This window comes from Platichthys flesus, chromosome 21 (assembly GCF_949316205.1).
Source record: "Platichthys flesus chromosome 21, fPlaFle2.1, whole genome shotgun sequence".
NCBI lineage: Eukaryota > Metazoa > Chordata > Actinopteri > Pleuronectiformes > Pleuronectidae > Platichthys > Platichthys flesus.
Window position 1 is genome coordinate 3504817 of NC_084965.1, and position 270546 is coordinate 3775362.

General features: G+C 43.2%; 18 protein-coding genes and 4 long non-coding RNA genes across 39 annotated transcripts; 12 read left to right on the plus strand and 10 right to left on the minus strand.

Moving 5' to 3' along the window:
- Positions 1 to 6567: 6567 nt before the first annotated feature.
- Positions 6568 to 8654, minus strand: LOC133932883 (uncharacterized). Its single transcript, XR_009911995.1, has 3 exons — positions 7488 to 8654; positions 6854 to 6952; positions 6568 to 6723 (listed from the first exon to the last, which is right to left on the minus strand). It is a non-coding gene; the product is annotated as an uncharacterized LOC133932883 (long non-coding RNA).
- A 2497-nt stretch (positions 8655 to 11151) lies between these two features.
- anxa13 (annexin A13) lies at positions 11152 to 17359 on the plus strand. 2 transcript variants are annotated; one of them, XM_062379284.1, is made up of 11 exons: positions 11152 to 11309; positions 12618 to 12693; positions 12786 to 12880; positions 13148 to 13318; positions 13415 to 13448; positions 14368 to 14447; positions 14651 to 14719; positions 14801 to 14902; positions 15224 to 15299; positions 15466 to 15578; positions 15706 to 17359. In XM_062379284.1, the coding sequence occupies exons 1-11, from the start codon at positions 11295 to 11297 to the stop codon at positions 15823 to 15825; spliced, it is 951 nt and encodes a 316-aa protein (XP_062235268.1). In that variant the 5' UTR covers positions 11152 to 11294; the 3' UTR covers positions 15826 to 17359. The 2 variants fall into 2 exon arrangements, with proteins under 2 accessions (XP_062235268.1, XP_062235269.1); XM_062379285.1 differs by having other exon boundaries at positions 13151 to 13318.
- Positions 12947 to 14476, minus strand: LOC133932556 (uncharacterized). The gene is made up of 2 exons (XR_009911963.1): positions 14339 to 14476; positions 12947 to 13334 (listed from the first exon to the last, which is right to left on the minus strand). It is a non-coding gene; the product is annotated as an uncharacterized LOC133932556 (long non-coding RNA).
- A 514-nt stretch (positions 17360 to 17873) lies between the features above and the next one.
- On the plus strand, positions 17874 to 23648 carry LOC133932553 (coiled-coil domain-containing protein 106-like). The gene is made up of 5 exons (XM_062379283.1): positions 17874 to 18371; positions 20352 to 20569; positions 20679 to 20891; positions 20969 to 21175; positions 21327 to 23648. Exons 2-5 carry the CDS (start codon positions 20362 to 20364, stop codon positions 21704 to 21706), a joined length of 1008 nt encoding a protein of 335 aa, XP_062235267.1. The 5' UTR covers positions 17874 to 18371; positions 20352 to 20361; the 3' UTR covers positions 21707 to 23648.
- An 11261-nt stretch (positions 23649 to 34909) lies between these two features.
- On the plus strand, positions 34910 to 69854 carry myo3a (myosin IIIA). Of its 2 annotated transcripts, XM_062379012.1 has the most exons (37): positions 34916 to 35086; positions 35742 to 35876; positions 41315 to 41419; positions 41578 to 41677; positions 44734 to 44810; positions 46751 to 46896; positions 48848 to 48913; positions 49045 to 49200; positions 49534 to 49575; positions 50187 to 50283; positions 50790 to 50906; positions 51582 to 51686; positions 51846 to 51929; positions 52372 to 52574; positions 53393 to 53491; positions 53601 to 53715; positions 54586 to 54712; positions 55216 to 55426; positions 55783 to 55930; positions 57034 to 57187; positions 57271 to 57359; positions 57446 to 57575; positions 58083 to 58165; positions 58319 to 58360; positions 59366 to 59440; positions 59733 to 59813; positions 59894 to 60099; positions 60188 to 60299; positions 60459 to 60621; positions 60707 to 60793; positions 60880 to 61003; positions 61086 to 62370; positions 62852 to 62996; positions 65599 to 65690; positions 66305 to 66345; positions 68682 to 68984; positions 69257 to 69854. In XM_062379012.1, exons 1-37 carry the CDS (start codon positions 34919 to 34921, stop codon positions 69369 to 69371), a joined length of 5628 nt encoding a protein of 1875 aa, XP_062234996.1. In that variant the 5' UTR covers positions 34916 to 34918; the 3' UTR covers positions 69372 to 69854. The 2 variants fall into 2 exon arrangements, with proteins under 2 accessions (XP_062234995.1, XP_062234996.1); XM_062379011.1 differs by lacking the exon at positions 59366 to 59440 and having other exon boundaries at positions 34910 to 35086.
- An 864-nt stretch (positions 69855 to 70718) lies between these two features.
- On the plus strand, positions 70719 to 85451 carry gad2 (glutamate decarboxylase 2). The gene is made up of 16 exons (XM_062379919.1): positions 70719 to 71718; positions 71948 to 72010; positions 72120 to 72269; positions 72900 to 73133; positions 74580 to 74670; positions 75867 to 75979; positions 76491 to 76606; positions 76750 to 76829; positions 76914 to 76968; positions 77081 to 77197; positions 78110 to 78174; positions 78279 to 78357; positions 78450 to 78599; positions 79184 to 79291; positions 80626 to 80715; positions 81933 to 85451. Exons 1-16 carry the CDS (start codon positions 71643 to 71645, stop codon positions 82104 to 82106), a joined length of 1761 nt encoding a protein of 586 aa, XP_062235903.1. The 5' UTR covers positions 70719 to 71642; the 3' UTR covers positions 82107 to 85451.
- Positions 85452 to 93142: 7691 nt separating this feature from the next.
- Positions 93143 to 98854, minus strand: nell3 (NELL (neural EGFL like) family member 3). The gene is made up of 5 exons (XM_062379009.1): positions 98580 to 98854; positions 97723 to 98461; positions 96708 to 97267; positions 96285 to 96351; positions 93143 to 96121 (listed from the first exon to the last, which is right to left on the minus strand). Exons 2-5 carry the CDS (start codon positions 98432 to 98434, stop codon positions 94590 to 94592), a joined length of 2871 nt encoding a protein of 956 aa, XP_062234993.1. The 5' UTR covers positions 98435 to 98461; positions 98580 to 98854; the 3' UTR covers positions 93143 to 94589.
- Positions 98855 to 102109: 3255 nt separating this feature from the next.
- On the plus strand, positions 102110 to 120538 carry apbb1ip (amyloid beta (A4) precursor protein-binding, family B, member 1 interacting protein). The gene is made up of 14 exons (XM_062379788.1): positions 102110 to 102333; positions 106712 to 106771; positions 107706 to 107793; positions 108562 to 108842; positions 109884 to 109961; positions 111365 to 111524; positions 114850 to 114971; positions 116145 to 116219; positions 116323 to 116466; positions 116871 to 116981; positions 118581 to 118679; positions 118776 to 118899; positions 119016 to 119077; positions 119465 to 120538. Exons 2-14 carry the CDS (start codon positions 106712 to 106714, stop codon positions 120188 to 120190), a joined length of 2130 nt encoding a protein of 709 aa, XP_062235772.1. The 5' UTR covers positions 102110 to 102333; the 3' UTR covers positions 120191 to 120538.
- Positions 120539 to 120918: 380 nt separating this feature from the next.
- On the minus strand, positions 120919 to 124983 carry LOC133932626 (protein adenylyltransferase SelO-like). Its single transcript, XM_062379388.1, has 19 exons — positions 124705 to 124983; positions 124495 to 124613; positions 124280 to 124408; positions 124118 to 124182; positions 123952 to 124008; positions 123728 to 123826; positions 123530 to 123597; positions 123351 to 123438; positions 123163 to 123232; positions 123008 to 123080; positions 122848 to 122931; positions 122632 to 122761; positions 122353 to 122397; positions 122169 to 122250; positions 121969 to 122061; positions 121712 to 121788; positions 121573 to 121616; positions 121369 to 121448; positions 120919 to 121286 (listed from the first exon to the last, which is right to left on the minus strand). Exons 1-19 carry the CDS (start codon positions 124934 to 124936, stop codon positions 121164 to 121166), a joined length of 1758 nt encoding a protein of 585 aa, XP_062235372.1. The 5' UTR covers positions 124937 to 124983; the 3' UTR covers positions 120919 to 121163.
- A 736-nt stretch (positions 124984 to 125719) lies between these two features.
- pdss1 (prenyl (decaprenyl) diphosphate synthase, subunit 1) lies at positions 125720 to 130405 on the plus strand. The gene is made up of 11 exons (XM_062379403.1): positions 125720 to 125921; positions 126710 to 126762; positions 126866 to 126998; positions 127309 to 127439; positions 127629 to 127770; positions 127858 to 127969; positions 128087 to 128196; positions 128304 to 128384; positions 128644 to 128757; positions 128872 to 128952; positions 129058 to 130405. Exons 1-11 carry the CDS (start codon positions 125763 to 125765, stop codon positions 129196 to 129198), a joined length of 1257 nt encoding a protein of 418 aa, XP_062235387.1. The 5' UTR covers positions 125720 to 125762; the 3' UTR covers positions 129199 to 130405.
- Positions 130406 to 130451: 46 nt separating this feature from the next.
- abi1a (abl-interactor 1a) lies at positions 130452 to 169126 on the minus strand. 10 transcript variants are annotated; one of them, XM_062379389.1, is made up of 12 exons: positions 168897 to 169126; positions 159373 to 159540; positions 146458 to 146634; positions 142731 to 142745; positions 141983 to 142086; positions 141382 to 141525; positions 138338 to 138438; positions 137077 to 137199; positions 134629 to 134916; positions 133359 to 133445; positions 132191 to 132376; positions 130452 to 132008 (listed from the first exon to the last, which is right to left on the minus strand). In XM_062379389.1, the coding sequence occupies exons 1-12, from the start codon at positions 169011 to 169013 to the stop codon at positions 131833 to 131835; spliced, it is 1686 nt and encodes a 561-aa protein (XP_062235373.1). In that variant the 5' UTR covers positions 169014 to 169126; the 3' UTR covers positions 130452 to 131832. The 10 variants fall into 10 exon arrangements, with proteins under 10 accessions (XP_062235373.1, XP_062235374.1, XP_062235376.1 ...); XM_062379390.1 differs by lacking the exon at positions 142731 to 142745 and having other exon boundaries at positions 168897 to 169124; XM_062379392.1 differs by lacking the exon at positions 137077 to 137199 and having other exon boundaries at positions 168897 to 169124.
- A 1038-nt stretch (positions 169127 to 170164) lies between these two features.
- On the plus strand, positions 170165 to 176762 carry acbd5a (acyl-CoA binding domain containing 5a). 4 transcript variants are annotated; one of them, XM_062379399.1, is made up of 14 exons: positions 170165 to 170246; positions 170528 to 170652; positions 171777 to 171897; positions 172470 to 172542; positions 172690 to 172807; positions 172899 to 172931; positions 173323 to 173574; positions 173664 to 173858; positions 174151 to 174245; positions 174333 to 174549; positions 174838 to 175040; positions 175129 to 175188; positions 175340 to 175449; positions 175537 to 176762. In XM_062379399.1, the coding sequence occupies exons 2-14, from the start codon at positions 170550 to 170552 to the stop codon at positions 175547 to 175549; spliced, it is 1593 nt and encodes a 530-aa protein (XP_062235383.1). In that variant the 5' UTR covers positions 170165 to 170246; positions 170528 to 170549; the 3' UTR covers positions 175550 to 176762. The 4 variants fall into 4 exon arrangements, with proteins under 4 accessions (XP_062235383.1, XP_062235385.1, XP_062235386.1 ...); XM_062379401.1 differs by having other exon boundaries at positions 175343 to 175449; XM_062379400.1 differs by having other exon boundaries at positions 170168 to 170290.
- A 428-nt stretch (positions 176763 to 177190) lies between these two features.
- Positions 177191 to 183791, minus strand: mastl (microtubule associated serine/threonine kinase-like). 2 transcript variants are annotated; one of them, XM_062379424.1, is made up of 13 exons: positions 183333 to 183791; positions 183114 to 183251; positions 182528 to 182667; positions 182340 to 182428; positions 182144 to 182250; positions 181889 to 182048; positions 181623 to 181771; positions 180461 to 181486; positions 180097 to 180238; positions 179938 to 179958; positions 178955 to 179068; positions 178715 to 178816; positions 177191 to 178055 (listed from the first exon to the last, which is right to left on the minus strand). In XM_062379424.1, exons 1-13 carry the CDS (start codon positions 183498 to 183500, stop codon positions 177898 to 177900), a joined length of 2514 nt encoding a protein of 837 aa, XP_062235408.1. In that variant the 5' UTR covers positions 183501 to 183791; the 3' UTR covers positions 177191 to 177897. The 2 variants fall into 2 exon arrangements, with proteins under 2 accessions (XP_062235408.1, XP_062235409.1); XM_062379425.1 differs by lacking the exon at positions 179938 to 179958 and having other exon boundaries at positions 183333 to 183788.
- A 216-nt stretch (positions 183792 to 184007) lies between these two features.
- Positions 184008 to 191563, plus strand: LOC133932651 (ATP-dependent zinc metalloprotease YME1L1-like). Of its 2 annotated transcripts, none has more exons than XM_062379426.1 (18): positions 184008 to 184230; positions 184807 to 184926; positions 185621 to 185789; positions 185874 to 185975; positions 186078 to 186187; positions 186305 to 186455; positions 186589 to 186696; positions 187161 to 187334; positions 187461 to 187613; positions 187703 to 187835; positions 187934 to 187996; positions 188593 to 188705; positions 188967 to 189122; positions 189315 to 189466; positions 189555 to 189681; positions 189881 to 189954; positions 190466 to 190552; positions 190647 to 191563. In XM_062379426.1, the coding sequence occupies exons 1-18, from the start codon at positions 184195 to 184197 to the stop codon at positions 190785 to 190787; spliced, it is 2169 nt and encodes a 722-aa protein (XP_062235410.1). In that variant the 5' UTR covers positions 184008 to 184194; the 3' UTR covers positions 190788 to 191563. The 2 variants fall into 2 exon arrangements, with proteins under 2 accessions (XP_062235410.1, XP_062235411.1); XM_062379427.1 differs by having other exon boundaries at positions 186589 to 186672.
- A 570-nt stretch (positions 191564 to 192133) lies between these two features.
- On the plus strand, positions 192134 to 199242 carry pks1 (polyketide synthase 1). The gene is made up of 6 exons (XM_062379494.1): positions 192134 to 192191; positions 192279 to 192432; positions 192513 to 192673; positions 192754 to 192957; positions 193055 to 193236; positions 193335 to 199242. The coding sequence occupies exons 1-6, from the start codon at positions 192134 to 192136 to the stop codon at positions 198816 to 198818; spliced, it is 6243 nt and encodes a 2080-aa protein (XP_062235478.1). The 3' UTR covers positions 198819 to 199242.
- A 1-nt stretch (position 199243) lies between these two features.
- Positions 199244 to 207898, minus strand: LOC133932941 (uncharacterized). Its single transcript, XM_062379856.1, has 6 exons — positions 207416 to 207898; positions 207186 to 207339; positions 206616 to 206776; positions 206234 to 206440; positions 205957 to 206138; positions 199244 to 205400 (listed from the first exon to the last, which is right to left on the minus strand). Exons 1-6 carry the CDS (start codon positions 207471 to 207473, stop codon positions 199845 to 199847), a joined length of 6318 nt encoding a protein of 2105 aa, XP_062235840.1. The 5' UTR covers positions 207474 to 207898; the 3' UTR covers positions 199244 to 199844.
- Positions 207899 to 209286: 1388 nt separating this feature from the next.
- On the minus strand, positions 209287 to 218520 carry LOC133932750 (uncharacterized). Its single transcript, XM_062379575.1, has 6 exons — positions 218299 to 218520; positions 218068 to 218221; positions 217161 to 217321; positions 216758 to 216964; positions 215737 to 215918; positions 209287 to 215286 (listed from the first exon to the last, which is right to left on the minus strand). Exons 1-6 carry the CDS (start codon positions 218354 to 218356, stop codon positions 209731 to 209733), a joined length of 6318 nt encoding a protein of 2105 aa, XP_062235559.1. The 5' UTR covers positions 218357 to 218520; the 3' UTR covers positions 209287 to 209730.
- On the plus strand, positions 215336 to 216913 carry LOC133932752 (uncharacterized). The gene is made up of 3 exons (XR_009911982.1): positions 215336 to 215459; positions 215746 to 215828; positions 216778 to 216913. It is a non-coding gene; the product is annotated as an uncharacterized LOC133932752 (long non-coding RNA).
- Positions 218521 to 219425: 905 nt separating the features above from the next.
- On the minus strand, positions 219426 to 224219 carry rdh12l (retinol dehydrogenase 12, like). Its single transcript, XM_062379574.1, has 7 exons — positions 224086 to 224219; positions 223421 to 223536; positions 222561 to 222716; positions 222380 to 222484; positions 220222 to 220431; positions 219920 to 220112; positions 219426 to 219829 (listed from the first exon to the last, which is right to left on the minus strand). The coding sequence occupies exons 1-7, from the start codon at positions 224097 to 224099 to the stop codon at positions 219733 to 219735; spliced, it is 891 nt and encodes a 296-aa protein (XP_062235558.1). The 5' UTR covers positions 224100 to 224219; the 3' UTR covers positions 219426 to 219732.
- Positions 224220 to 225234: 1015 nt separating this feature from the next.
- LOC133932751 (uncharacterized) lies at positions 225235 to 232406 on the plus strand. Of its 2 annotated transcripts, none has more exons than XR_009911980.1 (3): positions 225235 to 225425; positions 228606 to 228695; positions 230491 to 232406. It is a non-coding gene; the product is annotated as an uncharacterized LOC133932751 (long non-coding RNA). The 2 variants fall into 2 exon arrangements; XR_009911981.1 differs by lacking the exon at positions 225235 to 225425 and adding an exon at positions 227789 to 227903.
- Positions 232407 to 249327: 16921 nt separating this feature from the next.
- Positions 249328 to 254976, minus strand: LOC133932787 (carbonic anhydrase 1). Its single transcript, XM_062379633.1, has 7 exons — positions 254753 to 254976; positions 254314 to 254511; positions 252714 to 252832; positions 252285 to 252377; positions 252105 to 252167; positions 251865 to 252020; positions 249328 to 250801 (listed from the first exon to the last, which is right to left on the minus strand). The coding sequence occupies exons 1-7, from the start codon at positions 254778 to 254780 to the stop codon at positions 250682 to 250684; spliced, it is 777 nt and encodes a 258-aa protein (XP_062235617.1). The 5' UTR covers positions 254781 to 254976; the 3' UTR covers positions 249328 to 250681.
- Positions 254977 to 257674: 2698 nt separating this feature from the next.
- rbis (ribosomal biogenesis factor) lies at positions 257675 to 260311 on the plus strand. The gene is made up of 4 exons (XM_062379858.1): positions 257675 to 257757; positions 259113 to 259228; positions 259323 to 259439; positions 259806 to 260311. Exons 2-4 carry the CDS (start codon positions 259118 to 259120, stop codon positions 259872 to 259874), a joined length of 297 nt encoding a protein of 98 aa, XP_062235842.1. The 5' UTR covers positions 257675 to 257757; positions 259113 to 259117; the 3' UTR covers positions 259875 to 260311.
- The last annotated feature ends 10235 nt before the right edge of the window (positions 260312 to 270546 follow it).

Here is a 270546-nt window from a genome sequence, read left to right on the forward strand (position 1 = left end):
TAAAGAGGAGATATGTTTATTTCACATCATGCTCAACATGACCTCACACTGAGCCCTGAAGCCGCTGTGATTTGGGTGAAATTCAAAATGTTTATTTTGAGAGAAAAGCGCAAGTACAAGCAATATTTTATAACATTTTCAAGCAAAGAAGTTGTGGAAAAAAAAAGATTTTTATCGGTTTGTGTTGATTGTTTTAGATTTTGCAGGTTTTCGCCCGTGAGATTTACAGATCAGTGATACATGGAGCACAGAGGAAACAGTCGTGGAGCAGAAAACACTAAAGGCTCATTTATGCTGCTGTTACGTATGAAAAATTATGATGTCACTGCCCGCATACTTTCATGCGTCCTTTGCGTTGGCATTGTTGTTGAGCGAAACATCCACTAGAGGGCAGCACAGAAGCAGCTGTTTGTGACCGTGCCCATCCGAAATAACATGTTATTGATTCCTTTGTAAGTTCAGATATCGTTGAAATGTCTTTATCAACTGCTATGTTTGTTTCACTCGCCACTGGCTACACTGCCCCCCCCACGATTTCCAGTGGTACTGCTCTGTTTCATCCTTATCCATAAGTTTTCAGAAGATGTGCAAGAGTCGGACGATGTGAGTGCAGGGTACCGCCTTGTTTCAACACAGCTATGTCTCCATGTAAAATTGGAAACTTTTAATTTCTATGGCTTTGTGCCACTGGAAGTTAGCATAAAAACGAATAAGCAAAGAGGTTATTTGTGCCACTGGAAGTTTGCATAAAAACGAATAAGCAAAGAGGTTATTTCGTTCAATTTAGTTATTTTACATTGTTGATAGTCAACAGGTGCATACGACATAATTAAAGGGCAGAGTCCACTTATAAAACGGACAAAAAACTCGGGCTCTGTTTCCGTAGCTAACATTAAGCATAAATTAGCCTTTACGGTGCAATATCCCACCATTATAACAGGAATGATGTCACATTTTTTCATAGCATTCGATCTGCTCTGCTGTTTAGGTACTATGCTAGCCGTAGCATCCCTCAGTTGAGTCAGTCCATAGCGTCTGTGTAAACATGACCAGCGTCCTACTGTCCGTCTCTCTGGAGAGTATCCGTGTACTTTAGCCGTACTCATCAATGAATCAGTCAAAGTTTGAATCTCTGCCATTTCACGTCGGTGTTCAAATCCAGACCGTTTGTCCTTGTACCAAGTGGACGTAGACGACACCGTGTCCTGTAGCTCCTCGTCCAGCGATCGCTGCTTTCATCTCAAACCCGACTTCCGTCTCCTCTTGTGACCAAACCGAGTCCGTCCGTCACCCGATGGCAAACACAACTACTACTCTAACTACTACTACTATTCAATGCTGTAACGTTGTAAATCTTGCTCTTGTGGCTTCTGCATGAATTCAAGAAATTAGTAGGACCGATGTTTCACTGCCCTTGATAGAACAAAAAAGAAGAAAAAAAGGCTCTTTTATGGACTGTTACAAGTTGTATAGTGAGTGATACTGTCCCTGACCCACTGTATTATGTGCTTGTTATAAATATTGCTCTATGACAAGCCTATAGCATCACTATATGGGAATATTTGGTAGATTTATATTGTGTTATATTGTGATAGCATGTACATAAAAGATACCTCCTCTGCAATAAATATTTATACGAAAATTAACCGTGTGTTTCAGTATTTTTGAGGCAAGTGAATTTTTAACTCTTGTATTTGCTCTTCGAAAAAAGTCTAATCCCACGGGAGGTTGAGAAGAGATGCTCCCATGATGCATTTCTGCTTAGTTATCATCCCTGTCTCAGGTTTGTTTGCTTATTCTTCTTGTAGACACACAGTTGGTGAAACCCACGGCCTCTAAAAGCCTCGTGCATCATAGCCACTTTAGGATATGCACGACTTGGCAACTGTCCTGAAATGCTTTTATGGCGTGTTGTGGTCTTTTGAACGGGGATCAGTGGAGGCTCTGCAGGAAGCAGCAGACAGGAGATGGTATCAAATGCTGACTCCAGACCCCTGCGGAAAAACCCAGTGTCCTCATTTTCCAATTCCAAAATAATTACTGTCCAAGGTGATGTTCTTCATTCCTCGAGCCGAAAGGAAAATCACTTCCTGCTCTACTAATCCACCAGTTTTCTTCAGCACCATTAATTCTGCCTAATGAGCATTACACGAAACAAAGTGAGTACAAGTACTTATATCTGTGACTATACGGGCAGTGATGCAGCAGAAATAACATAGCAGAGGGCGATTGTGCAAAGCAAACATGTTTGCATTGATTACAGTTTACTGGAGCACTTTCTGATACACAGAGGATCAATACGTGGCTGCAGCAGGGAACTAACAAAGTTCAGAGACAGAGATGAGGAAGCACAGTAACATTTAATTTAGCATTCAATTATATTAGTTAGCAATTAGATACCAATCATGCATAAAGAAATTACATTTAAAGTTCTCAACATGAATTTTGGGAACTGTTCTTTTTTTTTTTAAAGCTGCAATAATCATTCAAATGAAAAAAGATCTTGTTTTAATGTCGTTAAGCTCCTTGTTTTGGTTCAGTCTCACTGATTTTCATCAACCCAGACCCCAGCATCAGCAGCCAGCTGTTTTCTGGACAGAACATCTGGTCAACCCCCTGTACCACGATACTCGAGGTTCACCAGACACTGTCGGCAACTTGACGGGTGCTCGGAGAATGAAACCATAAAATAGAATAATATAAATTAAATTATAAAACGGCAGTGGAAAACTGGTGCAGACAGTTTCCCACGCTGCTCGGGCATCATGAAAAAGCCGTTGGCAACTAGTGGGGCACTGGGAGAGCACATGCACATTATCTGGCCATAGAGAAAGAGAAAAAATGAAATCCTGGATCAACCATATTTATCTGAATTCAATCCAAACTTTAACGGGTTCTTTCTTGGGTTATCGGTTCGGTAGTTTTAAAGTAACTCCGCAGACAGAACGGGAATGAAAACACAACCTCCTATCTGCTTGGGGGCAGATAGGTTGTGTCTGAACTTGGTTGAGGCCTGATCAGATAGTCAGAGAGTGAATATTAGACTTTTATGCATTTATTTATATTTTAAACATTCATTGTAAATGTACATTTCCACCCAAAATAAGTATATGTATTAATCAACAGGCTCAGTGTTTCCCTGATGCTTTGTATTGATTTGACATTAGCTTGAGTGCCAAATTCTATTTGATCAAACAAGCAAAGGTCTTTAAATCCCCTGTAAACTCCAGACTCACTTATTACTGCCAGCCGGAAGCCAATCCCTCCTAAAGGCTGAAGAAAGATCGTGAGTAAACATTATATTTAAGAAAGATAAATCAGATTCACGTCTGTAAGAACCAAACAAAGCAGAGATGAGTAATGACAGCAGAGCAGCGGCAGAGGACACATCCATCACTTTGCTGCAAACTCTCTGGATCTCCCGTGGAGCATGTGAGAGTCACAGTTGGACGTTCCTGTGTCTCTTTGTTGTCTTTGTGGGACAGCGGGACACATCCACCAGCGCGACAGGACTCATTCTCAAACCTCAGACGTGAACCTTTTGGTGGATGAGGCCCTGTGGGTGGAGATGGAGGAGCGGCGGCGGCGGGACAGAACATGAGGGGAAGCTGATCACTTGGCACGAGGAGGCGTGCTCCGGCGCTGACTCATCCGTCTCTCAGATGCAGGGAGGACCAAGAGCGAGGAGGAGGGGGGGGTGGGGGAGGAGGACGGGGTGTTCTCATGTGTGGACTCATGAGCAATAACTGTAACGCTCATGACTCACACAAAGGGGATGCGTGTTGTGCGTGTGTGTGTGGAGGGATGTACCTAGTGGGAGATACGTGGGCGATAGACTCACACCAGTGGACGTACACACACGTGCTGCACAATGTGATCTGGTTTTCTTGTATTTATTGAGAAAGGACTTAATTCTCCAGGATTTGTGTAATTCTCTTTTCCTAAATACGTTTACACCACTCTCATTCTGTTGCTTTAAAGAAGGCTACTGTCATTTGTAAGATTTAAAAGGTCAGTGCAACCAAATTCTCAATTTATCCCATATGTATCTAAGGGTGTGGGCTACACAACCAGTAACCAGTGAGGCCAAGACCAGTCCCAGCATCAACTGGGAGATGGTAAAAGGCTGAATGAAGATCAAAGAGGACAACACAAGAGAGCCTCTTTGCTTCGGACCGTCGTAATCCTTTAATCAGCCGTTGAATTTCCATTTCGATTTGTGGTGACCCTTCGACTTATTGCTCCACTTCGAGCAGAACGGTTTTACTTCTCATTTCTCCCAGTGACTCACGAGCCGGCCCTGTGATCCAGTGGGTGTGTTTGATTCGTTCGACACCACCACAGCCGTGTGGGCAGAGCCGCCACCCACCAGATCCTGTTCCCTCCGTCCTCTGAAGCCACGCTCTGGTCTGGACTCCCACACAGCTTTTCTCAATGGTGGCTCCATCATTAGAAGAGCCCCCCCCCCCCCCCCCCCCCCCCCCCGTGATGTGAGCAGCCATGACTCACAAAGCGCCTCTGTTACGCTCCACCAACACCAACCACCTCCACAAGAGAATCCACAACACACACATTAATACATTTACACACCTGCAGTCAGGCACCCGCTCACAGCTCAATACTCAGCCCTGCGTGCGTAAGATAATGAATAGGTCATCGGATGAGTAATTTCACGATGCAGGAGTGAACAACTGGAAACCGCTCATTATAACCTTGAAGCTGGCGTCACTCGTCTGCTGTCGTGTGCAGGTGGAGGAGCTCGGAGCAAATACTGACGCACCCACTGACGAGTTAATGTCACCGGAGAGTATCCACAGCTTTTTATTCTCACCTTGTAGACCAATCATGAAGAGGATCAATGTGCCTTGCTGTTTATCAATGTTGAATTATCAAAGCTGCTTTCAGACCTGAAAGTATCCACAGGGGCTGTAGATGAGAATTCAAACGTCCAGGTCAGTTGCTCAGAACTTTAAAACGCTTGAAACTTGAAAATCCAGTGGGCGTGTTGATGAAGTTTCTAACAGATTTGAAACTTAAAGAAAACAACTATCTCAGGATGAAAAGAGAGGAGCCCTTGAGGAAGAAGACGAAGACGTCACGACCACTCGATAGGTTTTGGTGAAAAGGGCAGATGAATTTATAAATCATCTCCTGCTTCCTGCTGCTCTATATTGTTGTTGTGAAAAGCACCTTTCAAAGAGGACAAAGAAAAACAAGACAACAAAACATCAGAGACAAAAAAAAATCTGCCTATTAAACTGTATAAGAATAATAATAATAGAAGCTTCTAATATTCTAAAATTAGACAAGCCTCCATTTGATTTGGCAGCTGTTCATATGATTGATTGCACTAAATTGTCATGAACCCAAAAGGCTGATGGGGAATTTATATACCCGCCGCCGACAGGATGAGGCCAGTTTCTCCGCTCTGTGCTATCCAACGACAAACTCTGGATAAAATGCTAGACGGTAGTTTTGGGAGATGAACTCCTCAAATAATGGTAATCAATGTTGTTATTAGTGTTTCTGAAACTCAAGATGCCATTACTCACCGGGCTCCTCCTCCACGGCCCCGGGAGCCATTATATATTTATGAGCCAAATTATATCCAAACTGCTTATCCAAGACAAACGGTGCATGTTACAGAGGCTGTGTAGTGCAGGCGTTTACAATTATCTCTGCTGACGATAGTGTGTGCACTGATTACATTTATTCCGACTCAGTGTCGGTTACAGTCCCTGCAGACGTGACAGCAGGTTGTGAATTTTCCAGCGCCTGGCATGCAAACACCTTGTAGGCAAAGGAGGAGAGCGTTCTCCGAAATGATGAGTCCTCTCCCCGGCTGCAGCTCTCTCCTCACATTGTTGTGATTAACTGCCGGGGCCCGATGACACCTCTCCCAATTAGGGAGGCCCTTCAGCCCTGCACAATGAGAGGAGCCCATTTGTCTGAGAATGTCCTCTTCTTGCTCCTGTCAGACGATATCCTCCACCGTTTGGAAGACAGAACCCCTCCACCCATGCACACACACACAGACACACACACACACACACACACACACACACACACACACACATGGATATACTCCACCTATGTTTCCATGTCTGACAATATACTGTAGGCTTGTGTTTACGTTTGTGCATCTGTGTTTGTTGATCATGCATATTTTCATCTGTGAGTGCAAAATGATTCATCTGTCATTTCTATCTTATTGGAAATATTACAAATAAAAGAAAAGCACAGTGGCACCAGACCAAACCAGGTTGCTAGCTGTAAAACCTGTCAGTGTGATAAATAGAGTACAGCTGTGTGATATTTCTCATGACTTCTATTCTTTAATTGGGCTGAAAAACTGTGATGTATTCCTATTTACCCCTAAAATGCTTGTAGTTTAAATGTAAGGGCCTGACACAGCACTTTAATTTCAATTTAACTTTTTTGCAGCCAAGAGAAACATAGTTCATACAAACATGTATATAAAACACATAAAACATAGTATTAAGATACATGTATTTGTCCCAAACACATGCACAGGCACACTCATGCAAGGAGGGAAATGTAAGCAGATGTTGGGGGAGAAAGGTGCCTTGCTCAGGGGGCACTAGACAGGGTAAGGAGAATCCTCTTGGATTTTTGGACAGATCAATCCAGGTTCGTCTTTTTGTTGTTCCTCCGTGGAGTCGAACCAGAGACCTTCTCTACCCATAGTCCAAGTTTCTGCCACTAAACATATTCAAATCCAACACATAACTTATATCAGATGCTGGCATTAAAACAAAATGTCTTACTTTTATTTCTATGTGTTTTTATTCTATTGTTGTAGTTAGAGTTGTATTTCCATGGCACTTCCCACCTTTCACGCTGGAGAGTGGACTCCCGGTTGCGCACCGCCCCCTGGTGGTGGTGCAACCCGTTGTCATGACTTCCTGAGGTGACGTTGCCTCTTCCTCATCTAAGAGAAAAATAAAGCACCCACTGTAATAGAAGCATTTCACATAAACACCATTATGTGGAGTTTCCAAGTTGTTATGCTTCATGTCTACATAATATTATAATGAAAACATCCACACTGTCCACTCTAAGATGTCAATTCTTCGATTTGAGATCTTTCTGTTCTGTTGCAGCCTGTTAGTCGTACTAATAATTTAAAAACAAGGGCAACTAAAAACCAAATGGTTAATTTTTTGTGAGAGAATCCATCACTGACTTACACAGGAAACATGTGGAGGTGAAAACAGGCAAACTCAATATGTTAATTAATCTTTTTAATGACAACTAATCCTGCATGTAAGTGTCAATGAGTCATTAGAGCCAAAGATCTACTTGAAATCCAGCTCAGCACATGAATTTCATTATTTCATGGCTCATAATTACACTCATGGTGAAAATGAGGGAGGATCTGGGACCAGCAGTGTTCACACAAACATGGAGGCATCACTAAAGAGCAGCTCCACTCATCTAATAATCCACTGTATCGAGATTTCTACCCCAGGTCTTCTCCTCCTCCTCTTCGTCATCACCGTGCGTTTCACCAACGCAGCTGCCACAAACAGAGCCCAAGGCCAGGACGCTGGTGAGTCACAGTCACATAGACGTGTGTGAATGAAGGTAAGTCAACATACGTTCAGTAAATACACATAAAAAGGCTTTTCTTTGACGTCATCAGTCTTAATCACTCAATTGTAGCAATTTCCAGAAGGCGGGGGTGCTTTATCTCCAGCGTCCCTGCCTCCAGGTAGCAGGCAGGCGGCTGATTGATGGGAGCGAGGTGGCCTCTCTCAGGGACCGGTGTGCCATCGCTCACTCACCGTTAGTCACCGGGCTCTCAGCCGTCTGAGCTGGAAACGTCTGAATCACTCGGTGAAACACCAGGAATAACCATACACAGAAAGAGGAGAGGAGGGAGAAGAGGGTTAGAAATAAAGCTTGACAGAGATGAGTTGGAAGAGACCGAGGAAACGTGACAAGTGAAAGTAAAAAGTACCTGAAAGTAAATCTACTAAAGTAAAATATCAAGTAGGCTCTTTATTCAGTAGATGACACTTAAAAGAGTTGAGACAAACATCAACCCTCAAGGTCGTCTGGTTCATTTTCTGTTGCTTTCCATCAAATCACACGACCTTCATCCGCTGTCATCATGGATATGAACTCTGATGTTGTTTTTTTTTATGTAATATGATCATTAGCTCAGGAACAGCCACTTGTCAGGAGATCTTCTCCTCCACTGCTGTTAGGTCAGAAATGAGCTTGAGATCAACATGTGAAAGAATAGAAATTGACTTGAATGAAAAGAGAAGAATGAAGATTAAAAATCAGAGGGAAAAATTAAAAAAGGATGTGTTTTCACCGAGACAGAGAAGTCAGGTGTTTATAAATTATAAGAAGAATAGAGATGGAATTAAATCCACGTTACACGTGAAGTTAAAAAATTAAATCTCTTCAGAGTGAGACTCTTTAAAGATGAAACAACCAGCCACACTCCACTGGTGATGGAGGTGAAGTACGAGTGTCTGCATCACAGCCTGAAAAGCAACATGAGTCAGTCTCATAGTAAAACTCACAGCGAGTGGGTTTCACTGGTGGAGACGAGTGTCTGGATTTAAAAAAGAGATTTATTGATTTGTACTTTTTGGAAATCAAGCTTCCTGTAACTCTGGCGACAGAACAGGGTTCAACAAAGTGGATTTTATATTATAAAGTGTATTTGAGGCGGTTTTATGATCAGATCAATAGCTAACAAGGAATTAAATAGAGTTAAGAGTTATAATTTCAATAAGATGAAATTATAATATTTTAAAATGTAGTAGTTGCAATTGCAGCTAAAATCTTTAGCTTTTTTATACACATGATTACCTATTGATTATTATTTGCTACGATAAATGCGTTTTCATATAATCATTTGACAGTATTTAGTTTATTAATATAGTTTTACAGTAATTCATAATTTCCTGAAGTATTTGGCTACAGTTAGATGCAATGACCGCTAGATGGAGACATTTATCCACTTGTGCCAGTGAACATTGAATTGGCTCCATTAGTTTTCCTGGGAAACTTCAGCTTTAGCCTGTGTGACACCTTTGTCCCATTTCTAACGTGTCCAGAGTGAGACATGACATTATACTGTTCATCTACTGTTGTTATCTTACTGTTACGATCCTCTGCAGCACATTGAGGAGCCAACGCTTCGCTCCATCATGGGGCTGCGGTGCCCTGAACCTCCACCAGGGGGCCCAGTGAGAGGAACCGACACCCTGGACTGTACATCCTCAGAATTTCACTCCAGCAGCAGGTGAACAAAGCATCGATTATGAGCCGAGCTTTGTTTTCATGGAACAAAGGACTGTAGTGAATTTAGAAAGTCTCATGATCTCCCTGGCTCTGACAGGGAGGAAATGAGACTGAGCAGCTTTGTCTGATGCAAATCTTCTCTGAGACAAATTCTTCTTTTGGTTTTCAGAAGTTTCTCATTAAGATTTAAGTTTCCTGCAGAGTTTAAATGTTGTTGCAGATACATTTCAAGCCAGGCCTCTTTTCAAAGCACCACATTCGACTTGTAGTGACTGAAACTCGAACCCCTGAGCTGCTCAGACTCACAACAGGTTTTGTTTGAGGTGAAAACATGAGGCTGAGTCCAGAGCCAGCATGACATTGCACTGGAGTCCATTTCTTCTGAATGGTGTCTTTGTTTCCGTCACAGAGCCACGATAAAGGCTTCGGTGGGATCCCCTTCCACCTCCTGTGGGGCAAAGACCATAACATCCCCACATCTGAGGCGACCAGGCTCTGCTACACGGTCTGACACATGGTGGCTGACTCCTCACTCTCATGTGCTCGTGAAATTCAGGCTCTTTCAGCAGTAAACCCAGAGAGAACAGAGTAAACTCACTGTGTAAACAACGCCATGAAGATAATGAACTGATTGAAGATTGCAAAACAAGTGGAGCTTTCTGTTTTCAGCTGCATGAACAGGTGTGTGCAACAGCCTCTGGATATTACCCATGATCCCCGGCTTCCTGGACCAGAAGAGCTGCCACAGCTTTTAAAAGCAGCTGCACTTGTTTACTTTGAGTTATTTGTCCCGAGAGTTTCCCTCATTGATCTTCCAGGTAAACTTCAGATCACAGTGAAGAGCGGATGAGTCACCTCCTCTAATTGCATGTCTTTGTTAGTGTGACGTCAGCAGGATGTTAATTGGAGCGGTTTATGCAGAGTGCGTGTGTTGAGTTGCCGGAGGCTGGAGGCAGCAGCAGCTCTCCTGCTCGGTGGGGGAGTAATTAAGACGCAGGGACGGTGATAGGGGAGCGTGGGCTGCTTCAGCTGGTAATTATACTGTGGGACGCTGGTGTATTATTGTCCTGTGTACTCATGAACTTCTCCTACATTTATCCTCTATATAATAAACTGTCCTTTTCTCCTCGTCAACACATCTCAGACTCAAAGTGTGAAAGTTGGGCACAGAGACATTTGATTTACGCCTTTTAAAAGATTCAAACATCACAACCTGGATTCGGTTTGACTTCCAGGAAACAGTCTGAGCTACAACAGCTATATTAATATGTGACAACTTACTCCAGGAAGGTCAAAGGTCGTATTTCAACTCAGTTTAGGTGCAGCTACGGTGCTGTTAAACACAACCAGGGATATAACCCCCCACCCCTAGACCCCAGACACGTCTGTAAAGTGTAAAAACTCTCAAAACAAAATAGAGTATTTAAGAATTTAAAATGCTAAAAAGCTTAAAAATACTTAATATAAAATCATCATGTAAGATTAAAAAAAACAAGAGGACTAATAATACATTCGCTAAAAATAAAAAAGAGAACTTAGTATATTTATACATGAGACCAATGAGAATAAAAGACATATATGATACAAAAGTTCCAGGAAAAATTAGGCTACTTGTCACAAATGTCAAGTTGTCTGAGTCACACCTTGAATTTCAAGTTCTTTTAAACAAAAAGGAGAGTTTTGTTCCACTTTTATGATTTGTTTTACAAAATTCAATGATAACTTAAATAAATATATAAACATAAATAATACAACTTTATTTCCACAGACTGTATCCACAGAATTGTACAAAGTAAAGTATTAAAACCACGCACACTGACACTGTGCTGATTTCTCTCTTGGATGCAAACGGTTAACCCCGGCGGTGGTCGTGACGTCACGCTCTGGTTCCTGCAGGCTCGGGCCGCAGTTCGTTGAGAAGAGGATCTGAGCAACTAACCAACCGAACTAACTAGTCCTCCAGTCTCCACCGATCTGCAGCCGCCTGATCCAGACCGATCAACGACATGGGGAACTGTCAGGTGAGGAAACACGATGTTCGGATTAGAGATGTTTACGCGTCAGACGCACCGAGGAGAAATAACGGTGATGATTCAATCTGAACCATCAGCTGATCTGAGAGAGATCGACTCTTTAGATTTGGATCCAGTGGATCTCCAGGATCCACGTGAGACTCTGTGGATTCACATTCTGAGAGATATGAAGCTCTGTCACGAGTTGCGCACTTTGCGTAAAGGACCGAAAACTGCAGCGGCTCAGTTCGGATCCTCAGTTACTGCGCAAAGAGAGTAAATCCAGATAAATCCGTGTTGTCGTGTCTGGATTGAAATTATCAGGTTTCACTTTCACTGTGTTTGGTGTTTTATCTTTATTCGTTTGATACTGAATGACAGTGTGGCAGAAAACCGTGAGTGGGTTTTTTTACGCAGAGGAGAGGAGCCACTCCCCTGCGGAATTCATCACTGCTCCGTTAGACGATATGAATGAGTGTGTGCGTGCTATGCAAGAGTGAGAGTGCAAGAGGTGGGGGGGTGATTTAAATCATAGTCTTTACTCTTTTTTTGGTACTTCTCCACTTTATGTCCATGTCCTTTATAGTTGCACTTATTATGCAATGGCCAAATAACCTATTTACACATGTTTCTCTAGTTCTTATCAATTAATTTCTCATAAAACATGGTTAAAAAAATGAAACCAAATCCAGCATCTGCCCCTGAATCCACATCTGCACTCAAAACAAAGTTTGGTGGAAATGGGTTCAGTAGTTTTAGCTTAATCGTGAGATTTAAAAAAATAAACAAATAAACAAACAAACCTCAGAGCTCATATAATCTCGCCGTGTGAAAAGAAGATTCGTGGATCTTTCTCTTTATCTGGATCTACTCCAAAGTTTACATTATTGGATCATAATAGCATCAGCTGTACATTAAAGTAGTTTTTCATACAGAGATCTTGTTGTTCAGACCCGAACAAGCATCACACAGACACTTTACCTCGATCTGATTAAAGTCAGACACAGTTCCTGCTCTTTCCTGTTAGATTTGATGTGTTTCCACTGAGGGGACCCTCTGAATCTCCTCTCAGACCCCCGTGGGCCCCTGAGCCGCACTTTGAGTACTGCTGGCATTCGTTCAGCCCCCACCAAGTTTGTTTAAAGACCTCTGGCCCCCGGATTCCTCAACTGAAGCATTGTGTCCCACTCCTCCCCTCCCCCCACCAGCCAGCTGCTCCTGCATCGCTGTCATGACACGAATCTTGACTTATATTGATTCAATCACTGGTCTGAGCTTCAGAGTTTCTGTAGTAACATCCATGTTTTGTTTCCTCAGCCAACAATCGTGCCTTACGAGGACTTTGATGTCATGAAGGACATCAAGGCCATCCGCAAGGCCTGCAAAGGGTTCGGTGAGTTGGGAATACGTTTGAGTTTTATACTTGTGAACTAAACAGTTTCTTCTTCTACTGCATCTGTTTGTGTTTTTTTTGTTTTTTCCCAGGAACTGATGAACAGGCCATTATTGACATTCTGGCAAACCGCGGCGCTTTTCAGCGTCAGGAGATCAAACAGGCTTATTGTGACAAGTATGACGATGTAAGTGGGATTCAGCGACACACACACTGTTATTAATTAAATTACCATATTGTTTTTAACACAAGGAACCATTTCATTATAGTTTAATTTTGATATATCTGCATTTCTCTTCCATTTCTATACCTTTCTCTTGACCACAGCACTAACTAGAGCGTAAACCTCTAATAGGGCCCAACAGTCCCCATATGAAACCACATTGTCTTTCATCACCATCCAACAGACAGATGGACATTAGTGAAAACATAACGTCCTGTGTCTCTGTGTCAGGAGCTGGTGGACGTCCTGAAGAGCGAGTTGACTGGAAACTTCGAGAAGGCCATCATCGCCATGCTGGACACGCCCCTCGTCTACGCCGTGAAGGAGCTGAGGAAGGCGATGAAGGGGGCGGGAACCGACGAAGATGTGCTGGTGGAAATCCTCTGCACGGCCACCAACGAAGCAAGTTGCAAATTAACTAAATAAAATTGAATCAGTGACAAACAAGTTAAGAAATATACTGAAATATCTAACTTGATATTCTTGTGTTTGCACCAGGACATCGCCATGTTCAAGGAATGCTACTTTCAGGGTAAGACGAAATCCCACTAGGTGTTGCATTCATGAACATGTGGATAAATGTCCTATTTCCGATCCTTGTGTCATGAACTCTGGGAACTTTGGAGGTTGACTCATCAGGGGCCGACGTGGGAGACATTCAGACACTATTCTTGTCCCTGAAGAACAGTCACATTTTGTTTAGTCAAGGCCCATCCTGCTGTAACTTCCTGTTTCATTGTGAGATCGGTTCTTATCGCTGCATTAAAGTAGGATTTCCTAGAGTCTTGATTTCTCCTCCTCTCCTTGAATTTTCCAAAAGCAACGGCTCAATCCTGGAGTAAATCCTAAACACACCCGTGTCTCTCTGCCACGTTGCCCTGAGTCATTCTGTACAAGGAGCTGAAGCGACTCTGGTAATCATAGTTCGGCTGAGAGGGTTTGTTTGATAACTAGGCTGCGTCCCGCTGGGGCCTGAATCACGTCGGTTTGAGACCGGGACCACGAGTCACAGTGCAAAGTACAGGAGTGACGCCACAGCCCACAGCAGAAGTTATAGCAGTAGTTATTATTTACACTAGCTTCCGTGCACTCTGTTATTAGCAGCTCGCTCATTGTGCAGATTTTAATAACCTCTCTCCTTGTGACTGTTTGAGAGCTTTGCAGTCTTTGTCCATGTTCATCTGGTCGCCTACTTGCTCAGTTATATTTCCAGAAATCATGAATCCTTCAATGAAGATCCTGGTCTCATGAAACTAAAAGGCAGTGGACTCACAAGGACGTGTGATTTAGGAAAGAAAACAGGTCCGCCTTGGAAAGTGGGACAATTATTAACTTGAGCAAACAGGACAGGTTGAAGAGAGTTACACATTAGAAGCACTGAATGAGTATCTAAGTGTGTAGGCCTCGTCTTTAAATACTCACAAGTCATATTTATTTATTTTTATCCTCAGTGCATGAACGGGACCTGGAAGCCGATATCGAGGGCGACACGAGCGGAGACGTTAGGAAACTCCTCACGGCTCTGATGCAGGTGAGCGGCTGCCCTCGTGTAACTGAACTCCTTCCATGTGTCCCGGCACTGAAATGGAGCTCACTCTCCCTGTGCCCAGTTATGCCCTATGAACCCCCCCCACCCCCCACCCGACACACACACACACACAGAGCAGATTCAGTTGCATGAGTCAGACACTAACTTTTCACTACACAGCAAAAAACCTCTGCTTCTAAATCCAGGGCGAGCGAGACGAGAGCTACGAGGTGGACGAGGAACTTGCCGAACAAGATGCCACTGCCCTGTTTGAGGTACCGTCCTCCTCTGCAACACGTCCTCACCGATGTGCCGATCGGTGAGCAGTGTAAAATGAGAGATATAATGTGTTTCAGGCCGGCGAGGGCGGCTTCGGGACAGATGAGTCGACCTTCAGCCACATTCTGGCCTCCAGGAACTACCTCCAGCTCCAGGCCACGTTCAAGGCATATGAGCAGGTCGGTTTGTGTGTCGCTGGTCGGTTTGTGTGTCGCTGGTCGGTTTGTGTGTCGCTGGTCGGTTTGTGTGTCGCTGGTCGGTTTGTGTGTCGCTGCGTCTGCAGTGAAATCCAGGATCAGTTGTTGTGTGACATGTGTTAATTAAACAGGGATCATTTGAACTGCACTCTCCCTGCGGCTCTCAATGTCCTGAACATTTTTTTTTTAATGACCTTGACTTCACACATTTTGATAAATTACTAATCCGATGTGAAACTGAAGGAACTTGTGGAGCTGGAAAATTAAACTTCATCGCTGTAACTTCACCTGTTGTCTCCACAGCTCTCGGGAACTGAAATCCTGGACGCCATCCAGAACGAGACTTCTGGGACTCTGAAGAAATGCTACGTTGCTCTCGGTGAGTGCGAAACACAAAGTGTGGCGTGTTGAAAATACTCAAAACTCACTTTAACTTACTTAAAAATGGGGCCATTGAATGCATCACCCGTATGTGCAGCTCATTTATTTTTGACTGAAGAGGAGCTGAGGAGTTTTTAATGAAACCTTTTCCTCTGTCCTCACAGTGAGAGTCGCTAAGAATCCTCAGCTCTACTTCGCCCGGCGTCTGAACAAGGCGATGAAAGGAGCAGGAACTGATGAGGACACGCTCATCCGCATCATCGTGTGTCGCGCTGAGGTAACACAACATTTCATTTCACAAGTCTGGCTGAAGGTTAAAACCACTGGTGTAACCAAATATCTCGTAGTTCTCACATGTTGTGTTCTGCCCCTCGTCCTCTAAAGGTTTTTCCCTCTGTCCACAGTTTGACCTGGAGACCATCAAAGACTTGTACCTGGAGAAGTACGACGTGTCCCTGAAGGACGCCCTGAGGGACGAGTGCGGCGGTGACTTCAAGCGCCTCCTCCTGGCCATCTGCCACTGAGAGACGCAGGCACAGCATCAAGGGGGGGAAAGACGGAGACGGCAGAAGACGTGTGTCCCGACGTCGCTGCTGTCCTCTGTCCTAAACACACTAACAAACACTGCTCGGCCTCCATGTGGCGTGGGGAGCAGGAGGGTGGAGCTGACGGAGGAAGTAACCCGGCTCATGTCTCGTCCAAACTGAGTGCATGTGGGTAACTCTGTGTTTTTTACTTTCACAGAAATCAAAGTGTATTTCCTTTTCTATCACTGTGTCCGTCAATCGCTGCCAGTTTCCTATCGTCTGTTTTTAACCTTTCACTTCTTAACACCTTTTACAGCATTTTACACAGTGACCAGTTATTTTCAGTCACCGTAAACAAGCACCAAGTTTTATTACCGGAGTGAACTGTAGTCACGCTGATGTGATTGTACCGATGTGATCAGGTGATTCAAGACTTGGTAGAATGAATCTAATCTAAAGCTAAAGCCAGAGTGAGACCTGCTGCTGCAAATATACAATCTACACAGTATAGAGTATTTAAGAAAAGAGAAGAAGAGGAGGAAAAACATAGAAGAAATGTACTTTTTAATATTTTGCATTTCGAGAATAAAGTATAAATGAGTCTAAATCTCAACAAATGTGTCAATCATGACGTTTCACTTGTTTTTATAAAATCAAATTACTAATTAAAACCAAAATAACAGAACATATCTTTGAGAAAAAAACATATTTAACATGTACTATGTCCTTTTCCCTTGTTCTAACATGGGGGAGGTTAAGGGCCTATACTGCAGCCAACCACCAGAGGGCCAGTCATGTCATCCATCTTTAGGTCCAGACTATGTCCTGGCCCTTACACTCTCCTATAACCTACAATTCATACTTAGTGTTATATATTTACCATCGTATAAGTATTACATGTCTATAACTAAATAATTCTCTATTAATGCTTAGTTATTCCCCCCCGGGGCCGTTTCCTTTCACCCTCTAACTCCAGTGACTGTTAAACTTTGTCTGCTGTTGAAACGATTGAAGCTTTGAATTGAAGAAATGTGAACGTGTGTTTGGAGGAACATCAGCCGGGATCATGAAGGAAGTGAGATGTTATGTGAATGGATGAGTGGAGAGAAAAACAGATGATATATTTTATTAGTTGCTTATTGAGAGAAACTCTACATTGATTTACGATATGTTGCATTTTTATCCAGTACAACTATAAAAACTTGACAAATCCAAATAAACCTCAATCTTGATGTGATTTTTTTTTAATTTTCCACCTAACACAGTAGACGTTTTAATATATAGCTTTATTTAGCGGACTGTTTCAAGTAGGCCAGAGGTTATATACCAGAGGAGAAACCTGACTCAACGTCTGTTTCTTTTGTGTCTATATAAGGCAGCTGAGATTTGTTGAAATGACCACTATTGTCAAACAGTTTGCAAAAGTAGATACACAAGTAAATGACGTCAGTGTGGTCGTGGGATTATTGTTTCACTCTCTGTAGCCAAAGACTTTTAGTTTCACTGCAAATAAAAAAGGCCTGTAACTTCATCGTGTCCCTGTTGCTTTATTTGAATGTTGTTTGAATCCAATGTTTATTGATTGACGGGTTTATTTTTATGCCGGATCCAAGGATCTCAGGTGATTTTAAATGAGTGTGAGGGTTTCATTGTGAACAAAATCCTCATTCATTCCCAATTCCTGAACGTCTGTTCTTGCTCTATGTGCAACTCTGGTGAGCAGGTATGAGGCTAATTCCTGTGAGAAGTGTGGAAGGTCAGTAGAATCCAATCATCCCCAGCAGGTGAGAATACATGCCTTTAGCTCTGTAGGAAAAATGCTTTACTTTTTCCACACTTTCCAAAATGTCTGCCTGACACATTTGGTATTATGAGTCTCCATTAGAGTTTAACCCAGTGAACTGTGGGTTTGAGAATGTATTACAAATGAAAATTTTAAAGAACAAAATACAATTCTGTAGACAAGAAAAGTAGAAATGTAAAATACATACATGCCTGCTTTTCTAAATGTGCAATATGAAGTTGGCATAAAGGTAAGAAGGATTGGAAATTTAAAAGTATTTTTTTCCAATGAAATCTGAATCATTATCTCTGTTACATGAGGTCCTTTTAGAAATTGAAAAGAAAAAGGTGTATTTATATATAGAGGGTTTATCATCATTATCACGAATAATATTCCTAATAATAATAATAAATGCCTAGTAAAATAAAATAGAAAGTAAATAAAAGTCTCTATTACCGGTAAATCTTTATTTTAAGTTATTATACTTTGATGGATAAAAGAATAAACAACAACAAGTAAGTATTTGGTGAGACTTGTCCTGTGGCACAGTGGTGAGAATTACGAGCTTCCATGCAGCACCTGAAGGCACCGTTATCCTCCCCTCTCTCTCCCTCTCTCTCCCTCCCTCTCCCTCTCTCTCGTGCTTCCTCCACTCGTCTGTTTATTTTGTTGATAAACGGTGAATCCAGAGTCGGACTCCATCATCCAGAGGCGCAGGAGCGTTCCAGGTGTTAGTCGGATCCCCTGGACTCTGCTGAAGGTACGTGCTTCTCTCTGTTCCTCGGCCTTTGTTGCTCCTTTTCTCTGGTAATTACAGTCATTAGCATCCATCTTGGTGGGAGATAATTAAAAACCACTGCAAGGAGAAGTGCTTCGCTCTCTTTGCAGCCCACGAGCATGACTCCTCTACATGCATCATGTAAGGTTTATAACTTATGTCATTTTTAAAATTCCCCACTAATAACACACTGACAAATCATGAGTGACAGGTGATCAACCTGCAGACCAACCTGCTGTGTGAGGGTTCGAATCCACAGATATCTCAACAGGAAGATGGAAAGTTTATTGCAGCATCTTATTCTCATGGGAGTCGATCCCATGTGAACACGTTGTGTCAGGTGCAGACTGATCACTGCAGCACTCACTCCTTCATTGTGTTTGGATGATGCTGCAGCAACAACAACTTGCACATGTCACTGGTCCATTCAGCATCAGCTCCAATGAAACGTCCAGAGAAGCGTGATGGACACTTACTGCAACAAAAGTACTACTTACTACCACTAAGAAAACGACAATACTACTACTATACTTCGATTGAACCCACTTTTATCAAGCACCTGGTGGAAATCCCTTCTTGCCTGCAGATTTTAATCCACCTCTTAAATCTTATGAATTCTCTTCTACCTGAAAGTGTTGTTCTCTTCTTGCTCCTCTTGATCTTGTGGCTTATGAATCAGTAACTGAGAGTTAACATTCATTAACCAGTAATCATTAAACTCACAGTGGCCTGATCATTGGCTTTATGCTCCATGGCTCCAGTATTACTTTTTCATTATTTACTAAACTGCTTCTCCTGCAGCTTTAATAACACGTCACAGTTTCTCAGACCCTTAGAGCTGGACTCAGTGAAAACCAGGTGCAGAACTTACAAGTCGTGGAAATTACAGGTTTCATGTCTCCACTGGCTGGGACCTCTTGATATTTGATTCCACCGAAGTTCTGAATCAGACACTGTCATTAAATGGAGAAGATAAGAATAATCCTCAGTGGAACAACGTGGAGCCTCTAAGTGATATTCACATGTTACACTTTAAATCTGGAGAGACACTTTTCTGAAATAACTTTTTATTACCAAAAACTGGTCAGAATGTTTGTATTTGTTGCTGATTGCATATCCGCAGCCATCTTCTCATTATTAGTGAATGTTTAACTAATGCAGGATTCATCACATTGTCAATGATGTGTCATATATCATGAACTCACGTGGCTCTGGATTAATAAATCATCAGCTCTGGATTGTTTTTGTCTCCATCATTAAGTTATTTAGTACAAAGGTACAAGCATCAGACTCTGTGGTAATAAAATCTCAACTGTTATCGATCAATCATTAAGTGAAGAGCCACAAACCTGATGATGTCATGTTAACCAGTTATTGAAGATTACATTGAATTCACATGAAAACAGCTCAGGTCTCGATTATTAATGTCTTGTTCTCATGTTTCCACACGGGACTTGATTCATGTGCTTTTCTAAAAACTCATCAAGTATCACATCAGTTCATGTTTTTCTCTTCATGCAGAAATTAAGATGTGGAATTAAGAATCATACAAACATGAGCTCATTTCTTACAGTGGAGCCATGAAACTGATGAACACCATTGATTTGTTAAGTATAGAAACATAGAGGTAATTTTGGCGTCGCATATCTATAATTATAGAAGCTGTATTTCGTAAATCTCTTAATTGCTGGAATCAGAGCTCATAATTACAATATCCGAACCTCGTCGTGATGGTAACAGCTGTAGTCAGAGTTCAAGTGCTGCAGCTGGAAGTTTCTGTTTCTTTTTAAAACAGGAAGAAATGTTCTGAGGCGCTTGTTGTGATATAGTTAATCAGAATCCTTCATTGGCAGGATTCAAAATACATTAATAGGTCTTGGAAGTATCAGTCCTGATTTTGAAAATGAAACACTAATCGGAACATTTCAAACCTCTCATCACCAAACATGTTTTCTTCTCCAGGTTGGAGGAGATGTCGTCCGTGTGGCAGCAGGAGCCGTCGGGCTACTCCCCCTGCGTGGAGATCGACTCCAGCTCCGTGCGGACCAAGGAGCGGCTCGGCTCTCCGGCCTGGCTGAAGCAGGAGCAGGATGACCTCCGCATCTTCAAGTGGGAGAACTTCCAGTCGGGAGCCTCGGCCGATTCTGTGCAGGACAACACACCCAGCAGCGCCATGCCAGGTAACCAGCAACAGAGGGGGAGTAGAACCAGTCAGACCATGTTCCTGACTATTTAGAAGATTTAAAGTCTATACTATAAACTACACAACCTGTGTGTGTGTCTCTGCAGCTGCCTCACATGCAGAGAGCCTGCCCCCCCGGGTGCTGCTGACCATCACCAAGCTGCAGTGCATGCTGGAGAGCAAGCAGGAGCGCATCTCCGCCCTGGAGCGGCAGGTGGAGGACCTGGTGCAGGACCGCCGCTTCCTGAGGAGCCAGATCGAGAACCTCACAAGCAACCGCTCCATGCCCACGTTCGCCTGCCCCAGTCCAGTCACAGAGGGTCGGTGTCCGAAGCAGCGTGGACTTACTGGTTCTGTTTCGACTTATTCTCATCCATCACTTCTCTTTTTCACACAGCGCCCAAACCGAGCAAGGTGCAGCACTCGGAGAGCAAGTCTCGGAAGAGAGAAAGAGCTTCGTCCAGCTCCTCCGACGCCAGCGGCAGCGGCTCCGAGGCGTCCGACTTGTCGGAAGTTTCAGCGGCGTCGAGCGAACACAGACGGAGGAAACATCACAAGGACAAGAGAAGGTCGAGGAGAGGGAAGGACTACAGCAGGAAGAGAGGTAATCTCCAATAGATCTAAAGTTTAGAGCTGAAGTATCTATTTCACATCACATCGGAAATAACGTATATTAATAGTTTATACATGGCTACTTATATAATTGGCTCATATCCCAATAACCGAATAGTGACCCTGTCCCTTGTGTCCACCAGCTACAGGTGTCCAGTACGTGATCCACCGCTACAAGCAGGTCCTGTCGTCCTTCATCAAGAAGAAGAACATGAGCGAAGCCTTCCGCCACCTTGGCATCGACCGCAACACCATCGCGAACACGGCGTCAATCGCCGAGCTGCACCTGGCCGGCAAAGACATGCTCCCCCTGGTGGGCATGTTCCGCCAGGGAGAGGAGACTCTGGTCAGCTACGCCCAGAGGTGCACCTTGGTCATCGACAGTGACTCGGACCTGTCCAGGAGGATAGACCAGATGAAAGCCAACGGCGAGCTCCTGCCCATCTCAGGGAAACGGCCCAGGGTGTCGCATTCTCACCTGCAGCAGCTGGGGGGCGCTGCAGACAGTATCTTAATAGGTTGATTGAACATTAGAAGCCTTCTTCCAAATCTTGAGTTAGTTTTCCTCTCAACCTGAACTGATGGATTTCAATGTGCTTATGTAGCTTTGCTTTTTTCCTGAGGACCAGAAGATTTAAATATATATAGAGTATATATACACGTAGCATTCTAACCTGAGAAGATGTGGACGTATGTTTTTTTACCGTTATGCACATTTATGTACAGTTGATTTCAATAATGGATTTTTTAAAACTATGTAAGAGCTTGTGTGTAGTGTTATAAACACCCACAAGATGGCAGTGCTCCCACATAAGACAATTCATTTCAACTCTCCTCTGATCCAAAATGGTGGATGGACGATTTTACATTTTCTGCATTGGCTGTGTTACTTTATGTTTAACTGAAGGTGTTTTCATGCACTGTAATTTAAAACTGCATTCATGTGTGTACTTAATGTTTCCAAACCTGCCAACAAATGAAAATATGTCCTGTATCAGAAACATCTATATACGGCCTTTAATGGAGCTATTGGTTATGTGTCCTCTACACTAGAAGATAAGGGTAAAGGTAAACACCTCATCCCAGATCTTATGATGCTAAAAAAAAAAAATCTTACACAAAAGCTGTGTGATGCAGCTGGAAGGTGATGTATCCAGTGTCTGGACCAGAGCAGTGGACAGCAGCAGATGTGCAGATGGATGGCACAGCTTGTTAAAATATCCTCCGGCGATGGCGAGTGTCAGTGCAAAGTGTCGCCGCCGCTTTCCTGTTGTGTTTGCTTTTCACGCCGAGTGACAAACGACTCGTGCCGAGCCATTACCGGGGCTGCACCCGGGTTCTGTCACTGTCAGTGCTGTTCACCTGCCAGATATCTGCTTATCTTTCACTCACACATCCCAGTCCCTCCATCCCCCCCTCACTCCACCACCTCCTGCTATGAACTCATTCAGTCATTCCTCATCACTTCTCTGTCTCACTCTCATCCCTTCATTTATCCCTGAAAGCAACCAGGACAGAGGCAGGTGGTCGAGGGCTGTGGACAGTGTAGGAACATTTAACGCCACCGGAGGCAGCAGTCAACCACCTCGCAGCTGGTTTACAGCCTGAAGGACCAGCTCCTGAGTTATACAAATGTCAGTGCAGCTTCTCGTCACCAGGACACAATGTGATTCTGCAAATCCTGATTTGAAAAAGGACCTTATGGACTATTTGGTTTTGCACACCACCCCTTTTTTAGAGCATTTCCAGAAATAACCTGCGTTTGAGTGGCAGCTGTGAATTTGGTGCTAATGACTCATGGTGATGAATCTCAGAGCTGAAGCTGGAGACAGGACGTGGGCCTAATCGAGCCTGAAGCGTCCTCTTCTCCTCCCCCGGCCTTTTGACTCCCACTGATGTGGGGCCAGCTGGGACTCCATTTTGTGTCTTTTCTGATTGCAGGTGCCGCGTCACTGCAGAGCCTCCAAGTGCCTGGTGGCTACACAAATTCCAACCCCCCCTCCTCCCCCCTCCTCCTCCTCCTCCTCCTCCTCCGATTCTGACCTTGACAAAAAAAAGAGCATCTGGTCGTTCTCACAGTGAAGAGTTGTAATAACCAGCAATCACCCTCTTAATGGTTCAAGTCAAATGAGTTTGAACTGGTGGGTTCAGATGAAGTGAGGTAATGTTTTGTTTTGCCGCTGCATGATAAAAGCCTCGGACATATTTGTGAAAGATTATAAAGACTTGTAACGGAGTGAGAGAGCTCAGACTCGAGCAGCTGATTTAAAAGCTCTGTGGGGAACACACTGTATTTTTCTGAGAAACAGTGGTTGACCGTGTTTCACAACTACTGAGGTTATTATTCTCACATGTTGAGTTCATGGCTCATCTTGTGTTTGCATTTTTGTTTCTTATAGCATTAGGTTTTTTTCTGTCTCATTAAACTGCTGCCATATTAAGTGGGAACCTACCCACTGTATTTTCCATCTGTGTCAGTCTCTTTGCAGATAGTTCAATTGATGCCACTATCACATATACTTGATAAATATAAAAACTAAAGCTAGGAACCTTCAAGAAATAGTATTTTACAAAAGCAATTGGGCCTAAGTTTGACTGAAATCACCCACTAATCACTATATCGCCATTTTGAAGTGTTTTCCAAATGTTTAGTGATTTAACGTGCTCTCATTGTTTCCCACAATGCATCATGAAAAATAGTACAACCAATGGTCGCTAACCAAGATATTTTTACCATCATGCATTGCGCTGGCAGTGGAGAAACGAGAGGAGAGAGAGCTGCAGGAACAGCTTGACCTGTTGTACAAACTGTATATGCAATTATTATATTGTACTTTATGCTTTTAGTGCGGATGAGTAACATTGTGGTTTTTAAAGTTGATCACCATACTTTGCCAAATTAGTGAGTCCTCCCAGTCCTCCCTGCTATTTAAACCAGTTTACCTCCTCAGTTTGTCTGCAGGGTGAGGAACAGCAGCTGAGACAGGATCGAGCTTCAAACTCGATGACACATCCTCTCGAGAACAGGACTGGCTGCCGACCGGTGATCACCAGAGTTACTCATGATTCTGCGGCACACGTTTTCATGCAGGTTGTGTTTTTCCACCAGGCAGGATGTGCACACGCAGGACTCACAGGTGCTCGGGCAGATTGTAAATTCACCAAATGTTATCTGACAGTGGGTGCGGGCGTGCACGTGAGACTCTTCACCCTTTTGTTGCCCTTGGTCTTCCGGCTAATGGAATCTCAAAATAACCTGCGCACTGGTGGAAAAAGTGGGTCACCGCACCAATGCGATGCCAATAAAATACAAAAGCATCAAGTAGTGCATTATGGGTATTTCCCCCTGTGGTGGAATTGAGGTGGGGGCCAGAGACTGCTGCATTTTCCCAATCCTTTTTTTCTGCAGTGACTTTAAAATGGCTGGTGGAGCAGTCGACGAGGTGCAATCATAGATTCGTCTTCAGCCTTTTATTGGGAGTGAAAAATTTTTTTTTTTTTACTGCATTAGACGACTGGATAGCAGCAGAGCGGCTAGAGTGTAGCACGGAGCTGCTGCGGCACTAGAGGACAGTGTTGTATCCAGAACGTTCACAGTCACATTCTAATGTCTGTGGTCAGAGAAAATCACAAAAACACCCCTGAATGCACAGTTTGCTGATTAGATTCAGTTTGACAGTCACAAGCTTCTGCTACAATGCAGCATGAGTTTTATAACAACCTTTAAAAATACACAATAAACCAAAGATACAGACACATGCTTAAATAAATCCCTTCTCAGACAAAACGGTGACAATTCAACAGGGAATCGCATAACGGCGATTCATGAGATTTCTCCTGGCAAATATAAAACAGGGGAAATTCGCAGAGATGTTTATCTGACACCAAAGAACCTCTTCTCAATGACAGCTGCTCTGCCGGCGCTGCCAGATCAACAAGTCTTGCTGGTGTGTTCTCCATCTGGCTGCCACTGATAACAACTTACTGGGGGCTGCTGGATAATGGTCTTGCGAGCTTAAAAGCATGCGAGGCGAGGGGGCGGGGGTGCAGAATGTATTCTGGGTGCAATCCAGCAAAACAGGATCCCGTAAACCAAAAATCGCACACTGAGCCCGAGCTCGTTCAGGCGGTCTGTTCGATGCTGCTGCTGGGGGGGGGGGGGGGGGGGTGTTATGATTCGTCTCAAGATGGCTGATGTATCTGTGTTCATCACCTCTGTGGTTTTGTAAAGGCCGTGAAAGGACGTGTGTAAAACTGGGACGACCTCTATTTTCAGGGTCACTGAGAGCCCCCCCCCCCCCCCCCCCCCCAGGTGTCCTCAGACTGACAGGGGGGGGCCGTGTGAGAGATGAAAGAGCACAAGATGATAAATGGATGTTTGCTGTTGGCCCTTGAGCGTTGTTTTTAATGTATGTACCATGTTTTGTTGTAGTGCGAACATCAGGGGTCATGTAATAAAAGAACAGAGAGAAAAGGTAAAGAAATGAAATAAAAGAAATGCAGAGCTGCACAGGAATCTGTCTGTTCTGTCTCTCTCCCTGGGGACAGCTACGTCCACTTGGACACAGAAGACGATGGTATGTGACGCAGAAGAAGACGCAAGTTGACAGCATGAAGGAACCTCGCCCCCCCCCTTAATCCTGTTGGTTCCTCGTGTGGTGACGCAGGACCAACCAGACATGACACCAGAAAAATAAAATGATAATTTGAAAGGGCTTGCATCAAGTCAGGCGTAGAACTGGGAATAGAAACGTATCACAGTGGGTTTCTGGATAACTGCTGATAACCAGAAAAGATTTGGATCCTGTCAAGTCGTGTTTCAGAGTCGCTCCAGAGTCGTTAGGACCACGATGGGATTCAGCTGAGTCACCGTCCTCTGGGGTCCTATGTGTCCAGGTTAATGACAAATGAAAGTGAAAGTCAGAGTGTGATCTCCTGCCACACACACACACACACACACACTCTCTCTGAAAGCTCTTGTCCTTATTTCAATTTCCTTCAGATTAGACATTGTGCTTTTCTGTGTATTCTCTCTGACCTCTATTATACTAACAGCTGTTAATTACACAGTACTGGGTTTCCCAATTAATCTGGCTCTTTCACACATTGTCCTATTTTTTACACAAAAGCACGACATGCATACGGATCCTGTCGGCATGAGAGGTGATTGTATTTCTGTGAATCTCATCTACAAGCTGCTGAATGTTGAAAACCATGTATGTGACCATATGGAGCAAAATCTGATTCAGCCAAATATCAAAAATTAAATTTGTTTCCTCCGTCTGGGAATAAATGCCTGAGAAACTCCAAGAAAATCAAACCTGTCAATTTCAAACCTTGAAAACAAATCTAGTTTACTTTTGCTGAAACTTCCAGGGATGCTAAACACAAAAAACACACAAACAGACATAAAGTCAGAGGAGAAGGAAATGAATACTGATGAACAACAGGGGGCATTAGCATCAGTGAGGTTACACAACTCCTCACTGGGGAAGAGGACACACTGTGTTTTGAAGATGAGTCACCGCTGGGACCCGTGGGATTGAAGAGGAGTGGGCAGAAGTGGCTCTGAAGCTGTTTGTTGAACTTAATGCTTCTAAACTTTATAACTTTCTGCTAAACCAGCGTCAGAAGAATACCCGCTTCATTAGCGATGCTGCTCTGGGGTCAGCTGGAGACAGAAATACATCAACAATCATGGATTCAATTTGCTGCAGATATTCACTGTATGTTGCAGACGGAGTTAATTACTTCTATATTGCAGCATCAAGTGAAAATGGTAAGGTTCCTAATACTTTAATATACTTTCTGCAAAACTAAATCCATCCTAAGCCTTTTTTGAAGATGGATCCGACTCGATGGAAAACTCCAAACCAACTGAATTAAAATTAGATTTGTTATTTTGCTTTATACATTTATTCAACAGTTAATAGAACATTAATGGTGAACTACAAAGTGAATCATTTGCCATGAGATTTGCCTACACATTTGCCTACACGTGTCAAAGATGCTTTTAATTGCATCGAGATCTGAGAATTACATTTTCTTCGATCAAAGGCCGCTATAAATACTTTGTCAAACGGCTCACATCACACGACCGCGACAAATTCATTAGCATGAGAAGCAAAGCTCCTACACAGGCCCTTGTTCCCACTGTGCGTCAGGCACAGGGCTGCTAATCTAACATTTACGTTTCTAGATTTAACCTCGAGGCATTTCTGACAAACTGCAATCTGTCCTCTGCACAAATAAGAAAAACAAAAAGCTTCGATCTTATGTTGTTCTAACAAAGCCTGACCACAAACATGTCAGCTTGAGCCATAGTGGAGCTTTGTGCATGTATATGAAGCCGATAACATCCTAATGATCTATCTATCAACTGCACAAACCCAATACTCATTTAAGTGGCTCATGATATGCTCTGCACCACAGCTGGGGGAGTCACGGCCCGGTGGTTTGCGACAATAGCAGCCGGTCATTCGCGGCAGCCGTGGGCCCGTCAGGCATTCACACCACGTACCTATGGCCACAATGGCCTCATCAGTTGCCTTATTCAATCAGCCTTCACAGACGGAGTCGACCGCAGACCCCCCCCCCCCTGTCAGCCGTCCAGCGATCTGCATCACGGTGACACCAACAATCACAGTGTCCCTCCTTGAATCTCCTTGAAGTGATCTCTGATTTCTCCTGATTGCCTCCATTATTCCCCTCAGTGACGTGGAGTAGCACCACATGATTAGTGCAGGGGAGGAGGAGGATAATAGGATATTGTGGTAATTATTGTAAATTAATTGTTTTAGTAGTATTGTATAAGATAGGGGGACTCTGGAAAAATGCGTGTGAAGGTTTCAAGATGCAACTGGGAAATAAAATGCAAATTCCATTAACCATGTTATGGTCAGGTAGGAAACAGCAGTGTGGTGCAGCGCCGGTGGTGTCAGAGGCCGCTATATCGATTCCCGCATGTGCACAAACACCCAACGAGTGAGTGACTGTGAGAGTCAATAACCCCATCGATCAATCAACCTTCATGAGGTGTTGCTCGTCCTTCAGAGCCAGCGAGTCACCGACAGATCAGGAAGTCAGACAAATATTTATGCTCCTTCTAAAACGGCTCGTTTTGCAGGGGGAGCTGTGATTTAAGGGTGTTTATTGATTATTTATTTATTTATTTCTGTGCAGGTTTAGACCAAGATGTGCTGCCTGTACCCTCTGGCAAGAATTGGTTTAACCCAAGTTTAGTTGATTCAAAATGTTGATTCTTTCTCTGTAAAATCCAAATAATTCACTTGTGACACGACGCAGACATATTGGTGATAAAATGCAGACGCAGTTTAATGAGTGGGCTGCAGGAGACAAAGCTAAAGGACTTGCTTGTCATTCTAGTGCCACTTCATCGTCAACAACATAATTGCTCTCAAGCCTTTTATACCGGTCTGAGTCCCAACGTTTCACAAACGATCTGTCGGCAGGAGTCAGTCTGAAAACAGCTTCTTTAAAATCAGGTAAGACATTTTACTAAATCTAATTTCATATTTCATTGTGTCAAGTAGCTTTGGACGTACAACAAAATGACTATGTGGATTATTTGGGTGCAATGGCAGCTGGTTTAAGATGAACTGGAACAGGCACATGAGCTGACATGACAGTGGGAAAGCTGAGCAGTTGCGTTCAGTGTGTGTGAAGGATTATTGGACCGGGCGGTCGTCTTCATACGATGAGATGTCCCGTCAGTACAGCGTCAGTCACAGAGCTGAGACCAGCGGCTGATCCGTGGCAGAGCAGAATCTAGGCTACCTGTCAGAAAATTAAGCCTATTAGCTGCTTATGTGAGACGTCACACATCTGACTGTGTGCCGCACGCGTGCTTTCATCCACTCTCTCAAACATAAGCAGAGTTTTAAATGATTTGGTTCCAAGTGTTTCCAGAGGAATCCACAGTTTTATTCAAGTTTCATTTTAGTTGCCTTTTAAATTGTGTTGTATCTGCTTTTCCTGTTGTTTCAGGGCTAATGGCGTACGACAAAGAAAAAAAACACACAACTGCTAGCCAGGTTGCCAGTTGTGTGTCTGACAATAACTTTCACGCTTCTTCACAACGTCATCAAACTAGGTCTTTTGTTATTGATTTGATTTAGAGACCCCTAGTGGCCAAAGAACGGCATGAAAATGAGACAAAGGTTTTAGGTACAGTGGAATGCTAATGGAAGCTAACAGCATCATGCTAACATGCTGACACATTTACCATGTTTATTTATATGTGATAAACAGTGACCACAAAGTTCAGCAGTGGAGGATTTCATTGTCCAAAGCCAACATGGATGAAATGTAAAGCATAAAGCATGAACACAATTCCCTTGATTTACTACATAGAGCCAACATCATTCATCACTGCTGATTTATTCTCCATCACTGTCTTTACACGGGTCTGAAGGCCTGGACGTGTGTCTGGTCTGCACCCGGAGCTGGAGCGTAGCCCATTCTAATCATACGGCTATTATGGCCATCCGTGCACCCCCCCCCCCCCCGGTTTGGGTTCAGCCTGCACGAGTCATTTGTAAAGCAATGGAGCAGGAAATGAGGTTGGTTTGCTGCAGCCGTCCAAGCCTGCAGGACGTGCACGAGGGGGCCACACTCACGTCGGCTGCACATGGAGGGGACCCTTCCAGACGGGGTTGGGGGGGGGCATGGAGGTCACCATCGCTGGGAGGGATGACGTTTAGAGAGGACTCTCAGTATCACAGAGACATCACCGGGCCCCGAGATGTATTACTGACGAAAACACTGGATCTGCAGTTCCCCTTCTGAAACAAGAAATACCTCAAATACATCGATATATCAATGTTCTAGTATTTAATCTGTTTCTTTTGATAAATTAAATTCAGAGCAATGATAATTAGTTGAAGACACCGATGTTGATCTAGTGTTGGGTGAGAGCTTCTTTCTCTCTTTCTGATTGATACATGCCTCTGAGTGTTGGGAGGAAAACAATCACGCTGCCATCTGCTCATCTGTGTGATCAGATAATAGCGTCACCGCAGCAGCAATTAGTTTCTGACTGTTTGAGCGGAATCAATAATTTACAGTGTAAGTCACGGCCGCGTGAAATCTCACTCCTCCGTCACACGAGGAGTTCGCTAAAGGACGTAGTCGTGCAATGTTTCAAATCAAAGACGTTATTGGGATGTGAACAAATGACATTCAATTATCAGCGATACATTAATGTAGCAACGGCAGGACCTCTCGAAATGAATCTGTAAACAGAAGCTGAACAGAAGAGGACAAACAAGCTTTTTCTTCCATTTGCTCTTCACCTGCTTGGTCTTAGTTAAAGTATGGGTCAAGGGATTCAGCTTTACATGTTAAGAGGTCATTAACGGAGCCAACTTCTTAAGAAGACGTATATTCTGCAACTACTAATGATTCCTCACTATCAAAACCATTGTCAAAGCCTAAATTAGCCTGAATTACCTAAAATAGTTCTTTTTAATAAGTCGCTGATTGAATTTTGTATTTATTATACTGCTTTAATGCAATGTTCTCTTCATTCGTTTTGTACCATGAACAAATAAAATTGATTCTGGTGAAACTTTGCCAACTCATCAATTGCTTCTGATCTCTCAGCCACTTTCTCAAACAGAGGCAGGTTTTCAGACTCCATCGGTCCGTGCAGTGAACTCTCAGTCCGGCTCTGGCTCGTCCCACGGCGCCTCTCTCCCCAGCAGCGTCTGTGTAATGGGACACTGCTAAACGATGCTGAGGGCACCCGGGTGCAGTCATGGCCGGTTGCACCCGACTCGCTCCTCTCTCCTCTCTCCTCTCTCCTCGCCGTCGACCACGCTCTGGCCCCGTTGTCAGCTCCTCTTCTCCAGGCTAATTTATGACACTATCAGTCTTATCGGCTGTTGGCGACTGGACAACCTGGTGTTACAGCTAATTAATTAAACTGATTAAATGAACCTAATAACTTTAGTATGCTCTGCACTATTGTGTTCCCTATTCCTGATGTATAATACATAGCCGAGGAGGCCGGGCCACAGAGGAGCAGCATCCTTAGAGTCTTCCCTTCTGTGATATCATGTAAATGCACTGAAGAAAGAGTAAGTATGAGGATGACTGTTGGTTTGTTTGTGTCACTTAATCAGCTGCTGACGCTAACAACTCAGAACACGCAGGACTGTTTGGATGGACTCGTCTTTTATTTGCTTAATCAGCTCGACAGTAAACAAGGCTTCTTCATTTGGGTTCTTATTTGCAAACCTGGGGAGTGGCTCTGTGCATCAGGGCCTTGTGTGAGTCTGTGTGTGTCTGTGTGTGTTTATGTGTGTTTACCTGTGCATGTAGTCTGTGTGTGTGTGTGTAAATCTATGCTGTATCCTTACCATAGAGTACATGCGTCTCTTTGCTGCTTCGTTCCCTCTCATCATCATGAAAGGTCAGTAGAAATATTGAATTAGTTCAGTTGTTGTGATTCAGCAAACTTTAAATTTGTGTGTTCGCAAATGTGGTTTCCTTTTAAGATTCCTATCTTGAACAGATTTTTGGTCAAAGGATTTTTGTGTCACATTTTAAGAAATCTTTAATTCTGACTTGTTCTCTTCTGATTTATGTCATTAATATTAAGATGTAGTGATATTTAAAGGTTTTTTGTATGTTTGTATAAACATTAAGGATCAATTCTGGTTTTGCTCTCAGTATTCTTTAACAAAACGAATGTGCTCTTAGTGAAAATACAGTCTGATGTATAAGGAAGTTTTGGGGTGAAATCCAGTACTGGTATTAGACTGTAAAAAACTACTAATATTTTGAGGGATATATATGTATATATATATATAAACATAAAATATACATACATTAAAAACATTGGCAATTACATTTTCAAGCCTTTATGACAAATAAATGTAAACCACAGCTTTGATATTTTAAATAAACAAGACAACATAAATACACCACATATAAATAAAATCCTTTTTCTAAAAGAAAAAGTAAACAAATACACAACATTTCTGTAAATCTGTAAATTAAACATGTTTATATTGGTTTGGCAATTATATAAAAAACAATCTGATTCTATCCCCCTGCACTGCTGCATTGGTCAGGCTGTAAGTGAAAGTGCCTTTTGACTTCCACGTGTCCAGGCTCAGTGAGGCTGATCACCTTCGCTTGTAGAGCAGCAGTCTCCCCGTGCCAAGGTTAAGCCGAAACTGGAACCTACAGCGTCACAGATAAGTCTGCCTCGGTGTCCGCTGTTTGCCAAATGGATATTTCCTCAAAGCGGCCAAACCTCTGCTCAGACATGACTCCCATAAAAGAGTCTGGACTGTAATTCATCCATTTATCCAGATACCAATGTAAGTGATGTATAATTTCCAACTTTTTGTTATTTGTTTCTTTGATAATCACGGTGGTGCATCTGTGCACATGCTAAAGAAGCTGCTCAGTTCTACACACATCACACTGATCATTATTCTGTGCACTTGTACACAGACTGTGGTTAATGCCACATCCCTATACAACTAACTTAAAGTGACAGCCAGCCAGTGCCTGAGGATACACAAGGTTAGGTAACACAGACACACACACACAGACACACACTAAGGGGTTATTTCCCTGCAGCCTGTGGTCCTGTTGGAGGTGTCCAGTGTGTGTCCTTAGGTTTCTCCCTCCTGTCTCATGTGTCACAGCTTGTTCATGTCGTCATATTCAGAGGCAGTGATGTTTTATTGAAGATGTCTGCAGGTTCCTGGGCCGCTGTACATGAGGCAAACACAATGAGCGACATGTGGAGGCATGTATGGGAGTCTAATTGCTCCGCCCGGGCAGCGAGAGATTCAATCTCTGCACCGTAATGTCCGTGTTCGTCAGGTTTATCAGGATCTGGAGACGTTTTCTTCACAATGACTCAGTCAAACTGATGTAAATCATCATAATAATCATCACCAGCTGAGATAAAAGAAAAGCTGGGCAGCAGATCTGATGGGAAACCCGTTCGCCATCCTCCCTGGGCATAAACAAAGTGACCACTGATAATAAAAAGAGGAATGTCCCTCTGTAGCTGCTCGGGGCCTCTGACCAGCTTTCCTTTGTGTATGAATTGGCGTCTATATGGGGAAAGGCTCATGCTGCAGCAGTGCCTAATTCCTGCTAATCCCACCGTATGCCCTACCACTTAGCAATGGGTTCCAATGGCAGCCCTGGTGCAGGGGAATTGCTCATGAGATTAGCCGGCATTAGCTCCTCCTCTGTGGGTCACCCTCTAGGCCGGGCCGGGCTAACCCTGCCGCTGCCTCCACGCCAACCTTTCGCACAGAAATGGATTAATCGTTTTTCAAAAATGTCCCAGGCTTGTCTTTAGCGAACAATGTAAGTTTGATTTGATTTATTCTGCTTTGACTGTGGTTTTGAAAACAGAACTGTGACGACAACCTGTCTACAAGGATTCATCAATGCTGTGTTTGTGTCTTTACTTTACACAGGGACCATCTAGTTGGCTCTAACTTCCTTTTGCACATATTTATGCAAAGATATTTATCATCTTCTTTGTGTTCCTGCAGTTGATAATGTGTATTTCTGTTTTTCTTTTCTTTTTGGATGTACAGCAGCCTGAAAATTGAGACTCTGCTTTGATTGGCTGTGCAAGTAGGAGACACACACCCCTCTCTGAGGTTAGAGACAGAAACAGACATCAATGGGGATTAATACCGATTTTAATAACTCTCAATTTTGCAGGAGACAGTTCTCAGATAGCAATTTTAAAAATTGTATGTAAATGTGATTAAGAATCCCAATTTAGCATCAGTGTTGAAAAATAATTTTCTAGTTTTAAATGTCAAACCCTAAACTATGAAATTATGGAAAACCCATGATGATAGACTGCTGTGATCATCAAAACAGCCTCTGTTGAAATGTGTTTACTATAAATATCATCAGTGTTAAATAAGCCGTTTAGTTACCCCGAGAAATAAACCTTAATTCCACCATGATTCAATTCAAGTGAAAAAAAACACTTAAATATTTAATATATTTTTTCTGTATCCAGTGTCAAGGTACATTTGTTGTTAAATGAAGTTTATTAATCCAACATCTGAGGCACCAATTAATTGATGATGATTTGAAACTACGTACGAGAGTTAATTGTTCGTACAATATCAACTCTGTCAGGACTCTATCACACTTACTGAAATCAAAGCAGAAACTTAAATCGACTCTGTCATCATTGAACGAGATACAGCAAATAGAACTGTAAGTCTATCAAGTGCAGACGGATAAAAGCAGATGTTTATCTGCTGCGTTTCTACGCTGACAAGCAAAAGAGTTTAAAGATTTTAACCCCTGACCCTGATACGACCTGTAATCCAGCAGGTATTTTAACGTGTTCCATATTTTAACACCTCACAGCTGCTGGTTTTCGTTTAGCCACAAAGTTTGAGCTCCAACTTTTCATATACCACTGAATTATTCTCTGGTTTAGTGTCGATGAGCTTTTACTTCGGTTCCAAGACAAAGTAGTGTGTCAGTACTAACCTGTTTACACTATAACAAGCATGATTATAGTTAAAATGCAGTTTCACGTGTGTTTAGCATTAACGTAACAGTTCCAGTACCAACTAGAGGGTTGCTGGTTTCAATCCTGGTTTGGGCTGGGGCCTTTCTGTTTTATTCCCATGCAACGTTGTCTCCCCGGCCGACCTCTTGCTCTTTGTGCTTTTCCCTTTGCAGGAGATCTCTCCTGAAGATGTTTCCACAATCAGGGAAATCCATCGTCTTTGACAACTTTCCAGATCCCACTGACACCTGGGAGATCATCGAGACCATCGGGAAGGGGACGTACGGAAAAGTCTACAAGGTTCTCAACAAAATAGATGGAAGTAAAGCAGCCGTGAAGATACTGGATCCCATCCATGTAGGTTTTAAATCTGGATATCCAGTATTAATATACGTTTCTGTACTGTTTTATGTAGTACCAGCTTTATGAGTTTAAAAAATATACCAATAACCCCCCCACATCCCTTACAAATAAAATCAATGAACCCTAAATGGATGATTTGTGAAAATCTCATGTTTTATGGTTGCAACCTGTGATAAAGAACAGTTCCAAGAGACTCAAATAATAATCCTCTATTATAATGAACTATATCAGTACAGGATATATTCATTGTCCTGTAGATTAAATGCAGCAACACTTCCATGTAGTTGAGTTCTGTTTTAAATACTGTGTGGCTGCAGCATACAGAGAAAGAGTGACAGATAATTGCAGCAATTAAGATGAGTCTGGATTTGCTCTCATCGCCCACACTGAAAAAGGGGGGGGTTATACTGACCTACAGACCAGCAACAAGAAAACTCTTAATTTAAATCACTTATTTGCCATTTTTGTAAGAATACAAATATACGAATATTGGTAGAATGTTCAATATCCAGCTCAGCTAATCATAGCTTCCCTGGATTTACATCTAGCATCTATATTTCGAATCCTTCAGATGAATAAAAGGTGATTTTATTTGAAAAACAAGTATTTGTCTGGTCATTTGAACGGATCTGTGTTTCTTGTGTTGCAGGACATTGATGAGGAGATAGAAGCAGAGTACAACATCCTCAAAGCTTTGTCCGACCACACCAATGTCGTCAAGTTCTTTGGGATGTACTACAAGAAGGATAAGAAATGTGGGGATCAGTTGTGGCTCGTGCTGGAGGTGAGACCACTCGTTATACAAGATTAAACACATTTGGCAATAATGGAAAATAAAGATGGACGACAGAAAAGCCGTCTAAAAAGTGACATTAATCAAAATCCAAGATATTTTGGCTTCACTTTTTTTTACTGTGGTAGGAAGTGGAGACACGTCGTCCATCTTTATTTAACCTCCATCTGTCATTGGTTACAACCCATGTAAAATAACTAAGAACTTAAATAGTCTCTTTACCACGGTGGTGTCGTGCAGACACAATCGCAGATTAAAGGTCAGATTGATCTTCACACCTTGTTACTCGCCAGGTTGATGCAGCGGTGAACAAATCTGGCATGGGATTATGTTACACTTTAAGCTGCAAAGAGCAGTCTACGGGTTTATTCATAGGCCATTTGAGGGATTTGGTCACAGCCCAGTTAGCATCATTGACGTAAATAATCTGAAAGCAAAAGAATATTGTTTAAAGCCGGTTGTGCACTTGGATTTTGTTACCCCCTCAATTTGCCTTGCTTGAGGTGGTGCTCTGCGTTTGACTGGTTTCTTGAACCTGCTCCCGGAGCAGTGGTGACAGGTGTGATCATGTGATATGTAATGTAGGAGTTCAAGGGGACCTTGGTGCTGCTGCGGCTTTCTGTACATCTTAGGGGGGGAAAAGGAAAAGGCCACATGCCTCGAGGGCCCGAGTTCTTCATCTGTAATATTTCATTTCTGCTTTCAAGCAATTTTGAAATGTCAAGTCCCAGAGAAACATGTAGTGGAGGTCGATGGAGGTGTTGGTGGGATCCAACACGATGGAGGCCGGCTGGTAATGTGTGTTCGTGCTCTGATACAGAGCAGCACAAACCTGCAGACGTCTGATAAACATGGTCAGCAAACCTGAAGACATTCGATAAAAATGTGTCCACAAGGTCTTTTGAGTGTTTTTTTTCAAATAAAATGTAATGTGGCATTTTTTTATCACGGATCTAGGGATGGAACTATTTGTCCACCACTTTAGTCCAAATTGAAAATATGTTAACGTATATTGTTTGGATAGTTATGAGGTCTTGTAGATACATGGTCCCCAGAGGATAGATCTCATTGATCTTTCTGATGCTACAACTTTTCCTCAAGGGCTAAAGTTAGTCTGGATTTTCTTGGTTCAAAGCGAAATACGATGCTAATGTTAGCATGTTAAAACTCTGCAGCAAAATAGCCACTGTAAGCAGCAACTTAGCATGTAGCTAACTGCTGTGTCTGTTGAAAATGAATTTTCACCTTTGCTTTGGATTTTGTGAACATTTCTATTTTCTGCTTATCCTTTAATTCCACTTCATATTTAAATATATCCCGTTCTCCAACCTGCAGTGCTCTGAGTACCTTTTGTCTTTGAGTCTCAACAGCACTTCACTCCGATCGTTCCCTTTTTCTCTCTCGGGTGCAGCAGAGCTGGAACACAGTGTCCATATTTCTGTAATCCAAGCTCACTGGACCTTGCATCAGCAGCGGCAGTGTTATGTTAACCCACTAGATGGTTTTCAGCTCTGCAGCTTGTGTTTCCTTCACTTTTCATCGCTGCCCTTCCTCCTGACCTTTGCAGAGGACCCTGCAGTGACTTCACTCGGATATCGAGTGCCGTCTAAGATGCTGAGCGATTATCTGCTAACAGTAAAACGGAAACCTCTATGTGGTTATGATCTCATTTTGCGCTGCAGTGACAGACTTCTTTAGTCATTTAGCTTTTTTTTTTCACGTCAGGACTCAATTTCTCAAATTCCAATCTGGACTTTGTGGAGTTTACTCAGCTACTTTGTCCTCTCCCTCTTTCCTCCTCTCAAAACTCCCCATGCAAAAATATGCAGCCTGCAGTCCAAATCCTGTGGCTAATCCCGAGGCTGGACTCACCGCCCGACAGTTTAGCGGCTGGCTCTGTGGGGCAGAAGTGAGTGTTTGTGGGGCTGAAGTGTGTGTTTGTGGGTCTCTGAGGTAGATGCACACTTTAGCAGTGAGGAGACCGGAAAGCTGGAGGATGAGCGAGGAGGTCGCTCACCATGGTTACTGCAATTTTCCATCCTTTAGTTCTGCTGAGGAGCTTCTTCTCTGACTGCAGGAGCACAACTCACACAAATTGCATCCTCCACTTTGTTCGCCGCTCATTGGACTCCGCCTGCTTTTGGCTTTGCCTCTGTAGTTCTGCTCCTTCATGATAGCGGATGCTGCCTGAATGAAGCCTTAATATCTCCGCCCTGAGCTTAGAAAGACTTCAAAGGGAGCGATGATGGGGGGGGGGGGACTTTTATCCTCTAATTGGAGATGAAAACATTATTTAGATGCAGGTTTCAATTGTGAACTGCCGGGTTCCAGCCACAGACTCTTGTTAAATAAAGGCCAGTGTTAGTTTTACCTTCATGGATGAAAGTCAGTATTTCTGCAAAATCAAAATTGCCTTATTTTGTGCTCATATTGCATTTTTACTTTGAATTTAGATTGGGTACTGGTTTTAACTCGTAGAACTTCTACTCCTAGTATAAACCAAAGGGTGCAAGGCTGCTAGAGAAGAATTAAGTTGCAAATTTGTACATTAATATAGAGATTGACAGTTTTCTTTGCATATATATTTCCATCCAAACCAAGCTTCTTTACTTTCTATCCCTTTGCTTTGTCCTCTCTCTTTGATGGACACAAAAAAGTCAAAAATAAACCTCCCCGTGCTCGTCCTGACCTCTGCAGTCATTAATCGACAATGAGGTTTAAAAAGCTATTCCTTGTTCGGACTTTTCAATAAACACAAGGCCGGAAAGCAGACACCTCGGCTATTATGCTCCTGTAAGCGATAAGGCCAGAGTCACAATGAGCTCTTCTCTCTGGAGACGATCCAGCGTGTCTCACACACACATACACACTCCTCACACAAACACACACACGCTTTCACTGTTGTTGATGCAACTAATCTGGCAGTAAATAAAAAAATACTTTACAAGGAAAGATGTACAAAGTCAGCACCTGCGTATTTTAAAGGCCGTCATTGTTGTGTGTGTTTGTGTGTGTGTGTGTGTATGTGTTTTGTTTCATCTTTGCATTTGTTTCATCCACTTCTTTTCCTCGTCTTTGATCAACTACTTTCATTTACATGTCTAAACAAGCACCTGACCTCATTTGTATTGGAGAACATGCCGCTCAGTGTTCCATGTATTCAGCTTATTCTGTGAAAATGAATAATTCAGAATGTCCACATGCAAGATGCACTTGTGGATCTTCACTGTTACACTTAGAAGTTATTTCGAGTTATTTTAACTAGTAGATATAAACTGTTTTAGTTCTTCTTTTCGTAAAAAGTTAGAAAAACTGGTTTAATCCATAAAACCTAACCAGGTCTGAAGTTTCATGCATCATCTCCATTTGAGTCGTCATCTGAAATAATGAATGTCCACGTCTCTCATCACTTTCTGGACGTGTGCTCTGTGGCGAAAGTGAGAGCGCTAACGTTTAGCTCAGTTAAATCTAGGGCACGGCACCTCTCATTAATATGGATTTGTCCGTCTGCCCTGTGTAATTTAATGATGACAGGTGATATGGCAGCAGAGATGTGAACTGACGTCAGGCTCGGCTCGCTGTCTGAGGAAGCCTCGGCGGTATTCTCTACGTCTGGTCTTAGGGAGGAGGAGTGATTAAACTCCCCGTGTGGCAGCTCAGATACACACCATCCATCCTGCAGCAGGGCTCGGAGCTCCTGATGGAGAGGTGGATTGATCGGCAGATAGAAAACAGACATGCGGCTCGAGACGCTGCTGTTTCAAGGTCACAACACTTGCTTCACTCTCAGCTTTAAGAGAAGGTGAAGTGAGGAGGCCGTCCAGGCATAGAGTAGTCACAGGGCCCCTGGGACAAAGTGTAGAGTGACTTAAGGTTTGTTGTTGGAAAACCAAAGACACGTCAAATGACCAAAGAAACAAAACTACTACAGTGATGATACGTATCTTTCTCCAGATCAGATTTCAAACGTATTTGGTTCCCTAAGGTCCAGGACCCATCCTTCCACCAAGTGCCACTAAGTCCTGAGCATCCACTAGCCTCAGTGTCTGCCTCTATCTTCAAGGTCTTAACTTGATCCTTCAGGAATCTTCCAGCTTCCTGCGTTTAGCTCAGTGTCACAGAAACACAAAGTATGTGCAGAGGCAATCGAGCCGTGTGTGGTGGTGGTGGGGGGGGGTACTAGCGTGGTGACAGAATGGCTCCCTGTTCGGTGATTTGAGCTCAGGAGCAAGAATATTCTGTCCATCGATCAGCACGTTTAGTCTCGGCTGGATTGCACGAGGATCCGTCCGTCCTGCACCGGCACAACACTCATCTTCCATCCAGGGCCACTGTGTCGTGTGATTTTTCAAAACCATACAAGCACAGAGTGAGTAAACATCCTGCCTCCGCTAGCCACCCTGGGAAAATAAATATCACGTCATGGCGAACTCGTGCTGCGCTCTATCATTTTAAACCCGTTGAAAAGTGGAACAGTTAAAGTTATTTATTTACGACCCTTTTCTGATATGAGCTGCACATTTCCTTTAGTAAGCTCGCTGCAGGGGAGCGATTCTCATCCTCCGCTGCGTGTGTCTAATGCCTAATTAAGCTTTCATTATACAAGTGCGGGGAATTAGTGTAATTATAGTACATCAGGAGTTATGATGGAAATATTCCTGCCTTGAACAAAATGAAAAAGAGGGATGCATTTGTGTTTACAAACAGCGCTCAGATGCAGAATCTCAGAATTTTCTGTTCCCTTCCAGCTTTTCTTTTGCTGTGACTGGCATCTGAATGTTTTTTTTTTTACCCCCTATAGCTGCGGCATCTCCCGAAGAAAGGCCCAAATTACTGGTTATTTGTGTTTCCATGGTAACCTACTGGGTAATTTTCTGCAATTTTCCAGGAGGCACTGCTATTGATGCCGTTGATGGTGGAGTCCATATCTGAAAACATTCTGCTGCCAGAAAACACACAGAATGAAATGTTTCTCGCTGTGTGAGGAGGACATGCAGATTTCTACCTGAATGTGTTGTTGTGTCTCTGTTATGAAACGTTTGGCTTTAAAACTTGCGTGTAATTTTTGGTGCAGACCTGAAAACATAAGAGGAGGCAGTTGCTTTGAAGATAGTTTGTGCGTCTTTAATATTTACCCTGTCATCACAGATTAAAACCTCCTCACAAACTGTACATTCTCTCCACGGGCACCGTTTCCACCTCCCACTAAGCTGCCTGAGGAAGATAAGCCGCTGAAGATCGACAGAATTACCCTGAGCGTCTCTTTCCTCACTGTGAAATCTCCCCATCAATACATCTCCATCCTGTGGAGCTCTGCGTATCTAAGATGTCCCAGATTTCAGCAGATTGTATAAACTGAGCTATAAGTGCTGAGTCATGCTGAGGTTTTTCATTCATTGTCCTGCTCTCTTTGTTTTGTTTTTTTGCAGCTTTGCAATGGCGGCTCGGTGACGGATCTGGCCAAAGGCATGCTGAGGAGAGGGGACAGAATGGACGAACCCATTATTGCCTACATCCTGCACGAGGCCCTCACGGTAAATCTGGCTTTTTGCAGGAAAGGGGGGGGGGGGAGAAAATGGCGAATTGAGCAGAACGACTCCCAGCTCCTTGAATTAATGGCTTCAGCAGAGGGAATGGAAACAGGGTCATTTCTGCAGGCAGGTGTTAAGTGTTCCCTCCCTCTTGTCCACAGGGTCTCCAGCACCTGCACGTCAACAAGACCATCCACCGCGACGTGAAGGGAAACAACATCCTGCTCACGACGCATGCAGGGGTCAAACTCGTGGATTTTGGTATGTAATGTGTCTCGTTCATAGACAGATGTATAAAGATGGCACCCCCAATAGTGAAGCCACAGCGTCTCGATCGCCCCCTGGTGGCTGGCTGCAGTATCAGTCGTTAACTCCTCCATGGAACTTATCAGTTTGACATTTGTGTTGTTAAAAAGTTCGTAGCAGCGGAGGCTAAATTAAAGTGACGTTGTCGATCATGACATCAATGATTCTCCAGTTCCGGGTTCTGAGTCAAACTCCAAACTCACTTTTTGACTTCTTTGAAACTTTCTCATCCACGTCTCGTCTCTTCCCCATTAGCTGGGCCCAACTGGTCGAGGCAGATGGCGAAGGGAGAGAGGGAGAGATTTCTGTCAACAGTCGCCCGAGTGCTCGATCATTGTGGGAACTGTTGGGTTTTCTCTTTGTTATTATTATTGTGATTTCAAACTGCACAATTTAAGTTAAATTAAATAAACAGCTCTTTGTCCAGCAGCAGTAACTTTTACAGTTTAAGAAACAAAACAGCAACAGCATCACAACAGGAATCGTTTTGACAAAGACCGACATGAACCCCCCGTGGCTTTTTTGTACCATCCTCATCCAATCAGTGAAAACCGTGTTTGGCTCTATTTAACAGAAGAGGGTCAAACACATTACCTTCAGCCGCTTGCCAAATAAATTGTGCCACTAATTAGTTTCCTTGAGGTCTGGGCTACATTTACACAAACCAACAAGGTTATTCTTTTCCATTACACCCCATCTTTTCCATTATGTAGCACACAGCTTATTAGATATTGTGGCTGTTTGCTTTTGGCTTTTCTTAACCAAATGAAGCTTTCGCAGTGGCACCCCATAGTTCCTGGATCGAAGGCAAATTGGTTGTGACTATTTCCAGGAGATGACTCACCCCACTTTTCCTCAGGGGCTGAACAAAAAAAGCAGCTGCCTGTTTTCATTACAAATAAAATCCCCACTCAACACGTGCGTGGGTTTCTATTTATTCTGCTAATTGTGGGCTTCTCTTAAAAGCCTTTTCCCAACCACGAAGCACAAAAGTGCACAGCTTTTACAGAGGAGGGGGAGGTGGAGGAACTAATGGAATCACTTAGCATGTGAATGTGAAGTAGCTAATATGGAGAAGGGCCAACCTTTACCTCCAGAGGAGCCTTGTCCTCCTATATCGCACCAGTTGTCAAAGAGGTAAAGTGTTCAGATCTTTGCAGATGAGCAAAGTTAGAAAACAAATTACATAAGAAAAAGCAAAATAGAGATTCTGGCTTCAGTTGTAGGGAGATGTCATTGCTCCACTCTTTATCTGTGAGAATAACTGAGCAAACTGAGCAGATAAGATGTCACAAAAATGACTCTAAAATATTTTTTCTTGTCGGTAAGTCTTTATCGTTACTGTCTGTTCAAATTTGTACCAGGATGTCATCAAAAAAAGCAAAGATAGCAGCAGTGTAGATATAAATACATAATTAGCACAGGACATAAAAATGCGCAAGAGCTTGACAGAGTGACGAAGAAGGTCCAGCTCGTGCTTCGCTCAATTCTACACAACCCAGGCGCTGCGTCACACTGACATCAATGGTTTATCTTGCGGGATGGGGGGGGGGGCACGCAACACACAGAGCCATTGAGGAGATCAAACCCCCCCTCGCAGTGACTCATCACCGGCGTCGAAACAGAAGCTGCAAAGAGATGGACCCAAAAAAGAGCAGTGGAAGAATGGAGGGGGGATGGGGGGGGGGGGGGGGGGGTCCCTCATGAATATTCTAATTGACAGCGTTATCTCTGTGATGATTATTAAGTGTGGCCCACCAGGCTCCACTCGGGGTTAATGTAGTGGAAAGAGAGGGACGGTGAGAGCTTTAATAAGCGGCTCTTTATGTTCCTTTATCCCGACACATTGATAAAACCTTCATATATGTGAATTGTATGTACATATATTATCGCAGACGTGTGTTTTATCAGATCACTGTGGGTTTCATGTTTCTTTGTCGTGCATGTGGCTGCGTCCAAGTAAGACTGTGGGTTTGTTCTCGCTAATGCAGGTTGATGTGTTACTGTGAAGCGTCTTTGTGTGTTTGTGTGTGTGTGTGTGGGTGGTGCACATGATTCTAATCCCTTTAGATGTTCGGTCACACAACGGTTTTCCTCTGCATTGCTCATCCTGGCATTTCTCTCCAGCCCCGACTGTAACCGTCATCACGTTATGTACTGTACCGGCAAAAAATATGCAGAAATATGTTGTTGCTGCAGATCTACAAATGATCTCTTCATTTCCTCTCAGCTTGTATCTACTGAAACACAATTTAACATATTGCACAAACTGTACGGCTGTAATCCACAAACACAATGTGCAGGATACAGACCCTCTGCAGCGACACGCTGTGCACCAGCCGATCACCTTTTGTCTGGAGGCTCTGCTTCTGTCGTGGTCGGCTGCCTCTGCAGAACGCGCCCCGGGTCACATGACCGTGTGGCGTAACGCTGATTTGTCTGGACTGGACCGAAGTCACGATTGTGGGTCAGCATGTTCCTTGTCAGGCTCTAACTAACACACACACTGGAGGACACACTCCTTTCCTCTGCAGTCTTATTTATGCTGAATTTATTTACCTCTGACTCGACTGTCACAACATGACTTTCGTCCCTCTGGTTCTTTATGCAGATAATTCTAATATAAACCAATGAATCACATGATATCTTGTTTGGAGAGAGAGAGAGAAATGTCGTCTCCAGCCTGTTTACAGTCAAACTGTATTCAAATCTTGTTCTTGAGATGTCTGCATGGTTAAAATCACCTGTGAGTCACACAAGAATTTGTAATTCAAAGCAATCAATCATTTGGGTGAAAGGAGGGGAAAAGGCGGCGCAGCTTGGGTGTCTGTGTTTTGTTTTCTCTCCCAGTCACTATAGAGACAGCTCCATCAGTGCTCATAGGAGACCCTAGAACCTCCTGTTTCCCTTTCCACCAGGCTGATCTCTGAGAAGCAAGAAAAACTCAAAACATGTCAATGAAGTTATTGAGACTGCAGAGAGAGGCTAAAATGTCTCCTCCGTCCCTGCAGGTGTCTCGGCCCAGCTGACCAACACCCGTCTGAGGAGGAACACCTCCGTTGGAACTCCCTTCTGGATGGCTCCCGAGGTAAAGTAAAGACCGGCCTATAAACTGTTCCCTTTCCACTACATTAGCCCGCAGCAGATCCTGACGGGCCACAGTTAATAATCATCAGAGAGATAACACTGTCAAAAGCAATGTTGGAGAAAAAAAATGGAATGGGCAGCCTCCGCCATTCATCTGCGATCTAATCACGACTCGTTGCACCTCCACCCTCTGAAGTGCACATCGAGAAACCGTCCTCAGGAAAGTCCCATCTCGGGTTTTTATGGGATGTTAATGTGACTTTTCACGTGTTGAATAAAGCTGCAGAATGAAGCGAGCTGAGGTCGGAGGTTATGCTCTTGATTGGAGGTTATTTGGCGACAATGTTGACAGTTCAGTCCAGTTCCTGTGAAGGTGTAAAAACATTACACCTCCATTAAACCACATCTAAATCCCTCTAGATCCAGATATTTATTTGTATCCACTACCAAATTGCACACTCATATATATCAGTTTATCTACAGGTATACAACTGAACCTATAGACAGACAAATGTGAAGGAGGTTCAACGAGTACTCAGAATAAACCTCAACACGTGGGGACATCCCATAACCGCCCGTCTGCACCTCAGCACTGATCAACATTAGATGAACCAGGAGTCAAACCTGAGGAGCCTTACACTCCTCTACACAACCTCGCTTTGTGACCATTGCACCTTTGCTAGTTTCAAATGACGATCTCAATCAGAATCAACATTTTTACATGAGATTTGCATCCTGTGCAAACTGAGTTTTAGAATAAACACTGCATGACGTGTCCGGGATACTGGTATTTTAATCTCATTTGTATAAGATGCTCTTGGGCAGGGCTGTAAGAAAGGAGGTAGCTTGTTGTGGACAGTGTTTGGTTGCAGGGCTTTTTAGGGTCAGGGGTGGAAAACAAGGATCTGCAGTATTAGTTAGTTAGTTGGAGAAAAGAATTGTTTCCTGACTTTTCAAAGAGATTCTTCAGGAGGAGACTTTCCACAGCTTTGGATCATTAGTTTTCTTTCTGAAGGAGATTCGGTTGTGTAACTTTCAGGTGTGGGGTAAGTGTGCGTCTTATATAAGAGCTTTGTGTAATGTTTAAACACTTTCTGTACTTTAGGATTTGGTTGAAAGAAGCTAATTTCAAGTCGTCTTGAGGTCTGATTTAATTGTTGTGCAGAGACATGACAGAACACAGAAGGACTTCGAGTTTGTTTATGAAATGTGACTGTGTGTATTTCAGGATGTCTTTTTGATAATGATTTATCTATTTATGATATGTCTACACATTGTACATTACTACATGGCTATTGGGAATTGGTTATACAAATCATATTGATTTTAGCCATTTGATAATAATAGTGATTTAGTGTGCTTGTGTGTCATTGTGTGTGTGTGTGTGTGTGTGTCATTGTGTGTGTGTGCACATGCCACCCACTCAGAGATGATTCATGCTGTCGATTGTTACCATGTTGCCCTGAGGACACTGATGATTGATGTGTTTGAGTGTGTGTGTGTATGTGTGTGTGTGTGTGTGTGTGTGTGTGTGTGTGTGTGTGTGTGTGTGTGAAAGAAAATAACATAATCCAATATTAATACATGACTATACACAAATATTGACTCTTTTGCCCCAAACTTCCCAACTTAAACTCTTGTATCGAACAAATCCTGAACAATTCACTGAATAACAGGACATCACAGATCTCATGTTCTAATCTTCTGTTTGTGAAATGAAACAGACATTGTGTTAATTCTGTTTGCTCCTAAACAAATGTTAAATGAAGATGTGATGTGATTGAGTGCAAACGGGTCGATGGATGTTGGTTGATAACTAGTTCCAGCTTTTGCACTGAGAACTTCAAACGTACAAACAGGACTTTATATTATATTATATTATATTTATACCATCTGTGTAGCCGTCTTTGTAATTTTCTGTTGTACCTGTTCGTGCTCCAGGTGATAGCCTGTGAGCAGCAGCTGGACTCGACCTACGATGCTCGTTGTGATGTTTGGTCGCTGGGCATCACCGCCATAGAGCTGGGAGACGGAGACCCGCCCCTCTCGGAACTGCATCCAATGAGAGCTCTTTTCAAGATACCCAGGTGAGCCTCCATCGCAGTCAATCATCAATCAATTTCTTGATAAAAGACAAAGCTTTAATGACACAACCCTTTCTTCATCAGCAGAGGGGATGTGTTCATTGCATCCCTCCTGTAGAGAGCAATGTAAAAACAGGATGATGCATCGTGCTCCAGAAAAAACATGTCCTGCCCCCAAACCCAGCCATTTGCTTTTCTATATAAACACAGGCAAAGTGCAGTCTATTCATTTCAAATAGCCTTTTTCTGCTCATGGAGGCTAATCCCTAAACTACTCCCCTCCTGGCTCTGTGCCCATCCGTCCTGTGTGTGTGTTTGTGTGTGTGTGTGTGGGGGGGGGGGGGCACCCTTTTCTCGTCTGAGCGTTCTGTGAAGGTGAAACGTAAATTGTTTATCTTCTCCTGATTCCAGTACGAGAGCCGCACAAGCATTTACCGACACTGTCATCTTAACGGCACAGCACTTTGTCCATCACGGCAGGGAGCGCGCCTCACATGCATGCACAAACACACAAAGACAGCTGTGTCATGGCTGTCGTGTGTGTTTGTTCTCGGGGTCGTGCTCCACGGGAGCCGTCACGCCGCCTTCCCAGAATCTATGTGACTGCTGCAGCCAGAGCTGCAGGCCCTCTCTGCTCACGCTCTGGGTTCAGTCATCAGGCGGTCGAGGAAAGAAGGAAAAAGCATCAGCAGAACGCTGAGAGCATCGAGCAGCCCACACCTTGTCTGATTTAATTTAGACCAAATAAATAGAAAAAGATCATCAAGGAGAAAAAAAACCTCATTTGATGTGTTTTTTACTCTTTCACCATCCAGATACAGTTGTTATAAACCTGAAACAGGATCATATAGAGAAATTCAATCCAGTATAATATCCTGTTGTTCCTGCAGCACATCTGCTCCTCATGGTTTATTGTTTACCACAGTCATGCTCCTGCCAATTCACCCATGAGGATTCTTATGTTGAAAAACAGAAACCGTTGTTTTGACCCTGGTCTCCACTTTGTGTTTATTCTGTTCTCATGAGATTAAACATTTTCTTGACATGGTGATTTACAATAATCCAACACAGCTCTCTGATGCAGTGCTCATAAAAAGGATCTTTTATTAGCTGGATTAGTGAGTATTTTGATTAGATGTTTCTGGTGTTATGTCAATCTGAACCGTGGTGAGGCCGATATGTTGAATCAAGTCAAAAAATCACAATCTCCAGCAGGTTAAAGATTGAAACTGCTCTGATCCTTTATAATGTGCCACAGAGATGATTTGCCTTTGACTCTCATGTTGTACAAACTGATGAATCATGATTGGACAAAGTGATTCACAACATTTACAGAAATAAAAGGTTCACTATCTCAGGGTTTGGTGACTCTCTGCCTCCGCGCTCTCCTGTTTGTCTTCTAGATAAGAAAAGCGATTAAACATATCTGATGCATTTGCTCTTTATTTGTTGTGTGATTAAAAGGAGATTCATGGCCTTTACATTAGAACTATTTATTGCTTTCAGAGCCGACCTGGTTCATTAGCAGGCAGAATTGACTTTCCCGGCCAGAAACCTGAAAACAAATTAGTTTTGTTGTTCACAGGCCTTGTTACCGTTGCCCCCCCCCCCCCCCCCCCCCGTTCCTGAACAACACGTCTGTCTGTGTCGATGGAGTTTTTACAAACCTTTAAACTTATAAGATTTGGTCAAACCTGCACCTGATCCAGTGATATTGACTTTTCAGCCGTATCGACACCACCTGGCTGCAAAAGTAAAATTGTTGTTTGTTACTGCTGCTGCAGAAACATCAGTGGACGTGTGTTTTGCAGACGAATTGTTGCCGTGTTCAGATTTAACTTCCGTCCTTCGGCTCAGCCTTTTGTCCCACCACCCCCCCCCCCCCCCCCCCGCTCCACTGAATCCTTTCTCATCTTATCATTCAATTTATCTTTTCCATTCCTTCCTTAAACAGAAATCCTCCGCCTACCCTCCACCAGCCGGAGCTCTGGTCAGACAACTTTAATGACTTCATCTGCAAGTGAGTGCGGCTGCCAGTGGGTTTGTGATGCCTCTGAATAATAAACTTAGCTTCTTCCACTGACAATTCACAACCACATGCTTTGAATACAAAAGACATTCGTTGCATCTCCTCTCCCGTCTCTTCCTCAGATGTCTGATTAAGGATTTTGAGCTGAGACCAAATGTGCTGGACCTGCTCCAGCACGTGTTCATCAAACAGATCCTGGGCAGAGAGAGAATTCTGCAGAAACAATTGATTGAACTCATTGATCTCAACCAACAAATAGGAAGCATTGAAAAAACAAGGTACAGTCCTTTCAGATATCTCACATTTCTACTTGTCGAGCAGCAGACTCATAACACTCGAGTCCTGTAAAATGTTCAAAAGAGACTCCGCCAACCTCCTCGTCAGTGGCTCTTCTTTCCTTAACTGCAGCTTAACTTTAGCAGGCAGTATAATCCAAATTCCCCCCCCCCCCCCTGCTAGAGACTTTACGAGGGCCCTGCCGCCCTCACAGGAACAGCAGCTCAATCCCGCCCCAGCTTCACTTGACACGTGCAGGCTGTACACCAGTTCAAAATGTTGGCCCAGCTCATCCAGACAGTTGTGAAATGTTAATCCTATTTCTGTCGTTCAAGCCATCACGGAAAGACAAACAGAAGCACAGACAGTACTGACAGGTAACACATGCATACATGACCTTTAAGCCACATTAGGACTAGATGGTGACTCTTGTTGTAGTAGTGATGGCACATGTTCTCCCAGTTAACCGAGTAGTTCACTGCTGTTTGCATGCTGCCATTGTTGGAATTGTGTTCTCTCTGCGTCATTGTGTTTGTGTTTTATGTTGTATGGGTGTAGAGGTTCCATCTCTCATGTAGGGGGAACTCACGAGGGAGTCCAGAATGAATGGAAGAAAATTTCGCAGCATTTTGATTTCACTGGAGCCTGTTTTTACTAGAGCGTGGAATATTACTATCAACGCTACCATGAGCAGTGAGCAGGTTTATTTAATGTATCCAGAGGCAAAGAGAGGATGGAGTGCTAAGTGACCTTCTTAGTGATTTACCAATCATGCTATAAAGTGTTATATTTACATTTAGATCTTTATATTTAAGTTATTTAGAATTCGTTGGAAGAGATCTGTTCTTTGCTCGAGCAAATAACATTGGCCGGAATGTGCGCGGCACCATTTTGTGCTCTGCATGCACTGAATTTGAAGCAGGATGAATTATTATATTACATACGCTGCTTATGAAAAGGCTTGGTTGTGCGTCCTTGTGAGTTGCAGGCATGAACGCATCCACACTAAGAAAGGAGGCCACTTGAAGATGCAGGGTGACCCGGACGAGGTGGAGGACCTCGCCACCTTAGAAGTGCTGGATGAGGTAAGAGAGTACGAAAGCAGAGCATCATCTTCCTTAGTTTCAAAGTTGAGGGTGACATATTCTATATTTTTTTTACTCTGGAAACGAAAGAGACCTTTTTGTAACAATCACATTCACGACACCGAATGGAACATCCACGGTATCTTGTAGTTATTCGATTGGCCAATTGGCGGGAGCTGCACAGTGGCACAAATAACATCGAGAGCAATTTATCAAATGTGACACATTGAACGATACAAACAGTCTCAGTTACCAGCGGATATTTCCACCCATCCGTCAAGATGAGTGTGAGGGAGGGGGGGCAGCGCTGTCATGCTGTTGTTGATGTACCTGTCCCGTAAGTATGAAGACGGGAGAATCAATCCCTGCATGACAGGAAGATAAAGCTCTGACGTCACAGCAGCACAGGCCTCGACCTGAGCTAAAGGAGCGTTTGGTTTTTATGCATTCATCTCTTGTAAGAAACTTTATCGGATTGAATAAAGATTGTTGTTTCTTTCTTCCAGAACACGGTCACCGAGCATCTTCAGAGTCGCTATGGAAGAGACCAAATCTACACGTATGTGGGGGACATCCTCATCGCAGTCAATCCTTTCCATCAAATGGAGATATACAACCCTCAGGTCTGTGGATATACAACGTCATGTGTGTGTGTTTTCTTATACGCATGTGTACTCGTGCATTTGGTCACTAATGCATCGAATGTAGCCAAGCATGTCTCATTAGGGCCGGAGCAGCTCTGCAGTCAGCTGCATCCCATATAGCCTCTACTACACAAAACAGAGAGACACAAACACAGACACACACAGTTTCTCTTCCTCTTCCATACCTCACTGAATGTATTGACAATCATTAAGTTTTTCTTTGCCTCAAGTTTGTGGCTGTTTTTCAGGCCTCTCGTCCAGAGCTAAAATATAATATGACAGATTGTACAGAGCAAATATATATGTTGGTGTGTAGTGGGATGTAGCAACACAACTTCCTGATATCATAATATTTTCTTCTATATTCTTGTATCTGTGACATTCAGGTTTAAATTATAGACTGTAAATAGAGATGGAGGCGTCGTCCCCACTTCTTCCCACCATCCAGAAATGAAGGCCAAAATAATAATAAAATGACGCCAGAGTAGAACTATCTAAAATGACAGAAACCATCTTTGAGGAAAAGTGTGTGTCATTTTAGTTTGGTCCATGTCCCAGTATCTAACATGGAGGATGCAGGGTTAACGGCCATTACTGCAACCAGACACCAGGGGGCGCTTGCTTATCTTACCATCAATCCTCTTCTCTTCCCAGGACGCTAAGATTTACATCGGAGCCAAACGCACAGTGAACCCACCGCACATCTTCGCTCTGGCCGATGTCGCCTACCAGTCCATGGTGTCATACAACACAGACCAGGTACAGCACACACATGTGTTACTTTATCACTTTTCACAGACTCACTTTTACCTTTAAAATGTCTGGGTGCCATTAGTACAAAGAAGATGAACCTTGTCTAAAGGAGTCAGTGTTATCATCACTAGTCTTACAGGGATGTGTCTGACTTCCTGTGCGCAGTGTGTTGTGATCAGTGGAGAGAGCGGAGCAGGGAAAACAGAGAGCGCTCATCTGCTGGTGCAGCAGCTGACTGTTCTTGGGAAGGTGAGTTCTAATTGATCCATAAATAACAACATTGATATTATATTTGTATTTATTCTTCATGTGGAGCTTTCATAGAGAATTTCCTGAGGTACAAATAATGTCAGAGTTTTAAAAAACTCAGATCAAAACAATAGAGAAAAGCATCGAAAATAAATATCTGTTTGAAATCTAAAAAGATGTTTAGGATTTCAGGAAATCACCATTTAAAATACATTGTCAAGGATTTTGAACTTCCTATGATGAGTTTGAGTGAAGCTGCAGCTGCTGCCAGTCATGCTTTACAGCTTCCATTTCAATTTGCTTGTATATTAGTGGAACAATAAAGAAAACCAATGGCAATGGCACTTTTGATAGGAATAACACTGTTAGAAAGGCACACAGCAGAAAAGCATCTATACCATTCTAATATTGGGTTTCTATGATGGTTTAATGTTTTCTTCAGGCCAACAACCGGACGCTCCAGGAGAAGATCCTGCTGGTGAACAGCCTGGTGGAGGCTTTTGGAAACGCCTGCACCGTCATCAACGACAACTCAAGCCGCTTCGGCAAATACCTGGAGATGAAGTTCACCTGCGTAGGAACGGTGGTGGGGGCGCAGATCTCCGAGTACCTGCTGGAGAAATCCAGAGTCGTCCACCAGGCCGTGTAAATATCACCTCCTGCTTCCTGTTTGTACTTTTTCCACAAAAGAAACTTAAATTGAATTTGAGTCACGTCTCCTGTCGTTTCCTGAAAGAACATTGCCACAGAGGTTATTTTGCTCTGCTGGCCTGGGATCAGTGCGTAATGACCTATCTCCGTCTTGCACCTCTGCTTCTCAGTATCAAACTGGTGGCATTTACCTTCCAGCTGCACTTCAGTCTATCCATCTTTCCCTTTTATCAAGTGTCAGCGGAACGGAGTGGGTCAAATGGAGGGACTGGCTTATTTCCTGTTTGATCAAAGATTGTGGTCCTGCAGGTGTCCTCAGAGGAAGTTCAGAGACAGACTCAAGTATTTCATTAGGAAACAGACATGCGGGTCGGAGAAGGGTTCATATGGATCCGTGTGCAGCTTCACTTTTATTCAGCCGGTTAGATAGTAAATGTTGGGGACTGCAAACAAGGTGGAACCATGTTTGTTCCTGAGGGATGTTGCGTTTTCAGATCTGTTAGGAGCTAGTGAATCATAAAGATGTATAGACAAGATTACACAAAAGCAATACCAGATTATCCCGAAACTTGGTGTTAAGACGTGATTCGGGTCAGGGAAGAAGAACCCATTACATTGTGGAGCAGCTTGATTGAGTTTAAGGGGATGAGCTCTTTACAATTCTTAGTTTTGTCAGTTTTTGGCTTCCATAGAGTACTACTTGTGTTTCACTTATATTAGCAAAACATGAGTCATGTTTATTTAAATATATACTCACAAATCAACATTGTTTGTCTTTATAACCTGAGTGTTCGAGCTGTGTGTTTCGACAGAGGGGAGAGGAACTTTCACATCTTCTACTACATTTACGCGGGCCTGGCCGACAGGAAGAAACTCGCCCACTACAAGCTCTCCGACAGCAAAACCCCTAAGTAGGTTTGACGTTTCCTGGCCCCTTGTCCGTGACACTGTTATTTCCCCTCTCATGCTGCCAGATCCCTGCTCCCCGGTCCTGAGCTCTGCCTCCTCTTTGTACCGCAGGTATCTGTGTAACGAGCACATTAAATTAGGGCCTGACATCGTGAGCAACACCTTCTACAAGGAGCAGTTTGATGCAGTGGAGCAGTGTTTCAAAGTCATCGGATTCACCCTGGAGGTACAGAGCTGCTGCATTGATCAAAGGGAGAAAAGCTGAAATTGGCTTTTCCAGGATTATAGTATAACCTTGATTTAACTCCCATAGTGTCTCACACATCTGCCATGTATGAAAATGTGTTTGCAACTGAAAAAAAACATTTTTGCATGTTAAAATACATCAAATAAGCTTTAAAACCAGTGTATAGTCAGTGAATAAAGGTGTAGAGTACAGCTTATTATAGGGAATGAAGCCACAGGCACATGGAGGCAGTCAGCTGTTGGTATTGTGAAGACTAATGAGGCCCAAAGAACTGATTGCCTCTGGGATCTGCACGTCAATAGCACTTATCCTGTAATCGCTGCTCGGCTGTGCTGGAGGACGAGGCCTTGATTCTGCAGAACGTCCTGTCGCACATGGAATCACAGAACGTGTGTGGAGATTATCTCTGAGGCACTTTGATCTATTTTGAAACACAAACTGAGTCTCACTATTACAGGTGGATTCATTCATCAATACCCCCATCCAAAATATGACATCCTGTGCACAGAAAGGACATTTAAATGTTATGTTGTTGTTACTGAGAATGAAAGTTGTGCGAAGGTTTTGAGGTCACTCATTTATAATTCTGGATGCTAATAATAATCAATTACCTATAGGTATGTTTGTGTATAGTTTGGGTATGAAAGCAGTTATTCAGTAGCTTCCAACTAAACTGGAACATATTGTACCTTACAAAGCAGAACGTTTTCTATCGTGTGGCAACACTGAGTAGAAATTGTACTTGGAAGGTATTCAAGTACCACTGTGTTACATAAAGTCAATAATGCAGATGTAAATATATCAAATGTGTCAGCTCATAAGATGACACTGTCTCCGTTGTGTGTTCAGGAGCTGGGCAGTGTTTACAGCACCCTGGCCGCCATCCTGAACTCTGGAGATATCGAGTTCAGCCCGGTCGCCTCGGAGCACCAGACTGACAAGAGCGACATCTCCAACATCTCTGTGCTGGAGAACGGTGAGAGGGGGCGGGGCCCGGCCGATGACGTAAAAAGAAAACATGACTCTGAGCTTCTTCCCATGCACCCCCCCCCCCCCACACACACACACACACACACTGCCCCCCCCCCTCCTCTGCTTCTCTCCATTAACTCTGCAGAGAGCTCCAGGTGCAGCTAAATATAGGAAACTATTGTTCTGAAATAAATCATCCATCAGTGCAAGGAGTTGCACAGACGTCATTACCCAACATACATCTGCACTCTGTAGATTTCACAGGACATGACTTTCCTAGGGCATTATGTTTTCTAAATCTAAACATTTCTTGCGACAGGTGATTTACAAAGCTGCTTAAATGACGTCAATCATTAATGAGCATAAACATGAATGTTTTTAGTCGTGAATCCAGAGCATCACTTTCTGAATGAAGACAGACAAAGTTAGCCCATCATGCATGTATGACCTGGACACTTTCCACTTGACTTTCATCCCCATTTCAAACCTTATCTGGTTCCTCCACAGCGGCCTCGCTGCTGCACATCCGCTCCGACGAGCTCCAGGAAGCCTTGACCTCCCACTGTGTGGTTGCCCGGGGAGAGACCATCGTCAGGCCCAACACGGTGGAAAAGGCGGCGGAGGTGAGGGACGCCATGGGCAAGGCTCTCTACGGACGCCTCTTCAGCTGGATCGTCAATCGCATTAACTCGCTGCTGCGGCCCGACAGCCAGCAAGGGTGAGATAACAAGAGAGAGAGATAGTGATGGTGTGTGTGTGAACGTAGAATGAGGTCAACTCACAAAGTTTATACCCGTATGTATGAGAAGCATGAACGAGTATGATTTAAAGTTTTTCTTGGATCACGTGGAATCTAATTTAATGAGTTCCTCCTTGAACCATCGCTGCTGCTTCTTTCCTCCAATATTCGTGGTAAACACAACCTCCTTTGCAGAGGTAAATCGTAGATGTATGAAAAGAGGTGATACCTGGACATTGCTTTATTTATTCTTGAGCAAGGCCACAGAAATTATGCTCCAGATATACATTATCTGAACTCTGCTGGGATAACACTTTCATCCCTCTCACCTAAAGAGAGGAGGACAAGGGCCTGAACATCGGCATCTTGGACATCTTCGGTTTCGAGAACTTCAAGAAGAACTCGTTCGAGCAGCTCTGCATCAACATCGCCAACGAGCAGATCCAGTTTTACTTCAACCAGCACATATTCGCCTGGGAACAGGTGAGTCCCTCCGACCCGTCACTGCAATCAAAGATAAAACATCACGAGAGCTTGAATCCCTCCTGCAGAGCATCATGGTTTGCATTTCATCACCTTGGAACTACCTCATTTCCATCTAAACGGAGATAACACGTCATCATTTGTCATCCACTTGTGTTTAAACAGACGACAAGGGTAAAATGTGCTGCTGTCTTTATTTACGGGAGAGCGAGGTCCCCTGTACGCGGCCCTGTGTGTGCGCTGCCTCGGGGGAAAGGAGAGAGAATGGTTTGCTAACGTTAAATGATTTGGTCTCACCCGTGGAGAGGAGCCATAAATCATCCCAAACGAGGGTCAATTAGGAGTTGAAGACAGTTAGCGTCGGACTTAAACTCACTCTGGGGTATTGTTGGCACCCGGCCTGGAAGTATATTTGTCCTCTACTGCCAACATTATATATATATGTAGCATAAGGGAACTGTAATGTGCCACGAGATTAATAGGCAGTAAAATAAAGCTGTTAAAGACTGTACTACCTCATCTATACGTTTCTATACATGCAGTTATATATATATCGTATATCTGCATCTGTAAAGATTTCCTCATGTGGTTCGTTTACTTCACAACATGCATTTCATGCTACAATACGCTTGTTGATGTGATGCTGTTTGTTCCCCTTTGTCCTTTTTCTTCGTGGGATAGAAAAGTCTCAGGGTGGAAATGTTCCCATGTCCCTGTAGCAGCGAGCCCTGAGAGTCAGTCAGCCTGACGTGATCAGGTTAGCTCAACATACAGGAGAGTGGAGGGATTCACTGACTTTGCCCCCTGGACTAGATTCATCTCAATATATAGAGAAGCAGCAGTTTATCACTAGAGGCTGTTAAATCACAAGAGGGCAACAAGCTATAGAGGTTAGATTTATTTTAGTTTGGAAAGCTGGTTTATGTTGTCAGATGCCTCCAAAATGCAATGTTTTTATAGTTCTTACTACAAAGTTTAGTTTTCTTACTATAATGCAATGTGAGTAGAACACAGCTGGGATACAAATGGATTTATTGGTATACCTGGTATTTCTGCAAAACATTACGGGTACATTTTCAAAGGTGGCTCTCCTTTCTGTGCAGGATGAATATCTGAATGAGGAGGTGGACGCTCGGATGATCGAGTACGAGGACAACCGACCTCTCCTGGATCTGTTCCTGCAGAAGCCCATGGGGATGCTGTCGCTCCTGGACGAGGAGAGTCGCTTCCCACAAGCCACCGACCAGACCCTCGTAGGTCAGTGGGAATCGGAAGTCTCAATGATGATGATGACAATGTTTTTGAGAGGATAATTATTAATGTGCATCTTGGAAATGTAGAGAAATTTGAAGATAATCTGAAGACCAAAAGCTTCTGGAGACCAAAGCGAGTTGACCTTGGCTTTGGGATCCACCACTATGCCGGAAAGGTATTAAACATTTGGTCATAATACCTTTTGCATTAGTTTCTTTTTAAAACTGAAACTAGTAAACGTTTGTTTTTTTTTTCCTCAAGGTGATTTACAACGCTGCCGGCTTCTTGGCCAAGAACAGAGACACGCTCCCAGCCGACATCGTCCTGCTGCTGCGGTCGTCAGAGAACGAGCTGATTCGCAAACTGGTCACCCACCCGCTCACCAAGACAGGTAGAGAGGAGGCCGGGCTATAGTTTCTACCTTCAGGACAAAACAGAAGAGAAACAAGACAGAGGTTGTTTACTACACCGGCTCACAGGCAGCACTAAATACACTCTGCAAGTAAAACAAAAGGCTATTGTTACTCTGTCCTCCGTTCTCTGCAGGACATTTGTAATAAGCAGCTTTCCCGTCCTTTTCTTGGCCGAGCAGCGAGCCAGCTCTGTCAAAATCGACCTGCAAAGCCAATAATCACATTATCGCTCTTTTAAGTAGTATTGAGCGTTGCGTGACAGTGTGCGGTTGTTTCCAGTGACCCGGTCGACTGCAACTCACCAAAGGGAGAAAGTAGTGAACCTGTTTATTTAGGTTCTTATGGAATCAACTCATCTTGATACACATTAGTTCATAGTGAAGAGCTGCTTTGTTTCTGTAGATGGTTTCTGGAGGAACTGCCGGGTCTCCCTTGTTGAGGGCACTTTTCCACTGACCCTCATCTTCTCTGTGCTAATTTGACAGGGAACCTCGCCCACACCAAGGGCAAAGTTATAAACACCATGTGCAACCCGCGGACCCCGACACGCACCATCAACTTCACCAAGGTACTTACAGCTCGGTCTAAATTATCACTGCACGATCTGCTCCTGAGCTCTTATTCAGCCTTCTTTCATCTCTGTATAGTGTTTTCCATCAAAACCGTAATCTCAACTTATTTTCCTGTCATTTTCTTTTCCTCTGCACTTCCTCCTTAAAAGATGGGAGTGTTAACCCTATACACTGCTTCTTGTTTCAGTGAGGTAATCAAAAGATGTCCATGCAGCCTGTGCTTCAGTGTGATACACCTTCACTCAGTCTAGAGCTCTAGTAGCTGGTGTAACTAGTAGAAGCAGTCACAGCTTTATATCTACACTGTATAATAATGAACAATGTATACAATCCGTTATTATAGAGTCAAATAACTAAAACAAGCATGTGAACATACGCAAGACGGAATGTGAAATACAGACCATCTTTGTATTTGGTCCATGTCCCATGCACTAACATGGAGGAGGCAAGATCTATGACCCATACTGCAGCCCACCACCAGGGCTCGATCCAGATGACCTGGTTTCTCTTTCTGTCAGGTCATCCATCTTGGATCCTTGCAACCTGAATAAATAAACATCTGCACATTGGACTTGTATCAAGTAGACGATTACAGTTTTATTCAGTTAAGAAATGATTCAAACTTTACATTTACATTTCAAATCATCAGTGATCCGTCTCTTTCAGTCGCCGATGGCCTAATAAAATCTCCTCCTGGCTAATTAATGGCAAAACTTCAGTAACTCTAGTAAATTACTTCACAATGTGGAAGTGCACAATTTGCATTTTCTTGCCGTTAAGGCTGTGAGGTAATTATCTCACCTAAAAGCACAATGACAGGAGCTACGTTCAAATGAACCGTGTTCGATGAGTTCCTGAATTCGTTTCCATTTATCTGCATATGAGACACAGAGCTCATCAAGATGCGTCGCATTGAGGAAGCCGATGAGTTCAAACAACAGCAAGAGGCCGATGGTTCGTTATAAAGCTGGTTCTGCTTAGTTTGTAGATTTAGAGCTTGTTACCAAATAGATACTTCAAGCAAATAGTAACATTTCTATGCTTAATTTATAATGTTCATGTTGATGTCCGTGTTGTCTTCAAATACTGTGAATACTTGAAATATTTCTGATTTTAAACGAGTTGCAGACCATAAACTTAATTTGGCACTTTTTAAATTTGTTATTGTTTATCCATTTCATGAATCTCTGTTGCAGCCTGCGCGGGAAATAAAGCTCATGCCTGAAAAAATAAGCTTTCTCGTTGCGCCTCTTGATGGCAGAGTGCAAACGGTGATTGGTGATTTTTGAAAAAAAGATTTTTGGAAAAAACACCTATTTGCTTTGAGAATTCTAATGGGAATGTGTTTTTCTTCATTATGACTCGACGGCGACAGGTGGGCTGCAGCCACCACCGCTGCTAATGCTTTACATTAACCCCTGCTCAGTCTCTTTATTTTGCCCTCTTACGCTCTAATACCTTGGTAGCTTAAGTGCACCTTGTAAATAAAAGCATTAGTAGAGTAGAGAGAAGAATAAATCAGAGCACAGGATGATTTTCTTTGTCACATATTTAATGTTTCAGGCGGGGGAACAAGGAGACGTCCCGTACCACCCGAGAGAAACAACCAACATGAGAACGCAGACCGTGGCCTCCTACTTCAGAGTAAGATTGTGTTCTTTTTAAAATTTGCACATGTCAAATATGTCTTGTCGACTCTTTACGCTCTTCTCGCCTCTCTGCAGTACTCTCTGATGGACCTGCTGTCTAAGATGGTGGCGGGGCAGCCTCACTTTGTGCGCTGCATCAAGCCCAACAACGATCGCCAGGCCAACAAGTTCGACCGGGAGAAGGTTCTGGTTCAGCTGCGTTACACCGGGGTCCTGGAGACCGCCAAGATCCGACGGCAGGGCTACTCCCACCGCATCCTGTTCGCCAACTTCATAAAGAGGTCAGCAGGTCGGAGTCAGGGGAGGACACAGATGATTTAAGGGATTTTAAACTAATTGACCCTTTGTTGATTGCACCGGTTATTACAGATACTCCATCTTGGCGTTTCATGCTAACGAGGAGCTGGATGTGACTCAGGAAACCTGTTCAACAATACTGGAGAAGGTGAAGCTGGAGAACTGGGCAATGGGGAAGACCAAAGTAAGTACAGCAGTTATTTTAACTTAATTTCTTTGTTATTTGCTTTTGTATGTGATTGATCTCTTGGTAAACAAACCAATACAATCAACATGACTTGCACCTAAAGTATGACTTGATTTGATAGGATGAACAATAAAGAGGTTGCGTCTCATCTCTCAGGTTTTCCTGAAGTACTATCACGTGGAACATCTGAATCTGATGGTGCAGCGGGGCATGCAGCGACTCGTTCTGCTCCAGGCTTACATTCGAGGCTGGTTGGGAGCCAAGCGCTACCGACGGATATTAAAAGAGCGAGAACAGAGCGCTCTGGTGCTGCAGTCAGGTCAGTAATCTGCACCGACTCATCAGTTTCCTGGAATATGAATGAGCCACCGAGCAGTCACGCTAATTCATCCTCTAATCTCCAGCTTACAGAGGTCAGAAAGTTCGGAAGAGGGTCACCGATGACAAAAACAAAGCAAAGCTTGAGGCCTTCATTGTTCAGTTCCAGGCTGGTGAGAACAAACCGAGCTCAATCATTTATCCTTCACAATCCCATCTTGTTATGAATTATATCAGATTATGTTTTTCTTGTCTTCAGTTTGCAGAGGCTATCTCGCAAAAAAGAAATACAAGGAGTTGGTAGAGGAGAAGAACAAAGCTGCAACCAAGATTCAGGCTCGCTACAGAGGACATAAAGAAAGGAAAAGCTTCAAGAGAAAACGGTGGGACAAAAGCAAAACACAAACATGTAAAACTTAAAGATGATGAATTAGCTTGACAAAGATGTAACAATTTTCTTTGAAGGGAAGAGAAAGCGGAGAAGGAAAAGGCGGAACAGGCATCTGAACCAGAGAAAAGCACTGAAGACTTGAATCCAGAAACTCAAGCAAACCACGAAGAGGAAGAAGCTAAAGCTGCCGTCGTTCTCCAGAGCAACTACAGAGGCTTCAAAGAGAGGAAAAAGTTTAAGGAGAGGAAACAGACGATGGCTGGGTCTGAGGTAGAGTCACCTCCAGACACGGCGGTGGAAGGGGATCAGGACAGAGGTGGGAAGGACGCTACAAGCAAAGAAGGAGAGAGGGAGAAGATAAAAGAGGAGAATGAAGAGGATGAGGAGAGTACGTACGAAGCAGAGGAAAACGATGACAGCGACCACACACAGGTGGCAGAAGACGAGGAACATTCAGAGGTAGCAGATGAGGCCGTTATCGAGGACAGGCCAGAGGCAGATGCTGGAAAAGGAGAGCGGGAAGAGGACAAGAATGGAGAGGAAAATGCAGCAGGTGAAGAGGAAGTCGACGTTGAGGAGGAAACCAAGGCAGCGACTGTTATCCAGAGCAATTTCCGAGGTCACAAAGAAAGGAAGAGGTTGCAAGAAGAAGGTAAAATCCCTGCTAAGAAACTTAAGACAAGCACAACTGGTGAAGAAGCGGCGCCAACAGCGATCAGCCCTGAAGCTGAGGACGACGTGCAGACATCAGAGGACGTCTGCAGCGATGGAGCAGAAGAAGAAAAGGAAACTCAAGAAGCTTCTTCGACATCCGGCGACCAGGACGAGACCAAAGCAGCCGTGGTGCTTCAGAGCAACTTCCGTGGCCACAAGGAGCGCAAACGACTCGAGGAGGAAGGAAAGATCCCAAAGAAAAGGAAGAAAGAAGAGATCTTCCCTGAACGTCCAAAAGAAGGAGAGGAGGAAGAGTTGATGCACACAGAGGAATCGGTGCCGGAACCCCAGCTGGACGCATCTGCTGAGAACCAGGACGATCTGGACGAGGAAAAGGCTGCGACTGTCCTGCAAAGTAACTTCAGAGGCCATCGAGACCGAAAGAAACTGAAAGCAGAGCAAGAAGCACGGAGGACAGCGAAAGAAGGAGAGGAGGACAACGAGGAGGAGGTGGTCCTGGACGTTTCTGATATAGTGATCGAACGTAGAGAGGAGAGCGATGTCGAAAAAGAACGATTAGAGGAAGAACAGGCTGCAGTGAAGATCCAGAGCAACTTCAGAGGGTACAAGGACCGAAAGAACCTGAAGACCAACCAGCAAACAGCACAGAGAGAAGCTGAGGAGCTGCAGAACTTCTCCAAACAGGTACAGTAATACCTTCAGAAACAAGGATGGACGATTGTCTCCACTTCATCCCGATGTACAAAAATCAAGCCAAACTAAATATCCCAGTCATCAGGCTTCACCCTGTTTTTAATAGCATCATATAACTAATTAAAATCATGTTAATTTATCACCAGTTACCCGAACACCTACATTTATTAGTTTCTTTTACTAAAAATCAAAGTAGCATTTGTAAAGCAAAAAACATAGGCAGAAACAGGGTAACCCGTATACATGAGTCATCCATCAGTCGTTCATTGACATAATATGAGATCGTGATCTCAAATTAATTATCCAGTTATCTCGAGATGTTGAGTTAATTATCCCATTATCACAAAAACTAAATTAACTTGTTATCAAGGGAGAACAGGGGAAGATAATGTATGATTCGGTACGTTACCATGTCACCTCTCTAACTTCTTATCTTCTCACGTTATTATTTCCGTTCCATCTCTTTCAACAGATCGCGAAAACGTCTCAGGACTTCTTGGCCCTGCAGGACAAGTTGAACGAGATCATCCAGGCCCATCAATCAAACCCGGCGAACAACGGCATGTTCGTGAGAGGCAAAGCAATCAATGGCTTCTCTCCCCAGGATCACCAATCAAGTAAGATAAGAGAGATTGGCTCGGCAACAAAGATAGATTGTAAAGCAATGAATATAACGCAGGATGTGGCCGCGGATTAACCCGAGGTTAATGTGCAGGTTTGGTTCCGTTGTTGAAAAATGGAATCATCAGATAATTCAGAAAGATTGACTTCCTGTCTGAGGAGGATCATCTACCATCGGCTCCTGAAGCACTAACAATCAAGTCTACATTTCAGCTTTGATTTTAAATCCAGGATTAAAGGCAGGAATCCGTCTATATTCAATATTATATGGAAATTAAAAAGGTAAAGTTATTACGATCTTCTCACAGTAGAAGTGGATTCTAATCAGAGGTTGTTTTCATTCTCTCTCTCCGTCTTGATTAGCTCAGGAAACCCGGGAAAGTCAAGTGCCAAAACCCGAAGGCCAACATCTGATGTGTCATCAAATGTGAAGTTTGATTTGCACTGCTGATAGGTGTAATTGCTTTGAGGAGGATGGGGGAGCGGGGGGGGGGGGGGGGGGGTGAGAGACAGTAAAGAGACAGTGAGAAACGAGCCGTCGTCCTCGTTTTCTCAGAGGAAACGAGGACGACGGCTGAAATGTCACACGTTCGAGGAAACGATGAATAAATTCAATAACACAGATGATTGTGTTCTAATGGATGACATCATGATGAATCCACAATTTGATTTTAAGTGGCTTTGAGTTTTATTAAAGGGAGAAATTTGTCTAAAGAATATTTCTATATAATTATTATAATGAATGCAGTGTTATTGTCGTCTGAATAAAAAACAGATGATGCAACTTTTGACAAACAGCAGCCCAGGTTACAAACAAGGGAAGTTCTTGATTAAATATTCCTTGAACTTCGTTTTACATGTTGCTCGTCATGAAGGTGATTTCACTAAGCTGAATTGTTATGTCTTTTTAAAAGTTGTCAATACTTAAAACATATATTATTTTAAATTTTGCCTTTCTTGCTGGGATTAAGATATTGATATATATTGATACAGAGCCAGTTTGTTAGCTTAGCTTAGAATAAAGACTGGAAATAGAGAGAAACAGCTACAAAAACAAAGTATCTAGTTTAGTGTAAACAGCTTTTAGTGACTTGACAATATAAGCTTTATATAAATACAATACATTTTATCATATGTACATACACATGCATGTATGAACCACAGAGTTCCAGCAGTGAACAGTCGCCTTCTAACTCAAGCGTGTTTGCCCTTTCCAGTCTTCTCTGGAGCGCAGCACATGGCCCGAGGGAAAGCAGAATAATTTATCTGGGTTATTTCCGAGGGCCGATGCATCTCTGTATGAAATTGTGCTTTTCAGCCCCAGTGGGTCGTTTCTCCATCGACAGTCCGGAGTCGTCCTCGTGAATTCCACTGACGTAATAAACCTCGTCAGATTCGTTTGTGGCCCGGACAGCGACGGCAGAGGACTGCCACTCACAATGTTCTCCATGGCGAAGGTCATCGCATGTTAATCACGTTTTGTGAGCGAGCGCTCTCAAACAATTATGGCGGGAATTAATAAGAGGGTGTGTGAAGGTGGATTTACTCGTTTGAGCAAACGCAGAACGACCTTTGAGTTGCTGGAGAAAACTTTTCACCTCCTTTACCTTCGGGACATAATGGATTTGTTTTTCTACCCGTTTCACCCTTTGCCTGAACAGTGATTAATATCGAGCAACAAGCAAAAGGTCATTGTGATATTCTTCTAATTGCATCATCAGATATGAGAGATATTGTGTGAGTGTGTGAGATCACCAGGAATATGAGACATTGAAATTAATGCAGGGAAAGAAAGAATAAAGCAAAGCTGACACCTCATGGATCATCACGAGGTTACGCCACACTTTGCTCATGTCAGAGGTTGTTTCACATTATCTCTGTTGGAAAAATTCAAAGCAGCCAAAAGGCCTTAGGGTCAAACTGCAGCCTGTAAGGAGGGCAGCTCGATATGCACAACAAAGTCAAAGGTCAGCGCCGGCTCCAACTCGTGTGCATCGATCTGTGTGCGTGACGTGTGACTCTCCAACCGACTGATCCTGGTCACGTCACACAGCTTCCTTCAGTCTGCTCTACACGTGTGGGAGCAGTGAAAACCATATCTGGACTCAGCTTTTTGAAGGTCATCGCCACTTTCTTCATCATATGTCCACCTACACACCAAGTGGAACATGTATTTGTTTTTCCCCTCAAGGCTAAAAGAGCCAAAAATTTTGTACTACTCCAAAATGTTAGTCAGAGTGAAATTCTGCCTTCGGGCACCTGGTGACCTGACGGATATTAAAAGGTGGCAAACACGTATCACAACATCCTTAATGGAGGCCGACCAGGGACCTTAATCTACCGGTCATGCTCCTCCCTGGTTCACCATCACCTCTACACTGCCCTTCTAGAACATCCTCATTGTCCCATACTGGGGTTCAAATGAAAGAAAAGAAACTAAAACCAGCTGAAAGTCTGAATTTAGATTAATCTACACACGTCTTTAATTGTTGAACGGCATTCTGGGAAATGTAGGCCCTGTGAGGGAACACGTCTCCACACGGGATATTTTTACTGTGCCTGATGTTTGTGTTTTTAAATGGTCTCTGTTCCCTTCAGCTCAGAAGACGGTGTCGCGGACCCCCCGCAGGACGCAGCAGCCCAAGACCCTGAACACGCCAGAGGACTCCACCTACTACAACCTGATTCATGTGAGTGAACGATTTCAGATACTCGTCCCACACAAGGCTGGTCACGTGACACAGTAACTGCTCCAACCACCTGTTGGTTTTCAAAACGCTCGATTGATTTTCCCCTCTTCTTTCAGACAATGTCATCAAATGTTGCCTTTTGTAAAGTATCCTCAACGGTGACGTGTGATTCTGAGTCAGTTCCTTTTTGTTCAACTTTCTCCTGATGTGTTTTTCATAATTTCATTGAACAACAGCTCAGAACAAAGAGGCTTGTTTATAAAGCTGCAGCACTTTGCCTGGTTGACCGATTTATATTCTGTGGACATAACACAACTCATCAATAAATTTTCATTCATCTTTCATTTTAACACGTGGAAAAGAATAGCAACCTTTTATAAAAGCAACATTTTTCTTTTTATGAAAATGAAGTCATCAAAACAGTTTTTATTAAATAAGGCTGAAAATATTCAAAGTATATAAGTGCCTTATTATTGATTGAAAGGGGAATTACTATCAAACTTTTAAAACAGTTGTTCCTCAACTCCTCGTGAGAGGGGCTGTGAACCTCTCTCCTGACACTGAATGTAGATTATTGATTCCTAACAACCTGTCCTCTGTCTCTGTGCACACAGCGCTGCGTCCAGGATGAGAGACGCAAGCCCAGGAAAGAAGAGTAAGTGTCTGTGTCTGAACCTCATTGTAATGACCCGTAACCAGTGCTTTTAAAAAGCCTGCTTGTCCAGAGCTCCCAGTACTAATAAGCCCAATGAAATTTAACGTTTTGTGTGGTGGTATTCCAGTGTATAGATATAAAGATTTGAAAAGGAGGTTGTAGAAAGTGTTTGTACGCATATATACAGGATTTGCCATACAGGCGACAAGGTGAGAATACCTACCCCCCCGCGTCGGGCTGATGATGAAGCGATAGGGCAGCCTGAACAAGCACTGTGCTTTATCACAGCGCTCTGAAGAGACGCACACACAAACACCTTCACATACACACACACACACAGTCCGACAAAGTGCTGAACATCAAGGGTAATAATTTGTTAGCAGATAAATAAGGCCGGCGATGGACAGGAGCAGTTTACATGCATCATTAAGGACGAGAAGGTCAGCGGGAAAGATGGCATCTCTGGCTGAAGCTGACAGCAGTGGAGGACGGGAGAGTGGAGCACGTGGGTGGTGAGGAGTGAACACCGGAGAGTAGACAGAGGTAATGAGAGTGAAGACGTGCAGAAGGAGGAATGAGGAGGGAGAGAGTGATCGTGCATAGACGTCTCCATTTTAGAGCCGATATCAAAAATATCACCGCTGACATGTGTTTTTCTCTACTCGTGGAAAACAATAGAGATTCAGCTCACGATGCTTTTTGTATTTGACATTTAAAGCACGGAGAGTAAAAGTCATTCTGATAAGAAATTCAACAGGAAGCAAAGTGTGTTATGTTTCCTAGTTTGTTGGAACAATCAGAGGAAAGTAGTTAGCAGGAGCAGTGAACCGAGGATGAACTGGCTCCTGAAACAGATGAAAACTGCTTTCAGCTGCCGTGTCGGGCCAGACTCGTCCCCTGGAGCCTGAACCGGGGCTAAATAGACAAGAAATAGGAAATGGGCGACTGCAGATTAGAATTTAGAGTGCAAAGCCATAAAAGTCAAATTTTATTCACTAAATAATCAAAGCTTTGTCTAGAATGACAGTATGTTCATGGTTTACTCTTTAGCAGTCGGACTGTTCAGAAGTTACAGCTTGTAGCACCATATCTGAAGATTTCGTTTGTTTTCCATGGCTCCAGTACAGGGGATTCAGTTTTGAAACGGGTCAGTGTCAGTGAAGCTGCAGCACCGGACTCATAGAGAGACTGATTTCCGATAGCGTCTGATTATGTGTGAGACTCATTGATCTCCACGGGGAAACGATTGTTCCCTCGCTCCTGTTCACATGGAGGTCAAAACGAAGTCTGGTGGGCGGATCCCTGCAGACGGACGGTTTGACCATGAGAGTTCCACCATGACTGTGATATGAGAACATGTGGACATGAAGAGGCCTTTGTCTTCTTAAACAAACATTTCAACAACTCATCTCAACGCTATTATCATTCAGGGCAACTGTAAAAGGACATTTCATTTCAGAAACATGCTTGTGAAATAGAGGAAACATTAAAAAAAATGCAATCTACACAACCTGGAAACTCAGGGATTTAACAAAGTTATTTTAAAATGACTCCAGTGTCAGATTGAGACTACAAAGTGAGACCAAGTTCCAGGAGGAGGAAAAGTTAGTTTCCTTATTAAGATAATTTAAAAGCTCCACAAGAATAAATATTAGAAAATAATTATTGTAGATTTATTATCATTTATAAAAAACAGCTAAAGTGAAACATTTACAATCTCAAGTGACACAGCAACAACTTATAGTAAAAGTAAAGCAACAGCTAAAAAGCAATGAAGTATAATTGAGTTTATATGGAGTTTTCTTTATGTAAAAATCCTAAAAGTCTTTTGGAAAACAGGTAGGAAAATGAAAATGTGTAATCTTTGATCATGTTTTCCGTTATAACAACATTTACTTTTTATTTGTGTCACTGGGACTCACATGAGATCTCAGCTGTGTGACATCCGGGCTTGATTCAAGTCTCTAAAAAGTAAATTAAGAAACAAGTAAATTAAATACAAATATACACATTAACAATAAATATAACAACATAATAAAAAAAAAAGACCTTAGTGTAGGTTTCACTAAACTGGAGGTCGTTGGTTCGATGCCCAGCTTCTCTGGATCATCCTGAAATGTCTTTGCACACTGAACCTTATGACTGTTCATCTGTGTTGCTGCTTGATCTGTGAATAAGACTGTAAAGTGTAAAGTGTTTTGAGTGTTGATAAAAGTATTTATGTATATCCTGCTGTAGTGACAATAACAGAAGTTCATAGTGGGGCTTGATTTCCCCAGACTGGGTGTAAACTGGTTTTAAAATTGAGATCCATCCATCTCCTATTTGTGCCTCAGTCCAGGGAAGCTTCTGGATGTGGACGACTACTACTACCGAGGCCTGATCACCAGCAGGTCGGAACCCTCCATATCCACAGAGGAGACGTCCCACAGCAGCAGCATGGCCGAGAGTAGGCGCTCCTCGGTCAGGAGGCGCTCCACAGTCAGGAGGCGCTCCTCGGACATGAGACGCTCCTCGGACAGGAGGCGCTCCTCGGACATGAGGCCGCCTGATGAGCAGAGACCAGCCGCTGCCGGGAGACCGACCAGAGAGCGAGCCGCCACTGAACCAGAGCCGCCCAGACCTGCCAAAGACAACAGGTACAAGCTTCTTCACCTCGTGGAGTAGAAAGAGTTTTTACAGAGAAGTGGTTTTATAGCCGGTGGGACAATAGAGTTTAACCCCTTTTGATTCTCTGCCTGACAACAAATAGGTTACCAACAGCTCAGACACATGATAAATGACGACTGAAGATAATAAACAAGAATCCTTACGTCTCCTCTTCTGATTCTTTTCGTTTCCACTCTCTGGTTGTGTTTCTCTCTCCATCCTTGGTTCATTTCCCTGTTTCTCTCTGGTGATGTGTCCACAGGCGCTCCGTTCACAGGACGACCTCCACAGAGAGCCGGGTGGAGGACAACCCGTACGACTTCAGACATCTGCTGAGGAAGACCTCGCAGAGACAAAAACTCATCAAACGCTACTGAAAGCAGGACGGAACCTTTTTACCCGATTGTTGCACAAACTGTACAAACGTGAAGCGTCATACAAATATCACAAGTATCTGAGTTTCACAGTTACCACCAGTGTAATACAGCACAGCAGGGGTTTGAAGGTAAATATACATAATACAATGTTACACTGTTTAAACTTGCAGGGAATGTTGCTTTTATTTATCTCATTTGTAAACTGTACTTTTACTCATATTTCAAATTTTCATTTTTTTTCTTTGCTCGTCCAATTTGTGTGAGATTGTTTATTTAAACCACAGATGTGATTTTATATAATGTCCATACTGTAGATCATGTAAATATGCAGAAACCTGCTCTTAACACTTTCACCGTTTTTTGATGAATGTGTCTTCGGGGAAAAAATCTGCTTCTGTGTCGTCTTGTGGTAAGAAATGTAAATTCTTCTGTCGGCTGCAATCATCTGGTTTGTCCATGTAAAAATAAAATATTTTCAAATTCCTTGTGACATTCAATTTATCGTATTCCCGTGTGAAGTCAGGTTATTTTTTAAAGAAGTAATCTCAGTATTATTACTGTAGTGTCCAAATGTGTTAACATGAGCAGCTGTGTCATGTTTATCAAAATCCTCTTTTTCATATTGACTTGGACATTTTTCTTTGAGATTCTAACTTTGACCTTTTACGTGACATTTTAAAGGAGAGAAATCTCCCTCAGGGGGTGTAAGTGAATCCCCGACAACACACACTGACACAAAAACTATACACACAACCACATGCATCCTGAAAATAACACACAGACCACCAGAGAACAACTGGGATATGATCCAGTTATCCTATGACCCTGATTAGCTGGTATGAACAGTATCTGCAGATGAAAAACAAAAAACATCTTCTTATGCACAAAACATTAATTCTGCAAAACAAACGTTAATTTACAGGCACAATTTGACGCTATAAACCCACTTTAAAGAATCATAGCTGTACACAGAGATTATCATGGTTTTGCCAGAGGGGTCACTTTATTGTAATCGTTCTTCTTGGCACTAGATGGCTGTTGGTGATTGCCTCCATGCATCATAACAGATGTGGCTCAGTGTAGTTTAGACGCCTGGAGGCTGCGTTTGCTCTCATTCAGGTAGGATATAAAAAACAGTGCAGGAGGTGACAGTGGTGGATTGTAACGAGTAATCTGTGTGATTAGGCTGTGACAGTATTAAGAGTATTGGCTTGTTTCTTTATCTTCCTTTGTTTGCTTCATCCAAAATAAACCAGTGTCCATATCCATAATTTAAATGGAATAACTGGTGAAACAATAAAAATCCAGATGTGTATTCTTTCTTCCCTGGATTTGGGCTACAGTGCGTAAAACATGTCCTGGGTAATCAGATACTTTTGGAGTGACGCGCGCCGTCTCTGTGAATTGCAGAGAGGAGGGACCCTGTGCGCACTTTACGCGTCTGAGCCGCGTCTTCTCGCCACCCCGCTGCTCCCATCAGCCGGAGGCGGGCAGTCAGAGCAGCCGGTCCCCGAGAAAGAAGGTGTGCGACCTCCGGGCGGATGAGTCAGTTGTCATCCGGTGCTTGTATGGAGGCTGAGCTCAGCGCGCAGGGGACGGAGAGTCGGGGATGGAGCTGCTCTGTGGAGTCACGACGTGCGACGTCACCATGACCTGAGGAGAATCACGATGGGATTTCTATAGTGACGTGAGATTTAGGTTGGACGCAATTAGACATGCTTCTATAGGCGCTGCGTGTTCACCAGCAGCTTTAGAGTATCGCTGCTTTTTTTGAATCCCCATTTCTGCAGCAGCTCCTGTTTTTTTTGGCGCTTTCTTAATTTTACGCACGTTTCCAACAACCGCAGACATTTCCCTGTTGATTTTTTTTGCACCTTGAACTTGCTATATTCGTTTTTTTTCAAGTCATATTTTTTTATTCCAAGAAGTGGCTGCGCGGTGCGTGGAGGCGCTGACATTACGCGCCGGTGAAGTCCAAGTGTTTTGCGGATTTCTGTGGGAACACAACGCTTCGTGTTCCGTGCACCTGTGGACCAAACAAAACAAAAAAAACTCCAGCTCCAAGATGCTTTTTGTTTTTCACGCATACGCTGCTTGAATTTTGTTTATTATTATTTCTAGTGTCTCCTCATCCTCGTAACGCGTGAGTCGGATGCGCGGCTGCACCGTAAGCAGTCGGTGCTGTGACCACATTCAGCTCCTCAGCTTTGAGCCGGTCGACGCGTGTGGATGGGCTCTGTCGCTCTCTGCAGCATCTAACTACCGGTAACGATGGCATCACACGGTTTCTGGTCTCTTGGCGGAGACAATGCGGGGGCCAACCCCGGGAGTCAGAGCCCCAGTGCAAGTGAGTGGCTCTTTTTTTTTGTCTTCAAACCAAAACCTCTGGATCCAGGCGCATGCAGCACAATTCATTCCAGGGGGTTATCGGTGCCAGCCCTGCAGGCCTGTTGTATTCACACTGGGGGGTTTATTTCAAGTTGCATGGCGCCTTTTGTGCGTTTCATCCATCTTAAAATTTGGACTGAACCGCGCTCTCCTCATGCGTATTTAATGTGTCCCCCCTTATCTTGCAGCGAGGGCTTGGTGCCAGGCGGCGGCCCAGAAATTATCCGGAGGAATTGGATCGAAATTATGTGGTAGGTCTTGCAGGGATTGATGTGCGTGTGGAGGGGGATTTGTGCCTCAACCATTACATCCACACGCTGGTTCACAGGGTAATAAGAATATGTCTGTGGTTTGACAAAGCGCTGCTGAATGTCGGGGAGGTGGAGAAAGCCGCCGAGCCCGGCTCCGCCAAGGAGCCGCCGCCGCCGACGACGACCGGCGACTGCGGCTGCAACAAATCCTGCAACTGCACCAAAGCGTCCGTGGGCTTCTCCGACCTCTATTCAACAGGTACACAACCACACACACACATAACAACGCATGCATGGCCGCGCATGGACGAGCTGCATTTATCAAGTGTCACGATAAAACAATAGAAATCATTTGTTATTGAGATTCTTCTTGAATGAATAATAAACATCTGGAAGTGCAGGCATTTTGCAAATATCCTGTCGCTTGATAAATCATAATTAAATGTGTTTAAATGGAATTGAAATACATGTTATAGGCCTGCACGGAAAATTAGATTAATCAACTGACTGAATGTTTTACGCACGAAATAAAAATGCAGATATCCAGATTTAATATCTGCGAGATATTGTTGTATATGTGTGAGCGGTGGACTAGATTCCAGAGAGGTCACCTTCAGCAGAATCTGGTCTGAGCTTCGTTCCAAAGGCAGAACGTGTCCTTCACGTCCTCGATGGCCTGTTAAATATAAAATAAAATGTTTTGTTCTCTATGGTTGATGGCCTGCAGGCGGATTTCAAATAAAATTCGACTCGTGGCGCCATTTTAAGGCCCGAACACACACGTGCATGACAAATAAAAATCAGACACATGTGGATTTGCAGGAGCTCGAATCACAAGATGTCTCTCTTTGCAGATGTTTTATTATTTAATTATTTTTGTATTTCCCAGACCTGTTACCTGCCATGGACGGTGACGCCAAGACGATGACCTTCCTGCAGGAGGTGGTGGATATTTTACTGGCCTACATCGTGGAGTCGTTCGACCGCGAAACGAAAGTGATCGACTTCCATTATCCCAACGAGCTGCTGCAGATGAACAACTGGGAGCTGCAGGGCGAGCCGGCGAACCTGGACGACATCCTGATCAGCTGCCGAGCCACCCTCAAGTACGCCATCAAGACAGGTAGGAGAGCATCTGGATTACAGGGGACACATCTGGATTATAGTGGCGACAGCTGGATTATAGTGAGCTGCAGAATGCATGATTTATAAAACAGGACACACCCTCTTTTTATCTTTGAGGCAGAACAGGCCTGAATGTGGCCTAATGTGCAAAAACACGTCCAAATTCAAATATGTAGAAGCTTCAAATCTTATTAAATCTAATATATATAATATAGAATCATTTTAATCGTAAACAATACAGCAAAAAACAATTATTATAACAAATAATAAATCTACTTAAGTCATGAAAAGATCAGTATCTGTTTGTATTGATGTTGAACATATGAGAGAGAATAAAACAAAGAAACCAACAGAAATGGATCAGCTTCATGAACAGGCTGTGGTGGGAGATAAATAAAGTGTTAGAAAAAAAAATCTGTACTGGTTTTGGTCTTCCATGAGCCTCAGACCAGTAAGACCAGTGTCGCAGTAAATCTGAGACTATACTAATCATAATAAGAAGAAGAAGCAGGCCTCACGTCATGGTCCATTGACTGCAGACACACACACATCATCAGGATGGATTTCACACCACTGGACATACTGATCTTATCATATAATATTTTGTATCTGTTTTAACATTTTACTCAAACCTGCACAATTAACCAGATTTGATACTTTAAACAGTTTGTAGTTGTAAACAGATTTAAGGACATTTTAAGTACTATCTAAGTAAATGGTATTTAAAAATGATAATGTTGTTATTGATTGATGCTGATCTATAAATATATTGATCTTTGATGTTAATTTTTGATATTTATCAATTTAGAGAATAAACAGAAACATTTGTGTATCGAAGATCATTTTGTGTTGTGGTTTTATCACTTCACCTCAAACCCTTGTAATTTATAAAGTGCTTTTAATATCATTTTAATGAAACAGTTTATAACAAACAAGCCGATATTTATTGGCTTATAAGTGTTAGGCTATTTATTGTTATTTAAACCTCCTATAAAGAAATATTCATTAATAATATCTGTGTTTTATAATATTATTATTGATTATGTGTCTATGAACCAGCAGCCAATGGCAGGAGAAGTGGTGCAGCAGTGTTTTATATATATATTTACACTTTAATCTGCATGTAAATTAAATTAAATAAATGTGTTAAGGAAAACAGAATTAATAGTAGAAGCTTCTCGGCCTAAAACAAATGTGGATGAACTCAGGTTGTTTCCTACATTCCCCACATTGCATCACGTTTACCATCATTTCAAGTAGATGATTTTAAATGTCTGCTGCTGCTGCACAAACTCAGCATAAATGCACAGGGAGGGGGGGAAGCATATTTCAATTGCTGTGTCCTGCTTGCAGATAAGACCCCCCCCACACACACACACACACCACCACCCTCCCACACACACACACACACCTCACACCCTGTGCCTGCTCTCTCTCCACCCAGCCCACCCCAGGTACTTCAATCAGCTCTCCACAGGATTAGACATGGTCGGACTGGCAGCCGATTGGCTCACATCCACCGCCAACACCAACATGTGAGTGTGCGCCGCCCGGCTCATCACGATGTTAAATGGTGATAATGACGATGACAATGGATTCCATTTCCTGTGTGTGTGTGCGTGTGTGTGTGTCTGCAGTGGCTGATAGCAGCTCCCCCCCACCCCTTTTTGTTCACTCAATCATTCCAAATGAAAAGGGGTGAAATGAAAGGCAGACCCCACCCCCCTCACCCTCCCCTCTTTACTCCCCCCACCTCCCTCCCCTCTCGTCCCTGTGGGGATTCAAGGGGAGAAAATTAGCTCTGAAATTAAATTCAAACTAATCTGGAGCTAATTTCACCGTGCGTGTGTTTTTTGGTGTGATAAAAGCTTCGGCCTCGGCAGCCGTGAGTCACTGCAACATAAACCTCACGTTGACGAGTGGATTTTTAAAATGAGAGCAGCTAACACACCGTGGACTCGTAGAGAAATGTGTCAGCAGGAACATACTGGAATTGTACTTTGTGTTAAATGCAGCAGGGAGGAAAATGTGCAACTACTGGACAACAGGGAGAATAAATGAGTCGGACATGTTGACTTCAGGGTGTAAGGAAAAGTAAATCCAATAACCCAAAGAGTTATTAGATGTTTGTTTGCTGCTCAGGTTTCACGTTTTCTGTGCATATTAATCGATAATTGCAGTTTGCCAATGTTGTGGTGTTGCCCTTTGCTTATTGTGTTATCGTACACATTTCTGAACATATACTTTCAAATCTATGTGCATATTATAGATCAAATCTGAAGATCAAAATCTTTTTGTAAATCAGGGGCCATAGTTTACATAAAGAGGCCAATTACATGTCCAACATCCGTGCACAAGTCCTGACTGAGACCTTGTTTCCTGTTTGAGCACATTGTGGACTTGAAATAGCATAAAAAAAAAAAATTAACAATTCTTTTTACAACTACTGCCAGGACAGGGGCCCTTCAGGGGCTCTTCAGGGGTCAGTCAGATATCAGAAGTGGCCATTTCCTTCCTGCATTCTCCCGTCTGCAAATTCTTTTTCCTTTTTAGAAACATAAAATATTGTGTTTTCATCCTTCCAGACTTTAAAATACTTCCTGTCCTCCATTTCCTGAAACAAACAAGCTGCAGGGGAAAAATAACTGAAGAGAATGTCTCTTTTCTGGGCTGATGAGTCATGGCGTGTTTTGTGTAACCGGCCCCACGTGATGTCCCTTGTGTGACGCAGGTTCACCTACGAGGTGGCTCCGGTCTTCGTGCTGCTGGAGTACGTCACTCTGAAGAAGATGAGGGAAATCATCGGCTGGACGGACGGACGAGGAGACGGCATTTTCTCTCCTGGTACGTTAGCATGTGTGAGGCCCCCCCTAGCACCCCCACTGTTTCACTGCAAATGGAACTGGCTGTGCGTGTGTGTGTGTGTGTGCGTGTGTGTGTGTGTGTGTGTGTGTGTGTGTGTGTGTGTGTGTGTGTGTGTGTGTGTTCTGCAATGTGTCGATTTGCATTTTGATGATGTGGATGGAACTCATTTCAAAGCCAATTAGCATAGAATAATTTCCCCAACTCCGGCCCCCACCTCCTCAAGGCCCCAGTATTGAATTCCTCCCGTGCGTATTTGTGGTTGTCACATGATGAGGACCAATCACTGCAGAGTTAAATGTCTGTCTGTGATTGGCTGTGGCCCCCGTGGAACGTGTAGCTGTGACGTTGGAAACTGCAAACAAAAGATTTTAGCCTTTGTTGTTGTTTCCTAGTTTAAAAGAGAGTCAGGAACCCAGCATCACTCCCATGAGGCCTTTCTGTGATGTGGGGCCTACGTTGATAAATCACAGAGACCCTCTCTGTCCTCTAGGTGGTGCTATTTCCAACATGTACGCCATGCTGTTGGCCCGCTTCAAGATGTTCCCTGAAGTGAAGGAGAAAGGAATGTCATCTGTTCCCCGGCTGGTGGCCTTCACCTCCGAACACGTAGGCATAATATCCACTGATAATCAATACGTGTCTAATACTGATCACTGATGGATATTTGAGCTGTTTTATGATTATAATTGAATCTGTTTAATCCTCCTGTGATCTGGTGTCAAACTGATTTTGTCCCTGGTATCTTTCAGAGCCATTTTTCCATCAAGAAAGGAGCAGCGGCTCTCGGCATCGGGACTGAAAGTGTGATCTGCATCAAAGTCGACGAGACGTAAAGTTTTTCAACTCGTAATTTAAATATTCTCAATCAATTCATTCACAAACAACCCAGTAAACAAGTGTTGTGTTCCCACAGCGGTAAACTGATCCCAGAAGACCTTGAGAGGAAAATACTGGAGGCCAAGCAGAAGGTACCGTGTAACTGTTCTCCACACACACGTTACTTCATTCTCCACTGAATCCCCTCAGCCACAGGGTGGGGAGGGAGAGCCTCGCTTCATGTGTGTGTTTGTGTTCTCACAGGGTTTCGTTCCTTTCTTTGTGAGCGCGACCGCGGGAACCACCGTGTACGGAGCCTTCGACCCGCTCATCCCCATCGCGGACATCTGCAAAAAGCACAACATCTGGATGCATGTGGACGTGAGTAGAATAAGCAGAAATCTACACACACACGTGATCCCAGGACTTCAGTGAAGGAACACACAGGAAACACAGAGCTCACCCGAGAGTCTGACAAATCTATTTCGTCTGTCTCGCCTCTAACTGCCTGCGGTTGACCCAGATAGGAGCCGGCCATTTCCCATCTAACGCTGGAGATTAGAAAAACTGGAGCAGAGGCTGTAAATCATCTCCCTCCCCTGACATTGCCACCATTGCCTCTCTCAGTGAAGCGTCTATTAATGAAGGTGATTTAGCCCTGACGGGGGGGTGGGGTGGGGGGGGGACACATCTATTAGGAGATGGAGGCGGCCTCGTCCCTGCCTCCTCCTCCTCCTCTTCCTCCTCTTGCTCAGACGGGGAAAGACCACGTCCTGTTTGTGGCAAATGATGATGATGTTGTCGGTAAACATGTGGTGGGTCTTTGTGTGTTTGTGGACGCAGCTACTACACCAGTGTGTGCGTTTTTTTTGCCTTTTTAACTGGAAATAGTGAACTTGATGAGGAGAGGCTTCATTGTGGAGCCTGACAGTGGATGTCATCTTTAGAATGAAAATGTTGTTTAGCTCTTTTATCAGTTAATGGACATTACACTGTCTTAGGGTTAGGGTTTCTTAAACTAGAACACATACAAGACCCAACATTCCTCTGATATAATAAACTGAATCTGTTTTTGTGTCTTGATCTGAACCAAATTACACCAGGAAACTGTCAGGAAGTCAGGGGCTCTCTGTTACACAGTTTGACCACTAGAGAGCAGTGGCAGGTTTATCAAGTGTCCAAAGAGTACAAAACATCTTGTACAGAACATATTGTGTTCATGTTCATACTTACAGACTGACAACCAAAGCTTTAACATGTTGTCCCTGTCTTGTGTGTGTGTTTGTGTGTCAGGGTGCATGGGGAGGAAGTCTGCTCATGTCCAGGAGACACAGGTGGAAGCTGGACGGAGTCGACAGGCGAGTTTTTCCTCCGTTTTCTGCAGAAACACAAACATAAGAAGCTGATGAGGGTTTGACGTAATGACGCATGATGGTTGATTGTGTTGTTTTTTTACCTGCAGAGCTAATTCAGTCACATGGAACCCACACAAAATGATGTCAGTCCCTCTGCAGTGTTCGGCCCTGCTGATCCGAGAGGAGGTACGTCCCCTAACACAGCTCACAGGACCACTGCGTTTTATTTTGGTGATTCACGGCAGGTAACCGCCGCCCTGGCTGTGATCCCTCCACAGGGTTTGATGCAGAACTGCAACCAGATGCACGCCTGCTACCTGTTCCAGCAGGACAAACATTACGACCTGTCCTACGACACCGGGGACAAGGCGCTGCAGTGTGGACGCCACGTGGACATCTTCAAGCTGTGGCTCATGTGGAGGGCCAAGGTGAGAGGAGCTGCTGTTGTGATGATAAACATCCTGTCTCAGTTTGACAGTGACGTCTTTCAAATAGGTGAAAGTGAAAACCAACAGGAAGCCACAGTGAATTTCAGAAAGCCTTTTCAGCAGCTGATATAACTGCCTCCTCTTTGTGGATTCTAACTTGTCTGGACCACAACACATTTCTGGATATGTGTCGGATTCCAAATATCATTTGTCTTGATTAATATTTTCATTTTATTTATTTAAAACTAAATCACTTAAAAGACTGAACTGTTTTCTTCTCAAAAACGGATGACCTCGTTTTCTGACCTTAAACAGAGAGAAGCGTAGAACTCAGGCTGCCTGTCGAAATTTGACAAATAGAATAGATCTTTTTTATCTGTTTATCTTTTAAGATGGGAAAAGGTTGAAGAAGAAATGTTTTAAACCAATCACAATGCAGATAGAACCATAGAAGTCTAAGTTATTAGATAATATAAACTTAAGGATGGTGTCTCAAAGTAGAAAAATTGAAAACTCTATAGTGATAATAAATCCTGGATCCAGGATTTGAACCGACTGAAGAGATGTGAATCTTCTCCCCACAGGGCACCATCGGGTTCGAGGCTCAGATTGACAAGTGTCTGGAGCTGTCGGATTATCTGTACAACAAGATCAAGGACAGAGAAGGATACGAGATGATCTTCAACGGAACGGTACGTCCACGTTTCATCCTCCACAGCAGCTCAGTCCTCTCTGCTTCCACCTCACTCTGTTCAGTTGCATGATGGGAGACTTGACAGGCACGCAGCGCCACTCCTGCTTTGTGTCGGCTGAATGCCATTTTTACCTCTGGCTGCCAGTATAATGTGCTGCTATTATGTTTAATGAATAGCATAATGGCCTGTGATTGCTCATCTGCATATGAATGGCACGGAGTCTGAAAGATCGTCCAGCGAGCAGAGCAGCAGCAACACAAACACGTGCGTGTGTGACGGGTCATTAAGCTGAAACACTCTCCTGCTCGGACACTCGTTTCATGACGAGAGTCTTTATGTCTCAAGTCTGGTTGTTTTCCTGCCGAGCCACAAAAGGCTTAAAGCATCGTAACCCAGAGGGCTGATGGGAAAACGCCAGGTGCTCATGAGTCTGTGGCTCCCATTAAGCCCTTACATCAATCTGCTGTTGAATATAAGAGCATCAAACCACAAGGCCGCTGTGTACGGCTGCTAAGATGAAGATGCAGTTATTCATCCCAAACACATGCACAGACATGCAAAGGCACACTCATGCAGGTAGGGAAATTTAACCTCTGCCTTTGACCCATCTGGTGCAGGACACAAAGAGCAGTGAGCGACCATGTACGGCGCTCGGGGAGCAGATGTTGGGGGAGTAAGGTGCCTTGCTCAGGGGCACTAGCCAGGGTAGGGAGACTCTTGGATTTCTAGACAGATCAATCCAGGTTCGTCTTTTGTTGTCTCTCCGTGGAGTCGAACCAGAGACCTTCTCTGCCCATAGTCCAAGTCTCTGCCGCTAGACCACCGCCTCTCCACTTCTGTGGGTATGAATGATTTTCAGACACGTAGAGAATATCTGAGAGGAGGAGGAGGAGGAGCCTGTGTGAAGCTGGGAACACAGACTGGAAGACAGCTCATCCAATCATTTCCCACGTCCTGAGGTTGGAGGCGTGGGGCCTTGTTACGTGTCTCATAGTCTCTACAGAGCCGTTTATAGAATTTACAGGGATTCTTAATTGCTGTTATTGTGAACTAAAGTAATAAGCTGTTTTCGGGGGGGGCCCTCTCTGCTCGGGGCCCGAACCTATTGCCTGCTTTGCCTTAAGCTGATGTGAAACTGATGCAGTTCTCCAGGATGAGTTTATGTGCAGTAACAATGTTTAAATATTTATTTTAACCGTTTTGCTGTGATACTGATCTACAATGTTTCCGATGATGTGATTGCACGTAACACAAATTGCTTCCCCTGCTGTGCACGTGCACGTGTTTGCTCTTGTGTGACTGTGACTCGTGTCGACTGTGCGTCTCCGCAGCCTCAGCACACCAACGTCTGCTTCTGGTACCTCCCTCCTGGGATCCGCTACATGGAGGACAAAGAGGAGAGAAAGAAACACTTGCACAAGGTGGGTGAGCGCAGATAAGACGCCTGACTGCAGCGTCGACTTAAAAAGAAAAACCCATCTTTCACTTGGCCTACAAACCTTTTCCCTCATGTCCAGCCTGACCGTTACATGTCCTCCTCATTAGGGACGACAAAGACGATCAGTTACACAAAAAACTACATTTGAAAACGGGTTTAAAAGAGTGACAGAGAGGAGCGATATCACACAGCAGACCGGGAGGGAGGGAGGTTATTCACTTATCTGAGGAGACGGCCATTCAGAGGGTCCACTAATTGACAATTAGGACAAACAGATGGTGGACGTGCCGGCCATATAAAGGAGCCCCCCCCCCCTCTCTGCCGGTCACATCGTTCTCATGGAGAGGTTTGACAGAGCCATGTCATCGGGCTTCAGCGGCCCGAGGATCCGACCAGATTCCTCTTCTACTCAGACTCCGACACACAGGCCGAGTCGTGACGTATCGTTTCCCAACTGGTCCGAACTGGAAAAGACGGATTAGAGGGAAACCTGCAGCTGCTGACTGGTTATTTTCCAGAGCTTCAGCACGACACCTGCAAGACATTAAGCAGAAATGACTTGTTCTGTGATGAGGAGTGTCACACGCTGCTATAGGAGCCTCTATGCAGGACTCACTACTCCAGCAGACTGGAATTAGACAAGTGAAATTCAAACCAACTCTTATTCCATCAAGAACTTCCTATAGCTCCTCAATTATTACATTTTATTTCCCTCCGGGATTAATAAAGTATCTATACGTTTATATATATTAAAATTCCTTTTAGATTATCTTGTACCTCCAGGTTATTTGAGTCAGGGCATCTCGTTGCTGAATCTTATGCTAAAGTCACACAGATATTTATAAGAGAAACTGACAATGATTCCTTAGATGGTAACTTTAAGATAAATAATTATCAATAAAAATAAAACCAAAATACAACCAATTGTATGGAGCTTTTATTAAAAGTATATTTAAGCATATATGTTGTGTTGTGGGTTTGTTAGAAGTGAAAGTTGTGTTGTTGAAGGCTGCAAAGCAAAGTAAAAGTTTCTATAACTTTATTTAATTAATAACTTTTGTTGCGTTATTTAATTAACTTCTATTCTATTGTCCGACATTTCAAATTCTGCTGCAGTGACGCCGTCTCCACAGTTAGAATAAAGATTGTGTTCATTTTGTGTTGTTGTTGGTTCACTCTGGACGTGTGTGGCTCTTTCAGGTGGCTCCGGTGATTAAAGCCAGGATGATGGAGTACGGGACGACCATGGTCAGTTACCAGCCACAGGGGGACAAGGTCAACTTTTTCCGCATGGTGATCTCGAACCCGGCCGCCACCTTCGAGGACATCGACTTTCTTATCGAGGAGATCGAGCGCCTGGGCCAAGATCTATAAGACTCGTCTCTCCTCGGGCTCACGTTCTTTTCCCCCGTTGACGGATGAATTGTTTGTCGTGAATGTACCGGTAAACTTTTCTTTTTCTCTCTCTCTCTCGCTCTTTCCTCCAAAGTCACATATTTAAGAATATATTTGAGAATAAAAAAACCCACAGATGTATCCATATATTATGTATCGTAGCTTTGCCGTGGACTCACTTGGTCCAAAGCGATGTAAAAGTGCTTCTGTCTGCTTCTCCCTGTAGCGTAGCTCCCAGAGTAGTGTCAGTTGGTGATGTAACTCTACGTGTAACGTCTTTGTGATTTGAAAGGCTCGTGCAATAGGTCGATGAGGAAGAGTTTATTTTTCAATCATCTCTCATTTGCCCAGTTTGTCGTCAAACGTGCCAAATGTGGTCGTGTTCTATCGTAACTTTAACTTTTAAAACTTTAAAACTTTGAAAAAAACAAAAAAAAGCACTTCACCTTACCTCAGCTTCTTCGACTGCCTTCACATCTGCACATCCTCCTGCTCGCAGTGATCCTCCTGTAGTGAACCAGCACATGTTAAAAAAAAAAATCCCAACTAGAGCAGAGGGTCGTTTGGATTCGGAAGGAAAGGGACAGAAAAGTAAATTCAAAGGATGTTGGTCCATCGTGCGTCATCTTTCCAATATATTCAATTTTCTGTTACCAAAATGGTTCCAGATATAATAATAATATGATAATCTAAGGTTAGATTGATCAGCACTTCAGAGGTTCATGTAAAGTTATTATCCTCAAGATTTTTCTAGGAGTGGAGCTTGGTATTCTCTGGATCTCCCCTCAAATTATCGTCTACGATGGGGGGAATCGTTTTAGGGCATCTTACATTGACCAAACGAAACCGGAAAACTGAAAAAGAGGAAAGACAAACTGAAAAGCAGAACACGTCTCCTTTAACACGTAATTTGCCATTAGCCTCACTAAAGGGACTAACTCTAAAGGATGATAACTTTAACTAAACCTCTCATTAGTGTTACATAAGTATATATAATAGAGTGGTTGATCACTAGTTGGGCTTTTTGCTGAAGCACTTAACTGACAGGTCGAGGATTGAACTGTGGCAATAATCGTTTCAGTTGATGACCTTCACCAGATCCTGCGGCTCCCGTCCACCTGACATCACTTGCACTAAGTCACCAGGGGACGAAGAGCATCCCTTAGCATTGCAACTGAGATTGAATCCATTCACAAGCAATATACAGTATATATTCCAGGGTGGGTCCAATCTTATAAAACCCTGCAAACATATTTAAAAGAGATGGTGAATTCACGTGTTGACGATAATCAAGTCTCCAGACCAAATGCAGCGTAGCTGGCAAAATAAATAAAATAAATAGTAGGGTTAATTACATGCTTATCGTAGGCGGGTTAGGGTCGTGAACCCTGAGGTTCTGTAGCATTCCCATTAGTTAGAAAAGCACAATTTGCTCAATGTGGTCGGTCAATGTACAATCACTTTTGATCATAGATTGTAAATAGTATTTCAAGATGTCCTGAGTACAGATCTTTGTGTATACATATATGTATATAAGACGTATAACCAGAGACTATTTGTGAGGTAAAGTAATTCATATTTTCTCTATCTCCGATATAGATTTACTTGTATTTTCATCCTGTTTGTCCAAAAAGGCTTTTGTGTGGTGTGTGTGTGTGTGTGTGCACGCGTGTGTTTGTGATTCTTTGGTGTGTGCGACATGAAACGTGTTTCAGGGACTGGCTTAAAGACACCGACAGATTTCACCGGGAAACACCGAACAAGTCGCGGTCGAACAACGAGACTCTGACGTTTGGATTTTACGTGAATATGCAAAGGCCATTTCAACTCTGGAGCCCTGTGTTTATTTCTTTTGTGTGTGCGTGTGTGTGTGTGTGTGTGTGCTCACGTGATAATTGACGGTATGTGCCAACGTGTACCTTAGTGTGTTTGTAACTGTGTTGCCTTAGTATACATTTTGCCAGTATTGTCTAGTTTTTCCTCCGCAGGGGAGGTCGTGCACTTTACAGTATACACATGACCTAATAACGTGCAATGTCCAATGGTTGTCGATGTTTTAAAGAATTATTATATTCCAGAAAAAAAATGTAACTTCAAACTCTTTGGTCTGAATGTGACGAGAATCAAGGGTCTTTTCCAAGAGGGAAGAATAATTTTAAGAATGAATTTGTTCCTGTAAAGCTCGTTAAACTATCTTTAACGAGCCAATAATTATCTAAACTGTTGATTTTTTCCTTTTTGAACTGAACTTCGGCATCCACACTGTGACACGGTCAACACCGGGTGGGAAACCACGACAAAGGGATCTCAGCGGTAGTCCTGGAAAACCAGACGCGCTGCACCTCTTGCTGCTGCTGCTCGACTTTGCTTCCTTTGCACGTGCATGCGATGCCTTGCCTATCCAGCTTGTTTGATATACCGTGTCCTCTATATCTCTTTATATACAACATATATATACACCAATATACAGTATGTGTAGCACCTGTACTTATAGCTTGAGTGTCCGATGTATAGCTTGTAGCCTGTAGATTAGTGCTCTGTCGCTCTGGCCTTTACGTGTGATCTCTCTTGTGTCTCTGGGCTTCCTATAACGTGTCTCCGTGCCGCCAGCATGCTAACCTCGCCTCGCTTTGTAAACCTCGCCTCGCTTGATTCTGACTCTCTCTATCCTCCGTCTTTCTCTTCTGCTTGACACCTGTCGCTGCTTCTGATCGTAGAGTATTATAAATCTATATATCTATATACGTGTGTGTGTGTGTGTGTGTGTGTAGTCCCTCAGCATGTCTCTCCGAAAGCTCGTCTCCGCTTCCGCACCTGTACGACCTGTGTTTTCTATCTTTCTATCTCTTCCGCTTTCGCCCTCTGGCAGCAGCGAGAATATTCTCTCCCGCGCTTTTTCCTCCGAACGTTTCCTCGGCCCCCCCGCTTTCGTTCTGTTTGTCGTGTACGAGGCGGGGGGGGTGTTGACCCGTGTCACGGTGCCGCAGCGTTTTGTTTTAAGACCCTTGACTCTATGGGATGTATGAGAAAGAGAGTTAATAACAGTTTTTTTGGCTTGATTGTCCAAAAACATGTCTTATGCAGGTGTTCTTAGCCTTTAGCACAGAAACAGAAAACATGAACCCTGGTTTCCTGCTCACAGGGAATATTGTTTGTTTAAGAGAACGGTTAAAACCCCCCCGACTACTCAGAGTGCAGTTCATTCTCACTGAATATAAATCATATATTCTGCAAACTGCTCTGCTAGCTTCTCTCAAACATTCATTTGTCCTGAACCAATGTTACTCTTGGGAAAATAGAAATAAATATTGTCTAAGCAAACATTGTTTTAATGTGATTTCTTCTTCTTTTTGCTCTAGCACACACAGGAACATCTGTATTATGCATCAAAAAGAAGCTCTTCATACGTTTCAGTGCTATGTGAACAGACAAAAGGTTCAAGTTGTTATGTGACGTGGTGCGATTGGTCCTTGAAAAGGAGAAGTGGGGCAGGAAAGTGGCTCTTTGAGGCTCTTACGTGGGAAGGACCCACAGTGTCAGGACAGCACTGTACATTTTAATATTTTATTTTCTGACCAAAAAAGATTCTCACTTTAGCACCTTTTTAGTTATAAATGAAAATGTTTTGCTTAATGAAATAACGTCATTAAGATGAATTAAGATGAAAACTTTATTGATCCTCTCCTGCAGAAATTCCCTTTTTATAGCTGCAGACAGTGACAATGACAGGAAAACATTTAATAGTATGAAATTGAATAAAGTAACCATACCAAAATAAATGTATCTATGTAAATAATGTACAACTTTCACTATAGATTAAATATGATGGGTCTGAAGAAACATAGCTTGAGGGTTTTTACTGTATTTGTGCATTTTGTATGAGGAGATATTTAAATTAACATATATGCAATACTATCTGTATATTTACAAAATAGGGTAGTAGCATAGAATATATCATAGTTTACAATATGATATGAATATACAAATGATATGTATATGCATTATATGTAATGCAACATATATATGTTGGTGTAGAATAAGATGCTCTCTCAGTGACATAGTTCTCTTTTCAATGGGATTTTAAAGTATATGCTCATGAACTCCTCTCTAGGTGGCGCTGTTACCTCACAAACAGGGAGATTTAAATGATTTTCCATCACTGTCTCAAATATAAGCTGTTTTACATTTTTCTCTTAATCATGTTTGATTACAAAATATAGGAAACTGCACCCCAGACTGTGAAAACTCTCCCAGATGGTTTCTCTCACCTCGAACACTGACAGTAGATACAGAGACTGAGAAACACCCCGATACGAAGGTGAAAGTGTGATTTACTAACAAACATCTGTGGCCCAGTTGGCCTCAGAGGAAACAGCTGATTTTTAACATTATGAATATGTCAGTTAATCACGAGAACTGTTTCCCGACAGCAGTTGGACTGTGTTTACACGACGAGCTCCAGAAGCGCCGGCCTTGATCAACCTCCAGATCCCTGATCAGAGGAAACCTGCTGCAGCCTCTCTCTCTGCTGAGTCTCCTGCAGATAACGTGTCAGCATGTGTGGAGCTAGGTGGTAGAAACACAAACAACAACGTGACATTGCAAAATCACCAGTGGACAAAATAATTAACAAGCTTGAAACACAAGAACAGGGAATAAAAATACACTATAATCATCTCAACGATTGGAAAATGATTACAAAAATGATTGCAATCCCCTGCATATAAAGACACATAGTGGACTAACACAAGTATTTGGACAAAGCATCAGAAGTGCTGCACACACACGGTCACTATGTGAGTGATCCTCCTTCACAGGCCCTCGTGGGGGTTTCATGATTCACTGTGTTGCAGCTCATCCTCCATTAATTGTCATCAAGGAAGTACCTGTTCTCCCTCAACATCACTTTCTAGATTCTTGCGTCATGAGGCCCCTCGGAATTAATTTCAATCTTCCTCGACAGGCTGCGTCTGCCGTCCTTCATCACGCTCTTCTTCACAGTCTCAATGTTTTTCTCCACTTCCCTCACAGGATAAAGAAAGAACTCAGAGAATAATAGAAATAATGATTAAATAACCAGGTCTGGAGTTTGTCAGAGAAGTTTCACCCCCTCAGTGATCAGAGATGTTCCCACGTGAGCAGTTTATCACATCAGCGTCTGCAGCAACCCCCCCCCCCCCCCCCCCCAACGCTCTAATCGTACATGTGATTACACAAAGGGGAAAGGAGCTGCTCCGTCCAAACACACAGCGTGAAGTTAGAAGAATTGTAGCAAATACGTCGTAAAGTTTAAGACGGCAACTCTCAAACTCGCCGGTGATTTACGTGCAAACCGGCAGATGGTAAAATCAGGGGGCGGCCGGAGAGAGGCTCACCAAAGCATTCTGACAGAAAGGCCAAAAGGATTCTCATGGTCATATAAAACGACTGAAGTGTGTGTCTGTGTGTGTGTGTGTGTGTGTGTTTGTGTGTGGGGGCAGATAAGCCGAGCCAGATGTTGGACTCGGTGGCGTTCACCTCGCAGTCCTCCGGGCCGCACTCTGCCTGAACTCTGCCTCTGCCCTCATGCCAACCCAGAAGCCGGTGGGTCATCGGTTAGGGTTTGGTTTCACTGTGACGCTGCTCGGCTCCCACATGAAAGCCGGCTCGCCTCAGGGGAGAGGCCGCATGCTTGGCTGACAGCAGAAGAAGTTGTTTTTTTGTTATTTTGGGGGGGTATTTATCAGCTGTGGAGGTTGAGCTTAGATTTGTAGGTCAAAAGACGTTTCACGGTGTCTCAGGTTAAAGCTGCACAGATCTATATATTTAAATTGACAATGACCAGACGTGACATGTGGGTGAAGTCCACAGTTTTCCTTTCTCTCTTGCACAGCGGGAGGTTTTCTGCACAGACGTGTTCACAGCAGCAACTAATCCTCCGTGGTACTCGGGTCAGAGGTGGAGCAGCAAACAGAGACAGGAAGTGATGTCTTCTTAAGTGAGATCAGCTGATCGCTCTCTAGACGTCTACGTCTGTGTCATCTGTGTTGAGCCCTGATCAGTGAGCTCATTCCAACATTATCCACAGTTTTTACTTGGAGGCTGGCTGGGGAAACTCTAGAGAAAGTTTCCAGCTCTTCGCCTCCAGAGTTTATCTGGAGTTCAGTTCACGTCTGAAAGTTTCTATCGTCGTCTACTTAACCTCCTGGGTCAACTCTGACTTACATTTTCCATAGCTGTACAAAATTACATGTGTGCTTAATTTCAGTTTTACCCTTGAATGCATTGGTTGAGATAATCTGGTTAAACGGAACCTGTATGTTGGCGTCACTTTGAAGGAGCCATCTTGTCTACAGTCTAAACTGTAACTTCATTACATGAACAAGCTGGAGCCGCCAGTCTTGTTCTTGTTCACCACACTGAGGTCGATCATTGCAAAAACTTAATCAGACTCGATAAAACGATTTTCAGGAGCGATTTGCTGACGTTAAACGTCCTGAAGAAGTTTCTGATTAGCCTTTTTCTACAAGTGGTTTTGTTTTCTACGATGTTGCCAAAGTTCCAGTATTGACAAACTTTCTCCTTAATTATATTTAACTCCATCACACGTCTGTAAGTACGACGTCAGCCAGAGATGCTCATAATCCGGTGTCTTGTTTTCTGTTGATCCCACTTTGTCGTTCCCGTTGGCTCCTCTGACTTCACCGTGCACCCGGCCCGCTACACAAACGTACAACTTGTTCTGTCGCAAAGCACCACACACACACACACACACACACATCGCTCAGCTTCACTCATCGTGGTATATGCACAGTCATTTGTATGGATGCATTCAGTGAGATAGTTAATCTGTAAGCGCCTGCCGGAGAAAGCAATTAACTTCGCGGCCCACCGGGGAGTCGATGTGAGTGAGAGAGCATCGCTCCGCCGCTTAAATATACACCAGAGGGACTCGCTCGCTCACTGCCAGCCAAACCATTATTCATCATCAGCGCTTTCAATGGCCTCTGCATGAAGACAGCTAGACAGCTCTCACTCCCTTTTACACACACACACACACACACACACACACACAGGTATTTACTTCCACACCCACACGGACTGATCCCTGGGCTCGGGAGTTTCAGATTGCCCTTGACGCAGAAATGATTAAGGTCAGCTAAAGAACAAGAAAATTAAACGCTGCATTCCTGGTGATCAGGGGAATTCACCAGATACTGGGGGGAACTATGCACAGCTCCTGCCAAGTCTGGGAAAGCGACACGGAGCATGTCCTGCATGATGATCTTCAACGTGAGCTTGGACCAAATATTCCACAGGCAACGTTTTTTAACTCTTTTATACTATGAGAGAAACTTTTCTCTTCTTCCCGTTCAATGCTAATACTACACATTTTAAAAGAGCTTATGCTGGTAAACGTAGTGTCCGTTTGCTAGACCCCGAAAACTTTTTCACAGGCTGTTCGATATGAATCCCAGTCTGTGTTTGTGTCGACCGACCTGCCAGCTCATTCCCTCATGCACCAGTAACCCCTCTAATGAGGAGAGAAGCACCGGCACAGATGGACGGAGGAGGGGAGGAAGATGAGGGAGGACGATGGAGAGTTCGTGATGAAACGAAGACAGTTAGACACGGGGAGCTATGAGGTCTAGACACACCATAGGCTTCTCCACTTCCTCCAGTTGTGCACTAATTAAACTAAAACACCCTCATACTGGTGCCGCCATCTTGTACTTTTGACGTGATTCGGAGCCAGAGTCAAACTCAGCTGTCAATCGCAACGTCCACCATGTTTTTATAGCATCAAGTAACTTTGATTGGATTATAACTTACTTTTTAGTTTGCTCTATGTCCAATCTGCTAACATGGAGGAAGTGTAGATGTGTACTGCAGACTGCCACCAGGGGGCGATCCAAACGATTTGGCTTCACTTTAAGGGAGGTGTCATATCATCCATTGTTTATATACAGTCTATGTAACCAAAGGAACTTCAAACTTGCTCAAACTTTTTGAAATCAAACTGTGAGCAGAACAAACATGTGTTAATGAATCTGTAATGACTTGTTTATCATTAAAGGTCATTAAAGGAAGGCGTCACTCACACAAGCCTCAACAATTACACCGAGTTTGGAAAGTTTAGAAAGTGAAACGTCACCTTTGAGAGGGGGAATAGCAAAAAGAACAAATCCCCATTCTGTCAGGTCGGAGCAGACGTCATCTGGAATCTCACCAGCTGGATGACGTAGCCTCATACTTTCGCCTCCAGCTTAATTATCTCCTGCTTTCAGGCCACAAAAGGCAGGTTTCCTCTCTGCAGCAAAACAAAACACTTGATGTTATTCATTGGTTTACGGCGCATGACCTCGGTGTTACAGTACAGCAAACTAAATATGTCCAAATGAATAAAAAAGCTTGTAAAGTGAGTAAATAAACAAAAACCTGAGCCAAAGTTTCACTAAACCGATGCAATAATGAAATGTTGCAGAGAAAAACTCACTGAATATCAGTTTGTCAGTTACACACAAACCAACCGACCGACAATCAGACAGGGGTGAACACATAACCTCCTCGTTGGAGTAATAAAGACGTTTCAAACCGTGCGGTGGATTTCATTTCCCTGTTGGGACTGCTTCATGTGATTTATTCTCATAAGAAAAACCAACAATCTGGGTTTTTAGAAAAAAAGATCAACATCATAGCAAGTTTTCTTCACACCCCATAAATCCAGTGTGGATTCCCACTGTTGAACACAGCGGCGGTCAGCAGCATCGAACCTGAACACATGGTCTAAACAGTTCCCTGTAGACAAGAGGCCTCGGCTCTTACAGTAACATCCGCTTCTGATTAAAACAAGCCCGTCTCCAGGCTTTGTCCTTTTTAAATCAACATGTGAGCAGACTGGAGGCCAGGTCCGGGTTCGGGGAGGTGCTCACCTCCACCGTGTCGGGCTCAGGGAGCAGATTCAAGGTTAAAACACCGTCTGAACATCAAAGATCTAACATCCTGCACCCTGGGTAAATCAGCTTTGGAGGCGGTTGTGCTTTTTGGAGACGTCGGTTGTGTTGCAGGAAACGTCCTCGCGTGCCATCGGCTGTTTGAGTGGTCTCCAAATCCTCAGAAAGCAAATAAACTCACAACAGATGCACTGCGGTGATGAACGATGTCTCTCTGCTCTGCCACAGGAACTCTGGCGTGCAAGTCGGCCGCGGCCCCGTCGAGCCGCATGGCACCTTTCTGGTTTTCACATCACGACATTTCCTGCATCGAATCCCTGAAATTTTAAAGGAAGCTCGGTTGCTTGATTAATTTGTGTCGACTGTGGCGTCTGATGTTGGCTTTTATGTGTGTTTATGAAAGATGAACTCATATGTGACCCAGCGTGATAGAATGCAGCGAACGCTCGCTCCCCTTGTGAAGCCGATCACATGAAAGGCTTGTGCGTAATGAAGCCGAAGGGAATTATTACCCAGCTGCACTCGCTTCGACGCAGCTCCACAGCGACTGTCAGCTCATTTGTTTTTGTTTTTTCAGGCCCACGACTTCTCTCCTGGTTCACTCGCGTTGCTCTAATAGCGGTTTTGTTTTTTTCCAGTTGCACAAAGCATCTGTTTTCTTGTGCAGTAAGCTAAACAGTATAAAAACCACCTGTACCTCCCCAGCACCAAACGGCAGACGCACAAAGTTAATTGTGGAACATTTGGCAACTAAAGAGCCGCGTGGATTCCTGAGGTGGAGACCAAACCCAGATCTAAAGGGCGGGGCTGACATTCACCAGGTGCCCCGGGACGTGACTACTAATGAAAGATAATGATGCTTCATATTTGTTGGCTCCAACTCTACAACTATCTTTTACAATATTTGATTTCGCTTCTGAATATTCAGCCAATCTGATGCAACTCCAAACTTACTGTTAATAAATCATCAAATTTAGCAGTGGATGCAGATATATGGGTGGAACCAGGATTTGTGTTCATTGGATCCTTCATTAGCCTTAAGGTTGAGGTTTGCATCCTTCAAGTTTAGTCCCAGGAAATTGGCATGAAGTGAGTTTATTTTTTTATTTGTGCAGGAAGCAGCTGCTGGAAATGAGGCTGACGACAGTGGAATTTGTCAGAAGTTAACCGAAGCTAAAAGAGGCCAAATAAAAAAGCACAGTGGCACCAGGGGGAACGACGAAGCTCGGTGGTGACGCTGCAGATTCAGCCCGTTTGTTTCTGTGCCGCTGGTTTAGAAAATATTGATTCGAGCAACTTTTAAAGACAAAGTTTTCAATCGTCTGTTTCTTCCTGCTCTGATTCTCTGTCCCCATTCCTCCGTGTGATGTCTGAACGTCTTCATGTGCCGTGGCTCTCATTTGATCTAAAGCGTCAGACATCTGGAGCACTGCTCCGCCGAGACACCTGTTTCCAATCCGAGCAACCGACAGAAACATTTGATTGTTTCTCACAAGCAGACACTTTTCTTTTTTCTCTCTCTCCCTCTCATTGACTCAGTGTATTTGTAATGCTTGAGCCAGAGAACTTCTCTCCTATAGGTAATAGATGGAAGAATAATTTGAACATGATTCAGACCAATTGAGAGGAAAATGCAGAGTATGGTTTTCCAGGTGTTGTGTCGGTATTTGGCACCTTTGCTGCTGAATAAGATTGTTTTTCAAATAGGTTCAGGGTGTGTTGGATTAAAAGGAATGAGGAACGTCTGATTGTTCAACCTTTTGCCTTGATTGAAGGGAAAATTATGGACATTCAGTCGGAAATTTAGATTTTACAGTGAACTTATGTAACCTGACAATCAAAGGGAATCTGAATGAAGCGCACAGGAAAGAATGAATGATGTGGCTTGACAGGAATTCATTATGTGCACATATTGCTCAATAACAAACATAAACTCTAATCATTAAATATCAGTTATTGTTGTGGGCATCCAGTGAAACTTTGAAGTCGGTTATTTCACGCTATAAGTTGACGTTTATTGTAAACCAACAAAGGCACTTGAGATTTTATAAAGGGGAAATTTCTTCTCCGGCAAAAAACAAACACAGTATATGTACATTTTATTTGGTGCTGAACGAGAGAATACATGCTTCGATGTTCCACAAGAAATGTGCAGCGAGCCCGGCACCACAAACAAAGTAATTCATCACACACAATGATGTGAGAATAAAGCAGAAGAACTTCAATGCCAACTTTCCCAATCGCTTATTAATGCCTAATTGTTTCAGAGGACAGAGCACAGACAAAGGCAATTAGGGACGATATGCATGGGCAGCTCTCCACAAACAAAGTATGATGTTTGCACATTCCATAATACTGTTATATTTGTGCAAATAAGTGTATCGCAGAGGCTATCACTGCAAGTACTTGAATATCAACACTGTCTACTCAGTGTGTTACCATATAAACCAAATATAAGCATTTCATAGTGTAAATACAAAAGTCCTGTTGTATGAAAGGCAAATAAATATCATCAAAAACATCACAAGTACAAAACTCTTTCTTGTTGAAATTTAACTACATTGCATTCTCTTCAGAGCACCACATGAATAATTCAACATATGGGAAAAATGCACATTCTGACAGAAAGTTGGACATGATTATTAATACCACTCTCTAACATGTGCGGTAAATAGGAAGCTCAGCTGGGATTGGCCGTGGTTATGGCCCATCAGAATTGAGACCAGGAAGTTACTGGTCTCAGCCAAACAACCAGTCGTCACATAAACATCTGTTCAAATGTCAAAACACTTGTCAAAAATGCCATTTCACAGAATTTGTCCAAATTAAACAAGTGAAATATGTCAAATAATGCATATTATTGCTGCCTTAGCTGTTTCCCTGCTGCCTGTGTTTATGCTAAGCTAAGCTAACTGGCGATTGAGTGTGGTATCGATCCTCTGAGATAGACTTGCTGTTAATTACACATTTTACATGTTTACTCTCGTCCACGAAATGAATAACCATATTTCCCAAGATACCAAACTACTGCTTTTATAGGTCTAATGATAAAATACAAAAAGGTTTGTTACATACAGTTTGTATGTTACATATATGCAGAGATGGAGGAATATACATATCAAAAGACTCACACATATGCAAAAGTAGGCATGCAAATGTGTCACACACACACACATACACACACTCTTTATACAAGCACCAGTGCACACAGATGTACACGCACACATACAACACACACACACACTTCAATTAAGAATTGGTCACTGCTCAACCAGCCGAAGTACTTCAAGCAAATCAGTACTTGTTTAAAATCAAACACGAAAAATGTTACACCATAAAAATCTAAAAAAGTGATGAAACACATTTAAAACAATAAAATGACAAAATATGTGGAATACGTTTTTCATCGACCAGCATTTTTCCTGGATTTGGTAAATTGTTGAATCTGCTCTGCGATTCAAAACTGTGCAAAAGTGTCCGTCTGTCTTCTCACAAACTGTTTTAGTGACGTTCAGGCTCCGGGGGGGCGTCACAGCGCCACCCAGAGGATTGAGATGTTAGTGCCTCCCTCCTGTGTGATCTGGTTGACACGTCCTCGGATGCAGTCCAGCGTCACGTACACCGCTGTGCCGTTCTGCACCTGGAACGAGGCCCTGAGCCCGATGCTGGCCCACATGCTGCCCTCAGGCATGTACCCGGACACCTGCTGAGCCACAGGACCCGCCTGCCCACTCTTACCTGCCACCTTCTGCAGCGTGAGTTTTACAATGTTACACGAGTGGATCAGCTTCAGGTTGATGGCCACGTTCGCCGTCCCTTTCTCGTGGAATATAAAGTTCTTCCGGCTGCTCGGCTCGCCCGAACGGGCCAAGTGAACCTGCGGCGTGTCCGAGCTGATCTGCTGGAACGACAGCGGCTTGTTCCTCACCGCTCCGGTGGGGAGGCCGGTCCTGGACACGGTAGCGGTCAAAGCCGACGACACAGCCGAAGGAATCCAGATGAGGCTCAGCATGCTGATCCCGGTGCTGTCCCCGAAATAGCGGATGTTGCACTGGGAGGGCGACGTGATCTCGAAGCTGAGTGTGTCTCCGCTGTCCACGCTCATCGCGCCAGAGAGGGTGATGGAGGTGTCCCGGTAGTTGACGCCCGTCTTGAAGGCCTGCGTCGCCTCCACACCCGTCCCGTTACGGTTAGTGTAGGCAATCAGGGAGAAGCCCTCTCGAATGCAGGTGTGGCCCATGGAGTACAGCGCCTGCTGGAGGACGAACTTCACCACGCCGCTCTCCGTGAAGCGCACCCCCCGGCTGTCGTGGGTCAGGCTGATCATGTACGGGTCAGACACCGAGGTCAAACGGAACGTGGGGCGGTAGCTGGTCTGGTAGTGGACCAACAGGGACATCTGAGCCGTCATGGCCACGGCGCCGGTATCATGAGACAACCAGAGGAGACTCAAAGACGGAGCGGTGACGTCGTACACGTGGAGATCTTTGCTCTGGTTGCAGTGTTGATTCGGACTCTTCAGCAGGAGGGTGAAGGTGTGATTAGGCTCCACCTCCACTCCGCTGCTGACGCTAACCCCCTGGAAGTACTTCCCATCGGGCTGTTCGATGCGAACGCCGCTCAGATCCCGACCCTCCTCCTCCTGGCTGTCGTTCAGCCTCATCCCCACCTGGAGGAAGTTCCTGCAGCTGTGCTTTAATGCAAAGTTATGGTCCAGCCACACCAGGCCGTGCTGCAGGAACCTCACCTGCCCGCCCTCGTTGGACAGCAAGTCGCTGCTCTCCTTCCCTCGGATGTTCAGCTGAAGCCCCTGGAAGATGTTGGTGCCGGACGCCCTCGCGGACGGGACCACCACGTTCGCCGCCCAGGACTGAGAGAGTCGGCTCTCTGAACTCTGGCTGCACACAGTGTCGCTGACGGCCGTGCACGGGACGGAGACAGCCTCTCCGTCACAGTCCGAACAGGCCTGGCACTCCTGCAGCTCCGGGTTGAAGAAGTAGTCGTGGCCGCACACGCCCATCTCCACTTCCCTCTCAGACACCCCCAGACACCTGAAGCCTCCTGAGAACGAGAGGATGGAGATGCCAAAGGTGAAAAGACATGGATGGAAAATACTAAGATTCTTTTGGTTTTAAATAAACTGGTGAAAATGTGTTCTAAGGATGAATCTATGCAATGATCGTAGAATAAGTTGTTTGTCATCAGCACAATGTTTTGAACTCACCTGGGGTGTTCAGGCACTTCACTCGCTCCCCACAAATGTTTGGTAGTTCAAGGCATTCGTCCCTGTCCTGTAGTTCATGAAGATTCATATGATCATCAGGAAAACATAGGGAATAGTTCTGCTTATGGACTGAAGCTGCAAGAAGACATTTCATGCTTGTGTTTTGAATTAAAGACAAGGATCCTTATCCTAATCAAGTTTGAGGAAATTCATTGAGATCATTTTGACTTCTTACCAGCTGTGGTTGTTTGGCTTCAAACACCACAGACTGATATCATCATGTGGAACCACAACTACCAGCTGAAACCCATGCAAACCAATTTTCTGCAGTTGGTTTTGCACTGCACTGATACTTGTTGACACTATGGCAACTTGTGGGTTTCTCCACCGTGAAAGTAGATGTAGTGTTTTGTAGGTCAGTACCTGGCACATGCGGTCTGCGGTGGACGAGCACTGCGAGATGAGGAAGAAGCCAGGCGGACACATGGTGCACTTCTCACACTGAGGCGGGTCCTTCTGAAAATCACAGAACTCGTCTGGGCTGCAGGGTGAGGGACAGCCCAGCAGAGGTTGAGGATAATTCGCCTCCCCGACCACGTCCATCACCTTTGTGTCCACGTCCATTTTGTGGACGGCGTAGGACTTCTGCAGGTGGCTGCGGGCCTGGCTCTGCAGACCGGCCAAGTGGCTCTCAAAGTAGCTCTGCAGCTCGCCCTGCAGGCCCTGGAAGGAGACCTGCTTGACGGTGTCTGAGAGGAGGCCGTACTGGGCCTTCACCACGTCCATCTGCTCGTACATGCCCCGCTGCTGGTCCAGGATTTCGCGCTGCTGGGACAGGAGGGCGTCCTGTTGGTCGACGAGCTTCTGCTGCAGGTCGCGGATGACCATCTGCTGGGCGCGCAGGGCCTCCACCAGCTTCTCCTGCCCCTTGGCCAGCTGGAGGTGCAGGATGAGGGCGTCCTCGGAGGGAACTTCATTCTCACCTGCGATGAAAGTAATGCAGAGTGAGAGACGGGAACACACTCGCTGTTAAACGGTGAACTGGAGGAAGTGATTAAATGAGATTAAGGCTGATGCAGAAGTCTGATTTCCAGTGAGCCCAGTGACCTCGGGCCAACATGAAAGAACCACAGTTTCTCTGGACAATTGACTTTGAGACATTCTTCTAGCTGAGCTGCTCTGCAGATATCATTTAGCTCTTAAGGTCACCAGAGTCTTACTCTGCTTCAAACCATAATCCACAGCTGATCACAGGTGGAGAAAGAGGCTAGAGTCAATGAAGCCTAAAGTGCATGGGGAGAATTCATAGGAAATTCAGAGAAGACAATACTTCTTGGAGCATTGACTCCTTTTTGTCCTCTTTGGACATTTGGAAAAAGAGAATCAGCCTGAGATCATCTAAACACAGCAGATGATGCTGATGATGGAGATAACAGACCTGGCTTGATGTCACATGTGAGCTGGACACCCAGGGGCGCGCCGCCAAGTTCCGAGGAAGAATATCCAAACTCCGGGAAATCTCCCATAAACTGCGCGGCTCTGTCGGACAGATGCACGGGAGGTCGCTGGCTGGAGGAGGAGGAGGAGGAGGAGGAGACGCTCTCCTCTGAACCGGCCACACAGCCCTCACCCACACAGGACTTGGTCCGAGGTTTGGGCCGGATCCTCGGTGGCAGTCTGCACTCGATCCCTCTGCAGTCTCGGGTGTCATTTGTGGGTTGAAATTGCTTCACAGCAACGACGCATCCCGGTTCCGTGCACCCTGCAGGTCGAGGCAGGACCTCGGGCGCCTTCATCCGTGCGCCACCGCCTCCTCCTCCTCCTCCTCCTCCTCCGCCGCCGCTGGTGTCTCCGTGTCGCCCGCGGAGAGGCTGCGCGGCCGGGTAAGCTTGCGCCACGGCTCTCGGAGAGCCCGGGTACGCGTGGTGCTGGCCGGCCACTATCTGCGCCGCTCTCCCCTGCGTGGTGGGGTTGTACTGCCGCAGCTGCCTGGAGGATCTGCCCCCCGGACAGTGCTCTCCAGTGCACGGTCTCGGGTCGCTCCTGTCCCCGCCGGAGCAGTGCGTCCCCCGGCAGAAGTCTGCTGCAGCCTGCGCGGTGTTGTGCAGCGAAACCCAGGAGAGCAGCAGCACCGATGTTAGTAAAACCATGTTTGCATGAGACAAATCCGTCTTTACCTGCAAAAGCAGAAAATGCACGTTTGAGCTTATTAACGAACCAAATGGAAAATCTGGGGGAAAAGCTGAAGTTAATAATAAAAAACAAACTTTGTTCCAGCTGATGACTCAACGTTACCTTCAGCTGCAGGTTCGGTGAGACTGACTTTCCTGAGTGTCAGTGAGGAATCAACCCATCGGACATCTCTGCTGCTGCCTCCGGAGCCTCTGAGCTGCTGCTCGGTCGGGATGAGGAATTCCAAAGCTTAATTAGCATCAGGTTTCCCCAGCCCCGAATTAACCCTTCAGCTTCCCTGCCTCTCCACAGGACCTCCCCGGTGGAGAGAGAGAAAGACAGAATGCACATTAACTTCAAATGTTCCCTCTGTTTTTATATTATAAGGGAAAAAAGACTAAAATGTGTTCATGCAATGCCAAGAAGAATGTTGTTCCCCAGTGTTGGCATCTTTTCTATGGAAGGATACTGGAGTCAGGTCAAGAATAAATGAGGAGGAAGAGCTTATATTTGAAAAATCCACAAAATCAGTTTTTTTGTATTTGCAAATAAAGTTGTGATGCCAAGAATAACGTTTTTTTCTAAAGTGGAAACGTCAAAAAATACATTATAAATGTCAAGAAGACTGTCAAACAAAGTGAGGAGGCTAATTTGTTTGTGTTTTGTAAAAAAAGTTGAAATGTTGAGAAAAACTATTGAATTTTTGTTTTCTATAAAGTCAAAATACCATAGAATACATTCGATTACAATGTAAATTAGCCAGAGATATATTTTTAAAGCGAAGAATGAAGTAGAAATGCTGAGAATAACTTTAACTTTTTAACTTTTTCAGTCAAAATGTTGAAGGCTAGTGTCAAAGAATTAAATTTGAAATAAACCACTTTCACTAATTCATACTCGGGGTGTTTTGTAGACTTCATGTTTAATAATGTTAGGAGTTGATAGATTCCTAAAAATTCAAATTTTACTAATACTCTTCCGTATATTCTTGACTGTCACTTTTCATGTCCCTCACTGTTGACTCTCCCTCGTCTCAATAAGAAAGTGATTGTTGAGACAGCTGCTGGTCCTCACCCCTGTATTCTCCGTGTTATACAGGGCCAGTCAACGCCAAGCGGCCCTGGTTATAGACAAAGCCAACAAAGGTCAAGCTCTCATTGAAGGGACCTGAGGCAGGAGTCAGGAATGTGAAACCCGCAACTGCTTTCTCCTAATAACCCTCATGTCAGGGCTTCAGCTCCTGCAGTGGGAGGTGATCCGAGGCTGATGTGTGGGGCTAGTTTGGCAGATTATGGTGTAAATGTCTGTTTGATAATGTGGAGGTCAGGTAGGAAGTCAATCACTGCCAAGCACAGAAGAATCTAACATTTTAAATGATGACATAAAGATGTAAATTCTGACTTTGATGTATTAAGTCAAACTTTAGTCTCGTCTCTATCAATGTTTGACCTGTTTTGCTCGTATTTTTGACTCATTATGTAAAACTTTTGACTTGCTAATTTGTACTTACTTGTATAATTTTGACCTTTCTCTCCCACTTACTTTGATTATTTCCTAACTTTTACTACCTTGTTGTTTTGCATCTCAGAGTTTAGACATTTCTCTTTTCATCATTTCGACTTGGACTTATTATTTCTGACGAGGTTTCTCACAATGTTGACATTTTACAATCTCTCATTATTTCCACTTACCGCAAGTTTTCCCATTTGGCAGAAATAGTTTTTTCCACATTGAGGCAAGCTTCACTTGGATTAATCAGAGCAGACCTTTCTTGTTTGCTGGAAGCTGTTTGTGTAGCTGCTGCCAAAGAGAGCGGAGTCTCCGCGGGGAATCAGTTGCATACGTAGAAAAACATCCAGTTAATTGGCCCCATTTTTTTTTTTTCTGTTTTCAAACATGTGGATTATTTCACTGCTTAGTAAAGAAAGCAGCGCAGGGCCGGTAGCACGAGCTGCTCCACACTCCCCTCAGAGTTCAGTGGGGTTTGACATGTACATTACAGCAGAGAACAAACAGAGGGCACTGCAACTCTCCCAGTGTGCGTCACCCTTCACATCATCATCATCATCATCATCATCCTCGTGACAGTTTGTCCTCTGCAGTATTACCTTTCCCTGACGCTCTATGGTTTTGCAAGGTGCCCACTGGCTTCGTCATTATCACCCCGTTTTCTTCTGTGTGCCCGAGCCCAGGAAAGGTGTTTAGAGGGTGTGTGTGGGAGCTCGGACTCAACATCAAAGAGGATAATGATTTTAAAATCTGCCCTCTTATATTTCTCTCACCTTAACATCTGGGGTATTGGAATCTCTTTTGGAATTCCAACAGGCGGCTCTTTGTTGAGAGGGACTTGGCCTTGCAACCAGCTCCTGCTTTGTTGTTTCAAGGTTGCTAAAAATAAGACCCAGTTTCTTGACTATGTGCCGTGACACATGTTGGATGAAAACATCCGTGCCCCCTCTGGACCACCCTCAGCAGCAGTGAAGCTTGGCCGCAGAGACGCAACAAAGCCAAACATCACCCAGCACTTGAGAAATGTTCTCCGAGGCACCGGCGTGCTCGTGTTGGGGAGGTCATCATCTGGCCCCCCCCTGATCCTTTTGGTGTCCATGTGTTTGTCAACCCCTGAGAGAGAGGGAGGAAATGAGGGCGGTCGGGACACATGCCCGAACCCGGAGTGTTTGTTTAATACATCTGAAAGGCTCTCCAACGCATTCAAGGTTATTTGGTTTCCCCCCGTGGTGCTCAGCCCTCGCATTGCGATGACAGGACTCCACCACAAAGAGGGTGGTCTGCCTTTCCCTCCGGAGCCGGGGGGGAGTCTCAAGGGAAAATAGGCCCCAGAAGTTCTAATAATAGTGAAATAATGCAGACAGACGCTAATGTTTTCCCTGGAAAATGAGGGAATCATCATCGTAATGATTCATGATGCAGATTTTTCCCTCAGTTTCCTAATATTTTGACACATTTCTCAGTTTGAGCTGCTCGCCTCTGCCCTGTGCGCTGAGGGAAGATTACAAAAAGATGTGAAATCTTGATTCTTGGCCTCCCAGGTTGACTCAAGGAGAAATGCAAATAAATAGAGCTATCTGTGTCTGCGCGGTCAGATAAGAGCCGGAGGCTATTCATACATTGACAGCTTGACTTTCCTTGGCTCCCCCCCCTCTTGAAGATTAATGACCTTGTTGCACCACACCAGTGTCTTACAATATTCCTTCCTGATTTCAAGCGAAACAGAATATTGCACATTAAAAGCTATTTTTTTAACGGCCTGGGAGACTTTGCTTTTGCTTGATTCCTGCTCTGGTGTCTGCCGGCGCTGTGACGTGCCACATGACCACTCCTGTCTAAAGTTCTGCAGTAAATCAGTTTCTACGCGGTGAATTATTAACCGAGCTCCGTCACATTTCCTGTGCTGAATCAGCGTTCCTACAATTCCCACCAATGCCTTGTTTCTTTCCCTCCACACACTCCATCATCTGCTCAAGTGGTTGTCAATCACCTGCAAAAGTCTTGATTGAAACTCTTTCGCTAGTTGGAGTATTTTCCTGGTGTGTTTGAAGCAGTTGCCGTGCAGATAAGCAGCACTGTAAAAAAAGGGGGGTGGGGGGGGTGGGGGGGAGGCCTAGCGCTGCCCTGACAAGACTGTTGTGAAAGTGTGGAGGCTCTTTGCAAGAATGCAGTGGCAGGTCTGGGCCTGAACTTCCGCATTGAGCAGGAAGAAATCAACAGTCAGAGAGCCAGATGCAGTCCCCACCAACACACCCTGCATGCAGCTGCTTTTCACGGGAGTAGCGCTTCATCAGAGGAGAACATTCGGCCCATGAAGCTGTCACCTTCAAACTAAACGCTGAAACAAGGATTAAAAGAATCTGAGAAGGTGAGTCCCTGCTCCGGTAAACTGTGCCTTCAGTGAGGACGGAGGGGGGGGGGGGGGGGGGGGGGGCACCTGAGCTGCTTTTCTCACTTTGACTCCTCTGTAGGACGTTGTTTTAAGTTGATGTCAAACACAGAGAATTTGTCTTTTCTGATAAAGTCGTGGCAGACATGCAGATATGACAGTTCATGTTTGCGATCCAGTCAGATTTAGTGATTCTAAAGCTTCATTTTAAAAAAGAAGTTGTCAACCAGGAGCAGAAAACTGTCATTGTCATCTACGATCTTTTTGTTCTGAGATGAATCTAAATTAGGTTGTATTCCAAGATGACAAGCCGGGTGTTAGTTCATCTGTGTTCCTGTCTAGGGCACAACAGGGTGGACCCAGCTCTAATGTCAGACTGCTAAGTGACTCAATAACCACGACAAACCGATAGGCTTGGCCTCTGATTCTCAAAGCTTGCAGTGCTGTCAGTTTGTCACTGATGATTGCAACATTTTGTACATTTGGCTTCCGAGAGGAGATTTAATCAGAGAGGAACAGACTGAATCACTTAAATGGGATATCACCGAACATGTCCTCTTCAAAGATGGGGTTAAAACCACTTAGTTGACTGGATTCATTCCTGTTTAGGAACGTCGTCAAGCAAGAAAACCCCTGAAATATGTTAAAACACACACACTGTCAATGACTCATTTACTGCAGGTGTTGTGCTTTTAACATCCGAGTTTGATCCTAAGACAAACCCTCATCGGCAAACACAGATATGATCTTGTGTACTGTTCAATGCCAGTTATGATTTAAGGTTTTATTATCCCCTCCAGCGTTTTGAGTCCCTGATTTCTCTTCTTCACGGTGGCGTTCGACCGGTTCTGTTTACACATCTGCACATGCCTCGAGTACAGATATTCAATCTGAGCTTCTATACATCATGAGAAACACTCTTGTGCTTTGTGTTCTTGTCTGGTTTCCATTTTCTTGATTTATGAATATGCAGGCTCATGAAAAAGGCTGAGACATGAATTTGAGATTATTAAGGAGGGAGGAGGGAAACTGCTTTCTGGAGGAATGCACTTGCAGATACTGTATATCCAGTCTTTTACTTTAGCGAATAGCAGAAGTATATAGCCTGCAGTGGTGTGTTTTCACAGTGCATTGTGTGAGTCTGGAGCGCTGCCAGTGCTCATGCCTGGGTGTTTCCAATAATATTTACAAATGCTGACAAATCACATATTTTCAGGGCAGTTTCTGCAGAGAAAATGGTGCAAGAATGGCAGCGAGACTCTTATGGATGTGAATCAAAGGTTCACAGACATTAAACCTGTTGTGTAGTTATTGCACCGATTGCTAAAAAATGTCTGTCTCACAAAGTGTGGTCTCTTATTAAAAATCAAATCTGCTTTAAAAAGGAAAGCCGGGCTCCCTTCAGAAAACTGTGTGCATCAAATTGCACAAGTCATGCCAGTGTTTCACTTCCAACAAAGAGTTCTCCAAAATTCCTGATAAGAATCTTTTGAATGATTTTGCAACAGATCCCTATCAAGCCCGCCATCTTGAGCCAGAGATGTCGAGGTGTTTTATTCATGTTTTTACGAACTTGGTTGGAGATTTGGAGAAGTTCACTTGTTCTCTGTCCCGCGGAGAGTTCCATGACGCGATGAGAAGAGACAGTTTTCAAGATCTGACCAAATAAAACACTCATCACCTCCGACTTCTCTCTGAGGGTTGAAAGAGGTACTTGGGCTCTAAAAGCATCCGTCGGGAATGAATTGACTGATAAAGGCATTTTCTTTCCATCGCTGAAAATAGAATATGTGTTACAAACTTGATTTAACTTTTATCCAAAAATTGGGAATTATCTCAACATATCTTTTTAACTTTTGAAGTTGGTACAACATCCTCCTTTTCCATTTCAGCTTTCAGTTTGAACATACCTTTGTGGACATGTGGACCAGAACCGCACTGTGGTTGTTAGTGTGGCCTGTTGTTTTGAGGTTGTTTACAAACTTTAAATAAAAAGGCTGTGAGACATAAATTACTCAGGGAATGAAAATTATAACGTAGTTTTTATAACAATTTCAGTTAATTTATTTTATACGTATAAATTCAAGTTTGCATGAGGCTATGAACCACAATTAAACACACACTAATACCAGTGAAACGGTCACGATACGTTTGCAGGTGGCTCATGTCATCATTTCCTACAAGATTTCAACATTGCGATCGGCAGGAAGTTGACACTTCACCACTTCCTCCTCTAGGGCGAACCAGTTGTGTGAAAGGGCGGAGGCGTACGAGCCGAAGGCATTAGAGACCCACTCATTATATATGTCACATGGAAATGAAGGCTTGACACCAAGAAGCTCCGACGCATGACAGAGAGTGGGAGTTTCTCAACCCAACATGCAGACGCCATCTGTTCACTGGAACAATATTGATCCATTTCACATTCAAATGGGAAACATCAAGTCACAACAGCGTATGAGCTGTGGCCTGGAACAGCATCAGTCACACTCCTCTCCTCTCCACACTGCGACTAAAAGGCTTTCGGCCTCGGGAGTCTTTTGATTAAATTCTTCTCAAACGTCTCTCTCTCTCTTCTGCAGCTGGATCTTACAGTTTACTACAAACGACTCCACACAGGGATGAGCGCAGGCAGCCAGTTGCACTTTGATTGAGACAATATTTTCATTTTTAATGTAGCATAGCAGCAAAAAATAAAGAAATGTGAAGAGCTATCCAAACATGTCTGTACGAGCAGTACAAAAAAAAGATATTTCCAACGATTCTGTTCAATGTCATAAAGCATATCAACACATGTTTAATCACTGCGCTACAACCCAACCTGCCACTTTTACAGAATATGAATTACGTAATTTGTATTGTACTGCATCGAATTATCTTGTTGTTGAGCGGTACTATACAAAAAACTATTTTCTTCTGTAGTTCCAAAGTTTTCATCAAGTTATTTCGTAAAAGCAATTAAGTCCACATGTTCTCCCAGCTCCAGGTTAGCCAGGCTAACTCGTAGCTTGCTAATAAACTTACAGCTAACAGTTGTTTATCTGATATTTTGTTGACTCCATCTTTGTTTTTCATCGTGTGTACCTCGTATAAATAGGTGATGACAGGTGTTGTTATGATTTAGAGTCCTGACATTCTGCAAACTTTTAGCCAAAAGGTGGCCAGTGAAGTTCATTAACAGCCACAGAAGAACAAGGTGGATCTTTAATGTTTATGAAGCAGTTGTCTTTCAGCCACTGACCAGAAAGGCTCAGAGGATATCAGGCTGATTCCGCCCTTTCTGTCCAGAGAAGTGTGTTTACTCAGCATCACAGTCCTACAGGAGGAGGAGGATGAATGAGGAGCTTTCACAGTTGTAACCGAACTTTCCCGTGACTGAGTGAACTCCCGCTCACACCTTCCCTGAAGCCCTGCTCCTGACTACTACTGCTTATGTTCCACTGTAAGAAAACAGGGACTCTGTTTTCACTGCATATTCTCGCCCATCATAACATTTGCTCTGACAAATGAGGCTTCAAATGATACATGGGAGACAGAAGGCTCATAATCTACGATGGAGACGGTGAGCGAATCTGCAGGAGTTGTTTTCAGGGAAAACACGGTTAGGGTAGTTGTCCCTCAGGGTGTTGTGCCACCAAACTGAAATAATGAACCTCGATGATGCTGATATTGCCCTCAAATGTCTGGTTTAAACCTTTAGCGTGTTTCAGGGATCGTTCTTCTGATCTTGATTTGCAGAGATGTTTAATTTAAGTGTTGTTGCATTAAACATTTGAAATTAATTGGTTTGTCATCATAGGACTGAATGTGTGGCTCATAATAACCTGGGACTTGCAGCATTCAGAAGAGGGAAGGTTAGAAGATCTCAAAATTTAAGTAGTACGATTGTTTGATCTAGAAAACGACAAAACCAATTAAGAAATATATGGTCTGAAAGGCAGAGATCTATAAATAACACTGTACATTTTTATGAAATAATATTCAAAACTCCAGTTCAGCAAACAAGATGTGACAAGTTCCAGCCAAACAGAAAAAAAAGACAGGCCTGCAAGTTATGCACTCAAAGTTCTCTCTGCTGGATCTTGGCGGGAGACGTTTCAGGGAAGCGGAGCCTCGGGGCACAGACGAGAGCCGCACACATTTCAGAGTAAAGCAGCAGTTCTGTGTTTCTACCACAGGCCGTCAGCATTCGTGTTCACCTCTTCATGCCATACATTCCTCGACCATCATCTGTCACGACAACCAAGTCCAATCGATTCAGCCCATTGATGCACATTGTGCTCTGATAGCTGCATTGAACAGAGTTTAGAGACTGATCCTTTTCTGTGTCTGACACTTCTGTTGTTGCTTTAACCAGATGGACGACATCGACGCCATGTTCAGCGACCTGCTGGGGGAGATGGACCTCCTCACTCAGGTAAACTCAACTTCTCATGACAGCTGTATGATCTTATTAGCTAACACTCAGTAATTTGTATTTCTCGTGACTTACTGTAATGTAAGTTGTTATTCAAATTAAATACTAGAACTCATTAACTGAAAGTGAATATCATAGAACTGAAGGTTTACTTTTGGACAGAACGTGCATTTATTCTTTCTTAGTATCACTTCCTTAGTATCACTTCTTGTCAGAAATATGTTATTCAAATAATACCATTTCAATTTGAAGAAAGAAATGATTTCTTAATTTCTTCTGCGGCAAAGATTTCCTCTTTTATTGCTAAGTGCATCAGATGCTCTTTGTTTTAACAACTAAAACACCATTTGTCTTCATTTTTAATGCTGCACACTTTCCTCCGGACTTCCCAGAGTTAATTCCGCTAAAACTTAAAAAGACTTTTCTCCCTCAAAGACACATGACAACCCCATTAAAACCCACCATCGATCAACGAGACGCTCTAGACTGGCAAGCACAACAGACACAGCGGGGGGGACTCTTTGTGGTCATCTAACAACCATAAATTACATTTCCTTTTAGAGGGGAGGTCAAATGGCAAAACCATGAGCCAGCTCGAGATTGCACAGTTGCTTCTCAGTGAAAAGCCCTGCTGATCACTTTGATGTTGTTTTCCAAGCGACCAGTCCTTTTAAAATCATTTCCCCCGGGGGATGAGGGGCAGTTAATAAAACACACAGAAGCCCCGTTAGGTGTCGTACCTGAAAACACATGGAACATGAAAATGTGTAAACGTTGCATTTCTTTGCATAATATTTGGGGAGTGTTTATGTTTCCATGCACTCAGAATGTGTTGTGCATTAACTCCCTGAGCCTCTCGGGGTCCTGGGCATACTGTCAGGATATTATATTCCTACTCTTATAAACACACCGTCTTGTTCATTGTTTCCCTCAGAGCCTGGAACAGGAGACAAGACCTCCAGAACCTCTCCCGCCCGCTAACAAGGAAGCCAACTTCTCTTACGGCTTCACCGACATGAACGGTGACTAAACACTTTGTCCGACATGAGTGAGGAAACACCACAAAGAGCAGGAGGTTGAACACCATGTTTGCTATGACACACCCTCATTGGGCAAGGATATATTGCATGTTTAATATTAGCAAGCAAATTATCTGTTTTAGGAAGTTGACAATGAAGGTCACTGTGTCGGCCTCTGGCTCGGGGGCTGTTAAATAAGCCGTAATAATTTTGAAGCAAAGCCATGAAACTTGTCATTTGAAAATTTGCTTCCCCTGTTTTTATTTTTTGGAAGGCACGTCCTTAATCATCAGTTTTATAGGTTTTTGCAGTTCTTAATAACAAATGGCTGTGTAAGGACCTATATCACGTCAGCTAGCAGCTGGAGCTAAAAGCTAATGACAGCGATTAGCATGCCAACATCTTCACACTGCTAATATCCTTTTGTCTATGCTGAGTTCATGTCATTTGAGAGGGAAGGCAATGATGTGAAAGACACTCTTTCAGAACTTCTGTGTGTTCACGTCATCAGACGTTATGATGGGAGTTAGCAAACACAAAAGCATAATGAAGGAAAACCCCAAGTTATGCATTACTTAAATAAAATCTAAGAAAAAGGAAGTTGTAAATAAAAAAGAAAGTTCTCAGTATTTGCAAGACAACCCAAAGTCCTTTTAGAATAGGAACTAATGTTGCACATGACTGTTACTGTAACAGTCACATTATTTTTATGTTGTCTAAAATACCCAGTTGAGTTATTGCCTAATACGCTGATTCATTTTCTGACACCAGAGTCCCTCAACGAACTGGAGGATACTGATTTGGACGCGCTGATGGCTGATTTGGTCGCTGACCTAAACGCGACCGAAATGAAACTCGCAGCAGATATAGAAGGTCTGAAGGTGCCATCGCCGCCTCCACCGGATCTGCCACCGCCACTCCAAGGCCTGAGCCCCCATGCATCATCAGCTTCACCAGCATCTCCAGCGAGTAGCACAAGCAGCAACACCCCGGCCTCCTCGGCCTCTTCCCCTTTACCACCTCCGCCCCCACAGGGTGCAAAGCCTACGATGGTGGGTGTGACCGTGTGTTCACTGTAACATCTCTGCAAATAGATATTAACCTCAACACAGCCTGTAGCTGGTCCAACATTCAAGAAGTGAGACTTTTTATGAAAGTTTTTTATAATAATAGAAAGTATTTTAATAAAACTTGAACAGTTTAAAGGGAAACGGCCTCGAGGACAGACAGCAAAGTAAAGAGAACATTGCTGTGCATTGCTGTACGGCTCATATGGGGTTGGGAGAGGCAATAGTCACAGTCTCTGTTTTATTATGTCTTGGTTTACCGATGACAAAGTGCTTTCCAAGCCATTCGTGACAAGACAGTATTAAAAAACGACACCAGTTCCCAGCATATATATTTCTGGTCCTTTTCATCTCGGTGCAGTGGTATTGCTCTTATAGCAGTTGGGCGGTGAGCTCATGACAAAGTTGTTCCCGGGCTGAGGCATCTGTTACAGTTAGCATCGGAGGTGAAACAGTCTGGAACGGATCAAACACGTGCAGCCGTGAGGCAGGAAAGGGAAACAGGATCAATACCTCAGGTTGGAATAGGGGAGGTAAGATGTGGCCGTGTTCGGGGGGGGGTGGAACCAGACAGGAGCTTATGGCTTTAGCAGAGATTTGTTACCTCATCCTCCTGAGGTGGAAGCAGCAGCTGTGCTGAGGCAGTCAATGCGTCACTGTTGAGGTGTAGAACTTCATTAAAACCGCCGCTGAGGGCAGGATCTTAATCACACATGACTCTGTTTCGTATCCCTGCTAATCCAGTTATTGTAAATTTACAAATTAAATTCTAGAATGAAGATAATGAGAATGGGAAGCATCTCCTGAGCAGCACTGAGATGCTACAGCCACAGAAACGGAGACACCGGATTCTGCTCCTCATTTATCTGACGCACATTTTATGAGTTCAAAGCAGAACCTCAAACTACAGAGAGTTAAATGAGAGGATTGATGCCTCTGTGCAAAGGTATAAGCAAGCAGAAGAAATGGCGATAGACAATCTGTTCTTCACTGTCTTATTAACATGTTATTGTTTGTCTCATTCAGGAGGAAATCGAGGCGCAGATGAAAGCAGACAAAATCAAACTCGCTCTGGAGAAGCTCAAGGAGGCCAAAGTGAAAAAGGTTAGACTACCAAACTCTGAAGTTTACCTCTGATCTTGCGTCCGCTGCCATAAACTATACTTGAGACATTTTGAGTTACGGCTACAGGGACATTACTGTAAAAGATGTAATGTTCAAACACAGCTCGGCTCTTGTGGCTTTGAAACAGCCATCGATCTGTAAGGGAGGCCTTCGCTCGAGAAGCCAACGCTTGGCTGAGCAGCACGGTTTCCTCTGGGGGGGATATGTGGTCATTCTCACATTTGCAAAGCAGCTCCCTTAAGTTGCAGACATGTTTTAAATGTGAAGCTTCAACCTCAGGGTCAGTAGTTTGACACAAAACCCAACAAGCCACAGACTGCAGGCCATCACGGGTGTTGTGATGGATAATGTGTGATGTGTTATACTTCCTCTCGTGGTGCAGGTGGAACAGACTCAGTGGTTTCCTTGGTGAGATATTAATGATCTAAAACCTAAAGGGAAACAGCAGAAACAACGGCCACTTTCACAGGAACATCTGCCCCAGCTGTTGGACGGAGAAGAGAGCAAGGTGCCCTCTCTGTGGTTTGGGCAGAATGAGATTCTCGGGTTTCAGAGAAACCACCGGTCGCCTCGCATGAGGAAGCACAGGAAGAGGAAGAAGAATTTGCCGTCCAGCAGCATCTCATCCAACCGAGCACCGAAACCATATTGTGTTCAAGGCGAGGTCCAGACGGGGGGAACATGTGGGCTAACGCTCTGAACCCTCCTGCGATAACATCTCTGAAAACCCACATCTTTTTGGCACGACGTGAGCGACTGGCTGACCTTGGTTCTGTGAAACTGCTAAGCCTTCCAAAGCTGGATTTGTCTCCAGATGAGAGGAAGTGTGAAGCCATATGAGCCCGGGAGGAAAGCGCTGGTCGGCTCCAGAGCTAAATTCATTTCAGCTTGGGAGGACAGAAGTGGCAGTGCACGGCCTCCTCCAGCAGAACTAACATTAACAGGCAGAAACAGCTATTTAGTGTTTGTATCCTGTAATTTAAATGGAAAATAAAGAAGTTGCATGTGTGTGGATTTGATGTGTCACTGCAGAGAGACCTGCTGCGGCTGCAATCGCTCACACAGACACACAAAACCTCTCGTTGTAACTGGAACTCAGCTCTGACACACCTCATAATCAACAGCACATGTTCAACCCCATCCGTTACATTCACAGTTGTCCCCCTGTAAACAAGGGCAGGTAGGAACCAAAAGAAAGGGCAATTTAAGATAAATAAGAACATATTGGATAAATATTGATTGATATATGTGAATAAATAACAATAACATTAGCAATTTAACCTGTTTCAATGTGAACATTTGTTGCATTGTTTTGTGAGTTGGAGAAAATACAGCAGAGTAGTGCAACATTTAAAAATGTAATTCAATTGTTTTGCGGACAGTTGGTGGTGAAGGTGCTGATGAACGACGGCAGCTCAAAGACCCTGATGGTGGACGAGCGGCAGAACGTCAGGGAGGTTCTGGACAACCTGTTTGAGAAGACCCACTGCGACTGTAACGTGGACTGGAGCCTGTGCGAGACAAACCCAGAACTGCAGCTCGGTGAGTTCCTGCAGTGGATGTATAGTGATTGTGTAAACCCTGGGAGGCAACAACAGCACGAGGAGGCTTTATGACCAATGATAAATCGACATGCTGCCACCGGCTGATGTAGCACCAGAGTCATTCTGTGGTTAAATATTGTCAGGTGAAGATAGAAAGAGGAACCGAGCGTGATGCAATCCCACGACTAGTTTGGAATAAATCTGCTCAGAGCCACAGACGCTATTTTTACTGGCAGAGAGACGTCTTACGAACTGGGGCCACTGCTTTGATGGGAAGTGATTTCTGGGTAATGTAGTGCAGGAGCGCCTCGGCAATAAGCTCGAGCCGAGCAGCAGATATATCAACAAAACAAGAAAAACACAGCAGCGGTAGATTACAGCTTTAACAACGTAAGCCCTCAGTGTGTTTGTATCTGAATTGTCAGCTAAACACACACACACACACACACAGACACACACACACACAGACTGAATGTATAGGCTGGGATTTTTCCTCCTGGTCCAGATGATGGACTGTGTTTTTATTGGCATGACGGCCACACTGCAGCTAGCTCACAATGAAACACTGATCTTACTCCCATTCATTTCTCTCTCTCTCTCTCTCTCTCCCTCCCTCCTCTCTTTCCTGCAGTCTCTCTCTCCCCCCCTCGCTCACACACATGCGTACAGTGCAGACAGGTGGGTTTAATTTGTTGCGTCGGACACTGTCAGTCATCCTCCCTGTCATGTGGAAATAGGAGCCTCATGATCTCAATCCTGCGTCTGAGCGCCCGGTGCTATATTTACTTCAGCTGCCGGACTCAGATCCTGCAGCCGTTCATTACCATCTGTTTTCTCTGTTTTCCAACAACTTCATCAGATTGTTACTGAGATGAATTCACTTCTTACTTCTTAAAGAAACAGTCTTATATGTCAGGGACAAAGATTCATTGTGCTCCATGGTGAAAAGGTTTTAATGAAACACTGGTGGTAAAATCATTAACCTCTGTGAGCAACAGAACATAAGCCAATGTTGTTTTGCTTAGAAATTATATTCAAGTAATTTTATATGCGGCTAGTTAAACTGTGACGCACGAAATAAGAGGATAAGCCAAGAAATATTGTTTCCTTACTTTAACTAAATCTGTCGCAAGACAAAAACCAAGGAACGTGTTGATTCATTTAGCAAAACTTCACTGATCTGTCTGTGGAGGGAAAATCTCCCAAAACTCTAAAGAAAGCTGAAATAATTTATTTATACAAATAAGTTATTTGGTTATTTTGTGGCATTTAGAGACAATAACAAATGTATAGAATATCTAATTTCATCAATTAGATATTCTATACATGTGTTATTGTCACTGAAAACCATTAAAGTTTGAAATTGTAGCATCACAAAGGAAATGGATTGTGTCTGATATGCTGCGTATTACATAGGGCTCTATGCTGTATTCACAAACATTTACATGAACGCCACCTCAACTAATAAGTCTCTGTTATGATGCAAATATTGGAAAGAGGCGTGGAAGTATTTAAATCACACAAACAAAAACCTTTTGTTTACAGTGTCCAGGTTTTTCCCACATTGTGACATCAAGGCGTAGGATCACACAAAAGTCTGAACACCGACTTTACATATTGGGAAATGGGCCCTTCCAGCGAGCGTGTGAATGCTCAATCAAATACTGTACGAGTCCAACCAACGCTGTGGATAGACCTCAATGCTGCCTGTGCAAAAACAAAATGAGGAAATGTGTGTTTCCCTTGTGTCAACACTGTTTATTTTAAACCGAATTATATCTGTCTGAGACACAGATATAACTTTGAATCCTTCCGTGTGCATAGCTTGACTCATGGGCATCACGGCCCGGGTCTTGTCATCTCGGATCAACTGGACAGCTTCACAATGGAAACTGTGTGAACTCCCTGCGACTGGTCTGGACACTATAACAATCTAGAGTTTAATCGTTTTAATCAATAAAAAAAGACCAGGCCTCTCTGAGCGTAGTAAACACCCACAGCCCTCCACAGCATCGCCATCTTCAAACAGGCCTCGACTTGGCCACGTGCTCGCCACCCGCTCCACCACCGCGACACACGATGTGGTTAATGCTCTTCAAAGGGAGTTTTACCCCCTAATAACTCACTGCAGCAGAAAAGTCACACCACCCATTTAAGGATTTGTAATAGTCCAACTATAGACTGGAACACTGGCAGCAATCTATTTAATGCCCACCTCTGCCTCGGCTGCAAACCTGTAATTGGGGAGCGTGGCTAAACTACAGTCAAATGGCCAGTACACGATTAAGATCTATAGAACTGGGTGTGTGGGTGGGCAGAGGAGGAGGAGGAGGAGGAGGAGGAGGAGGAAGAAGAGATGGAGGAAAGTGCTTTTAATGTGTTGTCGAGCTTCAGTGCCATTTAAAGTTCTTCAAGCGAATGGGGAGGGGTGTATTTTATCGATCCCTTAATTCGGCCCATTTGAACTGGACGATTACGCAGCTGTGACTCGGAACCAGGCTCAGCTGAGTTAAAGATTTTGTGGCAGAGTGAACTACAGTCCACACGCTGAGGCGTTTGTTCTGGCGTGTTTTACAGTGCAGAGCTCAAACAGAGGGGACACACAGAGAATTTAAAGTGAGATTAGAGACTCGTCAATTCTGGTTTCAACGATGTTGACTAATTTCCAGACAAACTGGGGGTATTTTTAATCTAACAGGTAATTCATTCGGGTATTTCCACTGTAAGGTCCTCGCCATGATGTCACCATTGCTCTTTTGTTTTTATGGTGTCTGAAACAATTTTTGGTGTCATCACTCAAACAAGTGAACATTCACGGTCATGCGAATAAGAACTTGTCGTTTCTCAGGAACAAAAGCAGACCAGTAGCATGGCTGCAGTTCCCTCAACACAACCAAATGGTTTTATTTTCCTGTCGGGCACAACCTGCTTCCAAAGACGAAATCTATTTGTCTTGGACAGTTCTGGAATCGACCAAAGACCTTTTTCGTCCTGTAGTGATGATGTGACTTGTTGACACTGTTGGGAAACTGTTTATCAATTTGCAGATATAAATTTAACACAAGGTTTTATACTACATTAATAACAAACAACGTAAACACCTAAAGATTCAGACAAATACTAATATACACACGACTACTCCCAACAGGGAAACACTACAAACATTTGTATGTGTCATTTCTTTCTGTCAACTAATACTTTTAGAGAAATTAAAAATATGCAATGTTGTCAATATATACATTTTAGACGATATGGCTTCAGGGCAATGATATGAATACTTTTATTATGACTTTACTGACATTCAGTTTGATTTCTGTTTGCAGAACGGACATTTGAAGACCATGAGATCCTGGTGGAGCCGCTCTTAGGATGGACGAGGGACACCGAGAACAAAGTGCTCTTTAAAGAGCGTGGGGAAAAACACGAGGTTTTCAAAAACCCACAGGTTCGTCCCCTGATCCTACATCTTCAACACTTTGAGGTCTTTACATATTGTAGCTTGCATAACGAGTTATTATTCTTGGCCTTGATTCGTGCGGATCTCTCTCCATGTGGATTCAGCTCAGCGCCCTCAGCTGAATTGTTGTCCATTGCGAGATGTGTTTGCTCCACGCGGGATGACCTCTTCCATCCACGTCCTCGCAGTAATATATCAGACAGAACAGCTTCTGGGAAAAGACGGAGAGATCCCGTCATGTTTGTTGATGTAACGGATCCATTTATAATCCCAGGGTATTTAATGAACTCTGTCTGTTGGCGGAGACAAGTAACCGGTTTGGAAACCTGGTGAGACATTTTATAAAACACTCCGTCATGTCTTCCACGTCCTGCAACAGGAGACAGGTCTGTTTTATACAGAATGTCCCTTTCAATTTAAAGCTTCAACTTTGGACAGGACTGACCAGCATGTTCCCCTTGAGGCGATGGAAAGATTCAGGCCCTAACTGATAGGAAATCCAACTAGCACCGTAACACAGGGACAGAGAGTCTGAGTTTTGGAGGTATTTGAAAGGACAGAGTTTCTGCTTTTCTCACCAGCCACTACAACTTCTGAGGTGCTTGTTATGGCTCTGTATGTCCCTGTCTCTGTCCCTGTCTCTGTCCCTGTCTCTGTCCCTGTCTTTGTCTCCTCTCACCCCTCGCTCCTCCCTCATTCAACCAATCATCAGAACGAAGCTCTCCCTGTGTGGGGACACTGGTTTCACTGTGTCACAGCTGGAGAGTTTATCATTGTTTTAATTTGTCTGTTAATGTTTATAAATCCTTGGTTTGTGTTGATGATTTGTGTCAGTGGTGGTCAGTGATTTTACATGTTGTACACATAGGCCTCTTTTAGCTAAATGCTGAAGTGAGCTCACCATAACACTTTCAAAATGTCGATGCAAAACACCCTGATATTAAGCAGGTGTAATGTTTACACCATGGAAGCCATCTTAGTTTAGCGTTTTTGAATGCTAACATTTACTACTTAGCACTAAACACAGTGTGAATCTGAGGCTGACTGCAAAACTGTTACTACTTAATAGTTGAAAAGTTTCTCTCATGATGCTAACATGCTGAAAACTGCTAATAGCCATCAGTCGTACTCATTAATGCACTTTATGTTTTATTCCTGCAGAACTTTTATCTTTGGAAAAAGGACAAGAGAGCTCTCAAAGAGATAAAAGACAAAGACAAGGAGATATTAATAGAGGTAAAGAAACAAGCACACAAACCCACAAGTGAAGTATGCTTCCCCAGGGGGCGCTCATCTTCTCTTCTTCTCCTCCTCTTTCATCCCTTCTTCACGTCCGCAGGAGAACTTCTGCGGGTCGTCCATCATCGTGCCCGACCTGGAGGGGGTGCTGTACCTCAGAGAAGACGGAAAGAAGTCCTGGAAGCAGCGGCTCTTCCAGCTGAGGGCCTCTGGGATTTATTATGTGCCCAAAGGGAAAACCAAGGTCAGGGGTCAAAAGAGCAAACACCACATGCACAGAGTCTCTGATCTGGGACACAGTCGTTCCTGCTGGAGATAAAACTCCTGCTCATATGGATATTTTTTGTGCAGTTTCCAAAGAGATTCTAATTAAATGTAAGAGGAGTTTCTTCTTTCCTCTCCGGGACTACAAAGATGTAATGTGTGTTTTAGTTCTGCTTTATCAAAACCCTGCTTCATGCACGGCTGAATATCAATACATCTTGTCCTCCCTGCTGGATAGTACATTGACTCACTGTATATCTCACATACACACACCCTCACACAGTGGATCACTACTGTGGTGCAGATTCAATTCAGTCGACACAAAAACCCGAAGATGCCGCAGATCACAGACGTGACTTCATCCTCTGTTTGTTTCTTTTTCAGTCGTCCCGTGACCTCGTTTGCTTTCAACAGTTCGACAACGTGAACGTCTACTACGGCAAAGACTTTAAGAACAAATACAAGGCGCCCACTGACTTCTGCTTTGTTCTGAAGGTAAGCTTCAAAGATCCTTCATCAATCCGTCCAAACCACACTCAGCCGTTTCCCTGTGGAGTGAGTTTACAGAGAAGCTGCAACTTCCCTAAACGCTAATATCAAACATTAGTAACATTATCACACATTAACAGTAACGGGTTTTATTACTGGGTCACTGGTCCATGCTACCAGGGCTGCTTTACACTGTTGATGCTTGATTAACTGGAAATGTGAAAAGCAATAAATACTTTAGTTTAGAGAAGTGAAAGGAGCTTCAGCCAGCTCAGTGAAGAAAAGATGAACTAGAGGCGATTTCTATGCAAAAAGAAACGACTGTAAAAGCACTTTGCCTTTAATTAAAAGTACTTCAAAACGGAGAATATTAACTACGACGGGACGCACAGTGCTCATTTAAGAGTGAGAAGTGCTGACGTGGAAATAAAGGAACGAATTAGATGGGTTGGTGGGTCAGTTTTAAAGGGATGTGAAAGTCTGCGTTCTCTCCTTTCCCCCCATCTCATCTGGGAAACACCCGAATCAGCAGATACCGTTGGACTAGATGGTGAGGAGCACAGTGAAAAGAGCTTAGAGAGGCAAAGAAAGTGAATTACCAGGCGGTGAGAGACACAGCCCTCAAGGTGCGGTTTGTCCAAGGGCAAAGGGGAAAATGGACTGTCAGGGTGGACATGTTGGAAGACGGGGTTCCACACCTCGTCCTCACAGTTCAGGCATTAACAATTTAATATGATGATAACTGCTGTTAAATGAGGGCGTTTACGAGCGGCAAAAACCAGCTGCAACTCAAGGGACGATTTAGCTTCATCATTTAACTATTACTCTGAGATGAGTTGTTGGAGGTGATCCTGGAAACCATCATTGTTATCTCCAACTGATATCATGACGATATCATCATGTGGAAATTCCACTTTCTCTTCAGGGGAAAACAATAGACTCTCAGTCCCTTTTTTAAATTCCACAATGTACGAGAAATACTTTTGTAATCACTTTTCTTGGATATAGCCAACAAAGACGACGTGACCTCAAAACTCACTGCTCCTTATCAACAAGTGCTCTTGAAAATAAGACTGTCCAAACTTTAGTTCACTGCCTCTCCCTCTCTGTTTGTCTTCACTAACACCGACTGGATTATTGCAAATAACAGGAAATTAAAATATGAAATCTTTTCAGCAATCTGATTTAAGACTCACTCTGCCCCCTTGTGGCACCTTGTGAAAGCTTAATTCTTAATAAAACTAATAAATAAATACACGTAATGTATAAGATACATTACGTGTATTTATTTACTATAACCCTACTGTGGCTGCAAGAAGTCATTATTTTGAGGATTAATCGTTTCGTCCATAAAGTGTCAGTAAACAGAGAAAAATTCCGCTGCCTGACAGACTGTCACATATCCCCTGAGGCCAAGGTGACATCTGTAAATTGCTTTTCTTGTCCTGATAACAGTGAAAAACCCAAAGACATTCAGTTTACAATCATCAGACTGACAAACGGCAGCCAACAGTTTCATTCAGACACATAAATATCAAAATGCTGCTGTTTTTAAAAGGTAAAACTAAAACAAACATGGTTCTTTCCCATGATTTGTCTGTGTAGCATCCTCAGATCCAGAAGGACTCCCAGTACATCAAGTACTTGTGCTGTGACGACGACTGGAGCATGCACCTGTGGGTGACCGGGATACGCATCGCAAAGGTAAATCTGAACAGCCCTGCTTTTTAATAACAAAGAAACAGACTGGAGCAGAAGACACAAGGTCACGATCTGTGCTGTGCTCCCTCACACTTCCAGTACGGCAAGTCTCTGTATGAAAACTACAAAACAGCCGAGAAGAAGGCGGTGGTCGACTCGGCGTGGCTGAACCGCAGCACGCCGTCCAGCTCCAACCCCTCCACGCCCTCGCCCACCATCAAAGGTAGGACGAGCTCTCTCTGCTGGGTTTCAGTGACAGGACACGACGCAGATGTGTCGGTAGAACCAACGTTTTCATTTTGTACAGGACGTTCACTCGTTTGATTTCTCTCCTTCCAGCCAAGTCACAGAGTCACGCAAACGGTCACGCTCCCAAACCTCAACCAGGACCTGCACCTGAGGTGAGCAGCTCCTCCTTACCTCGTTAAACCCAGCCTTAAGGAGGCTGGGCTTTACCTCCTGTATGTTTGTTTGTTTGTTTGATTGTTTGTTTGTTAGTCAGCAGGATCAAGAAAAAACGACTTAAAGGATTTCCATACAAATTGGTGGAAGGATGTGGCAAAAAAGAAAAGTTTAGATTTGGCATTTTTGTCTGGCTAATTTTTTTGTTTGAGTAGTTTTTCACATTATTTATATATATCATAATGTGATATAATATTTTCTGGTATCAGCTTTGCAAATGTATTTGCACATTTTCTGTAACCTATAAACCTTTAATTGAAAAATACCCGTACATTTGTCCGTCTCCTGAACACGAAACATTACTGGTCTATTTTCTGTCTCCTCAGAACTTTGGAAGCATCCCACCTCCACCTCCTCCTCCTCCACCTCCTCCTTCATCAGGTGGGTTTTTCCCTCCACCACCTCCGGACTCATCATTCCCTCCTCCACCACCTCCTTTAGCTGCCAAGAGCTCCCCGAGACCCGGCCTCCCCCAGCGAAACCTGCCAACCAACTTCCCTCCACCTCCACCAGCAGTGGACCTCCCTCCTCCACCCCTGCCTCCGCCTGTCGATGACTCCTCTGAGGCACCACCAGACTTCCTCCCACCTCCTCCTCTGCCAGTGAAAGCCCTCCCATCCCCTCCTCCATCCTTTCGTTCAATGCCACCTCCTCCTCCTCAGTCAGCGAAATCCCTCCCATCCCGTCCTCCATCCTTTCGATCAATGCCACCTCCTCCTCCTCGGTCAGAGAAATCCCTCCAACCTCCGCCTCCTTGTGTCAGGGGCATGGACCAGTCTCTGCCTCCTCCACCACCCGACCCAGGCTTTTTACCACCTCCCCCACCTCAGCCAGTGTTCACAGGGGCTGGGGCTCCTCCTCCACCTCCTCCACCACCTCCTCCTGCCACTGCTCTTAGCCCCGCACCAAGAGCCCCTGGATCGGTGAGGAAGATGCCTCCTCCTCCGCCAAAGAGGACTACACCGTCGATGCAGGGAGGAGGAGGAGGAGGAGACGGGAACTTAATGTCAGAACTGATGTTAGCCATGCAGAAGAAACGCGGCAATCAATAGTCTGAGCAGCTGATTTGTGGAGAATAAGAACGAACTCTGCCAAACGAAGAGTAATTTTCAAACTTAACCCACAGCCGTTCTTCTGTCACAGCTGGAGATCAACACACACATTGATCCATTCATCCAGAGCATTGAGCTGACTCGTCTGTAGCACACCTTTGTAATTGTTTTAAAACTGGGTCACTTAGAAACCAGTGACTGCTGTAAGAAAACATTTTATGCTGTCGTCCTAGTTCAAAGAGACGTTTTCTTTTTTATAGAATTGTATATATTGTCATGTTTACCTGAAACCAGAGTGTGGTTGTTTTCCAAATGGCTGTCATCTAAATAAAACCTCCTGAATAAATATCTTTTGATTCCTGGTGGCATCAGAACAAGACAAACAGATCATTTGACCAGTCGGACAATGATTCGAGCAGAGTGAATTATACATCAAAAATTATGATAAGAGAAATGTTGAAAGTCTACATAATCCAGTTATGGCTGCAGGTAACGATTGACTTTCATTCTCAGAAATGTGGAGATTATTTCCAGGAGTAATCGTTTCGTCCATAAAATGTCAGTAAATAGAGATAATGTGCCACCTTCCAAACTGCCACAAGTTCCCAAACTGACATCTTTAAATTGCTTTTCTTGTCGTGATAACTGAACACAACCCAAGTTTTAAGTATAGGACCTAGTTTCCATGTTGTGCCTCTTTATCCTTAAAAACGCAACAGAACAGCCTCTCAAAGCAGCATCTTCATCTTTATTTCAGTGTCAAATGGACGAAAAGGATGGAAACAATATCATCAGCTAACTAATCTGATCTTTGTTAGACACTGTATCCACGCACAGGGTTTTTTTTCTTAGCAGAAAATAACAAGAATCACCCATGACCTTGACGTTTTGGAGGAAATCTGTTCCACTCAGCTAACACACGAAACAGCAGGTGAAGCTCAGACGTCTTCATTTGAGTATTTTCTGTCTCCACTCATGAGGAGCAGCTGACCTTTAACCTCTGAGCCCACGAAGGAGGTCTTGCTGCATAGCCCGCCTCCTCTGCAGTCTCTTGTGTAACAAAGGGAAATGACAGGATCTGGTGCAGCAGCTCCACCTAGTGGGAGGTAAATGTCACAGCCGGTAAGAGAAAATAAACTGTAGTGACATTTAAAAAAACGTATCACTTATCTATTTACCTCAGAGAAATCATTTATCTCAGCTTTTCTTATGGCCGACTCCGCCATCCAGTTCCTCAGCACGTATCTGGGATTTACATCTGCTCAAGAGATTTTACAGAACCAGATGAAACTCTGCTAGGTTCTTCAAGTATCAACATCATAACATGTCAGAAAAATCACATTATCTTCCATCGACATTAATATGAAGATTTAGTGGCTCACTTTTCATTCTGTTTTGACGAGTCACATCACCATCATTCTGTTGTCTGAGGAAAGAGGGAGAGGGAACAAAACCAAGATTTCAGTAAAACCTTTATTTCCAAACTAACACGCGATGTGACGTTGACCTCTTCGTTCTCACCTGCTGATGCGGAGGAGGTACATGTTGAGCCAATCAGAGAAGTGCTGATGCCTTGATAAATCATCAAGAGCCCACATCTAATACAAACACACAAAAATTACTAAAACATGCCTACAAATAGATACATTTGCTTATTGTTTGATCTCAAAAAGCAGAAATTATAATCACCTCCTAACATTTCAACGTCTGTTATTTGTCACCGACTTTAAAACTAAATCTAAAAGTAGAATTGTAAAACTCTGACACTTCAGCTCTACCTGTGTGAAGTTCCTGTTGTGCAGCTGCAGGTGTGAGACTTCACTGAGTTGTCTGAAGGTCATGGTGAAGTCTGACTCTGTGTCCTCCATCATCTGGGAAGACAAACACAAATTATACTGGGAGTTGGGGGGGGGGGACACTGTTTGCACAAAGCCAGTTAACAAACAATGCAGTTGAATTGACTTTGCAGAAGACCTGCCTGAAGCAGGAAGGGGATAAGGTAACTGTCTCCTTCCTCTTCACCAAGAAGCCCCAGTTTGGCTTTAAATATCTGGTGAATCCTGAGACACAAATAAATAAGTTTAAATAAATACCATTACTATGACTGCCATGGGTTGGATGAGGACGAACATATGGAACAGACGGATTCACATGGAGCTCACCTCGTATGGTAAATATTCACAAATCCTTTTAAGATGATTTTAGCCCTGAAAACAGAAAGAGAAGAAGGTTAGCAATTATATATTATGAGAGTAACTGGTTCTCTGAAGGAGCAAAACATTGCTGATATGAAAACCTTTATTTTTAAAGAATAAATAGAGCAGAAAAGATCATTCGTTATTGCTGCAATTTCTACTGTTGGCCACTAGAGGTCAATATAAGTCATATGTTACTTAAAGCCTCCTTAAAGCAAATAAACTGCAAATCACAGGTTTTCTTACTCTTCCTGCTGTTGATGTGTAAACACAGGACTCATAGCACTGAGGAGCTTCTCCAGGTTGAACAGTCCGACATCAGCCTGAGCTCCTATTCTGTACCTGCCCTCATCATCCGAAGTGTTGGGGATGAAATCTGAAACGTTTCAGGTCTTTTTAAGTTTTGAGAAAACTGGGGCAGTGAGATCTTTGAATGGAAACTCAGATATATATGAAACACACTGGGGTTATAGGACTCCATGAAGCCAAAGGGTCCATAGTCGATGGTGATGGACAGGAGACTGAAGTTGTCTGTGTTGCACACACCTGTGAGAAAGGAGCATGATGTATATGAGTAAAGGTAAAAACAAATACTGGTTAAAATGTTCAGATGGACTCTTACCATGTGCAAACCCAACAGACATCCACTGGCCAATCAGATGTGCTGTTTCATTAACAACCGTGGAATAAAACTCCTACAAATGCACAGAATTCCACAGAAAGTCATTACACATGTACATGGGTGCATTGAGAGAAGAATGTCTTTATGTGACTCACCAAATATTTATCAGGGTCATTTGAACTGATATAAGGAAAATGTTCATCAATCACAAAGTTCAGCAGCTTCCTGAAATCAACAGGAAAAAAAAAATATTGTTTTTCTGCAGAAAACTCTGTGGAATACAAAGTGACGTGATGACAAAATAACACTTATAGTTATATTATGATTATGTGACCAGTATCACCTCAGAAGATCTGTCTCTCCACTGTGAGACAAGATTTCCAAAGATCCAATCCGAAACCAGGACTTTGCCAACCGGAGAACAACAGCTCCTGGAGACAAAAACAAAATGTTGAACTTATAATTCAATGTAATAAGAAATTAAAGGAAGCTAATAATAAGTTTTATGATTCTTGTCTGTACCTCTCTCTGTCTTCACGTTTCCATTGTAGAACTTATCCCTGAACACTGGCTCCTCACTAACAATTAGACTGAAATAAAGCAAGAAATCATCAGATTCAGGGAATTTCTTTTCAACTTTGTGAACCTGTTTCATGGATTCAGATTTTTTCATGTCTGCTTTTTCACAGATGACAAAATTAATGAAGAACTGCCTGCTACCTGGCAGCTCTGCTGGTGGGAACACCCAGGAAATGCATCGCCTCGCTGCACAGGAACTCCCTGACGGACGAGCGGATCACAGCTCGACCATCTCCGGACCTGGAGAAACATTCAAAGGAAAGAAATGTGTTATGATAGTTGCACCACTTTTTATTTTTATGTCTGAATTAATATTTACGGCAAATTAAAATGTAAAGAGGAACATTTGGGGGAAATAAACATACCTGGAATATGGAGTTTTTCCCGAGCCTTTAAGCTGCAGTTCCCATATTTCTCCCTTCCTATTAAATAGAAAATGTCATAAGGTCAGTATATAAAACGTGTACAAGCTTTAACTGGGAATGCTCCTTGAATATCAGTGCTTGAAGTATAATTCCAAAACCTTCTCACCTGTTGGAATACTGACCAAGGATATGTGCTCGACCATCACCCAGCTGACCTGCCCAGTAACCAAACTGGTGCAGAGTAAAAAAAGGGAAAACCATAAAAATATCAGATTGGCCCTCAGATCATGTACATAGAGTTCATTCTCAGGGGAAAGTTCACGTTCACCTGGTGACCCCCGTATCTGTGTGCGAGAGGTTCAGATCCTGGCAGCAGTCGGCCCCCGCTGGCATAAAGCCGGAAATCATCGGATTGTGTTACAGCCACATCCAGATCTAAGATCCCCTCGATGACATCCTGTTGAGACAGTGACAGATAGAAATGAATTTGACTTATTTAAGGGGGAAATTTGTGATGAGGTTGATGACTGATTACATCACCACCTTAGAAACGGCTGCCAGGCTCAGAGGCCCTTTCAGTGGAGTCGGGATGGATTTGGAAAATATGCAGTTCTTCACCGTGTGAACAAAGTTCCCGCTGACCTCATCGATTGGGAACGCTTCTGCAGAGAGGACATACAAAAAAAAAAAAACATTATTCCTGTTAGGTGCTTGTTCTTTTGTAGTGACCTAAAAAAACAGAATCAGTTTTACCTAGTAGCTTTTTACAGGACACTCTGAACTGGTCCAGGTCCTGAATGAGCTCTGAACCAGTCCCATTCCACCTGGATATGACAGCGTGTTGGGATGATCGACTGGTTGATGTTGCCTCGTCATCGCCGTGACAGTCGGGTCCAGCGCTGGGACAGAACTCCAGGAGATGGACACGAGTGAAACCTGATGCTGCAGCCAGAGCAAAGACTACAAGTCTGTAGATACTCAACATGGCCACGGACAGAGCTGATAAACATAACACAGAAAGAAAAGAGTTTTATATATGAATAGTTTTATAAGTGAATCAATAGAAATGTTATGACTGATGCTTTGGTGTATGAACAGTATTTTCATGCTGCAGCTGATTGTTGGACATTTATCTGAAGCTGGATAGTTTAATAAACACAAACAATCTGTTTGTTTACATTTTATCTTTGTGTCACTTAAGCTGTGAAGTACATGTTGTGGAGTAAAACGAGAAGTACTTGCCAGATGTAAGTGGAGTTTTAGTGGAAGTGTTAAATGTCGGTACTCAGGAAAAGTACACACACCTACACTAGTACTCAAGTACTTTAGTAAACAAACTTATCTAATGTGAACCGATTAAAAGGTTAAATATGCTTAGTTTTCATTACCCCAAGTTCTCTTTAGATACAAACTAAAATAGTTAAATTATTTAGAGTAAATAAAGTAGTTTTGTATCATTTCAGTCGATTCATTCGTGAAAATTTCCCTATTTTAAGAAGCTAGCTAGTAGTTATCTTAAATGTTAGCTAACCAGCTATTCGCCTGATCCCAAACACGACCAGCTAGTGTTCTGGGGGAAACAACCATTTCTTTAATCTACTGCCGGGTTTCTGATTTCAAATAAATTATCTTTAAGGGAAATAAATCATGTTTTTCTGCCATTTTAACCCGTTTGTTGCTCCTTGTTTGCTAACGAGGCTAACGCTACTTCCGTGTTCCCCCCGCGTCATCAACCAGCGCCCACTCACAGCTTCCAGTTCCGCTGGCAGGTGTCATCCAAAGTGGACTCGTGCGCTGCGGCAGCGGGTGTCATGGCGGGTCCCTGGTGGAGCCGCTGTCGGAACTGGAGCACAAACTTTGCGAGTGCGTCTGTGTTCGAAACCCTGCGGCGTGTGAGCGGCCGGTCTGCGGCTCTGACCGAGGCGGCTTTCCCGGGCCGGGCGTCCTGGAGCTCCAGGCCCCGGAACGAGGTGAGTGTAGCGTCCGGGCAGGAGGACACCGGGGCGGGGTGGGAGTGCTGTCAAACCCGGGAAGGTCATATATGCAACAGAGGCTCTAGCTGGTCCCAGTGAATGATGCTCGAATCCGCATCTGTCCCGGTGACCGATCCCATCAACTGGTCTGATCCCAGCTGCAGGTTTTCTGTTCTCTTCCCTGTGTTTTGAGACATTTCCTGAAATGAACCGTTGACTTGTTGCAAGATGTGAACATGTGAACTTCTGCTTAAGGTCAAGATCTGCTCCTGACACCTGTCCCTCAGAAATCTGACCTCCAGTCAGCTGATCGTCTCATTCTCACCAGTGTCTGAGCGAGTTTTTATTTTATTTAGATGTTTTTAACACAACATTAATTCATGTGCCGCTCCGGACTCCCCCAACAAAACACTGACTTTTAGAAACTGCTCATAAACTACTACTGCAGTACTGGATATTCATCAGGGAAGACAACATGTTAGACTTAGTTCCAATGACGGATATATATACCAATGTTTGTTTGTGCATATACTACTAATGATAGCAATATGATAATAACAGTATAATAGTAAAAAATCATTAAATATCAACTTAATTGGTAAATTCAGGGTCTCAGATACTGTTTAAATTCAGTTTTTATCATAAAATACACATTATGCAAGTTGTTGTTTCTATACTCGATGAAATGACCTGTTATTTTATGTTAACTTTCTAAACCCAAAAGTTAACATTCCTGAATTTAGTTCCTAAATTTATTCTTTGTCTTTTGGCATTTTGACTTTCAGGCACAGCCGTCGACAAACCTGAAAATCTCCAACTTTACCTCATCTCTAAACAGGTTAGTCGTGATGTGTCACAGCCAAAAGCTTGATTTCTTACGTTCTATTTCCTGATCTGTACGATTCTGTGTATTTGAATGTTTTCTGTATCTCTCTCTTCAGACTCAAGCCCCGGTTGCTGTGTCCCACACTACAGCCGTGCTGCTGCAGGACGATACACAGCGACGCTCAGGTCCAGGACCCGTTCACGTTAGCCCAGAAAGACCTGACGAGTTTATACGATGATATAAAAAAGGTTTGTTTCTGATCAAATGTTTCTAATACGCCAACAAAGTTTTTAATAGTTCTTTAACAGTCAATCAAATGTGGATATTTATGGGAAATGTCGTTAATATTTAGTTTTTTTATAAGAATTGTGTACCATGTTAATCTGAAACTTTCTTACTTTAAACTTGTTATTGTTAAGCTCAAATAATCAATCAAATTTGCACTTGTCATTGATGCATGTTTTGTAGACACTGGTTCAAAATGACCTGGAGACATTTTGCTGTCACATGGTGTTTGTAGATGTTTATCTCAAACATTTTTACAACTTCTCTTCACAGGAACTGTTTGTGTCTAAAGAAGAGCTGAAGTTTCTCTGTGACTACTACTTTGATGGAAAAGGCAAAGCGATCCGACCGATGATTGTCGTCCTGATGGCGCGGGCTCTCAACATCCACAGCAACCGAGCAGGGTGAGACTTTATCATCATAACAATATGTTTATTATTTCCACCATTAACTGACACAGCTCGCCCACAACTGACCTTCGATACAGTGAAGCTGCACCACACCTTGTTAGAGGATCTTTTAAATTGTTTTATGTGAATCATCCAGGGTTTTATTTGGTCTCACTTTCTGGAATCTGTCTTTGTGTCCTGCAGAGATCTGCTCCCGGGGCAGAGGGCCATCGCCATGATCTCAGAGATGATTCACACTGCCAGTCTGGTGCACGACGACGTCATAGACGGCTCAGATAAGCGGCGTGGAAAGGGAACGATCCATGAAGTGTGGGGTGAAAGAAAGGTAACTGAAGCCAAATAAAAACCAGCTCAAAGAAACAGTCCTTTTTTCATTTTAAGATATGTATAAAATGAATTTCCTCTCGTCCAGGCGATCTTAGCTGGAGATTTCATTCTCTCAGCCGCCTCCTTGGCTTTAGCTCGTATCGGTAACATCACTGTGGTTAAGGTTCTATCGCAAGTCATAGAAGACCTGGTCAGAGGTAAAGTAAAGAACTCAAATTCTCATCAATTACAGGATGATTTTACATTTCATGTATTAACTCTTCATGAACATTAAGAGCTCATTAATATCAAGTATGTTGTGGTCCTGCTTCCAGGTGAGTTCATGCAGCTGGGCTCCAAAGAGAACGAGAACGAGCGATTCAAGCACTACCTCGAGAAAACCTTCAAGAAGACGGCGAGTCTCATTGCAAACAGTTGTAAAGCAGTATGTACGTTCTGTCTCCACACAAATACAACAGCGATGGAGAGAAGCCTCAGTTACTGCATGAAAGTATCTTTTGTTGACTGCCTGTCCTCCTGTGTTTTTTCAAGGTTTCCATTCTGGTAAACCCTGATCCTGATGTTCATGAAATCGCCTTCCAGTTCGGGAAGAATGTCGGTATCGCATTCCAGGTACGTTCTTGTTCTGTCAGGCTCCTTATCTGCTAAATCACATCAGCTCTATATAATCTATTTACTCTGTAGTAGGACACAACAGTTCCAAGAAGAATATTCTCAGGAAAAAAAAAAAACCTATATATAAATATATATTAAATTACCTTTTTAAGGACAGATAACACATATTTTTGTTGTGCTTATGATACAATCAGTGTGTTGACTCAAAGGAAATGTCAGCGGTGCAGAGTTGTGAGTTTTGTGTGTCTGTCGGCAGCTCGTGGACGACGTGTTGGACTTCACATCAGGAGCCAGTCAGCTGGGGAAACCTTCAGCCGCAGATCTCAAACTGGGTTTAGCCACTGGACCAGTTCTGTTTGCCTGTCAACAGGTCAGACCAACATTCATCATTTGTACTGGTTTTTCTTGAACCTGTACAAAATCATCTAACCTGCATCACGTGTGAGCGTCTTTACCAACAGTGTGTGTGTGTTCCTTTGTGTAGTTTCCTGAGCTTCATGCAATGATCATGAGACGGTTCAGCTCTGATGGAGATGTAGATCGAGCCTGGAAATACGTCCTTCAGGTAAAGAGTGTAAAGAAATAATAAAGATAAATGCTCATAACATTTTTCTTGAAAAGATGAAAACAACACAAGCGCCCCGTGTTCTTCTTCTTCGCCGGTGTTTAGAGTGATGGCGTAGAACAGACCAGCTTCCTGGCCCGGCACTACGGTCAAGAAGCCATCCGACACGTCCGTATGCTCCGGCCGTCCCCGGAGAGAGACGCCCTCATCAGGCTCACGGAGATGGTGCTCACCAGAGACAAATGAACCTCCTGTTCCCGGGGCTTCACTTCAGGCAGCTACCTGTGGAAAGGCAAACTCCCCCCGGGCCCCGTGTGTCTGCACAGGGCGGGACGAAGACATCGAGAGAAGAGATAGACGTTGGGTTCAGATCGACCCCTGCTGCTGGTTTAGAGCCAAATGAGAATGGCAGCGAGCTCATTTGTGTCCGAGCACCTAATCAGAATCATGGGATCAGAACAGCACTCGGGGGTCTCGTCTGAACGGACTCCTGTCGTTTCATGACTCGACATAAACTCTTAAAATATACACACAAGGCTGAGTCACCTCGTGAAGCTTTGACATATATACACACATCCTTTTAGATTTCAGGTCCTACAGGGAATCAATGAGATGGTTTTGAGATTAATCTGAAAGCAACACTATGTAACGTTGACTGAACAACAGCGCCCCCTGCAGCTACACGTGATTAATTACGTCTGTAGAGAAATCATGCCTAGTCCCACCTCCTGAACGGTGAATATTACCCATGATCCCCGGCTTCCTGAACCAAAGAGCTGAGGCTAATTCACAAAACTGTGTTCACAATTCTTCATATTTAAAAATGCGATGTGAATTTATTCGATCATCATTCACTCTGGAGTCAAACGACCCTGCAGGGTTTTAATAGGCCCTGATCCGTGGTGATGTGATGGCCCGGGTGTTTCAAACTGATCTCCAGTTCAGCTTTACTCTTTGACTTGTTGGACCCGAGGATTGAAGCTCTGTTTTTCTCACAGGAGATCGAACCCACTCACCAAAGTTTCATAGGACAGACGTTCAGGGAATGAAAGAGATTCTCCATATTCAGTCAATGAAACATCAAACTCATTCTGAAGCTGCTGTTTATGGGTAAAAATAGTTTCATAGCGTTGCTTTAAATCACCGGATGCCACCACATCACAGTACTGTACCTGCAGCCGCCTCCCATGCCTCGGTGATCAGTGGGTTACACGCTCCTCCTGAGATGTGGAGCGGCTGCATTTCTGTTTTATTCCAAATAAGATGCATAATCATCATCGGTGTGTTCGTCCGGATCCATCCACACCACCACCACAACGGTCACATCTCCATTTCTCTGACTTGTTAAATGTTCTGAGGAAACTTCTGTAAAGCAAAGTGCCGTTTTACAACCCAGGCCTTAACATCTGCAACGACTGTGCTCAATAAATCCAACAGTTTGTTTTTTATTTAATCCGCTTCGTGCCGTCTTCATTTCCTCCCAAGTGACCACACATGCATGTTGTACATAGAATTGTTTATTATAAAAGACTGTACATTAATTTTTCAATCATTTCATATGTACAAATGAAGGGCAGACAGAGATTGATTTCAATGTTTCTACCCATGAAATCGAGCTGGAACACTTTAATAATTGGAAAATAACACAAATGGGTAAAACATGAAAGGCTTCAGCTGTTAAGATGTTAGACGAGCGTTGGAGGGCAAACAGGAAAGAGAATGATGTCATCAAGACGATTCGGAGACCTGAGTGAAACCTAATGCTGATTGGCTGATTTGACTAAAGAGAGAAATGCGTAAACCTGTGGCGCCCGGAGGATTCGACACGGCCCTGGAACCCGGAGGAGGTATTAGAGTTGTTTATTGGTCACGTCTGAATTGTCACATGGCAGTGTTAGGCACGACACTCCTACCCCTCCCCTCCCCCCCCACGGTCTTATCAGAGCCGGCACTTCTTATTGCCAGACACCAGACGATCCCACACACTTGTTGTGATTAGTTTTTAATGCATGACAGTGATGTGACATAAAGAAACTGTGGAATGTGATTTCTTGATTTGATCTAAATGAGCAAATTTCACTTTAAACTTCAAATGCAAGCAAGCAGGTTTTTTTTAAGAGGTGAGACTCGACCTGAAATTCACTTCAGGGATTTTAAAAGTTCAGTGACAACAACAGTGGAATAAAAATAACTAAAAAAAGGTGAATACACAATATAATGGAAGTATAATGGCAATAAACTCAAGGTTACATTATATCTCTTTCAACTGAGCATGCTTTAGCGCCAAGAGGAGTAATTTATCTTTTTCTTTACAGTATTTAAATTAGTAAATTATCGACACGCCCGTCTGCGTTCGTTTCCCGTAGAAATGGGCCCTCGGGGGGGCAAGAAAACTCATCATATAGTCGACATTCACTGAACTTACATCACAGGAAGTGGCTGCAGCTCACGTTATATACAACCAACACTTCAACTGAGGGTGCGTACATGACAATAACATTTGATTTGCTCCGTCAAAAAACCTCAAACACAGAATGGTTGTCCAGGCAGCGCGTACATCCTTCAGCTTGGTCTGTGTTAGTTCAGCCTGCGAGAGCACGTGCAGTCCAAACCGTTTTCCTTTTCATTTTTTTTTTTTTCATATTCCGTCAATGTCCCCCACCCGCCCATATAACACCAACATAAACTAAATAGATATTACTTTAAATTTTATTTGCAATCATTCAGGGAAAGAACATTCTGTCATATCAAAAGGGGGGGGGGGGGTCATACAGTTACGTCTAAGCGTCTCGGGAGTTGGGGGGGGGGGGGGTTGCTGCTGTCTGTCTCTCGGTGGATTATGATATGACTGAATAAATAGACTGTACTGTCGCTGCGGGGTCAGTCGGCGTAGTGCATGATGGACTCCACGTAGTTTCCGGGGAACAGGCCGGTGGTGCCGTTGCTGACGCCCTCGTACCAGCCGTCGTCGTTCTTCTTGATGACGTAGATGATGGCGCCCTCCATGAAGCTCAGCTCGTCGCCCTTGTCCTGGCAGTAGTCGTAGATGGCAACGACTGAAAAGAGAAAAGGGGATTTTGTTGAGAAACCGGAAGAAGTTATGTTTGTCCTCCACATTTCCCTTCCTACAGGGAGGTTAAGTTTTGGATTGTGATGGAAACAGTCAGGCCCATTGAGGGACTGGTACTTATGAGTGTGTGCGATCTGGTGGATTTAAAGGTGGTGTCTTGAGACCAACCTTTCTCGACGTAGTTCTTGGGGGCCCACTGCGGGTCTCCGTCAGCGTAGGGGTCATTGTAGTGCACCACAGCCGCGTCCTCCTCCTCGTAGTCCACCGGCGGAGGCGGCGGTGGGGGAGGGGAGTCGTCGAACATGGGCAAGTCATCCGGAGGCGGAGGGGGAGGAGGAGTAGGAGTATCTGCAACTGGTTGGACAGACACAGAGAAAGTGAGCTGACGGAGGAGTTTCCTGTCGGAGGCCTGCGATGGAGCGGGCGGCGGCTGAAACATGCAGGATTAAAAAAACATGCAGTTTTTTCGGGAGATTAAATTGGTCGAGCAGGAAGCATCACTGTTAGGACGTCCATCACACGCTGAAATGATGATTGTGATTTTCTGGTTGTGGCTCTGAATCTGAAACAGCAACACTTCATTCATCTGACATGCACAGTCATGCTATGTAGTGTTTTAGGAAAAAGCTGTAAAAATGTATATAAGTGGCTTTACTTTACAACTTAATGTTGTTTTATTTAGTTCTCTCTAAAACTATAAATCTTTATACCTCATCGGTTAATAAACGTCCACCCCTGACATCCTGAATTGCTGATTTGAAACATGAGTGTAGTTCATAGTTCACACCGCCAGGGGGAGCTAAAGAGTCCAGTCATCGCCGGCCCTGCCCTGCAGTGACCTTTGTTTTTTTTGCGTTTGTTGATCCAGATCAGGGGGCGGAGCCAATAATGTTCTGTTCACTTTCTGTCACATCGTGAGACTTTAAACATTTCCCCTGATTTTCAGTGAATAATTCTGGATCCTGGTTAAAAAAAAATCTGACTGATATTTATGAGTGTGCAACTTGGTGCAGATCCAAGTACAAATCCAAATCTACTGAATTTAAATGTGGTTTCATCAGGGGACTGTTGGGCCGTGGCGGAGATATGAGCTCTAGATTATAAAACAGAAACTAGATCACCTAAATATCTACATCAAAATGTATTTTTAAAAGGTCACATTCTATCTCTCCTAAGAAACAAAACTGTCAAAGCAGCATAGTCGGCTGCTGAGGTCGGTCGTCATTGATCTGAACAGACAAGAGGGAAAAGGATGGACAGACACAATGCATGCTGGGTGATGGGAATCGCTGGCGCAGATACAAAGGAAAGTACGACTCAGTTCCTCTTCACTTACTGCTCTCCTGCATCCTGGCCACAAAGCCAGTCAGAGGTATCTGTGGAGTCAGCTGGGGCATGGGGGGAGGAGGAGGAGCGATAGACACTGAAAGCCGGCGAAAGAAGAAGAGACAGAGAAAGAGAGGATAAAAAAAAACATAGAGAGAGAGAAAGCCCGTCAGTCACCAAGAACGTTAAAGGTGAACCCCACCGATCCAAAGCAAACACAGAGACTAAAGAAACCCACCGAGGAAACGAGAGCTCGCACAAACAGAACGAGACGGACTCAAACATGACCAGTGTCTGAAATAATGACATGATCCAACCACATGTCTGCAGCAGGTCGGGTACGACTGAAATGTGTGATGTCGTCTCTGACTGATGAGCTTTCACACCAGATCTGGGATCAGTGAGGTCAGAGGATCAACCACGGATTAACTTTCTGTCACCGTGGCTTTAAGGTCAGCAGCCAGAAGGGGGCGCTGTTAGCCTGAAATGTGCCAGACGAGGCTGCTCGACTCCCATTGTTTTTACTTTGAAAATAATGCTCTTATTTTACATTTTTAAAGACTTTTCACCGGATCAAATTAAAACAAATGCTACTGATTGTCGTGCTGCCACTTTCACAAAGCTGAGAATTTACTGTGTGATCTGTAGCTGACCCACATCTGGAGCGGGGGGGGGAATTCAAGGTGCAAACACACAATGAACTGACGATTATCTGAACGCGATCGTCCACATCTGGACGTGGTCTGTGATCTGATCTCAACCAGGTGCAAATGTGATTTATGCAGCAGGACCAGATTCTTGAAGATGATAAAATCCTCCTGCAGGTTTTAAGCTTGTTTAACTCAAGAATCTTTCAGTCTTCGCCTCAAATACATTTCTTTGTCATAAGGTTTTCAATAACGACATCTTAGGAATCATTCTTTCAAAACTGTTTTACTCCCTAATATTGTATTTTAAGAGAAATACATCTACACATCAAACTTTATCTACATGAGGCCAAACGCTGACTGTTGCTTGTGAGCAGACATCGATGGTCTGCATCTTATCTTCTGTGGAACTCGTGGACGACGCGTTCTGCATGAATACTGAAGACGTCCCTCGGTTAGAGAGAAAAGGCCTTAAACTGCACTTTCAGACTGAAGTGAGACGTCATTAATTCAAGCTTGACCTTGAGAAAACTTGCTCCGTGGCTACAGACGTTATCTGTCCTTGGTTTGTGACAGTGTATAATTTGGAAGACGGTGTGAATCAGGCTGGGACTGGAGACAGAAGGGCCTTACTTGAGTTCTGACCATAGCCAGGAGTGCCTCCGTTTATATGAGGCTGCTGTTGTAGCTGCTGTTGCTGCTGCTGCTGCTGCTGCTGCTGTAGTTGTAGCTGCTGCTGCTGTAGTTGCTGCTGCTGCTGCAAGGAGAACTGGGAAGTGACCGACGGCGCCCGGCGGTAGGTGCCCGTGGCCGAAACCATAGAGACAGAGGAGTTGGAGGGGTTGTGCCGCGAGATCTGCCGCGAGATGGTTCCAAACTGGGACATGGGAGCGGGGCCCAGACCAGGCCCGGGGGCCACCACTACAGACACCCAGGGAAGAAAGAGAGGAAGAACCGAGGAGGGGCGGGGGGGGGGGGGGGGGTTAAACAGAGGAGACGGAGAGGGGGAAGAGGGGGAAGAGAGAGGGCGAGAAAACAAAAAGCACCGAAAACATGAACAAACAGCTGAAAGATAACAAGAGCTTTTAAACACTGATTAGAGACCCACACAATCGATAACGAATCAGAGGAAGCAGCACAGATTGTTAATTGGTGAAAGCGTTCCACAGAAATCTCATGAGGGTAAAATGGAAAACACAGATTCCCGAGAGGTTATAAGGGCAAATCCTGCACTTTGAGGTTCTTCAGAGACGTAGCAGAGGAGGGGAGGAAGCAGGAAAAAGATCAGAGCAGCAGCAGAACGGACGAATCCTCCAGGTTTCAGCAAAATAACTTTCAATACCCTTTTCATGGACACGGCTAAAATGTCTACTCGAGCAGGGAGAGTTCAACAAACAACAAAAGGCAGCGTGAGGAACAGAAGGGGTTAAACTCTGGGTCTGCTCGGGTATTTCCTGTTCATATTTCTAGATATCGCACCGCGTCTCTGGGGAGGCCCTGCTCTCAGATAGGGATGGGTGGGACCGGAGGAAGTGAAGATTCGGCCGAGGTAATTATAGCTGTTAGCATGAATCGATTTCCTGTGGAAGAATCTGCAGAGAATTTAAAGTTCACTGGAGTCGGACATTTGCTTTATCAAAAAAAGCCTCTAAGGAAAGGTTCAGCTCATCTGAAAAGTTTGAATGTGTGAAATAAATCCTTAATCTGACAGACACAAGATTAGTTTCTTGTGCAAATAATAATAATAATATATAAAATAAAAGTAAAGCAATAAAAGAATTGAGGAGCGACATACTTTACCTGTGCTATAAAAAAGTCTCATAGCCCTTTAAGGTAAACTAACTTTATACCATACTGCCAGTGAAGTGTCTCATTTGAAGGATTATACAAGTTGAAAATTTGATTGATGAGGTTTGAATATTTTGTGAGGTTTTCAGCAGCTTTGGATCAAATGTAAATGATTGAGGTTCAAGGTTCTGCAGGCAGTGATTAGGTGATATGAGACTTCATTATTATATGATATAAGACAAATGAAGAATTAAGTTCACCACCACCACAACTGAAGATAAGGAAATAACAAACGAAAGCAAAAGATTTCTTTATAGTGACCACAGAATAGTTTGACTGGGCCAGGAGCATTGAGACAGTTTGTTCACACTGCAAGACGCCACAGAGCCGAACAACCAGGAAGTCTCAGCTGAGGAGTTCATGTCGACGAGTTCATTGGCTGAGAAAATAACATTAATAATGTTATTTTATTTAATTTATATGCATTTGCCAAACAAGCAAACAGGTTTTTTCATTACTTAATTAATACTTTTAGGAATTGTGTCTACTTATTAATTTAAAGTGCTGCTTTAACCGGAGTAAGTCGTTTTTACCATTGACTGTAAATAAAGATGGACGACAGGACGGCTCCATGAAAGTGAAGCCAAAACATCTTTAGCGCTCCCTGGTGGTTGGCTGCAGTATAGGTCATTACATTACATTAATACATGTCATTTGGCTGACACTTTTGTCCAAAGCGACTTATAATTTAGTACACTCAATATTTATGAGGGGCGATTCAGGGGTTCAGTTTCTTGCCAAGGACACTTGGCATGCAGATGGGCAGAGTGGGGTTTGAACCGGCAACCTTCTTGTTCGAGGACGACCACTCTACCCCCTAGCACACACCACCCATAAATGTCATAAATCAAAGTTCAACAAAAAAGTCAAATTAAACGTTAAATCAAATTTTCTTGAACATAGGTTCTGTCATTTCAGGTTTAGTTCTTATCAAGTTTGTTTAAATATAGTTTTGATTGTTTATCTAATTATTATTGTAATTATTTTGTAAAACAGGATTAACTAGAGACACGTCATCCATCTTTTTTTTTTCTACAGTCAAAGATAAAACTTTTCTTTCCTCCAGATGAGATTTTCTTGCAGTGCGTACAAACAGAGCCCCCCCATCATTACCCACACCCCCCTCATTCGAGCCCTCTCCACCATGAGCAGATCAGAACAGACGTGCTGATTTCTCCACCCGCCAAGCAGCAGAGACGACGGGAGCGGCCTCGAGGTTTCCAGGAGTCTCACCTATGGCTGCTGGTAGTGGTGGTGGTGGTGGTGGTGTTGGAGGAGGTGCTGGGGGGCCGAACCCGGCCATGGGAGGAGCAGGAGGAGGAGGAGGAGGTGGGGGAGGAGCGAACATGGGCGGGACTGGAAGGAGTGTGTTTACATTAGATTGATACTGAAGCTCGGCCGACCACCAGCCGCACCTCTACACGGTTACATAACATCGCTCTACTGGAGAACCCTCCAGGGCTCGGGGGGGCACTTCCACTCTGACACACTTCACTGTGGTATGAATCCAGTGTTTCCATGGCAACCGGCTTGTAATGGAGAGCCGGTTGTGAGTCTCCAAGTGTTGCAGCTCTGCTCCTTGTTACTGAGGCAAAGCTGCTCACACAAACTAAAGCATTTCCTCACTGCACCGGCATGTGTGTAATGCAGTGATATGTGTTGCAGCGTGTGTGTGTGTGTGTGTGTGTGTGTGCGTGTGCGTGTGCGTGTGCGTGTGTGTGTGTGTGTGTGCGTCTTACTATTCCACTGTAAAGCAGCAGACCTAACACAGCTTGGCCTATTTACACAGTAGGATAGAGAATCAGCTGTGCTTAGAACACAATGGGCCGGGACATAATCCCTGTCTGGTAAACATAGGCTTTGTGTCGAGTCGTCTTACAATCTGCAAATACACCATTAAATTTACACCTCGTCCCGCAGTGGAGGCCGTTCGTACATATAGCCATGCATATTGTATTATTAAATAAATAAACACCGGTGCTCCAGATTTAAGTGCATTTTTTAAAAAGTAATATCTTGTTCTTTTATGAAGGTCGACACAGACGTGCACTTTGGATTGAAAGGTACAACGTGGTACATGTGTAGCTGCAGTATGTGATGTTACTTGATGCACAGGCTCAGGCCTACACAGGTATGTGCATTGTGCAAACAGCACGGACCCATGTTGTCATTACTGCCTGTCAGTGTTTAAAGAGTGTTATCTCATCCACATCAGGTCGAAGCTACCAGAATTTGACTGATATGAGTTTCTGAGGGGAAAAAAACTGGTTTTACTTTCAGGATATTTCTCTCATCATGATTTTTTTGTTTGGAGCCTGGGAAAGGATAATAAAAAAAAACTCCAAAACCTAATTTCTGTGGCTGTGTGCGTCAGGGAGGGGCAGGTCTTTTATTGCAGGCTTTTCAAAATGCCTGAAGCTGTTTGAGCAACAATCCTGTGCCGACCTCATATGAGTAGGAAGAGAGAAACACAGTGGCTGTTATCAACGCTCACCTGGTCCAGAACTGGGAATGGAGGGTGTAGGCACGGCAATGGGAATGCCAACCCCGCTGCTGCCGCTGTTCTCCCTGCTGCTGCTGCCCCCGCTGCTTCCACTGACGGAGGAGAGAAAGAGGACATCGTTTTATTTAGGGCAAACCTGCTCAGAGGTAAAACTACAGACGCATTGACTCCACTGCATCAGAGTTCCTGTCCTACTTCGAGGATAAGACAGTTTTTCTCACATATTCTCGATATTACTGCAGCTATGACAAGTCAATCATTGATCCCCTAAAAATCATATATTCATGTTTGAATTATTTGAAAGTGACAGGAACAGAATGTATAATAAATATCTATTCACCACATGCTTATAACTGCAGATCCAAAACATTGTCATACAAAATTCTATGGAAGCAAATCCATCGCCTTGACATTAATTATTAAACACATTAGAAATCTTGGATTCAGTCCATACGACCCAATGAGGATGAAGAACATGTGGATGTTCCATGTGTCAGTGGCCTGTGTGAGCGCTGTTCACCCTGTGTTTGATCCGGGGGCTTGTAGATCAATGGCCTGGTGACTTAATCCCCCCCCCCCCACACCTCCCGCTCTCTCTCTCTCTCTCTCTCTGGCCTGGATCCTCATTTACGCTCCGGCCCCACCTCTCCTCTCTTCTGCCTCTTTCATCCCTGCTCTTCCATTGATCCTCCTGCCTTCCTCTCACCCCTCACCGAGCCTCGACCTCGTCCTCTTATCTCCTCATCGGCTGTAAAGTGATTCCCCCGTTGGTCTCCCAAACCCCTCACCCCCGTCTCCCTTGATTCCTTCCATCCCACTGAACCCGCGCTCCCCCCACCCTCCTCTCCTCCACATCTCTTTATCCCCTTCCCATCATCCCCCTCTCCTCCCTTCTCCTCTATGATCCATGTCAGTGGAGCCCCGGGGCTCTCCAGGCACACACAGCAGGGGTCACCCCTCTGAAGGATGTTGGTGGCGATGGAGGCGAAGTATCTTTTGGGATAAAGGCCAAACAATATCATGGTGCAACGTCTTAATTCAACCCCCTCCTGCATGTTTTGGTTTGATCCATTCTAATCCCTTGATGAACTTTCACAGCTTTTGCTTCGCTGTGGAATAAAAGAAGCTCCAGTTCCATCTCTCAGGAAGTTGTTTATAAAATCAACCTGTGAGTCTGTAACAAACAGGTAGACTTAAAATAAAGTTTGGAGCTAATAAGTACATTCTCTGTTAAAAAGGTCAAGGTAAAAGCAAAAAACGAAATGTGTTACAAAATAAAAAAGTCCAATGTGCTTAGAAATGTTCTGACTTGACCTAAGAAGGAAAAGAGGATGTTTGAGGCAGGAATTCAACCCTCACACAAAGCGGATTAGAACAGATTCTATTACCAGGACGCTGCAGTGAGCTCGTGCTCTAAAGACAATGACAGTGATACCTCTCCCACAGAAAGATATTAGATCAAAACAATAAGGCATGGAGCAGCTGGAACACAGAGACACTGTTATTGAATTTAAGCCTCAATCGAGGATGGCAGAGACTGATGAGCTGAATAAGCACGGCCAAGTGTATAATCAAATAGTGATGCCACAGCAGAATCAGCTGCAGCAGGGCAGGAGCAGTCTGACTCTGAGGAGGGCACCGGTGTGTTAAAGGGACATTAGAGCGGCTTCAGAGCACGGATGAGTAGCAGTGATGCTGTTTGTGTGACAGGCTGCGTTTTGTTTTAAGGCTGCGAAGCGACAACAACACAAAGACCTGGAGTTTGGTTTTAATTGATAAACCAGGAACGGCACCGAGAGAAGCCTCCCGTGTGAATGAGCAGCTTCTTGCAAACATACTGAGGAAAGTTATGTAATATTTATGAGCATCACAGTCAGCATAATAAGCTCTTTAGCAAATGAGGCGACTTCACTCACTCGTAACTCACGTTTGACGAAAGCTCTTTGCTTTAAGAACGTGGAGAATTCTTTTTTGGGGCGGAACAAACCTCAAGAGCCGAGTGCGAGTTGTCTTTAAATGCTGGAGTTGACTTTAGAGTTTGTTTTTTTTTGGAGAAACAGCTCTTTACATCAGGTGCTTGTACAGATATTAATATCAGTGACTCAAGCAGCAGTGAGAAACTCCCTGAGCCTTGTCAGACAAACTCTGGATGTGGTGCAGGAGAGGAGATAAGAGGCATTAACTAAGAGTTTAGAGAAGTGTTTCCAGCACTGAGTCATCTTCCAGCTTTTTTTTTACATTATTGAAACACTACACGCATATTCAATGTTCAATTATAAAGTGCAGTTGGTATAATAATTCCACTCACATCCACATAATAATTTGGATTATGAGGCCAAGCCAGACTCCATATTATCTGCTCACTTTTATATCCTCATTAGATTAATTACAAGATTAATACTTTATTTAAAACTTTTAATGTATCTGGACTTAAAGTATCTTTAGAGAGGTAAACTTTGCTGTAGGAGGATTCTACTAGTAGCTCAGTTATAGTCTGGGTTATTAACTTGGATACTTTTGTCTACATTACTTTAAACTGGATATCATTAGGTTACAAAAGACTTGTGTAATGACTTCAGGTCGCCGTGCAGTTGAGACATGTTTATTAAATGTTACAGTGAGATGATGAAATCAAATCCAGGAGAACTGGTTTGATTTAAGATCAATATATCTGATAAGCTGTGGAAAGCTCTGACAGTGACAATCCCTTCATGTTCTGAACTCTAGCGTCTTTAGAGTATTTGTGTGGCTGGTGCAGTGCTGGATGCTGGCTGACGTTGTGCCTTCACAATCATTGATTTTAAGGACAAATATCGAGCCGGTTCTTTCCTCTTTCTGCCGGATGAGGCTGCGTTTCTTTGCCCTCTGAGGCGACAATGCAGTGATCTCATTAAAATGAATGAGGTGCCTGTGTTTCTTCACTCGGTGCTGTGGTCTATCTGAGCATTGTGCGGCAGTGAATTTACAGCTGTAAAAAAGGGGAAAACAGCGAGAGGCTTTTGTGTGATTGACTGTGGGTTTTCTTTTTTGTCTACCTGTGTGTGCGTTGCCTCTGGTTGAGCGACGCCGTGCGCCCGGGGCTGTGCTGCTGGCCGCCTATTCGGGCAGGGCTGGTCATGTAGTCGTTGGGCACTGTGGGCGGCTTCACCGGCTCCAGGGTCTTGTAGGACGTGTTGCGGCTGCAGCGGATGGAAAACAAAACGCAAATCAAAAAAGAACAATTATGCTAATTGTCTGTAAATCCAACTGTCACGACTACGAGGGAGAATTCACTGGAGCGTCACAAATCCCATCAGTTTACACAGCTGGATGCTGGGAGCCACAGACAGGAGTTTACTCTTGGAATTAATATGAGATTAGTGTCACAGACTGCTGCTGTGCATCAGATGATCACTGTCATGGCGTGAAACGCAGCTCACATTATCAGATTGAAGTTCAGGTAAGTTCCCAGACACTACCAGAAGGTTTTTCAAACCACAAAGTCACATCACGCCTCTAAGCTCAGTGGGAAATGCTTCTTCACTATCCTCACTCAAACATTACCCCCTAAAGTGTCTTTTGTCTTTTTTTCCATTAATTATTTGATAATTACAGGAATAGTTTTTTCTTGCTCGGTCACTAAAATGGAAGTCTTACCCGATCGTGCCGCGCCCTGACATGGGCGGACTCGGCGGCTTCTGCGTCGGCGGGTTGGTCCTCGATAGTGTTCCTCCTCTGACTGCCTGATTGTTTCCATGTTGCTGTGGTTTAAAGGAAGAAAAGGTTTTTTATTCAAACAGACTAATCACTTGAGATGCGTGAAAGAGGATGACACGTATGACGAGAATCACATGTTACAGGCTGCCCAGATAACAACTCCTTTGGGTCATAAACCCAGCCGCCTCCATGTTAGCAGATGGGACATGGGACCAACATCATGATTTCAGTTTAAACTCATAGTCTATAGTGACACTGGTGGATAGCAGCCATCTTTAGGGTTAAAAACCTCTAGCATATTACAATGAGGTGTCTTGCAAAACATATGCATCCAGCATGTAACCACGAAAGCTTCAGAAGCAATCTGGATTTGCATTATTGTATATTCCATGATGTTTATACCTCATTAAGAACATATACGAGCCGTCTGGGAAGCCTATAAACATTCTAAATGAAATACAGAACACTTATGGACAACACATAAATTAGATGACACCATGTACACAGAGGGGAACTGACAGGGAGGCTGTTACAACTCCTTAGAGTGTGTGGGTTCTTTCACTAAAAGGACTACGAGTCGGTTAATGGGAACTAAGGTGGGAAATGGCGACAATAATCACATGGGTTTTACTGGCATCTATCAATAATACATTACAGAAAAATGGGTCATGTGACAAACCGGACTTACCTTGGCTTTTAACCACTTAGTGTGGGCAATGGGGAGAGGAGAAAAAGGAGAGAGAGGGAGACAGAAAGAGGGCATGTCAAAACGGCCATGTCTGAACGAATCAGTGGAGGTCAAAGTACAAGGGAGCAGCAGAAAAACGATCCCACACTGTATTTACACTGGGTAAACATTAAGCAAGAGCTGGGCAGGTCGGCAGAGAAGAACACTGTGGCTTCGACTGCTGCAGCCGTTACTCCGACCAACGGAACCACACCCGGGGCCGAGTCAGACTGGAAGGAAATCACTGGGATCTGAGGGAAGAGCTATTGTGCACAAGTGGAATTATCTCTACAGGGATTCTGAGGGAGTCTGTTTTTAAGACCTTTGCCTTTATAAAAACATGAATCCGCCTCTGAAGGCTACTGAGTAAATTTGTACTCATTTGATGTTTAGATTATTTATCTTTTGCCATATGATTTCAGTTCTGGCAGCAATACAAAAAGCCTGGTGCTTGTGTGGGCCGGTGTCAAAAGAGAATATAAAGCCAACTTAGCAGTTGGGTTAATCTGCAGTATGACAACTGCAGAGTCAAGTGGCTCATCTATAATGCAACGTCCCCAATGGACTTTGCAGAAAGCATTGTAGCATCAAAACACCAGGAAAGAGAGAGAGAGAGAGAGAGAGAGAGAGAGAGAGAGAGAGAGAGAGAGAGAGACAGAGAGAGAGAGAGAGATAGAGAGATAGAGAGAGAGAGAGAGAGAGAGAGAGAGAGAGAGAGAGAGAGAGAGAGAGAGAGAGAGAGAGAGAGAGAGAGAGAGAGAGAGATAGATAGAGAGAGAGAGAGAATGAAACCAAAAGCTAAATTCACTGTTCAGGTCAATATAAAGTCACCTCTGCGCCTTTTAACAAAACACCTTCAGAGTAGCTGAGTGCATTTTCTGTCCAAATTTCCCGGACTCCCTTTGTTATCGGCACTAGACGGGATTCAATCCACAATCTAGGTCACACTGGAAATGCTCCAGCCCTCCCTTATCTTCCTGGCAGCGGCTGTGTCTCTGTTTCGCTCCACAAACCGGAGCGTCAGCGTGGAAATGCTTTAGCAACGTCCAAGTTGAATTGTGAACAAACAGGTTACTGTCAGGTCCAAAGAGACTTCTCATGTGAAGCAGAGGGTTAAAACATGACCGTCGTTAATCTTCAGTATAAATGGAAATGAACACATCCTGAATTATTATTTTTCACCAGGGGGAAAAATATCTAAAATAAATTCGAAACACGTAGTTACTGGTTGTTCTAATTTGTGCTAAATACATAACAGTCTTTGATGTGATGTCATTATCTTGTGTTTTAGATTTCGAGGAACATAAAATCTGATATTTCCAATTCGGAACTCGACTTGGTGGCTTTACAATCATCTTCTAAACTATGTGACAGGCGTTCCTGTTAATTAGTTAATTAGATATCATTGAAATCAGCATCAGCATTCCTTTGCACAGTGTCAGAACGAATCGATCATTTCCTATTTCTGTAGTTTGTTATCCCCTGTAGCATGAGGATAACCCAACGAAAGTCAATCTCTCAAACTCACACCTGACACAACACACAATATCCACGGAGCGAGATCTACCATCAAACCCCTGACATCACCTGGGTTCCTGAAAGCCCCACTGACGAGATGAGGCATCAGCTGACTGGAAGAATAAATCTCATCTCTCGTATTAATGCTAAAAAGCCTCATGTCACTGTCAGTACACCTTGTGAGAAACAGCCTGATCTGTCGGCAGCGAGATTCCAGATGTGGCCGGCTGATATATTTACATTATAATAACGACTGCAGAGAAGAATCAGATTACGTAACTGGATGAATTTCACCTTCTGATTCCTCTCAATTCAGATCTGAGAACAGCTCCTATTAAATAATGCATGCCAGGGGCTACATGGTGTTTACTCTCTTTATTACTGCTGCTCACATTGTGGTGTTTAACTACACAAACACTGCACAAGGCTGTAAAACCAGTTCAGCCCAATACAAGCATGTGCTGGCAGCAAGCTTCACAGTTAACTGGAGCCAGTCTCCTTGATTTAGACTCCCATTAAATTATTGATTCTGGTCAGTAACTAAACCATGACTATAGATATTCCATACAGGCCAGGGCTTCTGACCGGAGCCATCACAGCGTAGTATGTGAATAAATATGGAGTATTGACGTTGAACATCGATTTGCTCTTTGGGCTTTGACATGCATGTGATAGGATGTGAGTGATGTGGGTCTGCGTCAGGGGCTTCTGTGTGTGTGTCTGTGTGTGTGTGTGTCTGTGTGTGTGTGTGTGTGTGCTCACTGACAAATATAAACGCTGGAGAAAATCCACTGAGATTAGGAGCAGAGTGATACCTCGTGTTCTTAAAAAAGACGCATCAAACAGACTCTGAGCAGCCGTGGAGCTCCAGAGATTTCACTCGTTTGACACCACATCCGGGAAGCTCTGTATTCAATTTGACACAGGAATCACGATTCTGGATTATTTACCTGAATTACAGTTCCTCATTTTACCTTCTGCTTATCCACATGGATTTATAGAGGCGCTGTTGGGTGGATTTAGGATTTAGAAACAAATAAACCACAGATATCTCATATATTTAAGTATGTTAAGGTAGGCTATGCTAATAGCTTTTGAGCTCCAGCAACTTGTATATCAGAGAAACAAATGTTTTTACCTATCTCACTCTTGAAAAGGACATTTATTAGTGCATTTCTGAAAGTGTTGAACTCTTGCTTTATTAAGAATTGTTTATTAAATACAATAAAATAATGTCTTTATAGAGTTTTAAGTACAAAATGTTGATAATAAAATGTACAAATCTGGTGTCCGTGGTGGGGAAAGGAAATGCATCACACTATTTCACCATGAGGGAACCGGTTCAAGGAATTCCCTACACAATAGATTGAGAGGCACAATGGCTTCTATCCGGCCTCATCAATGCCTGTAACACTTCTGGATGGTAATGGCGGGGCTCTAATCCAATCTGTCTGACAGATGCAATTGATTGGCTGATTGATGGAGCCGAGGCAGCTCAGGGGGAGAGGATGGAGATCGCAAAAAATGCCTGCGGCCATCAGGAAATTATGTCACTACCACCACTGTCAGGCTGACCCGGTGACCTCTAAAGTGAGCCCCTAATGGCAGCGAGGCAGGAGAAAACATCACCATTGGATCATCACATCAAAATCCGCTTTTGATCGGCCTTTCAGATGTGAAAATAAACTACAAATCCAATTGTAACAACATGATTCCTCTGTTAAGGTTTGGAGATACTTCAGAGAACAGGATTACGAGAATGGACGGAGCCTAAGTGCCTTTAAAAACGTCTTAACATCTTTCACAACGCTCCAAGAATAGAGAGGGTTTCTGAAAGCTACATGATGTAATCGCTTCTTCTTTTTTCCCTTTCGTTTATCATCTCCAACCTCCCCCCACCCCCATTCCCACCAACCCACGCTGCAACGTATTCCTGTAGGGTCAGAAAGGGGGTTCTTTCTGAAGATGAAAGAGAAAGCACGAGAGATGGAGCGAGAAAACAAGTCAAAGTGGGAGAGAGAGAGGAGTGGGGGGGGGGGGGGGATATGAATCCCTGGGGCAAGACAGAGCTGGAGGAGGGTAGAACATTAGATATCGTAAATCGACAAGGTGAAAGAATAGAAGAGGAGATTCAATTATTAGAGAACAAAAACAGGAGGAACCTTCTCACCTTGACACCATGGCCGACATCGTCCAGTACATTGTAGTCAAGGGGCTTCCTGATGTACCTGACTGGCCGCTCCATATTAGCCGGTGCTATGATCTTGTGAGTCCTCGCCGTGTTCTTGTTGGTGGTCAGGATCCCGATCTCCCGCCTGGCCACCTTCTCTTTGTGGATGTCCACGGTCTGTGAATGAGCGAGGACAGAAGGGGTTGTGATTGATGCAACAGAAGGGAACACAAGAGACGTCCTGTCCAACAGGGACCTCTGGGGCCAAATGAACTTGTCAAGCAGCAGCTTGAGAAGGTTTAATTAAATCATGAGGTTGTGCTTTTCATCACTGGGGTCTTAATCTTTTTACAGCAGCGAGTGCAGACTAATAATTATCGATCGCGGTGCAAAGCAGATCCTGGACAGAATCATGAGCAAGGCATTTTCAGCTGATATGAATGAGGCCGGGACCCAAAATCTACATGAAACAAGTTATTTCAGCTAATCAAGGGTAAAATAAACAAAAACATGAGGATGTACAGTAAGATTGAGTGAGAGTGAGAAACAATAGTGCTGTAAACAACCCTAAAGCTGACAGTTCTTCTTGTAGTGTCACTGATTCTGTATCATGCTTAATCAATGGAGTAACTGATATACTCAAATATATCTGCCCAACTGAGTTATAAGTGTAGCTCTGAACCAAATCATTATTTCCATTATCAAATGATGTGACTTTGCTTTTGTTTAGTAAAAAAAAAAACAGACACAGAGATTTATTAAATTCCTCAGAGCTGAAGCTCACATTTGACATAAAGAGACCAGAGACGGTTTCGGTAATTTCCTGCTAGTCACTACATTTTTCACCTCCAAGCCATGACAGTCGATACGGCTCCTACACATTGACCATCACGTTAGAATGTCCCACAAACCACTGCATTTACATCCCCTGCTTCGATTCCTCACTCCATCCGAGCTCAGGGGCAGCTGCCCTTCCTCTGAGAGATGAAAGACTGCAATGTCTGGGGGGGGGGGGGGGGGGGGGGGGGTGAGTGAGTGACCAGCGCCAACAGAGGACTCCTTTCATATCACAGGGATCTGGAGCTGGACCGAGATCTGTCTTTTTACGCTGCACTGTTCCACTGTATGGGCGACTTAGTCTCCAAGTGTCACTCAACCCACAGTCAAGGGCTCCAATAACACTCTGGACGGCTTATAAGCAGTCAAACTGTGCGGTCAAGACCTGAGAGCTGAGTCCTCGAACTGCTTTCACAGTTCATGTGTCAGATTCATTAAAGCATGGTTTGTTCAAAACGACAGAAAAAGAGGAATTCATATTTCATAATAGACAATGTTTTTTGTACATAATTGCTCCCTCTGAAACTTCAAATTGAAAAGGGAAAGCTCCATTCTGTTCCAATGCCCCGTTGTGTCTCCTCGGATTAAGAGGACTGACAGAGCGTTGGACGCAGTCATCGGTTTTAACCTGAGCAGGGCTGCCAGAAAACAAGAGGCTCTTAATACAAAAACACAATTGTCTTCCCAAAGAGGTGAACGACACAATGTACAAACAGGACATTTTTAGCAGCACTAAAAACTCCAGTGGGTAAGAGCTCTGCTGGGATCGGTTTTGAGCTAATAAATCTGGACCCTGCAGCTCAGAGATAATGCTCAAATTTCACAGTCATAAATCACAATAATCTGGAAAACAGCTGGGCCAAAATCTAATCAGTCCATTTGGCTTCCATGCGGGGGGGCGGGATTCAAAGATTGACTCTGTGAGATCCTGATGGAAGATCTCACCACGACCCTGACATGAGGACTTGTTCGGTCAGGTGCGTGGAGCATTGTTCTGAGATATCATTAAGGAAGTGGGCGTTCACAGGCAAAAACAGGAAGTGTTTCACTACAATTCACAAATAGAAAAACAAGAGAACTGTGGTTAAAATGTGTCTAAAGTGGGAAAGCAGCTGGTCTTGGCTGAACAACCTCCCCCTATCAGAGTGTGGACAAACACCAGCGCTGCGGGCAAACAGGGGGAAGTGAAACAGCAATGTGATGTGTGAGCTCATCTCCTTCCTGTTTGTCGAAAAATAGTAACGGCGCGGGCTGGTGTCAGACAACCGTTGACCATTGGGTTTAAATTCAAAACCCGAGAAACATTAAATGCGTCCGACAGGTATTAAAAAGGTCTTCGTAGTAAAGCCAATTCTGGTTAGGCCCTGTTCGACTGACCTCATGAAGAACTTCACTCTTGGCAATGGCTTTTTCCCTTGACTGCCTCAAGTGATTTTTTCAAACTGGCATTAAAAGGTGTTTTCCTGTTCCCAGTGGTCCCGACTGTTAGGTGGAAAGAGACAGAACTCTGAAAACATGTTGCCAAACTGAAAGGTGGATGATTCACATGTGTTCTCAAACCACTGTCACCCATATGTTTGAGGCCTGCAGTGGTTTCTCAGAAACACTGAGCAGCTTTTGGCTCTGGTGTTTGGCTTCTCCATCGGCAACAGGATTTTAGGATTTACTGGTCTGACTCATCAGACTTGGCATGTGGGTTTAAGCCTGCCATTGGGTGAGGCAGCATTCTCCTCCTGTTCCACTTCCGGCATTTTACTGTTTTCAAAAACCCTTTGCTACAGGAAACAATGGTCTTCTCACTTCCTCTAAGTGCAAATATTCCAACTAGAACAAGAAAGAAAACTGAACCAGCTACACAGTTACTAAAGGATTTACACAGTACTTATTCTTGCTGCTTTCTCGTGATTGGACATCCTCTTTAACTTATTGCATTTATTATCTTCCCTCCACTTGATTTTGTTATTACATCCTTTTAGTTAAGTGCTTTCTAAATCCCTTTGTTTCCACACCCAGAGAGGAGGGACCCACCTAAACAACTATTCTGAGGAAGTAGGTCATACTTTTAAACTCGTCCCAACAGCATCAGCGTCATCGAAACGTTGTACCCAGACAGAAAAACAGTCCAGGCATAGAAATCACTTTGAACTTCGCGAGTTCTTCCCATTTTAGGGCATGGGTGAGCAGCGGTTGATAGATGGTGTGTTGGCAACAAGGGCCTTTCGGTTTCCTGATTTATTTAGTCTCTTTATAGTCCAGACTTTTGCTATTTCGGTTAAGACAGTACTTGGAACGCATGTAAATCCCAATTGGGGACAGGATCAAGGACTATAAATGTTTGGACTTCAACACGGAGGAATCTAAAGAAGTGATGCTTGTCCCGGTGAGACATGGCCGTGTTTACCGACATGGACGGTCAGTGATTGCTCTAATGGAAGAGATGATGACACAAGATCTAGTGTTTCTTCATGTGTTTTGTCTCAGGTTTCAGGTTTGGCTATTTTTCTGACATTCCGAGGCAAAGAATGTAATTCTACACCGGCGGGGGAGGGGCTTTCTGTCCTTAAATGTATGATATAGTTTGTTATTGAAATTTGTCCATATTCTCTGGATGGAAGAAACCTATACTTAATTGGATCTAAGAGGGACTATACTGATTTACAAACTTAAGTTAGTAACAAACCTGAGACAAAGGTTTATTGTAAAGTACTTCTATCTCTCTCACTTACTTTAAGTATCGGTATTTATGACAACACTACATTTTTACATGATATACGTGTCATTATGATCAAGTATTTTAATTTGTCGTTATTTTATTGACCGAATTTGCCAAATAAAGGCTTTCTTGATTGGATATATGGAGTAAAGGTTTTAGGTTTTCATTCACAGCCAACTTATTGTCAGACCTATGGCAGCAGGGCTGGAACACTCTCCACACTGATCCTCTCTGACCTGACGCCTCTCCCTCGGGGGGGGGTCAGCCAATCAAAAGGCCAGGGATGGACTTTCGAAGCCATGTGCAAACGTAACTTTCCAACAGAGAAACACACACAAACACACACTGTTTTGAAGAGTGAGGTAAGCGGCGACTGCAAAAAAGAAGAAAAAAAGAAAGAATTTGCAGTCTTTAATATGGAATTCAAACAGCCGGTTTCACTTCAGCACATGTCGGAGAGAAAGGAAAACAGCTTTTCACGCACTTTGGCCGACTGGCCACTGGATGTTTCCCTCAATAAAATGCCAGCTATGCACAAACAAACAGGGAAGCTGCACAGCATGTACTGTAGGCATAGTAGGGCTGAACTGAGTGCTTACCCCGCAACATAGGGGAAAGCCTATTACAAGACAAACACACCCTGAATACCATGGTGTCAGTGTGTGGCTACTTGGGCCAGACACATGGGCCAATGGTTAATGACAGTGCTCCACTGCAGATGATTATAAGATTTAGAGAGATACCACACACACACACTGAAAAATACTTATTCCAAATGGTATCCCTGTCCAAGAACACGAACAATTTTAAGATTATACTTGATTTTGAGAAACGACACGGCTCTTATTAAAAGGTCGTAATTCCTGAGGGCAGAGATAAGCTCATCTTTACTGGAGTCCAGGAATTGGACATCCTTGTTCTGTGGGTTTACAAGGAGATAAAAACCATGAAGCTCATCGTCTGTTGAACACATTTGAAACTCAAGTTCACTATGCAAGAGGATTTATCCCGATGGTCAGAGCCCCAAGCAGGTGAGGACGGACTGATGAGGACACAAATCTTCTTAAGAGAGATATTTTCCATTCTCTGCAAAGCCCTGCTTCTCTCTCTCTCACCAGTACCCCCCCCCCCCACCCCCGCTCACCCCTGAGAGTGGATTTGAACAATTTGCGATGCTCAGTGTGTTGCAGCGGTTGTTTTATGATGAAGTGCTACGAGTGCTGGAGTGTGCTTTCTTTCTGCTGAAGCTTCTTTATGTCATCCAGGCCTGGTCTGCTTCTACTTACTTCCTACATTTCCTGAAATAACTTTTTCAGAGCGTGGCCCTAAACACGTTGCTTTTTGCGGGATCTGGAAACGCGGGGCAATAAAAAGCTTGAGTTGTGATCACTCAGCTCTATCATTAAGACATCTTGTGGCCGTGTTGCATCAGAGCGTTTTGAGGTTCTTGGCGGAGGAAATGGCGTTTCTTTCTTTGGTCGCGGGAAACGAAGATGAGGCGATTTCATCTTCAGTTTTCTGTGCGGAAAGCAAAAAACTGAAACATGGCACTTTGATGTTCTGGTTGTCATTGAAAAAGACAGTTAGTGCCAGAAGAAAATGAAAATAAACTAACTCCAGAATCTCCATTTATGCTCCTGGCTACTAGCTTTTACATGGGAGGGACTTCTCTGATCAAATACTTCCTGATTAAAACCAGATTTTCCAGTTTCGGAGTTTGATGGACCAACAATGAACTCACTCAGATTGTGTAAAGCTTGATGCTGCTTGATTAAATACAAGGAGACTGCTCGGCCTTGATGGAGGCATGTGCTCTGCTGAGGGACATTCCAGTTTGTTTGAGAGGTTGTGGTTTAGTTTTTTTCATATGTTCATATTCTTGAAAGAAAGACATGTTTTGTTTAAGCATAAATATATACACACACATTCCATTTATATGATTTCCTGTTTCTTGTTTGCTGTAAATCATCCCATGACCCCTCGGCTCAATCTTGTGACCCACTGGGAAGCCCAACCCCCCAGAAACCACAGCTCTAGGGCACCTTGTTCTACATCTCAACACAAAGGGCTCCTCCAGTCACATGCCTGTTCCTCAAGCTGCTTGTTCTGACCGTGTCCGGCCTCGTCTGTTTCGAGCCGTGCAATCCAACACTCCCGACTCAGCGCTGAGGCAAAACGGCTGTCGGAGCAAACAACTCTTTTGTCTGGTCTGTTTCTCGGTGTGATTACAGCCATTACAACTGAAGCCCGTCATCTGCAGAGGCAAACAGTTGTCAGGAGGCCTTTCGGTGGGGCAGCTTCTAGGAGCTGTTAGTGCAACACGGATCATGTCGGAGCCTCCATTTGCACTTGAAGCCAGAATGCGGGGGGGGGGGGGGGGGGGGGGGGGGGGGGGGGGGTCAAATGCCCCTTGGGGAGATCCCTGTTTGGCAGCTTCTTGTTTAGCATCCCACACACACTGGAATCCTCTGGTAAATCGAACAGCCTGTGTGTGTCATGGCTGAGCCAGAAGCGGAGGTTGGGACGGCTGGACAAGTGTGAAACCTTTGAAATGTTGTCTCTCTCCCACTCTCCCAGCAGAGAGCAAAAAAACAGGACTGCATGCCAAGGTCAACGCTTTGTTTGCTAACACAGCAAATATGGAAACACCTCGGCCGACTTCTGCCAATTTAACTCTGGGCTGCGGCCAGAGCAGCGTTCTGACTGAGCTCTGGTTTACATAGAAGCTGAGAGGGAAGCCAGAATTAGAACAAGGGAGATAACAAACTGTAAAATCACAGCTGCAAAATCTTCTGCCGCGGACATAACTTCCTCATCAGCCGTGTTTACGAGGAGCCGTTGAATAATTGCTTTGATTATTCTCATAAAGGGAAAATCAGCCGAACAGAGGTGTGATGATTGCAGAGCGCTGTTGATGGGGAAAGATTGCACTGGTGGAAATGATGATGATGATGATGCTGGGGTGAGGTCGTGGAAGGAGAAGCTGGAGAGGAAGTAACAGCCGAGCGGAGGACTGATGATTTACTGAACAACCTCAGTCACCACCATCACTCAATCCAACTCTATCCAACTCTATTTAAACTCTATTCATGCAGGACCGAGTCGTGATGACTGTGCCATACATCACATTCGAGGTATTTCAACTCACACAGACGTGGCAAGGAGCAAATACAGCAGCGGCCTTAAAAGGGGAAAAGTCCTGGATTTCACAAACGACTAATCAGATGATCGAGGGACAAAGAGTCCGATTTTGACAGTGGGTTTATTATCAAAATATCTATTTGGTAAAACGGACATTCTGTTTTGAGCTTTTATTTCTTTTAGGTGTTGGGGCTGTTATTGGACAAACCCTTCATCACTCCCTTGGCAAAACCAATCATTACCTAATAAATATACAATTAGAATAATAATTCTAAGGGATAAAGATTGATTTCTGCAGCTTGGTACCAAAAAAAAATATAGTCTCTAAAATGTGAAGGTTTAATGTATTAATGATATTTTTGTGACTGAAAGGTGTGAAAACTTTAAATTGGTCTTTTGGAAACTATAGCAGACAATATTCTCACACTATACGCATCAGGTCTTGCCCCAAATAATTTTAAATCTAATCTCAAGTGCTGCATTTTTAATCTTGCTTTAAAAATCAGATTGAGTCTGTTTGATGAATCTGATGCCTGTCGTCACTTCATCACAAAGTTGCACATTGGTTCTTTTATTCATGTGTTGTCACCTTCCTTTGTCAGGATTATAAAGCACATTGGCTCAACTCCTATTGTTTTTGATGTGTTATATAAATAAATCCGACTTGAGTTGATTATTTTCTGGCTTTTCAGAAAATGGAGAACAGTGAAATGTGAAAATAATCATTTGTTGCAGTCCTGGTTTCAAATCATTTGAAAGTGACAATCTTTTGGTTATTTGGACCAACCTGTATATTTGAAAACATTATCGTGAGCTTTCAGAACTTGTTTCTCACAGTTTCACAATGTCTCTTTTTCTTGTTTCTAGGCATGAGTCATTCAAAATATAGTAAACAGAGACTGCAACTGAATTTTCAAACACCAAACATGAGTCTTTGAACAACAACTGTCTGTAGGCAGGAGACCACACAAAGTCCCGGCCACACGGAATGACAAGTCGCTATAATCCAGTGAGAAAACTAAGACGTGTGTAGAATAAGTGTAAATATTCAACAGTGAATAAAACAAATACACTGACAAACTCTCACTGTGGGTTTCACAGCCGTGCAAGTGGGAGAGAGACCACCAGGGGAGGCAGGAGAGAGAGAGACTGAAATACACAGGCAAGCAGGGGGATCAGCAGTAAGCACACACAGGACAAACACACACACACAGACACACACAGACACACACACACACAGAGAAAGGGAGAGAGAGACAGAGCTGTAAGGCTTCATTTCCTGTTTGGATGGGAGCCATTCTTCCTCGACGTGAGGTCAAAAAGCCGCCACTGCAGCACACAGACGCAACCCCAACAGTCTTTGCTTGTGTGCGTTTTCATCACAGCACTGATGACACACTCTCGCACACACATACACACACTGGAGTGTTATGGCATGCGGCTGCACATCCAAGGAATGAGAACTGGAATGAAAAAAGAAAAAACTCACACGTGCCAGACAGACTAGGATTACAAACACAAACTGAATCCCTATTTTACACACACACACACACAGCCAGCTGACTCTTGTGATCAGATAAGAATATTGTGTAATTGTAGTAATTGCTTCATAGTGAAGCACACAGCTGTGGGAACAAACTGGCAGTGTGTGTGTGTGTGTCCGTGTGAGAGCTGCTTGTTGCATCCAGCCCGTTGTTGTGCAGCTTTGTCACTGGTCACTCGGTTCAATTGGCCTGCTCTGGATCTAAGCCACTCACACAGATGTACTGTGAAATGCAGCCACACCCATTTACCCACAAGTTGTTTTATCACATCATCAGCACATCTACATGTCCACTTGAGTGATAATCCCCCCCCCTCCCACACTTGAGGTTTCACTGATCAGTTGCGGCCTGAGAGTGACTCAGTGTTTCCTCCCCGACATTGATCATTTGTTCATAATAAACTGCTCCAGCCCGACTTTACTAAGAAAAGACGAGGGGGGGGGGGGGGGGGGATCTTCATTGCACTCAAAAAAGGATCCTGCACACATCTGCACACAAACCTCTGAGGGGGTTTTCATTTACTGCTCAGAGAGTGAGGGAGCGTAGCTGAGGGCGAACACATCACTGGCTATTTTCAGCTCAACAGTTTATCAGTGATGACCCGGTCTTTGTTTTGTTTTCATAACCACAAAGAAAAGGCCCCCACGTGCTATTATACCAGGCCTATTCAAACAGTTTGAATTATAGATGACAATTTCAGCTTGAGTTGAAAAGTTATAACAGAGTATGGGATATTATCAGCAGCCATGTCTCATTCAAGACATCACTATCTAAATGAAACTGTCCCAGGCTCCAATAATCTGACTGTCAGCTAAATGACTGCTTCTTGTTGCTTTGTCAATGATAACTATTTCTGGTTTGAACATTTATACCACGGAGTTTAGTTTTTATTTTTAACAATGGGTCTATATGGTGCAGATCATTTGAGGAAACAGCTACTCCATGAAACCTCAGAGCTCTTTAAAGGAGGGGGGGGGAGAGCATTCATAATCAGGGCACAGGAGCTGCAGAATGAACACTGGCTGTGCGCACACACACACACACACACACACACACACACACACACACACACACACACACACACACACACACACACACACACACACACACACACACACACACACACACACACACACACACACACACACACACACACACACACACACACACACACACACACACACACACACACACACACACACACACACACACACACACACACACACACACACACACACACGAACAGTATTCTCCCCCGTCTTTCCTCTATTCGAGGGTATCACAGAGAGGTTCTCAATGTGAGGCATTTCTTCTGCCGGGCAGACAAAGCGCCCCCTGTTCGCAGCCGCTTAGCAGCCACTTCACTCACAGCGCAAGGTGGAAGCCCAGCGAGCCACTCTATTCTCCCATCGGCCTTTTCCGCCTCAGCGCTGCAAAGAGAGACTCTGGATTGTGAATGACACAAACAGCCGGGGGGGACACACGTAAACAAACACCTGACAGCTCAAACTCCAAAATCTGTGCATCGGTGACGCAACACGCAAAAAGATGAACTGAAGCTGCTCAGCGAGGCGGCAGCTCGACAACGACATCCACTGAATATCAATAAGATATTATCTTAAACTATGGTTCAATGCACTTCTATGATAACACCTATGATTCAATGATTTTAGAGGCTTCATCGAAAATGAAGCTGAATAATTTCTGCTCTTGATTGAAGTTCAAATAATTAGTCCAACATGAGGGTTTGACCGACCCCCCCCCCCCCCCCCCCCCCCACCACCACCACCGAGGGGCCAGCAGAAAGCTATGTGGGGTCATGAATTATTAACTGGTTAAAGGGCAGGAAGATATTATTGTACTTAGTTACTGGGTATTGTTAATCGTGTTACTTGATTGGTTGAACTGGTTGAACTGGTCACAACAAGTCAAATGACAATATTTAAAGTCTGTAAATCATTAGAGCTGTTCCATGGTTAGAATTAATACTTATTTCACTTCACACTGTTAATAATTTGAAGATGTCAACCAAACCAACGATAGTTTAGCAATAGTCAAAAAGAGAAAAATATCTTGACAAAGAGGATAAATCATTAGTTTCAGCTTTACAGTTATTTAAATGCAGACAGAGGTTGAAATGATTAATTATTGATTCATCAAAGTTCTCGTATCCAATAACTGAGCCAAATTATGCATCTGATACGTTCCCTGTTAGTCCCTGAGCAATTCCCTGTTCCCAATATCAGTCTCTCCTACCAGCACAAGCAAAAGACAAGACAAGACGTGTTGTATTACAGCACATAACCCTCTGTACCCAACCCAGTGGGATGCATCAGCTCCAGTCGGAGAACGGCCACCACCATGCAGACACACCCTGACCAGAGTGAGCCCCACGTCAGTGTGGGCAGACCAATGGAAACGGCCTTGACGCCAGACAGACGTCTCACCACTGACTCACTGACACGTGAATGTAAGCGAGCTGCATCCTGAGGCATCTCCAGCTTCGGGCATGGACGGGTACAAGAAACTTGAAAAAGGATTCGACTACAGATGATTATGTTTAGCCAGTGAATTCTGAAGTGTGTTTATTCATGCTAGGGAGGATTTATCATATTTGAACTGGCACGGGAGAACTTTTCTATCCTTTCCTCTCCGTTATAATAACAACATGAACCCCGCAAGCTACAGACTTTCCTCTCCCTCGTCCATTCAGCAGAATGCAGCGCCGTCCTCGAGGGCCGAAGCTAATCTAATGTCCATGAGCAGCGAGAGCAACACGATTATGATCCACCTCTGAACAGGACAGTGGAGAGCAATAAAACACGCCCACAGCCTGTAGAGCTGACAGGCCGGCCTCTTTATTATTAAAACAGAGATACGCTTCATTACGGCAAACACATAAGAACCTGGGCCGACACTAATCCATAAAACAACAACGAGACGGCGATGGAGACGTTGTGAATGGAAGAGTCAGAGCTGCTAAGATCATTCATAATTCCCAGGGATAAATTAGAAAAACACAAGACGGATCCACAGAGCAGCTACGGTGAGGATTTGAATTAAATTTACTTTCCTGCATTCCTTAAACCAAAGCAGAGGGAGCACACGTCTCTGATGACCACCAGCTGACCCAACTTGACATGATCTAGGTCATCTTCACCATGGCTCCAAAAAATACACAATGAGCTGGAATAAAGCATGAGCTGGAATAAAGGAAGAATGGAATTTCCCCAGGCGCATAGCATGACAGAAGTCCAACAACATAAGTTAAACCGAGGAATTCACTGGAAAGAAGCTCCCTGACGTAAAGCCCCATATCTAACTGTCTCTCAAAGGCTTTTCTGGTGTCGCCTGCAGGGGTTGTCATCGCGACTAAGACAGGCGCCGGCGTCATGGTGACCTTGGTATCGCCCGAATGTTATTTGCCGGGATATTGACTTAAAACCTGAAGGAGTGTAAATATGCCTGCTCTTTCATTTTCTTTGCTTGTCATGATCCATCTTCCATTTCCCTCTGCAGGTCCCTATCTCTCTCTCTGATTCGCCGGGTCTCTCTCTCTCTCTTTCAAGCCCTCAAGTCTGACAAGTCCTCTTTCCTTCTATTAGACTGAAAGTCTGACCTTCGCTGCTGCCTGCAAGAGTTTCTGGCGAAGCTGTGTCAGAGGAAATACAGAGATAGCAGAGACAGGAAGAGACAAAGCCAAAGCAGCTCAACCCAATACGACCATTACACCACAGAGCGTTTTCACATTAACAAGAAACTACAAAAATGTATCCTGTTTACACTATAATTTCCAATTCATGATGGATTCAATCATGTGTGTCTTCTGTGTGATGCAGGTTTTTGTGAATCCAATCTATGGGAAGCCACGTGGCTGGAGCTCTCTGTTTGATTTGTCTGAGCTCTTAATGCCTTCTTTGGATGAGCAGTTGGATTTACCTGCACATGGCAGAGGCCTCATGCTACACAGGGGAAAGGTTAGGAAATGAAAAAAGATTGATTTATTCCACAAAACTATTTGATGCATCACTATAGATGTTTATCACAGTAGAATGTTAACCCTACAAGAGCTCTATTGTGACTCATCATGACTTAAACGTGGCCTGTTGCTTGATCCCAGCTTCAAGTCGGCTACAAAGATTAAAATAACTGGGACCAATGGCTAAAGACAAGAATATTAAAAAATTGACAAATAAACATATCCAACTGTTCTTATCTACAACTACTAATATTGCTTCAACATGCATTCTGGCATGGTTAGATGTGTCTGAAGCAAAACCTTGAAAAATTAAAAACTGAAGCTCCAATATCCATCGCTGATGTGATACAAGTTTGAGAATGTGAATTAATCACACACAAGTCTAGTATGTGAAGGCCTTGATAATTACAAATTGAGTGTGTTCAAACTTTGTGGTAACTAAAGACGTTGTGCAGTGTGTTTCTTTGTCGACAGTAGCATGTTAGAAAGCCACACAGAAAACCAGTCATTCGGCCAAACACACAGACAGCCACACACTGGGACAAGAGTGAGAAGCTAATAAAAGGAACCATGGATATTACAGAAGGCCTCGCACTGTGTTTGAAAAGAACCGAGTCAGTGTGAAAGTGAGAGGAGAAGTGGGAAATGTGGGGCACCATTCTTCACAGCTGTATGGTTTGTGGTGTGTGTCGTTCTCTGACCTGGGAAATGTGGTTGATGGAGGACTCCATGCGCCGCAGCTGCGAAGCCTGGATGTCCAGCAGCTGCAGCACATTGTTGGCTAAGGCATTGATCTGGTAGGCTACACTGGCCAGGGACTGGGTGGTGTAGGCTTTGGTCTCCTCCAGAGCTTTCCTCTTGTCCTCGGCCTGTGCACAAAAAAAAGGGATTAGAGAGAGGGAAAGAGAAACAGATGAAAAAAAAAACCTGCTGGTTGGAGAAGAACCCAATTACTGTTACTATCATGTAACAGCCTCATCCATCTTTGAGCTGCAGATCCAGGTCAGGTTTGTGGTGGATTCTGGCCAATAGAGCAGCCAAGACCTTTGATCCCAAACGACTCTCTCCCCTGATACTACGCTCTGTCTGGAGGGATTTAGGATGATATAACACCTCCTGCTGCAGCAGAGGTACTGAGTGAGCGGCTTACTTCTAAATGCTTGACATCATTTTACATTCTTGATGTATTCACCAATAAAATGCCTAATTTCGGTTTTAATAAGACATTTGCCAGTGACCATTTGGACAGTTAAATTATCCAGAGCTCTAAACAACGCAGACTTTTAATTTGGCTTCAATATTTGATCTTCACTCCAGATAAAACACAAGCAAACTCCTAAATACCAAGATATTGTGTTACTCAAGAAATTGATGTTAAAACAATGATATTAGTTATTGCGTAACCATTGAGCCATTTTCTTGCTTAAAAAATACATGTTTCTAGACTATACTCATAATCGTATATAACATGATAAGGAAGAATAAAGTGGATAATCTTAAAGATGTGGAACAGGATACTTTTGAAACTAGCAGGGGATTCAAAGTACATAACGATATAAACAAAGTAGGTACAAGCTTTTAGGGAAACAACAATAAAGCAGTTTGTTTCTTGGCCTTACTGGGCCCCCATCTAGCCACTATGCTAATATACTTAAGCAACTGACTTCTAACTTTGAATATAAGCTTTTCCGAAATAAATTATACACACATTTTAAGTCATGGCTGACGGAGCAGCATGAAAATACTCTGCAGAGGACATGTTCTTTACAACAAGTCCTGTCACACACTGTTCCACTGCATTCAATGATGTAAGTTCAGAAAGTGGCCAAACCACACAAACTGTGGTAATGACACGTTGTAGGAAGCCACCTCACATCACATCAAACAGACTGAGGCCGTGAGCCGAGCTACGAAATGAGCCACCCTGTTTGATCTTGGTGGGCTCTTCCCAAAGCAGAGTCCAGAGAGCAGTGCCTGGGGGGGTGGGGCGGTGGGGGGGACACTGGGGTTTGATAACAGGCTGCAGAGGCATGGGATTGATGGTGGAGGAGATGATTACTGGTGATGGAAGCTATGGGGACTGGAAACCAGGAAAATAGGAGACATTTGATCACCAGAAGATGGGAGGAATGGATGACGTTGGAGAATAACCATGTCACTGCATGCCTCATTACTGATCCCCCATGGCAGCACGTATTTAATCCAGTAGCGATACACACGGCTAAAAGCTCTGCTGGTAAGCTCCGGCCGGGTGAGGAGGTGACAGTGTTGGTGTTGTTTCTTTGGCGGGAATCAGAGCAGCAGATGTGTTGTGTGATAACAGCCTCAGGAGGGAGGAAGGAGGAGAGATTCCTCCAGAGGGCTCGGAGCAAAAGGCCATCTGTTGAATGTGAGCACACGCAGACACCTTCTAATGACACGGCAACACCCGACGTGGGAGAGGGTGTAACAGCTGCAGGAGAATGTGTGAGGACAACAAAAACAAACCAAGGTAAAGGAGCTTCACATCCATGATGGCAGTTTTTTCTGCAGGAGGATGCAGTTTTATTGGTGGGATATGAGACTTCAGATTACTGAGCCACATTTGCTTGCCTGTGCAGAACCACTGGCCTACTTTTACCATCAGGCTGCAAGTCAGAGACAGTGTTCATTTAACACAAAGCACAAACATTGTTGGGCCTTAGAATTTTATTTCTACAGGAAAATCCATTTAGGACAGAGTAGTGTGTGACTCGCACTAGGGGCTAAAAGTGGATATCGCAATGCATATTACAATTTCAATATCAAGAAACTGCCAAATGTGATGGTTTTTAATCAATACCTTTGAGCTGTGAATGCAAAATAGATGCTTCAGTGCTCAAATGCTGCAGTCAATACAGCACAGTGATTACATGTCTGCAGTTCTTACAAACATATCTATACACAGTAGTCTGTTCCTCCATCCAAAGCACTACATGTGATGTTGTTCAATTCAATTTTCTTCAATGGCTGCCATTCATCCCTTTCTAATAAGTAAATTTCCATACTATCGGAGCTCATCGGCCACTTTGCCTGAATGCTCCCTTTATTTCAAGATGTAAGAGATGAATTCTGTTTCATTTTGACTCAAAACAGACATAGTTTCATAATGAATAGGGGGGGAAAGGGTCAGTTCTGAAGTTGAGTTGTGAACACTTTGTCTTCCACCCACTTCAAGATGCTGTTGCACAAAAATTGAAGCCTGTTCAATCACCTCCCTCAAGGAGGTTCTGTTTTTGCCCCTTGGTAGAAGGATTGGATTCTCACCAATTCTTACGGATCTTGATGGCAAGAAGCAGGCACATTCAGGGGACTGATATCTAGGAGTGCAATTTGGTGCAGCGTCATTGACTTTAAGGGGGCCGTTGGGCCTTGTGCTCGACTGAGTGCCATTCCAGTTTACAGATGTAAAAATGTAAAACCAGGCCTTAAAACCAAACACCACATCTCTCATTATTTCTTCTCCCAAAGAAACAGGGGCTGCAACTATGAGGCAATGAACAGACATCTACTGAATGGGACGGGCTACAGCTGATCTTTAGCATCCTCTTCAATCATACAACTGTAAATCTGTTGCATGACACATCGTTTTAGGGGAAGAAATAAACTGATTCAGCACTAGTTGAATGGCAGATGGCGGATTCATCTTTTTTGGTACTTCTGGATGAACTGATCCAAACTGCATCAGCGGACAGAGCTGTGATGTGAGGTCAGTGACGAGCGCTGGGAGGACAGATGTGACACTAGATTGCATTGCCAGTGTGGCATCTTAGAGTCGCTGCTTGTTCATGCATCAGAGGTCGGATGTGCACAAATCCTCAGATTAACCAGATTGGTTGTTCAGTTACCCAAGAATCTGCACTTGCCGTGACGTCTATCTTCAGCGAGAGAAAATGTTGCGGTGGACATTTGGAGGAATGAGAGCAAACGCTTGCCAGGAAAAGAACAAAGCGAGTGCTTGCTCAGTACAAAAGGTAGATAACAGCACAGCAGAACTCAGTGTACTCTACGGCAGCAGGGGAGAGAATGAGGCGATATCCTTTTAATGCTCCGGGGGCACTTTATCTCATATTTCTGAGCTGAGTAATGACTGAGTGAAAGAGTTTACAGAATATCTAGGCGGTGGCAGACAGGCCGTCAGCACCTTAGCCGGGTTTAGAGAGGGTGAATCGAGGAATATATAAAGTCTGGGGCAATAAGGGAGTGGCAGCCACAAGAATGGATTCGTTTATTAGGAAGTTTTTTGAATCTCCCGAGGTAGAAAACTGGATTAATACTTTAATCTCACACAGTCACCAATCCAGTCTGACAGGATAACGGCCGGCAACTGCTGAAGGGTTGTTTTTCAACAGGGTGGTGCAATGCCTTGCTGTCAGGCTTCTTTGAGACAGTAGGAAGGAACAGTCCAGACTTCCTCCCAGAGGATAGAAGCTGTTCAGGGGTCTGAGGAGGGGTACCTGCCCCTTCACCCAGAAGCCGGCATGGGCAAAACTAGGAAGTGGACAAAATGAGAGTTCCGTCCTGACTGCATGACATGACTCATAGAAAATGTCGGTAATAAAAAATATCTATTAACTCATGAGGGGTTTTCACCAGTCCTTCAAAGTTTTGAACACGACAGAGTGTGTCTAAAAATCAAACAGCCGTGTTTCTGCAGTTCTACAACCTGCCCCTCCTTTGTCAGCTGACAAGCACATCTGAGTTTCTCTGCTCCCACTTGTCCGCAGGGGAAATGCACTCGGAACAAAACAGGAAAAAAAACACTTTCAGGAATGTGTGGAATTCTGGCAGATGTTATACGTCTCTAAACATCCAAGTGTTGTTGAAGAGCTCTGCCGTGGACCAGAAGTGTCAGGAACAAGCTCGGAAGAAGAAAGAAAACAAACACTGAGATGGACTGAACAAAATGGGTTTATTTTTCTCTTCTGTAAACTGGAACCTCGGCAGGAGTGGAAGCTACAGTCCAGAGCAGAATGAGTGATCTGTGAATCCAGCTGGAAGGTTGGATTAACAGATGGGCACTTCGGTCCGTGTGATGTATCGACCGCTGATTACTGCAGATCGGTCACGGGCAGATAAGTAAGCCATGAGGCAGCTGAGGGCTGACACTCAGTGGGTTGTTGTATTGATGAGGCTGTCTCACATCCAGCTGATTGGAAGTGAGACAGAACAAATGAATATGAATATTCTAACAGCAATATATAGACAAACAGACACTTGGATTTTCGCTCAACTTTCAAGACTTTGAAATGTACACGTATTGGCCATTCTTCTTGATGTAAGCTCTCTAATCCGGACACAATGCTGGTGGTCTGATGATCTGAAACCCATTCCAGAACCAGAAATATGTTTTTATACTGGCATTAGATCGGTAGTCGGCATTGGCCAATACGTAAAGTCCAGTTAACGGAATATGGTTTGTAAAGGGGAAAAATGGTATCATCATCATTTTAAATATTGACAGACACCTCATCATATTAATCCTAAATAGGCTACAATAGAAAAAATCCATCCGTTGAATTTATGCGTCTGTGGGGAAGTGAAAACCAACACAAGCCACCTGAGGCGACAGACAAGGTGGTGACACCGGATCGTGTGAGGAATACAAACAACAACAGCTTCAGTCCTTCCTTGAACCGGGTCTTAAAAAAAAGAAAACACTCAGCTGTACGATGGGTGAATTTATAATTTGCTCTTCCTCCAGTGCAACACATGGAGGCTGACTGAAAGGCCGTAAGGTCCACCTGACCTTGAAGAACTGCCAGCATACAACTGGAAAAAGCCTTCAATATGTCCCAAAGAGACACAAAGGGAAAGTTTACATATGGAGAAGAGTCATTAACCTTCCTCGAGTGACTTGCTAATAGGTGCATGGAGGGAGAAAGTCATTGCTCTGGGGCTGAGACCACAAACTTCACTGATTTATGTATTTCTCAGTGTTGGATGCTTCTGCTTACTGCCTCACATAAAAGTGGATTATTCAAATTTTTCTCCACAATCGAGCCCCGACTCCCACGCTCTAACCAGCTCGGGGCAGATCAGTTCAACGGTGTGGACCAAACCAACTCCCGTCAGCTGAGGGGGAGGAGTGACAGGTGGTCAAAAAGGATGAATGGGCCTGGCCAGTGAGCTGAGAGCTGCTAGGCCTGTCCACACTGTGAGAAAAACCAGGCCACTACACTCAGAGAGAGACAGACAGAGAGAGAGAGAGAAGAAGCAGGGAGCTGGAGATACAAGGACAGGAAACAAGGACTCGGGATAAACCCAGAGAGAGGGAGAGGAAGAGAGGTAAACCTGGCTTTCTTCTAGAGGAAATGTTCATGAGTTCTTCTTAGGAAAACAGCTTAGGGCAGGTACATGAAGGATAAACAATCAGGACTATGAGGAGCACATTCCTCTCTCCATGAAATGGTTACAATAGACTGTAAATAAAGACTAAAGAAAGCCAAAGAAGCAAGGTCCAGTTGAAAAAAGTAATTATTTTGGTTGATGTCCAATATACTAACATGGAGAAGACAGGGTTTCCCTAACATGGAGCCAGCCACCAGGGAGTGGGCGAGATTGATTTCACTTCTCTTTTTGGAGCTGCCATCTTTAAATACACTCTGTGATTACAACATCCATCATTTCAAAAACAGCTAATTTAAAGAGCAGCCGGGACTTTTCCGTTCAAATAGAAAAAGTACCAGTGTGCGTCCTGTCACATGTTTTGACCTTACAACACTTATAACATCTTGATTTACCACATCTCACTTCTGTTTCCCCTATTACATGTTACCGTTGACTGTCCGATGAGCAGATGCCAGATTGTGACGCATTTGCTGCTTTGCTTTGGTTTAGTCAATTCTGACATTATCACTATAACTGACTATATTAAAGACATTTTTAGGGACGTGATCCATTGTAGTCATAATGAAATGGAAAGAGGACACTAAACTCAGACAGAATCTGTTTCAGCTCTGCAGAAATAAAACAAAAGCTGAACAGAACAATAAAACCTGAATGCAGGTATTATTCAGCAGAGCCACGAGCAGCTCGTTCTGGAAGCCCACGTCAGGGTGTCCTGCATGCAGGCCCAGGTGGCCCACTTTGCATACAGGACGTGTGTCCTTGTCAAACAGGTTTAAATAAAACAGGCTTCTGAGGGTTAATGACATGTAAAATAAATGGGAGCAGAATAAATTTCAAACGGGGCAACAAGCGATGATCGAGAATATATTTTATTAGGTAACTATCTTGAAAAAAGATGGAATAAACAGGAAAATATTAAAACACAACAATGCGGATTTAGCAGAATAGTCTGTGTCTTAATGTGAAAGGGGGGGGTGGGTCTATTATTAAGCTACTTCCTGCCTCACGGAGAGGAGGCATTTCCAGGGGGCCAAACTTTGGAGTCAGCAGAGCAAACAGGAAACATAACTCTGACCTGTCAGTGTGTCATACACACCACACACACACTCACACCGATACACCAACACACACTCACACGGTTCCAAACATTCTTGGATGAACCAAAGTCACTATGGAGCTGAGAAAGTGACGTGTCCTTGGTTGAACAGAGCTTTCACCATCTGCTTGTGCCTGCTGAGGTGCACTACAACGTGCACTGAGCCTCCATGACAAGAACACACACACACGCACACACACACACACAAAGAGAGCGAGAGAGAGAGAGAGAGAAGGGATGGAAATTTGAAGGGTGCAGAGAGGTTGGGCTGATACGAGCTGAGACATGTTGATATGTGCACGGTTCGGGTGGGAGTGCACAGTTTTTATGTGTTTGTGTGTGTGTGTGTGTGAGTGTGAGTTTCCTAGAGACACTGAATATATCTGCAGCAAACAGAGAGAGGGCTTATGAAAAAGTGCACTGATAGTCTGTCACCCCCCTCACACGGAGCTAACGTGAACCCAAAAGCCTTAAATCCTGCTTTTTTTTGTGTCAGCGCTTTGAACAAAGTGCTCGGCAACAACACCAGGACAGACTCACAAACCCGTCAGACATACGAGACAGAGCGAATCACAGGATTTAACTGTTAGAGCAAACTTTACAACAAGTTCTCTACAGTGACTTGTCAACAGCATCCATCTTTACTGCACTCTTCATCCACAACAGGATGAAAATCAACAGCAAATGTATTTTTCTTGATGACTTAATGCATTTTCTGTAGCTTCTTCTAACCACGAGAAACTGCCGGGATGTAAATTCACTAAATTAAAATCATCTCACAGGACTCGGATTTAAAGATTCACCTTTTTTCAAAAAGAATTTCCAATCTTTTGTTGATATCTATGTAGCTCTCAGTCCTTTAGGTGTGAACGTGCTTATTGTGAGTCATGTTGGACAAAAGCATCTGTTAAATGAAGGCAATTCAATATTAATTTCAGCACAACAAGTCAAAGAGCTGTATCATGTCTCAATATGAGCAGGTGTATGAATATTTTGCCTTTAAAGTCTAAAATTGGTCAAATTATGATTCAAGTCGGGAACTACAATTAAGAAGAAGTTATGAAAAGATGAAACATCAAATCTGATAATTTTTGTGGGAATATTTACATCCTCTATCCATCCCTATAAATAAATTGATGAGTAATTAAATCAATTAAATATGATCAGTGTTGGCCTTGCAGTTTGAAATATACACATATTTTCCTTTAAACTGCTTTTTATTCCAGTTCCCAAGTTTTATTCGTGTCCAAACAAAAACTTCTTCTCAAATTCAAACTCTTGTCAGACGTTCAGTGGCAGCTTCCACTCCTTCAGCCTGCTTCTCACATTTCACCTCATGTTTACATCTGATACGACGCCGTGGGAAAAAATCAGTTTCCCTCTCACGTTACAGCTGGAGAGATTCTTTAAAACGGTTCAGAGACGGTTAAACTCTGCCCTGGTGTGTACGTGGGGGGGGGGGGGGGGGGGGGAGCTGGCACAAAACTCCAGGAGTGGCCAGATCATCGCAGGACGAGAGGAAGAAAACAAAAAATTACAGGGAGTCCTGTGGGAGTGCAGCTGGAGGGGACACACCCTCTGCAGCTGATATGGTGGGTCCACTTCCTGCTGAGAAACTAAATGTTTTCTCACCGCTGTTTGTCTGTCACTCAATTTGTCCCTTTCTCTGGTGTAGGAGCGGCTCCCCGCAGACGTCACTGTGCTGAAACTCTAACACTGTGGTGTTCAGGCTGTGCTGTGAAGTCGTACTGTGATGATCACATCTCCGTGGGCCACATTCACACAAGAGCAAAGTTTAGAAACACACAGAGACCAGAGAGTCCAGCACACATGAAGACGATGAAGAGGAGGAGGAGGAGGGGAGGATGAATCAAAATCAATACCTCCAACTAACAATGGCTTTACATTCCTCCCTCTGTCTCACAGCCTGCCAACACAACTGAATACGCTCATTTATACATGAAATGTTTAAAAAAAGCTGATTTCCAATCATTCCCCTGCAGATATCAGGTGTTAGAGCTGAGTTATGAGGTGTTTAATGGTTAAATAAAAGTGTACAAGTCATGCACAGGCATTATGGTCCATGCATTGAGTGGTTATAATGCAGCTCAGTGGAATATGCCTGCAGTGTCCCACAAGGGAAATAACCCAGTTTTGCGGTTTTAAATGGTGAGTTTTAAAAGACCTTATGGGATGTAATGGACTCCCAGTTATATTCTAATGGGGCGTTTTAGCGTTGGGATGATTTACTACTTTTAATTGTGGAGTTGTTTTTCTTTTATTGTTGTTGAGCAGCTGAGATGTGTTCACTGACCTGCCGTAAAACACACACACACACACACACACACACACACACACACACACACACACACACACACACACACACACACACACACACACACACACACACACACACACACACACACACACACACACACACACACACACACACACACACACACACACACACACACACACACACACACACACACAGGCCTCGCTCTGGTTAATAATCATCATAATAAAAAAAAAAGTAGACACCCGATGTGTGAGCGGATAAATGTGGTCAACACACCCCGAGGTCAGCGGAAACACCGCCGGGGAAGGGAGCCCCGGAGCCGGGCTGTGTCCCAGCCCCGGGGCAGACTCCCCCGGTTCCTTTATCCACATTTCCTGTCCCCGCTCTGCCATTCAACCCGAGCTCGGGGCGACAAAAGGCGGCTGAGGGAGGCGGCGCAGCCCGGCGGAGCGTTCACCTACCTGGACATAGTTGTTCTCGCAGTAGTCCGCCACCCGGGTGAGGTTCTGGTAGCTCTCCACAAGCGCCCGCTTCCCGGCGGGGATTTCCTCCTCTAACAGCATTTGTAGCTCTGCCATCTTACATGTCTTCCCCCCGGAGCAGAGCCTGTGTTCCCGCTGCCTCCTCGGACTGAAGCCGCCTCCAGCTCCGCGGATCTGAACCGCAATCCTGCTGCTCCTCTTCCTGTGTGAGCTCACCGCCCAGATCGTGTGTGCTCGTGGGGAGGGGTCACTGCGGCAGAGGGACCGGGTTCCAACCTGGAAACAGAATATTATTCTGTGTTATTAAATAAAACGAACTAACAAAATGTAGCTTATTTCTATTTTACATATTTTCTGAATTTTCATGTATATTTGTATAATTGTTTACCTGATAATTGTTTACCTGAACATATTTCTGTTTTGTTTTTATAAATGCTTATATTTGACTGTGATGCAGTATAATGGTCATATTGGAAACAAGAAACTCTGAGATGACTGTAATAAGGTTGTAATATTACAAAATTAAATTTTTAACATCACGAAAATAAATTTGTATCCAGAAGAAGGTCGTTATATTCCAAGAATAGATTCATAATTTAATGAGAGTAGCATTAGAAGAATTAAGTAGTAATGTAAAAAGATAAAACGTTATAATATTATAAGAATAACGAATATTAATCTAACGAGGAAGAAAGTCGTAATATTAAAAGATAAAAGATGCCAATTAAGAAAAGGACCATAATAAAGGTTTGATTTAACGAAGGGAAACAAGTCATAATATAACATGAATAACATTGTATTTAAGAAATATCGCTTTACAAGAATAAACTTATAATTATATTATAACAAAAGTGAAGTCGTAATTTAATGAGAAGAAACTAAAAATGTTACAAGAGTTCCATCTCATCCAATCTCGCAGCGAGCTGTGTTGCCTCCCAAGAAAGAATCAGAGTGAGACCTCACACGGTGCCAACCTGAACACAGAGAAGTGCATGCTGGGATATGTAGTGTTACTCTCCTCCGTTGGCACAGCACACAATGAACACTTTAAAATAGCGAACATCAAAACGTCAAAAACACAAATCTACATTTCCCACTTTATTTCCTCCGTGTTTATTTATCTCGCTCGACCTGAAACTACATTTGTCTCCTGACACCGGAGAGGTGGCTTGTGGGAGTTGTAGGAAGTCGTGGACTCCCCCCCCCCCCGAAACAGGAAAACTACATCCCCCAGCGTGCACCTGTGCCTGGCTCTACTTTGTTGATGGCGTCTGGCAGAGGGTTGAACGCAGGTCGTCTCCGGACGAACTGATCCCGCTGAAGTCAACGGTGAGCGACGCTTCTCACGCTTCTCCCCAAACACACCTGCGCAGGTAAACAGAGAAGTTTAGCATCAACGTGGACGTGGCCGGAGCTGTGTCGCATTTCGGTTCGTGTCCCAGATTTAAAGCCGAGAACCCTCCGCCTCCCACCGGCGATGTCAACACACTTGAAGCTAATCCACTACTTCAGCTGATCGTGGACAAAATTCATATTAATAATTAGCATGGAAGCTAAGTTAGCCCCTAGCGTGTGTTGGCGTGTGTTTGTGACTTGTTGCCCGTGTTCAGGTCTCTTATCCCGGACGTCTCGATGGAGGTGGAGAGCGTCAGGATGGAGGTGGAGGATCAGCAGCTTCTGATCCAGCGGAGGTTCGATGCCGCCGTGAAAGTGATCAAGAGTTTAGCCCCTGATGGTGAGTTCAGTCCCCCCCCCCCCATCTCTGTTTACTAACCCATCACCAAGGATTAGAACACCACGCAGCTCAGGAAGCCCCACAACATGACATCTCTCTAATCAACTTTTATTAACACCTGCATGACACACAATGGAAATCATTTTGCTCTTGCTCAGAGACACGTGACTGGAATTAAAAGTTTAAACTGCCAGTTAGTGTGTGCACAACTTATTTAACTTGTGCACACGAAGAATAAGTTGTGCACACAGGATAATAACTTGTGCACACAAGATAAAAGTCGATTTTGGGTTTTAAATCCCTCAGATACACACAGCCACCAGATCTGTGTCATAACATTGAGAAATATAAGCTTTCCAACTTTTATTTTCCCCTGCATGTCTCACGCTTTAAATTATTTTTGCACAGAGACCCAGGATTGTCAGTACTTATTTGCCGAGGATACTGAAGTAAAACAGGCTAAGCTGAAGGAAGGATTGTGTTTCAATCGTAATAATAGTTGTTAAATTAACAAGTTAGATATTAACTATTTGCACAACTTATTTATCTTGTTGCACACAAGATAATAACTTGTGCGCACAAGATAAAAGCCTTTGGGTCAAAAGGCATGAATAATTCGGAGGTTTGTTGCTGTTTGTGTTTCTCGGCACAAACATTAGTGAACCACAGATCTGGAGAGGTTCCAGGGAGACATGCAGATCATGATGAGATAAAGCTCTGTTAACTTCAGAGGAGGTATGTGCTCGCTGTGCGCACTTCTACTTATTCATAGCTAAATATTTATAAGATAAGATCCAACTTTATTGACCCACACACCACACACCGGGATAAATCAGTTGTTACAGCAACAAGGCGCTCAGAATGAGACACATCTAAAACAAGCTTGTACCACACACCCTCGGGCCAGTTTAACAAGTTCAATCCACAGGTGAAACGCAGGGTTTGTGACTGTAGTCAGGTGCAGAGCGACAGCTTGGTCTGCCTGAGAGCTGCTGCGATTTAACAGGTTTAATCCACTTAACTCTCAGCATGGCGTGCAGACACTTTCCTCCAGACAGTAGACATGTAACAGATTGATCATGTTTTACAAGTTACTGTTCATAACTGGAATTCCTGTCTTTCAGGTCCCTTCCAGCCGTCCAATGACATGATGCTGAAGTTCTACAGTTATTATAAGCAAGCAACCGTGGGTGCGTGCAATATACCCCGGCCCGGCTTCTGGGACGCAGTCGGCAAAGCAAAATGGTAACAAAAGGAAAATGTACAGTCAGTCAATATGTTGTGTCTCACTTTGAAAAATAACTTCTCCTTGAGAGCAAGAGGATGAGCACGTGTATCAAATCCAGGAGATTTCACCTCGTGCTTGTTGCGCAACCTTTAGCTTTTTACCCACTTTGACCTCGCTGTGCAAAACACGACAGAGCTGCCCTCCGCTGGGTGCTGTGACCTGGCAAGCCTCCATATGTCCAGGCTCAGGTGGTGTTGGTTGATCTTTGGACTGGTTGAAATACGACCTGGAATGTGACCGTTCACCCACAAGGCTCGGCGGTCTCTCTCATCCTATCAGTGTGTTGATGTGATTTCAGTATTTTTTTTGAGGCGAAGTGTCCAGTCGCTTTGTTTGGGGAGAGCTCTTCTCTCGCCTGTGAGCTCTGTGTCCCACAGTTAACATCTGGTACACTATCTGAAAATAACCTGACCTTGTTGACAAGTGTGAAAACTGCCACCAAACAAAGTCAAGTTGAAGCAGACTTTGCACCAAGCAGAACGTTTAGTGAAATACTGTAATAATAATAATCTGTATTTTTGTGAAACAGGGATTCTTGGGATTCTCTTGGAAACATGTCAAAAGAAGAAGCAATGGTCGCCTACGTTGATGAAATGAAACTGGTGTGTTTTCCCACTTTCTCTTATAGACAATAGACAATTTTTTATAGACAATTTTATTTCACACTGTTGACTTGATGTTAAAGTTAATCCTCTCCGTAACCTGTTGCAGTATTTAAATTGATCTCTGTTTCTGTTTTGGATCCATAGATCCTGGAGGGCATGCCCATGACGGATGAGGTGGAGGAGCTCCTCCGCGTCCTCGGTCCGTTCTACGAGATGATCGATGAGAAGAAGAAGATCACACAGATTTCCGACCTGAGCACAGGTACAATCCGCTCTCCTTCACTGTGTCTGCGATTCCTGTGACAGCACGTGGCGCTTAACCTGTTATAATTTGCTTCCTGTCAATTGCTCAGCCCGTTTGACTCTGTTTGCTAGGCAGCTGGAAGGCAAGTACACAACTCCCACAATACCCCAGTCTGGTGGTTTAGTTTTAGCACACGTGTGATGTGGTAGCCCAGACGCTGTTAGTGCCTATTAGCAGTCGTGTTACGTACGTTTACTAAGCACATTTAAGGTTTCTTATGCTAAATGGATTATTTCCCTTGAAAGTGATAAAATCAGGTCAAAGTACATTTTATCCTTTACTTTAAATCAGGACCTTAAGTACACAAGTATTGTATTCAGCATTAGCTTGTTTGACTTGACTTTAAATCTGTGTTGCCTTAACCCTTATGTAACCTCTGAAACGGTTTATTTAATTTAATTTAAAGTATTATTGACCTGAAGCACTGTCATTTAGTTTTTCAGCAATGTAATTAGTTCCCTTGTGCTGCACAGGTTTTGGTTCGATGCTGAATTCAATGCCATCGAAGAGCATCGCTAAGAGCATCGTCAGAACCATGGAGATGAACGGCACTCTGGAGACTCGGCCCGCCAGGCTCAAACCAAAGGAAGTGAAGGAAAGGCCAGAGGAAGAAGCACAACAGGAAGATGAAGATGAGGATGAGGAGGAGGAGGATGACAGTGACGATGAGGAGGAGGAGGAGGATGAGGAAGAAGAAGAAGAAGGAATAAGGGAGGTTAGAAAAGGTGATAAAGTTTTTTTATTAAACAACCTAATTTCAAAGTGTGTCAGGAGTGAATGTTGAACTCTAACTCTGCGGGTTTGGGTTTGTCAGATTTGATTTCAGACAAAAAATCTGCAGCTTCTCATCCAAAGAAGAAGAGTTCAGCCCGGAGACACAAGGGGCCGCTGTCAAATGGAAAAGTGGCGAACGGAGTCGCCCATCTGACCAATGGGAGTCATTCCCTGAATGGTGTCCACGCCCCAGGGGGTCCAACGGGCGAGCCTCTGCTCAACGGTCAACATGCGGGTAAGGAAAACAGCTTGGTGTGAAAACTCATTGTATTTTTAAACTTTCCCGTTCTGTGTGGACTCCAAGAAAAGTGTTTATCATGTGATCAGATCATCTGTTCAGCTCCAACACCCGGCGCCAAATCTTTTTAATGGAGTAAATAAATGCTCCAGCTGAAGTGGAACTCCAAGCCCCAGATTAAGTGGACGCTGCTTTCACCCCCATGTGACCCTGTTCATTACTTTGCAGTTTTAATTCAAAGTGCACTGCAGAGAGAGTCTGAGCTGTTTGTCCCCGTTTCCTGTCTCAGATCCCAGAGCCGACGTGTCTGGTCCCCATCACGTGGCCAGTGACTCAGACAGTGAAGTCTACTGCGACTCCGTGGACCAGTTTGGCCAGGAAGAGGCAAGTGACCCAAGAAAAAAAAGACACAAACATGGATTTATCATGTTTCTTAAATTAATCCATAATTTGAATGTGCATCTTCTCCAGAACCCCGACCATAACGAGTCCCTGGCTGACCTGGATGAAGAGGAGAACCATGCGCTGCAGCCACTGGAGGCAGCACAGGGAATCCAGGAGGAGGTGCAGGGACCACCACAGGCCATCAGGTGTGGAGGAGAAGACGGAGAAACCAGTGGGACGATGTCACAGGGGCAGAAACTGGAATCAGACATGCCAGACAGCTCAGTGGTCAGAGGAGGACGAGGTACAGTTGATAAGAAGTATTCAAGACTGTATATAAATTATAATTTCATATTTAGGAAAATCTAAATAGTGTTAGAGTTGACTGTCGACTGCGACAATGGATCATTTTGTGTCTCAAAATGTAAAGTTTCATCCATTTAGCATTTTCCAGGAAAAGAAACAGCAAAAAGGAAAAATAATGAGGCATAAAAATCAGTTTAATTACTGTTCTAGAAAGTGAATTTTACTTGATAACCTAATAATGATGCGTTCAAATATATTAATTATGAATCTTCTCTTTGTTTGCTAGGCTCCAGGTCTGCATGCCGCAGCTCTGGAGCACTGATGCCCACGCACGGTGGTGGAGATGGAGACCGTGGCCGCTGGGGGGGGGCAGCCACACCTGCGGGGAACCTGAATGAGCAGATCGTGGTGGCGCTGGCCCGACTGCAGGAGGACATGCAGAGCGTCCTGGAGAGGCTGCACACGCTGGAGGCTCTGTCTTCCAGTCAGGTCAGGACGATGTGTGATCACACCCACTGATCCCAGGAGGACACATTACAAAACAAAATTCAATTTCCTTCTTCTTTTCTTTCCTCAGGCAAGACCAATGGCTCTGTCTCCAACTTACCCATCATCCCCAGTGACTAAGAGGAGTCAGGTAAACAGACTGGATATCTATTCCCCTGCAGCGGCTGCCGGCTCTTTGCTCTGTGTGTCTTCCCCCGTTTCATAAATGAAAACTTCTGAGTTCTGGTTTCATTTGAAATAATGTGGATTCTTTTTTCTTTTTCTTCTCTTTTTTCACCCAGAAGCCATCCTGGTGGCCTTTTGACATCTCTCCGACCAGTGTGGCCTTCGCTGTGATTTGGCCGTTTGTGGTGCAGTGGCTTATCCGCCTCCTGCTGCAGAGGAGTAGAAGGTCACATTCTACAGAACAATACATCAAACACAACCATGAAACCTAACATCACCAATCTAACTGCTTGTTGTTCTTCCTTTTTAACAGACGAATCAACTGAACCTTCCTCCATTGTAGCCGCCCCCCCCTCCTGCTTCGACCCACAGCCCAAGTAATTTGTTTTTGCACTAAGAAGAATGCACCTAGAGTAACGAGTGGGAGGACGATGTCTCCCGAGTGAGTCGTACTGTGGATGTGGAATAAAAAGAAACCTGAATGTGTGGCCTCTAGAGCCTTTGATCATAAAACACGATACCACTCTTACTGGAATCTTCTCTGCAAGAAAGAAACGGTTTGTGTTGCTAGGGACACAGTCGGGATATTGTCCGCGTGTCCAGACACCAACTGCAGCGGCTCCTCCGTTTTCCCCCCTAACCCAAGGCTCTGCTGCACAATGAAAGGCCTGATACTTTTGCTGGTGTAAGCGTAGCGCTTAATGTGGTGAAATAAATTTTAACTGTTCACTTTTATTAGTTGCCCAGGCAATGCTGCTATGATATATCTGTAGCCTAGAAGGGAGTATTGAATGTAATAATATATTGATGTGTGAGATTCTTTTTAATTGTGAGGATAAGTTATTTATTGCTTTTTAGACAAATGTGAGAAGAGAAGGCGTCGCTGGGCAGATTCCAGCGGCGTCGGTTTAGATTTAAAGTGTTTTCATCGCCCGTCCTTCAGCACATCAATCTGTTCCCAAATAGAGAAAGTGCCTCAACATCACAGGTACATTCAAAGGTGGCATTATGATATCATACATTCTCATATTGTCGCATAACTGTTTGTATTTCTGGACCAATTTAACTTTAATCAAACTACCTAGTGAGCCAGGAGCCAGATATGTGATTATTAACACTCGTCACTGTCCGTGTTGTTTATGCCGCGATGTTCCGTCTATTGTTTAATTTAAATGTGTGATTTGTTTGTATGAATATTGTGGAAAGATTTTTGGATTTGATGTTAATCATGAAGTGATAGCAAAGCATTAAGATCTGTACAAATTGTATACAATATCTGTACAGTTAAAATGATTAAAATGCAATATTTTAATTGCATTCCTGTGTATTATTAACATAGAATATTATATCATATTTACAAAGGTTTGCATCTGCAGCAGCATCAGTCTCTGCAGAGCCTTTATGTTTTAATAAAAGAAGTAATAGTTTAACTTTCTACTGAAATGTGTGAAGGCTTTCTCACCCTCTCTGCCTGTGGACAGAGTGGTGTCTGCATGTGATCATCTTAACGAGCGGAAAATAAAGTTTTCATAAAGCGTTTGAGTTCGTCCTGATTCTTTCACAAACGGATCAAACTTCCTGTTGCCCTCAGGTCAACTGTGACCCATTTCTTCTTCAAGGTTTTTTTTATCCAGTTGCCATTAAATAACAGATGGTTCCAAACTACGGTATTCACAAATAAAGACCAGAGTTCCAGACAACACACACACAGAAATAAATTGGAATTAAATTGACAAAAACGCTGTCAGATGTGATTAAGTGATTTATAAGGAGTTGATGCAAAGACAATACGAGATGATGATGTTCAGTTTATCAGCTGATGTCTCAACAAGACTGGTGCACATTAGAATGAAAGTACGTGGTATCCAGCTCACAAGAATGCTTTGGTTTCCTAAGTGGTTAGAAAGCTAAAAGTAAAATTGATTAATAATAATGGTATTTACCAGAATAAGACACAAACTCCATCATGTTACAAACATTTTATTTGTATTTTCCTTTTTTCTTAAGGCGAACATGATAAAATGTCCTAATGAACTTATTAAAACAAAAAACAAAAACAGTCATGTGACAAATGGACAATGAAGAATGACATCACATCAACATTACAGATGACATAAAAGCTGTTGGGATCCTGTCTTAAACAACACTAGATGCTATTCACAAGATTTACAAATAAAATACAGTATTAATGAATATATTAGGATGTTTATCTCAGCAGTACTAAGCAAAATACAGCGGGCCCCGCCCACCCAGGACCCGCCCACTAACAGACGAACAGAACAACAACAATTAAATGTATCTGAACCGAAACTTACATTTACCTCCAGGCAGGAAGTGCCACATTTACATTAATTTACATAAATAGTTAGTTGTGTTTAATTAACTTTAACAAACTCAGAAATCAAAGCCTGCCGTGAGCCAAAGCAGAAGCAAACTGCATTTTGCTAAAAGAAGAACCTAGTTCAAGAGCTACTGTATGTAATGATGAACACTTTAGATTCAGCTTGTATTTGATTGTTAGTGTCTTAGTGTTGCAGTGATGCAGCGATTTAAAATGTTTTTAAAAGTATTGCTGTATCCGCCTTAACATTGGATTTATTTGCATGACGGCTCTGATTTTCCACACACTCAATTCAAACTTCCCCAGCAGATGAAAGCCCGTGGACGTCTGCTTTTATAAACTGAAGCCAGACACTGCGATGTTCTGAGCGTTGTTTCTTGCGTCAAAGTACGAGGTGTCGGTCTCGTCCGTGGGCTGAGGAATGAAAGGCATGGGCAGGTTCTGCAGGTTGACCCAGTCCAGGCCGTCAAACAGGGGGTGGCGCTTGAGTTCTGGTGGATGTGAAAAAAAAATGAATTCACAATCTGTTTCTTTTTCTCGTCTGTCTGATAAGCGTTGAAACTGTTGTTAGTTATATTTGATGAATTAGGAGGTCAAGTGCCAGTGTGATGGGAAGGAAAATTACTCAAATGATCAATTCTTCTCTTATTAACTCACGGAGGAGGTTTTGTTTCCGTCAACGCTTCTTTTTATTTGTTTTTCTTGGCAGAATTACGCAAAAACTACTCAACCTATATGCATCACAGTTTGTGGAGGGGTGAGGCATGACACAAGGAAGAAGCAATCCAATGTTAGCATGTTTAGGAGACTGCTATATCTGAGATTGTGTGATAAAAAGCCAGATCTATTGAATTTAAATGTGGTTTCATAACTCTACTCAGTAACATTAATAATTAAACACTTGCAATTAGAAAGACGGCCTTGTCCTCCAGCTACATTTACACTTATTAATGATTCAAAATCTTAGAGAAACATTCAAGAAAACATAGTGAAAAAAGCTTGTGTTATGTTTCTATCTAATTTAGTTCATTTAAAAAATAACTGGGGGTCACTGCAGAGGTCTGAACCCAGGCCAGTTCTATCCTCCATAGCAATCAGCTGACAAAACTAAAACAATCAGGTGCATTATGAATACAAAAGTTGTCCTCACCCTTCAGACCAGCTCGTTTGGTCATGTCCATAGTCAGAAGTATTTCAATGGCAGTTCTTGAATTTTCAGACAGTTCCTCTTCGTCCTCAGGCCACGGGATGTCTGACATTAAGTTGAGGTGATAAAAGATACAACAAAAGCGTCAGTATCCTTATGAGGTCAATTCTTCCCAAATCAAAATTCGTTATTTTGTGTTTGAGGTTCGAAGGATCATGAAAGATCTGGATCGTGACAACCCACCTCTGTTGAGAATATTCTGGAAGACCAGCTGTGGCGTCTCGTCGTTAAAGGGCGGGATCCCCGTGAGGAACTCGAAAAGGCAAACGCCCAGCGCCCACCAGTCCACCATGAAGTCTGGATGAGGGGGGGGGGGGGTAAAGACAAGTTTCACAAAACTGCTGACTTCCACAGTTCTCCCTGTGAGTCCTGTTAGAGTGTTCACTACGTGTTCACTAAGGGTACTGCGGTGGCAGAAGCAGGGTCAACGTTAGTGTTTGGGTGGAGGGGGTCAATTTCTGGACATTTCATTCACACATGTATTTGATGGGTTGATCACATTTCAAACTGATTCTACTTGGAGCCTGGCCCTGAAAAATAAAACATCTACCACACGCTAATCTCGATATTTGTTGATTTCTAAAGAAGTAATTGTGCTTCTAAATAACTGCACGGATCAATGATTACGGTTAGTGTGGACATCAGCTATAATCAGGTTAAGCTGATAAACGCTGCCAAACAGGATCATTCATGTCACAGTTTGACTGGTCATGAATTCAAAAAGCATCAAAGCTGCTCTCAGCGTGTTGACGTCTCCGTGAATAATAAGTTAAATCAATAATCATAAATTACTCTTATCAGCTGACATGTTGTCGTGTGTCAAATATCAATCCAGAGCCCCAGCACACTGTATGACACCAGATGTAAGAGCAGAGAAACCCGCCCAGTTGAAAGCGTCTCAGCCTCAGAAAACCTGATTCCCCGACTGTTAACAGTGGCGGAAGCTGAATGTTAAGACATGACCCCATTTATTATTTTGCCTTGATGAAACATTAGAAAAACGTCGTCCCCTTCCCTCTGATCAGGCCCAGAGTTTGTTCACCAAAACAAAAAGGCAGAAACAGGAACAGGGCAATCAGCTCATGTCCTGTAGCGCATTAGCAGCCGGGGCAAACATGCAACTAAGCTCACTTTCCACATAACAGCCACCTTCATTACAAACTTACCGAACTGACCACTTCCTGAAACTAAAAGAGAAGGCCTGTCACAAGGGCTACAACATAAAGCATCAACTGCCAAAACCACAAGACTGTGTGTGGCTATTTGTGATAATAATTATAATGTGTTTTTGTCATATATGCCCTTTAACATTGTCTCTCTCTCACCGTGTGGTTTCCCCAGAAGAAGCTCTGGAGCCAGATAGTCGGGGGTCCCTAAGATGGGAGCGCCCTCCACAGGCAGAGCGCCCCTGCGGACGCTCTTCGGTGTCCTGAAGGGGGTGTGGGAGGTGGACATGGCCTGAGGCGTCTGATGGGAAGACAGAAGAAACACAAAGATCACAAAAAAAGGCCTGGAAAAAACTATATATAAAAAAAAGATATATATTAAATACAAATCTATTGGGTTGTGTTATTGGGCCAATTATTACACGATAAATTTACCAGGATCAACTTAAAGCTACAAGAGAGCAGCTGATTCCTTCCCTGAGCTGTGACTCTTTAAGAATAAGGAGAATGAACTTGTTCCTACCTGACAGAGAGAGCTGTTGGAGCTGACTCTGTTCTGCACTGGTGTTGCGGTGCCACACGCCGAGTGATAAGAGGCTGATGCAGAAAAGTCCATGGCCTCCACAGACCCAACACTGAGTCTGGAGACCCCCGACATGTTGGAGCGGTTAATGGTGCTGCAGTAACTACGAAAAACCACAACGTTCCGAGGCTTGAGGAACGAGGGAGACTGCGCCGCACGGCCAGTGAGATCCGGGAGGTGGTTAAAATGACTCAGTGTGCTCACAGCAGAGGGAGTGTGTGGAAGTGACTCAGTGAGAAATGAGTCCGGGTTTTCCTCTTGACTCTCAAATAATATTGAGTTCCCGATTTTGGAGAACTTGCTCAGTTTGAGAGATGAATGGCTCTCCATTGTGAGTGAGGTTTCGTGCATTGACCCGTCAGAGTCTAGACTCAGGCTCCTGCAAATGTCACTGTTTCTATCAAGTGGTGATGTGAAGCTTGAATGAGACAAGTCTTTGGCTCCATCTTCAAACACGTCCTCTGCCGGCTCTTCCAGTTCACAGAACAGGGTTTTGGTCACAGCTATGGGACTTGAGCGCTTCGGGCCTCGCTCGTCAGATAAGTCAATCCCCTCTGTGGAGGCCATGAAGCCGCCGATCTGAAAGGTGGAAAATGCTCCCGTCAGGCCACTGTGAAACCTTGTGGTCTCTTCTGGAATCTCATAGCATCTTCTGTAGTCTGTGTTACTCTTCTTGGTTTGGATTTCTAATGGCTCCGGACTCCTCTCTATTTCTGAATATGTTCTCTTCACAGACGAGGGAACCACAGTTTGACTGTCACCTGTCGCCGAAAGACAAATATCCTCCTGAACCATGGAACCAAAGCCAGACTTCAGTTTGTTGCTATGAGGCATTTTTTCGTCAAGTTGGTCCGGATTTGACTTTTTGGGTAGATTGCTGCTGGCCTGAGCAGAGAGCAGGAGGGCTCTCAGTTTTGTGGGTGCAAGGTCCTGTTTAGTTCCTCTCCTGGTGGGTTCATTTTCTTTCTGAAGAAGAGAGGAAAAAGGGAAATATTCTCACAATAAGGGACGATTGCAGAACGATTAAAAAAAAAACTAAAATAGAATTGGACACACACTAATGTGTAGGTAATTTTACAGTTAAAGCTTCATGAGCACTGACCTCTTCGGACTCCCACAGTGGACTGATGCCTCCTTCAGTGTCGGTGGTGCTGCCTGCACTCATCGTCTCAAACCTTTTTCTGGTCATCACGAGTGTGGGAGACAGCTTTTTTGCCAGATTGTGAGGACTAAACACACTGTGGTTAGGTCCTAATGGAGATGATGCAAATACAAAGAAAAATCCAATCAGACAAGCAGCTTTTTAGAATGAATTACTCAAAGTTTATACATCAGTCGCTCCGAAAGGATTTTAAAACTTCAACATACCCTTTTTCCAAGGGTACTGAGAAGAGGAGAACATCTGATCTTTCTTCTTCATCAAGGGAGAACCAAGAGAGTTATTCTTGTGTCTTATTCTGCCACAAGAAACGGGACTGGAAGCAGCAGATGCGCTGCAGTGACGCTTTATTTCCCCTGTCGGTGTATTCTGTATTTAGAAAAATAAAGAAAGTGATTTTTCAATACAAACTATGCGCACTGCGTGTAAAGTGGCCGTCACCTCATTCAAAAAGAAATACTTACAAATCCAAGGGAGCTGATCAAGGACAGGACTTGACCCGGCGTGCGGAAATAATCTTTATTTGGTTTAGCCAAGGACGGGGTGGTTAGGATGTCCATAAGACTCAACTCTGAAATAAAGACAGACAAAATAAAGGAAATGTTAATAAATAAGAAGCAGGAATGATCACAATTTATTTAAGATGTTTGAACGTCGTACCTCTGTCGAGCTTGACTTTAGAAAGTCCAAAGTCTGTAAGTTTGATGTGACCTTCATTGGATATGAGCATATTGTCTGGCTTCAAGTCCCTGAAAAGATAAACGACAGACACAATAAATGTCAGCAGAAGATTCATCAGTAAGTGTTATTGTCATTCTATGAGGCATAAAGAGATAGTATCCAAGTACCTGTGGATAATACCATGACGATGAAGGTAATCTAAAGCCAGAGCAACCTCTGAAATGTATTTAACAGCCATGTCCAGGTCGAAATATCCGTAGATGTGAAGCAGAGATTTGACATCTCCACCGATGAGGTATTCCATCACCTGTAAATAACAGAAAAATACAGATTGAATAACAACGACATATGACAGTGAAGTTGGTTTTAGGTAGTTGTGGGGAAGCAATACAATTCAGCAAGTGTTTGGAGTAACTGGGTCATGTTGATTTTTAAATAGACAATACAAATAATAGAAAGGGGTGTGTCCCATTATCTATGGTAATAGTATGATTCATCTTTGGTTTGGAGTAAGTTGGTCACATGACATGGAAGCTATTGAAAGAAAATATGTTTTTGAAATATTTTTAGATATAAATGACAATCCATTTTTATCCTGTTAGTTTGTCACCTGTCATGGGAGCTACTGGTTTTCTTTATATACATGAACTGGAATAAGCACTAAACTCTGCTCTGTATATCCTGTGTGTGTTGGACAGTGGTAACACTCAGCAGTAAAGGGTCTCATGCTGTTTAGAATCACTGGTGTTTTACCAGATAGATCTTGGTGGACGTCTGAAGGGAATAAAACAGGTGGACAATGAAGGGACTCTTGCTCAGAGCCAGCGCGTCTCTCTCCGCCTTCATCTGCCCCGTCATGTTCTTATCCACCATGTCCGCTTTCTTCATTGCCTTGAGGAGGAAAACACAGATTTATCAGAACAGGTTCAGCGGGTGATCCAGTTTCTGCTAGGTGCCCCCGAACACACTCACCTTAATGGCGTATAGCCGCGCGTTGCTCTTCTTCCGTGCGAGGTAGACTTTCCCGAAGGCTCCTCGGCTGATGGGCTTCAGAACCACGAAGTCCTCGATGGAAGGCGCTTTGGGAAACTCCACCGTTTTCCTCTTGCTGGCGGAAACGGGTTTCTCGTCCGCGTCCATCGTGTAAACTCGTCTCGAACGCAGCCTTCAGCTCGAAGCCACCGCTCTCATGTCAGAAACAACAACCTCGGGTTTGTTTTGAAAATTTGAAATGTCCGCTCTTCGTCCGCGGGGGTCCCTTTGGCGTCCGAATTGACTGCCTGTGTGTAAATCACGACGTTAGCCCTAAATATGCGTAATAACCTAAATATAGCCGCATTTTAACGAAAAATTCGTACATATATTGATTTGAAAATATGACAGAAAGAAATGACAAAAAATATCAAAATTTTGTTTTTGATAAGGCAGTTCGCAACACGTCGTAGTTTGTATTCACAAAATATTTCCCCCCACCTATGTAGAAATACAAAATACACAAACTACTACCATTCATATTTCATTTGTATAAATATTTAAATTTTAAAACAAATTTCCGTGAATGCGTTTTTGTTGTTGTGTGTTGTGCGTGTGTGTTGCTCCGCTGATGTAACGGAACACGCCACCGTAACCGCTCTGACGTCATTTTGTAGTCCACTTGACCTCGGACGCCGGAGAATCCATTTGCAGTTGTTAGCTAAGCTGCTGGAAGTTGAGTAAGAAGGAACAACAAAGGGACGACGCTCCCTCCTCGTCCTTGCCACAGCTACAGAAGCTCGGGCCTCGTACATCCAACCGCCACCGGTTTTGTTTTCAACCACCATTCGAGTTCAGAACAATGTTTTCGTTGTCGACGTCGTTTCAGCCCCAGCAGGTAAAACAATTTACCGGATACAAACTTTTCCCCACGTAGCTAGCTAACGTCACTGCGAAATGTTCTGTATTTTAGCTGTGACGTGTTTGAGTTGTGACAGTGACAGCCTCCGCCAGTCCTTGTGTTTGTCTCCTAGTCTCGTACTGTCAATGACAAGCTAGCTAGGCTAATGCTAGCATCAACAAGCCGAGGCTAGCCTTGCATCACGTTGTCTCGCGGGGGGGCACAGGGGATTCGAACGCGCAGCCACTGTGGGGATTTAATGACAGGGTGTGTTTGGTCAGAGTTTAATTGAAGGGGTATTAAGTTAATCGTCCAAGAGCTGAGTTTACATAAGTCGTACTTCTGACGTATGTGGCCCCCACGTCACCCTATGTCTGCTGTGGAGCAGCCTGAAGAACACTGACATAACTGGCCTGTCCCGTCTGGAACACCCTCATCAAGTCATGACCAGCATTTAAACACTACTTTCTGAGTCTCTGTGCATGGTTCAAATGTGAGATTGTGCAATGCATCACATGTTTGGAGCTTGCTCCTCACCCTCCTCCTCCTCCTCTGTTGTTGTGTGGTTGCCAGATGATAGTGCCCCTGAGCCAGATCATCAATGCCCTCCACTCTCTGAAGAACTCAGCCACAGCTTCAGTCCAGACTCTGCACAAAGACTTCACCCCAGAGAGCGGTTCCTCTTTCAAGGAGGTGAGTTCGGTACCATGGATGTGTTGTATACGTTCTCCAACTGAATTCATGAGTTAACAATTCATGATCACTAAAGACTTTGGCCTGAACTTGAATATCTTCACACACACACACACATGTCTTTAAATAGGTAAACATCGCTGCTTTTAGACCTGCACTGTACTCTGGACATTCTCAGAAAATTATCAAGAGGTGTGAGAACGCTAATGTCAGAGTCAGTTGCTCCAGATATTTTACTTAACTTGTATTTCAAGTGAAAATACCAGGAGAATGTCCAGAGGATTTAAAGAGTTTCTAACATGCAACAAACAAAAAAGAAATAAAGAATACATATATCTCAGCCACAAAAAAGAGCTTTTAGCAAAAAACAATGATTTCATAGCAGAATTTATACATCATGTCCTGCCTCCTGCTGCTCTAACCAGATGCTACCCCTCACCTAAATCTATCAGACATTTTCCTGTTGTTGGGAATCTTACCCCAACAATCTCCTGCTGATTTCTTCAAATGTGAAAGAGAACATCTGGACCCATTTGTCCACACATTTTCCAGAGTTGATGCATTAAAACGGTTTGAGTTAAAGAGAAATGCCTAACAAGAATTCTTAAATCCTATCGATGCCCCTTACCCACTCCTGGGTTATTCTTCTATAAAAGGTGTAAATTAACCTACTTTGTTTTTTCTTTCTTCATAGCCCACTGTGAGTCTAAGGGAGCTTGGTCTCTCAGACATCGGGGTGAGTCAGCTCGATGAGCTGGTCTGCAGGTTGCTGCCTCAACCTGGACCAGAAGAACCTCCTGCTGTTCCTTCAATATGGAGAACGAGTCATGTTTCTACAGACAGCTTCTTTCACAACAAGCATGGTGAGAAGGGTGTTGAGCCTAAAAGTTTGGGTTTGATAATTTAGTTATTTAATAAAAACTAATTTTCCCCTTTTTGTCTCACAGGGGTTTCCCACGGGAGATTGGGGGTGTTTGGCTCACCAATATTCCACAGACAAAACCACAGTCCTCTAAAAGAAGCTTGCTTTCAGCTACAATTCTTGCCTAGTAAGACATGTTATTTGATAATTTGATCTGCTGTGTGCATTAAGGACTTAACACTTGGGGCAGTGATTGAAGATTTATGTTGTTCCATGTGTCTGTCTTTAGTCAGGGTGCAGAGTCGAGGTTTCAAGACCTTTAAAACAAAAGCTCGACGAAAGGAGTCCAGTTACGACGGTCCAGTGGAGTCTGAGACCTACACACCAGCTTTTATGAAGGTCAGCATGTAACTGAGTCCTAGAAGTCTATTTAATGTGAAAAATATTGAGGTACCATGTTGTAATTTTCCACTGAATGAAGCTCACCAACCAACTCTTCCTGTGTTTCCTTCACAGGGTTTGCTCATGAGGGATAAAGGACCAGTGGTGCAATCGCTGGACCAACTGGTTCAAGAAAAGAACCTTCCAGTAAACCAGCAGGAGGCTTTCAAGACAGGTTTCACAGATGGGTTCATGAGGTCCCAGGCATACACACAGAGAACACAAGGCATGTGGCTCAATCCCTCAGACTTCAGGCACCACAGTTTTAGTCTTGAAAGAAAACAGGTTTTATATTTTGTGGGAGGCTCAGTGGAGTAGTGAGTGACAGGAGTCTAACCTTTTCTCTGCTGATTTGACAGACTCGCTGAGGAGAACCAGACTGATCCTGTTGGTCCTCCTACTTGTTGGTATTTATGGTCTGTCCAGGACCCCCTTTCTCTCGGGTAAAGGCTCCTTTTCTGATGCTGGTTTGTTTCAGTTTTCCTTCTTTCCTATTCTTGCAAATCAACTCACAACCCTACATGCACATTACAAATAAAGTAGAGCTTGTTAGAGTCTCCAAACTTGGATAATACTTTTTGAATTCTTTGGCAGCTTAGATAGGATGTGGTGTCTTTAGCACCATGCTAATAAGACATGATAACTCTTAGATGGTGTGCATTTAGGGTGCGAGTGATACATCTGCTGGATTCCACTGTGTGCTCATACTGAACTATAAAACAAATGTGCATGTGTTGATGTGCTGGAACTAGTCCAATAGCTAGAAGTGATAAATATGGAAGCAGCGTACATTTGGGTCATCATATTGACATGTGTGTCTCAGTAAGCTTATTTTAACCAACCAACTTTATCATTGTGAGATGCTGCAAAGTAATAATGAGTTTTTCTAAAATCTAAATGTACTGACTCAGTGGTTTTGGGGATTTCACAGTGAGGTTCCGCACCACATCTGGTCTCGACTCAGCAGTCGACCCCGTCCAGATGAAGAATGTGACGTTCGAGCATGTCAAAGGAGTCGAGGAGGCAAAGAACGAATTACAAGAAGTTGTGGAGTTTCTCAAGCACCCACAGAAATTCACTGTTCTGGGTGGAAAACTGCCCAAAGGTATGAGGAACTGATCTTTCCCCACATTCTCCATTTTTTTTTTTTTTTGTCAGATTTGTATCGTGCATAAATCCATTTGGCAAATTATCTTCTTTTGTTAACTTGTTTCCTCTGTTTTCCTCACAGGGATCCTCCTTGTTGGTCCTCCAGGTACTGGCAAGACTCTCTTAGCTCGAGCTGTAGCTGGAGAGGCTGACGTGCCTTTCTACTACGCCTCTGGATCCGAGTTTGATGAGATGTTTGTGGGTGTTGGTGCGGGCCGCATCAGAAACCTTTTCAGTAAGTTTTCTGGATGTGAGAAAATGTGAAAAAAACGTTAACAATGAAGTCACTCTACTACAATTTCTCTGTTTTATTTAATCTTGCAGAGGAGGCAAAAGCAAATGCCCCCTGCGTCATCTTCATTGACGAGCTTGATAGTGTTGGAGGGAAGAGGATCGAGTCTCCTATGCATCCTTACTCCAGACAAACAATCAACCAGCTGCTGGCTGAAATGGATGGGTCAGTTCAATAGTACTTCTATTTTAATCTTCATACTGTGATAGAATATTGCAGTTGAGAATCTTCATTGCCTTACTGTCTGTTTTATTCTTTTAAAGGTTTAAACCCAATGAAGGAGTCATTGTTATTGGGGCTACGAACTTTGCTGAGGCTCTGGATAAGTATGTTTTCACTTCAAATGAATAAAAATACATTTATCAAGTATAAAAATGTGTTCAAAAACAAGTATGACCTGCTGATGTTCTACATTATGCACATAGAGTTAATGTCTGCAGAATAGTTGCAGTTTTCTTGTTTCTGCTCTGTAACCTTTGTCCTCTGATTGATCATCAGGCTGTTTAGACATTTTGACCTTGTCCTACTTTCAGTTAATCACTGTTGATTCAAATCTTTTCATTCAACCAAAAATCCAATGCATAAAATCAACTTGCATAATAATTTGCGTTGGAAATTACTTTGAACTGACTATAACCAGACTATTTTTTTGACAATTGCCCTCAGTTCTACTTTTGTAATTCTATATCAGTAGTGAATACAAATCCTAGACTGGATTTTTGGAGTGTATAGAAATATACTTTTTTTTTTAAATAATCTTTAAACATGACAGTATGGGCTATTTAGATATGGGGGAAAAAAGGGCATATCAGTAGTTTCACTTGCATTTGGGTTTTGACACAGTAAAGTTTCGAAATTGAATATAATGGAAGATTGCAAATATGTACGTGTTACTCACTACAACTTTGTGATTACTTTTCAGTGCTCTGATAAGGCCGGGGAGGTTCGACTTGCAGGTGACGGTCCCTCGTCCAGATGTGAAAGGACGCACTGAAATTCTCAACTGGTACCTGTCCAAGATTAAAGTGGACGATGGTACGTTTCTTCTTTTAAGACTCAAAATCTATATCTAAGAAAGCAGATCTTTCAGCTTTTCCACTTTCAACTTCTGACAATATCACCCATTTGGGAGAAACAATAGCACATTCTCTATAAACTGAAACCATTTTTAGTGCATTCAAAGCTGTAATCCTGAGAGAACACTTTTGTTCAGCATTTCTGTGAAGGAGACCATTGTCTTCAGATCACTGATCACCTTTATAAAGAAGGCATTTTCTGTTGTGTGTTGTGTTTTAGTGATGGATGCGGAAATCATTGCCCGAGGCACGGTGGGATTCTCCGGTGCGGAGCTCGAGAACCTGGTCAACCAGGCTGCCCTGAAGGCAGCAGTGGACGGGAAAGAGATGGTCACAATGAAGGAGCTGGAATTTGCTAAGGACAAAATCCTCATGGGTCAGTACACACAGCGTTTCGATCTGCTCCGCAGCACTCGCATCACGTCACATGAGACAGATTACCGAGACCCACTCTGTTTAAGAGACGGGAAGAATGTCAGTGAGAGGAAACATGAATGGAAGCAAAGTGAAAAACGTCTAAGAAGTTTAAATCAGTTCTAATCTTTTTATTGTTTCCCTTTCATACCAGGCCCTGAGAGGAAGAGCATTCATATCGACAAGGCGAATAAGACCATCACTGCCTACCATGAGTCCGGCCATGCCATCGTTGCTTATTACACGAAAGATGCGATGCCCATCAATAAGGCCACGATCATGCCCCGGGGACCCACTCTCGGCCATGTAAGCATCTTTCTGTCACTTACCATCAAATCCAGTCGTCCTCGCCAGTACTACAACAGACTCCATGTTCTCTGTTTCTGTCGTCCAGGTCTCGATGCTCCCAGAGAACGACCGCTGGAGTGAAACCAGAGCGCAGCTGCTGGCTCAGATGGACGTCAGTATGGGTGGTCGAGTAGCAGAGGAGCTCATTTTTGGAGACGACTACATCACAACCGGTAAGAAATTAAGAGGAATTGATTTGGTTGATGTGTCTGTGTCTGTTCTGTTGTGGTACCTGCAACAGAACAGTTGTAAATATTTTTTTTTGCATGAAAGAAGTTCTTTGACATTCTTTACATATTGCAGTATATGTCTGATAATGTTGATAATGCTGTGTTTGTTTAATTTCACTCTTCTTGTAATTGTTCATTTCAGGAGCCTCCAGTGATTTTGATGGTGCAACTAAAATAGCAAAAATGATGGTGACCAGGTTCGGCATGAGTGACAAGGTAAAATCTAAAGTTTTCTTTGTCTGATGACTTTTTTGTCGTTTATAAATGAAGATAGAAGAAAGACCTTATCACAAAAAGAGGTCTTCTGGGACTTGAAACTATTTTCATTGTCCTACATAACTGCAGATCTCTGGCTTGAAATGTATCAAGGCAGTTATACCTACAGACTTAACCCACTTAATATAAATTTACAGTGTTTATACAAAGCAAAGTTTATATGTTAGTTACCAATGAGAAAATCAGCAGGTTCTTATCAAGGTTCTTTGCTTTATTCCTTCGTTATCTCTGAGTCACTTAAAATGGCTTTACCTTAATTGATCTCTTCAGTTAGTCATTTCCCACTCGCTGGATGTATTATTTAGATAAATCCGACCTTTAGACCCCTCACACTATTATGACTAATCTAATTACACCTGAGACAGTGGAAAGTTCTGTGTAACTCTTGTCCTGTAAAAACTCTTTAGAAGCTCTAATGTTTATTTAACCTGATGATGTCATTTTGTTGTAGCTCGGTGTCATGACCTATGGGGACGTAACCAAGCAGAGCCCCGAGACACAAGCTGCCATCGAACAGGAAGTCAGAGTTTTACTGAAAGTGAGTCCGCCACACACTCAAATATATCCTCAAACTTTAATATCAATAACGTATTCATCGATTTCTGATTGACCAAATCTTCTTTTGTGTCCAGGACTCGTATGAACGCGCTAAAAACCTCCTGAAGACTTACAGCAAGGAGCACAAGGAGCTCGCCGATGCCCTGCTAGCACACGAAACTCTGGATGCCAAAGATATCAAGTTGGTGCTGGAGGGCAAATCACTGGAGCACTAGATACCTCAATAGACATTTTAGACTTGTATCATGTACATATGAAGCTGTGCAATGGAGCACAGGCCTTTTGGAGGCCTTTGTATTTCATTTGTTTGTATTCTTCTTATTATCAATGTGAAGTTGACACTGAAATGATATGTTGGCTCCCCTCATGCATTTTTTTCCCCAATAATTTCCTGTTGAGAGGACTTTTGATTTTCACAGTGATTTTTAAAACACCTCAGTCAAACTGGTTAAACATGTTCTCCACACATCAGCAAAGATCTGAGGTTTCATTAAGAGCTTGTACTCACTGTCGATGCGAATGACTTCTGTAGTAGTTTTATACATCAGAGTCATATTGGGACACAGATCATAGATAATTAAGATAAAAAACAACTTTCCTGTGTGTGTCTGTCTCGTTTTAAATCCGTACACACTGGTGAACACCATGAGACCTTAAAGTACCTCAAGATAGACTTCCATTTAGTTATAGACAGATACAGCTGATAATTGCTCATTGTTTAATTCATATTTCTTTTCTCTAAATGATGTGCTTCATTTGCATTTATTATATCTACTGTATGTTCTTATTTATTTAAGTGCCCAAAGGTGTGTCCTCTTTTTCTGCAAGTAGTGATAAGACATCATGTTGTATTCTGAGCTCACCTGTGTAAATGAGGGGATATGTATATATACTGTGAGAGTGTACATGGATTGGCTTTGTGCTTCTGTTTGTTCCTTTAGACAATGGCCTTCTAGAAGCTCAAATAAAGATTACTCTTACTTAAACAACCCACTAGTTTCAGGACACACATTCATTTGATGTTTTTTTTTTGCACAACTTTGGATTCGAATGTAAAATAGAATAGAAAATATATGTTTTTGTTGTTTCAAAGTATCAAGATTAAGCAGCGATCTGTCTCTGCGTTCACTCAAATAAGAAAAACATTGAAACGAACCTAAACTTTAAGAAATTGAATTAAAATGTACAGGTGTAAGTTATGAAAACAGGGTGCTGGCACTATTTACTTTTATAGACGCAGGCCATTCAGAGGACTCAAAAAATGCAAGTACTACATTCTTGGTATAAACACTCTCTTGTCAACCTTCTGAGAACAAAAGCTAATTGACTGCAGCCTCATCTAAACCTGCGATTAGAGCATTTAGTTCCACATGAAGCCAACAAGGGCATTGTTGTGTCCTCTTACTGTTCCACTGATGCCTGACTAAATATCTATAAAGGGTAGAGCAGCTCTGGCTCTGACCACAAACCAGGACTAAACACTGAGCTATGAGGAGGCTTCAAACTTCTCTTTGTCTTTTGGAATCCACGTAAAAACAACTTCCATCATCTCAAAGGAACAATGGACGACCCAGATGAGGAAATGGCTATCGTTGGAATTGGATGTAATTTCCCTGGAGGTATGAATTTATTTATGCCAGGATTTAGACATTTACTTTCTGTCTTCATTCAAACTGAATTACTAGTAATGGCTGTGTGTATTTCAGGCGAGGGGTTGGATAATTTCTGGAGGGTCCTGTTGGAAGGAAAGAACTGTGCAGCAGATATTCCAGCAGAAAGGTTTGACTCAACATTCTGGTTCGATGCAGACGAGAGCAAACCTGGAAAGACCCAAACAACCAGAGCAGCTCTGATTGAAGGGTAAGCCTTATACCGATGGACAGAGTTGATCCTTAGATGTTCGGGTTATGAAAGATATGCAATTTCTCGATTATTCCCAGGTTTAACGAGTTTGATCACAAGTTCTTTGGCATCACTGAAGCAGAGAGTGATTTCATGGACCCTCAGCAGAAACTCCTCCTCCAGTGCACATACAGGGCGTTAGAAGACGCAGGGATGGCTATGGAGAGCGTCAGCGGAAGCAGAACTGGAGTTTACATCGGTGACCAACATTATTCCACGAATCTTATCAAGTGAAATGCTATAATACAGAAATGATAACCTTCAATTGTGGTGTTGCAGGTCTGATGAACAGAGATTACGAGATGCTCCGAAGTAATAATCCCACTGCCATCACCCACTATAACGGCACTGGGACGGCCATGAGTGTGGCTGCCAACAGGATTTCCTTCACCTTCAATCTCACCGGCCCTTCATTCGCCATCGACAGTGCCTGTTCCTCATCTTTGGTGGCTTTACATTTAGCCTGTCAGGCTCTTAAGCAAGGTGCACGATTTTCTTTTCCCTACGAAAGCCATTCCTAAAGTGGGTTTATCATGGAATTGTTTTTAAATGGTGCATGTTCATTCTTTCTTCCCACCAGGAGACTGTGAGATGGCTGTGTGTGGAGGTGTCAGCTGCATCATTGAGCCGAGAGTGTTTGTTGCTCTCACCAAAGCAAAGATGATCTCACCTGAGGGGACCAGCAAACCTTTCTCGGGTAGAGCAGACGGCTACGGCCGAGGAGAGGGCTGCGGGGTCGTTCTCCTGAAGCCGCTGAAAAATGTAAGAACATTTTTGTGTTTATTTATTTTTTTGCAACCATTACATGTCACATTGGGGATAATAGCTACTTTTCTAAAGGTTTGACTTTATGTTTAAAGGCTGTAAAAGACTGCAACAAAATCTGGGGTATCATCAGCAAAACAGCCGTCAACCAGGATGGCCGCTCGGTCACTCCGATCACCAAACCCTCCATGACGCAACAAGAGGAGCTGCTGCGAGGAATCTACTCAGAGTCCGACCTTGTAAATGTTCAGTACATAGAGGCACATGGGACTGGAACCCCTGTTGGAGACCCAACGGAGGCAGGAAGCATCTCTAACGTCATCGCTAAGGCCAAACCTCCCGGATCAGAGCGACTGTGGATTGGCTCGGTGAAGAGCAACATCGGACATACAGAATCTGCGGCCGGAGTGGCCGGACTCATTAAGGTTCTTCTCATGATGAAGCATGAGACCATTGTTCCCTCCGTTTTCTACTCTGACGACAGTGCAAGTATAGATGTAAAAGCTCTTCATCTAAATGTTCCATCTAAAGCTGAGAGGTGGGAGACAAACGGGTCGTTACAGAGAGTAGCTGGGATCAATAGCTTTGGGTTCGGCGGCACAAACGCACATGTGATTTTAAGAGAGTATGGAAAGACCGCTGTTCCCAGACAGATCACAAAATGTTGTCCGAAACTTTTCGTGGTATCTGCAGCCAATGAAAAATCATTGATCCTAACAATCGCTGACACCCATCGAAAGCTTAGCATTGCTCATACACTTGATTTGCAGGCGTTGTCTTATACCTCGGCCTGTGGGAGGAGTCATTGCAGACACAGATATAAAAAGGCCTTCCTCACAACGTCCCTCTCAGATTTACAGCACAAGCTGGCAACTGCTCTCAAATCAAAGGTTGAGTCAACAAAGTCCGACGTCCAGGCCGTGTTTGTGTTTTGTGGGAATGGCGTGGCCTACAGGGGCATGTGCCAGCAGCTCATGAGAGAGGTTCCTGTTTTCAGGGATAAGGTCAGAGAAGTTGAAATTCTCTTCCAGAGTCTTAAAAGCTCAAGCATCAGTCAATGGCTCACTGGTGAATATGATAGTGATGATTTCAGCAAACCAGATTTTGCCCAACCTGTTCTTTTTGCAATCCAGGTTGGCATTGCCTCTCTCCTGAAGCACTGGGGCGTCAAACCTGATGCTGTGCTTGGACACTCTGTTGGCGAGGTGGCTGCAGCTCACTGCTCCGGCCTCTTGTCTCTTGAAGATGCTGTGAAAGTGTTGTACCACCGCAGTTCTCTTCAGAGCAAGGTCACAGGAGGGAAGATGCTCGTTGTCAGTAATGTGGCTGCAGAAAAGGTTTTAGAAATCCTCAAAGTCTTCTCTGGCAGAATTTGTGTTGCAGCTCTCAACAGCCCTCGGTCCTGCACACTGTCGGGGGATTCAGACGCAATAGACATCCTCCATGAAAGGCTGAAGACTCTGTTTCCAGGTGAAAACCTCTTCCTCCATATCTTAGAGGTCCCGGCAGCATATCATAGCCACATGATGGATCCTATATTAGAAGACATTAAAATAAGCATAGATCTTTTAGATGCTAATCACATGGAATGCAAACTTTTTTCGACAGTGACTGCAAACAGGTGTTCAAATGGGGAGTTCTGCACTGGGACGTACTGGGCAAAGAACATCCGTGAGCCGGTTTTATTTGAGCAAACACTGCGTGCTGTTGCTAAAGACAAGCAGTCGAGGAGAAACATGGTCTTTGTGGAGATCGGACCTCGTAGGGCTCTTCAAAGAAACATATGTGAGGCTCTGGGAAATGACACCATCGTTCTTTCCTCTGTCCATCCAGAGAAAGATTACGCCACAATCTTTTCCACCTTGGCAAAAGTATTTGAACTGGGCATAAACGTGGACTGGCATGAAGTGTACAGAGGCTACGAAACATTGCCCACGACTCTTCCAATCTATCAGTTTGACTGCTTAAAGAAAGATTTGAATTTTGAAGAAATGAGAAAGGGGAATGAATTATCAGCTTTTTCTCCCCATCCACTCATTTGCAAAATAAAGCCAGATAACAAAGAGTACATGTGCAACCTTTCAATGGAGAGTGCCCCTTATCTCTGGGAGCATAAGAACAATGGTGTTTCCATCGTACCAGGTGCACTTTATGTTGAACTAGCTTATGCCTCGGTGATGGCGAGCTTAACCCCAAAGACACCAGTTTCTTTTCTCCAGCTCAGTGTCAGGTTTGAGAGTCTGTTTACACTCAGCTCAAAGTGTCAGCAGTTGAAAGTAATTCTTGAGCATGCGGATAACGAGGCATCTTTTAAGATACAGTCTGCTGTCGCAACACATGCCTCTGGAACTTACATGAGTGCAAGTAGCCAACCTCTTTTAGAGGAACCCACCATTAGTCTCAACGTGATTTATCAACGGTGCGGATTGGTTATGAAGAGACAAGAGATTTACTCAATTCTCTCTCAGGCAGGATTTGAATATGGCTCTGTCTTCAAACAGCTCGATGAAGTGCGTTTCGGGGATGAGTTTAAAGAAGCTGTGACAACGATTCAAGTCCCCGGAGAACTTCTGAAACACCTTCATGACTATTTCATGCACCCTGTGTTACTGGACTATTTCCTCCAAATGACTGCAGTGGTGGCTATTGGACGGCTGACAGCCAAGCAGGGATTCCCCTCAGCGATAGGCTGTGTCACAATCTCAGCTCCATTACAAGAGAAGATGGTCATGTACTTACGAGCGACTCAAGAGACCCCAGACTTCCTAGAAGTGTGTGGTTCCTTTTGCACCACTGAGGGGGGAGTACTTGTGGAACTCAAGAAGGTGAGGATCTCATTTTTGAGCAATTGCTCGAATGTTCTTCAGTCGCTGTTCTTTCACAATGAAATATTTCCAATCCACGACAAGGCAGACTCTCAAAGTTTCAAAATAAAAGCACTCGTTTTTGAAGACAAACTCTGTATTAGCAAAAGACTTCAGCCGTACTTACTCCCGGAGTCGGTCATCGTGGAAAGCAGAGACAACTGGACGTCTGACCAGCTTCGAGATGTAGTGTTTCAAACGCTTAACTCTAATATGGACTTGGAAAATGTTCTCTTTATTTGGGGTGTAGAGAACCTCAGTCAGTTGTCACCTGAGCAGATGTTGGAGGCCTTGGTTTCTTGCTGTGAGCAATTTCGCCAGATTGTATTGGCCTTAAAAGAGAAAAGACCATCTTGCACGCTCCACGTCATAACATACAGGTCCACAGAAATGACTGTGGACCATGTGAGTCCGGGATTTGTTCTGTCCGGTATGACAAGGGCTTGTGCTGCAGAGATGGAGAGTCCGTCCTTTCAGCTGATTGACCTGGCTTCTGTGACAAGTGAAGACGTTCAAATGCTGGTTCATGTGATCAACACCTGCAAACAGCAAGAGGTCATGATCAGTAAAGGGCAAGCATCAGCAACAAGAATAGCACGCACCCCATTGAAGTACGAGGCTTTATGTGAAAGCGATGTGAAGTCGGTGTATCTGAGCGACTTTGTTCTGCAGACATCTGACTCGTACAGAATGCTTTGCTTGTCTTCCAGTCCCTGTGACACCAATGTAACTCCTCTCCAAGCGAGGTCAGTTGAGATCCAGCTCACCAATGTATGCGTACACTCGTCCGATTACTTTCCCGTCACCACTTCGCTTTTAAATTTCGGCAACACGATGTATTGGGATCGACACACATTGCAGAATCACACACTTCTGCTTTTAGATTTCAGTGGCATCGTCACAGCCGTTGGGAAAAATGTACAATACGTAAGAGTGGGAGATCAAATTGCTTCATGTTACCCAGTTCCAGCCACGGGTAAGATTAGAGTTCCTGAAGCTGTGTGCTACAGTACGAAGAGACTCCCATTTCTGAGAGAGACCCCATGTGTGTCTTACTTCATACTGGCATGGCAGATCCTGCAGAGGATGCTGCCTAAAGTAAACCAGCAGCAGAGAAAGCTGACAATTGTCTCCTCTAACCTCGCCTCTGCACTGATTATAGTTTTAGCTCTGACAGCAAACAGATCAGGTTGGAACGTTTCTTCGAGGCCACATGTCAGAGGCACACATCCACATTTGGATCAGAGTCATGCCTTTGTGTTTCTGCCTCCATTTGACGAGTCTTGGCAGGAACTACAACAAAGGCGTGATTTTGAGACACACGCTATTTTCGTATGTAGCAGCCACATGTCACCCTCACTCTCTGCAAACATGTTTGCATCAAAGAGTGACAACTTGCACATACATAAACTTGATGTGGCTGATGTTCTCCAGAGAGCCACTCTGCAGGTGCAGAGCAGGGAGGTCTTTAATTGGCTACAGTTATTAGGCTTTGATATAACATCTCTACCTTTGAAGAGAGACACATTTCAATCATCAAGAACAAAAGAGCCTGAGATCGAATCTTATTTCACCACAAAAACAGTGCAGCAGGTGGTTTTAGATATTGGAAGATCTCATTGTCCAGTGTCTGATATCCCTGTGCTCACCAGGCCTGGACGACTTTTTAAACAAAGCTGTGTTTATATTGTAAGTGGAGGCCTGTCCGGTTTGGGAGCTGAGACTGTGAAATTCATCACCCATAATGGTGGAGGTTGTATTGCAACACTGTCCAGGCGTGTTCCAACAGAGGAGACGCTTTCTGAAATGGAGCTCCTCAAGGGAAGATATGGCGTTTCTGTCATTCATGTCCAGTGTGATGTTTCTGTGTTGATGCAGGTCGTGGACGCAATCTCAGAAATTAACAGAAGATTTTCATCTTGTCCAATCAAAGGAGTGTTTCACAGTGCTGCCGTTTTACATGACGCACTGATTGAAAGCCTTGACGAGTCTCTCTTCCGAAAAGTGCTGCAGCCCAAAGTGAGCGGGGCTCTAAATCTTCACTGTGCAACACTTCACAACAAACTTGATTACTTTGTGTGCTACTCTTCCATCTCGTCTTTCATTGGCAATGCCTCCCAGTGTAACTACGCAGCAGCCAATTCCTTCCTGGACGTATTCTGTCACTACCGGAGAAACCTTGGACTTGCTGGACAGTCCGTCAACTGGGGACCTTTGAATCTCGGTCTCCTGCTGAACAGAGACCATTTCCAGAAGTTTCTAGAGACAAAGGGGATGATGATAATGAGTGTGAGCGAGGTTCACGAAGCACTTGAAAAGTGTCTGTTAATGAACAAACCTCAACAAGTCATCTGCAAGTTCAACTTCAAAAACCTCAACATTCACGTTCTTTCACAGAATTCCTCTCTCAGGCAGCGACTGTCAGCTTTAGTGGAAGCGGAGCTCAAAGAGGATATAAGCCGTGAACCCAAAATTCATCCTTTGCTTTCCAAAAATGAAATTATAAGAAAAATTGTCAGTGACATAAGCAGCGTCAGTGTAGATGAGCTGGATGACGACTCGGCTCTGTGTGATCTGGGCATTGACTCAATGTTGGCCATGACTCTTCAGAACAAGATTTTCCAGGAGACGGGAGTGAATGTACCTTTGGTCCGAATACTGGACCCGAACAGTACACTGGCCACTTTGACAACTATTGTAAATAATGATGGATAATTTCATTGAGGCGACTACATCACAGAATACATTGAATGATGAGAATGTTGGATGATCTGTTTATGTATAATAACTTTCAAATTCCAAGTTTATATTATACGTTGTTTTTCCACTGACATTTCTTTTGTATATATAATGGAGCTCAAGAGTCTGTATACTGCCCCCTGTGGCCAAAAGACACACAGTGATTGCACTTTTAAAGCCAATATCATTATAATAGGATTCAAAACTGAAATCTGAAGCTTTTCCTCTTGACGAATGTGAGATTGTGTAGCCTACATTAAACAATATCTGTAAATAAACCAACCTTATCAAGTATGAAGATGATAAAGACACCTGATAATAGTCAAATCATTGATTAGGACTAATACAATCTGTAATTGCTTGACTATATAAACAGTGGTGTAAAGGATTTGATAACAGACTTCTGTATCTGCTCTCATTTTATTTGTCTTTCCAGTTTATTTTTCTACATGATGTAATAAAGTATTATTCAAATAGCAAAAACCTCATAAATCACACATGCTTGACAAGTTAACATTTACAGGAATACTGTGTCACATGCTTTTTTGTATCATCGTCATTATAGAGTTGGCAACAACAAGACCATAAACAGTCAAGTGATTGTAAACGCGGCAGATAAGTAGGTTGATGTAAGTCTGAACCCATCACAGACTTGAAAGATTGCATTTGAATGAAATATCAAAAGGAATTATGTACATATTCAACATCAATTGAAACCACAATGCATTACATGGTATATTTTGTTTTAAATTCTCTTCATGAGTTCACATGAAAAAAAAAAAAGAAGCTGAATGAATAAAACTGATAAAACTTCACAAACACATTCATACGGTGCATCTATTGGCAGCAGTTAACAATTTACAAAAATTACAAAAGACAGACATGCTTCAAACACAATTATGCTGTTTGGCTACAATTTTAGTTATAAACCATCTGCTGAAATAAGCAACAAATGGTTTCGCCATACCTATTAACATATCCTTTCAGTGCAATTATCAATCTTTACAATCTAGTTGAAAGATCCTCCATTTCTTTTGTGGAGTTACTCGTCACTGCTTCAACACTGACATTTTCACCTTTGGCTCCTTCACTCAGCACAGCTACCACTGTCGATACTGTGGCGTTGGGGTCCAACAGTTTCACCAGAGGTATGTTCACTCCTCTTGCCTGGAAGATCAGGTTCTGCAGAGTCATGGCCTGCATGGAGTCGATGCCCAAAGACGAGAGAAGTGAGTCGTCTTTCAGCTCACCGGCATCAATACCTATGGTCTCGGTGAGGAGAGAGATGACGTACTGTTTAGGCGAGATACATTCAGCTTCTTTGGCTTGAGCATCTGTTTCTTTAGATTTTTGCAACGCCTCATTAACTAACGCTGACAGGCGCATTGTCAATGATGTATTTTGCGAAAGGATGTTGAACCTGATGTTTCTGAAGTGAAACCTGCAAACGGCCTGTTGGGGTTGATTGATCAGGAGGCACTGCTCTAAGCTTCTATGAATTTCGGTAACATTCAGCACCATCATCCCCTTTGCCTCCAGAAATTGCTGGAAATGGTCCTTGTTCAAGAGGAGACCAAGGTTCAGCGCTCCCCAGTTGATGGACTGTCCAGGCAGCCCCAGTTTTCGCCTGTAATGACAGAACATGTCGAGGAAGGTGTTGGCTGCTGCATAGTTTGTTTGTGATGCATTTCCCAGAAAAGCAGAGATGGAGGAGTAACACACAAAATAGTGTAACTGGCACTTTAGCGTTGCATGGTGCAAATTTAATACACCCTTTACTTTTGGCTTGAGAACTTTCTCATACAGAGATCTGTCTAGGGTCTCAATCAGTCCATCATGCAGAACAACGGCGCTGTGGAACACTCCTCTAACTGGACAGCCAGGGAACTTCTGGCCAATGGCACTAACAACCCTGTGCACATGCTCAGAGACAGACACGTCACACTCCATGCTCGTGATGCAGTTTCCACACTGATTCTCTACGTTGTGTATGTCTTGCTCCAGATCTTGTGTGGGCTTGCTCCGGGAGAGTATGACAACATATCCTGCTCCTCTTTGGGAGATGAACTTGACCGTTTCAAAGCCCAGACCAGAAAGACCACCTGTGACTATGTACACGGCCCTCTTTTGGAAAAGCAGTTTTTTTGTTGATAGCACTGGGATCTCCGACAGAACACTGCCTTCGTCTTTTTGCAGAGCCACAACAGCCAGTTCCTTTGAGCGGAAGTATGACTCTGGTTCCTGAGGATGAAAGGTGTTGACGATGTCAGACTTCAGATTCTGAAAGGTAAAGTTTTTAACGGCAGATTTCCTGCTCAACTTCAAGGATTTGAGCCAGTGATAAATATGTGGCCTTTGGGCACTCAAAGATCCCTTTTGCAAAATGGCTGGTATCAGAATCGTCTGCACATGAACACTTTCCTTCACACTGTGGAACATGTTCCGAGCAAGCAAACACTGAGTCTCAGATTCACAGATGATGACGACATGTTGGACCCTTGGAAAACTGCAAATCTTGTCAATCAAGGATTCTTCAAGTGGGGGCAGGATGACAAATGCATCAATTTGTTTGACATCTACAAAAGAACCATTACACTGCGTTCCAATAACCACATTCCAGCCAGATTGTGAGGAAGTAAGTGCCAAGACTTTGGTCAGAGCTGAGTCAGGAACAGGGGATATGATTCCTAGATGATGTTTGGCTTTGGGTAAGGCTCGTTGCAGGATCTCCCATGCCAGCACATAGTAGGAAACACATGGTGTTTTGCGGAGGAATGGGAATCGTTTTGTGCTGTAGCACACATGCTCTGGGACCTGGACCTTGCTGGCTGCCACCACAGGATAGCAGGAAGCAACGTGATCTCCCACCTTCAGTTTTCTCACATTTTTTCCAACTGCAGTAACAGTACCGTTGAAATCAAGAGCCAGCAGCTTGTGACTTTGGGAGGAATGTTTATCCCAGTACAGTGTCTGACCAAATTTCAAGTGTGTAGCACTGACGGGGAAGAAATCTGATGAATGGACACAAATCGTGCTGGGACTGATTTCAACTGATGTGTCACTGATCGGCAGGTTCCCCTCATCAAAGTGAATGGCACTCACTTGAGTAATCTCATGTGCAGCAGCAGTTTGAAGGATGTAATGCTCAGACATTGTTGAAGTAAAACTGGATCCTGAACTGTCAACGACTTCAGGGGAGGTATGGACAATGGAAGGTTTAAAAATCAGCCCATTTTTTACCACCAACTCTGGGTTCTTGCTGCAAGGATATGATCGAATGACCTCAGACAGAGCTGCAATGTCCTTAGCAGAGACAGTATCTACGTCAATGAGTTGAAATGAAAGATCTGGTATCTCTGCAGCAAATGATCTGGTCATACCAACGATGGCAAAGCCTGGATTGACGTGATCTACTGTGACGTCAGATGAACGGTAGGTTACTGCTCTAATAGAGGCTGGAAAGTGAAGTCGCTTAAGCTCAAGGACGATTTGACGGAAAATCTCACAGCAGCTCACCACTTTCTGTAGAACAACATCAGTGGCATCTGAAGTGAGGTCTTCTTGGCCCCACAGAAACAAGACCTCATCAAACTTTTTCTCAACTTCTTGGATATTGAATTTAGCCAAGAGAGAGGGGAAGCCATTGCTCAAAATATCCTTTGCATGTGTGACTGATATGTACTGAGATCTGGAGTCCAAATGTGACTGCAGGCCTTTAGAGATCCCCATGTCATCACAGAAGACCAAGGCCTTCGGAGGAGGTGTAGATGCGATAGTGTCAGGGATGACACTGAAGGAGTTATGGTAGAAGTAGTCCTCAACCACATGAGACTGACTCCCAAGATACTTGATTATCACTTGTGTAGCCTCAACCAACACTCTACCTTCTCTGTCTGTAAAACAGCCACAAACCTCAAAGTGGTCACTACCCACATCGACTGCTCTCAAATACACAATCATCTCCTCTTGCAAAGGTTCAAGCACGGTCAAACTTCCGATTTTGGCAGGGAAGCCTGGTCTACCAGCAAATATGTGTTCTACTGTGACTGGGAGAAGCTGCATCAGAAAATCCAACACAACAGGGTGGATGCAATAGTCGTGCAACTGCGATAGAAGTTCCTCTGGAACTGTTACAACTGCAAAAGTCTCCTTTAGATCTTCTCCATAGTGCACATTCCCTTTATTCTTGAAGACATCTCCATACTGAAAGCCTCCTTGAGACAAATACCCATAGAGCTCCTGAGAGCTCACGACAGATTTGCATCTTTTGAAGATGGCATTCAGTGAAAGGCTCTGCTCCTCAATCAGCCGCTCTCTTTTGGTAACAACTGTGCCTGATGCATAAACTGCAGATGGAGAGAATACTGTGAAACTGGTTTCTTTCTCTGATTGCTCCAGTTTCACCTTAATGTCAGGTGAATTCTGCATTAAAACACACGGGCTGTGAAAGTTGACACTGAGCTGTAGAGAGTTGAGAGGTACTTTTGGTTTGGCACTAGCCATGACTGCAGCTAAACCCAACTCGGCATAGAAGGCCCCGGGGATGATGGGGATATTGTTGTGTTTGTGCTCTTTCAGGTAGAAAGAAGAGTCTGACTTCAGATCACAGCTGAAAATGTTGCTTTCACTTCCTGTTTGACAGAGCACAGGGTGATTACTTGGTGCATTTGCTTGTGCTGCACCGATAATCACGTCTCTGTCAGAGCAATCAAACGTGTACCTTGGGAAAGGCAGCGGCATCGTCTCATATCCTTTATAGAAGGTGTTCCAATCGACCTGAACCCCAAGTTCAAACAGCTTAGAAACTACAGACATGATGGTCTCATGATCTTTCCCTGGCTGCACAGAGGGAAGAACAGCTGTGTCACTAGTCAAAGATTCAATGATGTTTCGCTGCAGTGCCCTTCTTGGCGCTATCTCTACAAAGACTGTGTTCTTCTTTCCTTTCGCTGCCAACCGCACTGCCTGCTCAAAGGCCACTGGCTCACGAATGTTTCTAGCCCAGTATTCACCTGTGCAGAAATCTCCATGCTGGACCTCCTTGCCAGTCACTGTTGACAACAACTCTGTGTCAAGATTGTTTACCTGTAAGAGGCCAATTGTGTCCTTGATTTCTTTCAGAATTGGATCCATCATGTGGCTGTGGTAAGCTGCAGGGACATTCAGCAGACGCAGGAACAGGTTCTGACCATTGGCTGAGGCACTTAGCTCTGCATGGAAGCTCTTAATTGCATCTGCATCCCCTGAGAGGGTGCAGGACTGTGGACTGTTGAAAGCAGCGAGGCAAACTCTACCAGAGTAAGAAGGGAGAAGAGCAGTTACCTCCGATACAGCCATGTTGCTGATCACAAGCATCATCCCACCAGTGACTTTGCTCTGCAGCTTGCTCCGGAAGTAGATGACTTTTATCGCATCCTCAAGAGACAAGAGGCCAGAGCAGTGAGCGGCTGCTACCTCACCGACAGAGTGTCCAAGTATCGCATCTGGCTTGACACACCAATGTCTGAGTAGGGTGGTGATGCCAACCTGGATGGCAAAGAGCAATGGTTGGACAACCTCTGGGTTTTTGAAGTCACTACTCTCAAACTCACTGTCAAGCACGTCCAGGATGTTCAGCCCACTCAGCCTTTTGAACAGTTCTGTAATCTCTTTGATTTTACTTCTGAAGACAGGTTCTTGTTTCAGGAGCTGCTTGCACATGCCATGGTAAGTGACGCCATTACCACAGAAGACAAACACTAACTTTGGATCAGAGTGGGCTTGGCTGATAGTTTTGCCAGCAGAAGTGCTCAACTTATCTTTAAGATCAACCACAGATGATACCATGATGGCCCTTCTGTATCTATGTTTGAGATGGCTCCTTCTGCAAGCTGACGTGTACAAGAGAGAATCTAGATCAACTTTACTATTGGCCTCTAGCTGTTTAACAGTGTCTTCCATCATGAGAGAGAGAGATTTTGTTGAATTAGCTGACATGACAAAGTACTTTGGTTGTGTCTCATCATATTCCTGTCTGATTGGTGACTGTTTGTACTGCTTCACAACAGCATGTGCATTTGTACCCCCAAAGCCAAAGTTGTTCACTCCTGCAATTCGTGCACCAGACGGTTGCCATTTTTCTGCCTTCTGAGGAACTTTAAGGTTCAGGGCTTTGGCATCAACACTGTCAGTTTCTTCAGAGTAGAAGACAGAGGGAACAATGGTCTCGTGTTTCATCATAAGAAGAATCTTAATGAGTCCGGCCACTCCGGCTGCCGATTCTGTATGTCCGATGTTGCTCTTCACCGAGCCAATCCACAGTCTCTCTGATCCGGGAGGTTTGGCCATAGCGATGGCGTTAGAGATGCTTCCTGCCTCCGTTGGGTCTCCAACAGGGGTTCCAGTCCCATGTGCCTCTATGTACTGAACATTTACAAGGTCGGAGTCTGAGTAGATTCTTCTCAGCAACTCCTCTTGTTGTGTCATAGAAGGTTTGGTCATCGGAGTGACTGAGTGTCCGTCTTGGTTGACGGCTGTTTTGCTGATGATACCCCAGATATGGTCATGGTCTTGTAACGCCTGCAATGCAAAATTAAGATAAAAATGTGTTATTTTCACTGTAAGAATGTTTTTTTCCGGTAGTTTTTCCTCACCCTCTACGAGGGAGGAAGTACATTTTTATTGGTGCATATGGGCCCCACAGATAACACTTTATTTCCGTGACTGAAACCAAAAAGGGTCAGCAGGAAGTTAGAGATTAATATAACTTTTATGGTAAGTTATCTGGTTAATGTTTAAAAGTTATTAAGATGATCTGAGTTATTAAGATGATCTGATGTTAATATATTAATAATTGGAAAATGGTGTTTGTCTGGTTACTGCTGAGTGCAGCGTCATTCAGTCCTGTTCTCATGTGTGTGTGACCAGTGTCGTTTCAACTGTTTAAATTCCAGAACTTTGACCTTGTTTCACTGATTCCTGTGAACTGAGCCATCTGCATTAAATATTATGAGCGTGAATCTGCTTTAGAGCTTTATTGGTTTTGCCTTTGACCAGCGTGTCAGCTAAAACTTTCAAGACACATTCCTAAGGAAGGAAAGAAGTTAACTAAACCCAGGTTTTTGAGCTTTCTGACCTTTTTCAGTGGTTTTAGTAGAACTACCCCGCAGCCCTCCCCTCGACCGTAGCCGTCTGCTGTTCTGGAGAAAGGTCTGCTCGTCCCTTCAGGTGAAATCATCTTGGCCTTGCTGAGAGCGACAAACACTCTTGGCTCAAAGATGCAGTTCACACCTCCACACACAGCCATGTCACAATCGCCTGATAAGATAAAAAACATTCCATCCTTGTCATAAAGTATGTTGTTGCTCCCTGAAGTGTTATTCCATTTGGTTCAGCCGGTCTTTCATACACACCTTGTTTAATGGCTTGACAGGCGAGATGAAGAGCCACGAGAGAGGAGGAGCAGGCGCTGTCTATGGCCAGTGACGGCCCAGTGAAGTTGAAGATGTATGAGACTCTGTTTGCTGCGATGCTCATGGCGAGGCCAGTGCCAGTCCAGTGGTTAATCACACTCGGGTGCACGTGAGCAGCATTTGTTTCGTAATCTCTGTTCATTAGGCCTGAATCAAAATAAATGAAACATGTTGAAACTCAATAGAGTGCTCCTTATTATTTTGAAGTTAGTTTAGGTTTTTTATCTAAAACTTGGTCAAAACAGTAACTTCACTCAGAAATGATTTAAATCTTTAGAAGACAATATTAGAAGCAGTAGCTAGAAATGTTTCATTGTCTTACCTAGAAACACTCCTGTGCTGGTGCCGCTGGCCTCCTCCATAGGAATCCCAGCGTTTTCTAAAGCTCTGTAAACACACTGAAGGAGCTGCTTCTGCTGAGGATCCATTTGTTCCACTTCACTGTCGCTGATGCCGAAGAACTTGTGGTCAAAATCATTAAACCTGGAGTAAAGAAAAGATTGAAACCACTGAATATATTTCGGAGCTAAGTATTTTAATACAATTTTTCACTTTATGTCAGATAACAAAATTGGAGAAGCTACGTAAAAAACACTTTTATTGGTATGATTCGGGAAAATACCAACATCTGTAGTTGTTCAAGAGCCGAGTCTTTAATATCGTTATTTATTATTACTTTTATTAGGAGCATCAAACTAAATTTTCCGATATACACAGTTGTTACTTTTACTTCATTAGTGACCATGTATAGGTTCAAAGAACATATTAATTAGAAGATGACCCTATAAATCTATAAAGTATATATTATAACATATACATAAAACCTATATGCTCACAAAACAGAGTAAACGTAACTGTAGATTTAATATTAAGATTTTTTTTTAATGCTTACCCATCAAGGAGAGCAGCCTTGGCTGTGCGGGATTTACCCGCTTTGCTTTCGTCTGGGTCATACCAGGCGGATAAGTCAAACCTCTTTTTGGGAATTGGCAAAGAACAGTTTCTCCCATCAACAAGAACCTTCCAGAAATTCTCAAGCCCCTCTCCTGTTTGGAAACATCAATGTTCCATTATACAGAATAACATTTTTCTGTAATGAAAAATGTTTCTTTAAAACATTACCTCCAGGAAAATTGCACCCAATGCCCACCACTGCGATTGAGTCTTCAGCTTCCTCCATCTTCTCTGTGCGTGAGAGAAAATCACAAATCTTTAGTGCACCGTCATGTCAACTTCACTCGTCCCTGCAGGCGTCTCACATCCAGAAATAAAAGTGGTTCATACACTGAGAGAGTTTACATCTATCTGTACCCTTTGCCTTTTCCCCCAAGTGATGCTATCACTGCCGGACCCGGGGGTTGAATCTTATAGTCAGCCTCTTTTATCTTTTAAAGATTAATGTTTGATTGCTTATAATACCATGAAGTTTCATGACTCCAGTGCCCACATTTTATGGCACCTGGAAAATTATAACACTGAGATTCAAAGGTAAATCAGTAAGTTATCAAACAAGGGAGTGACTTCACAGAACCTCTCACTTTGTATTATCTCTACTGCAGCATTTAAGCTTCCTTTGACCACATAACTGTTTAAAAGTAAAAGGTAAATAATTATATACTTTCCTATTGTTACTTATTTAACATAAATAGTCAAGTAAAACTGAATAAAAGATTTTGACTGAAATGAAAACAGAATCTCATTTAAAGACGTCATTTTTTGGGTTGATAATTAGGTTAGTAAATGGAGTTCTAAAGAACGCTGTCTTCTCAGGAACTCATTATAAAAGTTTATGTAATGTAAACTTATCTCAGTAGTTTCTCCTCCATCTTCTCTGTGCACGAGAGAAAATCAAAAATCTTTAGTGAACAGTCATATCAACATCTCTCCTCCCTGCAGGCGTCTCATATCCAGAAATAAAAGTGGTTCATATACTGAGAGAGTTTGTAATTAGTCCAGTTTAGTCTCGCACCAGATCTCCCATACATCCGTACCGTTTGCCTTTCCCCCAAGTGATGCTATCACTTCAGGACCCGGGGCTGATTCTTATAGTCAGCCTCCGGTCTTTATTAAAGATTAATGATTGATTGTTTATGTGACCATGGAGATGAAGGACTTCAGTGCACACATTTATGGAAAATGATAACACCGGGATTAATAAGTAAATTAATCCAGCAGGGTCAAGGTGAATTCAGGTCTCCTTTCATTGCAGTTTATCACACTTATATCATCACAACTAACATTCAGCCAAATCCGCACGTTAAGTTTAACATAAAGTTTGTCTTGTTGGTTCAATGTATATTTTATATGTGGTTTTTCAACTGATATCTGGGTGCACTCACATTATTATTAAATCTAGGGCTCTGATTTATTTCTTGTTTATATATAATGGTGCTCAATAGTGTGTATACTGCCCCATGTGGCCCAAAGACACACAGTGAATGCACCTTTAATGCCTATGTCACTATAATAGGATTTACAACTAAAATGTGAAGCTTTTCTTTTTCTTCCAAGTTACACTTTTGACGAATGAGAGAGGTTTTGTAAACTCCATTAAATAATATCTTAATATCTAAATAAACCAACCTTATCAAGTACAAAGAGAATTTGGCAGCTTCATTTATTGTGTCGTAAAACAACAAAGACATTTATTATTGTCATAAACTCCAGCAATGACCATTAAAGTTTATTGTGAAGTCAATTCTACTTTAGTGTCCATTCCAAATATTAATATGGCAAAAACACCTCAGAATAGACAAATGCTGTATTGATTTAGAGGAGTAATAAATCATTCAATTGTAATTTAACTTAGCCTTAATATATAAAACAGTTGTGTGAAGGCTTTTATTATAGATTTCTGTATCTAGTCTCATTTTATTTGTCTTTTCTCGTGGCATAAATCTACTCCACGGGAACAATTTATTTTTGTGTATGATGTAATTAATTATTAATTCTATTCGCAAAAGACTCAGTAATCACACTCGCTTGCCAAGTAATCATGTACGGGATGTGCCAGAATACACATGCTTTTATTTCCATCACATTATAAAGTTGATAATCAGATATTACAATTGACCATGACTTGTCGAGTGATTGTAAAACAGGCAGAAGTAGGTCGAGGTCAGTCTGAACCCCATCACACACATTTTAATGAAATAACAAAAAACATTGTTCATACACTCAACATCAGTTGGAGAATACTGAATACATTACATTGTGCAGTTTGTTTTAAATGCTAAATCAAAATGGGCCACATCTGCGGAAAAGTGGGTAAAATATTGTATATGGTTAAAACAATGTAAAAGCTCAATAAATATGATACCTGCTTTAAACACAATTATGCTACTGGATTACAATTACAATTATAAACCATCTGCTGAAATAAACAATACATATTTCTGCATACATATTAACATATCCCTTCAATGCTTTTGTCATCTTTACAGTCTGGTTGAAAGATCCTCCATTTCGTTAGCGGAGTTCCTCGTCACTGCGTCAACACTGACATTTTCACCTTCGGCTCCTTCACTCAGCAGAACTACCACCGTTGATACTGTGGCGTTGGGGTCCAACAGTTTCACCAGAGGTATGTTCACTCCTTTCGCCTGGAAGATCAGGTTCTGCAGAGTCATGGCCTGCATGGAGTCGACGCCCAAAGACGAGAGAAGTGAGTCGTCTTTCAACTCACTGGGATCAACGCCGATGGTCTGGGTGAGGAGAGAGATGGCGAACTCTTTGGGCGAGATACATTCGGCTTGTGTGGCTTGAATATCTGTTTCTTTGGATTTTTGCAAAGCCTCTTCAACTATTGCGGACAGGCGCGTGGTCATCGATGCATTTTGAGAAAGGATGTTGAACCTGAGGTTTCTGAAGTGAAACCTGCAAATAACTTGTTGGGGTTTATCGAGCACGAGGCACTGCTCTAAGCTTCTGTGAATTTCAGCTACATCCATCACCATCATCCCCTTGGCCTCCAGAAATTGCTGGAAATGGTCCTTGTTCAAGAGGAGACCAAGGTTCAGCGCTCCCCAGTTGATGGACTGTCCAGGCAGCCCGAGATTGCGTCTGTAATGACAGAACATGTCGAGGAAGGTGTTGGCTGCTGCATAGTTTGTCTGTGATGCATTTCCCAGAAAAGCAGAGATGGAGGAGTAACACACAAAATAGTGTAACTGGCACTTAAGTGTTGCGTGGTGCAAATTTAATACACCCTGTACTTTTGGCTTGAGAACTTTCTCATACAGAGATCTGTCAAGGGTCTCAATCAGCCCATCATGCAGAACCACAGCGCTGTGGAACACTCCTCTAACTGGACAACCAGGGAACTTCTGGCCAATGGCACTAACAACCCTGTGCACATGCTCAGAGACAGACACGTCACACTCCATGCTCGTGATGCAGTTTCCACACTGATTCTCTACGTTGTGTATGTCTTGCTCCAGATCTGGTGAGGGCTTGCTCCGGGAGAGTATGACAACATATCCTGCTCCTCTTTGGGAGATGAACTTGACAGTTTCAAAGCCCAGACCAGTAAGACCACCTGTCACTATGTACACCCCCCCCTTTTGGAATAGCAGCTTTTTAGTTGAAAGCACCGGGATCTCCGACAGAACGCTGCCTTCGACTTTTTGCAGAGCCACAACAGCCAGTTCCTTTGAGCGGAAATATGACTCTGGTTCCTGAAGATGGAAAGTGTCGACAATGTCAGACTTCAGATTCTGAAAGGTGAAGTTTTTAATGGCAAATTTCCTGCTCAACTTCAAGGATTTGAGCCAGTGATAAATATGTGGCCTTTGGGCACTTAAAGATCCCCTTTGCAAAATGGTTGGTATCAGAATCGTCTGCAAATGAATGCTTCCCTTGACACTTTGGAACATGTTCCAAGCAAGCAAACATTGCGTCTCAGATTCACAGATGATGACGACATGTTTGACCCTTGGAAAACTGCAAATCTTGTCAATCAAGGACTTTTCAAGTGGGGGCAGGATGACAAATGCATCAATTAGTTTGACATCTACAAAAGAACCATTACACTGCGTTCCAATAACCACATTCCAGCCAGATTGTGTGGAAGTAAGTGCCAAGACTTTGGTCAGAGCTGAGTCAGGAACAGGGGATATGATTCCTAGATGATGTTTGGCTTTGGGTAAGGCTCGTTGCAGGATCTCCCATGCCAGCACATAGTAGGAAACACAAGGTGTTTTTTGGAGGAATGGGAATCGTTTTGTGCTGTAGCACACATCCTCTGGAACATGGACCTTGCTGGCTGCCACCACAGGATAGCAGGAAGCAACGTGATCTCCCACCTTAAGTTTTCTCACATCTTTTCCAACTGCGGTAATAGTACCGTTGAAATCAAGAGCCAGCAGCTTGTGACTTTGGGAGGAATGTTTATCCCAGTACAGTGTCTGACCAAATTTCAAGTGTGTAGCACTGACGGGGAAGAAATCAGATGAATGGACACAAATCATGCTGGGAATGATTTCAACTGATGTGTCACTGATTGGCAGGTCCCCCTCATCAAAGTGAATGGCACTCACTTGAGTAATCTCATGTGCATCAGCAGTTTGAAGGATGTAATGCTCGGACATTGTTGAAGTAAAACTGGATCCTGAACTGTCAACAACTTCAGGGGGAGTATGGACAATGGAAGGTTTCATAATCCGCCCATCTTTTACCACCAACTCTGGGTTCTTGCTACAAGGATATGATCGAATGACCTCAGATAGAGTTGCAATGCCCTTAGCGGAGACAGTATCTATGTCAATGAGTTGAAATGAAAGCTCTGGTAGCTCTGCAGCAAATGATCTGGTCATACCAACGATGGCAAAGCCTGGATTGATGTGGTCTACTGTGACGTCAGATGAACGGTAGGTTACTGCTCTAATAGAGGCTGGAAAGTGAAGTCGCTTAAGCTCAAGGACGATTTGACGGAAAATCTCACAGCAGCTCACCACTTTCTGTAGTGCAACATCAGCGGTCTGTGAAGTGAGGTCTTCTTGGCCCCACAGAAACAAGACCTCATCAAACCTTTCTTGCTTATTTTTGATTTTGAATTTCGCAAAGAGAGAAGAGAAGCCATTGCTCAAAATATCCTTTGCATGTGTGACTGATATGTACTGAGATCTGGAGTCCAAATGTGACTGCAGGCCTTTAGAGATCCCCATGTCATCGCAGAAGACCAACGCCTTGGGAGGAGGAGCAGATGGGATAGTGTCAGGGATGACACTGAAGGAGTTATGGTAGAAGTAGTCCTCAACCACATGAGACTGACTCCCAAGATACTTGATTGTCACTTGTTTAGCCTCAACCAACACTCTACCTTCTCTGTCTGTAAAACAGCCACAAACATCAAAGTGGTCACTACCCACATCGACTGCTCTCAAATACACAATCATCTCCTCTTGCAAAGGTTCAAACACGGTCAAACTTCCGATTTTGGCAGGAAATCCTGGTCTACCAGCAAAGCTTTGTTCAACTGTGACTGGGAGAAGCTGCATAAGAAAATCTAACACAACAGGGTGGATGCAGTAGTCATGCAACTGTGATCGAAGTTCCTCTGGAACAGTTACAACTGCAAAAGCCTCCTTGAGATCTTCTCCATAGTGCACATTCCCCTCATTCTTGAAGACATCTCCATACTGAAAGCCTCCTTGAGACAAATACCCATAGAGCTCCTGAAAGCTCACGACAGATTTGCATCTTTGGCTGAGGGCGCTCAGTGAAAGGCTCTGCTCCTCAATCAGCCGCTCTCTTTTGGAAACAACTGTGCCTGATGCATAAACTGCAGATGGAGAGAATACCGTGAAACTGGTTTCTGTCTCTGTTTGTACCAGTTTCACCTTAATGTCAGGTGAATTCTGCATTAAAACACACGGGCTGTGAAAGTTGACACTGAGCTGTAGAGAGTTGAGAGGTACTTTTGGTTTGGCACTAGCCATGACTGCGGCTAAACCCAACTCGGCATAGAAGGCACCGGGGACGATGGGTATATTGTTGTGTTTGTGCTCTTTCAGGTAGAAAGAAGAGTCTGACTTCAGATTACAGCTGAAAATGTTGCTTTCACTTCCTGTCTGACTGATGACAGGGTGATTACTTGGTGTATTTGTTTGTGCTGCACTGATCATCACGTCTCTGTCAGAGAGATCAAACGTGTACCTCGGAAAAGGCAGCGGCATCGTCTCATATCCTTTATAGAAGGTGTTCCAATCGACCTGAACCCCAAGTTCGAAGAGCTTAGAAACTACAGACATGATGGTCTCATGCTCTTTCCCTGGATGCACAGAGGGAAGAACAGCTGTGTCACTAGTCAAAGATTCAATGATGTTTCGCTGCAGTGCACTTCTTGGCGCTATCTCTACAAAGACTGTGTTCTTCTTTCCTTTCGCTGCCAACCGCACTGCCTGCTCGAAGGCCACTGGCTCACGAATGTTTCTAGCCCAGTATTCACCTGTGCAGAAATCTCCATGCTGGACCTCCTTGCCAGTCACTGTTGACAACAACTCTGTGTCAAGATTGTTCACCTGTAAGAAGCCAATTGTGTCCTTGATTTCTTTCAGAATTGGATCCATCATGTGGCTGTGGTAAGCTGCAGGGACATTCAGCAGACGCAGGAACAGGTTCTGACCATTGGCTGAGGCACTTAGCTCTGCATGGAAGCTCTTAATTGCATCTGCATCCCCTGAGAGGGTGCAGGACTGTGGACTGTTGAAAGCAGCGAGACAAACTCTACCAGAGTAAGAAGGGAGAAGAGCAGTTACCTCCGATACAGCCATGTTGCTGATCACAAGCATCATCCCACCAGTGACTTTGCTCTGCAGCTTGCTCCGGAAATAGATGACTTTTATCGCATCCTCAAGAGACAAGAGGCCAGAGCAGTGAGCGGCTGCTACCTCACCCACAGAGTGTCCAAGCATCACATCTGGCTTGACACCCCAATGTCTGAGTAGGGTGGTGATGCCAACCTGGATGGCAAAGAGCAATGGTTGGACAACCTCTGGGTTTTTGAAGTCACTATTCTCAAACTCACTGTCAAGCACGTCCAGAATGTTCAGCCCACTCAGCCTTTTGAACAGTTCTGTAATCTCCTTGATTTTACTTCTGAAGACAGGTTCTTGTTTCAGGAGCTGCTTGCACATGCCATGGTAAGTGACGCCATTTCCACAGAAGACAAACACTAACTTCGGATCAGAGTGTGCTTGGCTGATAGTTTTGCCAGCAGAAGCGCTTAACTTATCTCTAAGATCAACCACAGATGATACCATGATGGCTTTTCTGTATCTATGTTTGAGATGGCTCCTTCTGCAAGCTGACGTGTACAAGAGAGAATCTAGTTCAACTTTACTATCGGCCTCTAGCTGTTTAACGGTGTCTTCCATCATGAGAGAGAGAGATTTTGTCGACTTCGCCGACATGACAAAGTACTTTGGTTGTGTCTCATCATGTTCCTGTCTGATTGGTGACTGTTTGTACTGCTTCACAACAGCATGTGCATTTGTACCCCCAAAGCCAAAGTTGTTCACCCCTGCAATTCGTGCACCAGACGGTTGCCATTTTTCTGCCTTCTGAGGAACTTTAAGGTTCAGGGCTTTGGCATCAACACTGTCAGTTTCTTCAGAGTAGAAGACAGAGGGAACAATGGTCTCGTGTTTCATCATAAGAAGAATCTTAATGAGTCCGGCCACTCCGGCTGCAGATTCTGTATGTCCGATGTTGCTCTTCACCGAGCCAATCCACAGTCTCTCTGATCTGGGAGGTTTGGCCTTGGCGATGACGTTAGAGATGCTTCCTGCCTCCGTTGGGTCTCCAACCGGGGTTCCAGTCCCATGTGCCTCTATGTACTGAACATTTACAAGTTCAGACTGTGAGTAGATTCCTCGCAGCAGCTCCTCTTGTTGCGTCATAGAGGGTTTGGTGATCGGAGTGACTGAGTGTCCATCTTGGTTGACGGCTGTTTTGCTGATGATACCCCAGATATGGTCATGGTGTTGTAATGCCTGCAATGCAAAAATAAGAGAAAAATTTAACCATTATCATGGATCATCAGTTTTGAGGTTTCTGCATTGTTAAAATGTTAAAATGTATTTTCTTGTAGTTTCTCATCACCCTCTTCGATGGAGGAAGTACATCTTAATTGGTACACATGGGCCCCACAGATAACTCTTTTACAGTAAGTTGTTTGGTTAATGTTTAAACAAACAGAATAATCACTGAGTTATTAACACGATCTGATGTTAATATATTAATGATTGGAAAATGTTTTTTGTCTGGTTACTGCTGAGTTAAGCGTCAATCAGTCCTGTTCTTGTGTGTGTGACCAGTGTCGTTTCAACTGTTTATTTTGGCACCTCTGACTTTGTTTGACTGATTCTTGTGAACCGAGCCATACACACAATCCTGACGAAAAGAACGAGCTTAACTAAACTCAGAGTTTTGACCTTTCTGACCTTTTTCAGTGGTTTCAGTAGAACTACCCCGCAGCCCTCCCCTCGACCGTAGCCGTCTGCCGTGCTGGAGAAAGGTCTGCTCGTCCCTTCAGGTGAAATCATCTTGGCCTTGCTGAGAGCGACAAACAGTCTTGGCTCAAAGATGCAGCTCACTCCTCCACACACAGCCATGTCACAATCACCTGATAAGATAAAGCAGCAATGATCCGACAGCTCTTCCATCTGATATCCCACCCATTGAGCAGCCAGAACACCAAATGGATGTGAGCCCTCCGAAATGGAGAGAAGTGGGCAAGAGCATCATCAGCCCAGGCCCGAACAGTGTCCCGTACAGGGTATACAAAAAGGCTCCTGATGTTTTACGCTTCTTGTGGAAATGAATGAGAGTAGCATGGGTGAAGCAAACAATTCCAAAAGCTGAGGCTGGGAGGAGAAATTTAAACCAAAAGAGGAGGAATCCTTAAACGTCAGCCAGTTTCCACCCATCAGGCTCTTCAATGTAGAGGGCAAGATCTTCTTTGGCGTCATAGCCCAAAGGCTGACAAGCTATCTGGTGAAAAACAAGCTGTGGATACAATAGTCCAAAAACACTGGAATTCCAGGGTTCTCTGGATGTTTAGAACACACTAGCATGATCTGGGACCAAATCCAGATATATGTCCCTAACATCCGCTGGTGGTCACTAACATACGATTACATCAACTGGCAGTAGGCATAAATTACTGTGGCAGATCGTACATTACGTATTCTCCATATTGTCCTATGTTTAAAAAAAGAAAAAGTGTCTAATTTAAAAAGGAATAGAGGTTATGGTTTCATTGAGTACAATCACAAAACACTCAATGGTGCTGAAACACCCTCTGGTGGCCACTAACGACTGCTGACATCTACTGGTAATTGGTAAAATTGTGCAGAAGACCTTCAAACGTACAAATGATATTCAACATATCGTCCTACATTCTCAATGTAGTTTCTCTCTGAAGTGTTATTCCAGTTGGTTCCACCCGTCTTTCATACACACCTTGTTTAATGGATTGACAGGCGAGATGAAGAGCCACGAGGGACGAGGAGCAGGCGCTGTCTATGGCCAGTGACGGCCCAGTGAAGTTGAAGATGTATGAGACTCTGTTTGCTGCGATGCTCATGGCGAGGCCAGTGCCAGTCCAGTGGTTGATCACACTCGGGTGCACGCGTGAAGAAACTGTTTCATAATCTCTGTTCATCAGGCCTGAATAAAAAAAGAGTAAAAAACATGTGGAAACTCAAAAGGTTGATCATTATAATTTCAAAGTTTCTGTATGGTTTAATTTATTTTGACAGTTCTCATGTTAAAACTCGGTTCAAACAATTACTTCACTCACAAATGATTTATATCTTTTGAAGGGTTGTTAGATGCAGAAGCTGTAAATGTTTTATTGTCTTACCTAGAAACACTCCTGTCTTGGTGCCGCTGGCCTCCTCCATAGGAATCCCAGCGTTTTCTAAAGCTCTGTAAACACACTGAAGGAGCTGCTTCTGCTGAGGATCCATTTGTTCCACTTCACTGTCGCTGATGCCGAAGAACTTGTGGTCAAAATCATTAAACCTGGAAGAAAGAAAGATTGAAACTGCTGAATCAATTTAGGAGATAAGTATTTTGTACTTTTAATAGTATTATAAGAGAACATTTATTTTATGCGAGATTTTAAAATACAAAGAAGCTACTTGAGACATTTCTCTTGATTTGTTTAAAAAACAAGAAACATCTGTAGTTGTTCCAGAGCTGAGATGAGAAAAACAGCTTCTCCATCTTTTTTTCATTATTTCTTATTATTTTTATCAGGTGCAACACAATTTGTATTACAATATTAATTGTTGTCACCTTTACTTAACTAGTGACCATTTATAGGTTTGAAGATCATTCTAACGATAAGAAGACACTTTCGTTTTAATATTTAAATGATATTTCATCCAAAATGAAATATATGAATACAAATATTTTTGATAAACCAGTGCATAGAGCAAGATCTTAAAGTTAAAATCAAAACAACAGAAACATGAACCTGCTTTCATTTATTTATCAAAATGTATATGAGCTACAGTGAATAATACTGAGACATAAAATTGTTAACATTATTTTATTATATTTATTCATGTTTATCTTTTTGTTTTTGTTTATTTTATAGCACTTTGGTCAACTTGATGTGTTTAAACTGTGTTTTATAAATAAACTTGCATTAGAATGTTTTTTACACATCAAATATACATACATGAAAACCTACATGTTGATATTCAGAAAGCACAGAGTAAATAATCCTCTAGATCTAAATATAATAAGATTTGAATGCTTACCCATCAATGAGAGCAGCCTTGGCTGTGCGGGATTTCCCCTTTTTGTTTTCGTCGGGGTCATACCAGGCGGACAAGTCAAACCTCTTTTTGGGAATTGGCACAGAACAGTTTCTCCCATCAACAAGAACCTTCCAGAAATTCTCAAGCCCCTCTCCTGTTTGGAAACATCAACGTTCCATGATACAGAATAATTTTTTTTCTATAATGTAAGATGTTTCTTTCAAAAATTACCTCCAGGAAAATTGCAGCCAATGCCCACCACTGCGATTGCGTCCTCAGCTTCCTCCATCTTCTCTGTGCACCGGAGACAATCCCCAATCTTTAGTGCACCGTCACGTGAGCTTCACTCGTCCCTGCAGGCGTCTCACATCCAGAAATAAAAGTGGTTCATATACTGAGAGAGTTGGTAATTAGTCCAGTTTAGTCTTGCAGCAGATCTCCCATACATCTGTACCGTTTGCCTTTTCCCCCCCCAAGTGATGCTATTGCGGCTGGACCCGAGGATGATTCTTATAGTCAGCCTCTTTTGTCTTTTGAAGATTAATAATTGATTGATTGCTTATAATACCATGGAGTTTCATGACTCCAGTAACCATATTTTATGGCACTTTGAAATGATATCACTGAGATTCAAAGGAAAATCACTGAGTTATCCATCAAGGGAGTGACCTCACGTCTCGTTTCAGTTTATCACAGTTATATCATCATCACCGACAATCAACCAAATCAGTTTAACATGGAACCTCTCAGTTACCCCCCCCCCCCCACACACACACACAAACACACGCACACACACACACTTCATATTATCTTTACTGCAGCATTTTTGCTTCCTTTCACCAAATTACTGTTTGAAAGTGAAAGGTAAATAATGATATACTTTCCTATTGTTAGTTACTTAACACTAATAGTCAATTATAACTACTTAAAACTGGGATCTTAACTGAAATGAATGAAAAAAAGAATCTAATTTAAAGGCGCCAATTTTTTGGCTGATAACTGGGTTTGTAAATTAGAGTTCGTAAGAACGCCGTCTTCTCAGGAACTCTTTTTTTATTAGTCGTCCTGGCCCCTGTAACCTCTGGCAAACTTCCCGGAATATTGATGTTCAACCTTTGTGTCTTCGCTTTTATCAATCCTCCACAGGTACACTGGAATCCTGTGGCAGCATAAAAGTTTGAGTTGTTGCTTAATATAAAATCAGTGACGAAGGCTGAGGTATGAGGAAAAGGAACTAACTAAATAAATCATGACTGACTTGAGAAGGAAGAAACTTAGTAATACAATTATAATGTTGTGGTTTTGCACTTTTTCCACATGAATCCTTATTGAAACAAAGTGCAGAAGCAGAAACAAGGTGACGGAGTGTTAGAGTTTAATTTCAGGAAAAAACAGAACAGAAAATAATGACATTGAGAAGACGCTGCAGTCTGACCTATTAAAAAAGGTTATGTAATGTAAACTTATCTCAGTAGTTTCTTTATTATAAAAACTTCCAGTTCCATGCATCATACTGTACGTACATAAGTAAAACAAATACAAACAAGAAGTGTTGAAAAACATGTGTTAACATATATCGAAATATAAATGACCGTTAACATAGAAAACCCATCAGATCAGAATGTAAACTCTGGGATTTCATTCTAAATCCAGACGGACACATTTTCACGTGATGGAGAGAAGACTACAGCTCAGGTCCCACAACTTCTGAGCCACGTCGTCATCTTTCCCAGCTGCTGAGCAGGTTGCAGGAGCACAGTCACTGAAAAGACAAAGACATCATGTATTGGACAGTGTTCTATGTGTGCACAGGAAACGTATGGACTGCTGTGTACAGTCTAAATCAAAGTACCTGTAGTATCCACCGCTCTCCTTCTCCAGCGTCGGCTCCACCGCGCAGTAAATGGTGGTCTGAGCTCCCTGCACAGAGTCTTTGGTGAAGGGACTGACAATCTTCATGATGAACTGCTCGGGGCCGCTGAGGTGGCGCCACAAATCTGTCTGGACGACACCGGGGTGGAGGGAGTACGTCGTCACACCCGTGCCTAGGGAAAACATTTTATTAAATTTTAAAATGTTGCAGTAAAACATGAATGAGAAAGCGAAAGATACCAGAGCTGCCAGGCGGAGCTTTTGAAAGAGTGTGGTGCTCACCTTCTAGTTTTTTGGCGAGCGTGTGGGTGAACAGGATGTTGGCGAGCTTGCTCTGGGAGTAAGCTTTGCCCTTGTTGTAACCCTTCTCGCTGTTGATGTCGTCCAGATTGATGGCGCCCCAGGAGTGAGCCATGGAGGACACGGTGACTATCCTGGCCGGCGCCGATCTTTTCATCAGGTCCAGCAATAAATGTGTCAGCAGGAAGTGACCTGGAGAACAAGAGAAGAAGATTGAACGACTTATGTTTGATTAACTTCTCAGAATGGTTCCTTAAAAAAGTTCCTTGCTTGCAAACTGATGCAGTTGTCGTGAAGTGATACAAATATTCTGACTGATTTTAATTACTATTTCCTTAAGTTAAATTTCAATTTAAAAAGGACTCTCATTTTATATCTTTTATACGCAGCAAATTTTTTAATGCAGAATATGCACTTGTGCGTTTCGGAGTACATCCGAGTGTGTTGGTGTTCAAATTTAAAACCTGAAGTCAAAGGTGCACAATGACACAGTTATTTCGAAGGAACGTTATCAAGAAAGCACTTGTGTCAACAAAGCTAAGTGCACAACAAGTCTACACACTGCACGTCTCTCACACAGACGTCTGCTTGGCCATTTTATAAATGTATAATGTTTCTTACTGATTTTGATATTTCATTAAGCGCAGTAACGTGTCAAATTTCCCTTAAAAAGGATGATCTCATTTTATATCACACTCCCCTCCAGCTGTGGTTATATTTAATCCAGAAAATGCACCCGTGCCTGTCGGAGCACATTTGGGTGTGTGGGTCATTAAATGTCAAAACCTGAAGTCAAAGGTGCACAATGACACATTTAATTTCGAAGGAACGTTATCAAGAGAATAAATGTGTCAACAAAAGATAGGTGCACAGTAAATCTACACTCTGCAGATTTCCTGCTTACTCCCTTTATTATCATTAGTATAAGGGTTCAAAGGAAAAGGGAGATTTTACTCAAGTTCACTTTGGATGCTTCGGTTATTCATAAAGAGTCAATCGACTTGTTCTTGTTAGTTAAACTTATCATTGCACCTTCTCTTGCAGCTCGAACTAAAGTTGAACTTCTATAGGTTTGTTAAACACACGTGTCAAATTTTAGAAAATGCTAACTCAGTCGTCAGGTAAATTAGATTTGCCAGACTGAAACTTTTACTTTAACCATTATCTTCTGTGTTGTCCTTTTGCAGTTGTTATAAAAATCCAGACACAGTAGTGAAGTCCCAACCAACCAGCTCGAGTTTAAAGTGATTAAATTTACACTTTATGCACCCTCATTAAAACTGTGTCTGTGAACTTTAGCAGGAGGAAGTTTGTCCATCTCTTCCTTATTATTGCCCCAGGGGATTGTCTTAGCTGATACCAGCACAGCGAAAAGCTAATAGTGTCAACACGAATCAATATTTAACAGAAACACTGGTTTTACTGCCAAAATCTCCTCCGGCAAGAGGACCGGAGGAGGTAAAATAGGACACATTAGTGTTTAGGTGTTTGGGCTAAAGGCTAAAAACTTCTCAACAGGCCCTGGTTAGACGTGGAATCAACATCTGTCCTGAGAGATCTGATCACTAGTTCAGCTCTAAGATTGTCTGTGTAAAATAATCTTAGTGATGTTTTTACTAGTGTGTTTCATCTAAATTGTACGAATGGTTCTTCTATTTACACTAGAATTGACCGTTTATATTTGAATACTTTATATTTACACTGGGAACAGGTCCTCGCTGCAGGGGCTGCCATGTTTTTACAGTTGTCCAGACAAACACCTTTTGAGTTTTTCTGACAACAGAAGGTTTCCACAAGGGGGGGGGGGGGGCATTCAGCTGCAACATGACCACTAGATGTCAAAAAAATGTTGTGAGAAGGGAGAGGGACAGAGGGGGAGCGGGTTGGGAGGAGCTGAGCGGCTCAAAGTGCACACTGAAGAGGAGCGGAAACACATTTTTGATGTCATGATGAAACTGTGGTGGGTCAGCGGTCCCTTGCATTAGGCATCACAGATCAGCTCCCAGATCAGTGGTTTGAGTGATTGGGTCTCGGGTGCGTTGACAGCTATTCAGAGCTGTCTGCTTGGGACTGAAACTCTAAGAACCTTCAATACCAGGTCATCGTCTCCTCACCACACAGATAACATGGATTTATTTACCCATGTGATTGACACCGATCTGCATCTCAAAGCCATCTGCTGTTTTCCCATAAGGACAAACCATCACGCCGGCATTGTTGATGAGGATATTGAGTTTGGGCTCCTCTGCAGAAAAGAACATGAACAAATTTAAAATGCTGTTTTTTTTTTGTTTCTTTTAAAAAATTCCTCCGGGTTTTACCTTTGTTGATGGCTTCAGCGAATTCTCTAATGGACTTGGTATCTGACAGGTCAAGTTTCATGCAGCGGACGTTCTTGTTTTCGGATTTTTCGATGACGTCGTTAACAGCGGCCTCTGCTTTCTCCATGTCCCTGCACGCTATGATGACCTTCGCCCCTAAAACAGAAGAATAAAACAGCTGTCTGTCTACACTGTCCAGACAATCAACAGATAGTAAAGTGACGTGTGGAGAAGAGGGAGGACAGCACCCTCTCATGACCAAATGTGGACATTACTCAACCAGACTATGGTTTCATCACTGAAGCAAATGTGGAAACACAATGCACACTTTGTCTTGTGACACAGGAAATGGGTTACACACCGTTTTACAAAAAATGTTGCTTCATCGCTTGCTAAGTCAGCAGGATGAGGCAAAAACTGCTGAAGGGATTTACACAATATGTTCTATGGAATCATTCTCAATGGTTAAACCTCAGACATGTCATATAAAACCAATCATCACTTCCATTCAGGATCAGTAGCTTACAGCTGTTACACAGTCTGCAAAGTCCAGGTATCGATGGGATGAATGGTATCAGAACATCTGTAATGGAAAGGTGAGGAGGAGGAGGAGGAGGATTTTTCAAATGAAGGTTGGGTATAATTTGACGTGAAATGAAACCAGAGCCTATTGGAACAGGTCAAACCACCAGAAACACATCATGTGGGAAGTCTGGTTGAACAGACCCAGGCTCAAACACTGGAGGTCTCTTTAAATTGATGTGAGTCATCATGACATGGCAGAAAGAGAGATGATGTGATAACGAGTCAGATGAGCTCATGAGCAGCTGTGTGTTGTAAGAAGCTTTAGCCGGTCGCACCTCTTTTTGCCAGGTCCAAGGCCGTTTCTTTACCGATCCCGGTGTTGGCTCCGGTGATCACCACGGTCCTGTCATCCAGTCGGACGTCAGAGGACCAGGGCGTCCGGAAGTAGTTTCTGAGACGTCATAAAAGTAATTAAACTGTCAACGTGTTCAACTTGAACTTCATAATCCCAAAGGGAACCCATCCAGTTCAGATTCCATCTCTGTTACCATTTATTACTATTATCATATTCTCCATTTATGAACACATTTCCTTCATAATCACTTCTGACGCAAATAAACATATTTCTATTTGTCTTTAGTTTATTTGATCATGTTATTATTTTGTCATGTACACACGAACTTGATTCTTTGTAAATTTTAATGTTTTTTTCAATAAAGCATTTGAAAAAAAAATCTAGTTTCCAGGATGTTGAGAAATGACTTAACACTGCGATTCAACAAAATGGGGAGAACAACCCTGAAAAACTACATTAAACCACATTAACACTCAACCACAGTAACACTAAACCACTGGTTTGTCTTCATTTCCTCCCAAGTTAATTAAATATGTCCACAGATACGATCATTAATCTATTTATGACAGAATCGGGTTTTTATTTGTAGTTTTAATCTCGAACTAAAACTACAGAATTCCACAGCCTGATGAAAGCAGCTCTCACCTGATCGTCTGCATCCTTTCTCGTTTTGAGGCTGACACACAAAAAAAAACTGTGAATCTTAACTTTCAAGGAATCGAACTATAAACTGTTCCACAAATTGAAAACCTGTTGATCCGGAAGTGTCGTTTACCTAATCCACCTCCTTTGTATGTGTTTGGTGTTTTAGCCAATCAACTGCAGCGGCGTCAGAGTTGCTCAACGCCGATTGGTCGAATTATGAAGTTCAGTCCGCCCTCTGGGATATTTGTGCTTGATTATGAATGCGGGCTTCGCCGGACGGGCGGGGACTCCATAACTGGGCTTTAGGTCAAATTAAAAAGGAGAATTTATTTATTAATATGTTAATTAAATTGACCCTAAATATAATGATACATATTCAGTCCTGAAACTTTTCCCATTTGACGATACATTAAAATATATGATGATATTTTATTATCACTCATCTACACACTTTTCTTGTTAGTTTTGAATTGGTTGTTGTGAATTTAAAATTATTATCTTCATTTGAACTGCTGATTATTGTTTTTTTCCATTTACCTAAAGCCATCAAATAATTATGGTAAAAAGGGTATTTCTTTTTGAAATGTAGAGTACAAGTATAAAGTATAGTACAAATATCTCAATTCTTAAGAACTCTAGTAAATGTACTCACACAATATTAAATACACTATGTATTTAATGGAAAAAAAAACCCTTTTCAGAGTAATGTCAATTTGGCATTACACCATTGATATCAAATATATTCTGATTGATAAAGATTAATAATAGTAAAAACAATTAGTATAAACCCAGGGAAAAATAATATCCCTCAGAAGTATTTGTCATTCAACTAATTCTTCCTTAATAAACAACAAAACAATTTAACAAATTGTAAATTTTGCAATATGAAACTCAGACTTTAACTAATTTACAAAAATCGCGTCCATAGTATAAATTGATAATGAAGCAAAGAAATAAACTAACAAAAGTATAAAAATCCTCCTCCTTTCTGGACATAGTTATACTGTGACTATGCAGTTCCTCCAGCAGGTGGCGTCCTTTAACCACTAACCACCTTTAACACCGTGGAGCCTTGTCTGCTTTGACAGCAGCAGCTCCGTGTGTCTGTGTTTTGTCTGCACACAGATCAGCAGCTTGGTGTGTGGAGGAATCTCGTCCTTGGCCGAGGTCTCACTCTGCTGCTCAATAATAATCTGCAGGAATCGCAGAAAGAAAAAAAAAATCACACAGAATTACCCATCATGCCTTTCTGCAGAGGTCACACCGCGGCGTGCACGGTTCACTCACATGTCACAGACATGATTCCAGCGCAACAGTGGGTTTTACACTGTGGACACAAGGTCACTAGCTCAGGAAACTCTGCAGCGGTCATCAGCTGATTGTGCGTAAGCAAACGTTTCCTTCCCGTTTCTCTGCTGGATCAGTCATTGTGTGAGTCTGTGTGTGTTCATACAGTGTGTGTGTGTGTGTGTGTTATTGTGTGTTCCACTCTGATAAATAGACAGTTGTAAGAAATCTAAATTAAGTCTGTGTGCACTTCTCTTGATTGCAAGACCCCCCCACCTCCTCCTGTGATTCTACTGTTACCTTAAATTCAATCAACACAATCAACACAATGCAGATTAGGAGATTATCCAACGTGGAAGCTGAAACCACATTTAAATCTGCTTTTGATCCAGATTTTGATTTGGGTCAAATTACACATTAGATTAAATATCAGTCGCCTAAATATGTTCCATGAATTCTATGAATTATTAAGCGTTACATCTTGGATGTGGTTTTTAGCTGCGCGTCACCAATCATGACCTCTCATCCTGTTTTTTTAAGCATCAATTAATGAATTAAATTATAAATATGACTTGAGCATACATCAGTGAGATAAGATAACGACAGAAACCATCTTGGGAAGCGTTTATTTTGACTTTTTAGTTTGGTCCATGCTCCATCCACTAACATGCAGGAAGTATAGGGTAATGCCTGTACTGCAGCCAGCCACCAGGGGGTGATCAAGATGATTTGGCTTCACAGTTCGGGAGCTGACATATCTTTAGTTACCGTCCACCTTTGGGCCATATCTCATTCTTCCACAAACTTTGAAATCCCTGTCTGTAATTTTACCTCTTTGAGGGAGAAAGTGAAAGCACATCAATCTTCCATCAGGTGAGACATAAATATTTAATTATTTATCTAAACCTTTTATTTTATCCTGAATATTTGTAGCAAATTAAGAATCTCTATCCAAAGTTGTTTATTTTTAATCATGTCGTTTTTATCCCTTGTGTTGGTTGTTGATTTTTGTTTTCATTAGTGACACGGAAAACACATCAGACACAACAGTTTACCTCAACTGTTACTGGCACCACATCAGCAGCTTCCACGAAGCCGAAGACAATGGACACGCAGGAGGATGCACTCACTAAACTCTGAGAACAATCCATTAGCTATTATGGGACTATTAGCTTTGGCAGATGGAGAGCGAGAGGATGCAGGTTTTTATTTTTAATACAGAGGGATGGAGAAAATAAACAAATACACAAACAAGAGCTGAAGGAGAATATCTTATGTTGATATGAATTAATATTTTGCTGGGGAATTATAGTGTATTTATGAAATGTGGTTAACAAACAAGTAAATATAAACAGTAAACATTTAAAAGATACATTTTAGGCATATTTTAAGACATAAAATAATGTGAGCATACAGACACAATATTCAGAAGAATAATTATGAAAAGATTATATATTGTCTGTCTTAATGTCAACAACCATTATGAGCATTTATATAAAGTAAATATAAACAGTCTGAAAAAACATGAAAGAACAACTTATAATATTAATAATGATCTTTAATTCTTGTTGTAGGTAAATAATGATTAAACTGACTTTAACTAATATAAACAAACAAAATTGTGATTCAGGCTAAACCAATAATCAAGCAGAGCGCTCGTCACTTTCGAATGTCGTCATGATTTGAATAAAATGTTTAATTTACGGAGGAGGAGTTTCTCTAAACTCAGACTTTGACTCTGAGCTCCTCAACCCTCGATGTGAACGTAGTGATTTAGAGAATCACTATGTTTAAAGAAAGGAAACTCCTTCTCTTGCCCTTTGCAGCAGGTCAAGTAGCAAAGCTGGCAGAACACGCCGCCTTCATGTTTACATTACAACAATCTTTCATAGGTCACGTCCCCTGACACACAAACACATACACACAAAAACACACACTCATGCAGGCCGGCGGCCATCAGTCTGGCTCGTCCAATGACCTCCCTTCAACAAAACCCTCAAATGATCTGAAGCTGTGGGACATGATAAACATCTCCGGGCGTCCTCATCCCCGTGCAGCCCGGCCTTCACCGGTTCACCCACCAGTCACATTCTGTTTAGTCTGTCTCTTTTCTGTCTGCTGCACCTCCTCCTCCTCCTCCTCCTCCTTCTCCTCCTCCTGTGCCCTGCCTCTGTATTTGGTTTCTCACCCTTTCAGCCTCAGTCACCATGTTACATAACACGTAAACGCTGCCATTCATTTTGTTCAGGTCGTTTCTCCTCCGCTGATCCAATCTCCGACCTGTAATGGCTTTCTCCACTGCCGCAGCGTTTCCCTCAGATCCATATCTAGAGCAGATCATAATTACAGTCTTGTTTTTTGATCGGCGGTGCTGTTTTATAAACCAGATGACAGAGCCCTTCATCTGACCACCGGGCTGCTGACTCAAACACACTGTGTCATTTAGCCCGCCCGCACCGGCTCTTTCCATAACTGGGCTCAAGCGCTTTCTGTCAACGTTTGCGTTTTCTCCGGACAAATAAATCTGTAAGGTTGGTGTAAATCTTACAACATGTTAGTAAGGCCAAAAAATAAAAAGATGATTACTGTTATACAACGCATCCTGATTATGGGCTCCAATCTTCATGCTCAGGTTGTTTTTTCCAAATTTATAAAACAGCAATAGAAAACCTATCTACAGAAACTGTCCTGAGTAATTCACAGAACGGTGTCCGCACTTAAATGTGTGAAATGTCCCTTTAAACAGGGATGAGCTGGCAAAGCACAAGGGCACAAGGTTCAGTGTGAGGGATTTACTGGCATCTGGCAGTGAGAGAGCTGACTGCGTCCAACTGAAACTGCACAAGATCCTTCACTTCTAAACAACCCTGTGTCGTGCACTTCAAACAAACGAGACCACAGACAAATTGACCTTTGACCTTTAAATCGTAATCAGTTCATCCGTGAGTCCTACTAAATGTTTGTCCCAAATTTGAAGAGATTCCCTCAAGATGTTCTTGAGATATCTTGTCCACAAGACATGGGACGGACAAATGAACGGATATACAACCTGAAAATATGAAACAAAAAAAATGAAAAAAAAGTCTCTGGCCAGATCCCTGTCACTCTGATTGAGATAATAAGATTTCAGGGCCTTGATCCTGACGTAGACCAGAGCACCATCACAGCAGATTCACCACATGTCATCTAATTCCCTTCACGTCCACCTTTTGATCGTCACTGTTTCATTTCAGGCGGCATCGTGCATCATCACAGCTGAACCGTCAGGTGTCGGCTCTGTCCATCAAACAGATCGTCCAAGATGGAGGCAGCATGGCGGCGTGGTGAGTCTAGGCTGCGTTGCCCTTTGAAGGTGAGCGGCCGGTCATTAGGGATCCGCCACGAGCCGCAGGAAACAGGCGCTCGCTGCTATTTATAGAACCGTCTCAAGGAGTCAACAGTTGTGAGCTGTGCACGGAGGCGTCCTGTGGAGGGGAAGGTGTGTGTGTGTGTATGTGTGTGTGTGTGTGTGGATGCTTTATGACATTTATAGCGCCGCGAGGCCCGGTGTCATGTTTCAGTGTGACGTTCCTGGAGCAGTTTCATACAACACAACCTGCTGGTATCTGGGTTGTTTCAGTGGATCGTACCAACGCAATGAGCTGCCACTGCACTGGTTATGATGTAATCAATGCTTTACTTAGTAGACAGTTCAGTTCAGTTAAAGGGCGATGGAGGAAACAGTGACCCCTGCAGAACAAACGTATGTTCACATGGCTGACTGGGCGTTGACGCAGCTATGTATGTTCTGCACTGTAAATAATAGAGTCACAGTTTGATTCCCTGTATTTCTCATAACCCTTCACACGTTGATCGTTACACGTCCTCGCCTCCTGACACATTAACCCTCCTTCACATCCAACATGTCACCTTTATCAAATACTGTGACGTGGGAGCCGGCCCTGTCTCATGCTGTCGCTCGGCCATTAGGTCCTGATTTATTAATTTACACAACCCCCTGGAACATCGGTGTGGAAATCACTTTATCAATACTCTTTGCTTTTACTGTTGACCGAGTTTTTCACTGCTGTTAAAGTGTAACTCTCTTCCTCCTCCTGCAGAAGTAGCAGGTGCGGCTTGCTTTACTACGTGTGAACTTTATCCACCACTGAGCGACAGTCGTCCCTCAGCCCCTCGTTAAGCAACTTGGTGTCAGTAATATTATCAGGTTTTATTATCTGATCTCTGCCAGGAGTGTAATGTGCAGACTGAAGACCCCTGTGACCTGAAGGGAGTAAAAACTAAGATTATACAAACACATGTAGGAAACAGAATCATTCTTGTCAATGATTCTCCTGTTGCACAGTTTCTAAAGACTTTTAGAAACATTGAATACTGACTGCAAAGGGAAGAGCAGAATGTGAATATTTCTTTATTAACCTGTTTCAGTCATGACATCCTCTGTCCTCGCTGTGCCTGCTCCACTAACTCTTTGAAGAATGGTTCGTCACTGGAGTGCAATGCATCCTGGGAGAGTTTCTCCTCTATATGAAAGGTTCAGATGCAGCAGGACTTGTATGACATTGTCTCTTTCCAGAAACTGCTGTGATGCTGAAGAGCCCAAGAGATCTTCATGACAGTAAAGTTTAACAAACAAACAGTTTTCTGTCTCCCTGCTGTCAGTGTATTATACTCTGTATCTTTCTAGATTTATGGTGAAGCTCCAGTGAGGCTGGGCTCTTTCAGTGAGGGGTTTGCACGTTCTCCCAGTGTCTGCATGGGTGTCCTGTGGGTAACTTCCTCCCACAGTACAAAGACATGCAGATTGGGGTTCGGTTAATTGGAGACTCTTAATTGGTTTGAGCCTGAATGCGTGTTTGTCTCTGTGTGTTGGACCTGCAGTAAACTGGTGACCTGTCTGCTCTGCACCCCCGGCCCCTCGCCCAGTGTCCCCTGGGCTGTGGCTCTGGGCCCCAGTACAAACCCCAGAGGATAAACAATATGAATAATGATGCACGGGTGTCTGTGTTGATGTTACTTTCCATTACTGCATATTTCAACAATGCAAATATTTTGGTTCAGTTGCAAATGAAAAAAGTGAGTGAATTCTGTACATATCAAACTTTTGTGTTTGATTAGAGACCTTCAGGGATTCCGCTCTGTCCTGGATGATGTGATGGAAGCAGAGAAGGAAACAGTGAAGTCAGGAGGATGAGGAGAAGAGTGAAGATGAAGATAATAACATGAGAGGGAGCCTGATAGATATTTGCACCGTCACAAGCAACTATTTCCAGATCTTATTTTGACCTTTACGCTTCTCTCTTGTGCTGCTGTGTCAAGTTTGATAAATTCAAGGTACATCACATCCTACCTCTTATCTAACCTTCCAAATGTTTGGTTTTCGGTTTCTCTAAATTTGATGTTCAGATAATAAAGGACAGGTTTTTCCAAAGAACTATTTATAGTCTGTTTAGTTGCGAAGAACAAAGCAGAGTCTGACTCCCTGGGCGATTAGCAGATCATCTGTCAGGTGGGAACAAGTACGAAAAGTATTTGAAATCTCCAAAAAAGTACAAAAAGCCTTGAAGTCTAGAATGAATCTGATCATTGTACGACCTGATCAAATAAACTATTGTCTTCACATTGAAATAGTCGATATGGGAAACTATAAGAGAGTGATTTACAGTAGCTACTGTTTGTTGATGCCAGAACACCTGCTCTCATGATGTGACATTTACTTCTATCAATTCATCAACACAAGGAGGAACAGTGTACTAAAGGCAACTATCTCTATTTTATTTTCTCATCTCCCTGAAACAAACAATCATAGGTTGATCTAAGTTCCTCTGATTTTCTGTGAGGGGCCAGTATCTGGTCTCCTCAGTAAATCAGTGTGTAGACACAGTGGCAGTGTAGTGACAGCTGCAAGCTTTCTCATGAATGACCCGGAGGATAAAACGCACCACTGTGCCCCTCTATTCACAGCAAATCAAAGGCTTTGAATTGCTTCGAGAAAATAATCATTATCTGTTGGTGGCTAATGAGCCAGATAGTCTGCTCGGGCGTAGGTAGTGACCAGAAATTTAGCAAAAAGAGAGGACCAGTTGGACTTATATTTGCGAGATGAGCAAGAAACACAACAATCAACTTAAAATGGTGATATAAATGTCCTTGTTGTTTCTGATGCCCCCTAGTGACCAAAACAAATTGGTTATTGCACATTTGAGGATCGAACTACAAATTTCAAACGACTTGATATGTAATATCTCATAGATCGGTGGCTCTAATGTGTCTGTCACTAGGCAGCGACTTTAAATCAGGTCTACCAGTTAATTAGCTTAGCATTAGCCTCTCTGATGCTTTAATGAAGTTGGATAAGTTGAGATTAAATCATATCTTGCTTGCACAGCACCAAATGACCACATTCATTATCTCAAAGCACTTTGCATAGTGAGAACAATAACTTTCCACTTTGAATAGAAAATTAAATTAAGACAATTATTATTTCTATTTGCAAATTTATGGCTGCGTGTAAGTAATCGTTTAACCAAATGACCGGCGCACATTCAAGAATCCGTGATGACATAACTGCTTCTTAATACAGATTACGGGGTTGCAGGACAGTTTGAATTTAGCTCATGTTGTCATGTAATGTACGTGCATTACACTTTACCGTAATAACGAGATCACAATAATTATGGATTTGTGCAGAGACAATGTAAAAACACTAAGACACACAGGATAGAGAGCATGTTTCGGACCGAAGGCAAAGATCATAGCGGACGAGTGGAGTGGAAAAACGTTTGAGTGGGAGAATAATGACGGAGCAGCTCGTCCATCCAGCAGCAGTCGACTGTGACCTCCTCTCTTCCTGTGGCCAACAGGCCTCTGCGTCAGACGAGCTCCACAAATACACTAACCGAGTCCAGATGATTCATTAGGAGGAAGTTGATTGGGGTCACTCTTTTACGTAATCACAGGGGGGGTTACTGTGTTACCTCAGGGATGTTATGTGAATAAACAGTGAAAAATTCCATCTGAGAGTTTTGTTTTCTCTCGGGTTCTCTTATACGTTTAGGTATAGGCGTCCCACATCTGGTCAGTGTGCACTCGGCCAGTTAATTGTCTTAATGGTGGGAGTGGTTTTGCATGTGTTTGTCTAGAAAAACCTTTTAGGCAGTTGAACCGTTTGAGCCTCCCACTGCGGACTCAACGAAATTCCGGAGAAGTTTGCCAGGACACGGCTTTAATTTCGTCCCTTTTCCTCTCAGGGATTACGTTATGTAAGATCTCACATAATCCCAATTTGTATTTAAACTACATTTCAGCACCGATTGAGTGGATTAAAAGTCCTCATGGACCGAGCAGAGCCAAAAACGCTGTTTGTTGCTGCTGTACTAACATCTATTTCTTACACTCATAGCAATTTCTTGAATTGTATGTTGTAGAGGTTTCTGAAGCAACCCAGTCTACAACTTTTCACAATAAAAGCTCTGTAATTCAGCTCGATGTGAAGAAACATTGCGGCAACAAAGTAACCGTTGTGTTTTTGCTTGGACGACAAATTGCCAAACAGGAAATGGTTCAGTCGTATGTTGCTGCCCTGATGGAGATCACATTACTCATGTTTGTTTCTCTAACCTAGCAGGGAAAGGTGTATGTTATACTATGTATCAGTATTCTTTTTTAAACCTAACTTGATTGCCTTTTATTATCTTCATATTTTTACAAATAAATAAATGCTCAACAGATTTTAGCAGAGTTTTACTGGAGATATGAAACGACCTCGACACATACATTCAGCTGTGTTCTTGCAGAATTGTTTAAAAAACATCTGGACATTTGCCATATTTCTCCCCTGCAGTGAATCCACCAGAGTGTGTTATGTTAAACACTGAACGGTATATGTCAGACAAGTATGTAGCAACTGCTGCAGCAAGTAAAACAGGTGATAAATCACCAGGTTTACACACATGTTCTGCACAAGTTTGTAGAAGATCATCCAGACCTCAACACGCTGAGTAAGAATATGAATAGACTGGAATACATAATGCACGTCAGGGTTACCATGCAAATCAGGTCTCCCTCCTGCACAGTTTTGTCATTGTCATAAGGGGCGAAGTGGTCGGTGACAAAAGAAGCACAAGGAGCTCTCTGCTATTCACAGGAACTGAGCTGCGGAGCCGGAGGGACAGAAAACTGGACGCTCTAAAGAAAACGGAGCTGGAGTAGAAAGGCCGAGAGAGGAACTGGTTCATATGCATCTGAATGAGGGCGAAAGAAAGTGGGTTGATAATGTGATCCTTGACACGTCTTTCTATTCAAGCAGAGAAAAAAAAAATCGGACTGGCCCCGGACCATTGATATTCAGTCCCAGTCCCGCAGTGTCTGAGTCTCCGGCCTCAGCAGATGCTTGAACACAAACCATCACCAAGGAAGCTACTGTATAAACACATGATGGTTTGTTGACCATCATGAGAAACAAACTCCTTCTCCATTTTCTGGAATACAAACACATTTTTTACATTTATCATTTGTCACAGAGGAAAACTGATCTGTTTAAAACTGCTCTGCAGTACACAGCAGAAAAGGGAATGTGAGATTTTTGTATTTATATCTCATCTTGATAAAATCTCTATTGTTGAGAACAAACTAGAACACGTGAGACATTACAAGTTATGTTAACCTACCCAAATGCAGTTAAGACCTAGTATGTGATAGATTTACATATCTTAGACATTTTAATGCTTAGAAATAATTAAATATTTGACTCTTTTAGACTCTATAAGACCATGATGATGACAGGGAGCAGGCACATGTCATAAGCCTTCAGCCCGCTGCCTAAATTAAAAAGAGAAGCTAAATGGTAAAAAAATGGAACAAAGACATGATGCTGCTTTAATTCTTTGTGCTTCCTCATTGTTTGTGCTGAAATGAATATATATGTGATATTTTTTAACAGTGAATCAATATATAACTGTACTAGATGTTGCATCATATATTTTTACAGTGTATGGATAGGTGGGGGTGGGGGGTGAGGGGGTGCATCTGTTGAAAATGTTGAAATCCTTTGTTCATCTCGGTTCTTTTTATCTCGGCTGCAGTCGGCCCACACCCACGGATGAGTGGACGGCAGGTGGTGATAAAAAGAGAAAAGGTTTTTCTGAGACGATAACGTCGGCTGCAGAACAGACCTGCACAGACATTAAGGTTCGACTGTTCCCCGTCAGTCACAGTAAGTGGAGGTGCTTCTGCTTTGTGGATGCTCCTCTGTGCTTCCAGCCTCCCGGACACAATGGGGGAGCTGGCCTGGGTTCTGTGCCTCCCAGTCAGAGGGCGAACAACAGCGTTATTGGAGGGAGGGTTTTTTTGGCACACGGCTGAATCCCCTTGCACCCATCACTACTGGCTTCCAGCAACCCCCATGCCCCCCCCCCCCCCCCCCCCCCCCCCGGTTTACTGGCAAGTGCCAAGGACCAAACAAGAGTTGCTTGTGCGCTTGTTCAGGATTTCTTCAACGACTAATTGGAGAAATAAATTGTGACATAACGCCGACTTATTCGTTGTCCGTTTATCTCCTGTTTTCTTTGGACATGAACGACTCTGTTCTCGTGCAGATGGTCGTGAGACGAGGAGGGAGAGTTTCCATCTGTCTCAACCGTCTGTTGAAAAGGAAAATCTTAATGTTGGCTTGAACCCAAATTATCTGAGTAACAATTTCATGCAATCTGCAAAAATATCTACTAAAAGGACATATGTTAAGTGGGGTTTGGTATGAAAGCGTTCAGGGTCAACGTATGAAGAGTTCCTTAATGATAACCACAGGGTGCATGCATTTTTAATAGACTTCTGATAAATTAAGGCTAAGATCTAAGAAAACGAGTAGAGCACTGAGAACCCCAGGCCATCAGATCCCTGGAATGTTCTATTGTTGCAACCATCACATGATGGATTATCCCCCTTTCGCCATTTACATAATCAGTTCACCGATTGCACCTCCCTGCAGGATGCAAATCACACAGCTAAATTATTCTGCACGATTTACACTCAGAAATGATGATATAGAAGTTATGAAAATGACTGGAATCAGCCATTGCATCATTTATATACTTTAAGCCATTAGACCTTTTTGCGTTGCATTAATTCATCAAGTTTTAACTGGGAAATCAATAAAGTGAGATCTAATAACATTAATACTCCATTTGCTAAGTGTCTTTTGTTTAATTATATTTTCAGAATTGAGTCCATTTGAAGTCTCATGTTCTAGTTTCCCTCACTGCTGCAGTGACCTGCTTCTTCTGACAAACTGTAGCTCGGTAATGTTTCACCATATCTAATCTTCACAGATCTCGGTACTGAGCACGCTATCCTCCACTGTAAGCCACTCATCTGGGTGTAGTAGTGGCAGCAGCGGCCTGTGATATGGCCAACGAGGAGCTGTGGCTAAAAGGTTCAACCTGTTTGTGTTTGTGGGCAAATGTTTAAACCTGTTAACCAGAGGTGAGTGGTGAACTTTGATCAGTGTGGAGCAACAAACACACACAAGCTTTGATAAAAGACACACATTCACTCAACAGGCTGAAGGACCAATTCATTATGAAATAATAAGCCGCTGTAGATGATCTCCTTCTGGGTTCTCAGGTCGGCTCCTCTCTGGAGTTTCGCTCAACTCTCAGGGGAACGTCCAGAGGTTCTCTGGAGTTCATCGCATGTCTAAAAGCAGCTCAAGCAAACAGCTGTTAATGCTTACATTAACTGCTAAGCCCCATTACAATACAGTATGACTTTAACTTGTTTCCTCCAGAGTCGGCTGATGTGACCAAACGGGAGTTCCCTAGTGTGGATATCATTGTTCTTGTTTCTATACGCTCTCATTCCTCGTCCAAACCCGAGGACTCACTATAGCTGTGTTTGAATTTCACACCCTTCTACAACAGAAACTGTTTTACTGTACAAACATCTTCATGCATCTAGCTTTTTGTTTCCGCTCTGGTCACTGAGGACAAATGAAAGTCGGACCTGCAGCGTCAGCTCGGAGGTGAAGCCTGAAACGGGCCCAACCCGTCTGCCTCACATATTAAATGGTCAGTGAGTTTCTGTCTGTGACCGGGTGTGTGTTTTGCACCGAGGCTTTGGATTAAAGCTGCGTTGCTTTAAAGATAATGAGATCTGCTTTCTTAGGAAGGACCTTGACGTGAGAGGCAGAGACGCTGCAGCTCACAGTGTCAACACAACGTTTGTCATTGTTTCCTCAGGAAACGTTCAGCAGCGATGGAACGGGTTAAATTCCTCAGAATCTACTAACCAACTAAGCCTCAGGTGAAAACTGAATTAACACAATTAAAACAATGCTTGTTGTTCATAATCACAGATCTTTGTTCATTCATTATCAATCACCTTAAAGGAAAGTCTGGTGGTTTGAGCAGCAGTGGGAATTAGACTCTTGTAATCCCTGTAAACCTGAAAACAAAGATCTGTTGTGACTCAAAACATTTACCTTGTTCGTGATGAGATTTCCCTTATTTGTCGGATATCCGTGATGTTTATACTGACAAACCTCTAATACTTTCTCTGACCTGCTGCTCGACACCGTGCTCCACTGACCTTCAGCTCATTTTACAATTCAGGAAGTGAAAATACACAGCGGCCATTCTTTTGTCTTTTAGGATCAATTAAATAATCCCTGGGAAATTTGAAAATATCAAAATGTTCTATCTTTGGAAGGTGAATTCAAGATCCATGAATTATTCTCTGGGAAAACAATGAAAATGTGCCAAAATCGAACAGGTTCTTTCTTTCTTCAGGACCCATCCTTCCTTCCTTCCTTCCCCACCTCCTTCCTTCTTTCCTTCCCTCCTTCCTTCCTTCCTTTGTTTTTTGTGAAATACTGCTGACAAACACACAAATGGACAGAGGTGAAAACTTACCCTCTGTAGCAGAGTTAATCATAATCCACTTAAACTCAATTTCTATTAGTTCTATTAGTTTCCACATAACTACGTTACACGTGCGTGTCTGCATTCCAAACACTGCGATGGCCCCTCCGTGCACTTAGTGATGAACAAACATATTTTCTGTGTGCTCATCATCCTGTGAACAGCTGACGTTTCCCTCGTCTTCTACAGTAGTTGTGTTCCTATGTGGGTCCAGACAGAATGTGTGTGACAGAATGTGTGTGGTTGCATAAGACGACTTGTCGAAGGTGCCCTCGTGCTCGGCCTCGCCGGGGGGGGGGGGAAGTGTGATTGCTGATCTGTGTCTGTTTTTACTTCAAATGCCGAAGGCGCTCATGTTTGCTTTGCCAACAGTTCAGCCACAGTGTGTATCTGGTTGGTGAGCTGATAAGACTGTGGTGACATCAGGTCGGGGAAACGTCAAATAGAAGAAGAAGAAGAAGAAGTCTGCTCTCCATTAATGAATTGACCTTGAGTTGACATTCAATCAGTTTCTGCTTGGAATGTAACATATGAACTCTGGCTGCTGATGTGAACCCTCAAGGTTTAATGTGTCACACTCAGCCAGACGCTGGATCAGGTCAGCAGGCGCACGCAGCCGACCAGTATCCCACATGAGGGGCGGCGGAAGGAAAACAGCAGCCAGTGCAACCAGCTTCCTGTTTATTACAGACCAGTAATTAACTGCAATCATAGTTATCTGCAGAGATCCGAGGAGTGGAGGCACATTTCTGATGTTGCATTATATTTGATGTCCCCAATTTTTTAAAGTTTGCATTCCGGCTTCACAGGAAATTCTCATTAATGCCATTTTTTATAATCGTTCCCCGTTAAACATGAGAAAGCTGTGTTTTTAAATAATTATTCAGAATATTTTGAATGTGTTGCCCATCTGGTGAAACATCTGTAGTGAGAGAACAGCTCACTTTGGACTTTACGTGTATTTTCTTATCTTTCTCGTCGTTTACCCACATACACACACACATACCCACACACACACACAACATGCGTCAACAGCTGTGACCCCCCGAGGTCATTCCCTGTGTCGTGCTTCACGACTGTCGGTTCGTGTTCGCTCGTACAGCCACTGGGCCTGCAGGCGAGGGGCTGCGGACGCTGACATTGGAGATGTGTTCAGTTTTTGCTCGGCTGCACAGACAAGCTGCAGAATCTCTTGTAGAATGAGCATGAACTGGAAAACCAGCCGAGCAGAGTGGTTGCTCATATTGTTTAGGAGAAATTTTGAGCTTGTGTAACCACTATATATGATATCATCATCTCATGTTCATGTGGGGCAAAGAGGAGACACTACAACATGTTGTTCATGGTCAAAACGTGGCTGAAGTATGTCTTTAGATGTATAATTAATAATAGTTAATAGTTAACGCTTCAATTTTTACCATGTGTCAAGCTATTTTAACCAACAGGTGTGGTACCATGATTTTATTATGTAAAAACTGGAATTTTGGGTAGATCACATATTAAATTTTGTCAGATTAGATGAATTATCTTATTAAATAATGCTGTCAGCACACAAAATGGTAGATAGACCAGACACGTATTGGAACAAAGTGATTTTAATGTATTCATGTGTTTCCGTACATGTCAACATAGATAAATGGATCTTTTCTGTTTCTGTGGCCTAGAAAACTAAATAACTGAAAATTCAGTCAAAGTAATTTTTTGAAGTCAAATAAAAAAAGCACATGTCTAGATCTTCAGTTTTACAGTAGAAGAGGGTGGTCTCATACTCCCCCCCCTCCCCCTGAGAGAACATACAGTGTGTTATCAGTGGGACTGTATGTTATCAGAGAACCAACACACACAACTCTGTGCCAGAAGTCTGGAGTCGACAACACACAACCGCACCCAGAAGCATCAGATATGATGCATCTCTCTGCACTTTGGAAAACAACACGGAGGTTAAACATTTACAAAGTATTGGACACACGCTCACAGCTGTAACTTTGGTCTGAGTGACAGTAAATCTGATCAACCATTAACAATGAACGGACACAGGAACATGTCAGTGCTGCATGTTAAACTTCACATGTGTGTCTCTCAAAAGGAATGGAGTCTATTTGCTTTTAAGGACACAACTTAATTTGTGTCACACCCACTGTGTAATAGAGGGTGTGACACAAATACAGCACACAATACAAAGCTAATGCAGATTTACAGGTCTCAAGTATAAATATCATTAAATGTAAAGTAATTTGTATTTGCTAACTAAAAAATGATATTGCGTGTGTATTGCAGGCGATATAATATAAACTATATGTGAATGTATTCATATTATATGATATAATATGTAAATACCTGCACATACATATAGATAAGAACTATTTGACTACTATTATAACTCCAAATTGCTCACTTATATTTATACACACACAACCTGTTGTTACTTGAGAGAGACACAGAGACATAAATCACTCTCCCACCTGTTCCCATTCATTTCCACGGACAGTATAAGAATGTCTCCGCTTCCCAAAGAGCACGGAGAGATTCTTGAAGCAGGAAGAACAAAGTCGACATGTTGACATTCACAAGTCAAACTAGACTCCGTGGGAAACCGTGACAGAGGATGTCACTGCAAGCTTATCTTGAATTGATGCTGCTTTTACTGTGACAGCCACCGTCGCCACAAGAACAGCAAACACACAACTTCTCCAAATGTTTTGTGACGCTGATGAACAGTGTGAGTTTCTCTCAGAGTTGATTCAGTGATGCTGCAGATAAACAGAGGCGGCGGTGGCAGCGGCTCATGGTGAACAGACAACCTTCTTTGGATTGAAAGGAGGAAGTTACGAGTTGGTGCAAGTTTGCATTGCAAAATAACGACAGATTAAATAGCAGAGGGACATAAAGTTTCTGTTTTTGAATTCTCATCCCTCAACAGCTTCCTGCTGCGTCGCCTTTAACCTGCACCAGGCATGAGATTTCAATCAGGGAAGAATTAGGCCCCGTTTACAGTTGTGTTGCCTTTACTTACCCATCAGGTGCCGTGCATAAGGAAAACAGCTTTATTACGTTTGCATTTTGTCAGTTAGACTGTAATACAATTAATAAACTTCGATTTATAATAGGAAAATGCTCCAAGTAATCTTATTATTGAGAAAAAATATAGCACGTTGATACAGGGCTCTTAAATAAGATGGGTATGGACGGATATGACCGAACAGTCATCAGGACCCATTTAGAGTCCACTATCTTGCCCAAGGGCACGTCGGCCGGGGAGAGAGAGGAGCCAGGGGACCAACTACTGACATTCAGGTTAGAGGGACGGTTTGCCTCCTGAGCCTCTTGATGTCCTCTTCATGTTATTTCGTACGTTAATGGTGACCTTCAGTTTTACAATATTCATGATGTACGATATAGGGCGTACAAAATTTCACTAAACATTATTGTTATCCCAACATGATTTGAATAATTCGGTCGTTAATAACTCATCAGCAGTAAACCTGTGCTCTTTATGAATGTGATGCCTCCCAGACGGTTTCATTAGCACAACAGGGAAATGTCCATCACAAATATTTCAGCCAACCACAGATGCAAATTGTTCTTCCTGGAGTCAAATGACTTATTCACCTCAAAACCACATCACAATATCCAGGTTACAAATCCAGGTTAATAGTTTCAAAGTCCTGTTCTCTGCACCCACGACCGTCGACCTTCCTCCCTCCATGATCTGAACAGTGTGGAGATATTGAACATGATCCAGATCGTTATTTGGCAAAGGAACTTGCATTTTACAAGACCAGGTTGTGATAGACTGTTCCTCCATTCAATCTTTGCTAGAGTAAGTTACTTGGGAGAAACTGGACAATACGGAGTTTTGAAAGTGGGTAAAACTTCATCGGGTCCGAGAGTGAAATGTCTGAATAGCCTCTGAGGCAGGTCATTAATCAAAGGTTAATTCGGGCATGAATTTGCAGTGAAGCTTTGGATATAGAAGCTAGTGTTACATGTGCTTCGTGTGTGTGTGTGTGTGTGTGTGTGTGTGTGTGTATCACCTGTCATGGGACTCTCAGAATCTCTGCCATCTCCAGCCCGTTTGAAAGCTAATGAGGGGCCACTGCTGTTTCCCTTTATCATCTCATCACCCCGCATCTCGCCACGCACGTTTCCTTCCCCTTGGAGAAGTTCTAACAGAAACTATTTGGACTATGGCCGACTATCAAAAGGCGTGATCTCTCACATCGCTGTTTACATTGAAGGAATTTCCTTCCCATCTGCACATGGCGCCAGACAAGAGCTCTCTCCTTTTGAAACGATAGGGATTCTTTAGAAATATCGGCCGTTGTTGCGATGATGTTTTGATTGGAAGTGGTGACAGATGCTTTCATCTTTTTATTTCCACGGAGGACAATGTGCAGCGTTTCACCGCCGGAAGCCCTGAGGATGTTTCAGTGTGTAGGTTGAAGAGGGCAACTCACATTGTACAGTTTCGTGCCTCTCGTATAACATCAAGGTTTTTTTCAGACCTGCACCAAAAACTGAACCTTTCCCTCAAATCTTCTGGAGAATGTGAGTCAGGAGGCAGAAGTTCCAGTTGGTTGCTCCAGACATTGAGTGAGTCCATGTAAGAAAACAGCCTGAAAGTGTTTACACAAATACCTGAGGATGAAGAAGAGGTTACGAAGATGTCAGCTCAGAAAGTAGGGGTTGGTGCCGTGACAATGTGCTGTAGACAAGAACGCATGATTTCCACAGAGGAATTTATGTCATATCTACCAAGGCACCAAAAGTCACCTGGATGTTCCACAAAGGTATGTGTTGTTGTGACCGGGTCTGAACCCGCGGCGTTCCTTGTGACTGTGCAGAACTTTTCATACAGCAGGAAATTTCGCTGAAAATATTAAGCGTGAAGGATACAAAGCTTATCAAATAGAAGCTAAAGTTTCGATAAAGTTTTCTAAAGTAACACTGGAAGATTAGAAATCTCTCAGGTGAAGGCGTCAACGTAGAAGATGTAAACCAAGATATCAACAAGAGCCGAGCGCTTTCGGAGATAAGGGCCGAGATCGCCGAAGTGGATTTTACAGGTCATGTCCCGCATCATGTTTGCTTGAAACAGTAAAACATTCAAATGAAAACAGCTCGAGACACCTTGATTTCCTTTCATGGATCTGGTTCAGTAATTTTAACTTATTCACATTCGTGAAAGCAGCATGTACGCGTTCATCATGAACCGTATGTCTCATTAAACCTCATCAGAACTTATATAACTTTGGTGACAAAATGGTTGTGCACAAATACCAATACTCAACACACTTTTGTGTTTCTCTGTCAATGTGGATTAAATTAAACTGGTTTCAAACCTGTTTCAAAAAGTAGAAGAAAACTACTAAAATTGTTTGTAAAAAATCAAGTAACGGAAGAAATAAATCACGGAATTCATTAAACTAGCAGTTTTATTATCTTGCACTTTGCAGTATTGTATTGTACTGCAATCATTTCAATAAACTGCTGCCAAAGTAATTCACAAGGACGAATGATTAGTATAAAAGTTTATTACATTAATCGTTAGAGAGCTGCTGCTATCGGTCATATCAGGTGACCAAACATTAGATCTTTAATATATAATCCAAAGCAAACACACGCACACCTTTTTTAATACTGATAGCGGTCAGGGTCCAACCTCTTTAATTCAATTATTACACTATTACCCAAGAGAGAAGACTTCTGTTGTTAAGCGGAATTTGCAAACATTGAAACAATGTCCCTTCATTGCTGCACCGTCACCAGCACTGGCTGAGAGGTGGTAATGTGAGAGACACGACCCCCCGCTGCTCCACAGGAAACCCAACTCTCATGGGTAACGCAAGCCAGCGAGGGAGCACGGGAGCATGGAGACAAATCCGGCCCACGGCTGCTTTCCTTTGACTGTGGTTCGAAAAGGAGAAAGAGCAGCAGAGGGAGTTTAAGAGGAGGACGGAGAAGGAGACAAGAATTCCATCAGGCCGAGTGAGTGCGAACAAGAAGCGAACAAAGGAAGGAGGGAATGAGAAAGTGACTGTTGTTGGTTATTCAGGCGAAACTTCTCTCCACCTCGAGAACTTTGTGTCCCTGTGCTCGTGTGTGTGTGTGTGTGTGAGAAAAAGTCAGGGACAAAGAAAAAACCTGAAGGTACATTGGTGCACTCACAAAGAGGCTGATACTCCAACTCACTCTTATCGGTGTGAGCAGCAGCAGGAGGTGGAGCAGGAGGAGGTGGTGAGATTCGGTGTAGGTGACCTAGATATGTGGGGCAGACCCCCGAGGTGGCACACGCCCCTCGTCTATCAGCCCCGCGCTCCGTGTTATCAGCCCGACATGCAGACGTGTTGTGAGGCAGATATCGTGTGAGGGAGCTCACACCAGAAACAGCTCAGACGCGTCAAACACGACGAGAAGGATTCTGTCTGAGAGATCTCACTCGTCACACTCAGCCACTAACTGTCTGATTAATGGGTTCGACTGCAGCCAAGATTTACATTCACACAATTCATCTTTGGTAAATCCAGGGTGGAGAAATAAGAAAATGACCCACAAAGTCAAGCATTCCTTTAACAGTTTTTATTTGTTTCATTTTATACATTTGTACTGATTCAAACCAACAACCATCTGATTACTGGAAATCTCGCTCTACCTCCTCTGCCAGCCCACTATCTGCCATCATATGAGTCAGCCGCTCAAGGAACCAAGATACCATCTGACCTCCAAACCAAACATGAAAGTCCTGTTGCTCTTAATCAGGCGGATCTTCTCAGATTCACATGAGTAAATGTTTCCTTTCACCTGTCACGGAGAATATACATTGAGAGGGTAAAGTTCATGGAAGTCATGGAAGAGGATCCCCCCCACAGGTCAGAGGAATGCATAATGGACCCACAGGTACGGCTCCACAGTGTGGTTTGATGTCTCTGAAGCCGAGGCATGTTTGAAAGGGCTCTGTCCGTCCATCTGTCCCCGTCCGTCTGTCCATCCTTTCCACCCCCGTGAACTTGATTTCTCAGGAATGTCTGGAGGGACATTTTCAACCATTTACTTGAACTCGAGGATGAACTGATTAGATTTTTAAAGGTCAGAGGTCCAGGGTCCTCAATTTCATCCTAATGCAATATCTGACGCTTCGAGGGAATCTCATTACAGCTGGACATGTCATGGATGAACTGATTCGATTTAAATGGTCAAAGGTCAACATGACGTCAAAGACATACTGAAGGGTTAAAACCCTGATTAATTATTAAATTTAACACTGTGAGGTGACAAACTTTTCTGGTCATTATTAAGCACCAGAACTCAGGATTCTAAATTTAAAAAAGCTGATTTGGCTGTAAAAAAATCATGGAAACTGAAGATGTAACTATTAGTCTTCAGGTACTTTTACTCTACACCTACATGTTAATTTAACTTTAAACTGGTTCGCTTGATCTTGTTAAGTTGCTCCACCTGAAAAACGCTGCTGTCCTCAGTTTATGAAATACACAGACACAAAGCAACATCACCTCTTCCCCCGATGATGTGTTTAAGATGAATAAGCATCTGGAGGATTATTGTTTTTATATCACGTAGACTGCTGTAGACACATAAAATGCAGAGTCACCTTCGACCACATCAGGAGTAATTAATCGATTACATCTGAGCGGGTGATAAACATACGTGTGTAATGACCCACGGGGTAATCGTTGTAAATATTGGTGCAGCAGAAGATTGACCCTGCAGTTAACAGGGATTATCCACTGAGCTCATTAAAGTTAGAGCTGCACGACGTCGACTCGTCGCACTGAGGCGCAGGAGAAGCTCCCATTTATCTAGTTATTATATTATCTATACAGTATAATATATTCCTGTTTGTAAATCATGATCTTGTGATCGTGGTGGATCATTCATATTATTGACAATTTGAGGGAATGCTGCAGATGCATGAGGATTTTTATATCTCTCCACATTTAACACAAAATGAAAATAGAGGGCACTGTGGGACAAGACTCATTTTAAGGCTAAATCTGGATTTGAGATTAAAATAGACGTATTTATTTGCTCGTCCTCATGAGAAAGTAAATAAAGTGGCTCCACTTCACAAATATTTGAAATTCTTTTGCATCGTTTATCATCAGAATGCGTGTTTTCATGGATGAACATGTGAAAACACTGCTGTTGATGTTTGAGGCAAATATCCTGTTGTTCCAAAGTCTCGTCATCAAACTGTTTATACTTTGCATTTAAGATTTTGAGATAATTAAAGTCCTACATAAACGTTTGATATTCCCAGATGAGTTTTGTGCTTTAGATTATTGACTGAAACATCTGCAGGGAAAGCGAGCGTATACTTCAGAGTCATACACAGGGTGAGTGATTGCCAATATGTCTTGAGGACAGAGTCAAACCCGCATGCGCTCCGTACAAAGGAATCGACCCTGACTTCAGATCCGATCTCAAGTGTGTTGAAACTTTTATTTCCCATCAAACAATGAGGAAGAATGAAATGAATCACACTTTTGTCACAGCTGACAAATGGATGTTTATATGAAATTCCTATGAAGACAGACGGGAGGAAACTACAGAGGAAATTTGCTGTTGAAATGTTTACATGAAGCCATTCTTACTCACAGGTTGAAGACGGCCGGGCGCTCAGTGGACAGCTTCCTGAATACGACCTTAGAACCGACGACCTGATTCTGAACGAGTTTGTCACCAGAGGCAGAAATTACAGTATGTGTCATTCAGTTTCCTTTGTGCTTTATCTGTACATCAGTGTTTTTAAAGGGAACCGCAGTGAAACACAGGAAACCACACAGATCAATGATCAAAAGACACTTCCCAAAAAGTAGCACAGCACCTACACTGAGTAGGCATCTCTTCACAGTTTGATCAAGGACTCTAGAACTGGAAACATATATCTAACAAAAAGTGAATCAGTTGTTTGACCAATAATTCGCGTCATTAAGTAAAAAATATTTTAAAACTGTTCTTCCTGAATCAAATCAAGTAAACAGCAAACAATATTGTGGGTCTTTCAACATCAGGCCCCCTCACTTAAACCACCAAGGGGTGGTCACATCCTGACTTCATTCCCAGCCACTGGACACATGCTGTGGCTCATGAGGCAGAGCAGAGACCAGAGAGTCGGTGGTTTGATCCCAGTCTGTGTGACCAAGTGTCCTCGGGCAAGACGCTGAAACCCAGATTGCCCCTGATGGCTGGGTCTTTAGTGTATGGGTGATACATGATAGATCACTGTATATATGAGTGTGAATCAAAACTATAAACATAGACGATTTACCATTTGCACACAAAAAACGAATCTCACATGTTTGGTTTGAATCCCAGTCCGGACTGGTTCTCTCTGTGTGGACCATGTACTCTCCGTGTCAGTGGCTTTTCTCCAGCTTCCTCCCACAGTCCACAGACAGGCAGGTTGATTGAAGACTCTCAATGATCCCTGAGGGTGAATGTGATTGGCTCCAGCTAACTCCCTGCAACCCCCCAAAGGACAGGCGATATAGATAATTGATGGCAGTATGGACCTTTAATGAATTTACATATAGGGAGCATAGACATCCTACACATCTGAATAATTAAAGGGTTTAAACCTACGACAGAAATGCAGACTTGTAAATTTACACCTCAGCATTTCTGTGGTAGATTGCTTGATTTCTCAGAGGTTAGATTTACCCTGGTTTATCACACAGGAGTGTTGGGTCACATCCCACCACTGCAGCGGTGTCCATTACGTGGGCCTTCTCCTCACACTCCCTCAGTGCATGGTTCCTGTCTCCTTAATATATGTCACCCGCCTGACATCCTGGATTATGCAATAAGCTGCAGTGCTGGTCAGGAGCCTGGGGGGGAGAGCTGTGTGTGACCGTGGTGTGTGTAAAATCTGTGTCATGTGCACTAACCCCAAAGATTTAGCCTCCATGTGTTTGCCTTCGCTTTACATGTTCAATAAAATCCATTTGCACAACAACGCACCATCGTGTATTTAATGTGGCGCTCGCTAATCTAAATGTGTTTTAGACTTCCTGACCTTCAAAACAAGCGTGTGCTGCGGGAGTAGAACATGCTAAATAAGCGTGGCCACATCTGTGTTACATGACGGAGGCCAGCAGGGGTTTCCCTCTCGCCCAGCTGTCACAACAACCAATGAGACGAGCCGATGCAACACAAAGGCAGCGCCGGGGAAAGAACATTGGACTGTGGAGATGGGAAGCTGCACGGAAATGGCAACAGGGGATGAAGGTGATCAATGGGAGGTTGGCTGAATAATTCAGCAGCGTGGATGGTTTGTTCAGAGACTGACTCCGGAAGAGGGACTTGAGCTGAGCAACCCCGAGTCAGGCTGGGAACAGGTGTACAACGGACCTTTAAACGTGGGTAAACCTACGAAAAAATAACAATTGACTCCTTTCCCATCGCCGGTAGAGGAGCTTGCCTGTCGGTTCTTCTTCCCCAGTGCATCATGACAAACACACCGACACCTTCTCGCTCTCTCACCTCACGTCTGGCCAAATTAATGGTTTGCTCCAGTGTCACGTTTCCATCACTGTCGATCGGAGGCAACTGATAAATACAGAGGTTTAGCACAATAACTTGTTTATAAACTGAAAGAAAGATATGTGAGAAAAAAGAAGGGCAGGGCTCGATGAACTGTCACTTGATGGTGATTCTTTCTTCACTGGTTTGTTACCATCAGGGAACAGAGAACCAGAGTGAACCAGGCGGTTCTGACCATTAGTCCCCTGGTCTGTTCCGCTGACTCCTATTAGTTGACCTTGTAGAGCGACTGGTTGTAAAAGGTTTTCCACGAGCAGACACGAGTGATCACATCAGAGTTTCGTTATTCAATTTGTTATTGATCCAGACTGGGTTGGTCAGACAGACAGAGCAACAGTCGATAGCTCTTATTTCTATCGATATGTCCCAGTACAAGTGCAACATTCGGGGGAATGAGGGCGAACAGGGGCTGAGGATGTTCCGGGGACAGGTCCAGTGTGTTTCCTGTTTTTATAAAACACACACTCAAACTCGAACCAGCTGAAGAGCAGCCCCCCTCCAGCAGAGGAAGGTTGTGTTGAGTAGAATTTGTCTTGTCTTCCTGGTGAGGGTTTATAGGCGAGGTGAGAAGTCCAGAAGGTGACATGTCTCTGCTGATTAAAAAGCTCCAGTACACTTAGGTGTCAGTGAGCTCGCTGGCTGTTGGTGGTATTTTCTTGCCCATCACATGATGAGTAGATTGTCATTCAACATCTGATCAGTTTTTGTTCTGACGATTCTAAAGCTCTAATACAGAAGTAAATTATAAAGTTTTAGGGGTAGTTTTTTTTATTTGGATTATTTTTCTCATAGACTTTGTTTTACAAAAGGAACAATTAAGTCCGGGTCACTCACGTGCAGAAAAATACACCTTCACTAGAAGTTTTAGTACGACTGTCAAATATTTTCATGTTATTACAAAATCCCAAGTGGAGCTACTGTCTCTAAATAACTTCACATAATGTCAGTGGGTTTTTCTTGTCCTTTGTGAAACATGAGTTGTTCTAACATCCACTAACACGTTGCTTGTTTTCCGTGAGAAAGTTTACAATCCTGCGAGTACACACACATTTAACCAACATGTAGGCTATGTACTAATGTTGGTGTAAAAGGCGTTTTTATGTAAAAGTAGCAGTCAAAATTGAGAGCAGTTACAGTGCCTAAAGATGCTCATCATGCATTATAATGTATGAAGTATTTCAAAATGTTCATGCTGCAGCCGGTAAAGGATGCTCTGATCAAACCACAGCAATCCATGATAGAGCAAAGTATGAATATTAATATTTCAATACTTTTTTCACCAATATTGAATGTGCGATTGTATATTATGCTGCTTTCACTGGTTCCAGTGTTGATGGTTACTGGTAACAGTCGATGAACAAAGCAAAATAATCATGATAATAATGATGGTAATAACAGCGTCATTATACACTCTGAATACACAGAATGTTTTTAAATATAAGAAGATGCAAAACATGAATGAACACAAAAACCCAAGTTAGTCATAAAATATATTTATTCAACTAGTAAAACGTCCACTTCCAAAAACAGACAACACATACTCCTGGGATGGCCCGAACAGAGATTGGCAAAAGGCTTTTTCCTTTTTAAACACAAATTACAATCTCAAAATCGGCATCTTTGTCTTCAGTGTTTCAGAAACCTCGAGGTCCCGATGTGGAAGGGAGGCTGTCGTTAATTGTTCCCCTACAAACAAGGCCTGACACCAGGCTGACACTTTAATCTGTTGGCAGGTTCCTTTCTTCCTTGGCTGCCTCGACGAGGGCGATCCTTCCTTGGCTTAGTGCGTTAGCCTGTATGGCGTTGCCCACATGGCGACTGTGCGTTTTCAGCATTAGCACGCAACCCACTGAGGTTTCAAAACAACATAAAAAAGGGAATTTTGTTTTGCATGTTACATTTTGAAAAAGGGGGGGGGGGGGGTCGATCCTCTACAATGTTATATTATAGAGCATCACAATTGCTAAGAGCTTTTGGTTGCAGAGAACATAATTTAGTAAAAATACTTTAAGACTTATTTTGAAAGACCTTTCAGGCTAAAACAACATCATATTGAAAACACAACATGGGTTGACCAACACGTTTAGAGTTTAGAGCAATAAAAGAAATAGGCCGTTGTCAGTAGCTGGAGCTGGTCTGTCCTTGTGTCCTCTGAGGTCGGGATAGGAATCAATAAGCAGGTCAGTGCCTATAGGCAGCGTGTCTGCATGAGGCGGTGCAGTGGGCCAGAGGGGGATTTTCTGCATCAATCAGCCGTGATGGAGGCGGCAGCAGCGTTTTATTAAGCCGCTGTGATGCAGAAGCTGGCAGTCCGTCAGATTACAGACGGTCTGCAAGCGGGAGGGTGTGTGTTTATCTGCACCTCACCCTCCTCCTCACAGATGGTGATATAATTTCATCCTCTCTGGCCCCTGCGACAAGCTCCTGCTTCCTGATTCCAAGTGGCTCCAGAGCACAATTCAGACTTGACATTACATCTTTAGTTTGCGTGACACAAATAAACCTCATACGCAAAAACGTTGGCACCAGATGCAAAATCCTGGTTAACGCGAGGCCTCCACCATGAGGTGCTTGTCTTCATAAATTACGACAGGGTGTCTTCACTGGCTTATCACACAAACAGAGACGCAAATCCTCCAGGGGCTCGGACTCACGGCTAGACCGGCCCCTGCACCGAAAGCAGCTGGGCCACAGGAAATTCACTTTTCAGAAAAGGGACGGAGAGAGATATGCGTGCTTTGTGGCTCACTGCATCCAGAGGTAACTCTGACTAAAGGGAGGGGGGAGGGGAGGGAGAGGGGCACCAAAGGGCAACTGGGGGGGAGGGGGCTTTACTTGAAGGAAGCACGGACAGCGCGACCCTTGAGCGGCTGGGGAGGACGGTAGTTGTCCACCATGCAGCACTCTGCCTCACCCTCAGCAGAGAAGAGCAGGCTGCGGAATTTGGCCATCTGTGGACGGGAGAAGACAGACGAGGCGTTAGTCATTCCACGGGACCTCCTGTGACTGTCACTCACACAGCGCTGAGTCATCAGAACAAATCCACAGCCTACCTTCGACAGCTGTATTATTGATGCTTAAAGAGATAGAGTATCAATAATACAGCTGTCGGACATTTAAACTCATTTAAACACATTGCATCTTTTAAAAATTTCGCCAAATAATTGTAGTCAAATTTATACATAGCAATTTGAAAATTAGAAAACACGATTGCCTCCTCCGTGTTAATCGCTGGGACAAGGACCCAACTAAGAAGTCAGAGTACACGTCGATTACTTTATTTCTTTTCTTAAAGATAGTTTCTGTCCTTTTACAAGATTCATATAATCTATTCACTGATGCTTTTTCTAAAGCAATTTCCTTTGGTAAGTTTGGTTTTAAGACACTTAAATACACTGAAGGCTACTCAGTGTTTCCTCTCACAATCACTGACATTATATGTTCTGCCGTTAATGTGTGACCTCTCCCTCGACCGGCTCAATAGGGCCCCGGGTCTGAAAGATGTGTGTGTTCCTCGTGTTTACCCCAGAGACGCCCACTCGCTGCCATGAAACAAACATTTGACCGGGCAGGGGCGGAAACTTTCCGACCACAAGGACAAACCTGACTAGAGAGGTTGTTACTTTAAATTACCGAGTGGTTTCAAGTCACTTACAGGAGTAGGTCTACTTTTTAGGAGTAAATACTTTTGCAAATACAGGTTTAATGTACCAGTGTACTGAACGTATTAATCTGTAGGTACATCTTATCTCCTACAGAATGTGATGCATGTGTGGGATATTTCCTGTTCGCACAGCAGTGTGAAAACATCACCAGCCCGTGTGGTTACTTTAGTTTCTATGGTGGTCATTCTGAAAGTGAAATAAAACCCTCTGTATTTTCTTTCCCACCATCACAGACGTTTCAGCTGAACAATTAAACCCTTGATTGAGATGGTAGAGGATTTGCGGACGGAGCTATTCTAGACCTAGGGCACGCAGCCAATCCCTTCGCTGCACCGCGAGATGGGCCTACCTGCTCGGCGCTGACGCTGATTGGCTCCTTGCAGACAATCCAGGTGACGCTCTCCAGCAGAGGGGGAGTGGTCAGGGAGCCGTCGTACGTCCAGTAGTCCAGGCACCCGGGGAGCAGGCTGGCGGGGTCGAAGCCAGCGAAGGTGGTCTGCTTGCCCTGAGGGTTAAACAGAAGAAGAGGTCAGTCACATGTCTTATAAATAACATGGAGGAGAATATGTGGTTTTTCATAGACACATACTTTGGCCTTGATGGAACTGAAGGCGTCAAGAACCTTCTGGAGGTTGGCGTTTTCAGCCCCAATCTGGAAAAAAGCAACAATCATCAAAAAACAGTTTTTATATTGTGATAATTAAATGCTCTACACAGTGATGAAAGGCAGTACATCAAAATCAATAAATGCGTGAATGTTTTGTCGTACTTTGAGGAAAACTCCGACAACGGCGAGTCCGTCAGGTTTGCTAGCGGCCTCTCCGAAGCTCGGGTATTTGGTGTTCCAGTGCACGAGATGGAGCTGGGACGAAAGGAATGGAGAAGAAGATACATAAATACATAGATAAACCAATAATAATCATATTGAAATATCGAGCTGAAAGAAAACTTGATGGGTTTGTCAACTGTCATAGACTTCTGTTTGAGAAATATTTGTTTAAAAATGATTTTGGGACATTAATTACATATTTGCAAATATTGAGATATAATTAGTATAAAAAAAATGGACATAAGCAAATTATGTTTAATTATCTTGAAAGAAAAGAAATGTCGTTGTCTCTACTCTAACTGGAGAACCATCTGAGGCCTTTTCTCCAGCCAGTAGGATTCAAGCCTTGATCTCCTTTGTTCTCCTCACCTCGGCAGGATACATGGTCCCGGCCACTGTGTGCTCGGAGCCCCTCTCATCACAAGCTCCCCAGTGGAAATGAAACTGCTTGAGCCTGTAGACGCCTGAGATCGGCCCATCTTTCAGAGCTGCAGGAAGAGAGAGAGAGACAAAGGATAAATCTTTCCATCAGCCCGAGCGTGGGCAGCGCTGCAGTTGACTGTGTGAGCAACACTGTTACTCAGTGACACCTCCTCCTTTCGAAGGAAATATCTTCCTGACCAGAAAATATGAGTATACAAAGAATGAAAGATGAAGTGAGAACACACACTCGAGTTGACCATGGCAGACTTCCTGTTTTATGGGAGCAGACTCAGTTCCTTTTGTGTCGGCACAGAGTCTGAAATGATGTCCAGGTATTGTGGATGCCAGTGTTACACAATCTATCTATTTACAGATTACACAGCGCTGGACACAGTAGCAGATAATCCTGTATATTCTATTTCTGGTGCGATGTTAACACACACACACACACACACGCGGCCCTGAGCAGGATTTGTTTTTGCTTCTTTGTCCTCTATAACGATAAGGAGGCGCAGAATGGATATCAAAGCACATTAATGCGAGGAGTATTTTACATGACTGGACAATAGATGCACACAGTATTTTCCATGGTGCACACCTAATGCATGACTGGATGTGTGATGATGACACACACACTTTGCTCGCTCTTCATTTAGAAGGGCAGGGTGGAAAATAACAGCACGAGAAGGCTTCAGAGATTCATTAAGCTCGGATTTGCAGGAGCGTGTTTTTTTGCTTTGTTTTGCTCATCTCGTCGTGTGGCCACGTGCTTTTGTTGATTGTGTAACCGTATTCTCCTTTGTCCTAAATCTGAGCAGCTTAGAACAACTAATACAAAATCCGAAACATGAAAAATAATCTCAAACAAATGTTGAATTCTCTCTTCCTCCCACCCCTTTTTCTCTTTTGGTTGCCTTGACTATAATCCCAAAAGGGACAATCTGCTATTTGTACTTAAAAGGATGGGGGGGAGAACAAAGAGTCTTATTCTGGCAGCTCAACACATTCCATGTACACTCGGCACATTAGTAGTTAACCTAGTGTTGCTTTATTTGCAGCGTAACCTTCGTTTTTCTCTCTTTTTGACCTCCCTGCCAGCAGAAAGGAGCTGGCGTGGGAAAGGTTTACCAGGGGTTACATTACCAATTCAATTAGTATCTGCATGCACGGTGCATAATGGCTGGCATGGGAATGAAGCTCCTGCAGCCTTCTCATGCATTTTAATTTCAAAATTTCTAAATAAAAAAATATGTAATAAAAAGCATTTCAGTGGAACCAAAGCCTTGGAGGCGTGACTCATACTATTAACATGTTTGATTCTCCATGCTTCAGCAGCCATGCATTGAAGCCGAATGCTGCTTTTAGCTGCATCTTGTAAATCATCACCACAGACTGGCTGCACTGGTTTGAGTCTAATAACCATACAACTCAAATATTACAAATATAAATGTGTTTTTCTCCAGGATGAGGCGAATTATGAACATGTCTTATTAATGGAAAGGTGATATTAAGCTGCATTCATTCAACATTAATATCAAACACTCACTTGAGCTGTCGGTGTCATCTATGAAGGTCACCTGGAAGGAATGTCCGTTGTTGAGAATCTCCTGGCAGTTGGAGGGGTCGTACTTCAGGCTGAGCGGCTTCAGCGCTGCGTCGAAGGACGCGTCCCCAGGTAAGATGTCAATGGGAGACTGGCGGGGGCCATTGGCCACTGGGAAGTTATCAGCCCATTTGTCGGGTCCTAAAATGAGATAATGATATTATTATTAATGGAATATTATGGTTGCTATATGGGTTTAAATTGCGCATCTGGGGATGTGCGTTAAAATCCCGCTCCCCAAAACGCGCACAATGGCAAATCTCTGCAGTGACCCGTGAATGCACCGTCCTCCTTCCATTCATTCTGCGCATTGCCTGCTGGTGGGACTGGTTCCACACGGTCATTTCTACAGTGAATACAGCGTGTAGGAGTCGTGCCTCACCGTTGTCTGCTGCGTATCCCCAAGACATGGTGAGACTTTGAATGTGAGAGTAAATGCGGAGCTGTAATCCGTGAGTGATGCGAGTTTCCCCTTAGCGCGGAGCAGTCAGTGTCGTCCACCTGACAGCGGAGCGGCTTATATACGGTCCCCTGTGAGCGTCTGTCGGCTGGTGCGGGTCGGGAGGAGTTTCTATGCGCAGTGGTAATAGAAGCAGTGGATCAATGAGTCTCTCTCTCTCTTCTCTCTTTCTCTCTTCTCTCTTTCTCTCTCTCTCAATTGACGAGCCTATTCAGTCGGTCAACTCGCTCTGCTCCTCTCTGATAACGGCTGCAGTTGTGACAGATGGTGAAGTACAATTTTTTTAAAGAACAGAATTCCTTTATTCCATTTGTACAAGACAAAGCACTACAAAGGTTGGTACCTATAATAATTGGCCATCAAATGTAAATGGTCAGATCATAGGAAATGGCTTATATCATAGGCTATAGAAGCCTAAGATCTGACCTTATGATTCATAGGTTCAACATCAAAGGAAAACCTACCCACTCTGAAAGAGGCCCAAAGGCGGGCGGCTGTGGCTGAGGGGTAGAGCGGTCGTCCGCCAACCTGCATGTCGGCAGTTCGATCCCCAGCTTGAGGGCTGAACCCCGGATGGCCCCCCCATAGAATAACAAAGTGCTGTGAATATATGCACTGTATGAATGTGTGTGTGTGAATGGGTGAATAAATATATATACAAATACAAAACCATTTACCATTTACCAATGGTGTTCTGGGAATAGGAGCGTGGAAGGAGTTGTGTATAAACCTAGTATACCAGTACCTCCAGGAGCAGTGCACCAGTTGATGGTGGTAATGCCCCTTGATGTTGGTTGCCACCTGTCAATAACTGAACAAAGAAGAAGATGATGCAAGCCTGACTTTGCATTTTAATAAATGTTTTTATTTGCTCCGTCCAGTCCACGGATCAAGCTGGTATAGAGTAGCTCCAGGTGCATAAAAAACTGTAGATGGCCGCCTTGACATTGGTGCCACCCGTCAATACTCAAGGGGAAGTTGATGAAATAGGAGAGTATATAGAAAAATGAAAATCAGCTGGAAGGACCTGTGGGGAATGGACACAAACACCAGCCTCCTGCTAAGAGCAGCCAATGATGTCCTTCCAGATCCCAACTGGGACTTGAGATGTTAGGGACACTCGGGTCTAAACATCTACTCCTGCTTGGCTACAAACACAAGGAATATCACCATCTTGTTGTTTGTTCTAAAACGATGCAAATTTATAAAAACATGTTTAAAATACAATACAATCAATAAACAAGACTTATACTTTGAAACAGAAAACAATTTGTTGTGGCACAGACTGAGTATTATACTTTGTTATGTCATCATATCATATTAGATTAGAGTTGTGATGGCCCGGGACAGAAAGTTTCCTTGAGTCTTTTTTGTTCAAGTGTCACAGCTATGCTAGAATTAATGTTTGGCTCATTGCACCTTTAAGGAGTTGATCCAACGACTTTACATAAATTAAAAGTCCCTGTGTGCCTTGCTCAATGATTTTTTCAGGGTTCACCGCAAAAGCACATATATAAACAATATTAAACTATCGTCTGATGATGCCACAAATCAAAAGTGCGTTCTTGTGAAAACTGATATTCTGAACTTTATTGGATGAAAAACCTGCAGTGAGAAAACACATGTTTTAAAGAAAGTCTTAATGATATTTGGTTCCTGCACGAATCAACAAAGGTCGAGTCAAGTTCTATTTACATGGCTTTAAATTAAGACATCTCAGAGCAGTTTTCATTCCGCAAAAACAAGGTGTAGAAACCCTGAGAACATAAACCACAAGGACCATGATTTGTCTGCAGCAGGTGCAAAGTGCATCATTTTCAAATGTATGTGCAGCTAGAAAGAAACAGGGACACATCCATCAACATGCATTATAAAAATAGTCTGTTGCAGTTCAGGAGAGTTTCAAACATCTCAGTCATCGTACTCTTTTTTTTTTTAAAGAGTATTTTAAAGGGAGCCTATTTTTAAAAGCAGTGATAAATGGACGCGTGTTGTTAGGAGCCTGCAGCTGCTGCTGTAACATATAGAAAAACATATATCAGACAGAAACAGCTGATCATCTTGTTGAGGAATGAGACTCATAAAAGTCTCTAAAGGCTCCTGAACAGTTTGATTAGATATCAGTGCTCAGACGAGAATGACATCATAATTTATCCCCATTGCAAACACACAGGCTGAAAGAACCAGTGGTGCTACGGAGCCACCTGCTGTTGGTTGATGGGACTACAAGGACTCTGGTTAATTACAATCATTAAAGTGCTTTTGAAGAGATTTTACTTCTTTGTTCGTTTTGGGGGAGGTTTTGATGTGAAATCAAACACAATAATATAAACATTAATCACATCTAATTCAATTAGGTTAGTCTGCACAAAGATTTTTATCATTAAAATGTTAAAACATACAAAGACTCAATAGACGATTTACAGGATAATTTGCACAAGTGTGTGTGTGCAACATTCTGCATAATTATTGAATCTGTTAAGTAAAATAAAAAATGTATCAAAACCGTTGTGCTTTTATTATGAAGGTTACGCATAAAAGTTTTATTTTCGTTTTAATTATAAATAATGGAAATAGTCAGGCTATATATTCTATTATATTTAGTTTTATTTTACAAAGTGATTGATAAATAAATTAAAAAAATAATGATCCCATACTGTAGAATTGTATCAGTTTTAAAATACACATCCGCTACAAATGTCCTCTTTAAAATACCGAATGTTATTTTGTGCTTTTTTCCACATATTCCTTAATATATTAAAATTAACGTTACGTTTGATAAATACATATTTCAGCCCAATTATAACAAAATGTATGGTAAGAAATGTGACGCAATCAACGTACGTCGGTTGTCGCGCGTTACTGACGTCACATTGCGGAAACGTGTGTCGCACATGAGGATAAAAACACGAACTGTTCACGAGCAGGTTGGTTTTTATGTTTCTTTACATCTGTTGTTCAAAATGGTTTCGTTTCGTCTCTTCACGTTAACAACACGTTTCAGTGACTTCATTGAAAAACTGGAGAAAATACAAACTATACAAGCGTGTTTACGTCTGGGCTGTTTTAGTGTTTGGTTTTGATCATAGGCAAATGGATGGTGTTTTACTTATTGTTTTGAAATGCACTTTTTACCAATGCAGTCCCTGACATGTTCTTCTGTTAATTTATTCTGAAACATAAAACGTTTCCTCTTTATTTCAATGTCAGGTGAAATATGCAGGTTATACAGGCAAAATACAAAAATACACTAACTTACAGTTAACTGCAGTGGGACAGAATATACACACTGGTAATTCACTTTCTGGAAGGAGAGATAAATAAAGAAGGAAGGAGGAGAACAACTATTTATATTTATATATAATTGGTGTGGGTTTTAATGGGGTGCAATCTGATGATTTGACACAGAATAATCCAACAATAATATACTTATTGTTGTTAAAACGATAGAGAGGGATACTTTCCTTAAATATAAAGACAATTTCAATTTAATTAAATTTTCTATTTGCATGGATAAAGTGATCTTTATAGTTAATCGTTGAGGAAACTATTACGAGTAGTGCATTCGTTTCTTTCATTTTTTTAAATTGCTACCAACCCTTTTAAATGAATCACCAGTTATTATCTACGACTACAAGCACTAGTACTTTACTTTTTAAAAAGAACATGAAATACACCAAGAAAAGATGTTGGGTTGAAGTTGTGCACACACCAAACTCTGCCACCAGCATCTCCAAGCTTAAATCAGGATGTGTGATTCATCGTCTTTGCTCCAGACACTTGTGTTTCTCCTCTGCTCTCTTGGGTCCTGCACGCTCACTACAGCTTCACCTTGTTGTGGGCTGACAGGCGTGGATGGCAGGATGGTCTCCTGAGCAGGTGCCTTCTCTATGTGAAGACTTTATTTCTCTCTCTTTCTTTCTTACCCTTCAATAAAAGATCCCTTTTCTTTGCCCTCCAGACCTTTTGTTTTGGTTTGTGTTGCAAACTCTTGGTAGCAGTCTAGACGTGGTTGTGCAAGAAAATACGAAAAGAGGCCAGAACTGAAAAAAAAAAGTCTGCCACTGTTTGTTTGTCCTCAAGTTTTCATTTCATTTCTGAGAATTCATACAACATCTGAGGCTTTTTGCCATGCTCACTTTCAAAGAGTTTCTAGCATGAAGAATAGAAGCTGTTATGAGCCCTTCAACGACATTTTTCTAAATAAACAAATAAAAGATGCAAGTTTACGTACATTAAATCTCATGAATACATCTGTATTGACATTGAGTTCTCTCTCCAGGAAACATGGGGAAGAATAAACTAAAAGGGTCGAAACAGAAGAACGTCTTTCGAGTGGTGAAGAAACAGCCGAAGAACAAGAACAAAACCAAACCCATCACCACGACACTCAAACACGTAAGATCTCTCCTCTGCTCTTATCTTCCTCATGAACAGATTGTGCTCTGTTGTGCTTGTCGCACCTGCTCCAGCATCTGCTGTGACTTCACAGATCAATGCGGTGAAAAATGAGAAGGTGGCGAACCTTGATCAGATGTTCACAGAAGTCCAGAGGGACGTTCAGAGTGTTTCCAAGTCTGTCGCTCCCAAACCGAAGAAACAAACACAGGTAGGAGGAGGAAACTGGACATTTGAAACTTAACTCTCCTGTTTTATTTAAAGATCTTATATATAAAAGATCTTATATATAAAAATACTTCTCTTCTCTTAAAACGACTGAACCTGTCTTATATTTTGTTTACTGAGGCACAGTGTGCAAACCCGGAGAAATCCCCAAATCCCACTGTTTGTACTGGTTCATGATTTATTGCTGTTTGCTCTGTAACGTAAATAAAACTTTAACCAGTACCTCATCTTGATGGTGAACACAACAACTCCCATGATCCCACGCTGCTTCACAACATCATCAAACTAGGCATTGAGACCCTTAGCGACCGATGTCACATGTCCCACGTTCTTCTCTTTGTCTCTTCAGGTCGTCAGGGAGCCGCCCAAGGAATCTGTGAATGTGGACAATGCTGCTCAGCTTTTCTCTCAGCTGTAACGCACCCGGAGAGAAAAGGACTGTGATGAATTACATTCATGAAAGGGCTGAACCGCTTCTCTTTGCTCATTTTCCAGTTTTTGAAGCCAGGTCTCAGAGGAGCCGCTGGTTTACTTCCAGTGAAATTGGACTTTTCAGGCCCGAGACACAGACTCTGCAGATGAGTCTGAAAAGAGAGGAGGTGCGGTTAGAGCGCATTGCTAAAAACACCTCTTTAATTGAATCATCCTATGTTTCCTGAGCAAAGAAATCACTTAACGAGTTTGAGCATCATCATTAGTGATACTGTGTCGGAAATATTGGATTTTCTTAGAGATATCTTCTTTATTACTGCTGCAGTTAATCATCATTTTCTTGATTGATTTATGACTTGTTTTGTTTTTAAATGATCAGAAAATAATGAAATAACTGCTCATAATAAAATCCCAGAGCCCGGATGGATTATCGTCAAACTGTTTCTTTGTAAGTCAGCGGCCCAAAACCAAATAAACATTCCCCTCACTGTCAAATATTAGAACATAAGAAAAAAGATGGAATTAGTGGATGAAATGATTCATCTGCTAAGAAAAGAAACACCACATGGTTTTCTGCTGACTAATGTTGATGTGTTTTATCTCTGACATGTTTTGCATCATATCAAATCCTTCACCATGAGCATCTTTCGTTTCGTTTCATCAGGTTATTCAAGGTTTTCACACGATTCTTTCATGTTCTTCATGTCGGGGTTTGTGTGAAAGCAGCAGCGGTTCAGAACCGTCAAAGCTTTTTCCCTGCAACACTTTTTTACCTGTGGTTTTCACGGAAGTCATTACAATTTCATTCGTAGAATCAGTCACAGAATGTAAATGAGGGAATTCACACACAGCTCAGCAGGAGCTCTAATCAAATATCTCATTCTGCATGGATTTGTTTGATCTTTAATATTTATGTGATGTGTTCATTCAATGATATGACTACAACCATATAATATGATACAAGAGCTACATATGGGATATCAATGACATGTTGTAGAGAACCCTCAGGGGCTGATCTTGGATATTTTGTTTCACTGTCATTTACATTGTGTGATTGAGTGAATTTGAATGTAATTTTGAATATTTTATAGAGGACTGTTTGGCCTTGGTGGATGTATGAGCTCTGAGGTCATTCAGCATGTTTGTGAGCAGGATTATTTAAAAACTACTGGACTGATTCCCTCTGAATCTTGGAAGGATGTGATAAAGGTCTGGGAGAAACCCATAAAGTATTAGGGGTGGTTCCAGGAATTTTAATTTCCCCTTCAGCATTGTGAGCTATTTTTCAACGTTTTCCTTGATTTCTTGAGTTTCATCCGGTGGATAGGCGTTTCTCAGTCGCTGCATAGTCACAAATCCGGCTCGAAACCAACAATTACCAATGTGTAGCTCAGTAATGTGGCTTCAGATATATGGGTTGATTTGATTTAAGGGGAGCGGAGAAATGTGCTCAACTAAGTGACAATCTACCTCATGATATCGTTTGAGGAGGCAGATGGTTCATTGATGATATCATACAAATGCTACATGTGTGAACTGTAAGTTTTGCGACTGCAGACCATAGATCACATTGAGTCTGAGTCCTGGTGTCAGCTGTCTCCTGCATTCCCTCCACCTCTGCATGTACGAGCTCTGAAGTGCAATCTGAAGATGAAGTATAGATTTTTCTCTTTCTGAGCTGCCTGTGGGGGGGCGCTGTTATCAGTATTCTGCCACTGTAGTGACTTGACATGAAAGGTCACAGAAGTAGCGCCGCCCAGCTAATTGCTTGTCTCAATCGTGACCTCTGACTGAGTTAGTGGCTCAATACATCTGGAGCAGGACGAAGGCAGGGCCGAGGCTGGTAAACAAGCCGGCGTGGGCGTAAATAAGCTGAGAATGACAGTTTCAAGGTGAAGATGATCGGGATGGAAGCGTTTGAGTGATGGTTTTAATCTACTTGAATGCAGATGGCTCGTGCTGTGCAGCGGAGAATAAAACAGCTGCTCGGCTTCTGTACTTACACGGATCTGCCCTGCTGCTACTAAAGTGTCTCTCATAGTGTTTCAAGGGACTTTAGGGGCCCTACATCCAATGAATGATGGACTCTCTTGTCTTTAACTACACCTCTAACATTTGGCAGAACGCTCCTGGCTTGTAGCGTCTTCCCACAATGGTTCAGTCTCTGGTAGCTGATCATATGAATATAGGAGGGTTCTCACATGAGAGAGGCCACCTCTCAGTTTTGGGATTTCAGGGACTTCCATGGACATGGGGCACACAAACGTAAGTGCTGTGTGTTTTTTTAAGAAACCTGTTTTTAGACAGTGACATGTGACAGAGGAGGCGGAGGAGAAGGAGGAGGAGGAGGAGGAGGAGGAGGAGGATAAGAAACAGATGTTTACAGAAGTCACCCCTGTAATGGATGCCCTGACATACTTCTGGGTCATTTTACCTAATTTAGAATCTTCCCAAGTATTGGACCGCAGCCCAGATGACCTTCTGAGCGATGGTTTTAATCTTCTTGAATACAGATACCTTGTATTCTGCAGTGGAGGTTTTTTTTGGGCCACTTTCTGGCAACATTGGTCATATCTGATAATCATAACAAACAACCTTTCACTTCTCCCAACGGCCTTGTGGCTTTTGCATTTGTATTTTCTGCTGTTGCATTTTGTCCAACACTTCTGGGCAACCGTACCTCTCCCCCTGGAAGTTAGTATTTTTATCCTTGTGATCACAGCAGCTTTAAAAACACGCTCTGTGACGCAGGATGCCGCTGGGAAAGTGCAGGAGACCCGACAACCGAACCACAAAAACACTCAGATACAACACGTTTGCTCTGAAATCCAGTCAACTGATGCTTGTTTTGCCGAAACATTTATTTCGAGTACAGTGGAGAAGAAACAACAGCTGCCGTGTGAAGGTGTCAAGACTTTGAGCAGGTGCCTCCTGCTAGGATCCAGATGACAGCACCACAGCAGAGGCAGTGAGGTGGCACCACCGCACCCTGGGGACCCGGATCTGCCAGAACACAAATATGTCGACTTTCGAATGTGGAGAGTAGCCATATGTGTCGGTGTCAAGTAAAAGGCGTGTTTGTGTCATCAACATTTTTCAGTATAGCCGTATTTATAAAGGAAATAAACCAGAGTTCGGCTTGTTGCCAAAAAAACACCGGCTGAAGACTCCGATCATGCTTGGTGAGATCACGTGTAGAGGTATCTCAGGCAGGTATGTCCTGTGTGATGAGCGCCACACACAGCAGGTTTTTATCTTAAACTTTATTTATTGATAGCTATCTGGACGTGAAGAGAGTTTGAGAAAAAACAGCCATCTAAACCTTTAAGCCCTATGCCAAGATGACCTAGAGACAGACAATTAAATGTGAGTGTATTGATTCATGAAGTAAATTCTATGAGAAGAAAGAAAAACCCTCAATCAGCTGCTTAATTGAACGTAATCAAAAGTGACACGAGATAACCACCAGAGCTGGAAGTGTCCACAAGATGGTGCTCTGGATGAGCTCATCATCATGCATGGAGACAAACAGGGAAGAATGTGTCTGTGTGTGGGTGTCTCTGTGTGTCTATGTGTGTTTATGTGTGTGTGTGTGTGTGTCAGGGAGTAGAGGACACAGAGAAAAGAGGAGTGTTGGGCTCACTGCATGCCAATAAGAAGCTGAAGGCCTATTTGCAGTATGTCGTTCCTGCAGCACAGCTGGGTTTGTTCTCTGGGACCGGACCTGCAGCGAGAGGTTACGGCACCTGCACGTCTGTGAAAGAAATAAGAATCTTGTTGGAACCAGAGAGACACAGCAGCAGCATGTGTGTGTGTGTGTGTGTGTGTGTGTTGTCCTGTTTTTCTCTCACCCCAGACTTTTCTCTGCAAGCGAGGCACCTTTAACTTAGATGCAAAGCTCTGTGAATTTAAAAGAGTGCTCCATAATCGTTTTTGAAAGGTCAGATCCATTCAAATTAAATTATAAGTCGTGATAAAAATGTAAATTATTGTCTTGACGGGGCCATTAAAACAAGTCTGATGCATCATTCTGCTGCACAACCTCATATTCTTATATTCACTCATAAAGTTGGCTTCGATGAAGAACATTTGAGATGCAAAAATAGAAGCCGAGCCCTGTCTCTAGTCTGAATCTCGTCTTAATGCCCCTAAAGGCTTTTTGCCAACAAGTTACTCAGCCAAGATTTAAATGATGGTTCAAGTTGTTTCTTCGGACCAGAGTTCAGATGAGAAAAGACTCAGGGGAGTTTTTAAAGTAGCCAAAGATTCTCCTCACGCTCTCAGACCTTCAGACTTTATCTCAGGTGAATCTGTATATTTTTGCCTCAATCTTTAAGTCTGGGAGCTTCGGCTGCTGCTGCTGTGCCCTCGGTGTGATCTGCTGTTTGATCGAGAATCCCTTCCTCCATTGAGGCAGAATAAACACAAGCCTGTAGTACTTTCTACCAGGGACAACATCCCACACTGACTCTATAACACTGGAACGGAGCTGGTGCTGTCATTGTTCTTCTTTATTCATGTTCGATAGGAAAACTTTGAGCAGGAGAGAAGAGCAGAGAAGTTTACTGATGCAAAAAGAAACGTTCCCAAGATACTAAACCAAATATCATCTTTAAACTCACACACTTTGGATTTCAGTGTCCCGAACTGAAATGAGACAGTTCCTCCTATTGCATCACTAGCTTGTCCCTCCATTACAGTTCTGGGTTACGGTTAGGGTCAGACAAAAATGTTCTTCGGTTGATTAAAAATGTTGATAACATGTTTTCAATTCCACTTGCATTTCAAAATAAGTTCTTCTTTCTTTAACATCGAGAGTTTGGGCGTTCTTCAACCTTCCTCTTTAATATCTCAGAAGAATTTAATCAGGCGTTTTTAGAAGATAATATTCAATCCAGATCTAGTTAATAAAAGGGGAATGTTGTAGCTAAAACGTCTAGATTAAAAAGACTTAATAATTGAAAAAAGTTAGTGAAAGTTGTGATTAAAAGCTGTTGTTTTCTCCTTCATCTTAAGGCAGGAGTTTAATTGTGGAGGTGGGCCTCCCCAGTGAGGTTAAAGATTTAGTTAAAGAAACACTTCAGGCGCACAGCAGGTTACAGAGAATTCTATCGTTTCTCCTATTTCCCCAAGAGTCAGAAACAATAAAGAAAATAATAGAGATCTCATAGACATCCAGAGAAATTGAGTGAAACGAGTAGTAAACTAAGGTCGAGTGAAGCGGCTCATTTTTTGGAAAATCTGTCTACGGGGGAAGGTTCACGGTCTCGGACTTTGAAAACCATTGGTTAAAAAAAGGAGAAGTAGGGATCCGTCGATTTCACACAAAAAAATAGAAAAGACTTTAGATCAAAGGTCAAGGAAGAGACAGAATCTTTGAGATGCAACTCGAGTCTCTGCCTTGAAAAACAGATTCAGAGATTTACTGCATTGAGTTGTTGATGAAGTGGTAAAAACTGGACTTAGTTTGCAGAGGAGAATTTCATTCACCATGTTCAGGTCCATCTCTGCTGCATGTACATGATGTAAAACAGACTCATAAGTATTTTGAAGACGTAGATTCATTTTAGTTGAAACTTTGATGTTTTGTCTGACTGTTGGGGCCAAAGTTTGGTAAAGTCTGGAGTCAAAGTCTCACACGTCTCACTGTGTTCATTTCTATTATTGTTTCTATGCAAATGTTAAGTCTGGGCAAGAAAACACTTTGCGTTTAAATGCCAGAAATCTAAAATCAAGAGTCAGAAGAGCACACAAGAGGGTTTGTGGCTAGTTGAGGTTGGAAAGATGTTGTATTGATAAACACAAAATGCTAAAGAAGTGCAATGGAAATGTGTTCAATGAATAAAACATGACATGGAACTTGGATTTTAAAGACCCCTGAAGCCTCAGCTGCACAGAGTGTGTGTTTCTGGAATTCATATAAAACAAACATATATAATGTTTATAGAATTTATCTGTGAATCAGTGTTGCAGAACACTGACTTTCACCAAAGTGAGGAATTAACAAGACATATACATGCCGCTATCAGGAAGTGACATCATAGCCTCATTATCATAATTGACACAGCAGGTGAATCTGATTTTCCTCTGATTTGAATCACCTGCAGTGTCTATTATGATAATGAGGCCATGATGTCACTTCCTGTTATCTCCCAGGTCCATATATACATGTCTTATTGTCCCTGCATTTCAGGTTTACTCGAATCTGGTTTAATAAGTGGACTGATGGGAGCTATATGTGCTCTGATGGCAGTTTGAAATCAAAACCAAACACATTTTTCAAAGCTTAGAAACCTTTTCAAATAGAATCAACAATTTTCTTTGAATATTAAAGACACACACACTCGGACTTGCAAAAGCTTGAGTTTGACCAACATGCACTCGTGGGTACAAACTTCGATTTGCAGTCAAGATAAGAATCCATCATCATCCCCCCCCCCCCCCCACACACACACAAACCGTGTCTGTATCACAACCAGTTGCCAAAACAAACAAACTCAAGGCTCTGCCGCTCTATTTTCCATCTGCAACAAACCACCAGAGCGTCACACCACTGCAAGCTGTTTTGCTCATAGGGAATGAAATAGGTTTTACACTCGAGAGCACACACGCCACACAGAGTTACTTTTTTAATAGGATCCAGGGCACGTTGCTGGAGTCGCCGGTGAGGTCCCACCTGCAGCTGCTGGGGCCGAGGGAGCCGGGAGGTGCAGAGCTCAGATGTGGGGAGGGAGTTTTCTGCTACACCTGTCAGATGCATGAACAATGTACATCTGTTTCTTATCCTCCTCCTCCTTCTCCTCCTCCTTCTCCTTCTCCTGCGCCTCCTCTGTCACATGTCACAGACTAAAAACAGGTTTCTAAAAAAAACACACAGCACTTACGTTTGTGTGCCTCTCTGTCACTTTGTGTTTCACACACGTATGAGCAGAGAAACAAACGCACACACGATATGTTCAATGCGGCACAAACACAATGCAAACATAGTCTGTAAAATGCATTTCCGACATAATGGAATTTGTCGTTGCTGCTCTCTGGTACCCTCCTGGTTTCACATTTACTCGAAACACAGTCACAGGAATAAGAAAAACACATTAAAGTATATTTATATATATATATCATGTTTTCTAAAGTAGAGAAAACTAAATGGTTCAGCGCCTTCTTGTTTTCAACGTGTCACATTTGATTAGTTTCAGGGTTTGGTCCCTTTACGTGATATTTATTCTTATTAATAAAACGATACACACATTTGAACAAGGAAAATCAAATCTTTGTACATCTCATTACATTTTTCTGTTGTTGCATCACTTACAGGGTAATGTACTGATTCTTTTTCGTGGACATTATATTACTGAGTCAACTGTTGCACGGTTTTATATTTGAATTCAACATTAAAAAGCCATTTCAGAGTCAGATATGTTTATCTCACATTTGCATCTTAATATATAGAATTCCTCACAGGCAAAGTGAAATGTAGCTGCAGCTATTAGTAAGGATTCTACCTCCAAACCTCAACCACTGACCTTTTGAGTTTTTTGTCATCTTAAGGCCACCGTAGAATCTCTTACAAGTTGATAGACAACATGGCAGCCCCCTAACAGCGAAGCCAAATCATCTTGATCAACCCCTGGTGGCTGGCTGCAGTATAGGTCTTAAACCCTGTCTACTCCATGTTATCAGATGGGATATGAACCAAACTTAAAAATCAAAGTTCGGGTTAAATAAACAACATTATGTTCAAATGTAAATGTTAATTATAATTATTTATTTGATGATTATATAAACAATGATTTACAGCTGAGACCGACGCGTGATTGGTCAAAAGGGCAAAACGAGATTTAAGGACGAAATAAACGTGACTCATTTGTGTTGCTTCGTTTTTTTCCCTTCACGATAAAAGGAAATTTGTTTTGGGATTTCATTTAAAATGTTTGCTGCAGTGTTTTGGAACAGAATATATATATATCATATTTAATTCTCATCATCATCTGTGTTCTCACATAACTACTTTTCAGGCCAGTCGAAATGTGTTTAACAGAGATTAATGCTTCCTGCTGCACAAAACTCGATGTGCTGAAATCCCAGATGATCTGCAGGAAAAAAAGAAAACCTGCAGGTGAGAAATGAAGTTGTGATGTTTTTTATTCCAATCAGACTCTGTGGAAGATCCCTGGAGCAAAGCAAGTCCCTCTTGTTGGATCTCGTCAGTGGCAGCAACAGAAAACTATAGCACCATAGGCGATGCTACAATGTAAATAAGTATGCAAGGCTTGTGAATAAAAGTGTGCATGCTCAGCGAAACCCCCCTGCATGCATAAAATATCTCAATTTGTTATAACAATATGAAAGCAGTGGCTTTATTCCAGGTCTGCAGTTTGCATTCAGTCAGAAAAGCTTGTTGGTGAAGTCTCTTACGGAGTTAACACGATTTAACCGACATGGAAATCTGACCTCTTTACATTTAGAGCAGCAGTCGATGCCAAAATGACGAGCAACCAGTAGTTAGGGGATGACAGAGGCTGCACGGAGGAAATGTTATTCATCGGTTTCTGTAACAAGGCAGGAACATTTCCAGTGTTGGCAGAGGAGAGCGGCGAGGGAGCGAGGTCTGTGATTCAGGAGAGGGAAGGACGGACGTGATGTGTTTGTGGATGAGAGGGGGGGGGGTCTCAGCGGCAGAGGAGGAGACTCTTTGGTGTCCATGCCGGGGGGTGAGCAGGTCAGTGGACCGCTGGGGATCAAGGGGGCGGAGGAGCTGAGGGTTTCACACTGGTGAGGTGGGGAGGAGGAGAGAGAGGAGAGCAAACATGGAGCCTGGAGGCGAGGAGGTGCAGGACGAGAGCTGTGACACCACCAGGCTTGTGTCCTGTGTAGCTGATATTAGGTTGTGTTTATTTGGAACTTGAATATCCTGAAACAACTTGTTATTCCAAGATCACTTCTGGTGACATAGGATAAACAGGTGTTTGCTTTTAGAGCCACAAACCTGTGGAAGAGTCAGGAAACATCCAAAGTCACATAAGAAGCTTTTATAATGTTTCTTTCCTCTTACTTTCTCAATTATGATCCTGGATCTGAGCAGAAAATGCTTCAATTAAATCTCTTCTTATAACACTTTTTATCACAAAGCTTTTATGAATGTTTTAAATATACAGAGCTTTCGTTTTGAACGTCTATTTAAATCCCCTGTTTTCTAAATGGATTTACTGATGCAGCTTTTCATTTCTGGTCTTTGTATTTTAAGTTTATTCTAAGGGAAATATGGAGAGTATCTTCATATATTTAATATTTGTGAGTGCAAATAAACATTAGATGTAACTATTTTATTCTCATATGGGAGCGTTTAAAAAAATTACTCTTAAAATAACAATTTGTGGGATTTTCCTGTTTAGTAAGTATAATAATTATGAAACTGTAATTACTAGTGTTACTGCTTTTCCATTTGCTCTTGAGCTCGATATTTTTATGATAAAACCAAAGAACAAACATGAGTAGAAGAGGAACGTGAGCTGTTCTCCTGCAGAAACACTGAGGGGCGGTTGCACAGTATTGCACACAGTGATAAACTGACAGCTGATCCCTGGATATTTATCACTTGGCTGTTTTGGGAAAACCAGGATGTCACCTCAATAAATAAAAAAAATTGATGTTTGCAGCTCATAACTGAAACGCTGTTTGGCTCATAGAGTTCGTTGCTATCACTGTTTACCAGCACGTCCAGATAAAGTCAGACACTTGTACACTGAGTGGAAAAAATCAGTGTTTGGATGATGTTCCCCTCGACTGAGTGACATTTAAAATCCCTCCTGTCTGCCAGCGTGGCGTTCAGGCCTCTTCTCACCCCCGCAGGTTAGAGCGGGGGAGAAGTTTTCAACCTGCAGACGAGCGGAGAGAAAGATGATGACAGCAGTGCCCCCCCTCACCCCTGGGAGGTGAGGAGCCCAGAGGTGCTGAGAAGAAATGGAATTCGGCAGCGAGGCCGTGCACCCGTGGTGGAGATGGTGCAGAGAGGGAGTGCATGCTGGTAAACATGGTGGAGCAAACAGGACGCGCCCGCTGAGAGTCTGAAGGGGAGCAGCAGATAAGAGTAAAAGGAAGTTTCAGGTCAATTCCTGCTGTCAACAGGAGAGAGAGAGAAGAAGAGACTCGTCCAATGAAGACGAGATGTACGTCAAAGCTGCTCTCACACATGAGCTGAATTTATTTGGACGGGCTGCATGTCCCTGTCAGCTGCTCTGGACATTCTCCAGCATTTCTCATGTTTGCCCCCTGGTGAAGACTCTTGAAACGTGATGGACGCGAAACTGGAGAAACACTAAATATTATAAATATGTCAGGATCAAGAAGAGGAGCCGTCCATGTAGATGATACCGAGGAACAGGTCAGCTAAGAAGGTTAGAGATTCAAGAGCTTTTGGGGAATGTGCTGTAAACAAACTTTATACCTCATGTCCTGCCTACTTCATGCTCTACCCAGACATCACCTCTCAAGTGGACCAGCAGGAGACCCCGGGTTAGACCAAAAGCCCGGGGCTGGGACTACATATCCCATCTGGCCTGGGGACGCCTCGGGTTCCCCCAGGAGGAGTTGGAAGCATGGCAGGGGAGAGGGACGTAAGGAATGTCACACTTGGCAGTGAGCCTGGATAAGCAGAAGAC

Bases quoted from the DNA above. Each gene is read 5' to 3' on its own strand.
- LOC133932941 (XM_062379856.1), bottom strand. From the start codon at position 207,473: ATGGAGGAAGCTGAAGACTCAATCGCAGTGGTGGGCATTGGGTGCAAT. The intron at 206,777-207,185 runs GTAAGCATTAAA...TCTTTACTCCAG, and splicing joins AAGGCTGCTCTCCTTGATGG to GTTTAATGATTTTGACCACA. The intron at 206,441-206,615 runs GTAAGACAATGA...ATTTTGATTCAG, and splicing joins CAGCACAGGAGTGTTTCTAG to GCCTAATGAACAGAGATTAC.
- abi1a (XM_062379389.1), bottom strand. From the start codon at position 169,013: ATGGCAGAGCTACAAATGCTGTTAGAGGAGGAAATCCCCGCCGGGAAG. The intron at 146,635-159,372 runs GTCAGAGAACGA...GCTCATTCACAG, and splicing joins CCATCAACCACATTTCCCAG to ACCGTGGACATCCACAAAGA. The intron at 133,446-134,628 runs GTAAGGCCCTTC...GCCGGCTTTCAG, and splicing joins TGGCTATGGTCAGAACTCAA to TGTCTATCGCTCCTCCTCCT.
- pdss1 (XM_062379403.1), top strand. From the start codon at position 125,763: ATGGCGGGTCCCTGGTGGAGCCGCTGTCGGAACTGGAGCACAAACTTT. The intron at 127,440-127,628 runs GTGAGACTTTAT...TGTGTCCTGCAG, and splicing joins ATCCACAGCAACCGAGCAGG to AGATCTGCTCCCGGGGCAGA. The intron at 127,771-127,857 runs GTAACTGAAGCC...CCTCTCGTCCAG, and splicing joins AAGTGTGGGGTGAAAGAAAG to GCGATCTTAGCTGGAGATTT.
- pks1 (XM_062379494.1), top strand. From the start codon at position 192,134: ATGGACGACCCAGATGAGGAAATGGCTATCGTTGGAATTGGATGTAAT. The intron at 192,192-192,278 runs GTATGAATTTAT...TGTGTATTTCAG, and splicing joins TGGATGTAATTTCCCTGGAG to GCGAGGGGTTGGATAATTTC. The intron at 192,674-192,753 runs GTGACCAACATT...GTGGTGTTGCAG, and splicing joins CAGAACTGGAGTTTACATCG to GTCTGATGAACAGAGATTAC.
- rbis (XM_062379858.1), top strand. From the start codon at position 259,118: ATGGGGAAGAATAAACTAAAAGGGTCGAAACAGAAGAACGTCTTTCGA. The intron at 259,229-259,322 runs GTAAGATCTCTC...GTGACTTCACAG, and splicing joins TCACCACGACACTCAAACAC to ATCAATGCGGTGAAAAATGA. The intron at 259,440-259,805 runs GTAGGAGGAGGA...TTGTCTCTTCAG, and splicing joins AACCGAAGAAACAAACACAG to GTCGTCAGGGAGCCGCCCAA.
- gad2 (XM_062379919.1), top strand. From the start codon at position 71,643: ATGGCATCACACGGTTTCTGGTCTCTTGGCGGAGACAATGCGGGGGCC. The intron at 78,600-79,183 runs GTGAGAGGAGCT...TTCTCCCCACAG, and splicing joins GGCTCATGTGGAGGGCCAAG to GGCACCATCGGGTTCGAGGC. The intron at 80,716-81,932 runs GTGGGTGAGCGC...TGGCTCTTTCAG, and splicing joins GAAAGAAACACTTGCACAAG to GTGGCTCCGGTGATTAAAGC.
- LOC133932787 (XM_062379633.1), bottom strand. From the start codon at position 254,780: ATGTCTTGGGGATACGCAGCAGACAACG. The intron at 254,512-254,752 runs GTGAGGCACGAC...ATCTCATTTTAG, and splicing joins GGGATACGCAGCAGACAACG to GACCCGACAAATGGGCTGAT. The intron at 252,168-252,284 runs GTACGACAAAAC...GCTTTTTTCCAG, and splicing joins TTGTCGGAGTTTTCCTCAAA to ATTGGGGCTGAAAACGCCAA.
- LOC133932553 (XM_062379283.1), top strand. From the start codon at position 20,362: ATGTCGTCCGTGTGGCAGCAGGAGCCGTCGGGCTACTCCCCCTGCGTG. The intron at 20,570-20,678 runs GTAACCAGCAAC...GTGTCTCTGCAG, and splicing joins ACCCAGCAGCGCCATGCCAG to CTGCCTCACATGCAGAGAGC. The intron at 21,176-21,326 runs GTAATCTCCAAT...TGTGTCCACCAG, and splicing joins GGACTACAGCAGGAAGAGAG to CTACAGGTGTCCAGTACGTG.
- anxa13 (XM_062379284.1), top strand. The intron at 13,449-14,367 runs GTAAGACGAAAT...TTTTATCCTCAG, and splicing joins CAAGGAATGCTACTTTCAGG to TGCATGAACGGGACCTGGAA. The intron at 14,903-15,223 runs GTCGGTTTGTGT...TTGTCTCCACAG, and splicing joins CGTTCAAGGCATATGAGCAG to CTCTCGGGAACTGAAATCCT.
- LOC133932750 (XM_062379575.1), bottom strand. From the start codon at position 218,356: ATGGAGGAAGCTGAGGACGCAATCGCAGTGGTGGGCATTGGCTGCAAT. The intron at 218,222-218,298 runs GTAATTTTTGAA...GTTTCCAAACAG, and splicing joins TGGCTGCAATTTTCCTGGAG to GAGAGGGGCTTGAGAATTTC. The intron at 217,322-218,067 runs GTAAGCATTCAA...TCTTTCTTCCAG, and splicing joins AAGGCTGCTCTCATTGATGG to GTTTAATGATTTTGACCACA.
- rdh12l (XM_062379574.1), bottom strand. The intron at 222,717-223,420 runs GTGCGACCGGCT...CTTCTGTTTTAG, and splicing joins CTTGGACCTGGCAAAAAGAG to GGGCGAAGGTCATCATAGCG. The intron at 222,485-222,560 runs GTAAAACCCGGA...TCTTTTCTGCAG, and splicing joins CGCTGAAGCCATCAACAAAG to AGGAGCCCAAACTCAATATC.
- myo3a (XM_062379012.1), top strand. From the start codon at position 34,919: ATGTTTCCACAATCAGGGAAATCCATCGTCTTTGACAACTTTCCAGAT. The intron at 49,576-50,186 runs GTAACACATGCA...TGTGAGTTGCAG, and splicing joins AGCACAGACAGTACTGACAG to GCATGAACGCATCCACACTA. The intron at 52,575-53,392 runs GTAAATATCACC...GTGTTTCGACAG, and splicing joins AGAGTCGTCCACCAGGCCGT to AGGGGAGAGGAACTTTCACA.
- LOC133932626 (XM_062379388.1), bottom strand. From the start codon at position 124,936: ATGTTGAGTATCTACAGACTTGTAGTCTTTGCTCTGGCTGCAGCATCA. The intron at 122,062-122,168 runs GCAGGTCTTCTG...TTGTCTTCCCAG, and splicing joins TTATCCCCTTCCTGCTTCAG to ATGATGGAGGACACAGAGTC. The intron at 121,617-121,711 runs GTGAGAACGAAG...CTCTTTCCTCAG, and splicing joins TACCTCCTCCGCATCAGCAG to ACAACAGAATGATGGTGATG.
- mastl (XM_062379424.1), bottom strand. From the start codon at position 183,500: ATGGACGCGGACGAGAAACCCGTTTCCGCCAGCAAGAGGAAAACGGTG. The intron at 179,959-180,096 runs GTGAGAGAGAGA...CTTCTCTTTTAG, and splicing joins TCTTCTGGGGAAACCACACG to TTTCAGGAAGTGGTCAGTTC. The intron at 179,069-179,937 runs GTAAGTTTGTAA...CCCCTCATCCAG, and splicing joins TTCAGGAAGTGGTCAGTTCG to ACTTCATGGTGGACTGGTGG.
- nell3 (XM_062379009.1), bottom strand. From the start codon at position 98,434: ATGGTTTTACTAACATCGGTGCTGCTGCTCTCCTGGGTTTCGCTGCAC. The intron at 97,268-97,722 runs GTCTGTTATCTC...CTTTCATCGCAG, and splicing joins CACATGTGACATCAAGCCAG to GTGAGAATGAAGTTCCCTCC. The intron at 96,352-96,707 runs GTACTGACCTAC...CATGAACTACAG, and splicing joins CCGCAGACCGCATGTGCCAG to GACAGGGACGAATGCCTTGA.
- LOC133932651 (XM_062379426.1), top strand. From the start codon at position 184,195: ATGTTTTCGTTGTCGACGTCGTTTCAGCCCCAGCAG. The intron at 187,836-187,933 runs GTCAGTTCAATA...ATTCTTTTAAAG, and splicing joins CTGCTGGCTGAAATGGATGG to GTTTAAACCCAATGAAGGAG. The intron at 189,682-189,880 runs GTAAGAAATTAA...TGTTCATTTCAG, and splicing joins AGACGACTACATCACAACCG to GAGCCTCCAGTGATTTTGAT.
- acbd5a (XM_062379399.1), top strand. From the start codon at position 170,550: ATGGAGGTGGAGAGCGTCAGGATGGAGGTGGAGGATCAGCAGCTTCTG. The intron at 171,898-172,469 runs GTAACAAAAGGA...TTTGTGAAACAG, and splicing joins GCAGTCGGCAAAGCAAAATG to GGATTCTTGGGATTCTCTTG. The intron at 175,041-175,128 runs GTCAGGACGATG...TTCTTTCCTCAG, and splicing joins AGGCTCTGTCTTCCAGTCAG to GCAAGACCAATGGCTCTGTC.
- apbb1ip (XM_062379788.1), top strand. From the start codon at position 106,712: ATGGACGACATCGACGCCATGTTCAGCGACCTGCTGGGGGAGATGGAC. The intron at 116,467-116,870 runs GTCAGGGGTCAA...TTTCTTTTTCAG, and splicing joins TGCCCAAAGGGAAAACCAAG to TCGTCCCGTGACCTCGTTTG. The intron at 119,078-119,464 runs GTGAGCAGCTCC...CTGTCTCCTCAG, and splicing joins AACCAGGACCTGCACCTGAG to AACTTTGGAAGCATCCCACC.